This window comes from Pinus tabuliformis, chromosome 8, assembly GCF_031772625.1.
Source record: "Pinus tabuliformis cultivar Carrire ecotype Pingquan chromosome 8, CPIR1, whole genome shotgun sequence".
NCBI lineage: Eukaryota > Viridiplantae > Streptophyta > Pinopsida > Pinales > Pinaceae > Pinus > Pinus tabuliformis.
The window spans coordinates 2,070,091,105-2,070,329,572 of NC_142294.1; the positions used below are offsets into that span (position 1 = coordinate 2,070,091,105).

At 39.3% G+C, this 238,468-nt stretch overlaps 2 protein-coding genes and 1 pseudogene across 4 annotated transcripts; 1 reads left to right on the top strand and 2 right to left on the bottom strand.

The window, feature by feature from the left end:
• Nucleotides 1–8,103: 8,103 nt before the first annotated feature.
• On the bottom strand, nt 8,104–198,578 carry LOC149244781 (centromere protein O). Of its 3 annotated transcripts, none has more exons than XM_089374994.1 (13): nt 198,358–198,578; nt 194,989–195,036; nt 193,946–193,991; nt 193,788–193,836; nt 167,477–167,547; nt 148,701–148,759; nt 148,186–148,284; nt 121,675–121,732; nt 85,735–85,871; nt 85,526–85,582; nt 59,019–59,116; nt 8,729–8,916; nt 8,104–8,642 (listed from the first exon to the last, which is right to left on the bottom strand). In XM_089374994.1, exons 1-13 carry the CDS (start codon nt 198,421–198,423, stop codon nt 8,632–8,634), a joined length of 987 nt encoding a protein of 328 aa, XP_089231120.1. In that variant the 5' UTR covers nt 198,424–198,578; the 3' UTR covers nt 8,104–8,631. The 3 variants fall into 3 exon arrangements, with proteins under 3 accessions (XP_089231120.1, XP_089231118.1, XP_089231119.1); XM_089374992.1 differs by having other exon boundaries at nt 8,104–8,624; nt 198,358–198,577; XM_089374993.1 differs by having other exon boundaries at nt 8,104–8,624; nt 193,946–194,088; nt 198,358–198,374.
• A 28,221-nt stretch (nt 198,579–226,799) lies between these two features.
• LOC149244782 (peptidyl-prolyl cis-trans isomerase CYP40 pseudogene) lies at nt 226,800–228,867 on the bottom strand (annotated as a pseudogene).
• A 4,874-nt stretch (nt 228,868–233,741) lies between these two features.
• LOC149244783 (uncharacterized) lies at nt 233,742–234,338 on the top strand. Its single transcript, XM_089371639.1, has one exon. The coding sequence runs from the start codon at nt 233,742–233,744 to the stop codon at nt 234,336–234,338; it is 597 nt and encodes a 198-aa protein (XP_089227765.1).
• The last annotated feature ends 4,130 nt before the right edge of the window (nt 234,339–238,468 follow it).

The window sequence follows — 238,468 nt, forward strand, 5'->3', positions numbered from 1 at the left end:
TAATTGGTAACATTACTTTCATACTTGGAGTTCCTCTTTGGTAGATGATAGCTATTGTCACGATCATCAGGAGAGTCTCTTCTTCTTCTTTCTTTTCTCCTTCCATCTCTTCTATCATCTCTTCTTTCATACGACCTGTTGTTGCTGAAGCCACGACTATTGTTATATGACCTTGAAGAGTTTCTTCTTAGAGCATCTCTCTTTCGGGACAATCTCGAGCATAATGGCCCTTTTGATGACAATTGTAGCATTCAACATCTCTATCTCACCTTCTTGAATAAGTGGAATCTCGATTGGATTGAGGAGGTCTTCCTAATTTAGATGGCTTGCCCTATCCTTTCTTCACAATCTTCTTCTTCCCTTAAGCAACGAAGGCAGTGGGCTCTCCTTCATTTGGCCTTTGAATTCTTCCTCTAGATAGCATTAGTCTTTCCTCTTGATTGCATAGAGCAAGTAGCTCATCAAAAGAAGGAATCATTTCCCTATTGTTGATAGAATTGATGAACATGTCCCATGAAGAAGGAAGGCCACTAAGAGCAATCATCACCAATTCCCTATGAGGTATAATTTTTTGAGCAATCCAAAGTTGGTCCCTGGTCTCAGCAATTCTTATGAAGAAGGATTGCACAGTTTCTCCCTTATGGCCAACAATCTTATCATACATTTCTTTGGAAGTCTCCAAGGATGAAATATAAACAAGTAAATGATCTCTTCAAGAATTAATAATGATCTTCTTAGCTTTAATATCACCTTTGATAGTTTGAGAAGAATGTTTTCGTGATGGTGAAGCATTTCCTTCCATGTACTCCAAGACATCATACTCATCTAACGTGACATGGTCTTCCATGCTACAAACCCAAATGAGTTAGGTAGCTTTTCATTCCCCTTGAAATAAGTAGACATTTATAAGAAAATGTTCTAAACTTTCAATTAGTTGTTTAGAAGATGGATGTTCGTGCTCTATGTCTCTTGGGCTTGTCTTCACCTCAGCTCCGATTCCATGTTAATTTTTCATCAATTGTTCTATACTTCAACAATATCCGATAACGTCCAATTTAACAATTTCTACTTCTATTTAACCAATGACAGTAGAGCAATAGTAGATAGACCAATTATTCAAATGCACAATGAAAGACAACTAAGAGACAAGAGACACAATATTTGGTCAATGACCAGGGAAGAACCCCACTAGGGGGAAAACCCTTGCAAATCACCTTCTATTAGATTGTCTTCAGATGTTCAACAAAGGGAGCACATCATCCAAGAGTCAAAGTCAAACTTTGACTAGCCAATATCCAATGTCAATATCACATATCCAAATTTGCCAAACAATTATCCAAATCAGAGACAAAGGAAAAAGAAGAAGTCAACAATAGTCAAATTTGATCCTTCTGCAAATCTGTCTTGGTCAACAGTAGTTAATAACAGCAAAGTCAACCCTAACCAATCAATGGTCAAGGGTCAAACAATCTTCTAGCAACTCGGTCAATGGTAATCAAACTCAGCCACAAAAGCTAGTCAAAGTCCCCTCAAAATAGGCCCAAAATAGTCAATCAAACTTGGTCAAATTTTGCATTTCTTGTTGTAGTCATTCCTAAGGTCAATATTAGTCAACTAGCCTAGATTTCCTCGATCTTTGTGCCCTCCAATGTGGCCTAAAGACACAAAAAAATTCCACCCAAAAACACAGTTAAAGGAGGTCAAATACACCCAAGTCAACGTTGTTCAACACCCTGCAATAAGTCTGAAATTCAACCAATCTAAAACAGCCACCTGTCCCTTTGCATGTGTGAGAGATTCCTTCCAATTTTGAGTTGTACGAACCAATAGAATGAGGAGAGAGAATATATGTTTGAGTTTATGAAGTGTCAAATGAGGATTCATATGTATTTATATGCAACTTGAGGGGTGTCATTTTGTCCTCTATATATAGGAGTCTAAGGGGTCATAATATAATCAGAGTCGACATAACAATAATAATGTAAGGGCACAATAATAACAATAGTGGGCTTCTATGGGGCACAATAATAACCATATGGGGACTACAAAGGCACAACAATATAATAAGGGGGTTGTACTAATAATAATAAGGGGTTACCCTAGTAGTATAGGGACCTATTGTCCTCAACACGTGAGTAGTTCTTAATGCTTCTACATAAAATTCTTGTCCTCCCATGTGGAATCTTCAGTGGGTAAGTTCTTCCACTTGATGATATACTCTGAAATTGATCGATTTCGTAGATGTCGGGTTCTTGTTTTTGTGACTGCTCTAGGTTCCAACATGATTTTTCCTTCCTCGTCAAGTTTTGGCAATATTATTTGAACTGGGATCTTCTGCAACTTTTGAAAGAGTGGCCAAACTTCTTCGTCCTTCTTCCATTCATCTCTTGCTTCGTTTATCCAATCTACTTGAGTAATAGAAATAGCACAAAACAATGCTTCCACATCCTCATCCTCTCTTGAGAGTGCATCTGCAACAACATTTTTCTTCCCTTTTTTGTATATGATTTCAAAGTCATAACCCAACATATTTTTGACCCATTTTTTCTTTTATTTTAAAGATAATATTTGTTCTAAAACATATTTAAGACTATCATGATCCAATTTTACCTTGAAGTGTCTTCCCATTAGGTAAGGTCGTCATTTCTTAAGTGCATGTAGTATTGCCAACATTTCCTTCTCATAAATAGCTTTCTTGAGATGTAGCCGTAAAAATACCCAATCGCCTCCATCAAAACTTCTTTCACTACGATGTTGATCTTCCTGTTGTTTCATTTGATTCTGCACCAAAGTGGTGTTATCCTTTAAAAGTTGAACTTGTTTTCGATGCTCGATTTGATCTTTCATTGCTTGAATCTTTTTCTTCTTGATATGTCCTTCTATCCTGAGAGTTTGAGTGGTAATTTCTTCCAATGCATTACAAGATATCGTCGGATTCATTTCTTGATGCTCAATGTGATCTTTCACTTCTTAAACATTTTTCTTCTTGATATGTCCTATCTTCATAGTTTGAGGAGTGGTAATTCCGGCCAATGCATTACATGGTATGGTAGGATTCATTTCTTCTTTCTCGATGTGATCTTTAACTTCTTGAACATTTTTCTTCTTGATATGTCCTTCTACGTAATTGTTGCCAATGCTTTACAAGATATGGTCAGATTCATTTCTTGATGCTCAATGTGATCTTTCACTTCTTGAACATTTTTCTTCTTGATATGTCTTTCTATCTTGAGAGTTTGAGTGGTAATTCTTGTCAATGCTTTACAAGATATGGTCGGATTCATTTCTTCTTTCTCTGGGGTTGGTTCCTGGTGTATATCCTCTTCTTTTGACGTTCCTTGATCCTTTCCTTCCTCCTCTTCACACTCAATGTAAAATAATTTCTTCTCAACACACTTATGACCTTTAATGTATTTGTTATCACAATTGTAACAAAGCCCTTTTGCTCTTTTTTCTTCCAATTGTTGTGGTGTCAACCTTGTAGGTTGTGGAAAGCTAGAAGAAACAACACTTCCATCTTCATAATTGTGAGGGGTAGACTTCCTTGTTGCCGTAATTTTGCTTTCCACTTTTCTTTCCAACCTGAATGCATTCTTCAATGAATCAGGTTCCCAAAGACGAACCTCATGTTGAATGTTATCCTTTAAAGTCCCTATGGAGACATCAATCCTCTGCTTCTCTGGAATATCATTTTCCCTTATATTCAATTTTTGAAAGTCATCAATGTGCTCTGCCATTGACTACTTTTCTTTGAGATTTATCAATTGACTAAAGAAAATGTTTCTCTTTGTATCCTCATAATGTGCTATCATTTCCTCCGTGAAATTTGACCACGTAAGAAGTGGTTTACAAGAAAAAAGACCTTTATACCATAAAAATTGATCTGGTTCTAAATATGAAGATGTAATACGTACCTTTGTAACAGTTGCACCTCATGTAGATCAAAATATTCCTCCATCTGTAGTATCCAATTTACTGAATCTTTGCCCATCAAACTTCCTCATATTGCCTTTTCTTAATTTTAGGAGCTCAATCTTGAAATGACTGTCAATCTGTAATTTTGGATCTTCCAATTCTAAAAATGTGACCTATAGTAGCCCTCTGTGTCCTCTTTCCAATGCCACCAGTCTAATGGAAATTAGATTCTCCAAGACAGAGTTATGCACAATCTCCCAAGATGACCTAATTATATACCTTTTTAGAAGTTCAAACTTGTATGAAGTACCATGTGTCACTATTTCGACCTTCGGATCTAAACAGTATACACAGAAAACTACAGTCCGTCCTCTTTTTGTAACTTCTTACGAAATTTCAATTGCTCAGAGAGACAGTTATGACGATTTTCCCCAGGTCACTTGTTTGGGAAATAATTCAGGAGCCTACAGAAAACCTAAATGTCTTGGACAGTATCTCCGAAAATATAGCAAAACAAGATCTAAAATTCGGACTCGAGGTTTAGCGAGATTTCATCTCAAATGGGTTTTTTTCTTAACTTCTGAAACGTCGCAGACAAAAAGTTATATAGCGAAAATGCCACGAAGACCTGTTTGGAGCAGTGAAACCCTAGAATCCAAAGCTCTGATACCAAATGTTATGAAACCAGCTCACAAAAAGATAGAAAATATAAATCAACACCTTATAATTCAACCTCTTCGAGGGGGAAACCTCCTTTACATTACACAGATGAACAATTCTTGGATGATACAAATGACAAGACCTCCTTTGTATATATAGGAGTCTAAGGGATCATAATATAATCAAAGCTGACATAACAATAATAATGTATGGGCACAGTAATAAAAATAGTGGGCTTTTATGGGGCACAATAATAACCATATGGGAACTACATGGGCACAACAATATAATAAGGAGGTTGTACTAATAACAATAAGGGGTTACACTAGTAATATAGGGACCTAACACAATTGCAATTATCGTAGAGTGAAGCTTTAGAGAAAAAAATATTCATTTGGTCACTATTATTAACTCTTGAAATTAGAGAAAAAGGTTTAGATGCAACGCAACGTTTGAAGAAAGGTCATGTCTCATTTGTTGGAAATACTGAGAGGGTGGAGGTAAATCAATATTCCTTTTCAATTGTTACTTTTACCAGTTAGATCACTTATAATTAGAATACAAAATGAACAATGAGAATAAATACTTTTATTAATCTCGATAAATCAAGTACAATGTTAGTGTAAGGATCCAACCCTAGATGAAGAAACCAATCTTCAATCTCCCAGGCTCCAACCTGTATTTTCCAAGCACCAACTTGGTCATTTGTGAGGCTCTAACCTCTAGGGCACTAACCCTATCTTCTCAAAGCACCGACCTTGCATTTAGAGGCTCCAACCTCTAGGGTACCAACACTTCTTTGGTACAGGCTCCGACCTAGTTTCTTGAGGACATTGATCCTCTAGGGTTCCAAACCTATCCTCCAAGGGACCAACCTTGTCTTTTCAAGACTCCAACCTCTTGGGCTCCAACCCACTGCAATACTTTGTCAAGATATGTTTGGTAGTAACTCACGGTTGCCAATGTCTTCTTCAACAAGCCCTATCAATCTTTAGCTATCCCTTCACTTTAGTCTCCATATCTCGTCATCAATGGAAACCTTGTTCTTCACATGAAGGTGTCTCCGTTGTTCTTCATGGTACCCAAAACAAGGATCTTCAAGTTACCTCATGATGGCTAATGCATCATGGTCTTCAACATTAATGTCAAGACCTTCGAGGCATCATCAATAGTGTCTCCAAGGTGATGTCTTCAATCTATAACCTTCTTCAAGGTTACTCCACAAAGGCTTCAATCAAAGTCTCCAAGAGTGTCTTCAAGCTATCCTTTAAAATGTGTCTTCAAAAAAATCTCCACTGGCTCCTTAATAGATGCTCCAAAACCCTTCACTGATTTCAATGTATGTTGATACAAAAGAAATGAGTGTTATACTTACTCATGTTCCTTCAATAAGATTCTTCATTGTACATATTTATTTACCTTCAAACACTGCTTGACTATCCAAAATAGGTCAATATGTTAACTCCTCTAATATTACTTTGATATTTCATGCGATATCTCTGATATGGCTTTTATTCTTGGTACTTGCAATATTTTAATAAAAACGGATTGTAACAAAGTCTTACTCTTGGCTTGGCTTTCCTATGGCTTCTCTATGATTTCCAATGGCTACTCTTTGATGGTTTCCGATAAACTCTTTTGATAGCTCTTCTTCTTGTCTTCCAATGGCTTCCCTGATGGCTTTCCTCCTTGGCTTCTTGCTCTTGTTACTTCACGGATTTGCTCTGCTTCTCCTTGGTTTTATATCATCATTTAGTATCCCAGAATATTGCCATATTAACATCAATGACAATCTAGATCAACAGTGTCTACCATATTTGACTTAAATTTGGCAATTTCATCCAACTTGGTTGTTGTTCACTGATGTCCCTATATGATCGAGGTAGAGACAAATGTTAAACAAGAAGCAATGGATAAAGGATGATTACTAATGATCAAGATCCAAATAGAAGCGATGGTGGAACATTTCCTATCATTTAAATGTTCTTGCTCATTTATTCATAATGATTTCTTTAAAAGTTTCATTGTAATCATTAATGTATTATGGATGGCATTTTTAACTTCGTGATAATGTCGGATTCATCTATGAGCACAAATATACATGTTTTCATATATTTTGCAACTAGTTTAGCATTTTTCATGTTTTTTTATATAAATGCAACATAATATATATATAAATATATTAACAAAAAAAAACTCCCAAAATGTCCACTCAAGGTTTTTTGGGGAAATGGCACTCCCACTATGGCCCACCCTCTGGCAACCTTGCCTAAAACCAACTAATACATCCACTCGACAATTCCATGGATCTCACCTAACTTGGATCTGCCAACAAAATGTTATCCAATTTGTCAAAACTTGTTGCTTTTCACCCTTATCTAGAGATATGAGTTTACAGAGAAGATAACTTGGAAAAAAAATTCCCTCACCAATCTAATTTTTTACCTAAAATACCCAATTATGTTGTTTTTTCCAATGTTGTTGGTCTCACTACAATTACATCTTGCAATCTTAATATTTGTTTCTTTTTGTGAGCCATATTAATTTAGCAACACTAGATAAAAATGCCATCTTGCACACATTGTAACTCCAAAATTCCAAAGCCTTTGCTGCTGAAATTTGGACCAGATACAGCATGACCTATCTTCTTTCCAACCCTTAAAGTATCAATGATTTTGGGTACTCTGGCCAATGTTATAGATCAATCTGTAAAAGGTGAAGTTTGATGGTTTCCAAAACCAAGAATCATCCAGTCAGATACCAAATATTATGAACTAAATAATGAAAAAACGTAAGAAACTCTCAATTCAGTAATGAAACGCCTAAATAATGTGGATAAGTGAATGACTAATATGGCCTTTTTGAGGGGGAAACCTGTATTACAAGATACCCAAATACACAATACAAGATGAATATTCAAATAAGTCTCATTGATCTATGTATAGAAGATAAAAGGGTTATGACATTCCTACACTAGTAGACCACCCTTTCTTCTTCCAGGTTACACATCAAGGGAAAAACCAAAGTATTTCCCCTCATTTTGAGGATGGTACCCAATCTAAACCCTAGAATCTTCAAGGCACAAGGCCATTCAACGACAAGGCTCGAAGCCATTTCAATAATGTACACATTAAGAGCTAAAGATGTCACTAATGGGAATGAAACTCAAGTGGGAAGATAACAATCATTCCTCTTGACCACCCAAGCTAAACCCAATTGACCCTACTAGGCTACCCTATCTAAAAATTAGATATAATTAATATAATAATATTAAATAAAAATTTGGACCATAACAATATACATCATTTGACCTAGAATATCTTGTCACAACACAGACAAAAAAATCAAATACTTGATAGATGGCATTTTAAAGGTTTACAATTTCAAATTGAGTTAAACGATTCATTGGGATGTGGACTAGTGGTCGACAGAATATCACAGTGCTAAGGACTCAGGTTCAACAGCAATACACATAAAACCCTGAAAATTAAGTTGTTAGCTGAGTTTGACAATGTTTATGATGCAACATTAAATTTAAACCCAGAATGAAAAATTGATTAGAGACTTAAATGCATAATTTGCTGAATGGTTTTAGAAAAACCTAAATTGTGCAAGTTGTGACTGGGTTTCATAAAGCAGGTCATTATACCTTTCATCCTGACATGTCATAAAGATTCTTCATCTTAATTGAAACCAGAATGACTTGGAATGATTTATGAATACAGTACCAATGCATGCTATGCTTAGATAGATTCGACTTCCATATGTTACAAATAAAATCAGATTCACCTTCCTAATTAGTTTTTCATCATATGCTTTAAAGTCAGGAAGATCCCCCCTTCACATTCTCTATCGATGAATTACTTTAATTCTATTACGGCCAATTCATTAAAGTTATAGCACATTCACAGGAAACAATCCAAGGATCTGTGCTGCAGTATCAGCAGAGATCGCCTAGTCTGCTCCCGAAGAGCGAACTGGAAGTGCTCCTGAAGAAGGGAAAATATGGCGTAGAGTACCTTGCAAATTGAGTCCAATCTCCGCATATGCTGGAAATCAAATAGAATCTAATCTCATCAGAATAATTTAATCACCCCTCCATACAAATGAATTTAACCTTTTTTAAAACAAGAACAAAATAAAGTTTTCTTACCCTGGGGTAAGCTAATTGTCCTCAAAGCATCCTCAGCATATGGAAGATGAGATGGCCATGATCTACTTCCTTGTCTCCCAATACTTCCTTCCATTGCCTTTGAATAGTGAAGAGGCCATGCCAGTACTTTGCTTCGAGTTGGCAACTCTGAGCGAATATCGTCATAAGAGAGACCAACAGTAACCTTACTGTTACAAAAAACAATTGAAGTGAGAGAAAAAATAAAAATATAAATATATATAAAGTTAATTACCCAACCATGATTTAATCATATTATCCAAAAAAATTGAATTGAAAGAAAAAAAAAAAAAAAAAATATATATATATATATATATATATAGAAAGTTAAATATCCAACCATGATTTAATCATATTTTCCAACAATAGTGCAGAAAAGTTATGCCAGAATCTAGGAAAACCAAACAGTCTGGGCCCTTCACATATTAGAGATTGTTTGTTTTTCTTTATCCACCTATAAACCTATATTTCTGTTAAAAGGCCTGTAAGCGGTATTCAACATATGAAAGACTTGTAGATATTAATGCAAAGGGCATCCTAACATACCATGAGGGTCAAACACTTTGAACATAAATATTTGTGCTACATCATACGGAAACAACATAAAAAACTCAAAAAGTGGAAGTTAAGTGATCCATCATTAAGCCATAAGAAAGGAATGCATATCAAAAACGTGTACCAATATAGAGCATCGACCTCAGTTTACATATAGGTGACCCACTGTCCATTCATAAAACCTTTATTTGAAAAGACGACCTTTTGGGACACCATAAGATCATCATTATTTGAATGAGGAACATGATTGTTAATCGAGAATTCTCCATATTAGGAATATGGTTGTTAATCTGGTATCCTCCAACCTATATTCCTTAGGAAACCATTTTCATGGATTTCAGTACATTTTCTACAATCAAATTTTATCCAGCTTCATTTAACTCCGCAGCACCAGCGTGCCATTATTTTGCACCTTTCCAATCAAGTACTACAAGATTACTTGCAGTAGATGTTACAATCCCACGAATTTGTATCATTTACCTCATCATTACATGCAGGAAACTGATAAATAACATAGGAGTAATTGCCTGTAGCTGAACGTAATTGTCCACGAGAAGGTACTAGATCACAATTCCAAGTGGTTGCTTAGATGTGAGCTTGATTAGCCATGATTCAATTCTAAATTGTATTAAAAAATGCTTCTGTGCTACATATATTTGTAATTGAATGGTTAGATGAAGTTAAAAGGGACTAAGGTGCCCCTCATATGGACCAGCTGGCAAGTTATTATGCGTTTTAGTTTAAAATTAAATGGCGCCACATTTACAAAGCCTCATAAATGGCAGCAACTTATAGCTGTGTTTTCTTCAGGTTGGTGTCCACACCAGGAAGTAGTATAAAATAACTTATATTCTAGTGGGGCGCAACCCCAGGAATGAGGGAGTTGTCCCCTATGATTCCGTCATCTGAGGGAAGCTGGGGCATCAAAGGAACATACCTTGCCAAGGACATTTCTTGTCTTTGAGAGAATGCCAGGTCATCCTTCAATGGGATTTGGTATGCCCGGACATCACTTGATATCATCAGGGACAATTAAGCATCCATATCACTGCTGAATAACGTTTTTCAATTTACATATTTTTTGCATCAATTTTAAGCTTGTATATCGGTAATGGCTTCATTTATTATATGCTAAATAAATAATCTGTTTAATAGTTTATTAATGTTTGTTAATTTACAAGATTTTACAATATTGAGCCCTGATGTGTAGCCCGGTTGGTTGAATCAACCCCCCTCCCCCTCCCCCACCAAGTCTTTTGCCTTCTTTCATGAGGCATGAGTTCAATTCTCCTTGGGTCCATCAGGGTTAGGCTCCGACAGTCGACTGGGCATGCGGCCCCTTCAAGTGGGCCCACCTAGGGGTGTTGCTAGGAAAAAAAAAGGATTTTACGATATTGATAAATCTTTTATAGATTCACATTCTTTGATAATTTATATCATTTGTTAGCTACATCCACAGAAAGACAGTATGATACTATAATTTAACAAGAATGCAACGAACATTGGGATAAACAAATGCATGCTAACTATGACTGTGGACATGTTAACCCCTACACTTGCCCCCTTTTGCAAATCTGGAGGGGCAATAATAAGCAGCACATTTCATGAGCCCAGAGGTTCATAGAGATACACTAATATAGTTTTTCTTGGGCTGGGGGTTGCTTACCAGTGAGACTGGTTGCAGTATGGATTCAGTGATGATTCAGACACAGTTTTACACAGATTGGAGAGAGTGATTATTTTAAGCACTTTTCACACATTTTAGGAGACAAAGATCTGGGGCTTGCATTGTTGGAAATACTGAGATGGGGGTGAATCAGTATTTCACTTCAATTAGTTAATTATTAAACTTTCAGAGCATTAATGTCATTAGCGTCAGATCAAACATATACCAATATCACATCACAAGAACAGTAAACAAGAAACTTTTAGGTGGAAACCCTGCCAAGAAGAAAACCACCCAATACTTTTCTAATATAAATTATGAGTACAATATTTATCATCTCCAACTGAAAGCAAAGTCCAACTTCCTAGTACTCTAGAAAAGCATTCTATGTATCAGGAAGCTCCAATATAATGGCCCCGACCATTTTGGATGCTTATGATGGAGTCCGCGAGCCTAACATGGTTCTTGTAAGCTAAAGTGGGGAAAATTTTAACAAGGGGACTAAATTCACCTAGGGAAACATTATAAAAATCTAAGGGGTGAAAAGGGGACTGTTAAAATGTGCAACTATGGCCAAATTCCACTTTGGAGAGCTCATTTGATGGAAATAATTATTGCATTGAATTCCTCTTTTTGAGTGTTATGTAAAAACTTAATAATTTTGTAATTATAGATTAATTAGGCAAAAGGGCACAAACAAAAGATCATGCCCTTTCACCAAAAGGCACTGGAGGCAGTATATAAGCGAAAAAGCTCAACATTTTTGCATATCCCATGCCCAACATGAAAATGATGGTAGCTGACGAAAAGAAAATTGAAAAATTAGGGAAATGCCATAAAGTCAAATTACAGATTCATGACCACAATCTAGAATCTCTGTTCTACATTGTACCATTAGGAGGAGCGGATTTGGTCTTAGGTATCCAATGGCTACAAACCCTAGGCACTTGCTCTGCCAACCACTGAAAGCAATTTATAAAGTTTAGATGGGAGGGACAGAAATACATGTTATATGGGATCCAACCCGCTCAGAATCAAATTGTATTGTCATACCAGATGATGAAGTTGATCTGGAAGGGAGCACAAGCTTATCTAGTGTAGTGTCACCAGAGGGAGATGTTGGTTTCAAGATTGGTTCGCAAAGAAACACCTGAAGTTCAAGAACTGATTCAAAGACACAAAAAGGTGTTCCAAGATCTTCCTATAAAAATGTCATCTGAAAGATAAATCGAGCACATAATCAAAGTCAAATCAGGGTCAAACCCTATCAATATCAAGCCATATAGATATCCACATCATCAAAAAACTGAAATCGAAAGATTAGTCCAAGATCTTTTGAAGTGTGGAATCATCTCAAAGAGTAGAAGCCCTTATGCTGCTCCAGTGGTTTTAGTCCAAAAGAAGGATGGATCCTTTAGACTATGTAGATTATCGAGGACTGAACAAGGTAACGATTAAGAATAAGTTTATGATTCCCTTTATAGATGAAATGCTAGATGAACTTCATGGAGCCCAATACTTTTCAAAATTGGACTTGAGATCAGGATACTACTAGATCAGAATAAGGCTAAAGGGCATAGCGAAGACCAATTTTCGAACACATGAAGGTCATTATGAATTTAAGGTAATGCCCTTTGTATTAACTAATGCTCCAACAACCTTCCAAGCCACCATGAATGAGGTATTTCATCCATATATAAGGAAGTTTGTGATAGTTCTCTTTGACGATATTCTAATCTATAGTAAAACATGGAAAGACTATCTACAACATCTGGAGCAAGTTATCTCTATATTAGAAAAACTTCAATTCTACACAAAGATGTCCAAGTGCACCTTTGGAAAAGAAGAGGTAGAGTACCTTGGACACATAATATCCAAGGAAGGAGTAAAAGTAGATCCTAATAAGATCAAAGCAATAAAAGAATGGCCCAAACAAATTAACATCTCCACATTTAGAGGATTCTTAGGGTTGACTAGATATTATCGAAGGTTTATTCGAAATTATGCTCATGTATTTGCACCCCTTACAAATCTGTTGAAAAAGAACTCCTTTCAATGGCATCATAAGGCGGAAATCAGCAACTCCAAATTTTTCAAAACCTTTTGTAATTGAATGTGATGCTTCAGGTTTTGGCATAGGTGCAATATTGATGCAAGATGGTCATCCAAAAGCGTATGAAAGCAGGAAGCTCAACAAGCGAGAATGTCTCAAGTCTACATACAATAAGGAAAAGCTCGTCATGATGCATGCATTAGCTAATTGGAGGCAATATCTCTTGGGAAGTATGTTCTTAATATGAACAGACCATAATTGTCTTTAGCACCTCCTCCAACAGAAAACACTATCTATAGAACAACAAAAGTGGATCGAAAAAATTGTTGCCTTTGACATGGATATATTACATAAGAAAGGGAAAGACAACGTAGTAGCAGATGCTTTGTCCAAGAAAGATGAAGAATCATCATTACTTGTAATTTCAATTGTTGTCCCAGAATGGCTTAATGAAATTCGAAGTGAGTATGCAAAAGATCCAGAAACAAGTGCTATAATCAATAACCCTCCTCAAAATTCAAAATTTGAATGGAAAAACGATATTCTATGGTACAAAGGGAGAATTTACCTAAGTCCAAATTCTAAATTTAAAGCCAAAGTTGTCAAAGAGTCGCATGACTCACTGACAGTGGGACATATAGGTTTCTTTAAAACCTACTATAATGCATGCCAATCATTTCCCTGCTATAATGCACACCAATCGTTTCTCTGGAAGGGAATGAATAGTGATATTCAAAAATACATAGAAGAATGCAATAAATGCCAGAGAAATAAAAATGAGAACATTATGACACCTGGACTGCTCCATCCCTTAAATATTCCAAATCAAAAAGTGGGAGGAAATATCAATGGACATTATCGAAGGGTTACCTATGTCTGATGGAAAGGAGAAACTTTCTCGTAGTAGTCGACAGACTCACCAAGTATGCACACTTCATTAGAATGAGGAAATCAGACTCAGCAAAACAAATCGCTAAGATATTTTGCAAGAATGTCTACAAATTACATGGGTTTCCCAAGGTCATTGTTAGCGATAGAGACGCCAAATTCAAAGGTAATTTCTGGAAGGAATTTTTCAAACATATAGGAACCTACCTCAACATGAGTTCAACATACCATCCTCAAACAGATGGTCAAACAGAAGTTGCCAATAAATGTTTAGAAGCATACCTATATTGTTATGCAACAGAGAAACAAAATAAGTGGGCTCAATGGTTACATCTCGCCGAATGGTGGTACAATTCCACTTACCACACTTCAGCGAAAATGACTCCATTTCAAGCTCTGTACGATTACGAACCTCCTAAATGGAAGGACCTTGCCATTATCAAGACAAAACTTCCAGTAGTTAACGATCAGTTAGAAAAAACCCAAAAGGTCGTCCAAGCACTAAAGGAAAATCTAAATATTGCAAGAAATCGTATGAAGCAGCAGGCTGACCAAAATAGGACATAGAGAGAATTTGAAGTTGGAGAATGGGTATTTGATAAACTTCAACCTTACAAGCAATTGTCCTTAAAACAGAAGGGAAAAAACAAATTAGCACAAAAGTTCTATGGACCATATCAGATTAACAAAGAGATTAGCCAAGTAACATACAACTTAAGCCTTCCCGAAAAAAGACATGTTCACAACGTTTTCCATGTATCTTGCCTTAAAAAAGCACTTGGAAAACACCACCTAGCACAGACAACACTTCTGACATTAGATGACGAAGGGAAGATCATTTTAGAACCGGAAGGTATCATCTCTACTAGGGAAAAGGGGTTGTGATCACAAGTAATCAAAGATTACCTTATTAATTGGAAAGACCTACCAGAAGAAGAAGCTTCCTGGGAGACAGAATCGTTTTATCAACAACATCGATCATTATGTATGCTTTAAGGACAAAGCATCTTTTCGAGAGGAAGGCAATGTTATGTAAAAACTTAATAATTTTGTAATTATAGATTAATTAGGCAAAAGAGCACAATCAGAACATCATGCCCTTTCACCATGAGGCATCCTAGGTGGTATATAAGCCAAGGGCCCTTCTATGTAACAATCATCATTCAAGTTATTAATAAAATTGACCTAAAGTTCACTGAAATTGCACAAGGAGAAATATGTTTTTGATGTGAAGCCCACACATGCAAATTATCAAGTTCGGCCACAACATCATGTAGGCTCATGAAGCCTAAGAGACATGTCTTTTGACCTACATGGATTCATATAAATAAGAGAGACCTCAAACCTCATTTGGCATCATCACAACTCATCAAATCTTCTCTCTCCTCATTTGATTGGGTCGTACAAGTGTACGTAGCCTATTTCTCTCACATGTGCAGATTTCAGGACGCAGTTTGACTGGGCGTTGACTTTTTGTTTCAGTTGAAGTTTGACCACCGTTGACCGAGGCTCTCTAGACCAGATTTTACTGAGCTTTTGGATGGTTTGAGTCTGTTTGACCAAGCTGCATTAACTGGCAGAGGACCAGAGGAATTCTGGGTTGTTTGACCTACATTGACCACAAGCCTATTTGACCACAATGTTGACGTCAGGATGATTGTGTTTGAATGTTGTTTTGCTGATTGTTTTGGGCTAACTTTGACCAGCAAGAGAGGTCAAGTTCCTCTCTCCTTTGACAAAGCAGTTTTGGAAGAGTTTGACCAGACTTTGACTACTGTTGACTTTCTAGTTAGGGAAAAATTTGATTACTATTGATGCAAATTATTATTGGCTCCATTCAAAATCATTTGGTTGCCTATATTTCTGATATGGGAACTTCTAAGGAAATGTATGATAAACTGGTTGGGATGTTCAAAGTGAACAATGCAAATCAAATCCTCTTTCTCAAAAACAAGTTGAAGAATATCGAGAAGAATAAAGAGGAATCTAGCCAATCCTACTTCATGAGAATAACTCAAATCAAGAATGACTTGCTATCTATTGGAGAAGTTATTTTTGACTGGGAGCTCACTCTCATTGCTTTTGGAGGTCTTCCGAGACCATGGGATGTATTTGTCACCATCATTTTCAACAATGACAAGAAACCTGGTTTCGATGAATTATTGGCTCGATGCACTCAAGAGGAGACAAGGATGATGGAGAGAGATAAATCTAAAAATGGAAATGAACCTTTCTCTACACATGCAAAGAGGAAGAATGATGTTGGTCCAAGCAGACAAGGTCAAGGGCATCTAAGAAGTAAAAGAATGTTGAATCAATTAATTTGGAATGAGCAAACAGCTCAATGATAATACAGAGATATTTACAATAATAGAAACATCAGGTTTCTATGTAGAATATGGAAACACTCAGTTTCATCTAAGAAACTGCTAAAAGAATACAAATAGCAACAGCTAAAAGGAATGAGCATTAAATACTAAATAGGAATATTCTAATACCCTCCCTTAATGCTCAATCTATTTACAACACCAATATATCCTCTGAATTTTACAAATTTACCAGGACCAAGAGGCTTGGTGAAAATGTCGGCGGGTTGCTCTGTTGTGGAAACATATTGCAACTGAACTGAGCCGTCTTCAACAAGCTGGCGAATGTAGTGGCAATGAGTTTCCACATGCTTTGTTCGTTCATGAAAGACTGGATTCTTGGCAAGTTTGAGCACTCCCTGATTATCACAAAACAAAGAAGTGGGCCCTGTCTGGGAAACATGCATATCTGCAAGCATACGTCGAAGCCAAACTGCCTCACAGGATGCCTTAACTGCTCCCCGATACTCTGCTTCTATTGAGGAGAGAGCCACTGCCTGTTGCTTCTTACTAGTCCAAGTAACAGCACCGGATCCTAGATTAAACACATACCCAGCTGTAGATTTACGGTCATCAACCGAACCGGCCCAGTCAGAATCAGTGTAACCACGGAGTATAGGTTTGGAACTTCGAGTGTATAGGGGACCATAATCAGAAGTGCCACGCACATATCGTAGCACACGCTTTGCTGCTTGCCAATGATCAGCTTTAGGAGCTGACATGAAGCGGGAAATGTAGCTTACTGCAAAACTGATGTCAGGTCTGGTAGCAGTAAGGTAGATGAGACTGCCCACTAATTGCCTAAATAAAGTTTCATCCACAAGGGGAGAGGATGACTGTGCTGAAAGTTTGAGCCCTGGTTCCATAGGAGTCGTGGCCGGTTTGCAATCCTGCATTCTGAACCTATCCACAAGATTTTTGGCATACTTGGACTGAGAGAGAAAGATCTGATTTTCAGTCTGCCAAACGTCAACCCCCAGACAGTAATGAAGAAGTCCCAAGTCAGTCATCTCAAAAGTGCTGCATAAATCTTGTTTGATCCCATGGATCAAATGTGCAGAGCTGCCAGTAATGATAAGGTCATCCACATAGACAACCACAAACAAGATATCATCACCAGTATGCTTGATATACAGGTTTACATCAGATGGACTCCACTAAAAACCCTGATCTGTCAGGTACTGATCAATTTTCATGTACCAAGCCCGAGGAGCTTGTTTCAATCCATAGATTGCTTTAGCTAACCGACACACTTTCTGTTCTTGACCAGCAACCTTGAATCCTGGAGGCTGCGTCATGTAGACTTCTTCTTGGAGATCACCATTTAGGAAAGCACTCTTTACATCCATCTGATGAACTTTCCAATTGAACTGAGCTGCTAGGGCAAGCATAAGCCTTATGGTACTCATCTTGGCTGTAGGAGCAAAAGTCTCCTCATAGTCAATGCCTTCCTTTTGTGAGAACCCTCGAGCCACAAGACGAGCTTTATACTTGTCTATGGTTCCATCAGCTTTGTATTTCACTTTATACACCCATTTGCAACCTATGGGTTTTTTTTCTGCAGGAAGATCAGAAAGTGTCCATGTGTGATTCTTCTGAAGGCTCTGGAATTCGGCTTCCATACCCTGTTCCCACTCAGATGTACCCTTAGCCTCTGAATAGGTTTGAGGCTCAAAAGTACTGTGTAGGTTAGCCATAAGAGCAAAATTGACTGTAGACTGTTGTCTGTTCTTATGTCTAGAAGTTCTACCTTCAAGGAGCTCATCATCCCGGAGATCACCAATGGTTTTAGCCCACCATTTAGGCCGAAGAGTAGAAGAAGCAATATCAGGAGTAGAGGAACCAATATCAGGAGGTGGAGAAGACTCAAGAGCAATAGGGGCCGCAAGAGGAGGGTTATTTTCTAGAGGAAGCTCAGATAGAGTATTATCAAATACTGATGCTACATCATCCCTCCCATCAGGTGGACCGGCCGGAAGAAGAACACTGTGAGGCTGATCCTCAGAACACTGCTCAGAAGAAGAAGACTGAAAGAATCCTCTGTCTTCATCAAATACTACATCCCGACTGAAGCTAAGACGACCAGTGGCTATATCTATCAGCCTATAGGCCTTGTGATGATCACTGTACCCTGTCATCATGAGTTTCTGGCTTTTGGAATCCAACTTAGAGCGCTTAGCAGCTGGAATCCAAACATATGCAACTGAGCCAAATACTTTGAGATGACTGATCTTAGGCTTACGGCCAGACCAAGCCTCTTCAGGAGTCTTCCCTGTAACAGCCTGAGTGGGTGATCTGTTAAGAAGATAAACAGCAGTAAATACTGCTTCAACCCAGAATTTGTTTGGAACACTCCTGTGTTGTAGCATGGAACGAGCCATTTCAACAACCGTGCGATTGCGACGCTCGACAACACTGTTTTGCTGAGGAGTGTAAGGAGTGGTTAATTGACGTTTGATGCCATGAATATCACAGAAGTTGGCAAACGCTGAAGAACAAAATTCCCCCCCATTGTCGGTCCTAAGGGTCATGATGTTACAGCCAGATTCTTTTTCCACTAAGGTTTTAAACTTCTGAAAGGTACTAAGAGCATCAGATTTATTTTTTAAAAAATATACCCACATCTTTCTACTGAAATCATCTACAATAAGTAAAAAATATTTGCAAGCAGTGATAGAAGCTGTATTCATAGGACCGCAAATATCAGCATGAAGTAACTGAAGTACCTTAGATGCGCGCCAAGATTCTCCATTTTTGAATGAAGACCGATGTTGCTTTCCCGCTTGACAGGCGCTGCATACCCCCAACTGCTGAGTCTGAATATCAGGTAATCCAGACACAAGTCCCTCCCGAGAGAGCTGAGAGAGATACTGCATATTGAGATGCCCATATCGCTGATGCCATAGAGTGCTGATAGGAGATACGTGCTGCTAGAGCCACTTCTGGAGAGTCACCGGTGTCAAGTAGCCTGTGTAGACCATGGTCCTCTAGGCCAACAGCAACTGTTAAACTAGTCTCCCTGTCAATAATGGAGCACTTGTGGGTACTGAACACTACATCAAGTTGAGGAGAATTCCTCATAATCTGGCTGACAGATAGCAGATTAATTTCCATACCAGGAACATAGTATACATTCAGAAATATAAGTGTGCGCCCACCAGACTGAATTTGAACTGTACCTCTGCCAACTACTGTGTACTTTTCACCTCCGCCAAATACCACGGAATCACTGAAAGGTGAGAAGTCAATAAACCAGTCACGCCTGTGAGAGAAATGACGTGATGCGCCAGAATCAATGTACCATGCAGAGGAAGGAACAGGATCTGAAGACCTTTTAGCCATAAAGGCGTAAAAGGCAGACTCTGTCTGCTCGGAATGTTCTGCAACATTTGCTGTCTGATGTGGCCCTCCCTGTTTCCTCTGTTCAGAAGCAATCCTCTGTCGGCAATCTTTCTTCATGTGACCGAACCTGTGACAGTAATTACACTGCACACTTTTCTTCCTAGCAGGATCAAAACGCTGAGAGGAGCCTTTCTGCTGAAAGGACTGAGAGGACTGATATTTTGCAGAAAATGCATTTTCCGAGGACACTGATGAAGCACTACTACCAAACTGTTGTTTCCACCGATCCTGCTGCAGAAGTTTGGTACATAAATCTGGAAACTTCAGATCAACATTTGTGGTGGTAATGTTGAGTGTTTCTATGAAGTGTTCATAAGATTTCGGTAGACTTTTCAAAGTAATGACTACCATATCTTCTTCCTCCATGGTCCGACCAATGGCTTCGAGCTGATCTCGAATGTCTTTAATTTTGTTGAGATGTTCCTGTAAAGACATATGTTCGTCCATCATGATGGAGAACAACTGATTTTTGAGAAAAAAGGCTCTGCTTTTGTCAGATGTCTCGTGCAGTTCTTTCAACTGTTGCCAGATTTCGGCAGCTGTCTTGCCAGAAGGAATCTGAGGTAACTGATCATCAGCGACAGAGAGCTTGAGAAGCATAACAGCCTCTCGATTTCGATCATCAAATTTATCTTGATCGGTACCAGCTGTACCGGGACGAAGCTCTTTGCCCAAAATGAGCTGATCAAGACGCCTGTATTCAAAAATGGTCAACATTCTTTGTTTCCAAATGTTATAGTTGCTGCCATTAAAGCGTTGATTTCCTTCTAACATCAGATTGGTGAGCGTGGCCATTTTCCAAAAGACAATACAGAAGTCAAAAAAAAAAAAAATATATATATATATATATATATATATATATATATCTCCACAGTCTAGAAAAGGTAGCAATAGAGCAGGTTCCACTGCTGTAGCTGTACCCTTACACTGCTGTAGCAATAGAGTAGGTTTCACTGACTATACAGTCCTGAATTTTCAAAAAAAAAAAAACGTTGTCTCAGGCTGAACTTTTTCACACTCTGTTCTAGAAAAGAATATGTGCAAGAGTCAACACCATGCTTCATATCTATATCAGTCCACAGATATGTCGGCTTCAGCTGTTATAAGTCGGCACATTTCTCAACACATACATATAAAGCTTGGACTGATACGTAGACTGAAAAATACGTAGACTGGGTTCTGGTCCCACCGCTTCTGCTGCCAAAATACTTGAGCCAAAATACGTGAGCAAAAAATATCGGGCGTGCCAAAATACGTGAGCCGTCGTTTTTAAAAAAACCAGATGCCGTCAAAGTTTCACGTTGAGCAAAAAATTACCGGGCTTTAATTTCAAGGCGATTTCAAGAATTGCAAGATTGCATGTATCAGTGGATAGAGCTTCTGTTTCCTAAGCAGAAAGCCGTAGGTTCAGAAAAAAATAGTGCAAATACGATTCAAGGAGGGCAGGATTCTACGCATTCTGTTCGGCTTCAACGTTTGTCATGCATTGATTTTGGTCGCGTCGGGAATTGAGTACCCCAGAGCTGAATGTATTCGGGTTCCTATATTAGAAATTACACACAAAACTGCCTTCACACACAAAACTGCCTTCGCTCTATTCGGGAGCTCAAGAACGAGCTTAGGAGACTCGCCAATTTGATTGCGGAGGAGGAAGATGATTTCTGTGAGATTGAGGTCTTCGATCGCCTTTCCAGCACCGTCAGCGCTCTCAGGCGCCTCAAATTTGATCTCGAAGAGAAGAATTCGAAGAAATCATCGAAGCCGAAAAGGCCTTTGTCGGAGATGGCGTGTATGACGAGAAATCACAAGTCGACTTTACCCAGATGAAAAAACACAGCAGAATTGCTAACTTGTAAACCCAATGCCGAAACAGTCCATAGAGGAATCGGAGACGAGATGAGTGCAAATTGGCCAGCCAGAAAACGAATCCCGCTCCTACGAAACGGTCACCGCCACAAGATTAATTCCTCAAAAAAATGATAAAGCAGGAGAAGAATCCATTTCTGTATCGAGATGGACGACTGTAAGCTTTTATCACAGTGAGCAAAGCCAAGGCTAAGACTCAGTGAAGGCTACCTGGCTTACAGAGGGCTCGACCTTAGAAAGGACTCAAGAGATTAGGATGCAGAGAGAATAATTGTTCAAGAAATCTCTTAACCTCGCTCTGATACCATAAAAGAATGTTGAATCAATTAATTTGGAATGAGCAAACAACTCAATGATAATACAGAGATATTTACAATAATAGAAACATCAGGTTTCTATGTAGAATATGGAAACACTCAGTTTCATCTAAGAAACTGCTAAAAGAATACAAATAGCAACAGCTAAAAGGAATGAGCATTAAATACTAAATAGGAATATTCTAATAAGAAGGGATTCAAAGGAAGAGGCAAAGGAAGATGCTACAGTTGTAACAGGTTCAGCCACTCTGCTAGAGAGTTCCCTCACAAGAAGAATCCTCCAAGGGATGATGACAACAACAAATATTACAAAAGCAATGGAAATCAAAGGAACAACGGGTACAATAAACAAAGGAAAATGGAACGCTCCAATTGCTCAAGATAGAAATGGTCGACCTCCCAAAAAGACATGAAATGCCAAGTGTGATGATAGTAATGTTGTAGAAAAACAAGATGAGTTTTACCTTATTTCTACTCTATCTACTTCCTCTCCTTCGGATACTTTAGATCATTGGTTGATTGATAGTGGAGCCTAAAGGCACTTCAATGGATACAAGGAGGCCCTCTCAAATTTAGTTGAGAAGAAAACTAATCTAAAGATTATACTTGGAGATAATGCCACCTATGCCGTGAAAGGCATAGGAACTGTCACTCTTCAGTTAAATCATGGTCAAACCATACATCTACAAGAAGTATTGTATGTGCCCGATTTGAAGAACAACCTGGTGTTTATTTCTGCAAATGGAAGACAAAGGCTTCAGGTAGTATTCATTGATGGAAAGGTATGTATTTGGCATAGAAACCCTAAATATGCATTTACTCTCGGATTTAGGGTTGATGGTCTCCATCAATTTGGTGGAAGTCCTTTGGGAGCTTCTCTTCATTGTGAGCTATGGCACCAAAGGTTTGCCCACTTACATTACAAAGCCTTACCTGGGGTAAGGAAGATGGTCACAGGGATGCCCAAATTTCACATGAACCATGAAGGAGTTTGTCAGGGATGTGCAGCTGGGAAACATACAAAGGAACCATTCCCTTCTAGTGAAAGTACAACAACTAATAGTCTTTAATTGGTCCTTTCTTACCTATCTAGTGCCCTTCCCATAACCTCAACGGGAGGATACATATATTATGCAATCTTTGTGGATGACTTATCACACAAAACATGGATCTATTTCTTGAAGAGGAAGGATGAAGTGTTCAAATGGTTCTATTCTTTCAAAGCATTGGTGGAGAATCAAATAGGGAAGAAGATCAAGACATTGAGGACCGACAATGGAACCAAATATGAATCAAATGAATTCAATGACTTTTGCAGAGAGGTTGGCATTAAGAGGGAGACAACTGTTCCATACACTCCTGAGTAGAATGGTGTTGTTGAAAGGAAGAATCGAACAATCATGGAAGCCACCTGTGCCATGATCTATGATCAAGGTCTACCGAAATTCTTGTGGGGAGGAGCCCGCGTCAAGCATTGGATTTCAAAACACCCAAGGAAGTCTTCATTGGTAAGAAACCTGATCTTTCTCATTTTAGAATCTTTGGTTGTCTGGTATACTTTCATGTGCCTAAAGAGAACAAGAATAAGTTGGAAGCTTCTGGGAAGAAAGGTATATTTGTTGGCTACAATGAAAATTCAAAGGCATATAGAATTTACCTAGTCAGAGATGTGGAAGTAAGTTGATATGTTACTTTTGATTAAGACACTACCCTCGGGAAAGACAGAGATCTCCCCATCTCAAGGAAGGACAACGATGATGTTGCTACAAAATCACAAGAAGATCCTCCGATGGATGAGCCTACGCCCGATGTTGATGGCCCGATGGATCCTATTGATCCACCTCCTAGTGATCCCTCTACCTCAAGGAAAAGACCATTATGGCTCAAAGATACTCCCAAAGATGCTGAAATGCATACTTCTCCAAGAGGGACATTTCACGAAAGTAAGAAGCCAAACAGGTATCAAGGATACTTGGTTTCCATGAGTACTATAGTTCAAGTTGAACCTTGCACGTTCAAAGAAGTTGTAAAGCACCAAGTATGGAAAGATGCAATGAATGAGAAATATGAATCGATCATGAAGAATGATGTTTGGGACGTGGTGCCTAGACCTAAGGACAAGTCCATGGTCACCACAAAATGGCTTTACAAAATTAAACATGGAGCTAATGGAAGTGTTGAAAAATATAAGGAAAGGTTCGTAGCTCGTGGCTTCTCCCAAAAGGAAGGAGTGGACTATGACGAAATATTTGCATCAGTTACTCGATATACCACTATCTGATCTATAATTGCTCTCGCTGCTAATCAAGGATGGAGCCCAAATTAAATGGATGTCAAGACTGCATTCTTGCATGGCTCACTTAAGGAGGAAGTCTACTTGGAACAATGTTAAAATTGGCAACTAGGGCCAAAAACTAGGGCCAAAGTCCACTACTGGACAGCGCTTCTGTTGGAGATGATTATTGCATTGAATTCCTCTTTTCGAGAGGACCAAAATCGACCTAAAGATTGTCAAATTTTGATAAGGAGAAATGGGTTTTTGAATTTATGCCCTCTCTCATGTAAATTATCAAGGTTGGCCTCACCTCTATGTAGGCTCATCAAGCCCAATGGTCACGTCATTTGACCCCCAACGATTTGTATATATAGAGGTGTCTTCAACCTCATTACACACATCTTCAACACATATCTTTCTCTCTGAAATGACCGCATAAGGAGGATGGCACCAACGAAGGAGGAAGGGCTAGGTTCTCACCATCGCAGGGCTATTTGTTGGGCCAGGATACTGAGGTAGGAGACCGAGGCTATTTGGGGCTAGTTTGGGATAGTTTGAGCTCTGTTCCGGCAGTGTTTTACTTCTTCCTCAGGCTAAGACCATATAGAAAGATAGCCAGAGGCCTAGGGGCTATTTGAAGGAAGGTTGTGGGTTGTTTTGTGAAGGGCTTCTATTGTGAAGGTGGGACGCAACACTGGGAGACTATTACAGGCAGGTCGTAGGTCTAAATTATCTTGGACTAGGGTATAAAGGGCAAGAGTCTACCCAGGTAAGACCGCAGTCTTTGTGTCAATCAGTATATGGGTTTTGTGGCTTGCTTAAGGGTTAAATCAAGCTCAGATCAGCCTCAGACCATGGTCTGAATTTCTAGAAGGGTAGTTGTTGTCCTGAAAGGAGGTTTGAAGATAAGTAGTGTAGTTGTAGTAGTCAGAAAATAAACCCTATCCAAGATACTTTCTTCTGTTGAAGAAGTTCAAGCTCAACAGAGGTTTATTTCCCATGCCATGACCATTGTTATCATTGGACAGGGCTCACACTTGTTTGTTGTTGGCAGAATGTCTGGATTGCATTATTGTTCGGGTCATCCTCTTATCTAAGGGAAATAATATTGTACTCACTCTCTCTGAATAGTTGATATTGATAAAAGAAGAATTGATCAAGGGTTTTTCCCTGGCTTGTGCCAAATCTTGTGTTCTCTTGTCTTGGTTTGTCTTCTGCATCTCTGGTTTATGTTCTTTCTTTAGTTATTGTTTGAAATGAAAATGTAAATTGGGCTAATATGGATCTTTAAAGTAATTGACCTAACCTAAGAACATGTTAATCCTAAATTTAACATGGTATCAAAGCCAGGTGAGGACAAGCCCAAGCTAGAGTAAGAGCAATGCAACACCTAATCTACTGTGCATTTCTCTCAGGATGAAGTATCTGTGATTTTGTTGGGTATTCTTTCAGTAATTTAAAGGTTGTGATGACTATGGTTTTTCAGAGGCACAATATTTGCAAAAGTGAAACTCTTTGTGGCACAACCTATGTGGAAATCTGAACCCATCACCCCTGTGCATGAGAGTTGGAGCTACAAGTTTTTCTGAAGTATATTCCTTGTCCAAGATGAATCTTATACGACATGGCAAAGATCTTTGTTACCTATATAGCTTACAACTAAAGGTTGCTCAAACTCAGTTTCAATCACCTCAACAGCAGCTTGTGTATATCTAGAGCATCTGGTTCTATCCACTTGTAATATATTTGCTGATGATGATTTGAAGGTCTCTCGGCCTTCCTCACAACAAGGTTTGATTGCATTTTCAGCCCTCCATTTCAGAGCTATATCACATGCATTTAAGGTTTGTTTGAACTAGGCTTATTATTTTATTTATGAACTACTTTGGTGGGCTTGTCACCAATAGATAGTTATTTGCACAGTATTTTTGTTGATGGGCTCATGTAGGCTCAAATTACGTAATTCGAACTCCTAATGAGTGTATAAATAGGAGAAATATGAATTCATTTGCATCATCACTTTGGATTGGATCATTTATCTCTCTTGAGAATTTCGCACTTCTTTCTTGGAGGATGAACTGGAGCATGGATGAATTTTGACGTTTGGATTGGGTTATCTTATCTTGAAGCTTCTTTATTGTCAAAGTATTGATGGTTGGATATGTTCTCTTACATGTAAGTACACACATTTAATGTTATTCTTGTTTTACTTTGTATTATGCATTGGAATGGGATTTTCGCTATACTAGGGCCAATTGTTACATTGCATAATTGCGAAATTCCAGAATTATTGATTCTATATAGCATCTCTCAATGTATGTGCCATGTATGTTGAATGAAATCTCCTAGGGATAATTCTACCATTGAATTTGTCTTGATAAGCCATCTCTTTTTGCAAAGCGAAGTATAAAGCTTTAAGGTCACTTCTTCTTGCCCAAGAAACGAAATCCTTTCTCATCATTCTCCTAGACTCCATTCTCCCCAAGGGATTAGGCACTGGTCTACTAATAGGTGGTCACTCAAAGAACCATTTTTCTTCACCTTTCCCTATTCATTCTAGGTCTAGCCACGCTAGGCCACCTAGGGCATCACTTTCCCAACAAAGTAGCCATAGAAAAAGTTCGATCTCCTAGCCTCTACTATGTTGGTGTGTCCTCAAGGTCTCCTCCAAATTTGAAGAAAATTTGATGGTGGGATTGTGAGATATCCCAAACCGTAGCTCCGAGATCACACTTTGCCCTAGTGTTCCCTAGGCTAGTACCTCATAGGATCAATTTGAAGACCTTTCCCCTTCCTTGTCTAGGTTAAGATCATCATTGGTTGCTAAACTCCCTCCCCTTAACCTAGGTTGGGTCCACTTGGTCCCGTGTAGTCCCATACCTTTGAAAAGTTAATTCTTCAAGAACCACTTGGGAAACCAAGTTCAATAAGGATTTTAGGGATTGGGAAACGCTGTTTAAAGACACATTCCTTAAACCTAGCCCTTAAATCCTCATATCCTTCTCATAGAAAGCTTTGTACCTTACTTGAAGAGAAAGCAAGCTCCATCCTTAACCTCCTTCTAGGAAAAGGATCATTCAAGTCACTTCACATCCATTTGTTGATTCATCCTTCATAGCTGACTTTCCATATACCAGGTCTCCTCCCATCAATGAAAGTCCATGAGTAGTGAGCCTTAGTTGAGGTGACAGTGGGCTAAGTCTCCATTATTGCCCTTGCTCTAGCAGTTGTCCCTTTAGGGGTCCCTTTTAGGTCCCCTACTAGTTTGAGCAGTAACATTTTGGCGCCGTTGTCGGGGAGGAAGAAGGTCTACCTCCCTAGTGAATCATTGAGGAATTGATTCATTAACGACATCTATAAGCATTCCTCTTGTGACTCCACTCATTGTCCAAACCCCTAGTTTACTTGAAGGCGACAACATTCCTCCTTTAACTAGGGTTGCTACAAAAAGGGGAGAACTCCATCACCTGTTGGAACCGCCCTTCTCCCTGAATTTGAGAAAGTCAGTGATCCATCCCCAAAGATACCATTTAGTTCTAACATTGACCCAAAACAAGATCAACCCAAGATGACCAAAATTGAAAAGCAATTGGTTAGTGTCATTTCCCCATTGAAATTGAGTGATGATCCCAAACCATTACCTGAGAAATATAGTCGATGTTTACCCAGGTTCAAAGGGGATGCTACTTGCACTACCCATGGCTTTATTGAGGAATTCTATTGACAAATGTCCCCTAGGTTGATCTTCGATGAAGATAGGCTCATGATGCTTTTTGCTCTATCACTTGAAGGACAAACAAGAGAATGGTACCTTAGCCTTCCCCTTCCCCCAGCATGCTTAACAGACTCTGATGACTTTGAAGACCTATTCATGAAGAGGTGGTCATGCAATGCCCAAGGAATCTTTAACATTGAAAATTTCTATCAAATAACCAAGCGAAGGGAAGACGTGCGAGAATTCATTCAAAATTTTGACATGGTAGTCAAGGATATACCTAACCATTTGAAACCATCTGACACTAATATTCTTGATAAATTCATAAAAGTTGTAGGAGGCCACTTAACCTATGTATTAAGGAACAAGAAACCTTCCACATTCGTTGAAGCCAAAGATAGCAATGGAAGTTAAGGAAAACCTACAAATCTCAAAGGTAGATGTCACTAACCACCCTAAAGCTAAAGCCGAGGTCAAGAAGGAGAAGTCCAAAGATCAACACGAAGAAACCCTCCTTGTCATCCTCAAGAAAATGGAGAAATTCATTGAAGAAGCCAATGAATGTGACAGGGTTATAATGAATAAAATCACTGCCTTGGAAAGGGCTCAAAAATCTAGTTATATTCCAAAAGGAAAACCCTTTCCCAAAAAGCAAAGTGAAGAAGATAGGCCAAGCCCACGCAATCCTTGAGGAGAATTCGTTGGAGCGTTGTGTGAAGTGGAGTGGTAGGAGACCACTCTCCACTTCATCTCAAGCAAACTCAATCAAATCTCCACCAAATACCCAACTCAACTTGGAACTCGAGATATCTTCCACAATTTATGTGATTTGTCTTTAGGAACTCGTGGTCCTTCTCCAAGAAATTTGATTTCCTATTTTGTCAGATGTTTCTCCTTGATTCTTGGTCCATGGTAGAGTTGACATCACCTTTTAACTCCATGATAATTTTCCACCTCATTTACACATCCATTAGCGTGTGTGGATATTTATTTTCTCCAATTTATTTAATTGCTAGGCCAATTTATTGCCACATTTTCCACAAAACTTAGGAACAGTGAGTTTTGAGGGTCTAAAACTTATTTTTTAGCCCTCAAAGTGTGTCATAGTATAAAGTTGAGGGTGAGAGGTGTAATTTTGAGCACACTTACCCCAAATAACTTCTCTAGGCATCACTTATTACATCAAACATTCATATTTTATTCAGATTTCCGCCCTGCGAGAAATTTAAAAAATTTTAAAAATGTCCCTAGACCTAATAAAATTCCACAAATTTTACGAATGATCTAGTATGGTAATATAAAATGACACTAGACACTAGGACTCACCCAAGGCCTCGCCTTCAAGCCGTACTTTGGCCTTGGGGTTATGCTTGGAGGAAAAAACTCAATTAATTATCAAGTCCCCGCAAGGATATAATAATTAACCAAGAGAACAACAACAACAAAAAAAACCTTCTAGAGTAAACTCACTTGATGACAAGGTCCCAAGTTACCTAGCCTTGTTGCATGACTCAACTCATCATACTAGCATCACTTTACATCCATCCCTATAGGGTTTGTGGAATCTGAGTACAATAGAAGATAATGAGAAGAAGAAGTAGAGTTGAAAAACTTTGATGATATGGCGAACTCTGATGGTACATGAAGCCTTTGATACATCCTTGAGCATGGAGTCTTTAAACATTATTTGGGTACACTTTAGTAGTCAACAGGACCCATCCTTCTTTCGGACTAAAACCACTGGAGCAGTGTATGGGCTTCTACTTTTTGTAATGATTCCACACTTTAAAAAATCTTGGACTAATCTTTCAATTTTAGTTTTTTGGTGGTGTGGATACCTATACAACCTGATGTTAACAAGGTTTGACCCCGATTTGACTTCGATTATGCACTCGATTTCTCTTTCAGGGGGCATCTTCATAGGAAGATCTTGAAAAACTTTTTTTGGGATCAATTTTTGAACTTCATGTCGTAGTTCTTGAACTTCAGGTATTTCTTCGCTAATTTTGAAGCCAACATCTCCATCTGATGACATTGCACTACATACACTAGTGCTCCCTTCTGGATCAACTTCATCATCTAGTATGATTATATGATTTGATTATGAGGGGGTTGGAACCCAAATAACTTATATTTCTACCCCTCCCATCTAAACTTTATAAATTATTTTTGATGGTTGGCAGAGTAAGTGCCTAGGGTTTGTAGCCATTAGATACCGAGGACCACATCCACTCCTAATGGTACAGTGTAGAACAGAGATTCCCTCCTAATGGCATTTCCCTACTTTTTCAATTTTCTTTCCATCAACTACCATCACTTTCATGTTGGGCATGGGATATGCGAAAATGTTGGGCCTTTTTGCCATATTTGATTCCAAAAAATTGTGGGTGCTTTTAGTATCTATTAGAACCATTATATTTTTTTTATATGTCCTTTTAACTTTAATGTTTGGAGCTAAGATATACCTGTCATGGTTGATAATGACCCTTGCGGAATATTCTCGTTATTTGATTCTAGAAAAAAATGTGGAGAATCTTCAACTTATTGTACTTTTGATTCTTCTTTGTTTGAATCATTGGTTGTTTCACATGTATACAGGTTCTTGGTCTCTTTTCCCTTAGCACATTTACGTTTAGAATCCCATTTTTCGCCACAACGTTTGCACATACCCTCTTTCATTACTTGCATTTCCAAATTAGTTTTTTCTCCTTCACGTAGATGTGGTGGAACATATTTTGTATTATTCGTGTTAGCAGTTTGGGAAAATCTTCATTTTGAATATACTCTTTCAACCTTTGACCACTGTATCCTTTCGAGCTTCTTTTTTGCAGCTTTTGCTTTTTGTCTTGCTTCTTCTATAGAAGTGATGTCATGAAGCTTAAGCTCAGCCTGGAGATGTGGTTTAAGTCTCGTGATGTATGATTGAATAAGACGAGTCTCTGATAACCCAGGTACTCATGTAGCTAGAGTTTCCCATTCTCTAGTGTATTCGTCCACATCTCCTTTTTGTTGCAGCCTGGTGAGTGTTGCGAAGAACTCTTCTTCTTTGACACCTTGGAACCTCTTAAAGAATGTATTTTTGAATTTCTTCCAGCTGATAGCGTGTGTTGTTTTTTTCCACCACATATACCAATTATACCAATACTCTTCTACTTTATTGAACCATGCAACATTGTATTTCTCGTTACCGTCAATTTTGGAGAGCTAAAGTTTTGCTCTTCGTTGATATGTAGCAACTGGTGGGGTGAAGAAGGGGTATTGACTCGAGAGCTGCATATTTCAGTATTGATTCCAGAGCTGCATATTTTGAAAATTCGTATTACTATTTTGTTGATTGACCATGGACGACACTTTTGGAGACTCAGGGATCTAATGTGAGTCTAGTGAGTTTGATGTATCCGAAGAATTTGGATGTTGAATAGTTTCATTATTCTGGGGTATTTGATCAGGTGTAATTTTCAACTTGTCACAAATACAGGTCAACATCGCCATTGCTTGATCATGAACTATCAATGCTGCATTATGATTTTAATCCACCTAATTTGAAAGGAATGTAGGATCCTTTTTAAATTCATTATGATTTTGCTCGAGTTGATTATCTATTCTCTTCGTCGTATCCTGGAGCTCCTTGATTTCATAAGAATGTCCAGTAACCTTATTCTCAAGATTTATCAATTTTTTACTAAAATCAACCATCGTCATAGATGCAAACATTAATCGAGTATGTGGTGGCGTATATTTATCCAACTTAACGTTCTTCCTTAACTTAAACCTAATTATTATTTTCAAACTAGATAGTAATTTTTTAAACTATATAATATTTTTTTTATTTTTCTAATCAATTTATATAATTAAATATTAATTAACATTTATAGTTATTAAATATTAATCATTTATATAATTATGAATCATATAGTAAATTAATATTACAACTATATAGTAATTAATATAACTATGAATTGTTAAATCAACCGAATCAATAGAAGGAGACAACGTGATGGTTGTCGTGACATTAGGTGGAACACGTCGATTGGGGAGGTACGAGGTGGTCGATTGAGCGAGGAACAGTGGCAGTGAATGGATAACAGGCACAGGCAGGATCGGTGGTGAATGGAAACAGTGGAAATGTTACGATGGACGTGTACAAGCACAACGGACGTGTATGGCAAAGAACAGTGGTGATAACCATAACAACAGCTAGGGTAGACACAACAAAAAAATGGTGGGGTTTGTTGTCGCGAATGAGGCATTGATTGTGGACATGAGTGGGGGAAAACAACAGACAAAAGACTTGCAAGGCAAATTTGAGGATGGACGGGGAATTAAGCAAATACGAAAATGTGATGGCAGTCGTGACATTGAACACAGGGGCGTTGTATGATGACAAAGGGCAGCAAACGTGCACTAAGGAGCAAACAAGCTCTGATACCAAATGGAGCAAATAAATATAATTTTGCAATTGAGAGATATAATCAAATATATATACTATTAAATAGATGAATGATGGTGTTACATGGAAGGGGCCCTTGACTTATATACCGCCTCAGGTGCCTCTTGGTGAAAGGGCATGATCTTCTAATCATGCCCTTTTGCCTAATGAACCTATAATTACAAAATTATTAACTTTTTTACATAACAATACAGATGAAGGGTATGAGTTTTCGCTTGACAATGAGACTATGCTTCAGTTTTATGCTCAAAATATCCCTTCAACAAAATCGATCTAGGATTAATTATTTGCACAGGTGGTCTTAGAATTTCGATTCTTTTGGAGACTATCCTTGGTCAATGTGACACTTATGTATAAAACAATGTCATAGAATTTCGGACCATGTACATGTTGATTTGTGTAGCTTGGGAGGTACTCCAAGCCCTAGGGGTCAGGGTTTGGAGGGCGATGCACCACAAGGATCACTTGTGGGCTTGGAACCCAAGCGTGGGGTTTTGCACCCATCGAGATTTGGGCAAAACCATGATGAATTTGAGCTTAAGAAAATTTGAGCTGATAGAGCTTGGCGCGCTGATTCCAATGCTCCAAAGATCACTCAACTCGGAGCTCTAGAAACGAAGATATGAACTTTCGAAGTTGATAATTAATTAATGGATAGTCAAGTCATGTAGGCTTGAAGTGAATTCGTCCAAGAGACATGTCTCTTCATCAATTCGTGGAACCCCTCATTTGTGTATAAATAGAGGGTGAGTTGATGTCACTTTCTCATCCATCTTGTGCAATGCAAGGCAAAAAGAGAGCATAAGAAACTCAGCATACCTTCCTTAGATTGGGCCACAGATAGGAGATATCCCCGCATAAAAGTGTGGAGGGTTACCACTGTTTGGACACAGGAAAAGAAGTATACCAACGAGGAGTTAAAGGATTGTTTGGGCATTCTTTTATGACTGTGTGGGAGTTGTTTCATCTTCTAGGAGGGTCGTCGAGTTAGAGGAGCTAAGGAACATGTTTGTTGGGGCATCGTTGGAGGGGCAAGGAACCAAGATTATGCTGCCTAGAAGCTACAGGAAGACTATGTTAGGCCTGTTGACATAGATTGTCATTGATGTCAATATGGCAATATTCGAGGAGCCAGAGGAAGCAAACAGAGCCATTAGAGCAATCGAGGAAGCAGACAAAGCTATCGGGAGCTATCGAAGCAATGCATGCCACAAAAGGGTCATATGCATGCAAATGAACTATCAGGAGCCATATATGCCACATATTACACTATCGGGAGCTATTAAAGGAGCAAGAATGCCAAAGGAATACAATATCGAGAGCATTTATCATATATATGGATGCATTTACAGTATAGGAGGCCAAAACTCATAACACATATATAGACAGGGCTATATACACTACGGCGGAATAAAACCATACATATATGCAAATACACTATCGGAGTGAAAAGGCAAAGTTTCTATATGTGTGCAAAGAATACTCTATCGGAGGCGGAAGACTTAGGTGTATTGCAAATACACTATCGGAGGCGGAAGTGTTAACACTATCGGGCCCGTAGAACCCATATAGCATCACCCCTGTGTATTTACTTGTTTATCGCCGAATGCCTTTTACACAGAGAAATCACGCTAAACACTTAGCGGATTCGGGAAAGTGGACTTGAAATTTTATGCACGGGAGTGTTGAGTCCTATCAGGTCCGGCACATATTATCGCATCGCTATAAGCGAGTGGCCTACGTTAACGTCGAGCCCTGAACCTTTGCGATTTGTGATTGCCGACGTATATCGCATCGGCACTTCGGGAGCGGAAGTCATAAAGTGTTAAGCGGCCCATTGCAATAGCCGATAGCGATTAGCGATATCGCATCGGACCTCCGCCAAGGGCAAGCGCCGATTGCGATTGCAAGACCAGACCCGATGCAACATTATAGATGGGCTTAATATAATATCGCATCCAGTGGAGGATCGGTCGTCGGCCATCGGCAATGCCATGGTCTCGATGTATAAAGGACCCCCGAAATCCTTGAGCGCTGATTGCAATTATACTACGGACCCGATACAATATAGATGCGGGTGTATTGATTCTTGAAGTCTGCCTTCAGCCTTTTTGCCTGTTTTTGCTCCTATTTCCTGTGTAATTCAATATTTGGCTTGCGCGGCATTTGGAGGCAGAAATACACTGAGTGCTCCCAATAGTTCAGGAGGCCTGAACGATATTTCAAGAGGCCTGAACGATAGTTCAGGAGGCTGAACTAATGCCGATTGTGATTGCGATTAGGACGTGGCATGTCCGTTAAACAAAATAGCCTCTGTGGATGCCTGTTATCATTAAAAAAACAGGGCAGTGTTACAGTTTTAACACACAGTGACGGAAAAGCCAGGAAGCTGAATGGAAAGCCAGAGCAGAGGAAACTGAAAAGCCAAATCAATGGAGAAGAAGGAAGCCAAAGGTCAAGCTAGCGCAGAGGAAGTTGAAGCAAGCGTGGAAGAAGCCGAAGAGCCAGTGGAAGACGAAAACAAACAGTCAGAGGGCATCAGGAATACATAAAAAGAGAAAAAAGACAAGGAAAGATGTGTTGTTGTCGTGGACAATCTGTGTGAGAGGCAGCAAGGCAACAGATGCAGGAAAATAGGAGTGAAGGAAAAGCTCAGCAGAACAGAGAATTGCAGCAAAACAGTTTATACCAGGTTTGGGTTGGAGCCCAAGAGGTTGGAGCCTCAAAACTGAACAGGATTGAAATCCTTGGGAGTTGGTGCTCCTAAGTGCAAAACTATTGCAAGACAGAGTTGGTGCTCTGGAGGTTGGAGCATCACTGAAGTCCAAGTTGGAGCTTGGCAACTAATTGTAACCAGTTTTATATATATATATGTTTTGGTAATAACAAGAACAATTAAAAAGAAATACTGATTCACCCCCCCACCTCAGTATTTCCAACAATTGGTATCAGAGCAGGCTTCTTCATATTAGCCTAACAGCTTGAAGAAAGATTTGTAGTCATGATGAGAAATCACGAAGCGTCAGGAAAACCTCCTCTGTTCAATGGCACTAACTTTGGTTTCTGGAAAAAGAGAATGACCTACTACTTAATGTCCCTTGGACCTTAAGTCTAGCATTTCGTTCAAAATGAGTACCAAATGCCTACCACTCTTCCAACAGATCAAGACAAGAGGAAAGCCTACATTGCCAATGCAAAAGCTTTGAACTCCATCACTAGTGGAATCACTAATTCCGAGTTTACAAAAGTAATTAATTGTAACTCTGCCAAACAGTGGGATAAGCTAGTTGGCTTATACGATGGAGACTCAAAAGTCAAGAAGGCAAAGCTTCAAACTCATAGAAGGCAATTTGAAAGTCTGAAGATGGAAGATGAAGAAGATATTGCAGCATACCTCCTCCGAGTAGCTGAAGTGGTCAACTCCCTTAAAGGATTGGACGAAAAGATTGAAGAAAGTACCATTGTTCAAAAGGTCTTAAGATCTCTTCCAGACAGATTTGACTCCAAAATAAGCGCCATAGAAGAAGCAAAGGATCTAGATACTCTCAAGATGGATGAACTCCATGGAATCCTCACTGCCTATGAGATGAGAAAAGGTGGCCCAAGCTCCAAAGATGCAGCATTCAAGGCCTCAAAATCCAAGAAGGGGAAAGAAAGGAATGACTGTAGTGATGACTCCGATGTGGAATCCGAATTGGCTCAATTTGTACGAAAGTTGAAGAGAGGATCTAAGCTAAAAGGTAAGTACCCTCTTATCTGTTTCAAATGTGGAAAAATAGGTCATTATGCTACAAAATGTCCTCATAAACATGATAGTGATGATGAAGGAAATTCTAAAAGAATGGCACACAAAAAGAAAGGGTTCAATAAGAAGAACTTCTTCTCTAAGCAAGATGAGTCTGATGAGGATGAATTTGTAGTCATCAAAAGGAAATCAGATGAGGAAAGTGACCATGATGAAAGCCAAGAAACATTATTCATGGCATTCACAAATGAAGATGACTCAGGGCTAGAAGGAAATGTAGATGAATTGTTAATAAGTGCCATTGAAGAAAATGAGAAATTACGGAATAAAATCATTTCTCTCAAGGTAGAAAACGAGGAAACAAGAAGAAGAGAAGATCTCTTGGAAACAAAGCTAAAAGAAAAAGAAGAGACTTGCGAAGAACGTGAAGCCGAAATAGTATCTCTAAGGAAGGAATTGGAGCAAACTATGTTGTGGGGGAGCGCGCCCCCCTCAATCCCGCTCCCGATCCGCGCTCCGGGCGGGAGTGACTCGGGAGCGAGTTGGGAGCGCGCTCCCGAAATCGCTCCCGAAATGGGAGTGATTTCAGGAGCACGCTCCCTAAAAAAATTTTCGCTCCCTGCCTTTTCGGGAGCGATTTCGAGAGCGTTTTGCCTTTTTTGCAATTTTTTTTTGTAGTAATGTTTGAAATGCAATGTTTTTTGAAAGAAACAAATAATTTTTGAGTGGGGCAGCTTAATGATCAAGTCTAGGCCCTATTATTGATATGTTATTCATGGTAATGTTAAATTCTTAAAGTAAAAGTGACATTCTCCTTAATATTCATTTTCATCCTTTTACTTAAATTTTTATCATTACCATGAAATGACTCAGGATGTTTGAGAGTGGTTCCGGCCTCATTGGATTTCATATGGAGAAAGTAGAATTTTAGATTTCATTCAAAATCCAACAGAGTTATCAGTTTTTCAGGATTTCAGGATTGGGGGATTGTAATGTTTCCATTGGCTTTTGTCATGTATTAGGGTATGGAACTCGTATTTAATCAAGAACACCAATCCCTCTATGTACCTTGATGTTAGTGACATTGTTTGTCGAACTCCTCTATCATGACCCTCCTAAAAATGTACGCATCACTCAAACAACATCTTGACTTGACATGTTATGCTTGTTCTATCTTATGTTAATGCTTAGAGGGTGATATTAATGACAAATATTCCTACAGATAAAGAGGTAATGACAAAGATACCTCTGGATATTAATGCTTAGAGGGTGATATCAATGACAAAGATCCTGATTTTCCAACAAGACTAAAAAATTAGACATTTCTCGTGGTGGCAAGAGGCCCAAGCATAAGAAATAGATAATAGATTTACTTCTCTTTTCTAGTTTCTAGTAGCTTTTATAACTATTGACTCTTTCATATTTATTATGCTATTTTTTTAAACAGTATATGACAATTTAAGTTTGAAGTTGGCAATTATAACTCATTAGTAATGAATTATGAATATGATGCTTCATGAAAGTTGAAAGTTGTTTCATTTCATTTCATTTTATAACATTTCATTTCATGTTAGATATTATTTGTTGTAATGTTTACACTTAGCTTACAAGTACAACTTTGGTGATCAATGATGATAAATTATATATTGAATTTTGAAAGCTTGAAACTTTAAGATTGATGAATCATGAGACTCAATATGTTGTATGTTACTATGTTACTAACCTGTGGACGTGGTTGATGAAGATTATAACTTCTAGATGATTGTTGTTGTATGGTTCAATCTATGTTTTTTTATTTTTTTTATATCTAATTCATTATTCTACATGTTTTTGTTGACATATATGTATCAAAATATAAAAAATATATATATTATATAAAAGACGCTCCGGGATTCACTCCCAAACCGGGAGCTTCTGAAAATGTCGCTCCCGCTCCCGTTTTCGCTCCCACTCCCCGCTTTCGCTCCCACTCCCAAGTAACATTGGGAGCAAGTCAAAAGGGGTTGGTAAAGCTCTCAAATACTTGAGACTATCCTAAAAAGTCAAAAGCCTCAACATGAGACGTCTGGAATAGGCTTTAAAGGAGAATCATCAAGCACTAAGAACAGTGTGAAAAGCTATGCCAATGCACTTTCCAGCAACCCAAAAGAAGAAAAAGTGTGTCATCAAAGGCGCATCCCAGATCCAAAGAATGAAGAGAGAATAACACCAAAGAGGAATTTGGATTCGAATCATGGATATTACAGCAAGTACAATCCATCATTTCATCAAAGGCCCATCTCAAATCCAAAGAATGAAGCGGGAGTAATTCCAAGGAAGGAAATTGACTCAAACCATGGCTACTACAACAAGTACAAAACTATCTTTCTTGGACATTGTTTTCATTGTAAAAACTTTGGTCATCAAGCCAGGCATTGCATGGCTCGCAGAAGTGAAACACCAAAGCTAAAAGATCAAATAATCAAACCATATGCCCCTATAAGGCAGGGACAAATCAAAACCTTCAATTCGTTTGATCCCTTGACCAAATTTGATCTGATTTGCTCATTATGCTACAATAATGGACACTTTGAACAAAACTACCCACTCAAAGGAAGAAAAGCTAGTGAGAAACCCAACATGGATAAACGCGCCCTGGCTCTATATGCTCAAAATAATGAAAATCATTGGTTTGTGGATAGTGGGTGCTCCAGACACATGAGAGGACAAAAGGAAGTTTGTCTCATTGAGCAAAAAGGAAGGAAATGTGTCCTTTGGAAATGGATCTGGCAGAATTGCAGGAAAAGGAATTGTTACTCTTATCAATGGAAAAGGAAAAGCTCAAGATGCTCTGCTAGTAGACGGGCTCAAACACAACCTCTTGAGTGTCAGCCAAATCTGTGATCAAGGACATAAGGTTGTCTTCAGCACCAAAGGCTGTGAAATAAAGAACTCTTCCTTAAGGGAACTTGTGGCAAAAGGGGTTAGAACACCAGACAACATTTACATTCTGAACAAGATTCAAGAAAATAAATGTTACCTAAGTTAGATAGATGAGAGTTGGCTATGGCACAAGTGACTTGGACATACAAGCTTAGAAAATTTGATCAATATCAGCAAGATTAGAGCTATACGAGACATCCCAAGGCTATTCAAACCAAATCAAGGAGTATGTGGTCCATGTCAACATGGAAAGCAAACCAGAACCAGCCACAAGACAAAGGAGCTCTCTACATCAAAGCCCTTGGAGATCATCCATGTTGATTTGTGTGGACCAACTAGAAATTAGGCACTCCAAGGAGAAAGGTACTTTGTGTTATTTGTTGATGACTATACTAGAATGATGTGGATATATTTTATAAAATATAAATCTGAAACTTTTGAGTGTTTTAAGAATCTAAAAGCTCTTGTAGAAAATGAAAAAGACTCAAAAATTAAGTGCCTCAAAACAGACAGAGGGAGAGAATTCACATCAAAAGAGTTTAATGAGTTTCGTAATATTCATGGAATTAAAAGGGAATTCTCTGCTGCTAGAACACCTCAGCAAAATATGGTAGTTGAAAGAAGAAATAGGACAGTTCAAGAAATGGCAAGAACAATGTTATTAGCAGCAGACTTGCAGCCAAACTTTTGGAGAGAAGCAGTCAGGACAGTTGTCTATACCCTGAATCGGACTCAATTAAGACCAAATTGTGAAAAACCTCCATATGAATTATGGAAAGGAAGACCTGCTTCAGTAAAGTACTTCAAGATCTTTGGAAGCAAGTGCTTCATAAAAATCAATGATGGCTCACCAGGAAAGTTTGAATCTCGGGTTGATGAAGGGATATTCCTCGGATACTCTACACGGAGCAAAGCCTACAAGTGCTACAATTTTTGACTAAAGAAAATAGTGGAAAGCATTGATGTAAAGATTGATGAAGACCTTCCAGAAAAAGAAATTGAAGAACATGAAGATGATCTTCTCATTGAAGAAGAAGAACCTAAAGAAGAAGAAGAGGAAAAAGAACCACCTCATACCCCTTCAAAGATGAAGTTTCTCCAGAAATATCATCCAGAAGAGCAGATTATTGGCAATAGAGATGAAGAGATGCAAACCAGAAGAAGGACGATAATTACACCAAAGAGAAATGTTATTGCTCTTCTATCCGTGAAAGAACCAGAAACATTTGCACAAGCAAGGATTCTCATTGGGTAAAAGTCATGGAAGAAGAAATGTCCCAAATTGAGAAGAACGAAACATGGGAGCTGGTACCTCATCCAAAGGACAAAAACATAATAGGAACCAAGTGGGTATTCAAAAATAAAATGAATGAAGATGGACAAGTTATCAGAAACAAGTCAAGGCTTGTTTGCAAAGGCTATTCACAAATTGAAGGAATTGACTTTGAAGAAACATTTGCACCAGTAGCTCGGAAGGAAGCTATCAGGATGTTCTTGGCATTTGCTTGCTCAAAAGGATTCAAAATCTATCAAATGGATGTAAAATCAGTATTTCTAAATGGGGAACTCAAGGAAGAAGTCTACATGGAGCAGCAAGAAGGGTTTGATGTAGCAGAAGGAAAGGACTTGTCTGTAAGTTGAAAAAGGCTTTATATGGTTTAAAACAAGCTCCTAGAGCTTTGTATGCAAGATTGGATCACTATCTACAACAACAAGGCTTCAAAAAGGGAGTGGCTAGAAGTAATCTATACATAAAGACAGATGAAGGTAAGTTACTAGTTACTCTTGTTTATGTCGATGATCTGATTTTTGCTAGCAATAATGATGAAATGAGCCATGAATTTCTCAAAACATGTCAAAAGAGTTCGAGATGTCAATGATAGGAGAGCTATCTCACTTGCTTGGACTTCAAGTATCTCAAACCAGAGCCAGGTTGTGTATATCTCAAGCCAAATATCTAAAAGACATGCTCAAAAGATATGGAATGGAGGACTGTGCACCCATGAGCACACCTATGAACACAAACTGCAAATTGAGCAAAGATGATGACTCCCCTCCAATAGATGCAACTCATTACAGGTCAATAATTGGAGCCCTTCTATACTAAACAGCTATAAGACCAGACATAATGCAGGCAGTAGGAATGGTGGGAAGATTTCAATCTACTCCCAAACAATCCCATTTATTAGTTGTAAAAAGAATTCTCAAATATCTGAAAGGAAATCCTGATTTAGGTCTTTGGTACCTTAAGAGCTCAACATTGACTGTAACTGCATACACCGATGTTGATTGGGCTGGAAGTGTAGATGATCGGAAAAGTACTAGTGGAAATGCATTCTTCCTAGGAGACTGTTTAGTATCCTGGCTCAGCAAAAAACAGTCATCCATATCATTATCCACAACCGAAGTCGAGTATATAGCTGCAGCAGACTATTGTACTCAAATACTATGGATGAAGGAAGCTCTAAAAGATGTCAACATAGGTACAGATCAACTGATTACCATCTATTGTGACAACACAAGTGCTATCAGTCTCAGCAAAAATCCATTGATGCACTCAAGGACCAAACACATACCAATCAAGTATCATTTCCTTCGTGAACAAGTAGCTGAACAAAACATCGTCTTGGAATATATCAGTACTAAGGAACAGATCGCTGATATTTTCACAAAAACTCTTCCTAGAGAGGCATTTGAACATCTGCGTCAAAAGATGGGGGTTATCTCTTTAGCATCACTCAAGTTCACTCATAAAGATGTTGCAAAATAGGGGGAGCAGTTCAACAGGGGGAGCAGTTCGACAAGGGGAGTCCATATGCATTCCTTTGCCATTGATGGCAAAGGGGGAGAGCACAAGAATATTACCATCAATAAGAAAGGGGAAGATTATTGACATAGATTGTCATTGATGTCAGTATCACAATATTCGAGGAGCCAGAGGAAGCAAACAAAGCCATCGGAGGAAGCCAACAAAGCCATCAGAGCAATGGAGGAAGTAGACAGAGCTATCGGGAGCTATCGAAGCAATGCATGCCACAAAAGGGTCATATGCATGCAAATGAACTATCAGGAGCCATATATGCCACAAATTACCCTATCGGGAGCTATTAAAGGAGCAAGAATGCCAAAGGATTACACTATAGGGAGCATATATCATATATATGGATGCATTTACACTATAGGAGGCCAAAACTCATAACACATATATAGACAAGGCTATATACACTATCGGCGGCATAAAACCATACATATATGCAAATACACTATTGGAGCGGAAAGGCAGAGTTTATATATGTGTGCAAAGAATACTCTATCGGAGGCGGAAGACTTGGGTGTATTGCAAATACACTATCGGAGGCGGAAATGTTAACACTATCGGGCCCGTAGAAACCATATAGCATAACCCCTGTGTATTTACTTGTTTATCGCCGAATGCCTTTTACACAGAGAAATCACGCTAAACACTTAGCGGATTCAAGAAAGTGGACTTGAAATTTTATGCACGGGAGTGTTGAGTCCTATCGGGTCCAGCACATATTATCGCATCGCTATAAGCAAGTGGCCTACGTTAACGTCGAGCCCTGAACCTTTGCGATTTGCGATTGCCGACGTATATCGCATTGGCACTTTGGGAGTAGAAGTCATAAAGTGTTAAGCGGCCCATTGCAATAGCTGATAGCGATTAGCGATATCGCATTGGACCTCCGCCAAGGGCAAGTGCCAATTGCGATTGCAAGACCGGACCCGATGCAACATTATAGATGGGCTTAATATAATATCGCGTCCAGTGGAGGATCGATCGTCGGCCATCGGCGATGCCATGGTCTCGATGTATAAAGGACCCCCGGAAGTCTTGAGCACCGATTGTGATTATACTACGGACCCGATACAGTATAGATGCGGGTGTATTGATTCTTGAAGTCCGCCCTTTAGCCTTTTTGTCTGTTTTTGCTCCTATTTCCTGTGTAATTGAATATTTGGCTTGCGCGGCATTTGGAGGCAGAAATACACTAAGGAATGCTCCCGATAGTTCAGGAGGTTGAACTAATGCCGATTGCGATTGCGATTAGGACGTGGCATGTCCGTTAAACAAAATAGCCTTTGTGGATGCCTGTTATCATTGAAAAAAAGAGGTAGTGTTACAGTTTTAACACACAATGACCGAAAAGCCAAGAAGCTAAATGGAAAGCCAGCGCAGAGGAAATCGAAAAGCCAAATCAATGGAGAAGAGGGAAGCCAAAGGTCAAGCCAATACAGAGGAAGCTGAAGCAAGCGTGGAAGATGAAAACGAACAGTTAGAGGGCATTAGGAATACATAAAAACAAAAAAGACAAGGGGAGATGTGTTGTTGTCGTGGGCAATCTGTGTGAGAGGCAGCTGAGGCAGCAAAGGCAGGAGAACAGGATTGAAGGAGAAGCTTAGCAGAACAAAGAACTGCAGCAAAACAGTTTATACCAGGATTGAGTTGGAGCCCAAGAGGTTGGAGCCTCAGAACTGAACAGGATTGAAATACTTGGGAGTTGGTGCTCCTAAGTGCAGAACCATTGCAAGACAGAGTTGGTGCTGTAGAGGTTGGAGCCTCACTGAAGTCCAAGTTGGAGCTTGGAAACTAATTGTAACCAGTTATATATATATATATATATATATATATATATGTTTTGGTAATAACAAGAACAATTAAAAAGAAATACTGATTCACCCAACCCCCCCTCTTAGTATTTCCAACAAGGTCGCAGGCGATAACACTATAGTCAAGGGTTGAGTAGGGGTGTTTGAGGGCTTATATATGCCCAAATCAACAACATAATCAAGGAGTTGTCATGTGAGGTAATGTCACAGAGTTTAAGGGTTGTTTTGATGACTGGTTGAGGGTTGTTATAGCATTGTTTGGTGCCCTAACCAGCCACAACAATGACAGCAGCAAAGCAGACTTGTTGCATCAGTTGAACTTGTGTTGGATCCAGGATATTGACCAGATTTGGATCAGAGTATTGCAGCCTGTGGAAGCCATGTATTGGAGTTGACTTGGGTGTCGTGAAGACTTCAATTAGGAGCAGATTTCGCAGTGAAGAATTGGGCATCATTGGTCTGGTGGAGGGCAGCATGTTGATAGCCCAAAGAAGCCCTAGACAAGCTATCTTGAAGTGACGAAGCGAAGCTGAAGATTGGGTGAAGTTTGGTGTCGAAGTGCAATGCCTTGATGGACAAAGGTGACTACTAGCCTAGCAATTTGGAACTCGGGAAGTGGCCAGCCTAGAGAGAAGATTGATCAGCCCGTGTACATGCTACAGAAGTGGCCTGCAGCAGTATTAGATGGCAGCCCTCCTAGAATTTTGATGTGTTGTCCTTTGGACTACGAGGCAACTAGTGAGCAGTACGGGAGCGAAGGACCCGCAGGACAAGATACAACATAGAAGTTGCCGCGATATTTGTCATTGTATCTTGTATACCATAGACTGTTGTATTATTCAGATTTGGTTTAATATAACGATGATTGGGGTTGTACATATTGTGCAATTTCTTAAAAATTGTGTATATTTGTGCATGTCTGATTTATTGCTTTATAATTTCGTTGTGCAAAGTAGTTTATGGTTGAGATTCTTGGTTTGGTAGCATCAGTGATTTTTAAGACTCTAACCTAGACCCAAGGTCATGGAAACTCAACATGGTATCAGAGGGTGTCTGAGCTACTTTGGAAGTCAGTGAATCAGAGTTGTGCACAGCGAAGTATAGCGTGAGAGGGAGTTAGTCACATTGTAAGTGAAGAGCTCACTACAATGTCGAAGTTGGAGACAGGTCTCTGATATGAGGACAGGTTGGAGGGATTGTCCAACTATACTCCTTGGAAGGAGACGATCAAGATGGTCTTGCAGGTCAACAAGATCTGGGATTTCACCAAGAAAGAGATCAAGAAGCCAACCGACCCTAAGGAGCTGGAAATATATGAAGATTTAGATGTGAGGGTGAGATTGATCATCTTAGAAGGTGTGAAGGATGCCCTAATACCTCATTTGTCCGAGAAGAACAATGCACATGAGATGTGGATGGCTCTTTAGTATTTGTTCTAAAATGAGAACGAGAATAGAGTACTGGTATTGGAGGATAAGTTGAAGTCCACCAAGATGATAAAGGGTGAAAGCGTGACCTCTTATCTAACAAAATTGTCTCAAGTCAAAGATGAGCTTGTTGCCATCGGTGTGACTCTCTTAGATGGAGATATGGAAAGGATTGCTTTGAAAGGGTTCACTGAGGAATGGAAGCCCTTCATCAAAGGGATCGTTGCCAGGGAGAAGATGCCAGACTGGGATAGGTTGTGGGATGACTTCATTCAAGAAGAGTTGCAAGATGAGGATCTTCATCCAAAGAAGAAGTCTCTCGATGATGACGTGGCACTTGCAGCGTGAATGAAAGACAAGCAGAAGGACTTGAGTAAAGTCAAGTGTTTCAACTGTGGCGATATGGGTAATTATTCGTCAAGATGTCCGATGAAGAAGAAGGGAGATGACAATAAGAGGAAAGGAAAGCAAGCCGCCAGTATTCCCACTTCAGCTGAGATAGATGATCTCACCAGGAGATTCCAAGAGGAGGAATTTGCTATTATTTCGTCACATGAGATTTTTGAGACTCTAGTTGAAGGGAACTCAAAGTTGCACATGGTGTTGGGTGACAAGAGTCAGTTGGACATTCAAGGATCGGGTGTTGTGCCATTCAAAACGGAGACAGGACGTGTGATGCGGGTCCATGATGTACTGTTTGTACCAGGTCTCAGATATAGCGTGATTTTCGTCTCAATGATCGAGAGGAAGGGGTTTGAGGTCTTGTTCCAAGATGGGAAGGCAAGACTCAGGCCCATATGCTCTAAGTCCAATGGGATTGTACTCAAAGTTAGAGAGCATGGTCTCTACAGGTTAACAGGCAAGCTTGTGGGTCATGGGAAGAAGCAAGTGGAGCAAGTACGGGTTCCAGAGAAGCAGGTGCAGGTGCAGGCTTCAGAGGAGAAGGTACAGGTTCCTAAGAAGAAGGTACACCTTCCCAAGAAGGTCCAAGTTCCAGAGACTCAGAGGGAGTCTAGTTCGAGAGGGAGCTTGCAGATTCAGAGGGAGACTCTGTAGTCCAAGAAGAGCACGTGGTCAGTGGGGAGAAAGGGTGCTCCTACAACTGCCAAGAAGGAATCATGGAGAGAGTGGAAGACGTTACAGGATAAGAAGAAGAAGCAGGGTGCTTCCAACAGTGAGAGTGACACTTCCGAGAAGGGTGTAGTTCACCGTACAAGGATTGTTGCGATTGTGAGCACCAAGGGAGATTGTTAGGAGTAATGATGATGATGAGGAGTTACTTCCTAGTCTTAGAAGTACCTCCCTCGCTAAGAAGGAGTGTGTTGATTTGTGTCGCAATGGAGGGTAGCTTGGGAGGTACTCCAAGCCCTACCACTCAGGGTTTGGAGGGCAAAGCGCCACAAGGGTCCCTTATGGGCTTGGAACCCAAGCATGGGGTTTTGCACCCATCGGGATTTGGGCCAAAACCATGATGAATTTTGTTGGAATTTCTAAGTCTAACCCCTTAGAAACCCTTCACGTACTTTCTGATTTATTACTTCCTATTTGTTCTGTTAATTGACAAGTTATTTACCATGTAAATACTGGAAATAAATACAAGTGCATGCTCAACACATTACAGATCATCAACTGAAGGAAACACAAACAAGCACACAAGTGTCACCGTTGTTTTTGGGCTAATGTCCCCAGAAAAACTCAATGTGGGAAAACAGGTGCAGCTATCTGAGGGTTTGATTTATTAAGCAGTTTCAGAATACAATCTGGGTGCCAAATCCGGCTCACCCAACAGAGAAAAATGTCGGCAGTAGTACCTCTCTACTCGAAAGCAAATATTCTGGCAGAAACCCTGGATAAACACTCTGGCAGCTCCAATCTGCCCCACGAAACCCCAGTGTCAGCGTCTATGGATTGCGTCAGCCTCTCTCTGGCCCAGTGTTAGCCCAATGTCACTCTGGCTTGGCCTCTGTCAGCCTCTAGAGGCACTGCATTAATCCTCTGGCCCTCTGCATCACCCACACTAGCCCTCTGGGGCACTGTGTAGCTCCTAGCTGCCTTTATGTGAGCCCTTGGCTGCTTCTGCATTCCTCTCTCCAGCTATTGCATTGATCCTCCCAGTGTTATCTCTACCTCTCTACTTCTGTATTCACTGACTCTCAGTTGCAACTCTGATCACTCTCTCAACTTTCTCAACAAACCCAACCCCCGAAAGTCGAAATCTTGATCTCTTGGTGTGTTCTCCAAGTGACCCTCAAGCCTCCTCTTATACTTTTCTCGTTGAGAAATCAACGGCCAAGATTAAGTCCCTAATCAACGACTAAGATTAGATCTAGCTTGATCCATGACTTTTGGGCCATTCTAACACAGTTTTATATTAATTCACATTAATATTTTAATTTCCCTAAGTTTAGACTTAGGGACTCCATTAAAAATATTAATTATTTTAATATTTCCCAAACTGTTTAGAATCTGCCCAAACCCTTTATGGGTATTGGAGATCTCATGTGCCTTAGCCTCTCCACCAATTTTCGTGGCTAGATCACATCTGATGCTACCCCAAATCAACAAATTTGATCTTGAGAAAATTTGTGGTGATAGAGCTTGGCATGTCGATTCCAATGCTCCAAAGATCACTCAAATCAGAGCTCTAGAAACGAAGATATGAATTTTTTAAGTTGACAATTAATTAATGGACATTCAAGTCATGTAGGCTTGAAGTGAATTCTCCCAAGAGAAATGTCTCTGCATCAATTCATGGAGCCCCTCATTTGTGTATAAATAGAGGGGTGAGTTGTTGTCATTTTCTCATCCATCTTGTGCAACGCAAGGCAGAAAGAGAGCATAAGAAACTCAGCATACCTTCCTTAGATTGGGCCGCTGATAGGAGATATCCGAACGTGAAAGTATGGAGGATTACCACTTTTTGGACGTAGGAAAAGAATCAGACCAACGAGTTGTTAAATGACTGTTTGGGCATCCATTTGTGACTGCGTGGGAGTTGTTTCATCTTGTAGGAGCGTCGAGTTAGGGGAGCCGAGGAACAGGTCTATTGGGGCATCGTTGGAGGGACAAGGAACCAGGATTATGCTGCCTGGAAGCTACAAGAAGACTGTGTTAGGCCCGCAGGCCATAACACTACAGTGAAGGGTTGCGTAGGAGTGTTTGAGGTCTTATATATGCCCAAATCAATAGCATAATCAAGGAGTTGTCCTGTGAAGTAATGTAGCAGAGTTTAAGGGTTGTTTTGATGATTGGTTGAGGGTTGTTACAGCATTGTTTAGTGCCCTAACCAGTCGTTGTGATGACAGCAACAAAGCAGACTTGTTGCAACAGTTGAAATTGTGTTGGGTCAAGGATATTGACCAGATTTGGATCAGAGTATTGCAGCCTGTGGAAGCTATGTATTGCAGTTGACTTGGGTGCTGTGAAGACTTGAATTAGGAGCAGATTTCGCAGCGAAGGATTGGGCATCATTGGTCTGGTGGAGGGCAACGTGTTGATAGCCCAAAGAAGCCCTAGACAAGCTATCTTGAAGTGATGAAGAGGAGTTGAAGATTGGGTAAAGTTTGGTGCCAGAGTGCAATATCTTGGCGGACAAAGGTGACTGCTAGCCTGGCAGTTTGGAGCTCGAGAAGTGGCCAGCCTACAAAGAAAATTGATCACCCTGTGTACATGCTACAGAAGTGGCGTGCAACAGTGTTAGGTGGCAGCCCTCATAGAGTCTCGATGTGTTGTCCTTTGATGGACTAAGGGGCAGCTAGTGAGCAGTACGTGAACGAAGGACCGACAGGACAAGATACGACATAGAAGCTGCAGCAACATTTGTCATTGTATCTTGTATACCATAGATTGTTGTATTATTCAGATTTGTTTTAATATAATGAAGATTTGGGTTGTACATATTGTACAATTTGTTAAAAATTGTGTATATTTGTGCATGTGATTTACTGCTTTATGTTTCCGCTGTGCAAAGTAGTTTATGGTTGAGATTATTGGTTTGGTAGCATCAGTGATTTTTAAGACTCTAACTTGTTGAAGAAAGTGTAACTAGGTTTGGTCTTCATGACATTGTAATTATGATATTTGTAAACAAGAAAATGAATTTGTTATTATGCCTTGTTGCATGGGTTTCATGAGCAAGAGGTTTATTTTATAGATGGCTCCCATTGAGAGTCGTAGGATTTATATTTAAAGGTCAAAAAGTCAAAGTCATGAATAAAGAGCCCTTCTTGAGCACATGTGTATTGTATTCAAGTCTATAGAAAAGTCTAAATGCCCTCCAAAGACAAGCATCATCACTCTTGATGAAATCGACCTCCAAACAAGATAAATAACAGCGATGTCAGCTCAAAAGTAAGTCATGTCATTCCCTCACTTATGTCGGCTTATATATAAGACTAACTACTATATATAGGCGTGGAAAGTATTCTCATTACTGGTAAACAAAATCTCGGATGTCTTTGAAGTTTCGATGGTGATTACAGTGAGTAATCACAATCTCAAGATCTCGCAAATCTCTTAAATCTTTGTTCTTCGGATGCGTACTATCAAGATGAATGTTCTCGGTCTCCTCACTGTCTTAAGGAATATAATCTCAGTCTCCTCACTGTTGTAAGAATATAATCTTAGCCTCCTCCCTATCTTAGGGATCACAGAAGCAGCGCTACAGTCTTAGCATATTTGGAAAGAGGAGGATCATGAAGTGACACTCTCTCGACCTACTCTCTAGTTACCGTCTCGACAGATTTGAAAAGAGGAGGATCATGAAGTGACACTCTCTCGGCCTACTCTCTAGATGAATTTATAGTCTCGGCAGAATTATGATGAGAAGGTTTCATAGTAACACACTCTGTCTCAAAGGTGCAGTCATGATCTTAGCATAGATATGGTCTCAATCTTAATGGAGACACAATCACACGGTTATGATCTCAGTGAAGGTGCAGCAATAGTGTTGCATCAGTAATGAAGATCTCGGTATTGCAGTAATGGCCTTAGTGTTATCTGAGCAGCAAGAAGAGGATTGATGGCTTGGCCTTGGAGTGGCATAATAGGTCAAGGGTCATGGTCTTTGTATTCATCAATTGGAACCTTTATAAGAAGAATTTTGTGCAGGTCTTCCTCTCTAAGAGGGAGAGGTTTTGACCATGGTAGAAAGCCAACATTTTCTGCCAACATCGTGTGTTCTTGTCTCTTTGTTTTTGGTAGCTATTTGAGGAACTGAGAAGACACTCTCTAATAATAATAACAAGTGAAGATTGTGCTAAGAAGTAAAATAACTCACAAATAGTTATCATGCAAGAAGAATCTCATTAACTCTAACTTCTCTAGATTCTTCAACATAACCTAGACCCAAGGTTGTGGAATTTCAACAGTACAGAAGAATTATCTCCCTCCTAGTGTTGATATGATTGCTAATAGGAAGGCCTTAGATGCCTTGCAAAACTAGAACAGTCCCTTCACAAAACTTTGTTAAATTCAATGACTATAATGTACATACCAAAGTTGTGAAGTTGCTTCAAAAATTCGGTGATTTGGATGAAAGATGCAGACCTGGTGGTCTCCTTTTTAAACTTCGATCCAATGTCAAGAGGTGCAACCTCTCATGCTACTAGATAAATCCTTTAACCCTTCACAATTATGCTCCTTATGCCTTCGCTTTGCTAAAGTAGGTTTGTGTTAACTTTAGGTATGTTCTATGCTTAGAGCAATTTAATTCAATTTTCATAGTTGGCTCAATATCTTTTCTAGATTAGCAATCACATCAACATTAAAGTAAACTGTAGATAGAACATAAGCATAAATTGCAGAAGACAAGCCCAGACAAGAGGACACAAGATGTGGCGCTAGTCAAGGACAAACTCCAATGTGGGAAATCCCTTGATCAATTCTTCTTATATGTTCTTCAATAGTTCAGCGGAGAGATAGAGAGAGATAGAGATAGTACATTTACAACAAAAGTCAACACTTTGACTTGTCTAGATAAGAGCATAGATCATCTCTAAGAAGATGATACATGAGATCAGTTGAAGACAAGTTGCTTCAATTGATTCTTCAAGGTGACTCCTTCCCCTATCATTGTGTTGCATCTCGTCATCATGTTGCACCTCACCGTGTTGCACCATGCTACACTATTGTCCCCGTGTTTGGCACTATTGTACCTTATGCCATTGTTGCACTATGCTATCACCCATGTGCTTGTTGCACCATTGCTACTTTATGTACTTGCTGCACCATTACTGCTTTGTGTCCCAATGTACTTGCAACACTATGCTTGTTGTTGTCCATGCTTTACCATGCTTCACCATGCTTGTTGTTTTCCATGCTTCATCGTGCTTGCAGTTGTCCCATGTGTCATCATGCTTGCAATTGTCCTATTTGCTTGCTCCACCAAGCTTCATTGTTGTCCCATTGTCATCATGCTTGCAGCTGTCCTATTTGGTTGCTCCACCAAGCTTCATTGTTGTCCCATTGTCATCATGCTTGCAGCTGCCCTGTTTGCTTGCTCCACCAAGCTTCATTGTTGTCCCATTGTCATCATGCTTGCCGTTGTCCTATTTAGACATGTTGTACCTTGTTGTACATGTATTGATCATGTACAACTATATTGTTGTCCCACTATAACACCTATGGCACACATCTCCATGTTGTCACCAACAACACACTTAGATTTCAGCTGCAGATCTTGGTTATGCTTGACAGCAAATTAGGACTTCCCTTTGATAACGTATAGGAGCTCCTCTTGACTGTAGATTAGGCCTCCTCTCCTAGCTGTGTATAGGTCTCCTCACTTGTTGTGGATCTGGCCTCTCTTTACTGCGGATTTAGGCCTCCTTTTTGCGGGCAGATCTCTCCCTTAACGGTGCTAGAGCTCTCCTTCATCTGCGGCTAAGTCTCCCTTTAGATCTGTGGCTAGGGCACATTTAACTCAGTTGTAACCATACCTTAGATCTGCGGCTAGAGCATACTTAAGGCCTCCTTATGACAGTGGATTAGGGCAGCGTATAAGGGCTCCTTTGGACAGCGTATAAGGGCAGGTTAGGGAAGCGAATGGGAGCCTCCTTATTGTTGTTAGGTTATCCCTTTTGTTGTGTCTAAGGGTTATCTCAAACCCTTCCATAACAACGTATAGATTAGGAAATGAAAGGACTGCATTAGGGTCTATTATTAGGCCTCCTTCACTGCTTGTTAGATCTCCCTTTCCTCCTGCGTCTAGGACTTCTTCATTAGGGCAATGTAAAGCCTAGGGCACTCTCTCTAGATCTCCATTAGGGCATTGTTATCCCTTAGGATCTCTCCTCCCACCAAATCCCAAAGACAAGTAGAGAGGAAGAGATCCCAAGTGAGCGTGTCCAAATGACTTTCAAGGCACCTCTATTTATACTAAAACATTGAGCACACGAGGGGTTTATTTGGTTGTTGGCCGACCTTGATGAATTGTCCCATAACACAAATAAATTCATATCTCCATGAATACTTATCAGAATCGGATGATCTTTAGATCAATCCTACACCTACCTCTCGATGAGAGGGATCCAAGAAAAATATCAGTTGCGATTAACAAGATGACCCACATGGAGTTTGGCCCTAGTTGCCAATTTTAATACTCCATCTCAACTAGGGAGAACTCCATCTGTTGATCCATATGTTTGACTGTACTATCTCTGCCATCAGTGCCCTGCACTGCTCTGCTCTGCTCTGCTGAACCATGAAGAAGAAGAATTGATCGAGAATGTCTCATACCATTCTCTACTGACCCAAAGTCAGTCCCATATGAAAGGAGTGTGTCATATTACTCTTACTGACCCGAAGTCAGTTTTATTAATCCCAGATCAATATCACAAGAAAGTGTCTCAAACCACTCATACTAATCCCGAATCAATGGAGGTCATCCTAGCATAAGGAGTACGATAGATACAACAATGCATTCATCAATAGTACTACTATGGTCCCTAACCCCATTTCCCTGCTCATTGATCAGATGAGAGGTACTTCCCATGAGTCCCAGACTGCATGGGTAGGATGCCTCGATAGGAGAACTAATCATCCTGTCCCTAAGTCGCCTCAGGGTATCATAGGGGAAGGCTGAGCCATTCACCCTGAACACAACGCACCATTAGGGGAGGGTGAGTCGCCTTATGGTCATGTGTTGCTCCAGTAAGTACCCCGAGCCCCCTAGAGCTCCCAGAGCTCAATGCATGCAACATGCAGGACCCTTATAAGGTGGTCTCTCAGTGACTCCAAGTCCTTCGGGAGAGTCACAGATTTGACCTTTCCCCGGGGTTTGACAAAATGTCTGCGACCTGTACATCAGTCTCAACGCGATGGAGCCTCCTCACTCATCGACGTACCATATCCCAAATAAGGTATTATCTGATGTCTATCTGCTGGAGCAATCATCGAATACGGGATTCCTCAACAATTGAATCCCCCCCTAGTTGTCGCAGAGGATCACGGTGGTATTCATCATGTGTACAAACAGCTCACTGATGAGTTTCCACAACCAGGCATCTTTATACGAGATCATACTCGTAGTTATGTGTTTGGTCTCGGCGGTGCTTATAGCAACCGACTTCTGCTTCATGCCCATCCATGATATCGAAGCAAAACCCAAAGAGAACCAGCACTGAGAAGTGCCATAATGATCCTCCACACTATCTGCCCAGTCAGCGTTTGAATAATCATGCAGCTTCATATTTCCGGCAGTGTATTTCAGTCCATGAGAGATTGTGCCCCGAAGATATCTCAGAAGATTCTTGGCACCAACCCAGTGAGGCTCAACCAAATATGAGCTCACCATGCTAACTGCAAGACATATATCTAGACGGAAGTTCACCAAGAACATCAATGCAAATGAGTTTATGAAACTCAGAGGCACTTCCCAAATCTGGTCCAGCATCACCACCATATAACTTTTGAAAGTTAAGATCCTCGCGGTAGTCACTGGCTTGCAGTTTACCATTCCACATCCGGAATCCAACTCCCTCTTACTTCTACAAGTGAGAGGGTCTGCACCTATCAGAAATAGGTCGTCCTCAGAAGGTGCCAGTATGAGAGGTCTATCATTCACAACCTTTAAACAATGGTTTGGATCGGCTTCACTCTTAGTGAATCTCAGCTTCATCTGACCGCTATCAATCCTCTCATATCAAACCCGGGGTTTTTTGCTTCAAGACATAGAGGGCTTTCTTCCACCTGCGCACGTGAGATTCCCGATCATGAATCTCAAACCCCTCGGGTTGTTCCAAACCTGTGGACCAACTACATGAGGGGAATGGTCTCCTTGTAAGATTTTCCCTTCGGTACATCTCAGACATGTACCTTCATGCTCCTTTTGAATTCAGGCATCCCTGTCATAATCTAACTCACAGACCTTCGGTGTTATGTGTCAACTGACATGGTCCCCAATGGACTTCCTACAACTTGATACAAATTGCCAACCCTGAACCCATAAGTAAAAGCATATTTGAAAATTCTATTTTCAAACATGTACCTTTCCATCGATGAATGCCACCCTGAAACCTTTGACTTCCATTACCGAAATGGACACCAGGTTCTTCTTGCGATCAGGTACATAAAAGAGATTATGTAAATGAATCAAGTTACCCACCTTCAATTGAGGGGTAACATTCCCTACACCCTTTCCAGGATAGGTGGCATCGACTTCGAGTATAATCCCACGGATGTTTCCATCTCTTCTCAAATCCGAGAGAGCACCATTCTATCCAATGAGGTGCCTTGAAGCACTACAATCAATAAGCCAGATTCCCAAAGAATCTGAAGGAGAGGGCCAATACAAGATAATGCTTCTTTATCTTATCAAAAACAACATTTGATTCTTCATACCTAGGGTTCCTTGCTTTCTCTGAAGAGTCGGTCGTATCCTTGATGACCTACATTACCTGTCATTCCTCTAATCATTGAAGATGTCCCTAGAATGATTGTTATCATCATCAAGTGATGTGTCCCTGCCATTCGGACACTCCTTCGCATAATGGTCGAACAAGTCATTTGCCTTTCCTTCCACCCTTAGATCCGGACTTCCCAGTGAAGTGATTTTTTAGGTAGGCCATCATAAGATTCCGCTACGCCATTCTAATAATGTTCTCTTGCTTCGATTTCACCCTTGGTGAATTTGAAGAGGGATGAGGAATCCATTGATCCTTTTGTCCTTTCCCAACTATCTTCGGTGATTGTCTTTAACTCTTGCTTGGGCATTGTCTTCACCTCAGCTCTGATGCCATGTTAACTTTAGGTATGTTCTATGCTTAGAGCAATGTAATTCAATTTTCACAGTGAGCTCAATATCTTTTCCAGATTAGCAATCACATCAACATTAAAGTAAATTGCAGATAGAACATAAACATAAATCGCAGAAGACAAGCCAAGACAAGAGGACACAAGATGTAGCGCTAGCCAGGGACAAACCCCAATGTGGGGAAATCCTTGATCAATTCTTCTTATATATCGTTCAATAGTTCAGCAGAGAAATAGAGAGAGAGAGATAGTACATTTACAACAAAATTCAACACTTTGACTTGTCTAGATAAGAGCATAGATCATCCCTAAGAAGATGATACATGAGATCAGTTGAAGACAAGCTGCTTCAACTGATTCTCCAAGGTGACTCCTTCACCTATCATTATGTTGCATCTCGTCATCATACTGCACCATGTTGCACTACTGTCCCCGTGTTTGGCACTGTTGTACCTTGTTCCACTACTGCACTATGTTGTCACCCATGTGATTGCTGCACCATTGCTGCTTTGTGTACTTTCTGCACCAAGTACTATACTGCTGTCCCAATGTACTTGCAGCACTATGCTTGTTGTTGTCCATACTTTACCATGTTGTTGTTGTCCATGCTTCACCATGCTTCTTGTTGTCCATGCTTAATCATGCTTGCAACTGTCCCATGTGTCATCATGCTTGCAGCTGTCCTATTTGCTTGCTCCACCAAGCTTCATTGTTGCCCCATTGTCATCATGCTTGCAGCTGTCCTATTTGCTTGCTCCACCAAGCTTCATTGTTGTCCCATTGTCATCATGCTTGCAGATGTCCTATTTAGACATGTGATTGCTGCACCATTGCTGCTTTGTGTACTTTCTGCACCAAGTACTATACTGCTGTCCCAATGTACTTGCATCACTATGCTTGTTGTTGTCCATACTTTACCATGTTGTTGTTGTCCATGCTTCACCATGCTTCTTGTTGTCCATGCTTAATCATGCTTGCAACTGTCCCATGTGTCATCATGCTTGCAGCTGTCCTATTTGCTTGCTCCACCAAGCTTCATTGTTGCCCCATTGTCATCATGCTTGCAGCTGTCCTATTTGCTTGCTCCACCAAGCTTCATTGTTGTCCCATTGTCATCATGCTTGCAGATGTCCTATTTAGACATGTCGTACCTTGTTGTCCATGTATCAATCATGTACAGCTATACTGTTGTCCCACTGTAACACCTACAGCACACATTTCCATGCTGTCACCTATAGCACACTTAGATTTCAGTTGCAGATCTTGGCTATGCTTGATGGCAGATTAGGACTTCCCTTTGATAACGTATAGGAGCTCCTCTTGACTGTAGATTAGGCCTCCTCTCCTAGCTGTGTATAGGTCTCCTCATTTGCTGTGGATCTGGCCTCTCTTTACTGCGGATTTAGGCCTCCTTTCTGCGGTCAGACCTCTCCCTTAACGGCTGCTAGAGCTCTCCTTCATTTGCGGCTAAGTCTGCATTTAGATCTGTGGCTAGGGCACATTTAACTCAGTTGTAACCCTACCTTAGATCTGCGGCTAGGGCATACTTAAGGCCTCCTTATGACAGTGGATTAGAGCAGCGTATAGGGGTTCCTTTGGACAGCGTATAAGGGCAGGTGAGGGCAGCAAATGGGAGCCTCCTTATTTCCGTTAGGGTATCCCTTTTGCTGCGTCTAAGGGCTGTCTCAAACCCTTCCAGAACAGCGTATAGATTAGGGCATGATAGGACTGTGTTAGGGTTTGCTGTTAGGCCTCCTTCACTACTTGTTAGATCTCCCTTTCCTCCTGCGCCTAGGACTTCTTCATTAGGGCAGCATAGAGCCTAGGGCACTCCCTCTAGATCTCCATTAGGCCAGCGTTATCCCTTAGGATCTCTCCTCCCACCAAAACCCAAAGACAAGTACAGAGGAAGAGATCCCAAGTGAGTGTGTCCAAATGACTTTCAAGGAACCTCTATTTATACTAAAACGTTGAGCACATGAGAAATTTATTTGGTTGCTGGCTGACCTTGACGAAATGTCCCATAACACAAATAAATTCATATCTCCATGAATACTTATCAGAATCGGATGATCTTTAGATCAATCCTACACCTCACGATCAGAGGGATCCAATAAAAATATCAGCTGCCCTTAATAATATGACCCACGTGGAGTTTGGCCCTATTTACCAATTTTCACAGTTTGCGGCCTTGATGCGGAGATTAGTGCTAGATAATGGTGTCGGAAAAGCTTTGATCTGCTTGCCAATGAGTGCGGTCTGGAGAGGGCTATTAGATTAGCCATTAGGTTTCCTTGAATAGGGCTGAAATGTCCTCAAAGTGCTCTTTTTAGCCTTACAATGCTTACGGCCTAACTTCTGCAATTAGGGCTGCCCAAAACATTGATATATTTGCCTCTATAAATTCGGTCTATGGTAGATGATTTCCTTGAGATGATGTAACGCCAATCTGATCTTCTTTCTGCCCTCAATTCAAATCCCTAGCTCTAATACCATGTTGAGAAATCTAGGGCATAGTAGTTAGGGTTATTGTAAATTTGATTTCTCCTGAATCCACGACATTTTCTTGTGACATTATAATTATTATTTAGTTCTGTTTTATCATCAAGACAAATGACAATACGAAGATCACAACACAAACACAAGAACACCAAATGTAGGCTGCTATCCAGGGCCAGAACCTCTCCTAGAGAGGAAAACCCACGAGAATCTCTTATAGAATTTCAATAAAGACTTCCAGGACCTTGACCTTGACCATGACCAAACCCCAAGTGATGAGCCAGCCAGAACCTTAAAGAATATCTTTGCACAGCAAGACTGAGGAAACCCTAGTTTCTCCTTCGAAACCTTGCACAGGTGAGCAGGCAGATACTGAATTTGCTTCCTTTCTTCTTTCGCTGGCTTCCATAGAAATTCACTACTCCTTCCCTTCTTCACTGGATCAGATCTCCTCTAATTCTCTCGCTGGCTCAGAGATCTATTACTTGTTGGATGTGTCACCAAATGAGGAGAGTGAGTTCCTTTATATATGCTTTGCTTGAGGATGAATTTGGGCCACCTTGGGCTGACTTGAAGAAGGTTGGCCAACTCATCACATGGAGGCTTCTAGACAATACAATTTACATTTATTATTTTTCTTTCTTGATACATGAGCCCTCCAAGCACTAGTACATCATGACCTTGAACTTTTGACTTGTCAACAAGGCCCCTAGAGCACTCAATGGGTGCTTTGAACTAGGACCACAATATGATGGGCAGGAAACCTGTTCCAATATCATAAATTTTCTTTTACAGATAAATTTTCTTTTCTTTTTCTTTTAACAAGAAAAAGAATCTGGCTGGTATTCAAAATTTACACCAAGGAGTGCAGGCTTAATAGAATGTACATAAGTTGAGGACAATTGCCATGAAACAAGACTGCCATGTGTACCATGTCAGTTATATAAATGACCAAATTTTAATTATGGAAGCTTCTAGGGGTGACAATCTTAACTAGCACTAACCCAGTTTGTGCACAGCTTTCTCAAACATAGAAATTTCTGCACGAATTGCTAGCAATAAATAAGAATCATAAACAGCATGATTCATACAAAGAAATTTAAAGTTGGACAAATAGGGTCAAGAATTGATACTAAAAACCTGCAAACTCATGTACTATATTACTTTGTAAAGCGACATGTATGGGTTCAAACAATGTACAAAAGTAGGTAAAACAAAACAAACTGAGAAATCATCGAAAACTTACCAGTTGAATTCCTCCATCACAAATTCAATCATATCAAAAGGTAGGCTATGATAAAGTTCTCCAATCTGGTTACCATATAACTTTTTGAGAAGACGAACCTGCAAGGAAATGATAATTCCAAAAACATGTGATCATCTCAAAACAGCAAATAAAGTTGTATTACTTCTGAAATAGATTAACATTAACAATATTACACAAGGCATGAATTTTTCGTCTGCTTATGTAAGAAGCATTCTCCAAAACATAGTAGCATACAAATTTGATCACAGAAAAATATGTACCTACTTTTATCATATTTCTCCTATATTTAGTAGACAAAATATGAATTTATACTTTAATCATGTACAATAGAATGAGAATTAAACGCATTTCTTTAATGATAACATTTGGTGGTCATATAATGTTGTATGAGTTTTGAAACAGATTAAAATTAATAATATTACAGAAGGCAAGAATTTTTCTTCTGGTAATATAAGAAACATTCTCCAAAAAATAATATTATACAAATTTGATCACAGTAAAATGTGTTCCTACTTTTCACAGATTTCTCCTATATCTATTATATAGAATATGAATTTATACATAATCATGTACAATACAATGTAAATTAAATGCATTTCTTTAAAACAATGGGAAGTCAAAACCCCTTGGAGCACCTATCTTTGCATCAACTATATCCCAACATGAAAACTGATGTTGGTTTTATAAACAGAAATTTTCCAGAAAATGTTGCAGAGAAGACAACAGCATTCCACCAGATTTTCAGGATGAGCAGATGCAAGAAAGGGGAAACATGTTTGAAGGATAGGCAAAGACACCCCACTTGTGTTTGCACTACGAGAGCATTGAGATCCAGCCAGATTCTCTTTTGCTGGTTCCATCACAGGTGCATCTGACATTGATCAGTGCCTATTCCAGAGTCATTTTCACCAGACTCAGAGGAAACTGCTAGTCTTAGCAATTTGCCTTTTTCCAGTATCTTGAGACCTAGGACCTGCGAGTAAGACATTATTACATATTCTTGATCTCTGTAAAAAAGCAAGTTCAACAAGACTGTTTTTATCTGCATAATAGATAGTCAGTCTTGCTTGCTTTTCGTTTTTTGCTTTTTCCAGAAAAACACTGATGCTCCATCTCTCCTTGTTCAGTTTTAATTTTTTCCTGCTTTCTGATTTTTTTCTTTTTGAAGGAAGCCTGCTTTTGGGGGGACTTATATTGTTAGAAATTTCTATGTATTTGTGGCAGATAGAAGTAGAGCGTCAAGGTTCCAAGAGTGCAAAGATCAAATGGTTTGAGGTTTCAATGGGTGAAGATTGATGAATCAAGACTAGTAATCTGCAGGCAAAATATTTTTCAATGTGATATACGGCAATTGTGGTGTAAGTTATATGGGATTTCCAGAATATTCAATGTGAAAATTATGTTGGTGTTTTTAACCATATCTTCTTTGCTGTATTTATCTTCTCCAACCACTTGTTCAAAATATTGTTTTGATTGGTAAATTTTTACATCAGTGATATGAACAAAGTTCGTTAGAACACAAAATATTCAAAAAATCTGGAATATAAAGAAATCCATGTCGACAATACATGAATAGTATATAACAGTGTTGATAATATCGCCGAGATATCGGCGATATTCAGAAATATCGCGATATTTTCGGTGAGCCGATATATCGCCGACAAAATATCGCGATATTTTTCGGCTTTTGAAATTATCGCGCGATTTCCGAAATATCGTCGATATTTCGGAAAATATCGCGCGGCGATCGAAAATATTGCCCGGTGATTGTAAAAAATTTCTACATGGCCTATAAAAATCTGATTTTGGTTTTTTTTCATATCATTTTCATTTCTGATTGCTGGAGAAGGAAGGGGAGAGCTATGTGGTTGTTGCCAAGGAGGGTTTGAGCGTTCTAGGCCCTAGTATTGATATGTTGTTCATGATAATTTTAAATTCTTAAAGTAAAAGTGACATTCTCCTTAATCTTCATTTTCATCATTTTACTTAAATTTCTAACATTACCATGAAATGACTCAGGATGTTTGAGAGTGTTTCCGGCCTCATTGGATTTCATATGGAGAAAGTAGAATTTTAGATTTCATTCAAAATGCAACAGACTTATCAGTTTTTTAGGATTTCAGGATTGGGAGATTGTAATGTTTCCAGGTGACACCACCTGCCCGGGCTGCCCCTGCCACCAGTAGAGGGCGTGGTCTACCTCCTATAGCTCCTACTTCTAGTTCTTCAGCTTCTAGAGCATAGCAAACTCCACTACCAACTCCACCAGTACCAGCACCAGCACCAGCATCTACATCTAGAGGGAAAGGGAAAGCTATGGCATTTTCTGGCAAGAGGGGCAGAGGAAATCAATAGGATTAGACTTTAGTTATTTTCTTATGTGCTTGTAAGTTGTACATGAACAATGAACATTGAATATTCAAGAATCAAGACCAAGCATATCACATTCTAATTTCTAAATAGTAAATTTTGATTCTATTTATTTTTTTAAAGTGAACTATGAACTTTGAGAAGTAATTATATTTTAATTTGATTAGATAAGCTGCAACCTGCAACACTGCGGGAGCATCAGCATCAACACCATCTGCTATAGATATAGGAGAGCATAGCCCCATACCTAGCACTCATTATTTGACATTAGGTGCAGAGGCAGGGTCAGGGCCTCCTACTACTAGGGGCATGCCTGACAAACAACCCATCATGTTTTCTCGTAAAAAGGGGAGAGGGCAGTGATTTCAGATAGATAGCTGCTAGTTTTATTTGTTATGCTACATATAACTCATGATGATGAGATGCTTTTATATATGTGATGTTATTTTGTATTGGTTCTCCACATTTGAGTCCTTGAATGGACAATTATTAGGGATCAGCAGGATTTGGTATCGCCTTTGATGTATCATTTCTATTTGACATCATATATATCAGTGTTTTCTTCATATTTATGTGCCAATGTGTTTATTTCATGTTGTTATTGCTTTATATGTTTAAAAATCTTTAAAAAATGAATATATTATGCATTTTTATGCTTGCCGATATTTTGCCGATATTTTCGCCGATATTGCCGATAAGATATTTTCTGGACCCTCGCCGATATTTTCCCGATATCGATATTATCAACACTGGTATATAAGTAATTGATAGTCAAAAAAATATGCTGATGAGAGTACAATTGGGGTCCTGTATATATACCTATGCAGGAGTTCACATTCAGAGTCATGTCCTTTGGGACACTTGCTATCATAATTATTGATTATATTGTAAAAATTATCATTATCATTATTATTTATATATCTTTTATACATATTTATGTTCATAAAAATCAGGTGAACTTAGTAACTTTAATTCACTTTCCTGGTACTATGACTCTTGATTCACTTGTATGGTATTACCCACTATGACAAGCTAGAATCACAACTAGCAATTCCTCCTTGGCCACATTCCTGAGCCACAGAAGAAGCTCTTTGACAAAGTACTACATAAACACACATTACATTTTCACTCTTAAGAATTGTATCAGTAGCTCTTTTGATTACGGGTGAGTACAGGTATCACTCTCTTCCCCTTGCTGCTTGCTAATGATTCTATATTTTAGTTGATATAATTGTCATTAAATTCACTCATGCTTTTATTAAATGTTCTAGTCGTTATTTCACTAACATGGGACTTAGAACTTGCTTATTTCTAGATCTCATAATTTAGTTATTTTATTGCTTACACATTGATAGTTGAATCCATTGCTCATTATCTAATCTCTTCACTTCATGGTTTAACTGCTATATTCCTATAATACTAAAGAAAAAGGTGGAAACCTATATACAATGGACATCATAACCTCTTCTATCATGCTATAAATACTAGGATAAACATCAAATTGAGCTATGGAATCTGCAGACTAAACATCTTTAATCAACAACGTACCTTTAGCCAAGAATTGATGGTGTACCACATCCCACCACATGGAACTGTTAACCCCCCAGATTTGCCTCTTTACAAACTGGAGTGTTAATAGCCAGCTTACTTCATCAGGATGCTGCTCAGAACTAGTGTCCAGAGATAGTCTCTCAAGAGTCAGAGATGGTTCTAATAGAAGTTAGATGTAGGAATAGATTCGCGAGCAGTCTAAGGCTAACAAGCAGGGAGATGGAGAGAGAACATGGCCCTAGTCAATATGGCCAAGAAGGGCAAAGGGAAGGGTTGAAAGGGAAACAGTGAGGGGGCAACCTCTGATCCAAGAAAGGAATTGAGCAAGCTCAAGTGCTTCATCTGCCACAAGAATGGACATTATGCATCATAGTGTCTTAAGAAGAAGGGGAAGGGGAAGTCATAGTAGACAGCAGCATCTGTAGAGGCCCAGCTTGATGAGTTTGCAGTGAAATTTCGAGAACTTCTCATTTGTCTCTTGTCTATCTGCCAGCACCATCACAATAAGTGCTTGGTACTTTGATAATGGTGCATCACATCATATGATAGAGGCAGAAGGGTTATTTACCAGTCAGATGAAGAGTGACTCAGATTTATCTATGGAGCTTGGTATGCTAATTCTTTTGATACCAGATCTAATTTATTTTACTTCAACAATTTATAAAAAATACAGAAAATATTTATGTCAAACATTTCTGAATTTGCTGAAAAATAAATACACTAGTATATTAACTTAAAAATGCAGCAGATAAAAAATGAAGAGATCAATCACACTATAATGGCAAATTTACACCCAACACAATCTTCCTTCATTAAATTTCTTGGGAGAAATTTGGTTAGATCCATAGAGAATACATAGAAAACATACAGTTGTTGGGCCCCTGGAAACTCAACCCCACTGGGAAAATCAGCCTCAAAGAATTCAAACTTCGGAAATGCAACCACCTGAGCAAATCAGCCATTGAGAATGAACCTGCCTTACCAGCAAATCAGCCTCCCTTTTTCCCTGTCTCGTACGGCCCCTACGCATTAGAGAAATCAGCCATAATTCAGCCTCCCCCACAATTTGGCACCCTTTTTCCTGAACTCGGCCTCCTCGAATTTCTCCCGAAAATCCCTATTGTACTTATCCTCACTTCTCTTCAATCTAGTCAAGCCTCTAACTCCAGAGAAGTTGCCTCCTCCAATTGTGTGTCTTCACCTCTCCCTTAGGCTTATCTTAAAATTTCATTAAGCCAAGATCCCTAACCCTAATCTCCTAAGTGATCAATGGCTAGGATTAAATCCCAAGGCTCACATGAGATCAATGATTGAGATTATGTTTTAAGTCACATATATAATTTTACTATATATCCCTAGAACATTGGTTTAATAGTCCACAATAATTAACTAGATTAATTATTGTACTTTTCCTAAATTAACCTTAGGAAAAAAAGAAAAATCATGATGTCACTTACTCCACCAAGCAAGCACGTAAAGAGGCAATCAAATATCTTCTATATGCTATGACACCAAGTTTTAGTAGAATACGTTCCGAAGCTACAAAAACTTCAACAAGGTAATGATACCAATTATGCAATAAAGGGTGTCAGAACCATTAAGTTCCAACAAGAGTCAAGAAGGGTGTTACAAGCCAAGGGCATGCTATTTGTACCACAACTAAAGAAAATCGTGCTCTCAATCTCAGTGATTAAGAACAAAGGATATGAGGTCATATTTAGGAATGGGCAGATGCTCATTCGTCCAAAGGATTCTAGCCTAGACACGACAGTGGCCATCGGGGTTAAAGAGAGCAACATAGATAAGTTGAATGGAAAACTTGTTTGGGAATTGGTAGATAACAATGTTAACCTGTGTGAACTATGAGACAAGAGGTTGCGACACCTGCACTATAGAGCATTGTCGTTTTGAGGAAGATTGACATTGGTCTTTTAGAGTTCAGCATTCAACAAAATGGGTTTGTCCAGAGGGTGTGCACTTGGCAAAATCAAAGGCTTCTTTTATGAGTAGCAAGAGTAGTTCCAAGAGAATATTGGATCTCATTCATGCAGTTGTATGTTGATGGATGTCAATGCAATCAATACAAGGAGCACATAAATGACACATCCATTGACGACTAGTAAAGGAAAACCTTGATCTTCATCATGAAGATAAAAGATTAGGTATTTAACCGGTTCCAAGAGTTCAAGGCCCAAGTGGAGAACCAGACAAGCAAGAAGATCAAGGCCTTGAGGACAAGTAATGGGGGATACTAGACCTCCAATGACTCCAAGAACTTCTGTAAGGAGGCAAAGATCAAGAGGGAGATGACATTCCCATTAAACCCTTAGGAGAACAGGATTGAGAAGATAGAATTGATCTCTCATTGGTTTTTTAAGGCTATGCTACATGAATAGCAGTTGCCTAGGTTTCTTTGGGCAAAAGCATGTCACACATCAATGTATGTGTAAAATAGGAGTCCTCACAAGATACTAGGAGACAAGACTCCTGAAGAGGCATACACAGGGGTGAAGCCAAAGAGAGGGAACTTGTGCATCTTTAGTTGTCCAATATATATTCATATTCCTGTAAAGAAGAGAACTATGTTAGAACCTTTAGCACAAAAGGCATATTTGTTGGTTACAGCGAGACCTCAAAGGCTTACAAAATCTTCATACAAGTGCAGAGGGAGACAATTGTGAGCAAGGATGTTAGGTTCGAGCAGAATTTGGATCTAGGAAATCTCATGAGTTGCCACCAACAATGACACTGGACAAGGAGAAAGAGGCTCTAAAGGTAGAGCAACATGTAGAGGCTTCCAATTCAAGTAGTCAACCTTCAAGCAGGGAGGAGTCAACCGCTCATTCCAGTCTTGTCAAGAGACCTACATACTTTGAGCAGACATTAAGGGATGCTCAAGAGCATGTGGAGGATCCTAGGAGCACATTCAAGGAGAGCATGCCTTCAAAGAAGCTTCCAAACCAGATGGCATTGATGAGTAGCGTCATCAAAGAGGAAGCAAACCACGAGGTTTTGAGAAAAATCATGATGAACGATGATGCATGCGACTACTACCATAAAAGCTAGCAACATAGTGCAAAGTCTCACTAGGCAATCTACATCTTATGGCAGCAAAGAAATTACCTACCATTGTCACCTTAACGGCCCCTCTCCTATTATTTTGTGGTTGATGTTATCCCCAAAAGGGAAGATTTATTGGCAAGATTTAGAGGTTAGAGTTCAAATGTTCAAGTATGATTTCCACCAGCCCTAACAAACTAAAAGAAAAATGTTACAAGTTAGGGTTTTATGGCATGTAGATATGGTAAAACTATTTCTCACTCTTAGTTATAAATTAAATATTTCCATTTCAATATGAAATAAGATAATTATATGTCAACTTTTAAAATTATTTTAAAGTAATTAAAACAAAAAACAAATAAAGTTTATATTATCTAATATTTTCACATTTCAATTGGATGCATTAATACACTATTTTAAATCCATGTTAACTAATTTATTTTAAGATCAACTTTAGAAAAAGCATATATATATTCACATTTCAAATTGATACATTAATAAACTATTTTAATATCCATGTTAACTAATTTATTTTAATATCAACTTTAGAAAAACATAAGCATATATATATATATATATATATATATCAACTGAAATAAAATATTTCAATCCGCAAAGAGAATTAATTCAAAGTAAAAGGATTCAATTCCCTCCTTAAAACAATAATAAGACGAAGATGTGGAATTAATTCAATTCTTAATATAAAATTAATACGCGATATTTAAAAAATATTAATAGTAATTAAAAAATTCTATGTGCATAATAAATAAATATTTCAATATATAAAATTAAGTAATATTCAAATGTACTTAAAAATATATTAATAGAAAAGAAAGTTTTAATGTGGACAATGTAATATGTAAAATTAAGTAATATTCAAATGTACTTAAAAATATATTAATAGAAAAGAAAGCTTTAATGTGGACAATGTAATCTATAAATAAAATATCTCAATGCTCACATTAACAAAATTATTTCAATGTCCACAATTTACATATTATTTATGGTTTAAAATAATAATAATGATGATGATGATAATGATAAAATGTCTATATATTATATAAAGTAATTGAAAAGTTAAATTCTTATTGTTATAGCATTTCAAGTCTCATTATTTTATATTTTGACCCTTTTATTGAGGGCTAATTTACTTTCACCAAGATACAAAGTTTTTTAACAAATTATAAGCAACAAAAAATAATTGAGAGATTAAAAAACACATCAAAAAATTGACATGCTTGTTTACCTAGGAAACCCAAAAGGAAAAACCTACTTTCTTGAATGGTATTTTATTGATTGTTTTTTATCTCGGCCTGCCTTGATCACTATTTGATCTCGGCCCTCTAGCACGCAATTGTTCCCCTGTTGAATAGCGTTGACTTGCCTGCAAATCCCCTGATCCTGCTCCTTCATCTTTGTGCATTGGAACCCCCTTAATCCTTGTGCACGAGATCCCTATTTCCTACCACTAAATAAACGAACATACCTAGAAGATTTTCATTCTTCTTTGGAGGGCCCTCTAGCACGCAATTGTTCCCCAGTTGAATAGCGTTGACTTGCCTGCAAATCCCCTGATCCTGCTCCTTCATCTTTGTGCACTGGAACCTCCTTAATCCTTGTGCACTAGGTCCCTATTTCCTACCATTAAATAAACGAACATACCTAGAAGATTTTCATTCTTCTTTGAAGGCAGTGTTGTAGTCCGTTGTTGTCCTTTGTTCTTGACTGCTTTGGTATTGTTTTTTGGATTTGCAACATTCTTCTTTGGCTTTTCACTTTGATCAGCTTCCTTCTTAGGATCATCCTGCGAAGATGTGGAGCTTGTACCTTCATCACCTGGAGCTTTACCAACTTTAATTGCCTTCATTTTTGCTTCTTCATTTGTTTTATCTTGTGAGTGTTCTTTTTGTGATCCCTTGAGTTTGTTGATCTCATCAAGCGTTGCATCAAGTTCTTCTTGCTTTTGAGCAAGATCTTCTTGAAACCATCTTTTCAAGATCTCTCTTCTTTTTTTTTGCCTCCTCAACTTGTAGCTTGACAAGAGTGGTCTTCTCTACTTCTCTGTTGAGAACTTGTATCTGTTCCTTCTGCTTCTCATTTTCAATCCTGAGCCTGCATATTTCTGCTGAGGATGTTTCTAATTCCTTTAATTGGCTTGCCATGACTTTCTTTCCCATTTCTGCTTCCTGCATCTGTTGTTTGAGCATGCTAATCTCTGCAAAGGTTGTGTCGAGTTCTTGTTGCTTCTGTTGGACTTCTCTCTTGAGACCTTGTGTCTCTGCATTCTTGACTTCTTCCAATTGAATTCTAAGATTGCTAATCATCTTCTCAAACTCTTCATTTTCCTTGATGAATTCTTTTGTTGTCTTCAATTTTGCTTCCAAAAGTCTTGTCTTTTCCTTTTGACTTTTGAGTTCCTTTATCACCTTGATCACTTGATTTTGAAACTCTATCTTACTCATTTCACCAATTACTTCATCATAATCAGAAGGATCTGAATTTTCAATAACATCTTGACCTGATTGCATTGTTGAATAAAGATTATGAAGCTTTTCCCAAAGAGCTTTAGCTATTCAACATTAACCAACTTTTGTTTTTACATAATTTGGCAAAACATTCAAAATTACATTCATGGCCTTTGAATTGTACCTTCAAGCTTCGTTCGTAGATGTGTCTCCAAGAACAATTGATTCCCATACTCCATGTCCCTGCAAATGTACTTCCATCCTGGATTCCCATATCCAATAATTATCTGCATCAAAATCAAGGGTTGGTACACAATACTCACTTTCTTCAGATTTTGTTGTACCTGTACCTTCCATTGAAATCCTTGCAACCTCCTTTTTTTACTTTCTCATCTCTATGCTCTAAAAACTGCCTTCCAACGGTTCAGTCGCTACTGAAGTAACCAAGCTCTGATTCCAATTGTTGGAAATATTGAGAAGGGCGTGAATAAGTATTTCTTAGCAATTAGCACTTTTTAATCTTTTCCAGAGCATTTGGTAATCTTCAATTATTATTATTGTTCTTCTTCAGATGATCATAAACAATAATCAACAGTAGACAACACCATACAACAATGCAGAAAGATAAACAGAGGACACAAATTTTTAGGTGGAAAACCCCCTCTGGGTCAAAAAACATCGAACACTTCTCTAGTAATTGTCTTCTCCTTGTGAAAAGAAAATTGATTACATCAAGATTTCAGCTACAACTGAGGGAGGCGTCAACCCCCTAATTCACAAGTTACAACTTGTAGGACGCTACTAGACCCTAATATCATATTGCAACCAGAAGGACGCCCCAGTGCCTTGTAGATCAGGCCACAACCTGATGAGTGCCCCAACACTCCGTTTACAAGTTGTTGTCGGAAAGGATGCTTCGTTGCCCTGTTGTTTTGTCAGCCACGACTGAATGGACGCCATAATGCCCTTGCCTCAGCACCACCCCTACCGCCCTCAAGTGTTCTTAGGCCACAACCTGAAGATGACTCCAATAACCTTCCATGCACCACCATGCCACCCTAACGAGCCAGAAGACCACGCTTCACAATTTTCGAACTGGATCCCCTGTACTCTGAATCAATGTAGAATAGTTGTACAAAAGATGTAGAATAAATGTCCAATCCTGGTAGCCATTGATCATTGTCCCCACAAACTGATGACTGCACAAAGCTACACATTAAGTTGTCACTATTCAACTGCACATCATTGTCACAGCACACTGCAAAATTGTTGGCTACCACTAAATGTCATTGCTCATGAATGAATAGTCATCAATGGACAACCATTGTCATCAACGTATCAAGCTGCACTCGATGCTACAACCATTGGGTACTACTACCAAATAATGGCACAATCCAAGATGCCTCAGGTCATCGTGATAACCTGCAATCAATTTTCTCAAGATCTGTCCTCATAGAGCTACCAGCATACATGTAAACACTGTTGCTCAGCTAGTCAGGCCCTGCTATCCATTCTTACATCAATATGTTGTACAACAAGATGATATTGCCCACAAAGCCCTGCCACCATGGAAATTCATGCCATTATGATAGTACACCCTCTAGATCATTTGTTAGATCCCTACACTACTAGTGTATCCCCTTATTGTTATTAGTGCAACCCCCTTATTGTATTATTATGCCCATATAGTCCCCATGTTGTTATTATTATGACCCATAGAAGCCCACTATTGTTATTGTTGTGCCCCTACAATATTATTGTTATGTAGGCTCTAATTGTATTGGGACCCCTTAGACTCCTATATATAGAAAGGAGGTCTTGTCATTTGTATCATCCAAGAATTGTTCATTTGTTTAATGCAAAAGGAGGTTGCCCTTTCGAAGAGGTAGATTTTGAAGTCGTTGATCTATCTTTTCTATCCTTTTGTGAGCTAGTTTCATAACATTTGGTATCAGAGGTTTGGATTCTAGGGTTTCGTTTCTCCAAACAGGTCATCATGCCATTTTCGCTATAACTTTTTCTCTACGAAGTTTCAGAAGCTAAAAAAACCCATTTGAGCCGAAATATTTCTGAACCTCAGATCTGAATTTCAGATCTTGTCTCGCTATATTTTCGGAGATATGATCTGAGGAAGTTAGGGTTTTTGCAAGCTCTAGAATTCCATCTCAAACAGGTCATCGTGGCATTTTTGCTATAATTTTTTTCTACGAAGGTTCAGACTCTGAAATTAAAACTCATTTGAGCTGAAATCTTGGTGAAGCTCAGGCCCGAATTTCAGATCTTGTTTCGCTATATTTTCGAAGATATGGTCCAAGACATTTAGGGTTTCTGTAGGCTCCCGAATTACATCCCAAACAGGTGACCTTGGGAAAATCGTCATAACTTTTTCTCTGAGCATCAGATTAGAATTTCGTAAGAAGTTACAGAACGAGGACGGACTGTACTTTTCAATGTATTGTTTTCAAGTCCGAAGGTCGAAATAGTGACACGTGGCACTTCGTACAAGTTCACTCTACTAAAAAAGTATATAATCAGGTCATCTTGGGAGATTGGGCATAACTCTTTCTTGGAGAATCCAATTTCGATAAGACTGGTGGCATTGGAAAGAGGACGCAGAGGGCTACTACATGTCACAAGTTCAAACCTTGGAGATCCGAAATTTTAGAGATACAACAGATTCAAGATCGAGCTGCTAAAAGCAAGAAAAAGAATGACTTGAATCAAGAAAATAGAAACACCTAGTAAGCAAAATTGGATGGATGATTTGAAGAATGTGATCAAAGCTAAGATAAATAGTTTTATATGTGCCATGGAAGCTAATATTGATGGTAGGGAAGCAGATTTGAAGAAAGGCATGGAAGATTTGAAGAAAGACATGGAAGGTTTGAAGGAAGGTGGGACAAAGCTGCTACAAGAAAGGCCTCCTAATGATGAAAAGGTAGTAGAGGAAACTCATGATGAGAAAAAAATAAATGTTAATCATGATTTCATAGAATCTAACATTGGATTGAAGACCCACCATATTCCAAAGATCGATATGAGGAATTTTGATGGAAAAGATCCCATAACATGGATACTACAGATGGAGAAATATTTTGATCTACATGATGTGCAATTGTTACAAAAGGTACGTATTGCATCTTTATATTTAGAACCGAATCAATTTTTATGGTATAAAGGGCTTTGTTCTTGTAAACCACTTGTCACCTGATCAATTTTAACGGAGGAAATGGTAGCACATTATGAGGATACAAAGAGCAACACCTTCTTTAGCCAATTGATAAATCTCAAACAAAAGGGTTCAATGGTAGAGCACATTGAGGACTTCCAAAAATTGAATATAAGGTTAAATGATATTCCAGAGAAGCAGAGGATTGATGTCTTCATAGGGACTTTAAAAGATAACATTCAACATGAGGTTCGTCTTTGGGAACCTGATTCAATGGAGAAGGCATACAAGTTGGCAAGAAAAATTAAAAGCAAAATTATGGCAACAAGGAAGCCTACCACTCATAACTATAAAGATGAAAGTGTTGTTGCTCCTAGCCTTTCATCACCTACAAGGTTGAGACCACAACAATTGGAAGCAAAAAGAGCAAAAGGGCTTTGTTACAATTGTGAAAGAAAATACACTAAAGGTCATAAGTGTGTTGAGAAGAAATTAATTTACATAGATAGGGAAGAGGAACAAGAAAATGAATAAGAAACGTCAAAAGAAGAGGATATACACCAGGAACCAATACCAGAGAAAGAAGAAATGAATTGGACCATATCTTGTAACACATTGACAAGAATTACCACTCCTCAAACTCTCAAAATAGAAGGGCATATCAAAAAGAAAAAGGTAACAGTGTTATTTATTATGGTAGTACCCATAATTTTATTCATTTTAAGATAGCCAAGGAATTGAATTGCTTCTTATATCCAGCACTAGAGTGTCAAGTAATGGTTGCAAATGGAGGAACCATAAATTGCTCTGGAAAGTGCCATAATATCAAGCTATCCATGGGAAAATATGTCTTGAAGAGTCCAATGCTTTCCATTCCAATGGGTGGTGTGGATGTTGTACTAGGAGTTCAATGGCTACAATCTTTGGGTACGATAGCTTTTAATTTTCAAGAACTTTTCTTGAAATTTTTTTGGGAAGGAAACGAGATTGAATTAAGGGGTATCACAGGGAAACCAGGAAAGATAATCAGCCCTAACAGTGTCACAAAGCTTCTAAATAAAGAACAACGGGGCAAAATTGCACAATTATGTTCACTAGAGGTACCCACATCGAAATCATTTATTTCTCCAAATCTCTAAAAAGTTTTGGACAATCATTCCAAGGTATTTGAGACTCCCAAAAGCCTCCCACCAATTCGTGATCATCATCATGCTATTCATTTGATTCCATGAAGTGTTCCCCCAAACATCAGGCCTTACAAATATCCATATGCCCAAAAGAGTGAAATTGAACGTATGGTTGCAGAAAGGCTAGAAGTTGGTATAAGTCAACCTAGTCCAGTGGTATTGGTACACAAGAAGGATGGATCATGGCGCATGTGTCCGGATTATAAGGAGCTCAACAAGCTTACTATTAAAGATAAATTTCCCATTCCTGACATTGATGAATTATTGGATGAATTACATGGAGCAATTTACTTCAGCGAGTTGGATCTTCGTTCAGGATATCATTAAATCAGAATGAAGATTGAAGACATTCCAAAAATAACATTTGGAACTCATGAAGGTTGTTATGAATTTTTGGTCATGCCTTTTGGCCTTACCAATGCACCTTCTACATTTCAAGGTTTGATGAATTCCATTTTCAAACCCTCACTTAGAAAATTTGTGTTAGTATTTTTTGATGATATACTAATCTACATCAAGTATTGTAAGGATCATGTTCAACATGTTGACAGGGTGCTCAAACTACTGGAGGAGAAACAATTATATGCAAACAGCTCCAATTGTTTCTTTGGAGTACAAGAGCTGGAATATTTGGGTACTCAGTTAGCTCATAGCTCATCTTATCATCCTGAATCTGATGGGTAAACTACGATAGTGAACAATTGTTTGGAAGGATATCTTAGTTGCTTTGTATCTAATAAACAAACACAATGGGTCAAGTGGTTTCCTCTGGATGAATGGTGTTATAACACTTCCTTCTATACAGCAGCAAAGATGACCCCATTTATGGCACTTTATGGATATCATCCACCGTCCATCACATCATCTTTAAAAGAAAATTCTAAGGTTCAAGCAGTGGAGGATCACATCAAGCATCAACAACAACTTCTCAAACTCTTAAAGGATACCCTCACTTTGGCGCAGAATAGAATGAAACAACAGGCAAATCAACATCACAACAAAATAAGTTTTGTGTAGGTGACTGGGTATTTCTATGACTACAGCCATACAAACAAATGTCCCTCAAGCAAGCTAAGAAGGATAATAAATTATCACCAAAGTATTATGGTCCGTACAAGGTGTTACAAAAGATTGGTACTATGGCATACAAATTGGAGCTTCCTGCATCTTCCCGAGTGCACCCAGTTTTCCATGTTTCATTCTTAAAGAAGGTTATAGGTGAGAAGATCCCAGTTCAAACAATATGGCCAGAACTTGACAAGGAAGGAAAAATCATATTGAACCCTGAAGTTGTCACAAAAACAAGAAATCGATAGCTACGAAATCGACCAATTTCAAAGTATCTCATCAAGTGTAAGAACTTACCCGTTGAAGATTCCACATGGGAGGATGAGAATTTTATACAGAAACATCCATAACTATTCAAGCGTTGAGGACAACACTTTTTGAAGGAGAGGGGCATGTTAAATCCCTACACTACTAGTGTAACCTCTTATTGTTATTAGTGCAACCCCTTTATTGTATTATTGTGCCCATATAGTCCCCATGTTGTTATTCTTATGACCCATAGAAGCCCACTATTGTTATTGTTGTGCCCCTACAATATTATTGTATGTAGGCTCTAATTGTATTGGGACCCCTTAGACTCCTATATATAGAAAGGAGGTCTTGTCATTTGTATCATCCAAGAATTGTTCATTTGTTTAATGTAAAGGAGGTTGCCCCCTCGAAGAGGCTGATTTTGAAGTCATTGATCTATCTTTTCTATCTTTTTGTGAGCTGGTTTTATAACATTATTACTACAAAACCCTAGGTCATCACTAAGTCATCTCAGTCACAAGTCTAAATCAAGTATCACTATTAGGTCAAGTCAAAAATCAAAGTGGCGGCCCCATATGTTAGGTCTGTGTGTTATGTCTATATGTCGTATCTAAGTGTCATGTCAATCAATGTTTCACATCATTATCAAGGTACTTGTCTTGTTAAGGTATCAACCAACTGGTGTGTTAGTTGTTGTCCCAACAAATATCTCTAAAACATTATATATGGACAGTGCAACACCTAATAGGCTATCAGGTCAAGATAATATCACTGTTCAACATCATTATGCAATATGTCAAGTTGTCAAGTCTATACACTACTGTCATGTGCATATTTATACTCAAAACTACTAATAGTTTCCATGTCTAGTTTAACCTATCAATATGTCTTGGCATAAAGTATCTTATCATGAACACTATTTCAACCAAGGTGTTGAATCAAGGTTCATATCACTTGTTGTTATCTATACTTAGAAAACACATAAGGTCATTACTTGAGGTCACAGTTTTCTTGTGTCAAGTTCAAGATGTATGTTGCTTACATTACTTGTCAAAAATAGTCAAGGTGTCAAGCCAATGATTTGGATTGCTTGCATTCCCATAACCACATCTCTTGTTCCTTACTACTATACGTTATCAGTTATGCAAAAATGGAACAACGATGCCAAAACATATGCCACAACTTTGTAGAATGATAATGCTGCTTTTATACCTTTTCCTTCTCACTGTGATATGTACATGCACCTGTAGATTGTGTTATGAACTTAAAGTCATAACAATTAAATAAATATTAAAATATTATTTAAATAAATAAATTATTAATTATAATCAATTAATTAGCAATAATTAGTTAAATGAAGAGACATCAATCCCCAAGGGACATGTCTCTCTGATTAGGCATGGCCAGTCAACTCCTATTTAAGGAGCACCGCCTCAACCTTGTAACCATCAATCTAATTTTATCAATTAATAAATATATTACATTCAGCAATCTAGTGTATTATTACAGTCTATAGAAATTTAGTAATTTATTGCTAACAATGGTATCAGAGCTTCGTTCCACTGGCAGGACCACACCCCTGGTGGGCCATCGACCCAGCAGGCCTTCCACACCAATTTGACTTTTCCCTGCCACTGCATTGACCCTCGCTGACCAGTTGTTGTGTTCTACTGTGTTCCTGCACCTCCGCCATCGTCCACCTCCTTCCCTCGTCTGCAGCAGTAGCGGATTCACCTGTCTCAGCACGCAGAAAAATCGAAGGCAGAGGCTGGTGCGTTCGCCGTCACCGTGCTACACTGCGGAGTAAAGGTTACAGACATTGGGCACCATTCAGTGTATTGACAGCGTGGCCATTGGTTGTCTCTACACTGCTGCACAAGAAGACGACTACGACCACCAGACGTGACCTCAGTCAAAGGTCGTGTCTGCAGATAACCAACGCGACCAATCCGTTGGTAAGAAATAACGAAAATTTTCATAAAGTTTTTATTATGAACTTTATAATTATAAATTTAAATTATTATTTAATTTAAATTAAATTAAAAAAATTATTATTATTATTATTATCTAAAAAAATATTAAAAAATAAAATTGGACCTTCAAGAAAAAAAAACGAAATAAAAAGGCGGCCAACAACAACGATGATATGAAGAAGATTCAAGAGGACATCAGCAAGATGAATGTACGCCTAAATAATGTCGAGAAGTCAATTACTAAGCAGGACCAGATGGCCAACGATTTCTTACTTTAAAAACATGATGAGTTGGCGCTTCGGAGAGACCGATCCACCTTCAGCTACATAGAGTCCCAAGACTCCGGAAGGTGAGACTTCTCTAGAGCATGAGTTCCTGAGGCGTGAGAAGCAACAAATACCCCAAATTCACTTCGAAGGAAGCCAATATTATACTCAATCTTCTGGAAGGAACCATCTTAAAATAAAAAATGAATTACCTAAGTATGATGGTAAGAACTTTAAAGGCATCGTCGTATGGGTAAATAAGATGGATGCAATTTTTTTAGCAAACCCTCCGCTCGGCGAACAAGAAAGAGTCATGACTGCATCCAACTACTTAGAAGCAGAAGCATACATTGGTTTTTGTGGTGGTCGTCTAAATGCACAGGTTGCTCGTTCAATTGGCAAAACTTTAAAAACGCTTTGTTAAAAAGGTTTCATGATGAGGAGGATGATGTCTACGAGAGATTTGTTCACCTGAAGCAAAAAGGATCAATGAGTGAATACACTCACGAATGGGAAGTATTAGCAGTAAGGCAAAGAGGATTTTCAGATGAGAAGCTGCTAAAAATGTATTGTTGTGGCCTTAAAGATTACATTCGCAAAGAATTAAAATTGCATAAACCCAAAACTATTGAGGAGGCCAGACACGCAGCCATAATTATCAAGCAGAAATATAAACTTCACAAAGCACCATATGCTAGTAACAACAGGACTAACAACTATTCCAAGGGGAAGGCAGGTAAACCCTCGTCAGAAAATACTAGTAAGTACGTTCCACCACCATTACGAAGTGAAGGAAAACAACAATCTAATGTCGAAAGGAAAAAGGATGGCAAAAGCTGGAAGTGCGGAGACAAGTATTACGCAAGACAGAAGTGCACAAGCCAAAAATTGTACAACTGTGAAGTTGAACAAGAAGAGGAATCTTCAGAAGATGGCTCTGACAAAGAGGACAATGAAGAAAATGCAAACCCTAGTCCAGAATCAAAAGACGATATGCCACGAATTTCCATAGCAACCATCACATGGATAGCTCAACCACAGATATTAAAGCTTAAAAGTCACATCAAGAAGAAAAGCGTTAGTGCTAGTGGACTCAAGTAGTACGCACAACTTTATAGATGTCAATGTTACAAAAAGATTGAACATCTTTGCTTACCCAGTGACAGATTTAAATGTTAGCAAATGGAAAACGTATAGATGGAGTAGGCAAGTGCCATATTAAGGTTAAGTTGCATTTAAGCGACTATTAAACGGAGTCTAGTTTTTATACGATTCCCCTAGGAGGAGTAGATGTTGTTTTGGGGGTACAATGGTTAAGAACACTAGGCACATATTCAGCAAATCACATAAAACAATTCATTAGATTCAAATGGGATGGAAGGAAATATCAGTTGTTCAGGTTTCAGGCACCACCAACACAGGTCATCTCCGCTCAACAAATGAGAAAGCCTATTCGCAAAGGGGCACCAGCATTTGTTGCACAATGTCAACACTTGGAATTATTATCGACAGAAGGGACTCATCAACCATCAGAGATTTCATCCTTGATCCAGAAATACGAGAAGGTTTTCCAAGATCTACCAATGAAGTTACCCCCGAAAAGGCAAATTGAACACATTATCGAAGTAAAACCAAACTCAACACCAGTTAATGTTAAGCCATATCGTTATCCCCATCACCACAAGACAGAAATAGAACGCTTAATACAAGACCTGTTGAAGCATGGAATCATTACGAAGAGTAGAAGTCCATACGCTGCACCCATAGTATTAGTCAGAAAGAAGGACAGATCTTTCCGATTATGTATAGATTACAGAGGCTTAAACAAAATCACTATTAAACATAAGTTTCCAATTTCATTCATTGATGAAATGCTAGATGAATTACACGGTGCAGAATATTTTTCCAAGTTAGATCTAAGATCAAGCTACTACCAAATACAAGTAAGGTTAGAAGATGTCGAAAAGACAGCATTCAAGACTCGTGAAGGGCATTACGAGTTCAAGGTCATGCCATTTGGATTAACAAATGCACTAGCCACCTTCCAAGCAACCATGAATGAGCTCTTTCACCCTTATCTTCGGATGTTTGTATTAGTTTTCTTCAACGATATTCTAGTCTACAGTAAGACGTGGAAAGAACATCTCAAACATCTAGAAGAAGTGTTGTCTGTTTTGGAAAAGAACCAGTTTTACGCCAAGCTATCAAAATGCACGTTTGGGCAGAAGGAAGTTGAATACCTAGGACATATTATACCAAGGGAAGGATTCCAAGTGGATCCCAACAGAATTAAGGCAATCAAAGAATGGCCCAAACCCAAGAACATATCTAAGCTGAGGAGATTTTTAAGTTTAACGGGGTATTACAGAACATCTATAAAAAACTATGCACATTTGACAGTACCCCTGACGAATTTGTTAAAGAAAAATGCTTTTAAGTGGGATGACCAAGCAGACAAGTGTTTTGAGAAATTAAAGGAAGTGATGTCAACCACACCAATACTAGCAACTCCTTACTTCTCCAAACCATTCGTAGTCGAATGTGATGCTTCTGGGTTCGGAATTGGAGCGGTATTAATGCAGGACAACCACCCTATAACATTTGAGAGAAAGAAACTTAATAAACGAGAAGGCTTAAAATCAACATACCAAAAGGAGATGCTCACCATCATACACGCTTTGACGAAGTGGTGCCAATATTTGCTTGGAAGTAAATTATCAATCTGAACCAACCACAACAGTCTTCAATTCTTACTTCAGCAAAAGACATTATCAACAAAACAACAGAAGTGGATGGAGAAGTTGTTAGCTTTCGATTTAGAAATATTACACAAGAAGGGAAAGGAGAATGACGTAGCTGATGCACTCTCACATAAAGATGACGATCACACAACATGTGTCGCCACGATAGTTGTTCCGGAATGGTTGGAAGAAATGCGATCCGAATATGCCAAGGATAAGGATTGTGACTCCATGATTAACAATATCTATCAATATACCAACTTCGAGTGGAAAAATGACATCTTATGGTACAAGGGTTGAATTTACCTAACACCCGCATCCAAATTTAAAATAAGGAGTCTCACAATTCGCCAGCAGTCGGACATGTCAGATTCTACAAGACTTACTACAACATCCGACAATCATTCTATTGGAAGGGTATGAGCAAGGAAATTTAGAAATATGTTGCAGAATGTGATATTTGTCAAAGAAGCAAGAGCGAAAATGTTCCAACTCTAGGATTGCTACATCCACTACACATTCCAAATCAGAAGTGGGAGGAGATTTCGATGGATTTTATTGAAGGACTACCTGCATCTGACGGAAAGGATAAAATATTTGTAGTAGTCGACAAGCTCACTAAATATGCCCACTTTATGGCTATTAAAAAGATTGACACAACTAAACAAATCGCTGATGTGTTTTGTAAAAATATTTACAAACTACACAGGTTTCCTAAGGTCATAGTCAACGATAGAGATGTAAGGTTTAAAGGAAAATTTTGGAAGGAATTCTGCCATCAAGCAGGAATATCCCTCAATATGAGTTCGGCCTATCACCCCCAAACAGATGGGCAAACCAAAATCATTAATAAATGCTTGGAAACATATCTTCGTTGTTTCGTTACAGACAAACAAAACAAATGGACACAGTGGCTACACCTAGCAGAATGGTGGTATAATACCGCATACCACACATCAGCCAAGATGACACCCTTCCAAGCCTTATATGGTTATGAGCCACCCAGGTGGAAGGACTTTGCACTCCTTGATTCTAGGGTACCAGCAGTTAAAGGCCACTTAGGAGAAAGTCAACGGATCATCAACTTACTAAAAGAAAATCTAACCATGGCTCGTAATAGAATGAAACAATAAGCCGACCAACACCGCTCTAAAAGAGAGTTCGAGGAGGGAGATTGGGCCTTTGTTAGACTCCAACCATATAAGCAACTATCACTAAAACAACAAGGGAAAAATAAATTCACTTAAATATTATGGACCGTATTAGATAATCAAAAAGATTAGTATAGCTTATAGGTTAAAGTTACTAGACAACTGCCGAATCCATAATACCTTTCATGTATCAAGTCTCAAAAGAGTATTAGGGCAAAACCAAATCACACAAACAGAAATACCAAAGACCGATGAAGAAGGAAGAACAATCCTTGAACCTGAAGGTATACTCGCTACCCGAGAAAAGGTTTGACAATCTAAGACAATAAAGGAATACCTCATTAAATGGAAGAGGTTACCAGAGGAAGGTTCGTCTTGGGAATCAAAACTTTTTGTGCATCAACACCTAGGCCTACCTATGCTTTGAGGACAAAGCATCTTAAGGGGAAGGCAATGTTATGAACTTAAAGTCATAACAATTAAATAAATATTAAAATATTATTTAAATAAATAAATTATTAATTATAATCAATTAATTAGCAATAATTAGTTAAATGAAGAGACGTCAATCCCCAAGGGACATGTCTCTCTGATTAGGCATGGCCAGTCAACTCCTATTTAAGGACCAAGGCCTCAGCCTTGTAAGCAATAAGCATCAATCTAATTTTATCAATTAATAAATATATTACATTCAACAATCTAGAGTATTAGTACAATCTACAACAATTTAGTAATTTATTGCTAACAGATTGCTTGATGAAAGATACAAAACCTCTTTCTAGGACCGACTATTGTCTACAAAATACTTTTAGAGATGAGGGTGCTTAGTGTCATACCACAGAAGAAATAAGGCCAAGAGCTCTACTTGGATTTGATTCACCTTTAAAAGGCCAAACGAAGTTTTTTTATTTTTATTTTTGTGCTCACAGTGGATAACCACAGGGATCTTATGAAGCCCTAATTTGATCACAGAAATATGTGAGTAAACTTGTAATTTATAGGACTACAGACAGCTTGAATGTGTATGGAGAGAAGCTTCTAGACCCTAGTTGGAGCTTTCATTCGGTGTTTAAACCAAAGGAGATCCAAACCATACTATAATGATACCTCAATAAAAAATACAACAAAGAGAACTCACCTTGGATTTCACTTGAAGAGAGAGAGACCTACTTGTTACACTGTGCCTCAGGGAGGCCGAGATTTTTCTTCCACAGGAGGCCGAAAGGAAGGGGAAAGGTGGAGCCCAAACTATGAAGTAACTAATCTTCGTTGTCCTAGCTTGAGGTTGCCGAAAATTTCAGTGTCAATGTCATATGACAGTTCGTTCAATTTATGTTTTGAGAGGTTGGATAGGTGTTATTTTATAGTTTAATTCTTAGCTTGGGAGAGGTTTCATAAAAGATAAATGTTGGAGTAATTTATTGGAGAGAAATTAAATATTAGTTTTATTTAAATTAAAACCATGAATAAGGTGTTTTAGAATTAAGTGTTAGAAACCCATTGTTAATGTTTAGGAAACCCATTATATTTAACATTAGTGACTCTAAGATTACTTTGCCATAGGGGTAACTATTTATTCAATTACCTTTATTATTATTATTATTATTATTATTATTATTATTTATAACGTGCTTTGCCTTAAGCTCTACTAAAATTTGAAGTCAATGATTGGCTTAGTGCATATGGTCCTACCCGAGTGTGAAGTCAATGATTGGTTTACTACCTTTGGATCTTGAAGTTATTCAACTTATACGTGGTGAGATTACAGTGAGAATCCATGTCATATATTGACAACCATTGGTGAATAAGGTGTCATGTCTCTACCCCTAAGGTTTTAGCCCACAAAATTAGGTCTTCAACTTTAAACTCAATTTTCTCTCAAACCAGAAGGAACCATGGGGTGTACCTATGTTACCAGAAACGCGAAACAAGAAACGAAACAAGAAACGAGAAGGGTACGAGAAACGAAGTTGCGAGGTTTCGCATATAAGAAACGAGGAGAGAGAAAATAGAAGGCTAAAGGTAAACAATATAAAACAAAGAATTAATCATAAACATCCAAAAATTTAGCTGGTAAGATTGTAAAGAAACATTTATAAATAGTAATTTACTTTAAAAAATATATAATTTTGTAGATCCAAAAATTTAGCGAATCACTTCTATAAACTTTCATAGAATCAATCTCACAAATCCTAGCCCTTTAAAAATTTATTATATATGAGATTGGAAGGTATGCATAAGGTGAAATATTTGACCAATTTTCTATGTTTTATGTTCTTCCCTTTTCAAAAAATCATTTCATCTTTTCAAAGAGCTCTCATATTTTCCAAGGCCTTGTATGCCAAGAGATTCAACGACAAGTATGTAAAGGTCATGCAAGAGAGAGAAATATTGCATTAAATGCCTTAGGCCTTCAAAATGTTAGTGTGTTTTATTAGATCGAAGCAGGGGACTTTGTTTGGCTTCCTTTTGCACACCCCTTCACGATTATTATCTTTGATGATTTATGCACTACTACTACAGTTGGACCTTAAGACCCTACAATTATTGGGGTTTTGATATATCACCACTCTTGAATCCCAATTGATAAGATAAAGCCTAAAATTCAATTTTCTTGTTTGATCTTGCCATAGTGCTGGACAATGATCACGAACAAAGGAAATATGAAAAACAACAATTCCAAAATTTCCTTACTGTAAGTTCTAGTTACTTGAAGGATTCTCATAACATTATATCTAGAAATATAGAGATGAAGGGCATATTAAAACAATCCGCTGGAAATTTCTAGATGATGAATAAAGACATAAAATTTATGATGCAAGTATAAAAACATTAAGATATGTGGGCTTTCAAGCTACAAAATAAAAACTAACAGAAACAAAATGTAAACGTCAGAACTCGGGGATCGAATCGCGGAAAGATAAAATATGACTGCACAAATTGGTTGAACAATGTACCTGAGATTTATCTTCACAAGAAAAGGATGGAACTGAACCTAACTTGTTGGGGTCGTGAATCTGCTCGGCTCGGTTTTGATCTGTTCTTTCGCTGCGTCTGGGGAATGATAATTTAATCTCCTCTGTAGCTTAAACCCTTGATTAATCTTGAGAGCTGTCACAACCATTAGTTTATTTTGCATGCACAATTTTTTTCAACAGAAAAAAGACTTTGCATGTGCAGTTGCAGTGCTTGAAAAAGAAACTGGGGATTTAACTCCAATTGGGAAAGGAAATCGAGAATGAAGGAGAAACGATTTACATTGTACGCTGTAGGATTTAACTCCAGTTGGGAAAGGAAATCGAGAATGAAGGAGAAACGATTTGCACTGTACGCTGTAGGAAACGACTCGTTTCACGACCATTTTGCAAGAAACCAGTTTCTAGCCAACGAGAACGAAAACGGCGTATAAGACGGTGTTTCTTGTGTCATCTTGTTTCTAGAGCGGTTTTTGCCAGAAACGTTGCCCCTCGTCCCGTTTCTGGTAACATAGGCGTACCACATATCAACAGAAACATCTCTTCGAAGAGAATCTAATGACCTAGATCTTCAACACAAACTCAATGGTTTGACCCTTCAAAAACCCTCAACAAGGTCGGGGTACATCCTTAGTCTAGGGAACCCAAACCTTAGGACTTGGGTTTTCAACCATCCAACAGTATAATTGTCATCTTGATGTAATCTGACAATTATTAAGAAGCGTTCATTAACCATTTGACATCAATGACTGGTGTTTTTAGTCCAAGCCAAACCCAGTCAGCTCCATGGGTTGACATCAATGACAACACCATCCAACAAGATTTCTATGTCATTTAAAGACATTGGAATACATCTCTAATCTAAAAGAGATTCTAAAATCTAGGCACATGATGGACCAATAAAGAGCTTTCACTTTGTAACATGTCTACTTAGCAAAAATGATAGAACATGAACAATATTAACAGAAAGCAAGTACAAGAACAAATAAGATTAAATTTGCAAAATTTGCCCCTTCTATTCAATATATCCAAAGAAATAAGAAGGTTTCATGGGTTTCTTTGAAGAGGCAACTTCTCCCGAGAAGGACACACATACAAAGGAGTCGCAAATATCTATCAGCTTTAGCATAAGCTTGCTCTCCAGAAGATCAGATCTGAGAATAAAGACTGCATATGTAACTCATCTAATATTCTGGAACAATTTTGAGCCTTTTGCTGTAGATCAGAGACTGTAGATTCATCTCTATTCATTGCCAGAGGAACTGAATCTTCGAGAAGTGGATTAATGTTTGTGTGTGTGAAAACTCGGTAATTTGTCTCTCTTGATGGCTTCTTGAATAAATTTTATCTGTGGATAGAACAAAAGAGATCTGACTGCTTCATCTCACTTGTTTTCTAGTTCACTAACTCCATTTTTTTATACGAGGCAATGGATATGATGGGATTAGCTTTATTTTGAGAATCAACCACCTTTAATTGATTATAGAGCTAAAGCTGCCACCTTCAGAGGAAAAAAAATCTTGCTGTACTGCATGTATCCTAGCAGGAACAGAGGGAACTATTGCAGATTTATCAAGCCTTGAGCCAAATTCACTAATGGCTATCTTAAATTTAATAATTTTTTGATGAACCAGTTTCAGATATGAAAAATATTTTTAAGAAATTGAATGTCTGAGGCGTGTTTTCCTGAATATTAAACTTATGTGCCTCGAACCTTTTCTGGAGACCTTGCTCAGCTGACAAGAATCAGCCCGAAAGCAAGAGGCAGTGTAACTAAGTGACAGGACACCCCCCTAGTGTTATCAGGACACTTTGAATTGTCTTTTATACAAGTGGTTCTCCGGGGGATAAAGTGACATACTTAAACAAGTTATTATAGACTTCATTGTAGTCGATGACAGTGGACTAGCTTCTTGATCAGTTATTTATACTGCACTTAGTTCTTCCTTTTTTGACCTGTTATTCTAATAGTTCACAAATACAAATTTCAAAAATCTTACACTTTATGAAATTCTAAATGAAATTGATATCAAGTGACCAAGCAATTTTAGTGTAACAGGAGTCAATTTTTTGACAGCTTTAAAAAGTTCAAAAATACAAAAGGAAGCAGAAGATAAGCAAAACCAAAGACATGGCAAGAAGTAACCACTCACAAAGAAAATAATAGACCAAATAACTTTGATATGCAAATTAAGAACTTAATTTCCTTGTAGGAGAAAATGATCAATCTCACGATTAATACTTTATACGCAGCCTACCTGTTCTCTCCGGTCTATATATGCTTGTAACATTTCTCCAACGTAATCAATAAACTTCTGTAGAAGAGCAATTAAATGTCCAAGATTCCATCTGGACGTTAGAAGACTTTTCCCTCTTTAAATTCAATTTTATTCCAATAAGAATGTAAGATGCACTGCAAAGTGTAAAAAATCATAATAAATTCAACAGAAGATGGGCATGAATATACCATCACATGTGAAGAAAGGAATTCATTTTCTGCTTCACTGAGGGGTAGAAAAAATGGAATTGTGTGTTCACTGACATGCATCTTTTGCAGGAAGGACTTGCTTTCTAAAACACAATAGTAAATCTCACAGTGTTCCCCTGTACATAGTAGATTCAGATAACTTAATCAATGCCACACTCAGTTCAACCGTTAGACATTATAAGAAGAAGAGAGAACATCTCCATTACATTATTAAGTCAATATTCAGCATAAGTCCTAGAAACTTTCAAGAATCACTCCATAAGTGCGTCCCAAATGGAAAAGCTATTAGATAGAGAAACATTTCATGGAGAAATAACAAATGTGAGTCCATCTTCATAACCAGAATAGCAAAAAAATAAATTAAAAACCACCAACATGACACTGAGTTATAATGGGAAATAAATGATCAGATCCTCACCGAAGAAGGATCCCATACTTGAATAATGGTATTTCCAATCAAATTGATGAATTGCAAAAAGTAGGTTAGAATTATAAAATGAGTGGACATAATGCCTTTTCACCATGATAAAAATGTACACATTCGAAGTGTTGCCGTTCATCACCTTTATTATACTATCACTTCACTGCTCAACATTGTATTAATGGAAGCAATTTTGCATTTGCTATCAAAATTACCAAAATTTCAAAATTGTTCAGACCCTGGTTCTTTTCACATTCCATCTTATCCTTTATATTGTATTTTTCATAGCAATTGGAACAAACAAGGTTTGTATATGCAGCGGAATATTCAGAATAAATGGAATATGTAAATATCCACTTATCAGAAGAGTAATATATTTATATATGAATGTTTGAATACAAGTGATATGAGATGTTATGTATAATACTAGTGTATTCCCCTTGTTGTCGCACAGAATGTCTAGGCACCGCAACAACGGATCAGATCAGGGGTTGTCACTCTGATCCTCAATCTCTCTGTTGCAGTTGTCTCCCAACAGCAAACTAAGGGGGGTAGACCCTACGGAAATGGATGGAAGAAGGACTAGTTGCAAGATAGCTTAAACAGAGACACAGTTAAGTAACCAAATACACGTTTTAGATTAAGCAAGATTTTAAAGGATTAGCTTAGATTTAGACGATTGATATGTATTGGATGGATAATTGTTGCTAAGGAAAATGTTATTATGATGGAAAGAGATACAAGATGCGATTAGCAAAGGGATGAGAGAGTAGTCTTGAGGTAAGATCATTTATGGTTCAAGTACTTAGTATTGATTAGATTTATGACATGAGTACTTAATGAAGACAATCTTACACAAGACTAATGCAAATAGGATACAAAGATGCCAAAGATGTAATTGTTCAATTAAATAACGAGATGCCAAAATGCCCATAAACCAAAGATTTTAGTGTCAAGAGAACCAGAGAATTAAATTATTTATCCAATTTATATACAATAATAATTCTTCAAGGTCAACACTCTCCTTAGAATTTTTCCAAGATAATGCCAATGATTTCTCGATGCTCAAAATACTCAATTTTAAGAACCGAAAGATATATAATTTTCCACAAGTCCACAATAGAGTATTCAATAGAAATGTTGATCACAATTACTTGAAAATTTCTTACAACTAATATTCAAGAAATATCCAATAATTCAAGTAAATAAATCCAAACTTAGAGTTAATATCCTTCTCAGACAATAAGTGATCTCAATAATTATTAATTATCAAACATTAAAACCAATGATCACAAAACTTAGCTAAAGCATGTAAATAATGAAAGCCTTAAGCACTTAAATTTCAGCGATTTAATATTCAAGATAACAATGAAATTTAGATGCTAATTAATGCCAATTTAGAGAACAAACTCCTCATCAAATAATTCTAGAAATTATTAAATTTCTAATGTTTCATACCCAGAAGAAAAAAAAAAAAAAAAAAAATATATATATATATATATATATATATATATATATATATTCTTCTATAGTCAAACTTAGAAAAAACTTTAAAAATTTATATGTTGCCTTGACTATAGAAAAATTTATATTTTTACCCCGCAAAGAGTTTAAAGATTATAGGCCCAAAAAAACACCTTATCACAAAAAATTCAAACAAAAAAAAGACTAAAATTGAAAAAACTTATGTCATACTTTTATTAAACTTAATGTAATAATGTTTGAAAAGAAAATTAAAAATTTTAGAGGGCCAATGTGATAAACAAACTTTAATGTGATAAATGTAAGAGTTTAATTTTTACAAGGGCCAAAGGCCACTTTTAAAAATTAAATTAACTTAGTTTTTAAAATAGCATGAGGAAATGTTTAGAAATAACAAATAGAAAAAAGAGAAAAAAAAATTGAAGGGCCAAAATGCCACTTAACATTTTTTGAATTATTTGTATTGTTAATGTGGTGGGCCAAGAAAAAGCATAAAGGAAGAGGATGCGAGTTAGGGTTGGAAAGGATGCGATGGGAGAGGGAATTGTTGGTTGGAGGCAACAAGGAGGTCAAGAAGGATGAGACGCAGGAAGAGGAGCGAGGCAGTGAAGGAGATGGGAAGCGAGGAGCAGGAGGGAATGCACAGGCAGGGAAGGAAGAAAGGGAGGACGCAGAAGATGGTGCGGGTTGGAGAAAGAGGGATGAGGGAAGAAGGAAATGGGGGATGAAAAGGAGTCGCGAGGAGGAGAGAATGGGCAACGAGGAGTAAGGGATGTGGAGTAAGGAGGAAAGGAAATGCAGAAGAGGAAAGGAGGGTTTAGAAAACCGCAAGTAGAGGAGGTGAAGCTGTGGCAGAGAGAACGAAGCAAGCTATGAAGGGAGCAACAAAGTTAGGGTTGCGAGAAAGGAGATGGAGGCAGTTGCGTGAGGGAGATGGCAGTCGCGGGAGGAAAAGAATAACGCAGAGGGGATGGAACACAAGGTTTGAAAAAATGGTAGCAGAAAAATCCGCAAGTAGAGGAGAGGAACTGAGGGCGAAATGAGGGAGGAAATGCAGGCCGAGGGTAAGGGAAAATAAGGAGGCAGTGAGGGCTTCAGAAGCTCTTAGAGGTTCCCAAAAAATATTAAAAAAAATTAACCCCTGGCAGACAATAATACGCCAATTCTAGATCTGAAAATTTTGCCTTAGAATCGATCTCGGAAAACTATCAAATCTCAGATTTGAATGTTAAACTCTCTTAACTGAATGATCTGAATTGTTTATCTCTACCAACCAAGATTTGAGACCGGGTCTTGCCCTCCAGGGCCTAGATCCGTCTCAAATTTCACAAAATCTTCTTGAACAATCTCACACCTGTAAAAGACAAAAGAAACAAAACCCAAATCCCGAATGTACAAAAATAAAACTAAAAACCCAAAACCCAGATGTTAGAAACTAGAAATTGTTTTACAAAGACTTCATATTTGTACAAATAAAATACAAATCTATCAGATCTGAGGAGTATGAGTCCAACTCCGCTCCCAGATCGATAGATCTAAGGCTCTTTCTAGCCAGATCTATCTATTTAGCACAAATTTTAAGAGATAAGTAAAAAAATTAATTTCGGTAATAGCCCAAAAAAACCCGACAAGAAGAAGTTCGTCAGATAATCTTAGGATTTCAATCTAAAAGACTATCCAGATCTTATGTCGCAGGAGTCGGCTAGTCCAACCATGGACTTCTCCAAACACCCAATTTATTAAGTACAAATGATTTCTGCAACCACTAGATCAAACTGTCAGATCGATAAAGATATAAAATAACAATATAATCTTCAAGAATAAGAGATACCTGTTAATTCAATTAAATTAAAATTGCTACCTTAGATCCAATAAACTAAGCAAGATACATGTGCAATAGATTATTCCACGAGAGCTATTAATTGACAATTTATAAATAATGTTCAGCAGAACATTAAAAACAATATTGCCATAAAATACCGGAGAGGAACATTGCCATCAATAAAACCCAAAAGACTTTACGTTTATTATTCCAGAAATATTACAAGAGAGCTTCGAGAGCTAGTACACGATTTAAAAGATCGGATAATTTGAATGACAAGTGACCTTTAATTTCTAAATTAATTCTCCAACGGCTAGTTGGCTTGATTCCTGTCAAAGTAATCTCGACCGTTGAAAAAAAATTAATTTTCTTTTGATCTCCTCTATCGAAATTATTTTATTTTTGAGGAAATTCGAATTTTTCATTTAATTGAAGTTTAATCAACTCAAAATTAATTATTAATTAATTTTGAGTTGATTTCCTCAAAAAATTGACTTTGACTTAACTATCAAGGCCCAAGGGTCCAAAATCTCTTGAAAAAATAATTTCTGAGACCCACAAATCTTACCTTTTGAAGAATTAATTTTTCCTAACACTTAAAATTAATTAAATTTCTGGCTTAGGAATAACTTAGTCATGATGTCTAGATATGAGGGACCATGCACTAAGATATTTTTTACATCATGATTTTACATTTTAATATATATGAAGAGGGTAAATCCGTTCATCTTAGACCCTCAATTATTTTACCCAATTCTGCGACTCAAATATGATCTAGTAGACCCAGTGATTTGTAATAAAATAATTTAGTCAATTAGCTAAAATTATTCCCAAATCATTTTACAAAAGACTTGACTAGAACACTAGGACTTAACTAGATCTTGACGACAAAATCTATCCTAGCTTTTGGGTGAGGTTGGAGAGAAAAACTCTGTCAATCATCCGTGTTTAGAAACACACATAAATCGGTGAGACGAAAAACCTTCTAGGTTAAAAATCATCACCAAAAAAGTAGGATTACCTAGGTTGTTACATACGTAGATGGTCTTACTAGGATCATTTACATTACAGACATGCAGAATGGGTTTACAACTTCCAACAATGATGGTTGAAGATGATGATGAAACCTGGATGATCTCATTTTTCGATCATGATGGAATATTCTTGCGAAAATATATACTACTATAGGGTAGTTGACGCGGAGAGTTGAATAAAGTTGTCATTGATGTCAATATGACATTGTTGAAGGAGGTGAAACCCTAACATTTTGAAGAAAACCTAGGTCTATGTTGATCTAATGTTGGAGCCCTAATTAAGACTGCTTAGCTTGTATTGAAGCAATCCCTCAATACATACGCCAAACATGTGTTAATATACATCTACTAAAATCCTATATAGAACCCTAACCCTAATTATTAAAATGCCCTAGTGAAACCCTAATTGAATCCATGCCTAAAAACCCTAGCCAAACTCCAAAACCCTAACCCTAATTCCTAATGCAACCCTAAATCCTAAAACCCTAAAAACTATCTTAAAAATCTCAAGACTCTTAATTTATCAATTTAACTTTATATTAAAACAAATAATTAATAAAATTTTAAACTTTATATTATAACAGATAAATAGTACCCACTTCATACTTTTACATTACCTACACATTATAAACTTTATTATATGGTTTCCTATGCTTATGTCAACTCTTCAACCTACAAGTCGACCCCACATTAATTATAATTAAAAATCACCAAAGCATTTCCTAAACTATAAAAAATTTTGATATTAAAATCTCAACCCAACGCAAGCCACATCGGCTGTAATATTTAACCTAAGTCGGCTTCAGTCATAAGTCGGCTCCTTAATCAATCGTCATGACTTTTCGTATCCATTACAAATTGTATTAATAAAAAGTCAAAGTCCATTCGTATAGGAATATTAATCCAAAAACAGCAGAGTTTCAAGATCGATTCAGAATTTTTATATAGAGCTCGGTTCAGTTCTGCAAGACGAAGTACAGAAAGAAGATTTTTTTACATGTAGCTTGCAAAAAAATTGTGTTCTAAGCCTTCTTTGTGGATTTGTGGACTAATACTTTATTGCAGACATTGGACGCATGATTGGTATAAAAGCCACTACATGAACAGACTTTCGCTTATTGCAGAACTCTAGAAACACCAAATCTCAGCCTTATTGCAGAAAAATAAACCTCGGCTTCTACAAACTTGCAACTTCAGACCTGTATCATTATCATTGCAAACCTATAGGTGATTGTATTTAACAAACTTGTGAAGGCTACTAACTATGGTCCTGTTAAGGCTAATATAATTGCCGAAGTACTTATACTCTACGAAATTGTTAAAGGGACTGTAAGAAACCCTTTTGAAGGATTGTGTGACATTTCTAAAGTGCATACGGACCTGTGGAGGAAAACTTGGAGAACACCTACAGTGACAGACCTTTGAAGTCATCTATTTGCAGACATCTCCTTGCAGAATTTTGGGCTTATTTCACGGGCATTTTGAAGCAGTCTTGTTAAGTAACTTTGAAACCACCTTAACGCAGATTCGGTGTTGAAACATTGTTTTGGAAGTGAGAAAATCTATCTCTTTAGGAACATTGGCTTTTGAAGACATCTTGGGAGGATTGATCTTATTGAAAATTTGTTGAGTTGCTTTGTTGAAGACCCTCCTGAAGCAGTTTTTTTTATGATACTTTGAAGACCTATTGAGGACCCTTTTTAGAACAGCTTACTTAAGTCATCATGATGCATTATTGAACACCAATTTGAAGAACATTTGTAGGAGCAACCTCCTTGGAACTTATTTTCATGAAAACTTATTAAGTCAAACCTTAAAGCAGTTTATTAAGCTCAACTGATTGAAGATTCTTGAAGACCTTCGGAGCATGATTGAAGCTCTCATGGAGTAACCTTGGAAGAAATTGTTTGGGTTTCATGAAAGGTCTTGGTCATTGGAGACACCTTCTGTGGTTGCTAAAGTTGTCATTGATGAGCGTGTGTATTTTGAGGGCATCGTTGAAGAAGATTATCAGGGCTTATTGTAGAAGACAAAGGAGCCTTGAAGAACCATTGTACTTGTCTTGAAGAGTTGCAACAGAGGGTTGGAGCCCTAGAGGATAGGAGTCCTCAGGAAGAACAGGTTGGAGCATGTGCCAGTGGAGAAGGTTGGAGCCTAATAACGACCAAGTTGGATCTTGGCATCATACAGGTCGGAGACTGGTTGATCGAAGATTGGTGTCTTCATCTAGGGTTGGAGCCCTAAGAAGAGGATTGGAGTCCTCATCATTTCTGATTAATAAAATTATTTATCCTATATTGTTCATTTTGGATTTTCTTTATAAGCGATCTAAAACTAGTAAAGTAAAAATTGTTAAAGAAATACTAATTCACCTCCCTCCCTCTCCTCTCAGTATTTCCAACATGAAGTGATCAACACCCCTTATTGTTATTGTTATTGTAGTCCCTTATTGTTATTGTTGTGTGTTTACATTATTATTGTTATGTAGGCTCTAATTATATTGTGACCCCTTAGACTCCTATATATACTAAAGTCTTATCATTTGTATAATCCAAAAATTGTTCATTTATGTAATGTAAAGGAGCTTTTCCCCTCAAAGAGGATAATTGTTAAGTTGTTGATCTATCTATTTGTGAACTAGTTGCATAACAACTGGTATCAGAGCTTTAGATTCTAGGGTTTTGCATCTTCAAACAGGCCATCTTAGCATTTTCACTATAACTTTTTTTCTGCAAGGCTTCAGAAGTTGAAATTCAAACCACGTGCAGCGGAAATATTGGTGAACTTCATGTACAAATTTTAGATCTTGGTTTGCTATATTTTTGGAGATATGATCTGAGGAAGTTAGGGTTTTTGCAGGCTCCAGAATTCCATCTCAAACAAGGGACCTAAGGAAAATCCTCATAACTCTCTCCGAGCATCGGATTTGAATTTCGTTAGAAGTCACTGAAAGTGCACGAACTGCAGTTTTTTGCGTATCATTTTCGGGGCCAAAATTCGAAACAGTGACACGTGGCACTCCGTACAAGTTCGCTCTACTAAACCAATCTATAATCAAGTCATAGTGGGAGATTGGACATAACTATTTCTTGAAGAATCCAATCTCGGTCTGACTTGTGGGGTTGGAAATAAGACTCAGAGAGCTACCACAGGACGAAATTTCAGACCTTGGAGATACGAAATTACAAAGATACAAATTCAATATCAAACTCCTAAAAAGCAAGAAAAAGGTGTGTATGTTTTTAAATTTTACATAGATTTTGTTTGAAAATTTAGTTTGAAATAATTCCAAAGGGCATAGTGAAGCATAAGTATCATTGTTTGATGCCAAAATACCTCGAAACAAAAAAAATGGATACACCTAATAGGCAACCAGAAAGGTCTTCTATGACAAATGAAAAAGAAGAAGAAATGCAACATGATATATCAAAATTACAAAACCAAGTGCAACAAATTTCGCTCTCGCAAAGTAACCAAAAATGAATTGGAATCTAAGATGGATGGTTTAGAAGCAAAAATAAAAGGCAACATGGAGGTTTTTAAAGTAGACATGAACGTGATGAATGTCAAATTGTTGCAAGAAAGGCTTCCCAATGGTGACAAGGTAATCCATGAAAATCATGATGAGGACAAAAGGAATATGAATTATGATTTTAGAGACTCTAATGTGGGATTTAAAAAACCACCACATTCCAAAGATAGATGTGAGGAAGTTTGATGGCAAGGATTTGGCAACATGGATACTACATATGGAGCAATATTTGGATCTTCGTGATGTGCAACACACGCAAAAGGTGTGCATTGCATCTTTATATATAGAACCCAATCAATTTGTATGGTATCGATGGCTTTGTTCTCGTAAACCACTTGTCACTTGGTCAATTTTTATGGAGGAAATGATAGCACATTATGAGGATAGAAAGAACAACACCTTCTTTAGCCAACTGATAAATCTCAAACAAAAGGGTTCAATGATGGAGCACATTGAGGACTTCCAAAAATTGAATATCAGGGTAACTGATATTCCAGAGGAACATAGGATTGATGTCTTCATAGGGACTTTGAAGGATAACATCCAACATGAGGTTCGCCTTTTCAAACCTAATTCACTGGAGAAGGCATTTAGCGTGGCAAGAAAACCTAGGGTTGGTCTTTAGAGCATCAACCATCAACAAATTGAGATGTAAATTGAAGCAATGAAATGAAAAATTTAGCAAGTACAAGTAAAGATGAGCATTAATATCAAAATGTGAGTAAACCAATATAATTCAACAATATAGATATCCTACAAGGAAATGTAAGTAGACCAGGGCCAAATAAACTCTTGCAAAAAATGAAATATATGTTCAAGATAAAGATTCTTGCTATAATGGAAAATACTTCAAGCTACAACAAGATCACATGTAATGCAAGCTGCAAAACAAGCGTTAGTGAATCAAACAAAAACCACAACGTGATGATACAATCTTGAAAGGGACATATTATTCAAAGAATAATGACAGGACAGAGGACAGTGGCAAGGAACTGACAGATAAAACAGACAACAAAAAATGGCTGCAGGGAATTACAAGGGCAGAAAGGTAAGCCAAAAATGAGCAGCTAGCCCTAATACTATGTAAGACCAGGCATTGGTAACTCCACAATGTGATTTGTAATTGCATTAAACAAAACATTAATATATACAAGAGTGGATAGACTGTTGGGATTCCAATTGCAAGGTCTCTTGGTTTTCTCCGATTCATAACTAAAATGTTAAACTATTTACAATAATCCCAATCCTTTTGGATTAGGTGTCAACAATTAGAGTGTGGAAATGATCATGAATGTAAACTAGGAAATAGGAACATGAGAGAAAATCAATATATCAGCAAGAAATCCAAGTTATATGAGCTCCAAAAATGTGTTATATCGGCTGCAAAATCAGATCTAAAAAAGCTCCAAAAAGACAATGTAAAGAAAGGAATTGAGTTACCAAATTAACCCAATTAATATGGTGAAACTGTTAGATCTATGTCATGAAAAGATGAGAATAAAAATGCAGAAAATTAAATATATTTAAGCAAAAAAATCAGATCACACACATGCAACGGATCCTCTCCCAAGATAGGGGTGGGATGCCAAGAGGATAATCCTCAATCTCCCTCAAAGAAACCTTTTTATTTTATTAAAATGAAGAAGCCCTCTAATAGAGTGCGGACTTTGATCTTTGAGGGGAGTTTACAAAGAGCTCAAAGAGAAATTACTCCTCAAATAAACTAAATAAAAATGGAAGAACAATTACAAATGCTTCTAGCAAGCTACAACAGAAAGCCCCAAATGGGATACTTTGCTTTCCTCAAGGTGTATAATTTCTCAACTCGTGGGAATTCAAGAAAAAACTCCCTTAAACATGAGATGTGGAAAGCCTTGACCAGTCTTTACCAGAGCTCAAATGAAAACAGAAAAATGGTCTTAAAGGAGAAACTGAAAGCCATTAAAATGGCTAAGAATGATAGTGCTACAGCATACCTCACAAAGATCACTTCAGTGAGAGATGAGTTGGTAGTCGTAGGTGAGATCATTGCACCCACTAAGTTGGTGAGGATTGCTCTGAATGGTCTTCCCAAGACTTGGGAGAATTTTGTGGATGGCATTGTTGCACGGGAAAACCTTCCCGACTAGGAGAGGTTGTGGGATGATTGCATTCGGAATGAGATCAGAAAGAACCATCTTGGGGCAGCCAAACAGGTGGAGGAGAATGACAATGTGGCATTGTTAGTAAAAGGCAAGAAGGGCAGAGCAAAGAAGCAAGCTTCCAACAGCGGAGGCAAAGGCAAAGGTAAAGGCAAGCAGCAGAACAAGGAGAAGGACTATTCCAAAGTCAAATGTTGGAATTGTCAAAAGTTGGGACACTATGCTGTTGTGTGTCCAGAGAAGAAGAACAAGAAAGGGAGAGACAAACCCATGGTAGCTTCTACAGAGATAGAGAGCTTCTCAGAGAGCTTTGATCGGGAGTTTGGGTTCATAGCTTGTGAGGCCACTAGTGCAGGATCACCTGCCATAAAGGTTCAGAGGGAGTGTGCACTCTCCTCTACTAGCAGAGCATCTTCTAGCATTTGGTATGTTGACAATGGCACTTCCTGCCACATGACAGGAGTCAGAAGGTACTTCTCAGAGCTTTCAGAGGATGATATTGACATGGAGGTAGTACTTAGTGATGACAGCATAGTTAGAGCAGTCGGTGTGGGGGCATTGACATTTGATAGGGGACCCAAACCTCCCTTGAAGTGTCAGATGTTCTATATGTGCCTGGAATGAAGAAGAACCTGATATCTATCTCAGCACATGAGGATAGAGGTTATGATGTGCGCCATGCCAAGGTATACAAGTTCTCATTCCAACCCCTTATGGCATTGACTAGCAGCACCCGGGACAAGACCGCAAGCAGATCTAGCAGTTCAGAATTGTGTGATATTTGGCACCGCAAGATGGGGCACATGTATCATGGGACCTTGAGTACATTGGGGGAGATCACCACTAGTGTGCTAGATTTTAGTTCTGATCACCTTGATGTATGCAAAGGATGTGCTATGGGGAAGTTTGCCAGATCCCCTTTTCCCAGCAGTGACAGCAAAGCGACCAGGAATCTTGACTTGATTCATACCGATGTGAGTGGTCGAATGTCTCATGTATCCTTGAGTGGCTATGAGTACTGTGTTTTATTCATTGATGACCACTCCAGGAAGACTTGGATTTATTTCTTGAAGACCAAGAGTGAGGTCTTCAAGCGGTTTCAAGAGTTCAAAGCTATTGTGGAGACCCAGACAGGCAAGAAGATCAAGGTCCTTAGGTCGGACAATGGAGAGGAGTATACCCTTGTTGAGTTTGTTGACTTTTGTGCTGAGGCAGGCATTAGGAGGGAGTTCACAGTTCCTTACAACCCCCAACAGAATGGGGTTGCGGAGAGGAAGAACGGATCCATTGTAGGGGTTGCCAAAGCCATGCTTCATGATCAGGGGTTACCTTTATCTTTATGGGCAGAGGCCTGCAACACTGTTGTGTACTTGCAGAACAGAAGTCCACGTCATGCCTTGGGGAATGTGACTCCGAAGGAGGCCTTTACTAGGAAGAAGCCTGATGTAGGGCACTTTTGTATCTTTGGGTGCCTTAAATATTCCAATGTCCCTAAGGCGAACAAGACCAAGCTAGAGCCCACTGCAGACAAAGGCATCTTTGTGGGCTATAGCAAGACCTCGAAAGCTTATCGGATTTATATTCCTGCGCAGAGGAAAGTGGTTGTCAGGCAAGATGTGAAGTTCGAGGAGGAGAGAGCTTTTAGGAGGTCACGAGAGTTATAGTATCCAGAGTCACCAGACCCTCAGGAGTAGCTGAGTCAGTCAAAGGGATCCAGTGGTCAGGGATCAGGAGGTACATCAATTACAGTGTCAGGTCCATCAGTGAGCAATGGCTCTCAAAATTAGGTGGGTGGTTCTTCAGGCAGCATGCAGGGCAGTGCGCAGAGCAGTTCACAGGGTAGTCCACTAATGGACAATTCACACGGTACTTTAGCATTTACAGACACAGATTCAGGCATCAGGTCAGTTGGCAAGCCTTCAGGAGTTCAGGCTTCTAATGATGATGAGGATTCTTTCACTCTGGTGGGAGAAGTATGCTCAAGGAAGAGGAAGCCCAAGTGGCTTCAAGATACCTTGCGCGAGGCCACATCAGTTGTTGGGCCAAAGAGACAGGTTAGAGAGAGTAAACCACCTGAGCGGTTCTATAGTTACATGGCATTGGTAACAAGCATTGTTGACTCCGAGCCTTCTAGTTATGAGCAGGCAGCCAGCCAGCAAGTCTGGAGAGAGGCCATGATGGAGGGGTATTCTTCTATTATGAAGAATGATGTTTGGGAAGTAGTGTCGAGGCCTGAAGGTAAATCAGTGGTTACTTCCAAATGGCTCTACAAGATAAAGCATGTTGCAGATGGCAACATCAAGAAGTTCAAGGCTCGATTTGTGGCGAGAGGGTTCTCACAAGTAGAGGGAGTTGACTATGAGGATACCTTCGCTCCCGTAGCTCGGTATACATCCATTCGCTCCATCATATCGATTGCAGCAGAGATGGGTTGGAAGATCCACCAGATGGATGTGAAGACCACATTTCTCAATGGCTTCATTCAGGAAGAGGTTTATATTGAGCAGCGGCATGGCTTTGAGGTGCATGGGAAGGAGTCCCATGTATGCAGATTGAAAAAGGCACTCTATGGCCTGAAGCAAGCTCCTCGAGGATTGATACATAGTTGTAGCAATTGGGTTTCATAAAGAGTGAGGCTGATCCGAACCTATACTTCATTGTAGTGGGTGAGGAGCCTTTCATTCTGGTGTTGTATGTTGATGACTTGATCATCATTGGTGCAGAGAGACTCACTGAGGGCTGCAAGAGAGATCTTGCTTCAATGTTTGAGATGAAGGATATCGGCTTGATGCATTATTTTCTAGGATTGGAGGTGTGGCAGGAGAAGGGGCATTTCTTCCTAGGACAAGGGAAGTACATTGTGGATATTCTTAGCAGATTTCACATGGAGGACTGCGAATCCATGTCTACACCTATGATCACTAACTGGAAGAAGCTTCATGCTTCTGATTCCGAGTTGGTGGATCCTACTCTATACAAACAGTTGATTGGTAAATTGATGTATTTGGTCAACACTCGACCAGATATATGTTTTGCAGTTAACACTATGAGTCAGTTCATGTGTGAGCCAGGAGAGTGCACTAGGTGGCTGCAAAACACATTCTTTGTTACTTGCAAGGGACTGTGGATTTTGGTCTGGATTATAGACAGTGTGATGGAATGAAACTGGCAGGGTACACAGATTCAGATTGGGCAGGTTGTGCTTTAGATAGGAAGAGTACTTCTGGGTGTTGTTTTGGGTTGGGTTCAACAGTTGTGCCGTGGATCAACCAGAAACAACAGTCAGTTACATTGAGCTTAGCTGAGGCAAAGTATATGGCTGCTAGTTTGGCTAGTTGTTACGCCATATGGCTTCGCAAGATGTTGTTTGGTCTATTTGGTCAGGCATTGAGACCTTCAGTAATTTACTGTGATAATCATAGTTGCATAAAACTCACGGAGAATCCAGTTTTTCATGACAGGTCAAAGCATATTGAGATCAAGTATCACTTCATTAGAGACTATGTCCAAAAGGGAGCTGTCAAGATTGAGTACATTTCCACAAATGAGAAGATAGCGAACATTTTCACGAAAGCCTTACCACAAGTCAAGCATGTCTACTTCAAAGACAAGATGGAAGTGGTGAGGAACAATTTCCTCGGTAAGAGGGAGTGTTAAAATTTAGGTACCAGAGGACAAGTGGTTCCCTAAGGCTTTGCTCTTTTGGCCTAGGGAAAAGTGTCCAAATTTATTTGTACTTTTCTCCTAAAGTGACTTTATAAGTGGTAAAGTCGATTTAATTTAAAAGTGACTTTATAAGTGGTAAAGTTACATTCTAATTTAAAGGTGACTTTATTAAAGTCAATGAAGAATTAGAAAGTGAAAAAGTGACTATGGAAATAAAAGGCTAAGTGGGTCTTTATTTAAATGTGTAAGTTAAAAAATAGAAAGTGAGAATTAAATGCACATTTATTCTCATCCCTAGATCTAAATGAATTTCAGCCATTAGATATTATGGTAACCCAAAATGTCATTTAGAGAGTAAAAGGAGAAGAAAAGAGAAAAAGATCAATTCATTCTTTCATGAGCATTTGAGAGAAAGAGAAGAGAGAGCAAGGAGAAATTTCTGAGCAGTGAGGAAGTGAAAGAGAGCAACAAAAAGACATTTCAGCAAATCTGGGCAATAGCATTTATTGGCACACATCCCAAGGCAAAACCGTACAGCAGGAGAAAAGCACAAAAATTGAGGAAGAGGGACAGCAGCAATGGCATGAATTTCGAGGGAGGTTTTGGGCACGATTTTCGAGGCAGTCATACTGCTGAAATCCATACAGTCCATACAATAGGTTTTGGGCATGATTTTCAAGGCAGGTCATACAACATTTAATGTTGTTCTATTGCTGAAAAATTTAGGTTTGGCAGTTTGTTGATTAGCATGATTTTCGAGGCAGAGTTCAAGCACAGAAATCGAGATAAGTTGTAATTTGTGGTTGCTGGAATTTTTTACTGTGTATTTCAGTTTCTTTGTAAAAGCATTTTCAGAAATAAAGAAGAGCTCTCAAACTGGTTTTCCCCAAGAGTTGTAGGGGGGTTTTTCCAAGGTCACATTGACCAAAAATCACTGTGTTATTTTCTATGTGGTTGTCATAATTTTGCTGTGTTTTATTTCTGCAATTTCAACAGTTGTGAAATCTCTAAATTTGTGTTTTCAGAAAATATTGTCATTTCCAGATTTTAGAATTTTTTATCATGCTTGGATTTAAAACTAAATGCATAGAGTGATAAGGAAAACTGATAACCGGAGTGGGGGTTGAAATTCTTCAAGGAGATGGGTACTCGCCCAATCTCAATGAATCACCCAAGGTTTTCCTTTCTAGGGCTACAAATGAAGTAGAGAACTAGGTTCTCAAACCTCTCATACAAGAAGAAAGATCAAATCCAAGATGTCCTCCAATGGACCCCTCTACAAGCTCCTATTTTATTATTATTTTGAGCATATTTCCCTCAATTAAAATATCTTTTAATGTGGGAAAATGGAAAATTGGCCACCATGCCTCCTCAGGCCACTGAAAATCCCCACTAACCATCCCATCTTGTAGATCTTCTCGTTCCGGTTCCAAAGAGCTATTACACTAAGATGTTTTGTCAAGTACTCTCAGAATGCCACCTTAAGCGTAATTAATTGAGTTAGGCACAATAATAACCCCGTTTTATGGGAAGTAGTAGAATGCAATGGAACGAGAAGCGAGTTGTGCGAAATCAATCCTAATGATGGAAAATGGTAAGTGAACTCCTCCAGACACCATAAAACATCTCCAAAAGCCCCTGAGCCCGTTGATGACATAAACCTGCCCCTGTGACCATAGTTTAAAACTCGGACTCAGATTCAAAAACGGCCAAGGATCCACTCCGATTCGGTATCAACTCGGCCTAGTTGATTTCAATGACTCGGTCTTTGTAAAAAAATACATTAAATATTTATTTTTTTATGAAAAAACATATTTTCAAAGATTTTCATTCATGTTTCCAAACTCAAAGCATTAGAATATAGAGAGGAGGTAACATATGATCAAAGTATGCTCATGAGTATATCTATTATATCAAAATAGCACCCAGTGCACTATCCAATACATGTAATATATAGGGATCATAACAAAAACACATAACCAAGGAGGCTAAATGGTCTCTACAACAAAACATCACTAGTCACTACAGCTAGAGAAGCCAACATCATCTGGCTCAAACTCTGAATCGAAGTTAGACGGGGAAACCCATGGCTCCTCTTCTTCATCAAAATCTCCAACTGCAACTATAGAAGTAGAAGTGAGAAAACCAACTCCAACTCTTCACAAACACCTCACAAATGCTCACACAAATGCAATGAGATAGCTTTGAGGAAATGTGAGGTGTTGGGTCACTTTTATTGGCTTGGAGGAGGGGTAGAGGCACTTAGAAAAGAAAAAAAACAAGAAAAAACTCACTTTGAAGTCCACTTTGCTACCCTTTTCCCCTGCGGCCTGGGTCAACCGGTTTAAGACGGGCTCAACTGAGTCGGTGGTCGGCTTGGCCAGTTTGGTAACGGACCGGCCGCCTGACCGTTTTTTCTACCGATTCGGCCAAGGTAGGAGTATGGCTTCGTCAACCAGACCAAATCCGATTCGAACGAGCCTGGTTTTAAAACTATGCATATGATATGTCTTCCTCCAACCCCGAAAGTCCATCCTAACCATGCCATGAGGAGCACAAAAAAAGGAACGTCACAAATCCTCCAGCCCCAAGATTGCTTGCTCTCAAACAATCCAAACCTATGGACCAGTGTAGTAGCCCAATGCAACTGAGACCCAATGACCGGATCACATAGAAACATCCGAGTGATGCTATGCCTCTGTGTCAACCCACCATGAACGGAACCCTCAATGCCGAGATCCCAGACCAACCTCTAACTATCAACAAATCCTCCTGGATCCAAATGCCACCAAGGACAAGGATCACTGCTCCATGGCTCCTGTTGTGCTATAGCTATGGCTATGAATGTTGCTCCATTAACACGTACCAACTCATCACATCTCCAATCCAACCCTTTGCATTAGAGAAGGTTAATCCCACTATGTAGATGCAAGCATGACGCGCTAGAAAGTTGTTGGCCTACCTTCCACCGCCAACTGGAGCATGTAGTACTCCTCATGTCTATGGCTCCTTGTTGCATTATGCTACTGATTGAAAATATCCTCTCACCAACAAGATACGAACTCATGATCTCCCGCCAATCCATCTCGAGGGAAGGATCGGATGCATGTGCACCTGTATATGGCATGAGTCCCTTGTGTTGCACCATGCTCAACTCATGTAGCTTTGTCCAACCAATCAACTAGATATGTCTAGGAATCCCTGCCTCTCTCTCTATAAGTGGGCAACCCGTTTTGCATGCCTTGTCTATGTACTCCTGGAGAGGGTTGCTTCCCGGAGATAGTGCAGCTTTGTTAGCTGCCACTGCATCTACCTACACCTCATCAATGGGTAAACCCAAAGACGGATGCACCAGAATCTCCAAAAGAGCCTCCCTCATCTGACCGAAAACTCCATGCTCCACCAGTCCACTCATCACTTGCAAAAGTGTCCTATCAGGTCTCAACACCTCCTGATAATCAATGTCTGCAAACATTGTCACCCTATTGCTCGTATGTACACCTATCTGCCCTTATCAATGGTTGACCCCAAGGATGGTTGATTGTCATCCTCCATCATGGGCTCAACATGAATCACTGGCTGACTCTCCAAAGATGTCCCATCACGCACACTGTGCTCCACTATTTGCAACTCATGCTGAATGGGAACAAACTGCTAGTCATAGATCTCCTCTACCAAACATGGTTGCAACTCTGAATTGTTGTCGACAACTCCCCATGACTGCTCACGCTCCTCAGAGGCATCCTCATAAAAACCCATGGACTCAACCATAGAAGAAGAATCCTCATCCTGAAGGTCAAAAGGAATCTCCTCCTGATCTACCCTAGTCATATCCTCAGTGTCACCCATGCATGAGTGGTCAGGTCCCCAAGGTTCCTTGCAGACGAAGCAAAGGCCCTTCTTCCTCACTCATTGTTGCTACATGGTTGGTTACCGCAACTCATCCTGGGTCAACTGTCTCTTGAATAGCCCAATGTTCTACTCAACCAACCTTTCGACTAGTTCATAAGCAGTGGGTGAAACCAGTTGTTCCTCCCTCCCCCCAAATGGCCAACAATTTAGACTGCAACCTCCTGCAAATGGCATCATGGCCTCCCATACATGAGGACAAAATGGACTGCATGTGTGTTATGACTGTGTCAGGATGATGTTTCCTAATGTTGAAGAAGCATTGGAACATCTACAGACTCAAGTCATCACACTCCAGCTCGAACATGAGATCATGAGATCTAACCAAGGTCGTGACTTCTAGAATCTCTAACGTCTTCCCAAAGGTAGGGCCCTCACTGTTATCCAAATCCTGAAAGGTCTCCAGTATCAGTTTGAAGACTCTCCTCATACTGTCATCATTGAAGGAGGTATAGGTGTGGTCAATGTCATGATAATACTAAGACAAGAGGAAATTGGATGCTTGACCCCTATACTAGGATGCTCCAAAAATTTGTGTTGTATAAGAGTAAGCATGGCTGGTTTTAGAGCCCAGATCAAGCTCTTCCCATTTGATTGATGCAGCTTGGAGAGGAGTGAATGTTGGCTTAAGGGGTCCTTACCTAGGTTCGGAGTTAGTTGCGCCAAACAAGAAAACCCTACACTGCTGGCCCTTTTGACAACAACCCGCGTAATGCAGGCTACAATCTCACCCAAAGCAGTATTGGGAGATACAAGAACCAAGTTTTTGCATCCAAAGGCTAGTGTAATGTCTTTCAATGCCCTAGATCTGCTTTTGTGCAAATCTATCCTTCTAATATCGTTAGAACTCCTAATTCAGCCCGAAATACCTTCAACTCTTTGTGGGACAGGCCAGTTGCATTAATCAAGCCCTAACAGGATATGTTTGCTACTTTCGTGCAACTGCACAGGTATTCTAGGGCTTCTCAAATCTAGATTTGTCGTCGCGCAGACCTAACTTCCTTATTCGGAACTAACCCAACATAGAATTAGAACTTCACGAATATCATTCAATCATCTTGTTCAGTATAAACATGTTTAATTAACCCAAATTTGCGGAGGGAAAATACATTGGATTACTGAAACAGCAATGAAAGAGACATAACAATCTAACAGATAGATGCAACTATTTCCAACCCAAAATTAGTCTTTATTGATCAGAATCTTTCCAACACAGACTTCAACTACCCTACGCACTCAGCTGCAGGGGTCCACACACAATTGTGGACTCTTCAAAGCCTCTACGCATTCAGCGACAGAGCCTTTCCTTTGCTACTGACAGGAACAGACCTTCCTGTCTATCAAACCCTTACAACATCATTCATATTTTTATTCTTCTCTATCAAAAGTTATTCTAAGACTTGTTATGAGTCAACTATTTATAGCTTTCCTTCATACAATACCATGGTCCGCGGACCATGGGAGAATCTAAAAACCGACCAAAACAAGGGGCTAAGACCCCTTTGACTCCTATCTATCTGTGTGCTCCGCATCCACATTTCGCAGCGCTTTACATTCTTTACAAAATTCTTTTACAAAAAATGACTAAGTTAATCCAATTCTACCCCTGGGGACCCCATCCCAACAATGAAGCAAGTTCTTCTAGTTTGAGAAGGGTTTTTGTTGTAACCCCTGTGCATCTCAAATATGTTCCAAGTGCATAAATTTTGGGCCCCAACTCATGTTACTTCTAAGGTTGTTCTTGCTGTAGCACAGAAACTATCCCCTTCGAAAGGAATTTTTTTATTGTTGTTGCTGGTTTATTAAGAGAGTTTATGAAGGTTTGATCCATGGTTTTGGCTGAAGAATGACAAGTACATCAAGTTTCATGCATGACTTTGACAACAATTTTCACTGATTATATGACCAATGCAAATCTCTCAGCAGTATATAAAGAACTTTGTCCTCTTTCCCAAACGTAGCAACAAACCTGACTCAATAAGGTTTCATAGCTTACAGGTACAGGGCATGCAATGATACCTTTGTTACTCAATTTCTAGCAGCAGACTAGCAAAATCAAGCTACATGCAAGGATGTATCTTAAGGCAAAAAACGTAAATACGAACCCTCACTATCCAGTATCAAGGTCTAACTAGACAACCACAACATATGATTTGACACTAGTAGCAGCATTAATCGGACCAACAGTTCATGATACTTCCTTTGCTCACGAAAACAGTAGCAATGTATTTTGTTCTAGCAGCATACCATAGATAGTCCAGAAATTTAGAATAATTAGAAGAGTAGAGATGGAGAGAACCTGGTGTGAATAGTGGGAAATTCACACATAAATATAACCCCAATTTCCCATCATTTGATAAGACAGGTCCAACTTTCCCAGTTAATAAACGGCCTCATTCGCAACTGATATTTCCCCACGAATCCTTAGCATACTTATCATCGAACTCTGTCTTCAAACTAAATTATATTGGAGCTCCTATAAATATCAACCTAGCAAAAGGGATTCCTTCATTAATACGATCTAGGTAATGATTGGAACCTCTGTCAAGGCGCAAGGTTCTCTTTCGCAACCTCGTGCAATTGTAGGCCACACACTTAATTTTGACCAGCAACCAAGAGTACACTGCTACGATGTTTCAACACTCATCTGATCTGTCAACCTGTCAGAACAGGCTCACGTAGCTCCGATGTAGGAATTTACAGGGTAAGTTCCTCAGACAGAACACCAAAGGACACCGCACACAGATAACAAATCAATACACCAGTATTTTGACGTGGTTAAAACCCTCAAAGAGGGAAACAGTCCACGGCCTGAGCCAACGCGACCACTTCAGGCAATTTATTAATAAAAGAATGAAACTTTACATAAGCTTCTCTCATGAACAGTTAACCTACAAATGACCCTCCATGCTCTTTAAATAGAGATCATGGACCAATTGGGTGTTAAGCCACGGATCAAGTGTCGGTAATACCGAGGAGAGAATAAACCATCGGATCACTACATATCGTGACCGTCGGATTGTAAGTTACAAAATGTACATAGTAAAGAAACACAGTTTACCTAACTCTATACTAGACCAAGTTATACTTAACTATTTCCTGTGTGTCAGAATATCCTAACATCCCCCCTTAAGAACAACTTGGGATAGGATTGAAGGATTTACAAATATGACACAATAGGAGAAGGAAGGAGGCACTAGAGCCTATCCCCCCTTAGTGACAACTTCCTGAACTCCAACCATGAATCGAAGTTTAGTGAACTTCGCCTCTGTGAGAGCCTTTGTAAAGATGTCTGCAACTTGATCATCTGTTGAACAATATTGCACTTCAAGAAAATGGTCATGGATGAGCTTTCTGATGAAGTGCATGTGCAGTTCAATGTGTTTGCTGCACTAATGTTGGACTGGATCTTTGCATAGTTGAATGGCACTTTGATTATCACACCAAAGTGTAGTTGGATGTTGCTGCTGAAAGCCAAATTCTGACAGGATCTGACGAAGCCACAAGGCTTCCTTACTAGCTTCTACGGCACCACGATACTCTACTTCTGCTGAAGAAAGAGAAATGGCACCTTGTTTCTTGCAAGCCCATGTAATAGGTCCTGAACCAAGAGTGAACACATAACCTGCAGTAGACTTCCGATCATCAGGGTCACCAGCCCAATCAAAATCAGTGAAACCAACCAATAGAGGAGCTGCTTCGGCACTGTAATGAATCCCAAACTGAACTGTACCTCGAACATAACGAAGTATTCTTTTAGCTGCTTTCCAATGACTTTCATGTGGGTTTTGCATAAACCGACCAACAAGGCCAACAGCAAAGGAAAGGTCAGGACGAGTATGGGTTAGATACAAAAGTTTTCCTACAAGTTGACGGTATAAGGTAGCATCAACTTCAGGAGAAGTACAAGTGACTGAAAGTTTGACTCCGGACTGAAAGGGAGAAGGGGCTGGCTTACAGTCTTCCATGTGAAAATGGCGTAGAATATCACAGGCATACTTGGACTGGGAAAGGGAAATACCTTCCTTGGATTGCAAGACTTGAAGACCAAGAAAATAATGTAAGTGTCCTAAGTCTATCATTTCAAACTTCCTTTTAAGGCTAGACTTCACATGTTTTATAAGGTTGGGATCACTACCAGTCAGGATAAGATCATCAACATTAAGAACAAGAATGATAAGAGACTTGCCCACTTTCTTGGTGTAGACAGTATTGTCAGAATGACACCTAGAAAAGCCATTTTCTAAAAGAAAGTTATCCATTTTGGCATACCAAGCTCGAGGAGCTTGCTTGAGACCATAAAGGGATTTCTTAAGCCGACATACAAGGCTGGAGTCTGTTTGTATAAAGCCAATAGGTTGTTCCATATAGATTTCTTCATGCAAGTCCCCATGCAAGAAGGCAGATTTAACATCCATCTGATGGACTTCCCATTTGAAAGAGGCAGCAAGGGAAAGAACAAGGCAGATAGAGTTCATTTTGGCAACAGGGGAGAAGGTTTCAGTGTAGTCAATGCCTTCAACTTGTGAAAAACCCTTAGCAACAAGACGAGTTTTTTTTGTTTATCAACTTTCCCATCTGGTCCATACTTGGTTTTGTAAACCCATTTGCATCTAACAAGTTTTCGTCCCTTTGGTAGAGGAACAAGGTCCCATGTATCATTTGCCAATAATGAATGATATTCTTCATTCATAGCTGCTTCCCAATCTGGATGGCCTGAAGCTTCTGCAAAGGTGTCAGGATCATAATTCACTGAAGCTTGAGCCAGTAAAGAAGAGGCTCTATCAAACTAAGAACGTGTACATCGTTGATCCGTAAGATCACCGGCAAGATCACCTGCTGCATCCCGAGTAGCACGGACCCACTTTGGAAGCTGAGGAGCTGAAGGAGGATCCTGAGAAGGTGGGGGAGGATTTTCATCCTCGCTTTCATCATCTGAAGAAGAAATATTTTCAAAAGTAGAAGAGATAGGGAGAGGTGGCACATCCGCCGAACTAGGCTCGTAGGCCGATATATTTTCAGCAAACTTTACATCTCTTCTAATGATAACATTTTTGGACTTAAGTGGAATAAGTCTATATCCTTTGACATCTTCAGAATATCCAGCAAAAATACATTTTTCACTCTTAGGTTCTAAAGCTTTATGTTTCTCATCTGGAATATGGGCCCATGCTTCACTTCCAAAAACACGAAAGTGACTTACATCTGGTTTAATTGAGCTCCATGCTTCTTCTGGAGTGATATTCTTTAAAACCTTAGTAGGAGTGCGATTTATTATGTAATTGCACAGTTAATTGCTTCTGCCCAATAATTAAGACTAAGTCCTTTAGATTGAAGCATACAATTAGCCATTTCCTTTAAGGTGCGATTCTTCCTTTCAGCTACACCATTTTGTTATGGAGTATATGGAACAGTATGTTGCATTTGAATTCCATTCTCAGTGCAAAAGTTGATGAATTTGTTGTTAACATATTCTCCGCCATTATCAGATCTTAGCTTAAGAATTTGATGTCCAGATTGTTTTTCAACAAAGGCCTTAAAGGCCAAGAACATGTTAAATACTTCACTCTTGAGTTTTAAGAAGTATACCCAAGTGCGTCTGGAGAAATCATCAATGAAAGTTAAGAAATACTTGTAGCCAGAGAATGAAACAACTGGAAGTGGACCACATAAATCACTATGCACGAGCTGTAAGGGGGCTGAGGCGTGCCAAGAGGCACATTTTCAAAACTATCCCGATGATGTCTTCCGAGTACACATCGGGAACAAACACCATCTCTGCAAGATATCATTGGAAGACCTGTCACCATATTTTCTTTACATAGATTCGGAAGGGAGCGATAGTTTAAGTGACCAAATCACTCATGCCAAAGTTTGCTCACTTCATCGTTATGAGCAACAAATACTGAGGGAAGATTTGATGACCCAAAGTTGTGAAACTTATACAACCTTGTAGAATCATCAGCAATGCCAGTAGCTAAAATCTGTCTAGGATCTCTTAGGTCCTTAATTACAACATCGTGAGGTGAAAATTCAACGATTTTACCTTCACCTAAATGAGTTATCTGATATACAGATAGAAGGTTGCAGGATAAGGTTGGAACACATAATACATCATTAAATTGACCATTGTCTATATGAACAGTTCCAGTCCCTACAACACTAAGAGATCTATCACCACCAAGATATATATATTTGGTGTTACAATCATTTAAAGAAGAAAACATGGTTTGTTTTTGGCCATGTGATAAGAAGCTCCAGAATCAATGAGCCACTCATGAGAATGAGAAGAAGAAGATACATTTAGTGCATAGCCAGACCAAGATGCTTGACAACCACATGCAGAAAGTGCCATTCCTGAAGATGAAGTTGAAGTTGAAGAGTGCTCCAAATGGATATTATGCTTTTTCATTGCTGCTTCCAAGGCTTCCATCTTCTTAAAGCATTTGGATTCTAAGTGGCCATCTCGATTACAAAAGTTGCAATGTCTATCAGTCTTCTTCCCTTTGTTTTTATTTGTCTTATCATTTTGTTGAAATGATTTTTCATTTTGAGGCTGAAATTGCTTAGGACCCTTGTTTGGTTTAGGACCATTCCTTTTAGGATACAACTTCTTAGGATTCTTTGAATTTGGTTGTTGTTGGGCGGCTAATGCTTTCTTAGAAAAGTTTCCAAGATGAAGAAGACCAAGGTGTAAGAGTTTTTCTTGTTCTCTTATTAAAGAATCACAAAAGAAATCAAAGGAAGGGGATTTGTAGGCTTGTCCTTGAGAAATGAAGGCTTCTCTTGTAGAATGGAAGGTGGAAACAAACATAGAATAGCCTGGTTCCAACTTAGTAAGAATGGAGTAGATAAGGCTACTATCTTCTTTCTTAACCTTAACACCTTCCAAGAGAAGTCTAAGGGTCTTGAATTTGGACAAAAAATCTTCAATGCAAGAAAAATTATTGGGGTCCAATGTAAGCAACTCATTTTCAAGTTGATGGGCTTTAAGTTCATTTTTAATTCCAAAAACTTTAGTGATCTGTTTCATTGCTTCTTCAGGAGTATCAAGTTCTGAAATATGGAATCTAATATCTGGAGAAATAGACATCCCTATCAACCCACGTGCTTGATCTTGCCTATTTTCCCATTTAGCTGCCTTATCTTCATCTTTCGGTTTGGTTTCTTGGCCTGAGGCTATTCTGTAGAGACCTTTACTTCTAAGTAAATCCACAATGTAGGACCACCATTGGAAGTAGTTGGTGCTGTCAAGAATAACTTGGCATGGACTTTCCATTTTAACAGAAACTGAAGCTATAGATGCTGAAACTAAGTGTTCCAATGGAAAGATCTCGAAAAAATAGGCTAGTTCAAAAAAAACGGCTCTGAAAACGGCTTTCGGATGAAGAAGTCATGGCTTTTTGAAGAAAAGTTGATGAAGATGCCGACGAAGTGCGGGAATGTGCGGAAATGAAAAATCCGCCCCCACAAAAAGGAGACTTGAACTCAAGACCTCTACTCTCATAAATTAGCTTTGGACCAAGTGAGCTAAACTAAAAGTTTGAGAGAGAGAGGGGGGGGTTCTTTTTTTTTAGTCACTGAAGCTTTTGGTTGCATGCTTGCTTGAGAAAGCTCTTTTTCCCTATAAAACAAAAAACACAAAACTCAACACGGACATACAAAAAAAAAAATGAACCTTACAGCTCGAAGTTAGCTTTAGCCGGAAACTAAATATTTTCCTCAATGTTTCTGATTTTCCGAGATCACACTAAGGCGCAGCGGAAAAGAGCATACGCATGAGAAAAATCCTTCCTTTCCGTTTCTAATTTGCCCAGATTGCACAGAGTCGCGAGGCAAAGAGCATACGCAGAAATGAAAGGTACAAATCCCGTAATAAAAAAAAAAAAGCAAAAAGCTAAATAAACCAAAACCGAAATAAACAGAGAGAAAATAATTGTAAACTGCAAATAAACACTGTATACCACCAGATCTTAAAAATGACGTAGCTAGGGCTACCGGAAACCGTTTCGCGTGAAACGAAAGGGGTTCCTCACTGGAACAGATGCTCCCAACACAATAGAGCAGTCCTCTCGGCCCGAAAGTAGTCAGAAACAGTAGATCTAGGAAACGACAGACGAATGCAGTTCTACCAGCTTCAGATTTGGATCACCAACGGACGCGACCCTCAAATAGCTCTGATACCATGTAGGAATTTACAAGGTAAGTTCCTCAGACAGAACACCAATGGACACCGCACACACACAGATCACAGATAAATACACCAGTATTTTGACGTGGTTAAAACCCTCAAAGAGGGAAACAGTCCACGGCCTGAGCCAACGCGGCCACTTCAGGCAATTTATTAATAAAAGAATGAAATTTTACATAAGCTTCTCTCATGAACAGTTAACCTACAAATGATCCTCCATGCTCTTTAAATAGAGATCATGGACCAATCGGGTGTTAAGCCACGGATCAAGTGTCGGTAATACCGAGGAGAGAATGAACCGTCAGATCACTACATATCGTGACCGTCGTATTGTAAGTTACAAAATGTACATAGTAAAGAAACACACTTTACCTAACTCTATACTAGACCAAGTTATACTTAACTATTTCCTATGTGTCGGAATATCCTAACATCCGAATGCGCACATGCTAAGCCACGAGGTTGTAACTCTGCTACCTAATAAAATAATGCATCAATAAGCTTGCGAAGTCTGCTCCATGGCGATAATTTGAGTTCTACTTCAATCAATCTGGCTCCAAATCTACGAGAAGCGACATGATGCCTGTTTTGGCGACTCAACCTCTTTCACTGCAATCTCTGTAAACAATTTTCACGCAAGTAAATGCAATCATCTTCAACGACAGTTAGCTTTTCGGCTTCCTCCGTGCCAATTTCCATGTAAGATAGTCAACGCCGTTGAATTTCCTGATGCAATCAGTCACCCAAATCTCGCGACCAAAAGTCTCGTTCTAATGGCCCATTCACAATCGACCTTTGCCTTATGAATCCTAATGTTGTTTGGTCAAATACTAATCAATGTGCAAAATTGATTTGTTATGCTGGTTAGTATTCCCTCTAGAATGTGCCTCTGCCTATCCAAGAAACGCTAACAGCCCCATCGCACACAGGAAGTTCCCCAATCTAGCTCTCAACATTGGTCTGACGTGCATAAAAACTTATTTAACGAATGAGATCTCGTCAACCTTAAGGGTGACATCAACTTCCACGTGCTGTTGGATCTATCCACAGGTGAAGATTAAGCTCGTCTGCAATTGTTGTAGTGTATGTTGACCGCTATCGGATGACTGCGGCACAAGATAATCAGCAGTGATGCCAATGGAATAAAATGAGACATGCGACCACAATCTCTTCTAGCAGTAGGTTCCCCTAGTCAATACATCAAACTCCTTTAGTTGTTACGTAATGGTCTCACCTCCCTGCATGCAAATTACACAATCTTGCAATTCACTAAAGATAGTGATTCAAACAATGATTCAGAGAGCTCCAAATGGGTCAACTACCTTTGGCAATTCAGACAGTGATTCAGAGAGCTCCAAATGATACCACCCACAGAAATTAAATTGAACACGCCAAGTTGTTTCCAATATTCCTCTCAAGAATAGGCATTAGATCTTTTCGATTTATAATGAAAACCACAAATTTCATCGATGCTGCCATCACATGCGCAAGCTCCAACAACTTCACAACCAATTTACACTGCCTCTTTTGTGCAAAAGACATTCACACAAGCAAAGGCACCAACGCATTACTGAGAAAATGGACACTACCATATTTGTGATCATATGTATCCACTGCCTCAAATTTACCAATACAGGGAAATTTCTTACAAAATGTGGCCTTTATGCATTCCCAATATAGAAACAATATATTAGCACGAATACTTGTCCCAACTGCTAGCAAAGGTGCTTTAGGAAGCTCATGATGCACATAAGCAATAACCCTCCACAAATCTATTAATGGAAGTTCCTTTCAACCATGGATGATTAACACAATTTTCCATCCTTGCTTGGCAAAAGCATAAGAAATGTGCTTTCCAGAAGGATCTTTAGGATCACTAGTTAGGCCAGAAAAATCGATCTACCGTAAAAGAAAACCCTCAGGCCGGCAGGAAAACAGCTCTGATACCACTGTAATATCCCAAATAGGAAAATTTTGCAATTTCTCAAGATTTAACTCAATAAAGTGCTACATATTAAATATTCATTCATTTAACAAAAAATTGCCATGTAAACATAACCAATAGAGTGCATGGAATTCAATAATACGATGAGCAGAAATAATCTCAGATGTCATTATAATAAATAACTGGAAAGAGTGTACATCATAATAGAACTTGTTATCTCAAAATCAGACCCTGATAGGCTGCTGGTCAGGTTGACTCTAAGTAACTATTTCAAACCAACTTTTGGTTGAGGCTTAGCCTCCTCAACCTGAGAGGGCTCTCTCAAAAGGTTAATGATTTTGATAAAGATTTAGATGGCTAACTCTTATAGAACAAATATGACAAATATGAATGCTGGAAACACATTAAACAACTATCCATTGGGCTTATGGAGTCAACAGCACCTCAATATAATAGTGAACTCAACCTTACATAGAAGTCAGGGCACTCAATCAAGAGTAGGGCAATTTGGCTAAAATCTGGGGATGAGAACACTAAGTTTTTCCATAACTTTGCAAAAGGAAGGAAATCTGCAAATACTATTTGGCGCCTTAAAGATGAAGAAGGGAGGGAAGTCAGTTCCTTTCCAGAGCTCTCTGGTTTAGGAAAAAGACATTTCCAGAATATTTTTGCAGATCCGGGAGAGGCTACCATTGCAGAAGTCATTCGAACAGCGCAATGCTTTCCTAGATTCATTGAGGAAGATGAAGCAGAAGAACTTACAACTCCGGTATCTAAGGAGGAGGTTGAAGCAGCCATGAAGCTCATGGGCAAGGATAAAAGTCCAGGCCCAGATGGCTGGACTATAGAACTGTTTCTCCATTTTTATGATCAAATAGGATCCGAAATAACTGAAGTAGTTGAAGAGTCAAGACAGAAAGGAGAAGTCTACAGACCTTTCAATTCAACCTTTATTGCTCTTATTCCAAAGAAGGATGATCCGGAAAGTTTTGAAGATTTCAGACCAATATCACTGTGTAATTGCATCTACAAGATAATTGCAAAGGTTATTGCTCTCAGAATTGCTCCAATCCTGTCTAGAAATATATCAATGGAACAATTTGGTTTCTTGGATGGAAGACAAATTCATGAAGCCATTGGTGTAGCCCAGGAGGTTATTCATAGTGTCAGATTGAAGAAAAAGAAGGGAGCTGTACTCAAAATCGACCTCTCCAAAGCATATGATCGGATAAGCTGGCTCTACCTCCGGATGTTGCTAACTCATGTGGGTTTCAGCTATTCTTTTATTAGCTGGATCATGGGTTGCATCACAAATGTCAGCTTTGCAGTACTGGTCAATGGAGCAGCTTCCTCATTTTTTAACAGCCAGAGAGGCCTCAGGCAAGGATGTCCATTATCCCCTCTCCTGTTTCTTCTCGTGGCAGAAGGGCTAAGTAGATTGATTCACAAAGCCAGAAGAGAGGAGAAGGTAAAGGGTATTGAGGTAGCAATCAATCTTTTCATCACCCATCTTCTTTTTGTTGATGATATTTTGATTTTCACCAATGGATCTTTCAGTGAACTAAAGGAGTTAAAATGTATTTTCGATCTTTTTCTGAAAGCAACTGGAATGCAGATAAATTCTAGGAAATCCCAAGCATGTGTGGCAGATTTTGAAAGAAGAGAAAGGAATAGAATGGCAAATCTATTCCCTTTCCCCATACAGCCCCTGGACTCCCCCTTCAAATACTTGGGCTTTTGGTTAAAGCCAGCAGCATATAAAAAAGAGGATTGGAACTGGCTCATTGCAAAGATAGAAGCCAGAATTTCACACTGGAGTTTCAGATGGCTATCCAGAGCTGGCAGATTGACCCTTATCAAATCAGTCCTGTTAGCCATCCCAGTATACTGGGCTGCTTTGACTTGGATCCCCAAAGGAGTGATGGAGAAAATCAGAAGAATTTGTTGCAGATTTCTATGGGCAGGATCAAAGGAGTCCTCGGTGTTACCCTGGGTAGCCTGGGACAAAGTGGCCAGACCAAAAGATTGGGGAGGATGGGGAATTAAAAGACTCCCTGAGTTCAGCCTCTCATTAGCAGCTAAATCAGGATGGAGGCTAATAACTATGGAAAATCTATGGACAAGGGTGGTGAAAAGGAAGTACATCGACCCAGTCCCTTTGGAAGATTGGATCCGGAGTCAAAATAAGAAGATAAAGAATATTTCAGCCATCTGGAAGGCCACGGTGGAAGCCTTTTCAGTGATCGAGCAAGGATTAGCTTGGAAAGTGGGAGATGGAAGACAGATCAGGATTGGCAGAGATCCCTGGGTAGGCTGCAATGAAGCTTTTGCTTTATCACCAGGGCTTCTTAGACACCTTGACAGCAAAGGTATTACATCATTAAATCAGGTGGAGAGAGTTGGTCAGTCTACTATCTGGGGACAGGCTTGGAAGAATGATGTAGAATTAGGATTAAATGTCAGATGGAAGAACGAGTGGGAGGTGTTCATCAAAGAATTACAACGCTCAAATGTCAGGATAAAAGATGAACCTGATTGCTTGATGTGGGCACAAAGTAAATCTGGGGAATATTCCCCAAAAGATGGATACTCCTTCTTAATGGGAAAGAAGGGATGGGGAGTTCCAGATTGGTGGGCAAAAAACATTTGGAAACTCAAATGTCCAGTAAAGGCCAGGCTATTTCTCTGGTGCATTTTAAAAAGGAAGGTCCCAACATGGGAAATTTTACAAGCCAGGTTTCTAGTTGGGCCTGGGCGATGCCCGTTATGTAAGTCTGAAGAAGAAACCATCAGTCATCTTTTCACAACTTGTGCAGTCTCAAAAAAGATATGGGAGGAGGTCACTGTTCTGCTCAAGGTTAAAGCTCAGTGGGGTCATGATCCTCTGGATGCAGCCTGGAGGAAATGGTGGCAAAACTATCCGGAGGGGAACATGAGAAACCTGCCCCTTATTTTCTGTTGGGGAGTTTGGCTTGCTAGAAACAAAAGTCTGTTTCAAGATAAGGACACCCCTACCTCCGTCATTGCCATCAATATTGCTGCCATATACTCTGCCATACCACCCCCTGAAGACAAAAATCCTAAAACAAATCAAAAGCCAATCAATATACAGGAGGGCATACCATGTGGTTTCTTTGATGGGGCTTCCCAAAACAATAGGGCTGGAGCAGGCTTGTGTATACACATTAATCCGGAACACTCTTTAAAAGCTTCTGTGGGGCTGGGTACAGGCACAAATAACTATGCTGAATTATCTGCTTTGCGCTACCTCTTATGCTGGCTTCTTCACAGAAATATCAACACAATACAGATTTTTGGGGACTCACTAAATGTCATAAAATGGGTTAATGGAAATGCATCTTGTCAAAATCAGATTTTGAAGACACTTGTTGAAGAAATTTCTTTATTAAAGACATCTTTTAATAAGTTTTCTATCTGCCACATCTACAGGGATAAGAATGAAGAAGCAGACCAGCTTTCTAAGGCTGGTCTACAACAGGATCTGGGCAGCTGGACAGTAGAAGAGATCAGACAGGGGCAGTCATTCATAACAAATCAGCCCCCTTATGCTCAGCCACTATGATCACAGCTCTTATTTCATTTTTGACAGCAGTTTTCTCGGACTTATATGTTTGTATGTTTATACAGTCTCTACTTATCATACCTCGGCCCCTTTATATTTTCTCAGGTGCAAAGCTACAGCTACAGACTTATATTATGATGTTTTATGTTTCTTCATGGGATCTAGACACATAAAAAATTTTGTAAGGGGTTGTTTTCCTTCGTCGAAGGAGACCCCAGTTTTTGATTGTTTTTGTTTCAATGTGAGTTTATATATGCCTCCAGCAGGGAGGAAGACTGTACAGGTTTTTATCAACAGCAGAAACAACTCCTAAATGTAGAGCAGATCAGCAAACAAATGAGCCAGCTAAGTGGCTTAAGACCTCATCAGCTTGTAAAACTTTTTATAGTCTCTTAATAAAAAGTTTTGATTTTTTCCTCGGAAAAAAAAAAGAAGTCAGGGCACTCAGCGTTTAGACATTCAGAACATAACTCATATGGGACCACAGTTTATAAATGCATACAGGAAATCAGAGCACATTCAGTGAATTCTGAGTGATTATACATCTATACCACTGTAAAAATTATGAAAAGAACAAGATCACCTATTCTGAACATAAGAAATCCTTCATGAATCCTGAGAAGTAAAGTCAAAGTTATATTACTAAAAAATGAGTCTTTTCATAAGCCAAATACAAGTTGTATCATAAAATTTTCCAACCCTGATTACATTAGATCTTCTTCTATATATAGAGCTCTTTACATAACTGAGATTCCTCCTCCAGCATGAGGGAAATTCGAATTCATTCTACTATGACACCTATTGATACATAAAACTAATTATTAAATGCAAATGACACCTAACTAGCAGTCCTAGAGACCTAATACAACTAGGAGTGTAACTCCTTGTCATGATTCAACAACCTTATCTAAGCGTTTAAAGCATTATTTCACAACTTGCAACATCAAGAAGTCGAATTTGATGAAGCCTCCCACGTGGTCACCCAACTGCTAATGACAAACCCTAGAAATTAGGGAACATGTTTCCCTGTTTTTAGGTTTAGATCCTTGAAAATTGGCACGTGGGACAGAGCCTTTATCTCTTCATCCATGACACATTTTACGAAACTGAAGGAGGTTTTTGTAGCCCATGTTGTCCAGAACAAAAACCTCTCCTGGTTTTTTAAAAAAATTCTCCAGCTGTCTAGAAACTGTCCTTGAAAAACACGTGGCAAACAGGAAAAATCCGTTTTCTGAAAGTAGGGTCTCAATGAAAGCTTAGTATCTCCCAACTGAAAACACTTATGAAGAAATTGAGATAGGTTATTGTAGTAGGAGAGTTGATGAAGATAAACCTCCTTCAGAATTCCAAAATACCCTTTCATGTGACCAGAAACTGATTTTGAAAAAACAGGTGTAAAACAGAGAAATATGCCTGTGGAAAACTTGCATCTGCAGCAGTTTCGTAGCGCAAGTTTGATCATAAATTCCTCCCACCTCAGAATGGATTTGAAGAAAATGAAAGAGGTTTTTGTAGTTTGGTATGTTAGGAATAAAAGCCTCTTTCAGTTTTCAAAATTAAGTTTTCAGCTGCTCAGAACCCCTTCTGGAAATTTACTAGTAAACGCAGAAAACAGAGTTTTTTCTGCTGAAACAGGCTGCTACAGAGGTTTCGTAGCGCGCTACGAAAACTCCTAGTTCAGTGATTTCGTAGCTACTTCCAAAATTTCTCCAAAAAGATGTGAGATATGACTTATAAACACCTGGTAAGACTTCTAAAACATGGAATGAGACTGTCAAACATTATTTGGAAAAGAGATATGATCTAAAAGACTTCTAACCTTATGACCTAACCCTTAAAGCATGAAATGACCTAGAGACCCTTTAACACCATGACTTGACCATGACTGATACAAGAATTGAGAAACCATGTAAGTTGTCCAAATTTTTTTAAGGAAGTTTTACAGTGATAACAGAACTAAAATAGCTGAGATAGATAATCTAGTCTCCAAAAATAATATGCTCCAACACTGAAACCAGCCCTGCAAACTGAACTGAAATGCAACTACTAAGCTCTCCTGTGAATTCTGGATGAATTCACCAAGGGGAGACGGGTACTCGCCCTATCTCACTAAACACTTGAGGGTTTCCTTCCTGGGGCCCATGATGCACATAAGGAATAACCCTCTGCAGATCTATTAATGGAAGTTCCTTTCAACCCTAGATGATTAACACAATTTTCCATCCTTGCTTGGCAAAAGCATAAGAAATGTGCTTTCCAGAAGGATCTTTAGGATCACTAGTTAGGCCAGGAAAATCGATCTACGGTAAAAGAAAACCCTCAGGCCGGCAGGAGAACCAGCTTGGATACCACTGTATTATCCCAAATGGGAAAATTTTGCAATTTCTCGGGATTTAACTCAACAGTGCTACATATTAAATATTCATTCATTTAACAAAAAATTGCCATGTAAACATAACCAATAGAGTGCATGCAATTCAATAATACGATGAGCAGAAATAATCTCAGATTTCATTATAATAAATAACTGGAAAGAGTGTACATCATGATACAACTAAAATAGCTGAGATAGATAATCTAGTCTCCAAAAATAATCTGCTCCAATGCTGAAACCAGCCCTCCAAATTGAACTGAGATGCAACTGCTAAGCTCTCCTGTGAATTCTGGATGAATTCACCAAGGGGAGATGGGTACTCACCCAATCTCACTAAACACTCAAGGGTTTCCTTCCTGGGACTACAAATGAAGTAGAGAACTAGGTTCTCAAACCTCTCATACAAGAAGAAAGATCAAATCCAAGATGTCCTCTAATGGCCTCCTCCTCTTTTTATAGATCTGCTGGACCCCTCTAGAAGCTCCTATTTTATTATTATTTTAATCATTGAGCATATTTCCCTCAATTAAAATATAAAGCAACTTCTGGAGCCCTTTTTGATGTCCTGCTAGAGGAGATTTTGGAGCAGTTTTCAGAGACATTGAAGCATCCTATAAACTGTATATGAATCAGATTTGAAACTGACTTTGAGCCATTATCAAAAAAGCCATTTGAAGCAGTTCAAGGTTGGAGCCTTGCTTAAGCATTGAAAAGGTTGAAGCCTGATTTATTTTGTGATAAATGATTGGAGTCCTCATTGGTGCTTGGATTTGTTGAGAGAATTGGAGTTCTCATATTGACAAAGTTGGGGCTTGCATTTGTTGAGAGGATTGGAATCCTCATTTTGACCAAGTTGGTGCTTAGATTTGTTCAAGGTTGGAGCCTTGAAAAGGTCAGAGATTTTGGTGTACAAGTTGGAGCTTGACTTTTGTAAAAGAGTATTGGAGTCCTCACTATTTTCATCAATAAAATTATTTTTTTGTTTCATTTCTTGTGTTCTGGTTTTACTTGTGATAAAAATCTTAACTGGCATAAGATAAAAATTGAAAGAGACACTAATTCACCCCGCCTCTCAGTGTTTCCAACAAACTCTGCTAGATTCTGACTGCAGAGACTTTTACACTTTTAATTCCGCGGAGTATCTGTGTCGATAAGATGGACAGAAAATAGGCCTACTGTTTAGAGATCAATTTTTTTTCAACATGTAGAGATCAATTATTGCTCAACATATGCACTCATCATTAAAGACAGACACGACAGTTGCCCCTGTATTGGGTTGTACAATGTGCACTGTTCATAATTAGTCGGGCTTTGTGGTCTTACATTCACCAATTGAAGATATCTTGTCATCAACAAAAACATTCATCACGTAGCCTAGGTAAGGTAAGCTGGGATAGTAATACATAAGCCAGCTGGTATGCACCACCTTGACTGTGTTGTGCTCTCCACATTCATCATCTCATCTGTTACCTTATTATTTGAATATTTCATCTGAAACATTAATTGTTTGCTCTTATCTGGGTTTTATTGCTTACAGAATCTGGACATATGCATATATCAGGTTTACTGCTTACACATAGCACTTAGAGTCATCACATAATTTATAAGGACTTGCTTGAGTGATTGCTCGAAACATTACTGAGATAGAATATGCTTTTTCATTTCACTGGCAACAAAGTTTCTAAAAATAGCAAATCTTGGCAACCATTCCAATATCTGGGCTTTGGGGAATGCCATGTTGCCAAAGCTCATAAACTTTACGAACTCTATCAAGCATGAGAAATAAGCATTGTAAAATGATTCAGATGTTAATAAATACCTGCAAAGGATGTGTCATACTGTATACCAATCCTTCCCCCTTTCAAGCCACAGACAACCTGTGCAGCAACAAGAAAATTATTATAATGTTATCAATTTGCTTTGACCAATGTCTTACAGATTTATTAATTAATATTTGTTCTCTCCAATCTCTGCCTTGCAGATTATCTTTTTGTTTGCTATCTAAATCAGTTACTCTTTCTTAAATATTTATCTAGTCATTTCATTGTAATCGTGCATGCAATCTCATTTGTCAATAACTAGACCACAGATTTACAGATTTTTGTTATCATTATTATAAAGTTATCAGTTGCTTTTCCCAATGTCTTATAAATTTATTAATTCAATATTTGTTCTCCCCAATATCTGCCTTGCGGATGTAATGTCCCCAACCACTTAGGAAGCTTATGACGGAGTCCGCTAGCCTAAAGTGGTTACTGGTTCCGATAGAGTAAAGCGGGGAAATATTTAATAAAGGGGACTTCAATTGCCTAAGGAAAACATTATAAAGTCAAAAAAAGGAGAAGGGTGATATTCCCTAAACAAGTGGAAAGTCACTTTAACTTTATATAGTGAAATATCAGAGTGACTTTATAAAAGTTCATTTGGAGAGCACTTTGCCTATTTCTAGAGTGTGGTTGTGGAAAATTTGTTGGCTCCTAGCAAGCCAAATTTGCCAGCAGAGAAAGAAGGGGATGCTTGTCCAATATCTTTTGATGGTGTTTTTATTTTTTAGAGAATGCGGGTATTCATTTTTCCATGCTAGATAGAACTCATTGAATGGTCGTGAAAAATTCAAATCTAATTCCAGGGGACTTGTTAGCAGAGTCCAACATTCTTTTGCAAAATTAGAGTCGAGGAAGAGATGTTGGATGCTCTCTTCTGCCTTGTGACACATAGGGCATCAAGAGGGCCCGGAAGATCCTTTTTTTTAAATTATCAACTGAAGCGTAAAACTTCTCGATACTCAGAAAATATATATATATATATATATAGATAAATTATTTATTAATAATTGAATTGACAGATGATGAATGTTTACAATGGGGTCCTTGGCTTATATATCGCCATGGGCACCCTTTGGGAAAGGGCATGATCTTATGATCGTGCCCTTTCGTCTAATTAAACCTAAAATTAAATAATAAACCTAAAATTAACTAATTTTTTACATAACATTGCCTTCCTCTCGAAAGAATGCTTTGTCCTCAAAGCATACGTAACGATGGATGTTGTTGACAAAATGCTTCATTCTCCCAAGAAGCGTCTTCTTCGGGTAAGTCCTTTCACTTGATCAGATATTCCTTGATAGTACAATATCGAAGCTTCCTTTCTCTAGTAGACAAAATACCTTCTGGTTCTAGAATGACTCTTCCCTCATCATCTAGGGATGGAAGTGTTGTTTGCGTTGTTTGATTGTTACCTAGTGCCCTTTTAAGGCAAGATACGTGGAAGACGACATGAACACGACTTGTCTCTGGAAGGCTTAAACCATACGCGACTTGGCTAATCTTTTTGTTGATCTGATAAGTTCCATAAAATTTTGGTACCAATTTGTTTTTTCCTTTCTGTTGTAAGGATAATTGTTTGTATGGTTGGAGCTTAACAAACACCCATTCTCCGACTTCAAACTCTCTTTCGATTCTGTTACGGTCTGCTTGTTGCTTTATACGATTCCTTGCTTTATTCAAATTTATTTTTATTATTTGTACAACTTTTTGGGTTTCCTCTAGTTGGTCTTTAACAGCAGGTAGATTTGTCTGGACAATAGCTAGATCCTTCCATTTTGGGGGTTCATACCCATATAGAGCTTGAAATGGCGTCATTTTTGTTGATGTATGATAAGTAGAATTATACCACCACTCAGCAAGATGTAACCATTGAGCCCACTTTTGTTTTTTTGTAGCGTAGAAACGTAGGTAGGCCTCCAAACATTTATTGACAACCTTTGTTTGGCCATCTGTTTGAGGGTGATAAGCGGAACTCATATTTAGGTAGGTTCCTATATGGCTGAGCAATTCCTTCCAGAAATTTCCTTTGAACTTGGCATCTCTATCGCTCACAATGACTTTCAGAAAACCGTGTAACTTATATATATTTTTGCAAAATATTACAGCGATTTCTTTTGCCGAGTATGACTTCTTTATTGCGATAAAGTGAGCATATTTGGTGAGTCTGTCGACTACTACGAAAATCTTGTCCTTGCCTTCAGATATTGGTAATCCTTCGATAAAGTCCATCGAGATTTCTTCCCATTTCTGATTTGGAATGTTTAAAGGGTGAAGTAATCCTGGTGTCGTAATATTTTCACTTTTATTCCTTTGACATGTGTCACATTTTGCTAAATACTTCTGAATATTACGATTCATTCCCTTCCAAAAGAAGGATTGACGTGCATTGTAGTAAGTCTTAAAGAATCCTACATGTCCAGCTGACGGTGAGTCATGTGATTCCTTGAGTATCTTAAACTTAAACTTGGAGTTTGTACTTAGATAGATTCTTCCCTTATACCATAGGATATCATTCTTCCACTCAAATTTTGAGTTGTTGGGAAGGCTATTGATTATTGCCGTTATTTCTGGATCCTTGGCATACTCACTTCGAATTTCGTTAAGCCACTCAGGGACAACAACCAAAATTGCAAGTAGTGTTGGTTCTTCATCTTTCTTGGATAGGGCATCTGCTACCACATTGTCTTTACCTCTTTTATGTAGTATTTCCAAGTCAAAAGCGGCAATTTTTTCAATCCATTTTTGTTGTTCTTCGGAAAGTGTTTTTTGTTGAAGGAGATGTTGGAGACTGTTGTGGTCTGTTCGAATAGAAAACTTACTTCCCAAAAGATATTGCCTCCACTTAGCTAGTGCGTGCATGATAGCAAGCATTTCTTTGTTGTATGTGGATTTGAGGCGTTCTCTTTTGTTGAGCTTCCTACTTTCAAAAGCTATTGGATGTCCTTGTTGCATTAATACTGCACCTATACCGAATCCGGAAGCATCACACTCAATGATAAATGGTTTAGAAAAATCTGGTGTTGCTAATACGGGAGCATTAGACATAATTTCCTTTAATTTTTCAAAACACCTTCCTGCTTCCTCATCCCATAGAAACGAATTCTTCTTTAAAAGATTTGTTAGAGGTGCAGTTATATGTGCATATTTTTTAATAAATCTTCGATAATATCCAGTCAAACCTAAGAACCCTCTTAGCTTGGATATATTAGCAGGTTTGGTCCATTCTTTTATAGCTTTGATTTTATTAGGGTCCACCTTTACGCCTTCATGGGATATAATGTGTCCAAGGTATTCTACTTCTTCCTTTCTGAAGGTGCATTTGGATTTTTTTGCGTAAAATTGGTGTTCTTTAAGTAGTGTAAGAACTTTGTCCAAATGTTGCAAGTGCTCCTTCCAAGTTTTACTGTAAATTAGAATATCGTCAAAGAATACTAATACAAACTTCCTAAGATGTGGACGAAATAATTCGTTCATGGTTGCTTGAAATGTTGTTGGTGCATTGGTTAATCCAAACGACATTACTTTAAATTCATAGTGACCTTCGTGTGTTCGGAATGTCGTTTTTGGTATGTCCTCTAATCTGATTCTAATTTGATAGTAGCCTGATCTTAAGTCCAATTTTGAGAAATACTTTGCGCCATGTAACTCATCCAACATTTCGTCGATAAAGGGGATTGGGAACTTGTTTTTGATTGTTATTTTGTTTAATCCTCTATAATCAATGCATAGCCTGAATGAACCATCTTTCTTCCTTACCAACACCACTGGAGCAGCATAAGGACTTTTACTTTTCGAGATGATCCCACACTTTAAGAGGTCTTGGATTAATCTCTCGATTTCTGTTTTTTGGTGATGTGGATATCGGTATGGCTTGATGTTGACCGGGTCTGATCCTGCCTTGACTTCTATTGTATGCTCAATTTCCCTATTTGGTGGCATCTTCATAGGTAGGTCTTGAAATACTTTTTCATGCTTCCGAATTAGATCTTGTATCTCGGGTGACTCTTCACTGGTCATATTTGCAGATAACATTCCTAACTAATGACATTGTACAACGTAAGCAGGTGCTCCCTTTCGAATCATCTTCATCATCTAAGATGATGATACAATTTGATTTTCTGGTGCTTGGAATCCATGTAATTTGCACTTCTAACCTCTCCATTTGAATTGTATAAATTGTACTCGGTGGTTGGCAGCATAAGTACCTAAAGTTCGTAACCACTGGATACCTAAGACTACATCTACTCCTCCTAACGTACCGTGAAAAATGGAGACTCTAAACTAAAGTCTTGAATCTGCAATTTAACCTTATGGCATTTCCCCACCTTTTCAATCTTCTTACCGTCAGCTACCATCACCTTCATGTTTGGTAAGGGAAATGAAAAAATATTGAGTCTCTTTGCCACAGTGGTATCTAAAAAATTGTGTGCTACCAGAGTCGATGAGAACCACCACGTTGTTTTTCTTTGTGTCCTTTTAACTTTAAAGTCTGAGGTTGTGATATACCTATCATAGCTGATAATGACACTTGTGGAATACTTTCGTCATCTAATTCTGGTGAGAATTCTGGGGCATCTTCTGTTTCTTCTATGTCAGAATCTTCACTGCTTGAATCATTGGTTGATTCACAATTATATAGGTTCTTTGGTTCTTTTCCTCTAGCACACCTATTTTTGGGGTCCCACTTCTCACCACGGCGCTTGCATTTTCCCTCTTTTATCCTTTGCGTTTCCACATTAGATTTTTCATCTTCACGTCGATGTGGTGGAACATATCTTGTATTTTTTGTGTCCGCATACTGAGGTTTTCTTCGTCTTGAATATGTTTTTTCGGATTTTGACCAAAATATTTGTTCAAATTTCTTTTCGACTATTTTTTATTTTCGTCTTGCTACTTCTATTGATGAAATGTCATGCATCTCAAGTTCTACTTGTAAATGGGTTTTGAGTCCCCAGACATACGATTGAATTAAACGAGATTCTGATAACCCTGGTACTCGTGTTACTAAGGTCTCCCATTCTTGAGTGTATTCGTCCACACTTCCTTTTTGTCGTAATTTGATGAGCTTTGAAAAGAACTCTTCTTCTTTTACACCTTGGAATCTTTTAAAGAATGCATCTTTAAATTTACTCCAGCGAATGAAGTGTGTTGTCTTTTTCCACCACATATACCAGTTATATGCTTCTCCTTCCATTTTCATGGATTCGTGCTTGAGTTTTTCGTCATCGTCATTGATGTCATATATCTCAAAGTATTCTTCTGCTTTATTTATCCATGCAACATTGTTTTTTTCGTTTCCATTGAATTTAGGCATCTCGACTTTTGCCCTTCGCTAGTATGTTGCTAATGGTTGAGCGAAAAAAGGGTGTTGATTGGTAAAGGTATCCCAAAGTTGCTTGTTTGTAAGGGTTGCGTTACTCACTTCTTGGTGGGGTGTCATTGATTTTTTTGGGGATTCAACTTTTTCATGAGAGTCTGTTGACTTTGTTGAATCTGATGAGATGTGCTCTTGATTCTCTTCATTTTCTTTTAGTAGTTGTGCGGGTGTACAATTTGCCTTTTTACACAGAAGTTTCAGCATTGTTAAGGCCTCTCTGATTTCTACTTCTGTTTGGACATGTTGGTTTTCCATCTTTATTTCTATTCGATTTGTCGTATCCTGAAGATTTTTTATTTTGTCAGCGTGATTTTTGATATCGTCAGCCTGCCTCTCAAGCTTGATCTGGAACTCATCTAATCTTTTACTGACCTCATCGTGGTTGTTGTTTACCTTATGCTCTGTGTGAATCAATTTTTTCTAAAAATCAGCCATTGTCATTGACATTGAACGAGTATGTGGAGGCGTGTATTTCTCTGCCAGCTGAATTTTTTTTTAATTAAATTAAATTAATTAATTTAATTATATGACATAAGTTTTTTTAATTAAAATAAATTTAGTTAATTAAATAAACTGTATACATATATAACTTAGATATATATAATTATATTATATATATATATATATATATATATATATCGTACGGACTGTTACGTCCCCCTGCCATAGTCACGTCTTTTGAGCAATCGGAATGGTTTTAACTGCCCACAGAGATCACCGCACAGAACAGCAGGTCCACGACGCACTTTTTCGGCGATGGTTCACCATATTAACCGTAGGTCACCGCAGAAACTATTCCACACAGCCGCAGGTCCACGTTGACCGTCGAATTTTCAGCGGATACACCTTCGAGCTCACCGCAGATTACGCAGACTACCGCAGGTTATGCCACACGGAACCCCTGTAGAGATTATTCCACGTAGCCGCAGCTCCTTCCTCCTAACGTATTTCTCCAGGAAGACTACGCACAGTCCACACGTATTGCTTTTTTTTTCTGAAAGCCCATAGGCCCTGATGGCCAACAAAACTTGTGGGTGTCACTAGTGCGTGTTGGCTCTGATACCAGATGAAGCGTAAAACTTCTCGATACTCATAAAATATATATAAAAACTATTTATTAATAATTGAATTAACAGATGATGAATGTTTACAATGGGGTTCCTGGCTTATATACTGCCATGGGCACCCTTTGGGAAAGGGCATGATCTTATGATCGTGCCCTTTCGTCTAATTAAACCTAAAATTAAATAATAAACCTAAGATTAACTAATTTTTTACATAACATCAGCTATGAGAATTTTTCCTTTTAGAAGAGTCCAAATAAACATTTTAACTTTTGGTAGACTTTCAATTTTCCACACCGTTTTCCATGGAGTCCAATCCTGATTCCCTTGCTGTTTTTGGAGTTTCAAGTATCCCGATTTCACTGTGTAATCTCCTCCAAAAGGATCCGAGATGAAGGAGTCTTGGGTGTCTTGATTGATAGGGGCAACACCCTTGAGAAGTGAGGTTAAAGATTCCCATTGCTTTTTGAGATTTTGGGGAAGATTAGGAGTGTTCCAGTTTTTCCAAGTGCTATCAAGTTGATGCCATTGTGAAATTGACTCAAATGAGGTTAACCCTTTTGAGCTCATCCACCTTCTGAATCGTTGAATTCCTGGGCGATCGGCAAGAGGCGGCTTTCCCATTACGTTGTCTTCCCAAACATTTATCTCACGACCATTTCCTGGCAGTCTTGAGGTGTTTTCCTTGATGAGAGGTAGGACCTTTTTAATAAGTTTCCACATTTGGGTGCAAGGCCTGATTGGAGTTCTTTCTGAAAGGAGGGAGAAGCAAGAGTGGTTCTAATATTTGGATTCCAGAACCTGCTTCCACCAGCAGTTGTCCCCAGTAATGAGTCTCCGAGCTATTTTAGCTCCAAGGGCCAAATTCATAAGTCCCGAAAGTCTGATTGAGAGACCTCCTTTCTCATAGGGAGAAGTTATTTGTTCCCATTTTACACGGCTGAAATTTTTTGTTTCCGATTTTCCTCCTTGCCAAAGGAAGCTCTGTATGATTAATTCTATTTGTTTGTGGATGTTTGCCGAAGCTAAGATTGCTGCAAATTGATAAATGGGTAGAGCTGTCAACATTGACTTGATTAAGATTACTCTACCTGCTAGATTAAGCCAAATCATTCCCCAATTTTGAATCTTTTTTTTTCATTTTCTCAATGTATTTAGTCCATAATTCTGATTTCAAATTTTCTTTTGATACATGTAGTCCTAAATATAAGAAGTGGTTCCATCGAGCCTAGAGGGGGATCCCCAAAATTTGTGCAAAACTTTGGAGGGTACAGGATGGTGCATTCCCTCCATAAATTCTTCTCTTTTTATTGTTGAAAAGACCTCTTGAAACTTCCATGAAACTGTCCATGACTCCACGACTTTTTTAAATCATCGAGCAACTATACAAGAGGCCCCTCCCATTAGAAGAGTGCCATCTGCAAAGAGAGAGTGGTTTATGCTTTTGATTCCTGAGCTTATAAATAGACCAGTCAAGGTGTGATCTCTTCTGCAATATTCAAGGTGTCTACTCAGTGAATCTACAAATAAAATATAAAGGAAAGGAGACAAAAGGGCATGCTTCTCTCATCCCCGAGAGCTTTAAAAATATTCACTTGGTCTTCCATTGATGAGAGGGGCTATCCATGGGCTGACAGTACATGCTTTTATTATTTCTATTAACTCCGTAGAGAAGCCAATTTTTTTAAGAACAACTAATAAAAAAGATAGATTAACTCGGTCAAAATCATTTGCCATGTCAAGTTTTATGATGATGCCCTACTCATTTCTTGCTAAACTTGAGTGCAGCGCTTCTTGAATGATCATGATATTGTCCATGATCTGTCTGTTGGGCACAAATCCGCCTTGGTTTTCTGAGATAAGATTGGGAAGGAGAGGTTTTAGACGGTTAGCAAGGATTTTGGTGATGATTTTATATGAAGAGTTGCACAAAGAGATAGGCTGAAAATGACTGAAAGTTGAAGGTCTTGCTTCTTTTGGAACAAGGGCAAGAAAGGTCGAGTTTGTGTAGCCTCCCAGCATCTTTTTCCGAAAGACATTTCTGATCATTCTTATGAGGTCTTTTTTGATGTTGGCCCAACTGAAGCGATAGAAAGCTATTGAGAACCCATCTGGACCGGGAGCTTTGTCAAGATGGGGGCTCCAAACAGCAGCTTGAATCTCACTTTCTTTGACCTATTTCAAAAGATCTAAGTTTACCTCTTCATTTATCCTTTTTGGGATGTTCTTTATGAAGTTCTCAAAGTCAAGAATTATTGGATCAGCTGTTAGAAGGTTTTTGAAATGATTGTGTGCTTCTTTCTTCAATGCATCTTTCCCTTTGATTTCTTGTTCTCCTTCACCTTTTATAGTGTCGATCTGATTTATTATTCTTCTCATCTTCGTTGTGTTGTGGAAGAATGCAGTGTTCTTATCCCCAATTTGCATCCAAAGATTTCTGGATTTGAGCCTCCATTCCTCTTCCTCCTTTCTATTATTTCTATAGATTTCCCAATATAATTCTTTCTCCTTCAACTGACTCTCTTTTGTTTCTTCCATGCATTCTTTCTTTTCCTGGACTGTTTCCATTTCTTTTTGCAATTCTTCTTTTCTTTTATGTGATTCATTGTGATTGTTCTTTGCCCAAACTTTTAATTCCTTTTTCACAGCTTTTAGTTTCATTTCCCAAACATAGTTTGGCGAGCCAGTAACTTTTTGCGACCATGCTTTTGCTATTATTTGTTTCACTACTTCTTTGTTGTTCCAAGATGGGCAAATTCAAAATAGATTTCCTAAAGTCCCTAAGTTGATTGCCATACGTTTGCGATCGGAGGCAGATGAGAGGATAATTTTTGAGATCACTGAACCAATTTCGATACAATGTTGTCCTGAATTAAAATACGATCTAGCTCTCCTTTATGTTGCTTTTGCCAATCGTTTTGTTATTCCATGTGTATTTCCCATTCTTTGGAGGAATATTCAAAAGATTGTAACTTTCTATAATACTTTCATGGGAATACCAAGATGGGTCAGCTGTTGATTTGGGGTACTATCGGATGTGCTCTAGCCATGAAAATTGGTGGAGAGGCTAAAGGGCATGAGATCTCCAAGACCCAAAAATGATTTGGACAGATTGTAACCAGTTTGAGAGATATTAAAATAATAAATATTTTTAATGGAGTTCCTAAATCTAAACTTAGGAAAAATAAAATATTAATGGGTATTAATATAAAACTGGGTTAGAAGGTTCCAAAAGTCATAGATTAAGCCAAATCTAATCTAAGTCGTTGATTAGAAATTAATCTCGGTCGTTGAAGGACCAACAAGAAAAGTATAAGAGGAGGCTTGAGGGTCAGTTGGAGAACACACTAAAGTGATCAGTCATTCATTTTGCTATAGCAGGGTTGCTAAGAAAAGTTGAATCAGTGATCAGCAGCGAGGGGCAATGAGTACGAGGCAGAGAGGCAGAGACAGTACTGAGAGACCAGCGCAGAAGCAGAGAGAGCGAGAGCAACAGCCAGTCCATGCTACGCAGAGCCCAACAGAATCAGCGCAGAAGCTAGAGGGACTACATCATCCACGGAGAGGCTGCTAGAGTGACGCAGAGGGTCCCAGAGGCTGTGCAGTTCCTCAAAGGGCCGACGCAGAGGGTCCTGGGACCGACGCAGAGGCCAGAAGGGCTGTTAAATTGGCAACTAGGGCCAAACTCCATGTGGGTCAGCTTATTTATGGCAGCTGATATTTTTATTGGATCCCTCTCGTCGAGAGGTGTAGGATTGATCCAAAGTATTTATGGAGATATGAATTTATTTTGTTTATGTAATTATTATCAAGCCGACCAGCACTTATGTAGGCTCTAGAAGCCCAACCGACGTGTCTATTCAACCCCTACAAGTTAGTATAAATAAAAGAGGATTTGATGTCATTTGAGACATACATTATTGTGGTGATCTCTTCCTCTCCACGTCTTGGGTTTTTGGAGCAGGAGAGAGACACCATGAAAATGTACGCTGGCCTATGATGCCCTAGCCACAGTAAATCTATCAGCGGCATTTAAGGGTGCCCTAGCCATAGCATTTGAGGGTACTCTTGACAGCAATAAATGATAATCTAATGCAGCAAAGGGAGGCACTTATACGCAGTCTAGAAGAGACTTAATTCCACTAAGAAAGGAGGTTCTAAACGCAACCATAAGATGCCCTAAGTCACAGCAAAGGGAGGCTCAATATGCAGTCCATGAAGGCACAGTAATTAGATTCTTATACGCTGTTCTATATGCAGCAAGAAGAGGGACTTCGCTGTCCCTATAGACACAGTCCTAGGAGACCCTTTAACGCAGGTAAGAAGATGCCCTAGGTACAGTTCAGTGGGTGCCCAATCCGCAGTCATAATGTGCCCTAGCCGCAGGCTTATGAAGAATCATATAATGCAATTCTGTTCACGCAAAGGATACATGCAGTCCTGTACACTTGTTATATGCAGTCAAATGGATTAGAAGTATCCTCGGGAGGGTCTAAGGTACAGTATCCCTGTAGCAGACAGCAGTATAACTTGGCATAGGAATATATTACAATGAGAAGACCAGATCTATTATTCTCAGCATACTTGTAACTTGATGATCTCATAACAGTATACCTCAGCGTCCTTCATTCTTGCTTCAACCACACATATTTGTGATCACTGTCTCAGTCCGGATACTCTCGTGGAAAGATACAGCAGTGAATGATCTTGGTGATACAGCTGTGAAGTTGTAACGGCGATGGTTTCAGTATCAAGTAAGATCTTGTTAAAGGCTGTTGTAGTAATGACAATGATAGTTACATTCTCGGCATATACAGAAGTATTTTTGTGCCCTTACTATCCTCACTGTCTGGGTCTAATGGAGATCATAGTAATGCTGTAGTTGCTATCTCAGTCTCAGCATTGATGTGATCATGTTGGAGAGTATTTAAGTGATGACTGTGTCCACTACACTCTAAGCATAATCTACAGTGATAGAATGGCATACCTGTAGCAGCCATATGACAATGAATAGCAGTGATAGAATGTCATCTGTTAAGGCAGCAACATGATGATGATGCACATCAGTATGGGCAGCATGAAGTTGAAAGATGATCATGGATATGAAGGGCAGCATGATGATGGATAAGATCGTGGACATGGGCAACATGATGTAGATCATGGACAGCATGATGTATGGGCAACATGATGAAGATCATGGGCAGTACAGTGATATATGAGAGCATGAGCAGCATGATGATCATGGGCAGCATGATGGTGCTACACAGTGAGGTGCAGCAAATGGACGAGATGCAGCATGATGATAGGTGAAGGAGTCACCTTGAGAATCAGTTGAAGCAGAATGTCTTCAACTGATCTCATCATGATACGAAATGATCTATGCTAGATCTAGATAAGTCAAAGTATTTGACTTCTGTTGTAAATGTACTCTCTCTCTCTCTCCTTCTCCGCTGAACTTTGAAGATAAAAGAAGATTTGATCAAAGGGTTTCCCAACACATTGTGGGGTTTGTCCCTGGCTTGCGCCACATCCTGTGTCCTCTTGTCTTGGCTTGTCTTCTGCGTTTTATATTTATGTTCTATCTGCAGTTTATCATAATGCTGATGTGATTGCTAACTGTGAAAATTTAAATAAATTGCTCTAGCATAGAACATACCTAATCTTAACAAGGGCCAACGCTGAGCTTTAGTTGTACCGGAGAGGGTTTCGTGGGACAAGTTTTCTGAATACCTGTTTTTGAATAGAGGTATTGTTGTCGTGTATTTTTTCGAATGAGCCGGTTAGGCACCCATTTGTACTCAAAAAGACTACATAATAATATAAACCCTCAAAATAGCTGCACCAGTTTTCTCGCATTGGATTTTTCCGGGGACATTTGTCCAAAATTAACGGTGTCACTTGTGTGCTTATTTTTCTTTCTGTTGATGATCAGCAGATGTTGTGATTGTATTGTGTTTATTTCGGTAATTAAATGTTTTAAATAACTTGTTCAGAATTTACAAGTAGAAGAAATAAACCAGCAAAATACAAATTAATTTTCTAACGGATAGACTTAGAAAATTCATCATTGATCCAAATGGATCCTAGAATACTCTCTAAAGTCTTTAAAAATCATTCAAAAGATCAAAACAATCGCATGGGAAGAACCCTTAGAAACATCGAAAAACACTATCGGCAGCCAAAAACACCAAGAACAGTGGAAAACAGGCTTATTGGAGGCTTGAATAGTGAATGCACAGGAGCCATCGAATCTGGCCGATCAACGGTCTAGTTCCAATCGGCAAATCGCAAATCGATAGTGACAAGCGGAGGAAATCGAAGCACACCACATAAAACTTGTGATGGCGATCGGCAGAGTTAACGAGGATAGTCGATCAAGCGCGCAGATCAACGGCCCACGTTGCATCGTAAAATCGCAGTCGAAAAATATGAATAGAGCGCTCACCAAACAGCCCGGGGTTATCGCGATATGCGATTGCGATCAATTGCATCGCGATATCGCAATCGGCAAACACAATGGAGAGAGGCTACATGCACATATATGTATGCGATGTGATTAGCCGGGCCCGATGGGAATACAAACGTTATTTCATAAGATTTGAGATCCGTCAATTGTCATTTTTAATGTATTTTCGCATGTTTCGTTTATTAAACGAAATGCGAAGGGAAGCGTTGATGCGATGAAACCCAGACCTGAAGGGGTTTGGGAATGAAAATGAATAATATTTCAAATCCACCCAAAGCCATTTTTACGGGATTTTTAGTGTTTTTACGTATTTTCAAAATACAAAGGGAAGCCACGGAGAGGGGCATTGCGACATGCGATAGCGACTTATAGGCAGACCCGATAGGAGAATAGGACGCATTTATGAATATTTGAAGTCCAGATGAACAATGTTTTGGCGGTTTTTCTTATGTTTGAACGCGTTTCTCTGTGTAAATAGAGAATGGCCATTTCAAGGATTTCAAAGGCCCGATGCACTCATCTGTTGCAGAATAGGTGGCCACCTCCCCTGAAGGCGTTATGCAATGATTATTTAACGCTAGAAGAGGGATTCGAGTAGAGAGAGGCCAGGAGACAGAAATTCGAGAAGAGGAAACGAATAGGCAGCACAGATTGGCTTTAAAGCCATAGAAAACAGAAGACAGAGGCAGGCAATGCTAAGTCAAAGCAAGGACAAAGATAGAGAGTGATAGAGAGAGTCTGTGTACTCAGAGAGGCTTGAGAGGTTCAAGCAAAACTCATGTTGTTGTATCTGTTGAGCTCATACTTTTGTAAAACTATGTTCTGAAGACATAATAGAGAGGTCACCACTGAAGGCTAGACCAGGAGATGTACCCCAAGAGTATTGGGTGAACTCCTTATTAAACTTGTTGTGTTTACATGTGTTGTCTATTATACTTCTTTAACTGCTTCATTGTCTATGTATTTTGCAATCTTATCGATCCATTGCATAAAATAACATAGGCAAATCCATGCACATGAGTCTACAATACCTTAATAATTGTTTAAGATCTCATTTTTAGATCAAACATGGTATCAAAATGTGGCTGCAGATCACAAGAGCACTGAAGGCATCAGCTGAGCAAAGCATTTGCAGCAGAATCAACTGTCCCAAGTGACAGTAGTTGATCCTTGCATAAGAGAAAGAGGAAGGGTTGACGTAGAGGGACTACGTCATTAGTCTGAGCCAAAGAGAGGCTGAGGAGGGCAGAGAAAGGCTCACTTAGAGAGGCCAGGAGGGCTGACACAGTTGGTTAAGGGAGTTGTCATGCCGGTGCCAGGATTGCGCAGAGCCAAGAGACTCAATCCTTCAGTTGTTGGGGCGAAGGAAGTTGTGGGCAGTTTGCGGGAGCGAAGCTGGTGGGGTACTGTGGTCAGAACAGTGCCTAACAGGGCAAGACCAAGGTAGAGGGAGTTGTTGCCGAGGCAACTTTCTAGCCAAGGAATCTGGATCAGTGTTGCAGTTGCACAGACGATCAGAGAGGAGCAACTTGACAGTTGACAGAAGGATTTCCCGAAGGGAAATCGGGACTTAGAGGGAGTCTAGCAGAGAACTTCCAGATGGGAAGTAGAGAGACTCGGAGGAGTCGACAGAAGAGCAGCGAGATGGTCGTGAATGGGCTGAGACATTAGGACATGCTGGATGGAGCGTCCAGCTTTGTGGTTTGGAAAGCCAAGATCTTGCCAATTCTAGACAAACATCGTATTAAGGGCTTCGCCTTGAGAGTGATGCCTATCCCAGTTGACATGGTAGCTAATGAAACGTACGAGGAGGCAATCGCTAAGGCAAAGTGTATCATCCTTGATGGGGTCAAGGATCCTGTGGTCCCACATATTGCCTAGAAGGAAACGACAAAGGAGGTGTGGGACACTTTGAAGACATTATACCAACATACTTCCGTGCAGAGGAAGATGCTCCTGGAGAATCAGCTAAGGTCATACCAGATGCAGAAGAGAGAGTAGATAGATGTCTTCCTCAGTCAGTTGAAGGAGATTTGTGACCAACTAACTTCCATAGGGGCCACCTTGTATCAGGAGTTGATGGTAAGGACCGTACTCAACATAGTCTCCGAGGATTGGGAGACATTTGTCCAGATCATACTAAGCAAGACGAGTCTTCCGGATTAGGAAGAACTATGGGCAACTCTTCATCAAGAAGAGATCAGATGGCTAACCAAGGCCGGAAGTAGCAACAAAGGGGTCAGGATCAAGAAGGAAGAGGAAGAGGATGTGGCTCTAGCATCTGCGGGAAAGCAGGAGAAGAGGAAGAAGGACCTCTCCAAGGTCAAATGCTTCCATTATGGGGAACTGGGTCACTATGCGAACCAGTGTGCGAGGAAGAAGAGTACGGGAGAGGCTTTTGACTCGAAGGCAGTGCCAGCGAGGGTGGAGAAAGAAGTCGAGGAGGATGACGATTATGCCATGAGTGCTCATGTGCCACTTAGGAAGAAGTGGGGAGACATCGAGCTGTAGTCAGGAGGACTACAGGCAATGAGGGGCAGGATCCTTGAGGTACCCAACCTCTTGGATTATACCTTGCTACGGGAGCCCCAAAGAGGAGTAGCAAGATTGACGGATGTAGGTAGAGACTGATGCGGATGAAGCGGCAGAGGGCGCTACAGTGCAGGAGTCCCCACGCAGCATGAGGCTAGCAGGCTGCAACAGTGCAAGAGGCACGGGAGTGTTGTACCAGTGCAAGATGCCACAGAGAGGTGTGGAACGGTGCTAGATGCAGGTAGTTGTTGCAGAAGCGCAGAGGTCAGTAGAGGGAGCACTTGTGAGCGGCAGAGGGAGCTTCAGCATCGGGAGTGTTTCTAGCCTGAAAAGGATGTCAGAAGTTGGGTGGATCAGTTACTTACTTCTCAGTAATTGAGTTGCAGCGCAGTAGCAGTATGCAGTAGCATGATGCAGCATGATGAGAGGGGATGCAGTGCAGATGCGGTGTTGGGAGGATGGACCAGCAGCAGCACAGATGCAGAGGGAGTTGTCGTATGGATGCAATAATGGCAGTGGCAAGGCCATGGGAAGCAGTACAGGATGCAACAGTGCAGAGGATGTTGGTGTAGGAATTTACAGGGTAAGTTCCACAGAAGAATACCAAAAGGACACCGCTCACAACCAGATCTCAAATCAATACACCAGTATTTTTGACGTGGTTAAAACCCTCAGAGTGCAAGGAGGGAAACAGTCCACGGCCTGTCCCAACGTGGGTACAGACAATTTATTAATCAAAGAATGAAAATTTACATAAGCTTCTCTCATGCACGGATTACCCGAACAATGACCCTCCATGCGCTTTAAATAGAACTCATGGACCAATCGGGTGTCAAGCCACGGATCAAGTGTCGGTAATACCGAGGTGAGAGTGAACCGTCGGATCACTACATATCGTGACCGTCGGATTGTAAGTTACAAAATGTACAACGGTAAAGAAACACACTTTACCTAACTCTAACCTAACTCTATACTAGACCAAGTTGAACTTAACTATATCCTATGTGTCGGAATATCCTAACATCCCCCCTTAAGAACAACTTGGGATAGGATTGAAGGATTTACAAATATGACACAATAGGAGAAGGAAGGAGGCACTAGAGCCTATCCCCCCTTAGTGACAACTTCCTGAACTCCAAGCATATATCGAAGTTTAGTGAACTTCGCCTCTGTGAGAGCCTTTGTGAAGATGTCTGCAACCTGATCATCCGTTGGACAATATTGCACTTCAAGAACATGGTCAAGAATGAGCTTTCTGATGAAGTGCATGTGTAGTTCAATGTGTTTGCTGCGCTGATGCTGGACTGGATCTTTGCATAGCTGAATGGCACTTTGATTATCACACCAAAGTGTGGTTGGATGCTGCTGCTCAAAGCCAAACTCTGATAGGATCTGACGAAGCCACAAGGCTTCCTTACTAGCTTCCACGGCACCACGATACTCTGCTTCTGCTGACGAAAGAGAAATGGCAGCCTGTTTCTTACAAGCCCATGTAATAGGTCCTGAACCAAGAGTGAAGACATAACCGGCAGTAGACTTCCGATCATCAAGGTCACCAGCCCAATCAGAATCAGTGAAACCAACTAACAGAGGAGCTGCTTTGGCACTGTAATGAATCCCAAACTGTATTGTACCTCGAACATAACGAAGTATTCTTTTAGCTGCTTTCCAATGACTTTCACGGGGGTTTTGCATAAAACGAGCAACAAGGCCAACAACAAAGGAAAGATCAGGACGAGTATGGGTTAAATACAAGAGTTTTCCGACAAGTTGACGGTATAAGGTAGCATCAACTTTAGGAGAAGTACAAGAGACTGAAAGTTTGACTCCAGACTGAAAGGGAGAAGGGGCTGGCTTACAGTCTTCCATGTGAAAATGACGAAGAATATCACAAGCATACTTGGACTGGGAAAGGAAAATACCCTCTTGGGATTGCAAGACTTGAAGACCGAGAAAATAGTGTAAGTGTCCTAAGTCTGTCATTTCAAATTTCTTTTTAAGGCTGGACTTCACATGGTTTATAAGGTTGGGATCACTACCAGTAAGAATAAGATCATCAACATAAAGAACAAGGATGATGAGAGAGTTGCCCACTTTCTTGGTGTAGACAGTATTGTCAGAATGACACCTAGAAAAGCCAGATTCTAAAAGAAAGCTATCCATTTTGGCATACCAAGCTCGAGGAGCTTGCTTGAGGCCATAAAGGGATTTCTTAAGTCGACAAACGAGGCTGGAGTCTGTTTGTATGAAGCCAATGGGTTGTTCCATATAGATTTCTTCCTGCAAGTCCCCATGCAAGAAGGCAGATTTAACATCCATTTGATGTACTTCCCATTTTAAAGAGGCAGCAAGGGAAAGAACAAGGCGGATAGAGTTCATTTTGGCAACTGGAGAGAAGGTTTCAGTGTAGTCAATGCCTTCAACCTGTGAAAAGCCCTTAGCAACTAGACGAGCTTTATGTTTATTAACTTTCCCATCTGGTCCATACTTGGTTCTGTAAACCCATTTGCATCTAACAAGTTTGCGTCCCTTTGGTAGAGGAACAAGATCCCATGTATCATTTGTCATCAATGAATGATATTCTTCATTCATAGCTGTTTCCCAATGTGGATGGCCTGAAGCTTCTGCAAAAGTGTCAGGATCATGATTTCACTGGAGCTTGAGCCAGTAAAGAAGAGGCTCTTTCAAACTGAGAACGTGTACGTCGCTGATCTGTAGGATCACCGGCAAGATCACCTGCTGCATCCCGAGTAGCACGGACCCATCTTGGAAGTTGAGGATCCTGAGAAGGTGGGGAAGGATTATCATCCTCGCTTTCATCATCAGAAGAAGAAATGTTTCAAAGATAGAAGAGATGGGAAGAGGTGGCACATCCGCCGGACTAGGCTCGCAGGCCGATTTATTTTCATCAAATTTTACATCTCTTCTAATGATAACATTTTTGGACTTAAATGGAATAAGTCTATAGCCTTTTACATCTTCAGAATATCCAACAAAAGTACATTTCTCACTCTTAGGTTCTAAGGCTTTATGCTTTTCATCTGGAATATGGGCCCATGCTTCACTTCCAAACACACGAAAGTGACTTACATCTGGTTTAATGGAACTCCAAGCTTCTTCTGGAGTGATATTCTCTAGAACCTTAGTAGGAGTGCGATTGATTATATAATTTGCACAATTAATTGCTTCGGCCCAAAAACTAAGACTGAGTCCTTTAGATTGCAGCATACAATTAGCCATTTCCTTTAAAGTGCGATTTTTCCTTTCAGCTACACCATTTTGTTGTGGAGTGTATGGAACAGTATGTTGCATTTGAATTCCATTTTCGGTGCAAAAGGTGATGAATGCATTTTTAACATATTCTCCACCATTATCAGTTCTTAGCTTAAGAATTTGATGTCCAGATTGTTTTTCAACGAATGCTTTGAAGGCCAAAAAGGTGGTAAATACTTCGCTCTTGAGTTTTAAGAAGTATACCCAAGTGCGTCTAGAGAAATCATCAATGAAAGTTAAGAAGTACTTGCAGCCAGAGAATGAAGCAACAGGAAGAGGACCACATAAATCACTGTGCACAAGCTGTAAAGGGGCTGAGGCGTGCCAAGAGGCACGTTTGTCAAAACTGTCCCGATGATGTTTTCCGAGTACACATCCGGAACAAACACCATCTTTGCAAGATACCATAGGAAGACCTGTCACCATGTTTTCTTTACATAGATGCTGAAGGGAGCGATAGTTTAAGTGACCATACCGCTCATGCCAAAGTTTGCTCACTTCATCATTATGAGCAACAAATACTGAGGGAAGATGGGATGACCCAAAGTTGTGAAACTTATACAACCTTTTGGAATCATCAGCAAGACCAGTAGCTAGAATCTGTTTAGGATCTTTTAGATCCTTGATTACAACATCATGAGGTGAAAATTCAACAATTTTACCTTCACCTGAATGAGTTATCTGATAGACAGATAGAAGGTTGCAGGATAAGTTTGGAACACATAATACATCATTGAACTGACCATTGTCTAGATGAACAGTTCCAGTCCCTACAACATTAAGAGATCTATCATCACCAACATATATATTTTTGGTGTTACAATCATTTAAAGAAGAAAACATGGCTTGGTTTTTGGCCATGTGACAAGAGGCTCCAGAATCAATGAGCCACTCATGAGAATGAGAAGAAGAAGAAGATACATTTAATGCATAACCAGACTGAGATGATTGACGATGACATGCAGAAAATGCCGTTCCGGAAGTTGAAGTTGAAGTAGGCTCCAGATGGATGTTATGTTTCTTCATTGCGGCTTCCAAGGCTTCCATCTTCTTAAAGCATTTAGATTCTAAGTGGCCATCTCGATTACAAAAGTTACAATGTCTTTCAGTCTTCTTCCATTTGTTTTTATTGGGCTTATCATTTTGCTGAAATGATCTTTCATCTTGAGGCTGAGTTGGTTTAGGACCATTCCTTTGAGGATAAGACTTCTTAGGATTCTTTGAATTTGGTTGCTGCTGGGCGGCTAACGCTTTTGTGGAAGAGTTTCCAAGATTAAGAAGACCAAGGTGTAAGAGTTTTTCTTGTTCTCTTATTAAGGAATCACAAAAGGAGTCAAAGGAAGGGGGCTTGTAGTCTTTGCCTTGACAAATGAAAGCTTCCCTGGTAGAATGGAAAGTGGAAACAAATACAGAGTAGGCTGGCCCAACTTAGTAAGGATGGAATAAATAAGGTTACCATCATCTTTCTTAACTTTAACACCTTCCAAGAGATATCTAAGGTTCTTGAATTTTGACAAGAAATCTTCAATGCAAGAAAAATTATTAGGATCCAAAGTAAGCAGCTCATTTTCAAGTTGATGGGATCTAATTTCATTTTTAATCCCAAAAACTTTAGCAAGTTTTTCTAATGCTTCATGAGGAGTTTCAATTTCTGCAATGTGGAATCTAAGATCAGGAGAAACAGACATTCCTATCAAACCACGTGCTTGATCTTGTCGATTTTCCCATTTTTCGGCCTTGTCTTCATCTTTGGGTTTCTTCTCTTGGTCTGTGGCTATTCTGAAGAGACCTTTACTTCTAAGTAAATCTCCCATGTAGGCTACCCATTGGAAGTAGTTAGTGCTGTCAAGAATGACTTGGCATGGACTTTCCATTTTTGAAAAACAACTGAAGCTGAAGATGCTGAAAGTAAGTGGTCCAATGGATAGATCTCGAAAAAATAGGCGGTTTTAAAAAAAACGGCTCTGAAAAAGGCTTCCGGATGAAGAAGTTATGGCTTTTTGAAAAAAAATTGTTGACGTTGCCGGCAAAGTGCGCGAATGTGCGGGAATGAAAAAATCCGCCCCCACAAAATGGAGACTTGAACCCAAGACCTCTACTCTCTTAAAAGGTCTTTGAACCAATTGATCTATACAAAAGATTTGAGAGAGAGAGAGAGAGAGAGAGAGAGAGAGAGAGAGAGGGGGGGGGGGGGGGGGGGCCTCGATTTGCGTGCTTGCCTTGGGAAGACTCTTTTCCCCTACAAAACACAAAACACAAAACCCAACACGAATATCCAAAGAAAAACGAACCTTACGGCTCGAAGTTAGCTTTAGCCAAAAAACTAGAAATTTTAAAAAAAATCTCAAAGTTAGCTTTTAGCCGAAAAACTAAATATTTTCCTCAATGTTTCTGATTTTCCGAGATCACACTAAGGTGCAGGGAAAAGAGCATACGCATGAGAAAAATCCTTTCTTTCTGTTTCTGATTTGCCCAGATCGCACAGAGTCGCAGGGCAAAGAGCATACGCAGAAATGAAAGGTATAGATCCGGGAAAAAAAAGGCTAAATAAACCGAAACCGAAATAAGCAGAGAGAAAATGACAGTAAACTGCAAAAAAAAACACTGTATACCTCCCGATCTGAAAAATGACGCAGCTAGGGCTACCGGAAACCTTTTCGCGTGAAACGAAAGGGGTTCCTCACTGAAACAGATGCTCCGAATGCAACAGAGCAGTCCTCTCGGCCCGAAAGCAGTCAGAAACAGCAGATCTAGGAAACGACAGCCGCATGCAGTTCTACCGGCTTCAGATTTGGATCACCAACGGACGCGGCCCTCAAATAGCTCTGATACCATGTAGGAATTTACAGGGTAAGTTCCACAGAAGAATACCAAAAGGACACCGCTCACAACCAGATCTCAAATCAATACACCAGTATTTTTGACGTGGTTAAAACCCTCAGAGTGCAAGGAGGGAAACAGTCCACGGCCTGTCCCAACGTGGGTACAGACAATTTATTAATCAAAGAATGAAAATTTACATAAGCTTCTCTCATGCACGGATTACCCGAACAATGACCCTCCATGCGCTTTAAATAGAACTCATGGACCAATCGGGTGTCAAGCCACGGATCAAGTGTCGGTAATACCGAGGTGAGAGTGAACCGTCGGATCACTACATATCGTGACCGTCGGATTGTAAGTTACAAAATGTACAACGGTAAAGAAACACACTTTACCTAACTCTAACCTAACTCTATACTAGACCAAGTTGAACTTAACTATATCCTATGTGTCGGAATATCCTAACAGTTGGGCGGGGAGGCCTAGCATCAACACAGGTACCAGTGTCGGATAATCAGTGTGATGCTCAGTGAGGAGTATTACCAGAGCACAGTCCTCACTAAGAAAGAGTGAGGATTTGGGGTAGCATCAGATGTGCTCTAGCCATGAAAATTGGTGGAGAGGCTAAAGCACAAGAGATCTCTAAGACCCAGAAATGGTTTGGACAGATTGTACCCAGTTTGGAAGATATTAAAATAATTAATATTTTAAATGGAGTTCCTAAGTCTAAACTTAGGAAAAATAAAATATTAATGGGTATTAATATAAAATTGGGTTAGAAGGTTCCAAAAGTCATGGATCAAGCCAAATCTAATCTTAGCCATTGATTAGAGATTCAATATTGGTAGTTGAAGGACCAACGAGAAAAGTATAAGGAAGCTTGAGGGTCAGTTGGAGAACACACCAGTGATCAGTCATTTCATTTTGCTAGAGCGGGTTTGCTAAACAAAGTTGAATCAGTGATCAGCAGCGAGGGGCAGTGAGTACGAGGCAGAGACAGTACTGAGAGCCAAGCGCAGAAGCAAAGAGAGCGAGAGCAGCAGCAAGTCCAGGCTACGCAGAGCCCAGCAAGGTCAATGCAAAAGCCAAAGGGACTGCGTCATCCATGCAGAGGCTGTTGGAGTGACGTGGAGGGCCCCAAAGGTTGCGCAGTGCCTCAGAGGGTTGACGCAGAGGGTCTTGGGGCTAACGCAGGTCAGCAGGAGGCTAAAGCAGAGGCTAAAAGGGCTAACGCTGAGCTTCAGTTGTGCCGAAGAGGGTTTCGTGGGACAGGTTTTCTAAATACCTGTTTCCGAATATAGAGGTATTGTTGTCGTGGAATTTTCTCTGTCGAGTGAGCAGGTTAGGCACCCAGTTGTACTTAGAAAGACTGTATAATAATATAAACCCTCATAATAGATGCACCGGTTTTCCCGCATTGGGTTTTTCCAAGGACATGTGTCCAAAAATAATCTGTAGATGTTGTGACTGTATTGTGTTTAATTTGGTATTTAAATGTTTTAAATAACAAGTTCAAAATTTACAAGTAGAAGAAATAAACCAGTAGAATACAGATTAATTTTCTAACAGATAGACTTAGAAAATTCAACATCAGCGTGGAACAAGCCTCCAAATTTCTCCTCAGCGTTCATAATCAAGTTTAGATCACCTCCTACAATGATGCTCTTGTTTTGATCCTAAAGTAATATTTCTTTAAGGGAGTTCCAACATAATTCTTTCTCTTTGTAGTGGTTTGGACCATAAATGTTGAAAAGGCAAATTTGCACCTCATTTACTTTGTTTCTTAATTCTGTTTTGATCAAATTTTGGTCTTCTTGTTGATATTGTAATTCCCAATTGTCCTTTCTCCACATTGTGCAGATTCCTCCAGATGCCCTTGTTGCTTGAAGAGCTATGCCATCATAATTCCTTATTTTTTGAATCATTTTCCTAATTTCTTGTTCATTTATTTTGGTCTCATGGACCATAAATATATTTGGTTTCTTAGTTGATAAGAGGTCTTTGATTGCAATGAATTTAGTAGAATGTCCCATTCCTCTGCAATTCCAGGAGACCAAATTCATTATTTGTTTTGGTTTGGTGCAGAGAGACCTTTCCCTCGATTAGGGTGGTGAATTTTCTCCTTGTTTCCCGTATTTTTTTAAGGGAAGAATCCATTGGTTGTTGAGTTCACATAGCCATTTCCTTTGCGGTTGCTTTGTCTCTTATTTCTTTATTGGTTTTTCTTCCTTGTCTTTTTTTATTCCTAGTGAGGATTCTTTCAAAGGATTGGGGGGGGGGGCTGAGAGGAATGTTGGGGGAGGAGGAGAGGGAAAAGGGAGGTAGGGAGGGAGGATGGGCCAAGAGGGAAACGGGGGGAATGGAAGGGATGACTAGTTCAGGAAAGGCATGAAGGGGGTCAAGGGCAGAGTCGAGGGGCCCAATGGGATTGGAGTCATGGAGGGGATTAGATGAGGGGGGTTGAGGAATGGCTGAATGAAGGGGGGTTCAAAGGAGTTGATTGGGATGGAACTTGTTGGGAGGTTGTTTTGTTCATTGTCTTCTTCTTTTTACTAGTTCCCATTTTGTTTCTTGGACTTCTATTTCTTCAATTTCTTGTTTTTTGGACATCTATTAGCAAAATGACAGTACTCATGACATACCTTGCATTTAAATGGGATATGTTCGTAGTCTAGTTGTTGAATATGCGCCCAGCTATCGACTTTGATCTTTACTGCTTCCAGGAGGCCTTTTCCTAGGTCGACTTCAACGCAGATCTTTGCACAAGAGTGCATATTCTCATTTGGTTCTCTTCTATCTATATATGTTCCCACTGTGTTTCCTATTGCTTTTACAGACTCATCTCCCCAGCAATGGAGGGGGAAGTGGGGGAGACGCACCCACACTGGAATAGCACTTGGGACATCCAGCTCAGGGTCAAAGTGTAGCGTCCATCTGTTTAGATAATTCCCCTTGTGTCCATGAAATATGGCCCATTCTTAAATATCGGATCTCTGTCTTCTTTAGTTTCGAAGTGAAATGTGAAATATCCTCTACCACAGAGACAAATGGAGATTTTTCCATTGGCTGAGTGTGACCACTTTCGCTCAACCCATTTTTGCACCGATTTTGGAGAAGGCCAGAGGCCTATAAACTGACCCACCAAACCTCGTTCTGATAGAGAAAGAGTTGCTTGACGGGGTAATGAAGGAGGTAAGACGATTTCTGGAATATCTTCGAGCTTCTTAACGAATTTGGAGATAGAGGGTCTTGATCGAGGAGGACCAAGAGAAGAAATCAAAGAGGTGAAGGCTGAAGCAGACTCTTTTGGAGGCTGTTGAGCCAAATGAGGAGATCCTAGAGATTGATCCCCTGCTGGAGGAGGCTCTCGAGGGGCCATGGCTGCAGCGAGAGGCCAAGGCAGCAAAGATTTTTAGGTTTCGCGCAGGCAGCAGAGTGCAGCAGTCAATCAGATGTGGTCAACCTTAAACAACCACTAGTAGAAGACTCTGGGTTTTTCCACCCCATATGGTTTGTAGCCTTCCTTAAACCACCAAATTCAAAGAGCACATCTAGCCATTAGCTACTATTCCTTCATATTTCAGCTCTCTTATTGGACTCATATACAACCCCTCGAATTAATAGGAGGAATGTTGGAAAAATAATCCTTAGGGGTTAAGTAAATTTGGAATATTCGCTTGTGTGGAAGGCGAGACGCCACAAGTTCAATTGAATAGTAATGAGGCGTCCAAGAGACCTCTTGGAAGATGGAACCAGAGGACATGAATTTAGGTATTTATGTGTTATCATATGAATAATATTTGCATCACACGCTTATCATCTAGCTCTTGCATTTTCGTGTTTTCTAACACAAACCAACTAGATCAAAACCAAGAGACCCAATAACCTTCTTCTTAGGATCATCATCCCACTGTTCATGCAAAGTTTAGAGCCCAGCATTTTCACATTGAGGGCATATGCCATCTAATCCCTTTTCTACATAGAGTTCAAACTTTTTAGGACTCAAACTTTGAGAGTGATCAAGTAACCCTACCTCACACTACTCTTCCAAGGCTATCACCTTGCTCAACCCCACATTACATGCCCATGTTTGGAACTCAAAGGCATCTTAGCTTCTCTAGGAAATGGTCATTTCACCCAATTGTTTCTCCCCATTCAATTACTCTTAGATGCGTCAAACCACTTCCTTTCGTTTAATATGACATGAATCGACCATCAATGAGGAAATCTACAGATAATACAACCCTAGGCATGTAGAATTTTATTATGTCTGCTCTAAAGTCAATATTAGAAATAGCTAGCTAAAGTTAGAAATTTTAAGCCATCAAGCACATATTCATAGCACATAAGATTTGAGGATGTTTGAAGATTATTTCCTCTGTGCATTCACTCAAGTATTAATGATTGACAATGAAAATGAAAAATCTTTCAAGATCAATTTCTAAATCTAAGTTCCATATGTGGACTTTCTTGAAAGTTATTTTAACAAGTTTTTACTTTGTTGCAATAACTTATTTGGTCATATATGGACATCAATATCTAATCACTATATAAGCAATAAATAAAGAGTGCAACATACCTAAGTGACAAGAAATAATGTGAAGATCAACATTAAATAAGGAAATAAGAATATATCAGAAGCATTTTCCTCATCAAGTGTCCACGTTGAATTGAATCACATATTAAATGAATGATTGGAATAGTGTCCACAAGAATGTGTGATTTCTAGACCCACACATGGTTGTTACAAGATCGAACAACCAGATCTGCTGGACATGATATGCCTGAGCTAGTAAAATTGAAACCCATTAATCTACTGGATGCAAAAGTAACATATATTTCGATGTATATAAAGAGATAATAAAATTCAGGTTTCATAGGTATAATGGTGAACGCCCAACATAGAGAGAGACAAAGAGATGACAAGTTAAATCATACATTACAGGCTACAGCACACAAGTTGATTTACCTTATTCCCAATCTTGTAAGTAATTTTATCGCGAATAATTTGCTCGTGTTTACTATCCAACTGACCCTTTGTAGCTCTTGCATCAGCTTCTATATGGACCTGGGTGCAGTGGTTACAAGAAGACCAAAATTACTTGAATCAAACAAGAAGGTATGCCGCATAAACAAGGTATAATATGGTCTTGAATTTTGAACATGACATCTACTGATATAGACTAGACATATATATAGCCCATTAAACCATCAATAGGTTTCAATGCCAACATAGGAATTTCAAGTTAAATACTGCATCACACGAGTTATCCAAATCGATCTACTTTATGAAGATACAATACAATTTAACAGGCAGTTTTCTAGAAAAAGATTAATTATTTGTTTCCATATAAAAATACAGATTCCCTTAACATTACATTCATGTTAAAACTTTAAACTACAAACTACAACAAAGCTATGGAATAAATAAGTTGATAAGCAACCCAAAGCTAGATCAAGGAAAAAATGTAAAGCAAAATATACCCGTTCTCTAATTGTAGCAAGAACACCATCATTCCATTCATCGCCATCCAAAGATATCTCTGCAAGATGCCCAAGGTTAATGTTAGCTTAGCAACATCTAGAAATATAATAAAAACCTATCTAATAAAAAGAAGAAATAATTCCAATGACAAAAGCAGTGAGTAAAGACTACCAAGCTATATGCATTGTGCACTTTGTGCAAGACAATGGAGAAGCTTTAAACCATGAAAGCAAGGAAAGCATTGCCGAACAGGAACTTACTAAAAGTGCACAGTTTCTCTACAAGAATATCATTCAAAGCAATCCCATAATGGACTATGAGTCTAATAAATCTTATCCAACAAAACTCACTATCCTCCTATTATGCCAATGCCGCCCCACTATTGGCCTTCCATTGTTTTTCAATGTGTTAACAGTTAGATTTTGTAGCTCGGACAGGTGTTCTTGTCTTGAGAGGTGCATTAAGGCTAAGGTCATGGAGGAATTAATTATCTCCAAGCCCATGTAATTTTTCCTAAGTTTCACCTAGGGAAAATATCTCAATTATCTCAACTGGTGATTTTTTAATTATTTCCTAAGGTTGCTTCAACTCCAAAGGTTGCTTCATCCAAAAAGAAGGATCAAAGAGAGTGATTGCCAAAGGAGTCAAAACACCAAATAATGTGTATGTGTTGAAGGGAAGAGTGAGAAAAAAGAAGAGGTCGAAGAAAAACTCTCCCTCATCAGATTCTGAATTGAAGAAATCAGCCCTTTTTGCAGTCCATTCTTGCATGTCAGATTTCTTAGACTGCAAAGATGCATGTGAGGCCTTCATAGCCTCAACGGGAGCACGTGGCAGAGTATGGCAGCATGGGATAGCATGATGAGCAGCAATATGACAGCATGATGCACATATGTTTGAGTTGTAGCAGCAGCAACATGTTTGATCGTGATTTTATTTGCACATTCAGATCCACAAAATCAACATGTTCATTAGAGTTATAATGAGCTTAGGGGAAGCTATGCTTTCACTCATACTTTCATTCATTTGTCTCTATAGAGTTTGTCATACATTGGAGTGAGTTATAGTGTGTTGTAGTGATCATGCATGAGATGTACATTTCAGCCATATATACATTCTGGTGTGTAATCATTGTTTTGGATGAGTATGAGAGAGAAAAAGAGGTATTTGGCATGCATTGTATTAGACAATTTGTATCAGCCATGTATGCTCTCATCTGGGCAAAATCAGCCCTGTAACATTGTTGCATTCATTATTTTGTCTAGTTGGATAATTGGTCTTGGTGTCATGCATGATTTGAGGAGAGCCTTAAGTTGGTTCAGCCATGAGTGAGCATATGGAGTCATTGTATAGCCATGTATTATCATTCTTGTAGCCATGTAATAGATTATAGGCCCCATGAAGCCCTATACTTTCATTGCATATCATTGAGTCATAGTCCTTGGTCCATGTGGAGTAGCCTCTTGTATGTGACAAGGAGACATTGGTAGCAGCAGATAGCATGTACAGCAGCATGGAGAGATGGTAGCAGCCTCATTACATGTTTAGGGAGAGCATGTTCAGCTTGTGGTCAACATGGTGTTGAATATTTCAGGGGGGATACTTCTCTCAGCCCCTCACGTTGGTTTGGTTGGCATTGTCTGTCAGTGTTGGCAGTGCCCTTTGCCATTGATGTCAAAGAGGGAGAGAATTTGGAGTGTATGGAGATTAGCTTCAGAGTTTGGAGATCAGGTTGAGGTTGACATCAATGCCAAAGGGGGAGCATGTTGGCAATTGATGTCAACAGGGATTTAGTACTATTTCTCATATCATTGATGTCAACTTGATGATGATAGCTCTCATGATTTGTGATGAGCGATCAATGGTTTGAAGCAGAGATCCTGATCTGATGTGGAGATGTTGATCCATGCAAAGGTGTTTGGTCAACTAGGTCTTCATGACATTGACTTGATGCACAGGTGTTTGGTCCTTATGACGATGTCCTTGATGATCCAGAGGTGTTGCTAGAGGTTTGACAAGGTCTGGAAAGTTGCAGGAGGTTGCAAAGGCGCTGCAGAGGATGAGGAAGTGTGGCAAAGCTTTGGACTGAGAGGAGAAAGTTTCACCTAAATTAAGTTACGGTCCCTGGGAGTTAGGCCTGCACAAAGCTGTTGTAGGCTCTTAGCCATTGGGAGGCCAATGGAAAGAGAGCGGCTATATCTCTGAGAGCTAGCAGTCTTCCTAGCGGTTGTGTCTGTAGGTGATTTTTACTGAAATATGTGCACACTTCAAGTATTTTTATGAGTTTTTCCGATGGTTTTGTTCGGGTTTTTTATTAAAATGTCAAAAAACGGCTAACTAACTTCTAGAAGGTGGTTAAAGTGAAGAATATTTCTCATTAAGTAAAGTTAGTGGCTAGATCTAGTGATAAGAATTGGATCCATAAAGAATAATCAAAAGAACAATGGCTGTACCAGGTCGGGACAGACTTCAAAGAATTGAAAGCAGTGATCAAAAACACCTCTAAAACAGTGGCAGTTGACAGCCAGTGTAGAACGATCCTCGGTCAAAGCGCGCTGACCGAGGCCCATGGAGACTGCGCTGGAGGCGAAACTAGCCCCTAGGAAGCCCAGATCGAGAAACGGAGAGAGTTTTTGATGCGCGAGTGCTGGGCAAAAACCCTCGAGAAGGAGAGGCCCCGAGCGCTCGGTCGCATGGGAGCCGGGAAAACCGTGGGGAAAAAGGCTAAAGGCTAAGGCGGGACCCGCGCTCCAAAAACCAGCGGTATTTATCGGGGGCATCCTTGGGCAGTAAGCAGATTTGGTGAAAACGGAGCGATTCCACTCAACAGCCGACGCATGGCAAGCAGAGGAGAGAGAAAACCGCCACTCATCGCGCGCTAACGGTCGAGCAAGTCAACTGCACGAAATGAGCGGATGGTGTCGGATCTGGTGTTCCAGATCTAACGGCTGATATTGCGCCCGACGGTAAGACTGGATGTAACGAGGGATTAAGCCGCAATTTAGAAGAATTTGAGGTTCGCTTTGACCGCCAAGGTGGCGGATGACTCATTCCACGATGTAACTAAAGAACCGAACTAACGAAGCAAGTGGTCGTTCCCTATGAGTCTGATGATGACGCCGAGACAGGGAACTCCAAGCGAAGCTGTAGTAGGCGATCTGACGGAGTTGGAAGGGCAATCGAACAGCCATGAGCTCGAATGGCTTTAAAGCCATGCACACACTCAGAGGAAGAACAGGGAAGGCAGACAGAGAGAGCAAAATGCAGGAAGAAGACAGAGGGCCAAGCTGACCAAAAGCAACGTCGAGCACCAGAGGGCTTGAGAGATTCGAGCCATCCCTGAAGGGGATCTATGAGGACCAAGCACCACATTGGGCTCCTTCCATTGTAGACCCGCAAGGTCAAAACGCTGGTAAGGCCAAGAGTCTGTGTACTCTAGTCGTTTAGGGAATCCAAGAACCACCCTGCTAAGCTATCCTATGACAGGAGACTCATATTGAGCTCCTTCTCTGTAATTCTCTGCTTTAAGACACAATAAAAGAAGGCTACCACTGAAAGCTGGACCGGAGAGGTAGCCCTGGAGGATAGGGTGAACTCCTTATTAATTTCTTGTGTTTTTATATTTGCTTACCGTGTTTCTCTACTGTTGTCTTCCATTTCAAGTGTCTATGTATTTGCAATCTGATCGATCCGTTGCTTAAATAACCTAGACACACACCAGCACATGAGTCTGTAATACCTCCATTTAATAACTCTTAACTGAGATCACTCATAGGGTGATTATCAGATCATCTCGTCAAGAAGCAAAAATGCCTGAATATGAATAGGAGTATTTGGCTCTCCATATCTGAGTGCAATTATTGTTTAATCATTTCAGATTTTTATTTATAAGAGAAAGCTTTGTGGTGGAGAGGTCGGTTCTTTTGTATGATAGTTACTACAATGTATTGAGAGCCATAAAAACCAAACCCATAAAAACCAAGAAAGATCTTGGGCTAATTCCAACCGACCCAGAAGCCCCCAAGAAATGTGAATTTCCCAAACTGGCTAGATCTACGCACTACAAGAATGTCATTGCAAAACAATGCCCAAATCCTCAATTGAAATGTCTCTACAATCACTGCAAAATCCTCCTCTGAAAAGGGCTCCCTTCAAGCCTTATCCCTCCTCAACTCAAATTTTTCTCTCCCCTGCGCAGGCCCAGCTAGAAACCCATGTGCACTGCCAAAAATCAAGAGAAATAGCTCCACAAATCCCATGCACTACAACCTTGCAAAATCACTGTAAAATCTTCGAATAAGATGTAGAAAAACTCTACCAAATCCTTCAAAGCTATAAATCTATGTAGTTGATCTCCAATGGGAAATTTGAACTGCTTCTGTGCCCAGCTAGTGTGCAGAACTAAGTGAAAACACCTACAATAATCTTTGTGGAAGCACGGGCAGTAGACTCCCCACCTTCCTCGCAAGGGAGACAAAGTTCTCAGAAATGAGGGTGAAGCTTCGCTTGACAATTTTGTGCTAAACAACACTTCTCTTTTTGTGCTAAACAGCACTTCTCTTTTTGTGCTAAACAGCACTTCTCTTTTTGTGCTCAACAGCTCCAAGAGAGTTCGATTTCATGAGATAGATAGGCAAAAGATACCGGATGAAAGCCTTACACTAGGTTGTAGAGTGCCTCTTGGCGCAACAAGTTGTGAGGCCATCTGGCTTTGCAAGTGACTTGAAGGTTTGTTAACTCAGTTTTTCATAATAGGTTCAAGCATATAGAGATAAGATATCACTTCATACAAGACATGGTTTAAAAGGGAGCAATGAAGCTCTAGTATATTCCCATGGATCAACAAATAGATGATATTATGACCAACCCCTTTACAAGAGGGAAGTTTGAGGCATTCAAAGATAGACTTGGATTAGTGTATAATTATTTCCTTGCTAAGAGGAATTGTTGAGAATTATAGCATGAACAAAAACTTCCACACAAGTTTAGCGTGAATGTACAAGAGCTAGTTCGATATATTTTCATAAAGTAATTCTATTTTGTAATTCATTTTAATAAAAAAGGAAAAATTCTTATATTTATCAATGGTGTCTAAAAAAAAAATTAATCTCATGTATGCATGACAAAGACTAAGAGTAAAGTCAAAAATATAGTAAAAGTATAAATGTAACGACAAAAATTTAGAGTTGTTTGTGCTTTTAAATGTAAATACACAAATGTATCATAAGTAATATTTTTTAATAAGATGAATGTACAAGTGCGATTGAATGTTACAATGAGGGTTTGCTTATATACCTAGGCAGGTGCCCTTTCATGAATGGCCATGTCTTTTAGACATGCTTTCTCATTTAATAAATGAGTATTTAATTAATCATTCATTTCACAAATAAGTATTTAATTAATCGTTATGATTATTTACATTTGTTTGTATTTATTTTCATATAAATTATATTCATAACATTGCCCCTTTCTTCAAGGAGCTTTGTCCTCAAAGCTTAATCGCTGAAAATTACTTGCCCACATCATTTCGGCATGCGTAAGTTGTCGACAGTACTATCTTGGAATCAAGGTTTTCCCTTTTCCTCTCTGGATACTTTTTTTACTAAATAATGTATATATATATATAGTTTTTTATTTTTTTATTTAAATTAAATAAAATAATTATAATCTTATAATATAATTATAATTATTAATCACATAACAATTATAATTAGGTTAATTATAATTAATGAGTATTAGCTATAACTATTATATAATTCATATAATTGTATTAACTATATACCAACGATATGTTTTTATATCGATTCGAAACGAATGGATGTAACCGCAAGGAAAGGGAAACGTGATAGTTTGACTGACACGATAAACACGACAAGTCACAGTAAGGTTTCGTGCTCTTCGACAATTCTAGTCCTCTCCTCATCCAACCCTTGCTTCATTATGCAAAGTCTACTGCCCTCATATGTGATGAAGCAAAAATTGAATCCACTAATACCGTTGATGTTGCCATCAAGAAACATGAAACAATAATTACGATAATCGAACCAGGTTAGTGTGAATTCAGGGATCGAACATCTTCTATATAGTTTTTTCAAGACAATTTGGCTAGCCTGTTCTTTAATCTCAACATACAATGGGAACCTCCCCGACATTATAACAAAGTTTAAGCTTTTGGGAGGCCAAGTATTAACATTAACAGAAACCCAATGCCATTCACAATTCAAACAATTCATGTCGTTGTCTCCCCGTCTCAATTTCCAGCCCTCTACATCCGAGGAATCGTTGAGTCGTCGCTGCCATATATAATTGCTTTCATCTCCATTTCAGGAAGAGGAAGCGCACACATGACAATCCCCCAACCATGGCAACACTACAATTCTATTCCAATGAAGGCTGAAGTCTCTGAAATCAAGCATCCACGCATTGTAAATATCTCAGGAGACTTCAGGTTCTTCTATTACAATTGATGGTGTGAGCAAAAATACACGATGATCATCACACACAAATTTTGTGTATTTTGTGTATCTGTGTACTGGATGTTCAAGTAGCAATCCCATGATAGCAGAGTCACCAATGTTGGTATTGTTTTTTTTTTGGTTTGCACACCCAAAGACTGAGAACTCTATAGGAATCCTCCTCGTGGGAGTTAGGGTTTTTTGTGATATGAGAGAGAATGAGAGCATTAGGCAGAATATTTGGAGGGTTGTGAAGACGTTGATGATAGATTGGGAAACACTTCTCTAGGGCTTTATTCCACGATTGATTTAGCAGTGTCAGAAGTGGTTGTTTTCTAAATTTATACAACCGAGGAACCGCTTCACCCAACACAACTTCATCGCTAAGTCCGGTCATTAAATTTGTGTTTGTTGCGCATGAGTTACGTGCACTGTCATTGTCTCTTTCTTTCTCTGACATTGGTTGCCTTTTGCTTCTGCGGCCATTCCTGCTCAGACCTCTTTAGAATTCTTCCCTTTATTTGGATAATGGTTGTTATAAGAAGACATTCCATCAACTTCCAGCGGAATTTCTTGACCCATCTCTATTCGAGCTCCCTCAAGAGCTTCATCTTCGCAATATACAAAAAGATTGTGTCTTGTCCTCCCCTTATAATTCCAAATGTGAATTTGTTCAAATTTGAGTTTGAAGAGCTCACATGCCCTCCTATAAAATTCACCCAAAGTATCCTTTTGCCTCATTCTATGTTGCAGGAAACGTAGGGTAGGAGGGCGTTTCCGTACGGAAATGAGTACGAAATGCTGAAACACGTTTGGAACAGCCCTGAAACGCATTTCAGGCCGTACTGCCACGTTTCACAAAACTGAAACGTGGCCAGTACGGCCTGAAACGCCGACCCACGTTTCAGCATTTACTTGTGTTTCTTTTAAATTTTTTTTTAAGTAAAAGTGATATTCTCCTTTATTTTTTATTTTCATCATTTTACTTAAATTTTTAACATTACCATGAAATGACTCAGGATGTTTGAGAGTGGTTTCGCCCTCATTGGATTTCATATGGAGAAAGTAGAATTTTAGATCTCACTCAAAATCCAGCAGACTTATCTGTTTTTTAGGATTTCAAGATTGGGAGGATTGCAATGTTTCCATTGGATTTTATCATGTAATAGGGTATGGAACTTGTATTTAATCGAGAGAACAAAGCCCTCTATGCTGGGGAGACTCCCAATAATCAAGAGAATGTAGGGTACTAGGGTATGAAACTTGTATTTAATCAAGAGCACTAAGGTCATTTGGCTATGTAGGAGGAGACTCCCAATCAATCACAAGACAAAAAATTAGAAATTTCTCATGGCTGATTTTGGATATTTCTATTTTCATTATGTGATTATTCATGAGTAAATGTGATGTAAATTTAGATACTTATAGTTTATGCTTTGACAATTGACAATTTTATCATAATGTAATAAATTAGAACGTATCATATATGCTTTATGATTGCACATATTTCTTAAATGTCCTAATCTATATATATATATATATATATATTCGCGTTTCCCCGTTTCCAAAATTTGGGGAGGTTGTGTTTCGTATCGCTTCTCGTTTCAGAAACTCGTACATGTTTCCCCGTTTCGTGCAACCTTGGCCTCATTCGAAGAGTGAATAGTTACTCTTCTGGTGCTACTACCAAAAGCAGCAAAAATGGGTAGACATCTACTGCTACATTGTCTAGGAAACTATCTGAGCACTCACTTTTCTTGGTAATATTGGACCACCAATTGATGCAAAATGGTTATCCCTTACTTGTGCATGTGTAGGTGAAGGGAAACTGTTGAAATTTGGTACCGGAGGACAGGTGGTTCCCTTAGGCTTTAATCTTTGGTCTAGGGAAAAGTGTCCAAAAGTATTTAATTTTTCTCCTAAAGTGACTTTATAATTTTATAAAGTTAAATCTAATTTAAAAGTGACTTTAAGTGATAAAGTTATTAAGTCTAATTTTAAAGTGACTTTTATAAAGTCAATGAAAATTTAGAAAGGAAAAGTGACTTTGGAAATAAATGACTAAGTGGGTCTTTATTAAAGTGGGGTGAATTAAAAAATAGAAAGTGAGATTTAAATGAGCATTTAATCTCAACCATTGATCTAAATCTATTTCAGCCATTGGATTTAGAGATCACCCAAAAGTCACTTGGATCACCCAAAAGTCACTTGGAGTTATATTAAAGGAGGAAAAGGAAGAAAAGGTCATTCATTCTTTCATGAGCAGATTGGGAGAAGGAGAGCAAGAGAGCAAGAGAGATTTCTGAGCAGGAAGGAGAAGGAGACAGCAGCTTGGCACACATTCCAAGGCAGCAGTTGAGCAGATTTGTACAGTTGATTCAGCACATAGTGAAAGGCAGATTTTTGCACAAAAATCGAGGAGCAATTTGCTGATTTTTCTGCACACAAAACAGAGGTCGTACAGCATTTATTGCTGTCCTGTTTGCTGTAATTTCCAGATTGCTGTGAGGCACGGGAAAGGAGATAAGTTGTAAATTTGCTTGCTGATTTTTTGCTAAATAATTCTCACTGTAAAAAGACAATTTTCAGAAATAAAGAAGAGCTCTCAAACTGGTTTTCCCCAAGAGTTGTAGGGGGTTTTTCCAGGGTCAAGTTGACCAAAAATATCAGTGTTTTAATGTGTTTTAATGGCTTCTTTTAATTGCTGATTTTTAATTCTGCAATTTCCAGCATTCTGAAAAATTTCCAGAATTTGTGTTTTCAGCAATATTTATTTTTTTCAGTCTGTTAAATGTATGGTTATGGGAATGGGCATTTAACTACATGGGAGAAATAAGGAGAAACTGAAAACCGGGGTGGGAAAACAGAAATTTTTACATGGTATCAGAGCTTGAGTGCTGAAGGGCAGTTTGGGACAGCAAAAAGGAAAAATTACAGTTGCTGATTTTTCACTCAGAAAATTCCAGCAAGCTGATTTTTTCATAAACAGCAGTTTTATCTTTACTACAGCAGTGCTATTTTTCAGTTTTAGGACAGCAGGATGTCATTGGGATTGAGGGTGGAGGATAGGCTGGATGGGCATATAAATTACAGCATTTGGAAGGAGAGAATGCAGAGTATCTTTGAGGAGGCAGAAGTCTGGGATATCATGGTGCATACCGCACAGAACCCTGTTGTTGTGCCCACTGATGTTACTCAGTTGGCTGAGTATAAAAAGAAGAACAATAAGGGTAAGAGGCTGATTCTAGACGGAATCAAAGACCATTGCATTCCTCATGTGAGAGGAAAGAGCAATGCCCATGAGATGTGGACAGCATTGTCCAATCTCTACCAGAGTACCAATGAGAACCGGAAGATGGTCCTGAAGGAGAAGCTGAAGAACATTAAGATGGGGAATGATAGTGCAGCTGGATATCTCACAAAGATTACCAATGTGAGAGATGAGTTGGCAGCGATTGGAGAGGCCATTCCATCCACTGAGTTGGTGCGGATTGCAGTGAATGGCCTCCCCCGTTCATGGTTGAACTTTGCTGATGGGGTTTGTGCACGTGAGACCCTTCCCACATGGGAGAGGTTTTGGGATGATTGTATTCAGACAGAGATCAGGAAAGGACAGCTTGGGGCAGCCAAGCCAGTTGAGCAGGATGAGGACGTAGCACTGGTGGCAGGAGGCAAGAAAGGCAAAGGGAAGAAGCAGGCTTCCACAAGCGGTGGTGGGGGCAAAGGCAAAGGTAAAGGTAAACAGGGGAACACACAGAAGGACTATTCCAAGGTGAAGTGTTGGAATTGTCAAAAGATGGGACACTATGCAGTTGTGTGTCCGGAGAAGAAGAAGAAGGGGAAGAACCAGGACGTGGCAGCTTCAGCAGAGATTGAGGACTTTGCTGGTCGTTTTGACCGAGAGTTTGCGTTCACTACATGTGAGTCCTCTAGTACAGGATCACCTGCCACACAGGTTCAGAGGGAGCATGCTTTTCCCTCGATTAGCGGAGCATCTTCAGGTATCTGGTATGTGGACAGTGGGGCTTCACGTCACATGACAGGAGTCCGGGAGTACTTCTCAGAGCTTTCAGAGAGTGGCACTGATATTGAGGTAGTACTCGGTGATGACAGAGTTGTTAGAGCAGTCGGGGTGGGGACAGTGACATTTCAGAGGGAGTCCAAACCTCCCTTGAAGGTGTCAGAGGTTCTTTATGTGCCAGGGATGAGGAAGAACCTCATATCCGTCTCAGCTTTGGAGGACGGAGGATATGAGGTACTGTTCAGGGGAGGACAGGTGTTGATGTATCCCAGGGACGCTCCAGCTGATTCAGCTAGAGTGATAGGTGTACGCCATGCAAAGGTGTACAAGTTTGAAATCCAGCCCCTTTTGGCATTGAGCAGTAGTACCGACAGCAGAGCTAGCAGTTCTGAGCTATGTGAGATTTGGCACCGCAGGATGGGACATATGTATCATGGAGCCTTGAGGACATTGCGGGAGATCACTACAGGTGTGCCAGATTTCAGTACTAATCACTTTGATACTTGCAGAGGTTGTGCGATGGGCAAGTTTGCCAAATCCCCTTTTCCCAGCAGTGACAGCAGAGCGACGGGGATACTTGATTTGATTCATTCCGATGTGAGCGGTCGGATGTCTCATGTTTCCTTGAGTGGATATGAGTACTATGTTTTATTCATTGATGATCACTCCAGGAGGACCTGGATTTATTTTTTGAAGACCAAGAGTGAGGTCTTCAAGCGGTTTCAGGAGTTCAGAGCTCTTGTGGAGACTCAGACAGGTCGAAAGATCAAGTCCTTGAGGTCGGACAATGGAGGAGAGTACACCCTTAGAGAGTTTGTTGACTATTGTGCGGAGGCAGGCATTAGGAGGGAGTTCACTGTTCCTTACAACCCCCAGCAGAACGGGGTTGCGGAGAGGAAGAACAGATCCATCATAGAGGCTGCCAAAGCCATGATACATGATTAGGGGTTGCCATTGTTCTTGTGGGCAGAGGCCTGCAACACAGCTGTTTACTTGCAGAACAGGAGTCCGCATCGTGCTTTGGGGCACATGACTCCGGAGGAGGCTTTCTCTGGGAAGAAGCCTGATATTGGTCATCTTCATATCTTTGGATGCATTACATACTCCTATATACCCAAGGAGGAGAGGACCAAACTAGAGCCCACCGCAGAGAAGGGTATCTTTGTGGGCTACAGTGAGACCTCAAAGGCCTTTCGGATTTACATTCCTACACAGAGGAGAGTTGTTGTCAGACGGGTTGTGAAGTTCGAGGAGGACAGGGCCTTTAGGAGGTCACGGGAGTTAGAGTATTTGGATCAGCCAGACCCTCAGCAGCAGTTGAGTCAGTCGCAAGGATCCAGTGGGCAGGGATCAAGAGGATCCGGAGGTACATCTATGAGGATGTCAGGTCCATCAGTGAGCAGTGGCTCGCCGAGCCAGAGGGGTGGTGCTCCAGGCAGCATGCAGAGCAGTTCACAGAGCAGTTCACTAGGGAGTCCACTGATGGACAGTTCACACGGTACCTCAGCTTCTACAGGTTCAGGTGCAGGCAGGAGGACAGCAGACAGACAGTCAGGAGTTCAGGCTACTGATGATGATGAGGAGGAGGAGTTTCATTCTCCTATGGGAGAAGCATGCTCAGGGAAGAGGAAGCCCAAGTGGCTTCAGGACACCTTGAGAGATGCCACATCTGTTGCTGAGCCGAAGAGGCCGGTCAGAGAGAGTAGACCACCTGAGAGGTTTTGTAGTTATATGGCGATGGTTACCAGCATCCTTGACTCTGAGCCTTCTAGCTATGAGGAGGCAGCTAGCCAGCAGGTCTGGAGAGAGGCCATGCAGGAGGAGTATTCTTCTATCATGAAGAATGATGTTTGGGAGGTGGTGCCGAGGCCTGAGGACAAATCCGTGGTTACTTCCAGATGGCTTTACAAGGTAAAGCATGCTGCAGATGGCAGCATTAAGAAATTCAAAGCGAGGTTTGTGGCTAGAGGGTTCTCCCAGGTAGAGGGAGTTGATTATGAGGAGACCTTCGCTCCTGTGGCTCGATATACTTCGATCCGCTCCGTTATATCGATAGCAGCAGAGATGGGTTGGAAGATCCACCAGATGGATGTGAAGACCGCATTTCTCAATGGCTTCATACAGGAGGAGGTGTACATTGAGCAGCCACAGGGCTTTGAGGTGCATGGGAAGGAGTCCCATGTGTGCAGATTGAAGAAGGCCCTTTATGGCCTAAAGCAAGCTCCCAGAGCTTGGTACTCCAGGATAGATGCATACTTGCAGGGGATGGGTTTCACAAAGAGTGAGGCAGATCCGAACCTTTACTTTATTGTGATTGGTGAGGAGCCTCTCATTCTGGTGCTGTATGTGGATGACTTGATCATTACAGGTGCAGAGAGACTCATAGAGCACTGCAAGAGAGATCTTGCGGCGGAGTTTGAGATGAAGGACATCGGCTTGATGCATTACTTTTTGGGTTTGGAGGTGTGGCAGGAGGAGGGGCATTTCTTCCTGGGGCAGGGGAAGTATATTGTGGACATCCTTAGCAGATTCCACATGGAGGATTGTAGACCCATGTCGACACCGATGATCACCAACTGGAAGAAGCTTCATGCTTCGGATTCCGAGTTGGTGGATCCCACATTGTACAGGCAGCTGATTGGTTCTTTGATGTATTTGGTCAACACTAGACCAGATATCTGTTTTGCAGTCAACACGATGAGTCAGTTTATGTGTGAGCCTAGGAAGGTTCACTGGGTGGCTGCAAAACACATTTTGCGGTACTTGCAGGGGACAGTGGATTATGGTCTGGACTACAGGCAGGGAGATGGAGTGAGATTGGCAGGATACACTGATTCTGATTGGGCAGGTTGTGCTTCTGATAGGAAGAGCACTTCAGGGTGTTGTTTTGGGTTGGGTTCAGCAGTAGTGTCATGGTTCAGCCGGAAGCAGCAGTCAGTAGCACTGAGTTCAGCGGAAGCAGAGTATATGGCAGCCAGTCTAGCTAGTTGTGAGGCCATCTGGCTTCGCAAGATGTTGTTTGGCTTATTTGGTCAGCCGTTGAGACCTTCAGTGATTTACTGTGATAATCAGAGTTGCATTAAACTCACGGAGAATCCAGTATTTCATGACAGGTCAAAGCATATCAGGATCAGATATCATTTCATCAGAGACTATGTTCAGAAGGGAGTTGTGAAGCTTGAGTATATTTCCACTGATGAGCAGGTTGCAGATATCCTTACCAAAGCCTTACCACGGGGCAAGCATGTCTACTTCAGAGACAAGATGGGTGTGGTGAGGAACACCTTCCTCGGTAAGAGGGAGTGTTGAAATTTGGTACCGGAGGACAGGTGGTTCCCTTAGGCTTTGATCTTTGGTCTAGGGAAAAGTGTCCAAAAGAATTTAATTTTTCTCCTAAAGTGACTTTATAATTTTATAAAGTTAAATCTAATTTAAAAGTGAATTTAAGTGATAAAGTTATTAAGTCTAATTTTAAAGTGACTTTTATAAAGTCAATGAAAATTTAAAAAGGAAAAGTGACTTTGGAAATAAATGACTAAGTGGGTCTTTATTAAAGTGGGGTGAATTAAAAAATAGAAAGTGAGATTTAAATGAGCATTTAATCTCAACCATTGATCTAAATCTATTTCAGCCATTGGATTTAGAGATCACCCAAAAGTCACTTGGATCACCCAAAAGTCACTTGGAGTTATATTAAAGGAGGAAAAGGTCATTCATTCTTTCATGAGCAAATTGGGAGAAGGAGAGCAAGAGAGCAAGAGAGATTTCTGAGCAGGAAGGAGAAGGAGACAGCAGCTTGGCACACATTCCAAGGCAGCAGTTGAGCAGATTTGTACAGCTGATTCAGCACATAGTGAAAGGCAGATTTTTGCACAAAAATCGAGGAGCAGTTTGCTGATTTTTCTGCACACAAAACGGAGGTCGTACAGCATTTATTGCTGTCCTGTTTGCTGTAATTTCCAGATTGCTGTGAGGCACGGGAAAGGAGATAAGTTGTAAATTTGTTTGCTGATTTTTTGCTGAATAATTCTAACTGTAAAAAGACAATTTTCAGAAATAAAGAAGAGCTCTCAAACTGGTTTTCCCCAAGAGTTGTAGGGGGTTTTTCCAGGGTCAAGTTGACCAAAAATATCAGTGTTTTAATGTGTTTTAATGGCTTCTTTTAATTGCTGATTTTTAATTCTGCAATTTCCAGCATTCTGAAAAATTTCCAGAATTTGTGTTTTCAGCAATATTTATTTTTTTCGGTCTGTTAAATGTATGGTTATGGAAATGGGCATTTAACTACATGGGAGAAATAAGGAGAAACTGAAAACCGGGGTGGGAAAACAGAAATTTTTACAGAAACTACTAAGATGAATATTACTACACCAAGCTTTGCTAAATTTAATTAAGGGAACATTCTATGTAACTCCAATTGATTCAAGGTTATTTTCATCATTATCACAATTTATATTTGATATAACGTCTTCCTGATCTTCTGCAGAATGTATCGATTCTTCATGAATAATTTCTGTAGATTCATTTTTTCCTCCCTGCTTTCATCCATCGTAATATTAGGAGCTTGAATTGATGATACCTTCTCATCAAAAGTTGGCTGATGGGTAGCGACATCAGTTCTTCTACACATTTTGTCATCTTGACGAAGAGCTTTTTTATCTTCAGTTGTCATATATCCACTTTGATTACCAACCTTATTTAAGTCACCCTGAGGAGATCCTAATTCAACACGTTCAACAGCATTTTCTCCGTTATAACATTTTTTTATGTTAGTTCCTTTAATGTCAATGTCAACTCCCATTATAGGTGTTGAATCTGGTGTTTTGAAGGCCTTTAGTGATTCTGCAAATGATTTTTTTATTTGTTGTATTTGTTGTAATGCTTCTCCAATTTCCTTTAACAGTTTAGATTTACCATTTATGATATTCACTTAATTGCATGATTTCGGGACTTAAACTTAATGGTAGATTGTGCAGTGGATAACGTCCAAAGGTTCGAATGACTTTGATTCCACTGTAAAATGTAAATACGCAGATGTATTGTAACTAATATTTTTTTAATAAGATGAATGTACAAGTGTGACTGAATGTTACAATGAGAGTCTGCTTATATACCTAGGCAGGTGCCCTTTCATGAATGGTCATGTCTTTTAGACATGCCTACTCATTTAACTAATGAGTATATAATTAATCGTTATGATTATTTACATTTGTTTATATTTATTTTTATATAAATTATATTCATAACAATAAAAATAGGTCAAGATAGAAGGTTTACATATAGTTGAACACTTGAGTAGTTGAGCAACGGAGAGAGAGGGGGAGAGAGGAAGAGAGAGCAAGGATTCAGGTAGAGACAAACCTGGGCAGCAAGTAAATATCGTACAAGGATTTATAGAGTTCCTTCCAATCGTATAAAACAATTACGACTGCATGTACCCTTACAGTCTGTACGGATAGTCCATACAACCACACATCATATCGTAGTTCTTAGGCAAGTCGTTTTGCTCAATTTAGGGTGGATTTTGGTAACTGTGCAGCTGCTTCGTTTTGGCAGCTTGTGGAGATTCCCTTTTAACTTTTTAAAAGGAATACAAAGTTTATTTTGATGGAGTATTTACTTGTGTATGTGTGAAATAGTTCTAATACTTCCATTATTTAATTTCCAACTATTGAGTGATTGATGCTATGGGTTGAATTTACTTTCAGCATCAATTAAATTCCGTGATTACTTGTTTAATAGAGATCATCAGGATTTTAGTCACCTAAGCTTGGAATTTTCACAATTCTTACCTTTGGGTAAGGAAACCAGTTCCCAACTTTGACTCGTGATAAGAGAATCATACATCTTCTTTGGATCTAGAGAAATCAGTAACTCATCGGGATTACTTGGGTGAGGCCCAGGTTCAAAGCCAGTTCCCTGGCACTATAACCCTTAGGCTAGTGCCAACAACCCTCAAACCAATGCCTCACAAGAAACCTATGACTTAGCAAGGGCCAAGGCATCTGGAGACACACCCACAAGGGGGTCCCACTCGCAAGGGGGTGTCTACCCTTTTAGCCTTATCACAACAAGGCAACATGTCATTTATGGCAACTAAACTTGAGACCAAATCATCCACCTAACCCCTTGAGCTATAAAACATTGACAATAAGAGTGCATACTTAGAAAAAATGGTGTTCAGATTTATGAGGGTCAACAACAGAACCCATGGAACCAAACCTCACCTAGAGTGGTAGGGTGCTTTCCCTAAGGAAGGATTGAGCCTACATTGAGTTGACTAGGTAGGCCTTGGCCAAAACCAGAAATATTATATAAACATATAACTAGTGTCATCCATGACAAAATGTAAAGATTACACCCTTAATTCTAACAATAGGTCTTCCCTATGAATATTTTATAATATTTTGTCTATTGACCACATTAGCCCTATGATTAGGGTTTTGTCAATTTATTAGTATAAATATGGGCAGTTCAGCTTAGATCATCATTTGGTAATTATCTCTTGTATAGATTTATCCTGTGTCCATGGCACTGTCCCTTGCATGTGGGTAGCAAGGTGCACCATTTACCTCGTTAGGGAAACCAAATTCTAGGCCATCACTTCAAAGCAATGTGATATCCCCAGCCTTTATAGCCTTCACGTTGTCTGAATGTTTTGGCTATTTTCAGAATAATTCATGATTTAACTATTGTTTGGATTATATCTGTTTGTACTCTATTCCCGTGAGCATTACAATTGCAATTTCCATCTCACATCCTAGACCTTTGGTAAGGTCTAGCAGAGATGGACCATGTGACCCTCCAACTTGATAAGATAATTTTATCAATGTCCAACAAGTGATCATAAATAGGTCAATGTAATTGCTAGGTAAGAATCAATACACTGTGGGACTACAAATGCAGACCCCCCTATAAAAGCAGATCTTGTGTCTTGTGCCTTTCTCCCTCTCCAGTATTTGAATTCTTTGGGAACTTATTACTGGATGTAATTGAATATACTTTTACTTCTACTGAATCAGTTCCCAATTTAATTTCATAAATGATAGCAGACACACAAGTGTCAAGATCTTATCACTTTGGTACCAACACAAAATGATGTATTGAACCTTTACAGTCCCATTAGCAATGTTGCTGACATCAGCATCACGATAAAGCAAGCAAGGGTCCGAAAAAAGCAAAAAATCGTAAAAAATGGGAAAATCGCCAATCATCATCACAATTTAAAAAAAAATATACAAAAATTTAAAAGTCTAAAAGATTCACTTAAATTGCCAGTTGTCTGTGGCCCGGCGATCTTTTCCATCAACTTGCAATTCTTTGTGCAGTTTACAATCAAACCATGATTTTTCGCCCTTAAAAACTGGTGAAGACAAAATCTCGCGATTTCCCAATTTTTTGTGATAAAATTGCAATGTTTACAATGGCTGCACATTAGCCACTTTGGCTGTCATCATACAATAATATAATCTTTCTTTCCACTTTTAAGTTTTACCAGAAGAGCTACACAGACGAACCAAAAATAAGAAAGAGATAAGAACAAAAGAATAAAAATTTAATTTAAACAAAAAAAAAACCTTAATAAAAAAACAAAAACAAAAAAACCTTAATAAAAAAACCAAAATAAAAATAAAAATAAAAATCGAAAAAAGAAAAAAAAAAACAAAACAAACAAGTTAAAAAAAAAAAACAAAACAAACAAGTTAAAAAAAAAACAAAAAACAAAACAAAACCTCCAAATGCAAATTCAATAGCAAAGGCTACAAAGCCACTACATAGAATGAAGATGACACATAAATATCGAATTTGTAGCAGAAGAATGACTAAATGAAGATGGGGTTGCAGGACAAATATATACAGAATAATTAATATACGACATTATCATTTACAATAGATAGCCTTGGCCCTTGACCACAAAAACTTTAATATTTTTCGTAACAAATAATATATAGAGAAAGAGATAACAATGAATATTTTTTTTCAAACTATTCATACGCAATGCCTATGAATCATGATACAAGCAGAATCCCTATAGAATTTATGATTAACTGAAGTTCCACAAGGTGATAGATGTAATTTTCCAGCTTTTCTCAGACCAGCTAGGAACGTACCATTGTGTGAGACTAAAAACTGGTTAAATATCTGCCACTGCCTAAACATTTTCATTACATCCACCTTCGTCCATTCATACCAAAATAAAATTGCAGCATGCTGTGCCGAGACAAATTACAACTTACAAGAATTACAATATAGCTATTTCATATGCACATAATATAAATTACATAAAATAGCAACTCACCCTGAGTTTCTGAAATTCGTGCAGCTTCAAATTCTTGTTGCAGGCACTGATAAACACTCTTTTCAGCCTCCCTTCTCCAGGACAAAAAGGATCAGTTAAATATGAGAAAGGTGTTTCTCTCTACCTCAAGAAAGAAATAAATATATTTTAACTTCCATTACCAATCAGCTCTGAATGAAAAAAAACAAAAACCACTACAACTATTGACAATAGCAAACCAAAAGGCTGGATGTTATTATGAGTAAATGCTCTAATAAAATGAAAATACACAAACACTCCAAACAAGGTCATAGATCAATGCAAGGTTAACCAGTAACATGTTTGCTTTATATAGCAATAAACTAATATAAAGCGTAAAATTATCGACAAAATAGAACAGCTAAGGTATGTCACAAGATGGGGAGTGAGCGAGAACAGTTTATATTGGCAAAAAAGATAGGACTATCTAAAATATATGCTATGGAAATGTGCAAAATCTGGAGAAATGTGACACCAAAGAATAAGATGCGCAAACATGCTTCAAGGGATAATTTGATAGAGATATCTATTTTTACTCTAGGCATTGATCATACCATTAAAAAAAGTTTTGATCCTTAATGTAGAATCCAATAGTGACGCCAAATTCCATTTCATCTGTTTGTCTATCGAAAAAACACTTTTCCCCATATGTGTAAATGCTACCATTGCCTGCTCCTCCATAAAATATGGGCTTTCCTTTCTTTGTGACCATGCAAGCTTTGTGAGTCCTTTCACCATTCGCCTAAAACCTTTTGGCACACTTTTCCCTACACATACCACTCTCCCTAGCAACTTGGACACTCCATGTTCTCCCATACAATCTCCCTCTATGCTGCTCCTACACAAGCACCCCTGAATATCAACTCTCACCCACCCCCTTGTGCCAACTCTTCTCCTTTGAAGTTACAAGCTAATAGGGCAGCTAATGAAGAAGGCTTCCAAACCAAATTACTCAAGTACACGATTCTCATATTGTCGATTTCTTTAAACATGTAATCTATTCTGGTATTCCTCTTATGCTGTCTCAAATGGTGTTGTGTGTTGGTTTCGTAAATTCGACCATCTATTGTTGAAATAATGGACCAAAATTGACTTTTAAAGCACTCAATTTGGACAAGAAATAATATATTTTTGTTGGAAAACTCATATTGGCACATTTGTTCAGGTCGGCCTAAAGGTAAAATGAGCAACCCCCCATCACATATAAATACAAGTCAAGTCCTCCTTATTTGGCATCACATCACACAACACATTCTTCTCTCTCCTTCTTTGATTGGTTCTTACAACTCAAGAATTGCAAGCTTCTCTCACATGTGCAAAGGAGAAAGAGGACGAAAATCACAAGTGGCCGAAATCTGAAGCTGGCTGCAATTTTGACCATTGTTGACTTTGACTTTTTGGGATGTTTTTTGGTTCGATCTTTTGGGCATCTTTCTAATTGGGCAGATTGCTCTTTTTGGCAAAAAAACTGAGGAAGTCTGGGCACTTTGACTGCAGACCTATTCTAGACTTTGACCGCAAGCTTCATCATTGTTTTGACCAAGTTTGACTGCTCAGATTTGGACTATTTTGACTTCTAGTTGACCAGCAAAGAAGGCCGAATTCATTGACCTTTGAACGAGCCCTTGGAGGACTATTTTGTTGACTGGTTAGGGCACACATTGCTACTATTGACTGTTGTTGACTTGGACAGATTTCACAAGAGTTGACTTTTGTTGACTCTCTCTTGCCTCTATTTTGGATAAATTGATTGACATATTAACTAGATTGGATATTGGATATTGGCTAGTCAAAGCTTGACTTCGACTCTTGGATGATGTACTCTCTCTGCTAAACATTTGAAGACAATCTAATAAAGAAGAATTGAAAAGGGTTTTCTCCCTTGTGAGGTTTTTCCCTATTCATTGACCAAATAGTGTCTCTTGGTTATCTTTCATTGTGTATTTATATAATTGTTCTATCTACTATTTCTCTACCATTATAGGTTAACTGAAGACGCGGAAATTGTAATTTTGATTCTATTGGAAATTGTTGAAGTAGTAGTTGCAGCATAGAACAATTCTTGATGATAAATTAACATGATATCAGAGCCAAGGTGAAGACAAGCCCAAGAAACATAGAGCAAGAGCATCAATCCTCTAGCAGCTGATTTTTGGTCTGGTAGAAAAAAATGTCTACCTCGTACTTCAAGGACAATGAAAAGCTAGTTGATACATCTCACTATGCAGCGTGGAATACCAGGATCAATGTCACTTTAGATGAGTGTGATGTCTTGGAATATGTGGAAGGAAAGATTTCAGCACCTCCAGTGAATGCTCCCCAAGTTGTCAAATCCAAGTACAAGAAAGGTGAGATTAAAGCTAAGAAGATCATTATTGATTCTTTAAGAGATCGTCTACTTGTTTATGTTTCTTCTTTGAAGACATCCAAGGAAATGTACAATAAGATTGTTCGCATGTATGAAGTGAACAATTTGGGCCACATTATGGATTTGAAAAATTAACTCAAAGAATCTAAGATGCACAAGAGAAAGACTATACAATCATTCTTCATGAGAATCACTGAAATTAGGGATCAACTCTAGACTGCCCAAGAAATTTTACCTGACAGGGAATTAGTGTTGACTGCCCTTAGTGGTCTTCCTTCATCATGGGACATGTTCATTACTTCTATCAACAGGGAAAGGATCCCTTCTTTTGATGAACTACTTGCTCTATGCAATCAAAAGGAAAGAATGATGATATCTAGGGGGAGAATTCAAAGGCCAAATGAAGGAGAGCCTACAGCCTTCATTGCTCAAGGGGAGAAGAAGAATAAAAGGAAAGGAAAGGGAAATCCATCTAATTCAAGAAGGCATCCTCAAGCAAAATGAGACTCCAAGGACTCAAGAAGACAAGAAAGAGATATCGAATGCTACAATTGTCATCTAAAAGATCACTATGCTCGAGAATGCCTTGAGAAGGGAGATGCTCCAAGAAGAAACACTTCAAGGTCCTACAACAATAATTGTGGATACAACAACAACAGGTCATATGATAGAAGAGATAATGGAAGAGATGGTAGGAGGAATGATAGGAGAAGAAGAAACTCTCCTGATGACCGTGAAGAAGGCTATCATCCACAAAAGAGGTCAAGAAATTCTAGGTATCAAAGCAATTCTACTAATCAATCTGAATATAACCTTATTTCTGCTCTTTCTAGTTCCTCTCCTCCAGATGCTTGGGATATTTGGTTGGTTAATGTTGGGGCCTCTCATCATTTCTCTGGGTATAAGGAATTTATGTCTAATTTAGTAGATAGGGAGTCAAGTTTGAAGATTATTCTAAAGGCTTTGGGTCTGTTAAATTTCACTTGCACTCTGGGGGAATCTGTTTTGCTTCATGATGTGATGCATATGTCCAGATTGAAGAAGAATTTGGTATCTATATGTGCCTTGGAAGACAAAGGTATGAGGGTTGCATTCAACAAAGAAAAAGTACTTACTTGGCCTATTGGATCCTCTATGAAAGATGCCTTCACATTGGGATCTAGATTTGAAGGACTCTACAGAGTCATTGGAAGACCTCTTCTAGCAATGGTCCATGATACAAATCATAGGGACTACCCCCATAGCTTGTTGTAGGGAGACAACTAGAACGGAGAGGGAAAGGATCAGAGTGACATCCCCCACCCTGAGCATTGTCACATCTTGCCTATACAGTGTGGGCGACAATAGTCATCACATGGCACTTGAATAGTAAAAATACTTACTCGATGCTATGGGGCACTCACTCTACCCACTAGTAAAGTCACCCTTGGCAATATGGTTAGAACCTTCTAACAGGTGGAGCACTCTAGGTCCTGATGCTCACTAGGCCATTCTTCATAGCCACATTACATGGCACCTGGTCAATAACCTTGACTTAGGGAGAATGTCTGCCCTAATGTTACAACATCAACACTCCCTCTCAACAAGGGAGGCATTCTCAACCACTCCAAGCTTGTCCTAAAGTATACAAACTTCATCTGGGACAGAGGCTTTGTGACAATGCCAGCAATGTAATAGAGCCTCACTGCTCGCTTTTGTACCATGTCTCGAATGTAGTGGTACTTGATCTCAATGTGCTTTGACCTGACATGGAAAACTAGATTTTCCGAAAGCTTCACACAGCTTTGATTGTTACAATATATCACAGTCATCTCTAACACCTGATCCAACAATCTTGTGAGCAGCTTTCGAACACATACTGCTTCACAACTCGCCAAACTAGTTGTAATATACTCAGCTTCTGCAATGCTAAGTTTGACAAATGTCTGCTTCCTGCTCATCTAGGATATCATAGCATAACCCAAATTGAAGCAACATCCTATTGAGAAATCAAGTAGGATGATGTTTGATTTCTCCATCTTGATAATTACTTACGATAAATTAATGTCTTCTTGTCACTTCTTAAGTATTCTTCATCAAGCAATTATACAAATATTCAAAATATAAAGATCATCAAGAGACAAGAGATACCAAAAATTAGGCTCCAAGCCAAGGCAAAACCCCAAAAGGGGGAAAACACCACAACAATCCTTCTCTTATAGAATCAGATCAAAATGAGATATCCAAAACCAAGACCATACTCAAAATTGCCACCAAAACTTCAAGTTCATCCTTCTTCCAAGTCACCTCCACATTCAGAGTCAACATAAGTCAAACTGTTTCACTTCCCAAAACTTTGGGCCTTCCTAAAATCTCACTCCTGCAAGTTCAGGGTTGTAATATGTTCTGAAATTTGTCCCTTTCCTCACAGAAATAATTTTACATGTGCAACCTCTTCCTTCCCTTCTTCTTAGTCTTTTCCTTTGTTAGTTAGGTGCAGAAGATATGTATTATGATGATGAGTGAAAAAAATGTCCTCCAAAGTGATAGAACTATCCATATATATATATATATATATATATATATATATATATATATATATATATATATATATCTGTCAAGGAGGTCGAATAGGTGGCTCATGGGAGCCCAGGCCGACTTGTTCAGAATGAGGGTCGACTTAACAATTTTGGTGGACTTTGACTCAATAAAAATTCTTTTTCTTTTTCTTTATAAAATTCCAAATGGGACTTGACTCAAATACATTTCTTTGACTCATAATAAATTCTCTTTTGACCCAACTAGACCTATAAGCATGAAGAACATGATTTGACAATAATAAAATAATAATAATGAATATAATCAATGATAAAATTACATTTTATTACATTACGAAGACTAAAATTACATTGAATAGTAATACTAAGCTTCAGGTGCCTGCTTGAGTCCACACAAAGCCTTCTTTAGTCTAGAAACATGAGGCTCCCTTTCATGTACTTCAAATCCTTGAGGTTGCTCTATGTACACTTCTTCCTCAATCACTCCATTGAGGAAATAGGTCTTCACATCCATCTGATGCAATTTCCAACCCATAATAGAAGCAATAGAAATAATAGTTCTAATAGAAGTGTACCTAGAAACTAGAGCAAATGTCTCTTCATAGTCCTCTCCCTCTTTCAGGAAAAACTATCTTGCCACGATCTCACTTTGTACTTCTCTATGTTGCCACCTATCACATGTTTGATCTTGTAGATCCACTTGGGAGTCACCACTGACTTACCCTCAAGTCTGCACAATCTTCCACACATCATTCTTCATGATGGACTGATATTCCTCCATCATGGCATTCTTCCAAACTTATTGGCATGTTGCCTCCTCATAGTTGGACAGCTCAAAATCAATGATGTGATTCATCAGTGCTGCATATCCTGAGTAGTTCTTAGGAAGTTTGCTTTCCCTAAAAGTGCCACGGGGAGTTGCATGTCCCTCTCCATCCTGCAACATACTCTAAAGCCATGCTGGTCTCTTCTGGGATTCTCGAACAATGACCCTAGGTGGGTCCACTGACTCAATGGGCCCTTCTGGCTCTTCCTAATGATCTAAATGATGTCTCAAAGGTGCAGAATGTTGATTTGGGGTAGCATCAAATGTGCTCTAGCCATGAAAATTGATGGAGAAGCTAAAGCACATGACATCTCCAAGACCCAAAAATGGTTTGGGCAAATTCTAACCGGTTTGGAAGATATTATAATAATTAATATTTTTAATGGAGTTCCCAAGTCTAAACTTAAGAAAAATAAAATATTAAGGGTATTAATATAAAACTGGGTTAGAAGGGTCCAAAAGTCATGGATCAAGGCAAATCTACTCCTAGCCGTTGATTAGAGATTTAATCTCGGCTGTATAAGAGGAGGCTTGAGGGTCAGTTGGAAAACACACCAAGAGAGATCAAGAATTCGATTTTTTGGGGCAGAGTTTCCTGAGGAAATCGAGTGAGTGATCTGAGTTGCAGCTGAGGGGCAATGAATACATAGCAGCGGGGTAGAGTTGGTACCAGAGAGGCAGCGCAGAGCCTAGTGAGGTTGACGTAGAGGCAACTGGAGGCTACGCAGAGGCAGCCAGGAGCTGCGCAGAGCTAGAGAGTCCAGAGTGTGAGACGCAGAGGGTCTAGGGGCTGACACAAAGGGTCTAGTGGCTGACACAGAGGCTCCAGAAGCTGACGCAAAGGGTCTAGGGGCTGACATAGAGGCTAGCAGAGCTGACGCAGGGCCTAGAGGCAGCACTGTAGAATTTTGAGGGACAAACTGGGAGCTGGTGAGCCAGATAGGTTGACGCAACCCTATCAGAGTGACACGGAGCAGCAGAAGTTGCAAGTGTTGTTGTGGGACCATTCATCCGGTGATTAATCAGCCGGAATATCTGTCTCCGAGGAGAGGTACCACTGTCGAGGGTGATCCAAAATGGATTTTGGATAGACTCCTATGTCTAAGCAGTCCTCACAGAGGAAAAATGAAAGTCTAAGGAAGTTCCTGGAAATAGCCACATTGCAAAGATCTTTTCCTTCTGAATCTACTGCAACTTGAATGGGCTAAAATGGACTTAGGATGCAGAAGTTATCTCATGCAGAAGATGCCCAGTTTCTTTGAAGAAAGGGGCAAAAACCCCTAAAAATGGAAAGAAAATCGTTAAAAAGGGCAAGCGCATCAGAAAAAGGCAAAAGCCAGATTTTACGCGAAGGCAGAGAAAACTCCGATCCATCAATCCCATCGATCAGATCGGAGGCAGACTGAGATGCGATATCGAGACCTGGATCTGCCGATCGCCGATGATCAGATCAACGAATCGCAATCGGCGTTGGCATAGGCCATACCATATGAAAAGACCCTGGACTGATGCGATTGCGACAAGTCGCATCGCGATATCGCGTCGGAACATTGCAAAGGAGCGGGGCCGTTATATATATCTATATATATATATGTGTGTGTGTGTGTGTGTGTGTGTGTGTGATGCGATGGCCGGACCCGACGGGGCTATAGGCGACAGTTGATATATTTTGAAATCCGCCCAACGGCATTTTGCTATGTATTTCGCTTATTTCGTTTGATAAGTGAAATACAAAGGGAAGCGTCGATGCGATGAAATCCGGACCCGAAAGGGGTTTCTAAATGCAAACGTATATTATTTCAAATCCACCATAAGGCCATTTTGCGGGATTTTCAGCGTTTTAATGTATTTTTAAATACAAAGGAAACAAGCGGATTTCGGGAGGACCGAAGGCGGTAAGTGGTTTGGACCGGGCTCCACCCGGTCCCATACATTGGATGCCACGTGTCCTGGCTAAGGAGAGAGAAAACCACCCTCATCAGGCGGTTAACCCCTGTACAGAAGAGTCGCCCAAAATGAATCACACTCGTATCTGGATCTCCTAGATCAACGGTGGAGATGCGATAAGCAGTTTAAAAGGCGAACCTGATGGAAATATAGTGCAGATTTATGAATATTCGAAATCCAATGAACAGTGTTTTGGCGGATTTTCCCACGTTTTGCAGTGTTTCTTTGTGTAAACAAAAAAGGACCATTTTTGTGTTTTCAACACAGCGATGATTCATTCCGTTACGGAACAGGTGGCCACCATCCCTGAAGGCGTTTAGCAATGATTGCTAATGCTTAGAAGGGGATTTGAGCGGACAAAGGCCAAAACCCAGAGAGCCCGAGAAGAGGAAACGAATGGATAGCGCCAGTTGGCTTAAAAAGCCATGAATGTCAGAGACAGAAGAGGTTGCTGGAGTTGTTGCTAAAATCGAGCCTAAGCAGGCAGTGCAGAGATCTGAAAGAGCTCAATTGAGAGCAAGAGCGTAGAAAGCAAAAGGCAGAAGCAAAAAGGGGCTGAGAGAGCAAAAGCTGAATGCGCAAAGCAACCAAGCGAGTCACTTGGAGTTCAAGTGAAAAGCGAGAGAGCTGTAAATTGCTGAGAGCCAAAGAAGCTAGAGCCAAAGAGCCAGAGCCAGAGCCAGAGCCAAAAGCAAGAGCTAAGAGCCAGAGCCAGAGCCGAGAGCCAGAAAGCCGAGAGCTTCAAGAGCCACGAAGAGATGGTGTTCTAAGCCCACTGAATTCTGTGTAAACCAATGGAGTTGAGCCAAAGAGCTTGTAAAACGAACTCAGACCATAATCCCAGAGAGCCTAGTTGAGTTGACTAGAGCTCACGGAGACATAGCCCAAGAGTTTTGGGTGAACTCCTAATTAATATTGTTGTTCTGTGTGTGTTTTATTGTTGCCTTGTCTCTACTGCTTTATTTACTGTTATATGTATTTATATATCGGTTTGAGCACATCAACTTACAGCACAACAACAGAATTTAAGGCACATAATCAGTTAAAAATAGATATCAGCATACACCTATATTTTCAAGCATTTCTTAATTCTGCATTGGTTAATCAATAAGACTTGGGAATGTTTAAGCTTTGGGAGTGGGAGAGGTTCTTGTAAATTAGACAAGAAGCCTAAGTGCCCCATTTTCAGATCAGGTGGTATCAGAGCTTCAGATTGGTTAACTCCACCTTCAAAGAAGGTTATATCAAAATGCTCGATTGACAGAGCAAATATTGCTTATCTAAAAGGTGTTTGGGTAGTCAAGAATTGATTGTCTGATTGATGTAAGCTTGTTGCAGACTGACTATTTTCTGAGTTTGCAGAGGCAAAGGGAAAGCTATTGATAGCTCAGTCCAGGAAGGACAAGAAGGAAGAAGCGCTAAAGATATTCTTCTATCCCAAAGGACCTCAAGGAAATACAAAGCACAAGAGGTTTCTTGCAAAAGGTTGATTAAATAAGCTCTTTATTATCTTGTTGAAGTTTTTTTGTTCATTGGCATAATGACAACTTCTACAAGTGGATCCTCAAATTCTGCTTTCTTCACAAGATTCTTTGATGAGGACATGAAGCAAGAATTGTCCACGATGATGGATATGGTGAGAGAAATGTATGAGGAAGGAAGAGCATCATACTTAGGGAGCAGTTGAATTCCATGAAGGAAGAGAAGCAGTTGCTTTCTGATAAATTGCAGGAAATGGAGAGGCAACTTCATATTGCAAATATGAACTTGAAAAGGATGCATGAGTTGTAGACACAGCTCTTTGTTGCCCAAGAAGCCTTATTCAAGTATCAGCATGAAGAAGAGGTAAACCATTCCAGTTTGTCTTCAAATTCCTCTAAGGATGCTCCTATTGGTTCTTTTGAAAAACATACTAGAGGCATAGGTTCCAAGCTAATGTCCAAGAGGGGCTATGAAGGAAAAGGCTTGGATAGACATGCACAAGGTATTGTTGAGCCAATAATGATTGAGGAAAGGCCTAAGTATTTGGGTCTTGGCTATGGACAAGCTTATGGAGAAAGTTCCAAAGTTGCCATGAAGACCATTAAAACAGCTCCAAGAAGGAGTTGCATTGCAAGTCTTCAAGAGTGTGAAGGTTGTATTCAGGTGGAATGCAATAGCTTGAAACATCATCTGCGGGATGCAGGTGTTCAGAAGTACACACTTGAACCAGAGAGTTGGGGAGACTCTAACAGCCTTGAAGAGATTGATGGTGTCCCAAAGGGAGCCACTTCTTCATTTGATTCACCTCCTCATGAAGGCAATAAAGGTGAAAGAGAAAGGTATAAATCTGGTTCTAAACATTTTCCCTCTGATTGTGCAAAGCATGATAAATTTCCACATATGTATGGGAAAAGAATTACATGTTCCTTTTGTGGGTTGAATAACTATAATGTTTCTAGATGTTGGAAGAGAATGGCCACATACAGGAAACTTTTGAAGGAAAAGAAGCAAGAAGCCAAAGGTCCATTGGACAAGGGAAATCATGCTGTCAAGAAGATGCACATGCAATGCACCTACTGCCATAAGCAAGGACATCTTGCTGCAAAATGTTGGACTTTGAATCTAGCGATGCTTCCACAAAAGCTGAAGAAAGTGGAAAGAGAAGATGGCAGAAATGGAAAGGAAGAGTCCATGACTAATGTGTCTCAGGATGATTCACATGTTGATGCTGATGTGCAGACAAAGGTAGTACCTTTGAAAGGGATTGGTAAGGAACAGTTAGAGTTCTTATCCGATTATGATCGTATGTCTATTGATGCATCTACATTATATTTCATTTCAGCTTCGAAAGTACAGTGTGCTTAAGTGAAAGTTGAAGGATGAAATGCATGAACATAGGGATGTTGATGATTTCCTTGTTTTTGAACATGTATGTGTAATTAACTTGCAGGGTTAATTGCTTTGACATGCATGTGATGCAATGTTGACTTGGGAAAAGTTGACTTGATCTCCAAGATGGAGAATAATAATGAAGTATTTCATCTATTGAAAGAGAGTCCTAATGGTCTTTTTCTACATGCTTGACTTGAAGGGTCATTTGTTTAAAGGCATGTTTTATGGGCTTGTTATCTAGTCTACCATTTGTATGCAGATGTAAGACAGGGAGGTGTTCACAAGCTATGAAATCTATTTCTTTTGTTGAAGCAGGAGTTTAGGCCATCCAGTTGTTGTTGACAGCTTTTGAAACAGGTACAAGTGAAAATTTTGTGGAGCAGATGTACTTCACATTGGTTTGAGCCACCTTGGATCAATGATCAGGGTAGAAGAGTTCAAACTACCTTCTGTGACCATTTCAGCAGAAGTTCTGCATGAAGGCAAGAAGGAAGACAGTTCTTCCCAGGAGACCAGCACATCTAGAAAGGAAAATGGTCAAAGACTTTGGTCCATAGGCACTATGCAAGGCAAGTGTATGGAGGCTGAAAGAAGAGGGTGTTGTTACTCTCATTTACTGCTCAGATCAGTATATCAGTCTTTTGGAGACCAAAATTTCTTTTAGTGGGAAGGCGTGATCCAAAATGGATTTTGGATAGACTCCTAAGTCTAAGTGGTCCTCACAGAGGAAAAATGAAAGTCCAAGGAAGTTCCTGGAAATAGCCCCATTGCAGAGATCTTTTCCTTCTGAATCTACTGCAACTTGAATGGGTTAAAATGGACTTAGGATGCAAAAGTTATCGCATGCAGAAGATGCCCAATTTCATTGGAAAAAGAGACAAAAACCCCTAAAAATGGCAAGAAAACCCTTAAAAAGGGAAATCGCATCGAAAAAAGGCAAAGGCCGGATTTTACGCGAAGGCAGAGGAAACTTCGATCCATCGGATCAGAGGCAAACAGAGATGCGATATCCGGACCTAGATCTGTCAATCACCGATGATCAGATTGGCGGATCACAATCAGCGTTGGCATAGGCCATACCATATGGAAAGACCCCGGACTTATGCGATATGCGATTGCGACAAGTCGCATTGCGATATCACGTCGAAACATTGCAAAGCAGCGAGGCTGTTATATATATATATATATATATATATATATATATATATATATATATATATATATATATATATATATATATATATATATATATATATATATATGCGATGTGATGGCCGGACTCGAAGGGGCTAAGGCGACAGTTGATATATTTTGGAATCTGCCCAACGGTATTTTGCTATGTATTTGGCGTATTTCGTTTGATAAACGAACTACGAAGGGAAGCGCCAATGCGATGAAATCCGGACCCGAAAGGGGTTTCTAAATGCAAATGTATATTATTTCAAATCTGCCATATGGCCATTTTGCAAGATTTTCAGCGTTTTAATGTATTTTTAGATACAAAGGAAACAAGCGGATTTCGGGAGGACCGAAGGCGGTAAGTGGTTTGGGTTGGGCTCCGCCCGATCCCATACATTGGATGCCACGTCTCCTGGCTAAGAAGAGAGGAAACCACCCTCATCGGACGGTTAACCCCCGTACGGAAGAGCCACCTGAAATGAATCACAGTCGTTGGATCTGGATCTCCCAGATCAACGATGGAGATGCGATAAGCGGTTTAAAAGGCGGACCCGATGGAAATATAGTGCGGATTTATGAATATTTGAAATCCGATGAACAATGTTTTGGCAGATTTTCCCATGTTTTGCAGCGTTTCTCTGTGTAAACAGAAAACTGCCGTTTTTGGGCTTTTCAATGCAACGATGGTTCACTCCGTTACAGAATAAGTGGCCACCATCCCTGAAAGCGTTTAGCAATGATTGCTAACGCTTAGAAGGGGATTCGAGCGGACAGAGGCCAAAAGCCAGAGAGCCCGAAAGAGGAAATGAACGGACAGCGCCAGTTGGCTTAAAAAGCCATGAATGTTAGAAACAAAAGAGGTTGTTGGAGTTGTTGCTGAAACCGAACCTAAGCAAGCAACACAGAGGTCTGAAAGAGCTCAATTGAGAGCAGGAGCACAAAAAGCAAAAGGCAGAAGCAAAAGGGAAAGAGCAAAAGTTGAATGCGCAGAGCAGCTAAGGGAGTCACTTGGAGTTCAAGTGAAAAGCCAGAGAGTTGTAAATCGCTGAGAGCCAAAGAATCTAGAACCGAAGATCTAGAGCCAGAGCCAGAGCCAGAAAGCCGAGAGCTTCAAGAGCCACGAAGAGATGGTGTTCTAAGCCCACTGAATTTTGTGTAAACCAGTGGAGTTGAGCCAAAGAGCTTGTAAAACGAACTCAAACCATAATCCCAGAGAGCCTATTTGAGTTGACTAGAGCTCACGGAAACGTAGCCCAGGAGTTTTGGGTGAACTCCTAATTAATATTGTTGTTATGTGTGTGTTTTATTGTTGCCATGTCTCTGTTGCTTTATTTACTGTTATATGTATTTATATATTGGTTTGAGCACATCAACTTACAGCACAACAACAGCATTTAAGGCACATAATCAGTTGAAAATAGATATCAACATACAGCATTTAAGGCATATTTAATTCCACATTGGTTAATCAATAATACTTGGGAATGTTTAAGCTTTGGGAGTGGGAGAGATTCTTGTAAATTAGACAAGAAGCCTAAGTGCCCCATTTTCAAATCAAAGGGCATTCTCTGTTGGGTGAGCCTGAAGCATAAAAAACTATTACTAAAGCATGAAAACTGATAGCTTGGAGACTTGAATGTAAAAATACACAAGAGGTATTTGTAATAATAATTTATTATATATATATATAATGTATATGTGATATGAATGTTACAATGAGGCCCTGCTTTTATACCTAAGCAAGTGACCTTTCATGATTAGGCATGTTTTTTAGACATGCCTTTTCACTTAACTTAATGACTATTTAACATAATCAATTTTTTATTATTTTATTTATTTACTTGTTATGAATTATATTCATAACATAGCCCCTTTCTTCAGAAGCTTTGTCCTCAAAGCTTTAATGCCGTGGAAATTCTTCACCTAGTGTCTGTCGTCTCGATGTGTATAATCTAGCCATCTGAAAGCTTTGTCCTCAAAGCTTTAATGCTGTGGATTTTCTTCACCTAGTGTTTGTCGTCTTGATGTGTATAATCTGGCCATCCTCTTGTCTTATAGCTCATCAGTAATATTCCCTTAGATTTTTTTTGAATTTCTTTTATAAAAAATTTTAAAACTCTTTTTTCTTTTAATAACTCAATTTTTTTTAATAAGTTTTTTTGGGTAATAATATATATATTTTTCATAATATATATATACACATATTTTTATATAATTTAATTAATTAAATTTATTGAATTAAATTGATAATATAACTTGATATGTGTATGTAATTATCGTGTATGTTGGTATTTGATACTTGATATGTGTATGTTGGTTTAAAACTTCATACGCGTATGTAATTATAGTTCGCTGACAAATGTATTTCCCACGATGAAATGATGTACCAAAGGGACATGCTACGCACAGGACCGTACGAATCGGTGCCAAACCCCACGAAACGGTGTACCAAACAAACTTGCTACGGCGTTTAATCTTATTGGAATGGCAATTGGTTGGGTCGATGAGAGACAGCGCAATCAAAACAACAGATAGCACAGACAATAGGGATAGAGGAATGGAGTTTCTCGGCTGTTGGAAAGGTGAGAAGGTAAAGTGGCGGGGCTGAGGCATGGAGCGACGGAATAGAGGTGTCGATGTAGAGAAAACAACGATAGAGACTGCATTGACAACATAGTAGACAGAGGGTTGCGGGAAACGTCAAAACTGGGCCATGCAACAGATGGCACCTCCGTTACTGAGCAACAATGGCTTTTCTAAAATCGTTGTCTTCAATTCCAAGGCATCGAGATTTCGCCCAAAAATAGAATTGATCACTGGCACCAGATCCTCTTCCTTTGAGATGAGATCATAGGGCGGATCGAGGTGGTAGCACGAGAGCCATTCCTCCATTGTTAGTATAATTCTCAAATCCAGGTGCAAATCTTGTGATTTACTTCGTATACATGTAAGCCAATCAGGGATAGCAAAAGCCTTACTTCGTTCAGATGCAGGGCAATGACAGATAGCAAAAACCTTACGCAAACCAGGGAAATGACGGAAAGCAGAAAGTTTAGATGATGGATCCTTGCCAGGAGTAACGGGCTCTAGATAACGCTTGTGTCCCTTGATTTCACTTAGGTTTTTGCAATTATTTGTGAAGGGCGGTTGAGAATGTTCATTGTTGTTTTCCAAAGAATTTGGAACAGATGAATCACCCTTGATTTCGGTTAGGTTCTCGCTATTATTTCCCACATGTTCATGCCAATAGCTTTCATGTATCCCTCCATATGCTTTAACATTTTCATTCCTCTGATCAGGTTGGACTGCACCTTCATTCCTTTCTTGGGAAAAATGGAATGGATCACTGAATTTCTCCTCCCAAACATTTTCCTTGGTTTCCTCAGTTTTACTGGACTTTTTACGTAAATCAGGCACGTATGGAATTGGCTCTCCTTTGGGTGTATGTCGATATGGATATCGATATTGATCGAGGCAATCAAATTTAGGAATGCCGAGAACATCCAATTCTTGGCTGACAACTGGGCTGGCACTACGTTCTCTCTCTTGTTCTAGACTCATGGCGCTTGCATCGGAAGCCAAAAAATAATTCATCGTTTGGTTGATATAATAATTGGCACAGTTTACAGGACCAAGAACACAACTATTGTTCACAAAGTTCGCATTATAATTGCTGTGGAAATTTGGAATATAATAATTATTAGAATTAACAAAACCAGAATGCTTTCCACAAGGAAAAGAATTTCCTTCTATACCCGACAAGGAAAATGATCCAGCATCATCAAGTTGCTCTAGCAAAACTGCACTCTCATCCTTCAAACGATCAAGAGTACTTTCCCACTGTTCCTTGAAGGTTTCCATTTCGTTCTCAACAACATCTTCTAAATCTTTCCCAGTTAATGACTCAGATAACTCAAACCTAACATCCCTTTCAACACGGGCAAGTGATTCTTCCTCTATTGATTCTTGCGCTTTTGTTGCCTTGCTATCAACCTGTAAAAACTCATCAATCAGATCTTGAACCTCTGCATCTGTTAGAGGCATCTCCAAATTGGCCTCACTGTCATCTTCAGACAATGACCTTTCATCTTCGACATCATAAGCATCTCCACTAAAAGTTTCACTTTCATCACTTTCATTTTCCTTTCGACATGCTTCAACTTTTGCACATGATTTTTCTAATCGCTAAAATACTTCTTGAATTTTACTAAATTGTTTAACGTATTCAGGATGTGAACATAATGGCACATTGTGCTGCGAACAATGTTCAAAGACTCACATCATATTATTGTGCGCCATGGCTCTGATACCACTGAAGCATAAAAGCTGTTACTGAAGCATGAAAACTGATAGCTTGGAGACTTGAATGTAAAAATACACAAGGTATTTGTAATAATAATTCATTATATATATAAAATGTATATGTGATATGAATGTTACAATGAGGCCCTACTTTTATACCTAAGCAGGTGACCTTTCATGATTAGGCATGTCTATAACGTAATGCATAACAAGTAAATAAATAAAATAATGTAGATATTAAATAATCAAAAAATGATTATGTTAAATAGTCATTAAGTTAAGTGAAAAGGCATGTCTAAAAGACATGCCTAATCATGAAAGGTCACCTGCTTAGGTATAAAAGTAGGGCCTCATTGTAACATTCATATCACATACATTTTATATATATAATAAATTATTACAAATACCTCTTGTGTATTTTTACATTCAAGTCTCCATGCTATCAGTTTTCATGCTTCAGAAACAGTTTTTATGTTTCAGTGGTATCAAAGCCATGGCGCATAATATAATCATGCAGGTCTTTGAACGTTGTTCGCCACACAATGTGCCATTAAGTTCACGACCTGAATGTGTTGAGCAATTTAGTAAAATTCAAAAAGCATTTCAACGTTTAGAAAAATCAATTGCAGAAGCTAAAGCATGTTAAAAGGAAATTGATGATAAGGAAGATAATAGCGACAATGAAGAAACGAAAAAATATCAAGATGATGATCCAGATGAAGATGATGTGGATGAGGACTATCTTGAGAAACAAGAAGATGAACAATATCATAACAAGAAGGAAAATGATCCAGCATCATCAAGTTGCTCTAGCAAAACTGCACTCTCATCCTTCAAACAATCAAGAGTGCTTTCCCACTGTTCCTTGAAGGTTTCCATTTCGTTCTCAACAGCATCTTCTAAATATTTCCCAGTTAATGACTCAGATAACTCAGACCTAACATCCCTTTCAACACAGGCAAGTGATTCTTCCTCTAATGATTCTTGCGCTTCTGCTGCCTTGCTTTCAACCTGTAAAAACTCATCAATCAGATCTTGAACCTCTGCATCTGTTAAAGGCATCTCCAAATTGGCCTCACCGTCATCTTCAAACAATGACCTTTCATCTTAGTCATCATAAGCATCTCCACTAAAAGTTTCACTTTCATCACTATCATTTTCCTTTCGACATGCTTTAACTTCTGCACATGATTTTTTTAATCACTGAAATACTTCTTGAATTTTACTAAATTGTTCAACGCATTCAAGATGTGAATGTAATGGCACACTGTGCTGCAGCCTGCAAACAATGTTCAAAGACTCGCATCATTATATTGTGCGCCATGGCTTTGATACCACTGAAGCATAAAAATTGTTACTAAAGCATGAAAACTAATAGCTTGGAGACTTGAATGTAAAAATACACAAGAGGTATTTGTAATAATAATTTATTATATATATAAAATGTATATGTGATATGAATGTTACAATGAGGCCCTGCTTTTATACCTAAGCAAGTGACCTTTCATGATTAGGCATGTCTTTTAGACATGCCTTTTCACTTAACTTAATGACTATTTAACATAATCAATTTTTGATTATTTAATATTTAAATTATTTTATTTATTTACTTGTTATGAATTATATTCATAACAGAGCCATTTCTGGCACCCTAGTTGTATTCTAAAAACTGTGTAATAATAAAACCCTCTGAATAGTTGCACCGCTTTTCCCGCATTGGGTTTTTCCGAAGACATTGGTCCGAAAAAAATGGTCTCACTTGTGTGCTTGTTTACTTTCAGTTGATGATCTGTAGATGTTGATAACTTGTTAATTAATTGAACAAGTAGGAAGAAATAAATCAGACAGTACAAGAAGAATTTCAAATGGGATAAACTTAGAAATTCCAACATGGTATCAGAGCGTGGTTGTAGATCATAGGATAACTGAAGGCATTAGCCGAGCAGAGCAGTGGCAACAGAAACAGTTGTCTCGAGTGACAGAAGTTGTTCCTAGCAGAAAGCAGTAAGGAAGGGGTGACGTTGAGGGCCTGCGTCATAAGTTCAAGCCAGGAGGAGGATCAGCACAGAGGTAGAGAAGACCAGACCTGACCTACGCAATGCCCGATCATCTTACTTAGTAAGGAAGGATCGACGCCGTGGCCAAGAGGTGCAGATATTGCCGGTGTCGGGATTGCGCAAAGCCTAGAAGCTCAGTCCTTCAAGTTGTTGGGGTATAGGAGGAGGTTGGGGATAATTTGCAAAGTGAAGCTGGTGGGGTACTGTGATTAGAACAGTACCTAACAGGACAAGACCAAGGAGGAGGGATTTCCATAAGGGAAATCGAGACTTAAAGGGAGTCGAACCAAGGACTTCCAGGAGGGAAATGGAGAGACTCAGAGGAGTCGGAAGAAGAGCAGCATAATGGTCGTGAATGCACTGACAGATCAAGATAGGTTGGACGAAGTATCCAACTTCATGGTCTGGAAGGCAAGGATCATGTCCATTCTAGACTGATATCGCATCAAGGACTTCGCCTTGAAAACAATAGCGATCCCAGTTGACCCAGCTGAAAATGAGAAGTAAGAGGAGGCAATGGCCAGGACAAAGTGCATCATCCTTGATGGGGTCAAGGATCATGTGGTGTCACATATTGCCGAGAAGGACACAGCAAATGAGATGTGGGATGCCCTGAAGAAATTGTACCACATACTTCCGTGCAGAGGAAGATGTTACTTGAAAATCAACTGCAGTCATACCAAATGCAGAAGGGTGAGCAGATAGATGTCTTCCTCGGTGGATTGAAGGAGATCCGTGACCAGCTAACTTCCATAGGGGCCACGTCGGATCAGGAACAGATGGTGAGGATTGCATTGAACGCAGTCCCAAAGGATTGGGAGGTATTTGTCCAGAGCATACTGGGCAGGTCGAGCCTTCCAGATTGGTAGGAACTGTGGGCGGCCCTTCGTCAAGAAGAGATTAGACAGGTGACCAAGGCAAGGTGTAGCGAAAAAGGGGTCCGAATCAAGGAGGAAGAAGAAGATGCAGCTCTTGCATCTGCGGGAAAGTAAGAAAAGAGAAAGAAGAAGGGCCTCTCCAAGGTCAAGTGCTTCCATTGTAGGGAACTGGGTCATTTTGCGAACTAGTGTCCTAGGAAGAAGAACAAGGGAGAGGCTTCTGAGACCAAGGCAACGCCAGCAAGGGCGGAAAAAGAAGTCAAGGATGACGACTGTGCCATGAGTGCTCATGCGCCACTTGAGAGGAAGTGGGGTGACATCAAGTTGTAGTCAGACAGACTACAGACGATGAGGTGTAGGATCCTTGAGGTACCCAACCTCTTGGATTATTCCTTGCTACGGGAGCCCCGAAGAGGAGTAGCAGGACTGGTAGAAGTCGATAGAGAGTGATGCGGATGGAGCCACACAGAGTGCTACAGTGCATGAGTCCTAGGACAACGCAGAGGCTAGCAGGATGCAATTGTGCGAGAAGCACAAGAGTACTGCACCAGTGCAGGATGGCACGGAGAGGAGTGCAACGGTGCGAGATGCATGGAGTTATTGCAGCAGCGCAGAGGTCAGTAGAGGGAGCACTTGTTAGCGACAGAGGAAGCTTCGGCATTGAGAGAGTCTCTAGCCTGACAGGGATATCAGAGTTGAGTGAATCAATTACTTCCTTCTCAGTAACTGGGTTGCAATGTAGCAGTTAGCAGTGACAGTGCTATGGCCAACACGATGCAGCGTGAGGAAAGGGGGGTGCAATGTAGATACAGTGCTAGGTATAAGGACCAGTGGCAGCACAGATGTAGAGGGAGTTGTCGTAAGAATGTAGCAGTGGCAGTGGCAGGGCCATGGGCAACAGTACATGATGCAGCAGTGCAGAGGATGTTGGGCAGGGAGGTCTAGCATCAGCACAGGGACCGATGCTAGATGATCAAGGTGATACTCAGTGAGGAGTATTATTAGAGCACAGTCATCGCTAAGAGGGAGTGTTGATTTGGGGTAGCATCGGATGTGCTCTAGCCATGAAAATTGGTGGAGAGGCTAAAGCACATGAGATCTCCAAGACCCAGAAATGGTTTCGGCAGATTCTAACCAATTTGGGAGACATTAAAATAATTAATATTTTTAATGGAATTCCTCAATCTAAACTTAGGAAAAATAAAATATTACTGGGTATTAATATAAAACTGGGTTAGAAGGGTCCAAAAGTCATGGTTAGAGATTTAATCTCGGCCATCGATGGACCAACGAAAAAAGTATAAGAGGAGGCTTGAGGATCAGTTGGAGAACACACCAAGAGAGATTAAGAATTTGATTTTCTAGGGCAAGGTTTGTTAAGGAAATCGAGTGAGTGAATACATAGCAAAGAGGCAGAGTTGGTACCAGAGAGGCAGCACAGAGCCCAGTGAGTTTGACGCAGAGGCATTTGGAGGCTACACATAGGCAGCCAGGAGCTACACAGAGCCAGAGAGGCTAGTGTGTGAGACGCAAAGGCTCTAGGGGCTGACACAGAGGCTAGCAAAGCTAACGGAAGTCCTAGAGGCAGCGCTTGAGGATTTCGTGGAACAGACTGGGAGCTGGTGAGCCAGATAGGGTGACGCAGTCCCTATCAGAGTGACGCAAAGCAGTATAAGTTGCAAGTGTTGTTGTGGGATCATTCACCTAGTGATTAATCAACTGGAATATCTATCTCCAAGGAGAGGTACCACTGCCAAGGGCATTCTCTGTTGGGTGAGCCATTTCTAGCACCCTAGTTGTATTCTGAAAACTGCATAATAATAAAACCCTCTGAATAGTTGCACCAGTTTTCCCACATTGGGTTTTTCCAAGGACATTGGTCCAAAAATAACGGTGTCACTTGTGTGCTTGTTTACTTTCAGTTGATGATCTGTAGATGTTGATACTGTACTTGTATTTATTTTCAGTATTTACATAGTAAATAACTTGTTAAGTAATTGAACAAGTAGGAAGAAATAAATCAGATAGTACAGGAAGAATTTCTAACGGGATAAACTTAGAAATTCCAACACAAAAGGACCTGAACCCACATCTTTGGGAGCCACCTCCTCCTCATCATCAACATTGATGTGAGATCCTTCGGATCTCTAGCATGTTGCATCCTCATCAAAGGTAACATCACAGTTAATCTCAACCTACCGTTGTCCTATAAGCCTTTGATGTCTCAGTGTATCCAACAAATGTTCCCTTCTTCCTAGAAGGCCCCATCTTTGTCATCTCCTTGGGTACATGAATGTAGATTGGACAACCAAAGATCCTCAAATGCTCAACCTTTGGTTTCTCACCTGTGAAAGCCTCTTCAGGAGCCTTATTCCCCAAAATCCAGTGAGGAATTCTATTCTCAATATTAACTGTCATTTTGAATGCCTCTCCCCATAAGAACTTGGGTAAATCTTGATCATGAATCATTGCCTTAGTAGCCTCCATGATGGGCCTATTCTTCCTTTTGGCAACCCCATTCTTTTGAGGGTTATAAGGAACTATCAACTTCCTCTCAATCCTTGCATCTTTGCAGAAGGCAATGAGATCCTTGGAAGTATACTCTCCTCCATTATATGACCTCATAACCGTGATCTTCCTCCCTATCTAGTTCTCCACAAGAGCCTTGAACTCCTGAAACCAATCGAAGACCTCATCCTTGGTATTCATTAGGTATATCCAAGTTTTCCTGGAATAATCATCTATGAATATCACAAAATGTAAGGACATTGTGATCGACATCACGGACATAGGACCACAAATATCAAAATGCACCAAGTCTAACATGCCCTTTGACCTGGTCTCACTATGAGGATACGCAATCTTGGCTTATTTGCCAAGCGCACACCCTTTGCACACTCTATCTTGCTCCACCCGAATCTCCGCAAAACTAGTAACCATCCTTTGCACCATCAGAAGAGCTTTGTAATGTAGGTGCCCCATCCTCCTATGCCAAATCTTGCTCCAGTTGTCACTTTCATGGATGAAAGCCTTCACTAGTTGCCCTCGCAACATATAGAGATCCCTCTCGCTTCTACCAATCACTTTCTTCTTGCTAAAATCAATCCATTTAGGCCCAAAAGCAACTTCACCTCTCGTAAAGCTAACTTCTAGTCCTTTGTCTTCCATAGTCGAAACTAAAAGGAGATTCTTCTCCAACCCCAACATGTATAACACCTAGTTCACCTCCATGATGCATCTTGAGTCCATTTGAAACTCGATACTCCCAATGTCCTCGACTGCAAACTTGGCCTTGTCACCAAGCTCCACATTTACATCTTGGCCTTATTAGGACACTGACTAGCAAAATGCTTATGACACGCAAAGAATCTAACTTTTCTCATGTTCTTTTCCTTCTTGTTTTGTGAAGATGATCCTCCACCCTGGTTCTACTTGGGCTTTGCTTTGCCCTTTTTTGCTTGTGCAACAAGAACAACTTCATCTTTCTCCTCAACACCCTTTCGTTATCCTTCGGTCAACAAATTTTCATAAATCTCCTTCTAGGGGAAGTCATCCCATAACTGGCTCCAATTAAGAAGTTGTTGACAAGCAAGAACAACATCCACAAAAGTGGGCCATTGCTTCATGCAACCTTTCAGAGTAATTTTGACCAACTCTAAATCATGCACAATTTCCCCAACAATTGCAAGCTCGTTACGAACCTATTGGAATTTCGTGAGATAAGATGTCACAGCCATAGATCTGTTCATTTTATACCGTTCAACTTCTCTTTCAACACCATTTTCTTGTTCTCATTGGAACTATGATAAAGGCCTGTCATAGCTAGCCACATTTGTCTTTTCACACCATCCAAAATTATGTAACTCACTTTCATATCCTTCGCCCTATGATCGGCTACAAGATTCGAATCTAAAGGAACTTGCATGTCTCTACTCACTAAATCCCAGCGACCATTCGACTTCAGAATCTAGGTAATCCACTCCTTCCAATGGTTGAAATTTGATACCCCATCCAACTTGTCTTCATATCTCAAACAAAACAATGATGTCATCTCCACAAATCAACCGTGGCCACAAAACCCAGTTGCAAACTTTAAGAAATAATTATGCTACTACAAAAAGGAAAACTCACCACTGCAAATCCTCATGATCTCAGATCTCTCTTTCAAAGTCTTCTAGACTACTTTGAAGACATGTTAATTTCTAATAACAGCCAAATTTATTTTCTCATGGCAAATTAATTTATGGTCAGTTTATTTATTAACCCAAATAAACACTAATTTACCAAAAAATAAAACCATTTGTATTTGTAACTTCTAAAATTAGAAATTTGCAACAGAATAAACCAAAAAGATCAATCGCACATTGCAAAATTAATCAACCCACAACAATTCTATGTCATTCATTATCTAGAAAATCTAGGTTTTTCAACCCACAAAGATACAAGGAAAAATACAAATCTAGAACCTACAACTCGACTCCCTCAGAATGAATTCGGCCTCTAGGAAATATGCCTCCAAATGAAATCGACCTGAAGAACTCAGCCTCTAGCAACTCGATCTACACCCTCCAACAATTAGATCTATGCCTTGCCATGAATGTGCATTGGGAAAAACCCAGCACTCCAACAACTCGACCTCCTCCAAGCAAATACAATCTCCCTCCAACTCAGACCTGCAATCTCCTCCTACTCGGCCTCCTTGGATTCGCACAAACCCACTCGCATTTCTCCTTCTCTGTACACTGGTCCACTGAGCCACATACACTTCAACGAAAATCGCTTTCTCGTCATGATGACTCACTCACACAACTTGTGCTCTTCGTCTTGTGTATTCACCTCCTTGCTAAGCTCCCTTTATAATCTTCATTGAGTCCAAATACCTAACCCCAATCTTCGTTCTAGAACCATCTTGAAGATCAACAGTTGAGATTATCCTTAGAAAATAACTCAATAGTCCACAATAATAAATTTACTTTAATTATTGTATTTTTCCTAAGTTAGACTTAAGAAAGAAGTCATAAACCACAAGAAGAGGCAAATAATGTCTTCTACATGCTAAGACACCAAGTCGATGCAGAAGACCTTCCGATGCTACCACTCACATTAACAATACAATCCCTCCCCTCCTTCTCTATCTTCTATAGTCCCTCAAATTCCTTCACCATGACTCCCTTGACTCCTTCCATGGCTCTAGTACCATGTCATAGATCCACACAAATACAAAAGGCAAATAACAAGTGAAAGAGACAATTTCGTTGGATGATACAAAATTACAATGCTTAAAGGATAATTAAATTGTCATCTTTATAAATTTGGCAAAGTACAAACTCCCTAAACACCTGATCACCTAATCTATGGTTGTATTACTTAAGTCATGACTTGTATAACATGATTACATTACAACATGACTTTATAATCATGAATTATCTCTGGTGATTGGGAAGAATAATTGTTATCCTCCCCACCCAGGTTCAATTCTTTCAGGTGACATGTTGAGTTCATATCTTCGACCCTTGTTGTACATCCTTGTGTCCTATGGAATATCTTACCCTTGCCTACGGGCTGGAGGGTGGGATGCCTTATCACATGGAACAAAAAAACAAGTGACATGTTGAATTCATATCTTCAACCCTTGTCGTTGTACACTTGTACCCGATGGAATATCTTACCCTTGCCTATGGGCTGGAGGGTGGGATGCTTTGTTACATGGAACAAAAAAACAGCATGAACTTTTTTTGTCAAAAAAATATATATGAACTTAATGTAAAAACCTAGGCTATATAATCAAATTGGGTACTCCTCAATTGCCACATTATAACATAGCTAAAGCCTAATACAACTAATCAAACACTCAGTTCCGTCACAATGAATGGCCATTTCCATTGCTTGGTTGGGTGTCCTTCGTTTTGGAACAACTCAGGTAGCTGATTGCTTAATCAAACACCAAGCAGTTTGTTCAGTCTTATACAGAAGCAGGGGCACAAAGGGGTGATATCTTATTGTATCTATTAATATGGGTGAATAACCTTTTTGCAATTATTAAGTGCTATTGAGACCTTTTTCTTCTTTTTTAACAATCAATTTAATATCACGAATCTAATAAATCTACATGAAAATCAATCTTTGGCCAAGCTATTATATCTATTATATATGCCAACTATTGTTATTGAAACAATACTTCTAAAATAGTCATTTATATATGTTTTAGATTAGGCTGATCTAATACAATGAGATTGCACATTGGTAAACATTATGGTGATCTCATACAATAGGATAGCCCTTTGACAAAATATCAATTCAAGGTATGCACGTGAAATGCATGATATCTTTAAAGTGTTTAACATTTTCAGTGTGATACATGATGTGCATGTTATATTCCAGGGGCCTAAAGATAAAACAAGAACAGAAATAAAGTCTTCTATGACCAGACAGTTCACACCAGAGACCCCTGCAGAGTTAGCAACTTCGATCCTAGGACAGTTTATGCCAGAGCAGTAAGCATCCTTCCACCTGGCCACCTTTCCAAGACAGAGAGACAATCCCCTGACCAAATCCAGCTCCCCAGCCAGTCCTCTATCCAGAGAACCCTTCAGCAGCCAACCTCAGACAGTAAGAGAGTTGTACACTCGACAGGGAAAATTCACAGAACAGCCCCCTTTCTACTTCTTCCAGCAACAGGCACTTGAGCCTTGAAGCTCTTTTCCTTGGACCCTCTTCCCAGAGCATTATATTTCACTCTGACTTTGAACCAATAGATCCTAGAGCTCATAGAATAACTTGGCTTTTCCTTTTATAGGAGTGGTCTTTGCATTCTTGCCATGTATCACCACTTATGTACCTTGACCTAATTTTGCCATTTGCTGGACATTAATAAACTTATCTTATGTATCTATCTATCTTATCTTTTTATCTATAAAGGAAAAATTATGGCCATTCAAAATAACTAGCAGGTGGTGGTCCTCTACAGATCTTTCACTTGTCTCTTCTACATGTCTTTGCCCTCTTTTATAAGCAATAGAAAGATTCTTTCACCAATGCTATCAACAACAAAAACGTCTGTCATGCTAATATGTAAGCTTTGAACATATAATATATGACAAAAACTGTCCTTGAACATGGAAAGAATACTTTTACTTTGGTATTGATGGACTTTTAAATAATTTTCAGCTGTGCTGTTCAGAGAACAAGCACATTTCCAATGTGACAGAAAACACAACTAGCGTCTGCCAAAAAAATATTTTAACAAAAAAGTATTCAAGATTTAAAACAAATCAGACTGCATCCAATGCTATAAATACATAGGCAACACACTGTAGAAAACACACCTTGTTATATTCTCTCTTAGTTGTTCATGTTTTCTAAGAATGTTGGATACTGCAAGCAAAACAGCTATAAGTTAGAAGTCCAATATGATCACGAAAGATTGGAAAAATACTCACAAAACTAAATTCAATTAATAAGTAAATCTCAAAAAAAAACTTACATCTAACGCGTGTAGTCTCCAAGGACAAATCCTCTCGCTCAAAATTCTGTGTCAAAATCAGATGTATAAATGTCCACATATCCCATGAAAACACTTATCCTCTTGCTCATAGTGGCAGAAGTGTCCTCAGACACGTAATTTTACTAAACAGAAAAAAATAATTACATAATTTGATTTTGCAAAAGTTTACACCCGAACATCTAAACAATCTTGCAATGAGCTATTTATAAGCTCCATGTCCTAACTACCTCTAATTATGGATCACTTATTAAATAACAAGTGTCCATTTACAATAATAGCTATTCAAACCAACTAGCTAACAAATCTCCTAAAATAGAGCCTAAGGTACGACACATTTGGAGAGTCATATCTAGTTACAACAATATACTAATTCTAAATAATTAAACATTCTAGAATAATAATTATTAATTTAATATCTTAAATTAATAATTATTTTATTCTAATTTTATAACCTATGAAAAGATAGTATTTTTGGATCATCTAACAGCTCAATTGTGCATAAACAACAAACAAACCTCTCAAGAACATCCTTGATTCTCATGCTCCTACAGAGAAGGAAAGTTGTGTAACAAGTGTTTCTCCTTAACCCAGGTATTCATATACCCTCCAACCAAAATAAATAATCCCTAAGAATGATTGCAGGAAGAACATATGAAATTTACCCCCCATAATTTGATGCAATTCACAGCAAAAACATGTATGCATGCATGCATGTATATCCGTGACAAACGTGTTTCCCTATCAAATACTGAAAACCCCATTTATTAAAATCATTATTAGTAATTAACTGTTATATAATGTTTCAAAATGCTTTTCTGAAATCAATTTACTAGCAAACCCAGTGTCTAATTGATATAACAATGAAAGCATTGTCAATGATAAGCACCATAACATCACTTTTCTCAAAATTTAGCATACGTGCATCTTCCTCAAACATCTCCATTTTTCTTACTACACTTATACTGCTAGAGAAGGATATGCATAGATACAAAAGTTAAACACGTTTGATCAATGTTACATACAACTTCTCCAGACAATGCTCGAGCCTGTTTTCGAAGATGCTCCAAATGCTGCAAACATGCCAGAAACAATAACATCCAATCATCGTTGCTTCCATTTCAATATAGGAAAGAGCATTGCATAATTCAGAAACAAAAGGGTAATATTTAAAAAACTAAAGTAATAATCAATAGCAATCATTCGTCATGAATATCACAAAAACACAATAATATTTAAGAAGACATAAAGTATTGAATATTTCATTGTGGTATAGCAATATGTCTATCCTGGTCATATATTTTGCACATTCAGAGATGATATGCAGTATAAAATGCAACAAAGAATGTACTTTCTCTACACAGAATGAAAACTTTATCTTTGACAGGTTTTTGGTTAGGTTTCCAGAATGCAAATCAGCTATTCAACTATGCAGCCCATAGAAAAAAATCAAAAAATGCAGCAGCAATTACAGGCAGTATACCATAATATATCACTCCCACTAATTTTTTCTTTTAAATCTAAGCCGTGTATGCATAGTATTACAAAACTCAAGAATAGGAATAAGAAGATTCTAAATGCATATGTCACGTCTGGTTTTGAATAGAATAGCTATAGAAAGAATAAGCCTTGAGGGTTAGCTCAATTGGTCAAGTCCCATCGTTAAAGCATCTTTTGCTATTGAGAGGTCACGGGTTCAATTCATAGTTTTAAAAAACGGAACCGAGTTTCAAACTGGCCGCCTATCTGACCGTGATTCGAACTGGAACCAAATTCAATAAACCAGAATTGAAAAAAATACATAAAATAATTATTTTTAAATATATATATATATATATATATAAGATTACAAACCATGATCTCAAACCATTAGAGACAAAATATGCAAAGTCTGCTCATCTATATACCATGTAAGGGTGCATATATCAAAATGGCACCGAGTGCACTACATATCATCAACAAAATACATAAGCAATGAGGTTCTAAATGGCCTCTAGAGTCCAAAAACAATGCTACAACTCAAGCTGCTAGGCCACTAGCCTACAACAAATCACTCATCAAACTCAAGCTTCCACATTAGCTTGATTGCTTGATAATATCTCAGAGTTTCCTTAATAATAACATTTTTGCTAAAGTTTTGACAAAGGAGTTCAATAATCAACACCATCAACGCTGGGGTACACATAGAGCTTATTGCTCTTGATTAAATGCCAATCACATACCCTCACATGATATTATCTAATGAAATGTCACAACATCTTGAATCATTTCATCGTAATGTTAAAATTTAAGTAAAAGGATGAAACTGAAAAATAAAGGAGAATGCCACTTTTGTTGGTTCTGCCTAGTATATTCAGTGGATGTAGTGGTCAATGATCTGCAAGGTCTATGAACCACATAGTAATATATATATATATATATAAAGAGTGATATTAGCAACAAAGAGCAAACTAATTGGGCAAAGATTCTCCTTTAGATCATTGTCGAGGACAGATGAATGTTGACATGTAATATACAATAAAACGTTGGTTCATGTTGTCTCTCGAACTTGATGGATATGAAGTATGAAGTTTGAACTATTAAGAGCACGCTAAATGTGCCAGAACAAGCATCGTTTACGTCTTAACATTAACGATAACTTTGTTCATTATCAGAACTCAACATTTCAATAATCCTATCCAAAACTTGATGTTGCAATGGTTATTACCGAACTTTAACATAACTTTGAGATGACTGGCTTGTTTTTAGCAGAAAGAAGACATGAAATGATTATACTACAACATTTATCCCAAGTTTGTGATGCCCATTTTTATATTATTAGTCACCCAGATCCTGCTCATTATCAAAAATGATGGCCATGAAAATTGGAGGCAAAAGTCGCCATTGCCAAAAATTTGTCATGAAAAGGAATTGAGTAAATTTTGTTATAATATCATATATTCAAATTTCAAACAGAAAACAATTATAAACATTTGTTACCCCTTCAAATTTGATCCAAATATAACTCTAACTAAATGTCAAGACTAAACATATGTTAAAACAATTATGTAGTTTTCAAAAACATATGTACGCGTATGTGTTTTCAGAAAAAATGAATCCTAACCACATTTTGCTGAATTGTAGAACAAACAACAGAACCTGGCCTGATTGATTTGCCACAAAATTCGCCAATACTTGGGAGTCCACGAATTATGAATTTTCTGGAAAAAAAAAATGATCAAAAGCGATGACTAAGCTTGTGTCTATGACGTTCACATAAAAATAGGGTTTTTCAACAATGGCTGAAAAACTCAGTTTTCCAATCATTTTACTTATCTGCCGGGAAAATATACCAATTTCACTCTGTTTTGCATGTATCTAAGTGGCTTTTGTTAACTTCGGGCGGACATGTGGAGTAGATGCGCAGCTCACACTTCTTGCTAAAGTCTTCTGTATCAATTTTGTATAATTTATTTTTAACAAAAATACCTGGGCAACAGTAACTTCAAACAGAGCCACTTTCCACTTATATTTAATTCACTGCATCTATTGACTGTCAAAGTCGATGGGACTTAATTCACTGCATCGATTGATTGTCAAGATCGCTGGGACTTAATTAACTGCATCTATTGACTGTCAAGGTCTCTGGGACCTCCACCCAGTCTCGGATGCAATCATTCTACGAGGGCCTGCCTCTCGGGATTTGACCCTATACCATCTTGCAACAAACACACCACCTTGTAGCTAGACCACAGCCCCACGAACTGCAGCAATTTTGCATATTGCTCAAAATTTTATAGGAAATGCACTCGCAAAAATCTTCTTCTTCCAAAACAGAATATAATTATTCGTATCACACCGTCAAACATTCACTATCCATGGAGGCATTTCAAGGACTTTTATTTCAAATGACTGGCCGAATGAAAGCGATTAGAACAGAAAAAGCCAAAATATTTTCGAGCACTAATGGTCGGGAAGTGAATAAAACGCGAATATAGTGGGTAAAGGGGAATTGTGATCACACATTGCCTCCATGACAGAAGCTTTAACCTGAAAATGGATCTATTTAGTGCACTTATGCTTCAAACTGTGGCTGCTGAATTAACACCGTGAAACCTAATTTCATAACAAAATTTAAATTGTGAGAACATATCTGGTAAAATACAGCCCTCCGTTACCAATATCACCATCAAAGTCTAATCCTGCAACTGAATCCTTGGAATTTAAAAGCGAAAAGAGAGGCAATTAGAGGTTATCCTTGAAGTTCCAATGTAAAGCGAGTTTATTTTATAATTGGCGGGCCAGCATTGGCTCGTGGAAGGTTAGCAGGTCGATCCCAATTGACTGACAAACAATCTGAAACTCAACCGACAGCATAACAGAGAAAGAAGAGATAACAGTAATTGAATTGCTACCTTGATGGTGTTGTCGCCGAACACGCGTTTCTTGCGTTCGCCTTTTCTTCTCTCTGGCTCCTCCATTGCGCTGCGTACCGGCGACAATGCTAGTTCAATTCAATATCGTGTATACAGTAATATGTTGTCAAATTTATGCGCAATCAGGTCCGAATCGCTACAGAGTTTTATCCGAGACGAGGCTTTTATATAGAACGTTCACAAGCTCGCGAATAAAAATAGAAGGATTGCATTTGACATGGTCATATATATAAAAGGTTCACACTAGCAACCATTATTTGTGAGCGTTGGAGAGAGAGTGTAAGGAAGTGTTAACTCAAGTGAGAAAGTAGGTTATTAAATTAACTTTGAACCGGTAAGAAAAGAGGTGAGATGAGATATTGTTATTAATATCTATAAAGATAATACCAATACCTAACCATTAAATAAGGTGACTAGTTAGTTAGAAAGACAATGCCATCCTTGATTCTTTTAAGGAGTGTTTAAGATAAAATATTAGTAGGCTAAAAAGAAGGTTAATATGACCATTAAATAAGGTGACTAACAGTTAGTCAAAAGGTAATGTCATCTTTAATGGTTTTAAGAAGTGTTTAAAGGGATGTTATTGATGGAAAGATAAAATAATGTTGTTAATATTGAATTGCTTAAAAAAAGGAGTTGTCTATAATGCGACTTTTTGGAGGTTAAATCTTGATTTGTTGCAGTTAAAATGGTTTTTTAACTGCATATTTGGATTCAGCACCCTGGGACCTATCAAACTTGCGATTCCAATAAATTCCTGCCGGATTTAGTTTAGGGGAGAAAGAAGGTTATTGCGTTCAATTTTTAATAACAAGTAAAAAGAAATCGTAAAAATGGTATTATTCAATGTTTTTATAATCAATAAAAAATGGTAAAAATGGTATTATTCAATGTTTTTAATCGTAGTGAGGAAGGATGTTATGGCATTGAAAGATAAGATAATGTTATTAATATTTTCTCACCAAAAATAAATTGCACTTCTCAAAGTGAATTAAATTAAACTATTTCAAGAAGTGTTGATGTTATTGCATTAATTGCAAATGAGAAGGATGGTGTTGCATTAACTTAACCCTAGTGGGGAGAGTTGATTGTTATTGCATCAACTCAAACGTGAGAAAGGATGTTAGGGCATTAACTCTTAAACCAATAAGAGAGAAGAAAATAAAATTAATGTTATTAATATTCAACCATTAATAAATAAAAAATGAGACTAGAGAAAATGAATTAAAAAAAAAATTGTTTTGGGGAGGATGGGAGGGATGTTCATAGGGAAACCTGAATGGAATATTAAATTTAAACCGCTCTAGATCCATCTTAACTCAGGATCTCTACGAAGCACGGAGGGCGATTAAATCTCTTTTCACTTTAAAAGAGGTTTGCACCTAGATCCCAGATCCCGATGAGAGCTTAGTAGATCCAGAGTTAAGATGGATCTAAGTTATTTAATTATTAATTATAATTGTGCTTAGAGGAACTCTCCAACCCAATATGGTAGAGATGTAACGTAATGTAATGTCTTGTAAACAATTTTATTAGATCAAAATAAAATAAAAATAAAAATAACTCTTTGTTAAACATTTTTAGTTGGTCAAATAAAAGAAAAACAAAAATAACTCTACTTTAAAATAAAAATAACTTTAAACTAAAATAATAATGTAAACTTGAGCATTTATGAAATCTCATGGTATTGAACCATGGTATTCATGTGGAATATAACCTATTTAAAGGAGGAAATTAAACCAGCCTAGATCCATCTTAACTCTAGATCTACCAATCTCATGGTATTGACCCATGGTATTCATGTGGAATATGACCTAATTAAAGGAGGAAATTAAACTAGCCTAGATCCATCTTAACTCCAGATCTACCAAGAGACCCAGTCAAAATGTTTTATTAATAATTGTAATTATTATTATTTTTTAATTTTATTTTATTTTATTTTTATTTTTATGTGATTTGATGGAGTCAAAATGTTTAATAAGATAGGACAAGACATTACAACATTTCTTCCATACTGGGTTGGAGAGTGTGGATCAACATAAAGATATGGAGAAATAACTAGTGGGTTATGAGGGGGAGAAGACAGTTTTCCAAGTCAATTTTGGCATAAAGGAGGTGGTAGAGATATGGTAGGATTCCAGGGCTTACCATGAAAACATTAAGTTAGAGGAAGACACAATTTTTCCATCAAACATTTTATCTAGGTCATCGTGGGATACATAAGCTTGGTGCAAGCCTCCTTGTTCATAGTAATCCTTCAAGTCATCCATTACTACATCAACAAGAGAGAGATGGTGGAGCAAGTGGATGCGACAATGAAAATCCTTATATAAAAGGATAATATTGGAGTTCAAGAAGAGTCTTTTCTACAAGAAAACGTGAATTAAAGTGGGATCCACAAACATGAAAAGTAAACTCATCTTGGATCTATGGATGTAATATGACACCTTATAAATTATGTTGGGATTTCAAATAGGCATGGTGGTGTGCTCTTGTGGCTAAATCCATGGTTAGACATAAAAATAAATAATACTCTTGTAAAGACTCTTGACCATCACGTGGATAAAACAAAATTCTAGGAAAAGAGTGAACCAACTAGACCAAGTATTATCCCTAACAATAGAATGACTCTCAAAATATATCCAAAGCTTCCATAATTGTACATATAAGTTTGTTATTGTAGAGCACTCTCACAACACCAAGAACTTAATTTTCTTTGACAAAGCCAACATACTAGCCTCTAACCCCTTATTATCCACCAAAGTCATCAGAGAAACACTTGAAATTGATAAAATCCCCAACAACTTCAACTAATATTATGGCTACAAGCTCAGCAACTCGTGGAAACCCATGATCCATCTTATCCCCTTTAGGTCTTAGTCTTCCTTAATCTTTTCCCTCCAACTTTGTTTCCTTGTCCCTTATTGATTTTTCATGGGATCTTCTAACTAATAATTACTTCTTATGATTCCTTAAGTTAATATTTTCTTGCATTCACATTCATCATAAAGAAATTACACAAAATATCTCAACAGTAGAAGCAGAATTCCAATAAGATCATGAAGAGACAACGAAACAAGAAACATGAGAATTTTACCCTAGGAAAACCCACTTAGGGGAAAACCCGACAACCTTTTCCTTAGAGAAATTATGCAATTCAATAAGAGATACAATCTGACCCTTTTAGTCAATAGAAAAATTGACCAATAGCAAAGCCCAAGTCAAACCTGGTCAAAATTCTATCCAGAGATAACTCTACTCAAAATTTGGTTTGCTCCAAAGTTCAATCTCTTGCCCAAAATTTGACCTCCTGCCCAAAATTTGGCCTTCTTCCTATAATGGATTTGCTTCTACCCCCCATGTGTGAATTCAACCTTGAGATAAAACAAAGAGAAAATGAGTTGGTCAATGTTGAACTGATGTGGTCAAACTTCAGCCGCCTTTGTCTCCTTCTTCGTAAGAATCAACAAAAGATCTTGTGATAAATAATATGAATGAGTGAGACGAGCTTTCTCTCTATATATAGTGATCAAGTAGGACAAATATGTTTGTCTATAAGGGACAACTAGCTTGTACTTTTGGAGGGCTAACTTTATGTTCTTGGAGCCAAAAATTTAATTTTTACAAATTCAAAATTTTCTCTTTTGAAGCCAACATGAAGAACATGTTTGGAATTTTTTATTGCATATATTTAAAGTGTTAAAGCATTGATTATGAAGACCGACCATAGCTATAAAATTCAACACTCTTTATTAGCTAGGGAGGTATTCATAATGGCTATCCAAATGTTCTCTTGTTAACAAATTTCTCTAAGAAAAGGCTCATCATTTATCAACATCATCCAATTACCATTATCATGGCCAACAAATTTGACCCATGGTAAAATCTACAACATCAACTAGGTACCATAATTTTGGTCAACATCTCTAGTATATGGTACATTAGTAGCATCAACTAGTCATCATGATTCTGGTTAGTGTGAAAAATTCTAAATAGAAATCTTGCTACAGTGATTAATATTATTTCTTCTATTTATTACTCAGAAATAAGTTATCTACAGTAATTCTTATGACAAATATCGAAATATATTCTAATGCAACCTTCACAATTAAAACATTGCAAAAAGTAAATGTAAGTAAAATACTGGCACAAATACAATCACAATGACACGGTTATTTTTGGACAATTGTCCCTAGAATGTGGGAAAACCAGTGAAGTAGATGAGGGTTTTATTATTCTTCAACAAAATACATGTACAAATTACACCCAACAATATAGAACAAGGCTTTCTGAGAAAAATTTATAGATGTTCCTGAACAGGTATTTGACCCGAGAGAGAAGTTCCTCCACCCTCAACGTCTCTCTAGCTTGCCTGGTATCACGTTCTCCAGCTCCTGGACTGGCCTGCGTAGTGCTAGTGTCACCCAAGCCAACGCTTCCTCTCCCAATGTCAATTTGCCCAGCATTGTCCTTTTACTGCTCTACATCTTCGTCCATGTCTCCCTAACTAATGTTGAACCCTCTATGTCTCTCCTCCACCTGCAACTCTCCCTCTGAATCAATTTTATCTTGTCAAACTTCAACCAGTGAGAAAATCGATTTTACTCGGGCAACTGAGTATCTGCCTGGTGTGTTTTCCAAATGACCCTTAAGCCCCTTCTTATATCTTCTTGTTGGATAACCAACGACCTAGATTATCTCCTAATCAAAGGCTCATATCATTTTGACTTGATATTCATATTTATCTAGAAGATTCACCCACAATTAGATTAATACCCATTAATATTTTTAATTCTCCTAAGTTTAGACTTAGGAACCCCGTTAAAATATTAATTATTTTAATAAAATTGTCTCTGGGTGGCATTTCCCAAAACGGTTTCTGAGTTCTTTGGAATACATGTGCTAAAGCCTTCCTGCAAAATTTGAGGCCTAGAGCACATCCAATACTATCCCAAATCAACGGTTAGTGCCTATAACCAATAGTATACATACGAGTCCTAGTTCACCATCGTCCTTTTCAATCTCTTTGACCCATGGTGAAACCATGGGGACGAGTTCAATCCATTAGAGTAATCTTGTCCCAAATCCAAAGGCCTCACTATAGGCCATGATGCTAAATGGACTTACTCAACCTATCTAGAGAGTAATTTGAGCCTAATGTTGAAAGGCACCTACTCAACTTTATGGTTGAGTAATTATATGGCTCCAGGGTCACTCATCCTAATCCTGGTCAATATAATTGAATGATGAAGAATGTTTGTCCTTTGTTAGACCATTCTCCCTAATCTTGGTCAACCTGGCCTAAGGAGAATAATTGTCCTTGATGTTGCAATTTCATCACTCCCTCTTGCTGAGAGAGACATGCTCAATCACTCCAAGCTTGTCCTCGAAGTATACAGACTTCATCCTGGGACAGAAGCTTTGTCAGCAATCTGCTTGACTGTAGAATAGTACTGGAGCCACACTACTTCCTTTTGTACCATGTCTTGGTACTAGATCTCATTGTGCTTCGACCTATCACCATGGTCGCCGCGTGCACCTGATCAATATAATCCTACAAGTAGCTTTTAAAGCCAAGCTACTTCTCAACTCACCATGCAAGCTACAACATACTCAACTTATGCAGTACTGATTGTAGCAGATGTTTGCTTCCTACTCATCTAAGAAATCATAATTGAGCCCAAAGTGAAGCAATATCCTGATGAACTCTTTTTGTCTTATGCACTCTCTACCCAAGTTGAATATGTGTGTCCCTGCAATTATACTTCACTGTTTGAGACATATCTCAAACCATAAATGGTTGTACCATAACCAATTTACCTTGTTGGTACATCAACACATGTTGAGCCACATGCCTCGGCTCAACCATAAGTTGATCAACTACTTTCTGATTACCCTAACTGGGTGTTTTTTTTCTGAAACAGATCTTCTTATGGCAATCCTGGTTGCTCCCTCTACCACTGCAACTTTCTAGTTATTGTAGCTTATTATCTTTCTATCCTGACAATCTCAATGACAATCCATATCCCAAAAATATCTAGCGGATCTCAATAGTATGATTCTTTTGATTAAGAAGATTATGCATCAAATCTATATCCTTCATCTTGAATTCTTTTGAAGCTAAAACAAGGCTTCATGAAGAATCCATAATTGCTCCCTCTGTCGCATTAATCCTTTTTCTCCTGCCAAAAACAAATCATATATGATCAACCTTGATCCGTTAGTCCAAGTCCAAGGTATATTCTTCTATTTCCAATCAGGAGACTTCTTCATGACCCTCAAAGCCTTGAGGTGATCCCATGTACACTTCTTCTTGAATTTCTTCAAGGAGAAAAATAACCTCTACATCTATCTGATGTAATTCCATAATAAAAGAAACAATAATTATAATAGAAGTGTTCTTGGAAACTAGAGAAAATGGCCCTTCATGGTCCTTTCCGTCTTTCTGAGAGAAACTTCTATTCTCAAATATATCTTTGTACTTGTCTATGTTGTCATCTGTTCCACACTAGATCTTGTAGATCCATTTGAAATTCACCATTCACTTCTCTTATCCACAATCAAGGTATACTTCAAGCTTGTCGATTTTCCTACTCCCTTTGAGCTTGGATCTCATCTAGTACAATATATTATATAAATATCTTCTTCTTCTTCTTTTCTTCTAAATAGTTATTTTGATAAGTTAAGGTCCTCTGAGTTAATTCTTACAAGAAACTAATTTGTATAATAACTAATTAACTATTTATTTATATATGTAATTTGGAAAGTATATATTTACATATCATTCCATATTATGATTTTAGGTTTTGATATATAGCTATTTCATAACATACATGTATATTTATTTAGTACTCCATATATGTGTGTGTGTGTATTGATTTTGTTTTTATAGGTTAGGGTCTTGTGAGTTTTTTCTTTCAATTTTTTTCTATGATGTTAATAATAAAAGAAACTATCTTGCATAATAACTTATTAACTATTTATTTATATATTTATATTAAATTCGAAGAAATGTTTTTGATTTCATAAGATACATATTCATTTAATTAGTATTCCATATTAGCTATTTTTATGATTATTAATGATTAATGTTTGTTTGAGTGATTACATTTTTGGTGGTATTAAAAAAATAAAAATAAAAATAATTAATTAATTAAATAACTAACCTCCATGTTATTTTACTAACCTTTTATTTATTTAATTATAATGGTGACAACTATTTTATTAATTTTCTTAATTTTTAATACAAACTTTACTTTTATTCAAATGTTGGTAATGAATATAACAATAACTTTAATAACTTCTCCTCTCCCTCAATCCAGTCAAGTTCACCAGTCAAATTTAGCCATTTCTTTGTCAAATTGCCCGGTCTAATATAGTTGTTTCCTAGTCAAATATAGCCGTTAGAAGATCTGCTCTCCCTATTTAACTTGTAGCCATGATCTGGTTCTTCAAATTGTCCTGACAATGAACCACACTTGTTGGTTCAAAACGCATCGACAAAAATATTTCAATGTGATTTTCGCCGAAATATTTCTCCTTAAACAAATCACAGATTCTGGGAGAGTCCTCTTGTCGCAAGCTTTGCTTCATTCTTTCATTACTACCATCTGTTGCTAAATCCTTGGCAACTTTTTCTATGTACCTGCAATCCTCACTAAGAGGCCATGAAAGAACAATTACAACCAAGAAAAAGAGACAAATACAAGAGGCTAACTAATAGTAACAATAACAATAATCAAGGAAGAGAGATATAAGTTACTTATATTTTGAGGATCGCAAGGAAATGTCATATCCCTCTTGATCTTAGCTTTCTTACATCCATCTTGCAAATTTATAAACCTTGTCCTCATCATCAACGTAATGTCATTCCTTTCTTGCATGAGTTAGGGTTTATTCTTCTAGTAGAATCATCGTCTTACAGTATTTTGGGTCTAGGGTTTTTTCCATAAATCCTAGGTCTTTCTAAGTCTTATATTTTCAAGATTACCTAGGGTTTATAAGCCCTAGGAGAATTAGATCTTCCAATAAAGGTCTCATAGTACAGGAGTTATGACTCTTCTTTTCAACTTGTTCTTACATTGATCTAAACTCTGCTATATATTAAATAACTAATGGAATTCTAATGTTAGCGACGTATCTCAACCACATAATATTTTGACAAAAATTCTTGCTCATGTATTTATACAGTAGTAGAATGTGTATGGTATTAGTATTCCAGACATTTTAGATCTCTACTCCTTCAACGCATACTGAAGAGTATCCTTCCTAAAATATGGCTTGTATATTATTGTGTCTTCATGATCTTGCAACATTTTCCTTCAATACATACCTATCAGGTCATCGAATAATGTAGATGGAATAGATCATGTGGTCTCAAGCTTTTGTAAATCTAATGAGCTTATTATCAAGGAATACTTCATCTGCTTCTTTGTTGATTAGAATCATGTCAACAAAAATATGTTTCAATGACTTTCTTAGAAGTTGAACAATCTTCAAGTGGCATGAGAAATGTCCAGACGTCATTGAAAAATTATGTCCACAAGATTTGTTCACACGGATGATTGCTTTCGATCTCTTTTGAATTAAGTAGTTTGGCTCCTTCAAGACAAGTGTAGTAGTGGCAACAAATTTTGTCCTTTACAATGAAAATCTTTAGTTCTTTTGTCTTCAAACTTGATGAGGAACTTGGCTTCTTCCTTACTGCTCCCTTATGATTTTGAGTAGCTTTATTCATATGCTTAGCAATAGCCACAGTCAATGCAAGTTATCATTCAAGAACTCTTACTTAGTCATACAAGATATTTTCAAAGTGGTACAAGGTATACTAGAGACTTTGGTTTCTACAACTTTAGACTTGGCATATTATGCAACATAATTTCAAATGGTAATGTCCTTGCACAGGTTCATACTTAATCCATAGATGTGAGGATGTCATTACTTCTCAAGATAGCTTGCATGTTATAGAGTAGTGGTTGACAACCCTTATTCAAGACATAGTTCTTTTAGGGTTTACAAACCCTAAGGTCATCAAATTTGATAGATATCGTTCATAGAATTCTTTGCTTCATTAACCAATGCAAACAAAAAATCTTCAATACTTGAAATATTTCTTCACGGGTACTTCATATTTATCAATCACGAGATGTTGTTGCCACTCCTTCGCATGGAGACTTCATCTCAATGATTCAAAAAGACTTTGAAACAAATGTACAATCCTTTGCTTCAGTTGTATGGGACAATTGGTCTCAAGTCTGACCAAAACAATGTTCTTATTAGACTTGATATTTCTAGAGTTTGAGATGTTTCAAACACTTGTTTACATTAGTTGAGGCTTTCGACTAGATCCTTAACCCTTGTGCCTTATTAGAATAAAACATTATTCTTCTTGCTTTCACATTGAAAACACGAGGCTAGTGGAGTGATTCAAAAAATAGATATATTCAAATGTATATAGTCAATACTCCAGACTTCTCCTTTTTCAAGTAAGAGTAACTGAATAACTTCTTCAGAGAATTTGTAAATTCTTTTGATTATTTCCGAGTCATCACAATTTTGTATTGGCAAGGTTCTGAGGCTTCTTGTTCTCTCAACCTTCTTAATCTTGAACTGAGGCCCTTCATCCCACCTAAAATAACTCTGAGTTTTTCTGGATTGAGGCCTTTCAACCTTCTTCTAAGCCTACATCCTGATTCTGGAGAACTGAGTGCATCCTTCATTGAGGCATTTCTTCAACAAATGTGAACTTTGTCATTTCCTTCAATAGTTAGGTAGAAACTCACCAGTGTAACAAGTTTGTTTCTAGGGTAGGATCCTTTACATTGATCTTTAAGGATAATAAGGGTTAACGCTATATAATAAAGAACAAGCCCTAAACCATGTCGACTTAGATTCTTCAAAGCTCCTCTTTCACCATGTTGACTTAGATTTTTCAAGGTTTCTCTTTCACCCAAGCTTTGATACCATGTTGATTTTTCATAAGATCTTCTAACTAATAATTACCAACTATGATTTCTTAAGTTAATATTTTCTCGCATTCAAATTCATCATAAAGCAATTACACAAAATATCTCAACAACATAAATAAAATGCCAGTAAGATCATAAAGAGACAAACAAACAAGAAACATAAGAATTTTACCCTAGAAAGACCCACTTGGAAGGGAATCCCAACAACCTTTTCCATAGAAGAACTATGCAATTCAACAAGAGAGACAATCTAACCCTTTTAGTAAACAATCAAACTGACCAATAGCAAAGCCTAGGTCAAACCTGGTCAAACTTTTGTCCAGAGATAGGTCTATTTTAGAGTTTGGCCTCCTGCCCAGAATTCGACCTTCTTCACAAAATGGATTTGCTTCTGCCCCACATGTGTGAAGTCAACCTTGGGATAAAATAGAGAGAAAATAACTTGGTCAATGCTAAATTGATCAAGTCAAATTTTGGCCTCCTTTGTCTCCTTCTTCGTATTAATCGAAAACATATCTTGCGATGGATAATATAAATGAGTGTGTTGAACTCCCTCTCTTTCTTTATAGTGATCAAGTAGGATGAATAGGTGTGTTTATAGGAGGGTCGAATTTACATTCTTGGAGCAAAAAAATTAATTATTACACATTCAAAATTTCTATTTCGGAGCCAACATGAAGAACATGTTTGGAATTTATTATTACATATATTTGAAGGGTTAAAACATTGATTATGAAGATTTACCATAGCTAAAACATTCAACACCCCCGCTGCTCTTCATTGATTCACCCCCCTTGTTCCCTTGTCCCCTTGGTTTTCGTTTCCTCTTAAAATGTCGTATTCTTCCCCCCTCCCCTTTTCCTAATTTATATTAATATCTTAAAATATTATTTCCCTATATTAATATTATTTTTGTCCTTGAAGATGGGTGAAGTGTGTTGAAAATATCAACAAGAAATGCTGAAAATAGCACTGCTATAGATAGCATTTCAGGATTGTTGGCATTATGGCTAAAGTGTTGTCCTTGATGGCAACCCATTCAGGTGGTAGTTCACTATTCTTCAAGTCAGCAGCAGAAGTTGATGATCAGCTCTCATTTTATTGAAAAATTATGAAGGACGCAGGAAGCCAGTTCAGAAGGTGCGTACCCGCAGGTACACCATGCAGAAACTGCGTCCAGGGACGCAGGCCAGCCGTTCAGGGGGTGCGTCCACCCAGTGCACACATTTCAAGGCAGAGAAAAGCACGTGGGGGTTTCTTGTGTGGTATCTAGCCGACGGTTTTATGTTTCTATGGTGTCGGCTCGTGGTATTGTTCCATGTTTTGAGGAGGAGCTTGCCTATATAAAGCAAAGGAGATCATTTGGATTTTGCAAGTCTTGGGTTGAATATCTTATGAGGGCTAGATCTGGTCTAGATCTAAACAAGGCGAATCTACTGATGGACCGAGATCTCTTCGGCGCATGTTCAGATCTGTGGATCTGATTGTCTGGGTTACTTCTGAAGTCTTGAAATCATCTATGCCCGGAGGGACGCAGGTGAAGTAAGGGTTCAGGTGCGTCCGGGACGCAGGAGTGAAGAGTTTCAGGTGCGCCGGACGCAGGCGCAGAAAGGTTCAGGTGCGCCGGGACGCAGGCAGTTCAGTAGACTCAGTGCGAGGGACGCAGGCTAGCAGTTGAGCAGCGTGCGTCCGGGACGCAGGCCAGCAGTTGAGCAGGGTGCGTCCAGGGACTCAGGCCAGCAGTTGAGCAGGGTGAGTCCGGGACTCAGGCTAGCAGTTGAGCAGGGTGAGTTTGGACTCAGGCTAGCAGTTGAGCAGGGTGCTTCCTTCTCTTAAAATCTTTGTTTATCATTGTTGTGTTCTGGGTTTGGTCCTATTATTGTTGATCTGGTTACTTCAGTTGATTGGGTGTTGTTTGAGCTTCAATGTTGTTGTTGGGTCCAGTATGAAAATTGGATGAAATGTGGCCTTTCAGTTTATGGGTTGTGCTTCAGTGTATCCAGTATGAAAATTGATGAAACGTGGTACTTGAAGGAGAGAAGATTGTAGGCCGGCGCCTACGTACTAGTATCTAAGCTAGTACAAGAGCTAAAGGAAATCTTTGGAGCATTGTAGCAGGTAGTAGCCTGCGTACTAGTAAATGGATCGGCTAGTACAAGAGCAAAGGGGGTTGTAGCTCCCGTACTGGTATAAGGCTGCACCAGTACAAATATTGTAAAAGAATTTTCTTATTAAGAAGAAGATTGAGATGACTTGCAGCAGGTGGTTTTTCTCCCGCATTGGGTTTCCACCTTACATCATTGTGTTCATGTGTGTGCCTTATGTGTGATGATCTACTTTATGTTACTGCATCTGTTAACTGATAATATGGTTGATAATTTTCTAATGCACTCATTGAAGATCGATTAACTTAATCATAAGAAGTTGTGGATGTAGCATATATGAATCTGATTATGGAAATGAAAAAGTTTTATTAATATGATAATACTGATTCACACCCCCCCCCCCCTCTCAGTATTATTTCCAACAATTGGTATCAGAGCAGGTCCTTTGATAGAAGCTTGATCGCTTGAAGGAGATCCGTGGAACAATGGGAAAGAAGCTTAAGAAGAAAGCTAATAAGAAAAAGAAGTCATCTCAGAAGAACTATGACAGTGGAAGAATCGATTGGGGATTAGGCATAAGAAGCTCTTCAGATTCAGAATCAGATTCAGAGTCATTATCAGGTATGAATGTGTTATCCTCTGATGTTCCAGCTATATTTCCTTGTGAAAGAGATGAAAGTGATAGCGAAACTACTGAATTTGCTCTTATGGGTGAACAAGAAAGATATCAAATAGAGGCAGAATTTAAAAGGCTGACAGACAAAATTAGAGATCAACAAGATCTATTAAACAAAAAGGAATGTGATTTCAAAGAAGAAGCTACCAAACTAAGGGCACAACTAGAAGAAGGAAACAAGGTAAGAAAGCTACTCAAGGACAAGGAAAACCAATGTCAAAAATTGCAGCATGAAGTGACATCATTAAGAAAAGAAGTCAACGAAAGAAGCGCAACCATCAAGAAACTCAAAGATAGATCCAGCTACTATGAAAATCTTGAAGCTACAATCCTCTCACTAAAAGGAGATCTTGAAGAATCAAAGAAGCAGAATACAGATCTACTCCAAGCTGTTGCAAAACAAGAAAACGAAGTCACCAGCTTAAAATCTCAACTGGAATGTGCCTTCCGAGTTCGTCAAATGCAGCAGGATCTGTATGAAGAACAAGAAAAAGAAATTCTCAAACTAAGGGAACAAATGGAAGAAGGAAGGAAAGCTGAAGAAGTTTTGAAAAAGAAATCTCTTGAAAAGGAAGAACAGCTTCAGGTTGAGGTAAATATCTTGAAAGGTAAACTAGAGGAAAAGGATAAGCTTTTACGATTTCAAGATAGCTCTAAAGTATTGGATGATATTCTTAATAGTCAAAGGTCCCCTGCTATAAAGACTGGTCTTGGTTTCCATGAATCTGTTGAAGGTGAATCTAGTTCACAAGGTGAGGCAAGAAACTCTAAAAGGAAATCTAAAGTGATCAACGAAGAAGTGAAAGATCAATCTCATCATCAACCAAGGAAAGAGATTCCTCAAAGAAAATCCTTTACTCCTCCTATGAATAATGTTGAATGTTATGTATGTCATAATCTTGGACATGTTGCAGCTAGATGTAGAAGAAGAAGAGTTCAAGACCATTATGCAGAAAGGTCATCTCAATCAAGGTACTTTTATGGATATTGCTTTGCTTGCAATATGTTTGGTCACAAAGCTACTGATTGTTACAGGAGGAATATGAAACATGTAAGATGTTATGCATGTAACAAGCTTGGACATATAGCCAAGGAATGCAGGAACAAAGTTTGGGCACCATATCAAAAGGAGAAAATGTCATCATCACGCTTGAAGATATGGAGGAAAAAGGAAGTACAGTTAGAAAAGGATGGCACAGTACAATGTACAGACATACCAGAATCAGAGGAAGCTGAAAGAACAGGACGCAGCGCAGCAGAAGATGAAGTGCGTACCTGTCTCAAAGCATTTATTGGCTGATTCTTCTTGATATGCATGATCAGATTTAACAGATGGCACTGGTTCAGGGGGAGCATATGTCCTAAATTCATTGTTGGCATTATGGTCCTTGATGACAATGCTTATGATTCATCTTGCTATTATGAGTTGGTCACATGATCAGATGTATGGTTGATTCTCTAATGATGCTTGCATGAAGTCTTTATTATCCTTGGCACATATATGGATGAGGTTGGCTGATTTCGTGGATGATTATTCAAAGTCGCATTGTTGGAGACATGATGATGATGAGTTACTCATATGCATTTCATGATGATGTTGACATGAGCAAGATGCATGATTTCTTTCTTGGCACAAATGGATGAGGATTGTTGGCTGGATACAGGGATGATTATTCATACATATGTTGATTGATGCTGATGCTTTCATTTGATGGCTCTTGATTCATGTAGATCTGGATGGTTATGAGTTGATGTTGACAGATACTATGGAGCAGATTATACAGTGTTGTTGTTTGTCATGATCTTTAGATGTTTGGAAGGTCGTAGCAAGACTCATGTTGTAATAGTCTATCTATTATCGTCATCTCTTCAGGTCATGTAACGGCCTATGTCCCCCCACTATGCATAGGATGAAGATGTAATGTATTTGGTTTTCATATTTCTGATGTATTCCCACTTGGTTGGATGGATGATCCTTATTGTGATGGGTGATGGATGTATGTATTTTATAGAGTCATGTTCTTCTTGTAGAACATCTTTTTGCAGACCTTGCTTACAGTCAGGGGGAGCTTGAGCATGAACAACACTATATAGCAGAGCAGACATCTCAGCTTGTTCTCAGAAAGACCATTATCAGATTGGAGCACCATGTCATATTCAAAGGGGGAGCTCATTCAGAGACTTCAGCAGATCTGGTTTATAGTCAAAGGGAGCATGTTCTTAGGAGGAGCATACCCCTTTGCCCTTGATGTCAAAGGGGGAGAGTGATTTGGTGTTGTTGCCATCAAGTCCAAAGGGGGAGATTGTTGGCATTATGATGCATGTGTTGTACTTGATGGCAACCCCCCTCATAGAAGACCATCTCACTTATATACATTCAGAAGAGATATCAGATGTAACATAATACATAGATGCAGGACAGCTCAAAGGAATCAAATGGCAAGTTCTTAGTAAGCTTTGCCATCAAGTCCAAAGGGGGAGATTGTTGGCATTATGGCTAAAGTGTTGTCCTTGATGGCAACCCATTCAGGTGGTAGTTCACTATTCTTCAAGTCAGCAGCAGAAGTTGATGATCAGCTCTCATTTTATTGAAAAATTATGAAGGACGCAGGAAGCCAGTTCAGAAGGTGCGTACCCGCAAGTACACCATGCAGAAACTGCGTCCAGGGACCCAGGCCAGCTGTTCAGGGGGTGCGTCCACCCAGTGCACACATTTCAAGGCAGAGAAAAGTACGTGGGGGTTTCTTGTGTGGTATCTAGCCGACGGTTTTATGTTTCTATGGTGTCGGCTCGTGGTATTGTTCCATGTTTTGAGGAGGAGCTTGCCTATATAAAGCAAAGGAGATCATTTGGATTTTGCAAGTCTTGGGTTGAATATCTTATGAGGGCTAGATCTGGTCTAGATCTAAACAAGGCGAATCTACTGATGGACCGAGATCTCTTCGGCGCATGTTCAGATCTGTGGATCTGATTGTCTGGGTTACTTCTAAAGTCTTGAAATCATCTATGCCCGGAGGGACGCAGGTGAAGTAAGGGTTCAGGTGCATCCGGGACGCAGGAGTGAAGAGTTTCAGGTGCGCCGGACGCAGGCGCAGAAGGGTTCAGGTGCGCCGGGACGCAGGCAGTTCAGTAGACTCAGTGCGAGGGACGCAGGCTAGCAGTTGAGCAGCGTGCGTCCGAGACGCAGGCCAGCAGTTGAGCAGGGTGCGTCCAGGGACTCAGGCCAGCAGTTGAGCAGGGTGAGTCCGGGACTCAGGCTAGCAGTTGAGCAGGGTGAGTCTGGACTCAGGCTAGCAGTTGAGCAGGGTGCTTCCTTCTCTTAAAATCTTTGTTTATCATTGTTGTGTTCTGGGTTTGGTCCTATTATTGTTGATCTGGTTACTTCAGTTGATTGGGTGTTGTTTGAGCTTCAATGTTGTTGTTGGGTCCAGTATGAAAATTGGATGAAATGTGGCCTTTCAGTTTATGGGTTGTGCTTCAGTGTATCCAGTATGAAAATTGATGAAACGTGGTACTTGAAGGAGAGAAGATTGTAGGCCGGCGCCTACGTACTAGTATCTAAGCTAGTACAAGAGCTAAAGGAAATCTTTGGAGCATTGTAGCAGGTAGTAGCCTGCGTACTAGTAAATGGATCGGCTAGTACAAGAGCAAAGGGGGTTGTAGCTCCCGTACTGGTATAAGGCTGCACCAGTACAAATATTGTAAAAGAATTTTCTTATTAAGAAGAAGATTGAGATGACTTGCAGCAGGTGGTTTTTCTCCCGCATTGGGTTTCCACCTTACATCATTGTGTTCATGTGTGTGCCTTATGTGTGATGATCTACTTTATGTTACTGCATCTGTTAACTGATAATATGGTTGATAATGTTCTAATGCACTCATTGAAGATCGATTAACTTAATCATAAGAAGTTGTGGATGTAGCATATATGAATCTGATTATGGAAATGAAAAAGTTTTATTAATATGATAATACTGATTCACCCCCCCCCTCTCAGTATTATTTCCAACAAGGATATATTCCAATTTTAATTTGTCCTTGAATTAAAATTTGAATTTAGTCTCACGAGTTGTTTGAAAAATAATTAATTAATTCATCTTGAGTTAATTAGTTGGAGAAATTCAAACATGAAGACTTTGTGAAGACATGCAACAATTATTCCTTTGATTGAGGAAGTTATCCCTTAATTAAGGAGATAAGGATGAGTTGTAATTAGTTAGCTCAGTTAACTGAGTTAAGTCCAGTTAAATTAGTTCCAAACAGTTGGAGGAACTAATTGTGAGTTCAGTTAGTTAATGCATGCATGCATGCAACTAGTGTTCTCCAGATAACTGAATATTCTCTCATAAATAACTCATGCATGTCAGTTCAGACAAAGACCCATTTGAGATTAAAGGCAAGGACAATGTACTATCAGTTGCTAGGATTTTCCTATAAGAAAATATTTTACATGTGGAAGGAATTCATTCCTTCAGGATTGCGTAGTTTCTACAAAGGTCAGAGCAGTGTGTGAGGTGAGAATCACACAGGTTACAGCTGGAGGACCCAGGGAAAATTGTGTAAGGAAATAGGAGGCTTGGAGGACAGAGGAGAAGGCATATGTGTTGTCTATTCTGTCTATGAGCAGCAATGAGGGATTGTACTGAGAGCTAAAGCTTTGTGTAATCCCGAGATTTTTCCACTTGTATGATAATACAGATAACAGGGTTTTTAGCTGAGGCTTTCCCTAGAGTATTCTTCTGTGTTTCATGTGTGATTGAATCTTCTTCTCTGTTATATGTGTTCTGGTTGATCTTTCTCAAAATCGATTAAGCTTCCGCAAGTTTGATTGTAGAAGTAGATTAAGTATTTTGCTTTAGTACATTGCATAATCAGTTTAATCTACAGTGAGAATTTCTACATGGTATCGGAGCCAGGTTATCAAAGCGAAGAACATTATACAAAGAAGGGAGAAGTTCGAAGTTTGAAGTTCTTGATTGTAGGTACAAAATTGATTTCTTATCACATCTCAAAGTTCACTAATGGCATTCAATGGCTTGAGACTCAAGTATGCCCTGGATGGCAACTCAAATTACATAGCCTGGAAGGATCGCATGGAAGTGGTATTAGAAGATAATGGTTTGAAGGACTTCATTGATCAAGAAGTCCCCAAGCCAACAACAGTTAATGCCCAAGAATTGGCAGAATGGAAGAAATGTGTGGCGAGGATGAGGAGGATTCTTCTGGAGGGAGTTCGAGACCATATTGTCTCGAGTCTCCATGGGAAGGAGACTCCATTTTCAATGTGGAAGACATTGAAGGATCTATATCAAAACAACAACGACCAAAGGAAGTTGGCGTTGAAGGACAAGCTTCGGAAAATCAAGTGTGAAAAGGGCGACACGATCTCTACATATATGAACAAGCTCACCACCTGCAAAGATGAGCTTGGAAGTGTAGGAATCACGACAATTGATGATGATATGGTGAGTCTTGCTATCCTCGGTCTTCCTAAGAGCTGGCATAGCTACTAAGACTCAGTGAATGGAAGAGAGAAACTACAAGATTGGGAACGACTGTGGTCAAATCTGATGCAGGAGGTGATCAGGAGAAGCACCAGAGATGGTTCTTCATCAAAGCATGATGATGAAGAAAATCTAGCCTTAGAAAGTAAGGCAAGGAAAGGGAAAAGGAAGGCTTCCCATTCCAAATCGAGTTCTTCTCATGGAGTGATCCAAAATGGATCTTGGAAAAACCTCTTAAGTCTTCAATTGTATTTAAAATGGGAAAATATGTTTCAAAGTCCCTTAAAGAATTATCGCATCGCAGCCTTTTATTGCACCGGAGAAATATATGTTTAAACCATGAAAAATAGAGTATAGCAGCAAAACCTTCATCGCATTCCACATATATATATATAGATAGATATCTATCTATCTATCTATATATATATATATATATATATATATATATATATATATATATATATATATATATATATTAAAATGGAGCTTCATTATCGCATCGGGGAAAAACCAAAGCGAAGTGTTAAAAGACCGTGGCCTTAAGGAATTGTGACAACGATCAACGCGATTTATCGAGGGTCATTGATCAAGTGCGCAGATCAATGGTCCAAATCAACTACCAATATCGCATCGCTTGGAACCAAAGGGAAGTTAAAATGTGTGTATGTTGAATAACAACATACCACAGGATCGAGAGATCTCATCATCCAACGGATATCAGGTGCTAAAGTAATCAGACTTTAATTAAGAAATCAGACCCGAACTCTAATAGATTGGGAGTTTATCCCCGGATGCGGGTGGTAGATAGGCAATCAATGCGGCTGAACCACATGGTAACCTGCGCCTTCCCCTGTGGGAATTTAAGGTAGGCCACTGCCCCTCGACTGATACCATCAATCCGATGTGCGGATCGAGACATCACCTGCATATATAAAAATATGGATCCAAGCCCTGTGCAATTCTCCATTTGGCCTCTGAGTTGCTCTTACCACCCTATCGTTGCAGAGCCAAGCCTTCACACCGCTACGGGTAGACATTGCAGACTCCTCTGCTGCGTCGACCTGGGAAATGGTCATCACTTCTCTCAGTCCATTCATTGTGCCCTGCAAATTGAGGTTTCAGCCCCTGTCTCTGGCCCGAACTTGACTCCCCCTGTTCTTCACAATTTCCCCTTCGCTGTTCTTGCCCCGCTCCCTGCCCCTATGGTTTATCTCTCGCTGCAGCTTCCAACCCAGGGAATTATGCGTCGATGCCATCGCATGTGATGTAGGAAAGGTGGTAGTTGTGGCAATGCCATCCGCCCCCCGTCTTTGCCTCCATCTGTTTCGACTTCCCCTTCAGCCTCCCCGCCCCCCAACCCTTCCTCTTCCCGCTTCCATGGCAGATATCCGGATACTCGCAGCGGCCGAGGTCGAGCTGGCTCCCGTGAGGTTCGGCGTACTGGTGGAGCCACCCAGCACACCAATTTCACTGCTTCTTCCCAGCAGGCTCAATTCTAGTTTCTTTGCTCCATGGATAGACCGGTAATCATTGCTACCATCTCGGTGGACTTCAGGGAGGAAACTGGCTCGTGCGTAGATCCAGAACAAAGCCCTGGGATGTACCAGGTCCCTCCTTCGCACGTCAATATTCAGGGGGAGCCGAGCTCCAGCCATCCGCCGAAAGACTTGGACCATCCATCCAGCAACAGACAGAAGACTCCGGGAGGCAACGCCACCAGCAAAGACAAAGGCATACAGGTGGAAGACCGTGAGCCACAGGACACTGCAGGTGGCAGGCAGTCAGTGGAAACTGATTCAGGAGAATATGGCTGGTGTCTGATCGTGGAAGAGAAGCCACCATCCTAAGACACCTTGCAGCTGCATGCAATAGGTCACGTGTCCAGCCCGGGTTTTGAGTTTCGTTTTTTTGTTTTACAGTGGTTAATCTTGGCCGCCATTTTTGAATTTTACAGTGGTCAATATTGGCAGCTTTTTTTGAATTTTACAGTCTTTTCACAATGGTCAATTTTGGTAGTAAATTTTGAGTTCTAGAACTGTAGCCCCTGCGTGGGTAGAATGAACTTATTTTTATCTCGTTCTCGAACTAGTTTCCCCATATGGGGTAGTCTCGATTTCAAGACTTGATGTTTAAAATGGTCATATGGCTGACCTAGACCCATAGAGGCCGGTGCCTCACTATACATTATATTTTTATTAATAGATTAGTTTTACATAGAAAAAAATAGATTGGGAGTTTATAATTCCCATCGGGTCCATAAATCTGGTTAAGTGTCGGGCAAGTTGTTCACCCAAAATCGTTTTGGACTGTCAAATCGACTAAGTATAGATCAACGGTTATGATTGAATCGACGATCGTTGATCTGAAAGGTTGAGGACTGGAGACCATGAAACAACGATACGCCGATGCGTCGATAGCCGATAAGGACGATCGGCGATCGGAGATCGGGGAAGTGAAGCGACATGTGATATATGAAGGGGCAATGAGCGGACCCGATAGGGTTATAGGTGCGGCAGTATAAAATTTGAAATCCAATATGAAGCGTTTGTCGGTTTTTCACTGTTTTAATGTATTTTTGTGTATTTTCGTTATAAACCCAAATAAGGGTACCATGGCATTTGGATCCTTGCGACTTGCGACAGCGATAGAACGCAAACCCGAAAGGTTTATAAGGCAAACCATATATCTTTTGAAGTCTGGATTTGGCAGATTTTCCACTGTTTTTTAGTGTATTCCGTGTATTTCTCTGTGTAAACAGAGAAGAGTGTTTTTTTGGATTTTCACCTGCGCCCGGTCCTTTCCGTTTGTAAATAGGTGGCAATGATGTCTTAAGCGTTATGACAATGATTGTTTAACGCTCAACAGGAAGATGAAGGGGCAACACCGGGAGCCAGAGAGCCTGAAAAGGGAGACGAACAGACAAGCACCGATAGGCTTAAAAACCATCACATGGAAGGACAGAGGACAGAGTTGTTCAGAGAGAGGCTGCCCAGAGGCGGAGTCAGAGAGGAGACAGATTGAGATAGAGAGGGATAGTGAACAACCGAATAGCATAACAGGATAGATGGAGAGTCTGTGTACTCTTTGAGACTTGAAGTTACCGAGTGAATCCCTGTGAATGTCACTGTTGGTTCAGACTCTGTTTTGGAGCTCACTCTTGTAATAATCTGCACTTGAAGACATAATATAGAGCCCCCCACTGATAGCTTGGACAAAGAGACACAGCCAGGAAGTTTGGTGAACTCCATTATTAATTTGACTGTGTTGATATGTGTGTTTTGTTGTGTTTTAATTACTATTGATTGTCTGTTTCATTGCAATCTTATCGATCCATTGCATTAAGTGGAATAGGCATTCCCTGCACATGAGTCTGTAATAACTTAAATATAGACTTAAAAACCCATTTTCAGATCAAGTGGTATTAGAGCTTTTGGTTTTGCATTTGTTTTTTTGGTTTTGTTAAGGTTATACAAGCTTGTGCTGGGAGTTTGAATGCTAACTAGATTAAAGCTCAGACAAGGAGAAGGAGAACTTGTTGAGGCTAATCCAAAGATTGGAAGAGTCCATTCTCAGAGGAGAATGACAGAAGAAGCTCCATTGGGATCATAATCTCAGTTTATGGACAGTTTTACGGCCATGCGAGCCATGGTGGAAGAGATGTATCTAGAGTTTAAGAAGGGTCGAGGTGAAAGCACTTCAACTCCCAAACCAAACAAAGGAGCAGAGGAACCTTTTCTAGTTGCCTCTCCAGAAGGCAAAGGAAAAGGAGGAATGCCTCCTCCACCATCCCCTCCATCATCACCTTCATCACCTTCATCATATTCTTCGCATAAAACTAGCCCTGATAAGAAAAAGAAGAAAACTTCTTTGATTAAATTAGATGCGAAGTTTGATTTTCCAATTTATGATGGAGAACTCAATGCAGAAAGGTTAGATAATTGGATAAGACAAATTGATGTATATTGTAGGGTGTAGAACATTGATTCAGAAAGGAGGAAGATTCAGCGGGCTAGCCTTTGACTTGGAGGAACTGCACTAGTATGGTGGGAAGACAAGACACAAGCTAATCTGAAAAAACATGGTAAAAACATTTCTACCTGGAATGAATTTGTTTCTACTATCAAAAAGAAATTCTATCCTTTAGCTTACATGCAGCAGGCAATGATGAGTTGGCAAACTCTTCGTCAATTGAAGGGTCAGAGTGTACATAGTTATACTCGGGAATTCAAAAAGAGAGCTTTAACTCTAGGTATATCCTTGGACTCACTTGAGACTTTATTGAAGTATATAGGTGGTTTGCATAGTTATTTAAAGCATACTATACTCATGTTTAATCCAACTAGCTTAGATGATGTATCAATTCAAGCAACACATCTAGAGGCTAGAGGTAAGAATGTAAACCCAGAGGTTGGGAAGTCCTCTAAGCCTTTTGTAAACAAGAATAAGGAAAAGAAGAAACTAAAATGGAAGGAGAGGAAAGAAAAACACTACAAAGAAGGGAAAACCTTCTTGCATTCACTGTAAGAAAGAAGGACACGATGAGGCACGCTGCTAGTCTTTGCTTCCAAAACAAAAACCCAAGAAGTTTGGCAGAAAGGAGAAGAAGAATGCTGCTGCTATTCATAATGACTTGGGATCAGATTCAGGTGATGAAACAACAGTTACAGCCACAGGTATTAAAGGTAAAGATTCTAAAGCATCCACAGGTAATTCTGCACAATCTGTTGATAATGAAAGTAATGAGAGGGAAAGAAATGAGCTTTTTCGTATTAGAGTAATTTCCAAGCATAATAAGATTGATACTTTATTTGATAGTGGATCACAAGTAAATTTGATTTCTGAAACAATTGTAAAGAAGTTTGGATTACAAACAAAACCTCATGGGAAGCCATATCCATTAGGTTGGGTGTGTGATAAAGCAAAGCTACAAGTAACAAGACAATGTAAACTTAGGTTTGCTATTGGATCAACATTTGTAGATGAGGTTGAGTTATATATAGTTCCATTGGATATATGTGGTATTGTTTTGGGAAGTCCATACTTGTATGATAGGAAAGCTATTTTCTATAGAGCTGAAAATAAGTATAAACTCACTAAAGATGGAATAGAATATATTGTAAATAGTACATGATATTTATTTGCAGCAAGATGCTCCATTACCTAACATTGGAATGTATAGGTTGTCAGCTTTAGAGAATGCAGAGATAAAGAAGCAGGTACAGGAGTTGCTCGATAAAGGGTTTATACGGACATCACCATGTGGATTGCCAATCGTGCTGGTGAGAAAGAAATATGGTTCATGGAGAATGTGCATTGATTATAGAGCACCGAATAAAATAACGATCAAGAATCGTTATCCTCTTCCCCGTATAGATGATTTGTTAGATCAATTAAAAGAATCAGTTTACTTTTCTAAGTTAGACTTACGAAGTGGCTATCATCAGGTCAGAGTTGAAGAACAAGATGCATGGAAGACTGCTTTCAAGACAAATCAAGGGCTGTATGAATGGCTGGTTATGCCTTTTGGCTTAACTAATGCTCCTGCTACATTTATGCAAGTTATGAATAATGTACTGAGACCTTTTATTGATGACTTTGTAATTGTTTATCTAGATGACATTATTGTTTTCAGTAAGACATGGGAAGAGAAAATCTCTATGTAAAGCTGTCAAATGTGAATTTGGTAGGACATCTTTAAATTATTTGGGTTATATTGTAGGGGGTGGTGAACTGTTGCACTAAAAATTGTCACCTTGACGTTCTGCTATCTGTGTGAGTTCATTACCACTCATACTTTCCTCCTCTGCAAGTCTAAAATATCAGTTCCTCATATCAAGTCTGGAAAATAAGAGAAAAGCTCTCAAAAGTCTTTAAAACTCTGGTTCTGCACTTTATCTTTGTCTTACCTGCGGTCCCGCACCTAATGGTCATGTCTTCTGCACACTTGACCGCACTGTCTCTATGTTAAAGGTGTGGACCCCTATGAAAGTTAAAAAGGCACGAGTATATTCTGAAAAAAACTCACTTTCAGTTATTTCTAGAAGCTTCTGGAAGGAATCTTGAGGTGGCAAGTTCGCTCTTTTAAGGTTCATGTAACCCATACCTTAAGGAGCTAATCCCTTGATGTGAGGAGCTTATCCCTTTGAAGGAGGATTCTATCCCTTCATAGGCGGACCAGTAACCTCCTCCTCTGCACTATAAAAAGAAGGATTGAGCTGGTTACTTGGGAGTTGGAAGCTTAATATTTTTTTTTTGAGGTAAAATGCTGCTGGAACTCAGTCTTCTTTAGTTGAGTTTTTATGAGGAGAGATTACATACCTCTAAGATCTCATTTGGAAGAGTGCAAGACTTGTCAAAGTAAAGGAAATTCCTGTTTCAAACCCCAGGAAGAGCTTGTTCAACATCAAGGTTGAAAAATTTGTAAGGTTCTTGTACTATTCAAAGTTAATACAAATATATTTGTTTTTCTCAATAAGCTGTTAATTCATGGTTTATTTTATGGATTCCTTGATCACCATAATAGACATGATTTATAATATTTGCTATGCAGGTGCTATTTAATGTTTGCTTGTTTGTGATTGCAGGTCTTCAAAGGTAACTCTTTCAAACGATTGGAGGACGATTACTACGAGCAAGCACTGGATCTAAGGTAGGGTCTTAACACCTTTGTAGTATTTACTTATAAATCGCATATGTCTAGAGAAAGATAGGTTTGTTTGTCTGTTTGTTGCTAGACTATCTTCTGATACTAGGGAGATCGGTCTTGTCCGCAAGATCGATTTATCCAGCCAACAAATTGGCGACTCCACTGGGGACAGCATTTGATTTTTGGTTTTCCTTTGTTTTGACTTGAGAAAATTGTTTCTTTTATGGGTTTTGATTGATGTATACTGGCTTGGGTAACTTTTAGAATCTGGAAGTTTTTTTTTTTGAAGTTTTCTAGGGACCGCACTTTCTCTTTACAGACAGTGCAGGCATCTCTGCATTTTCCTTTAGTAAACAGTGCGGAACCGCACCTGCTACTTCTGGAGCCTGCGGACCCTGTTAAATTTTTTTGAAAAACCTAAAATATCTTCTTCCAGTTAAGTTTAGGTTTGATTTAGGATTTTTAGTGTCTACCCAGATTTGCATTTTTCCTATAAAAAATCTCTTGTGAGTGAGTTCCGATAGTATTTTTGTTTTGAATGATTTTATAGAAGTTTTGCATGCTTGGAGTGGTTTTCACTTTGTCTCTGTAGTGATTCAAAGACCAGAAGCTTAAGAAAACTTAGATCACCCTGATGTATTTCCGTCTTCTTGATGAGTCTGACTTGGTTGTGAAATCTATCCTTTGTGAGAAATAGATTTAGTTTTCTCATTGCAAATCTTCGAACAAACTTTGTTATAAGTTCTGAATTTCGTTTTTATAAAAGAAAACATATCTGGATGTTTTTTGATTGGTTTGTTATTATGTGCAAATGAATCCTTAGTTTAACGAACAGCTAAGCAAAACGTCCTAAAAAAGAATTGAAGCTTTTATTCAATTAGATTTTTAAAGTTTTTAGATCTCAAAATTAGTTTTTGTAGTTTTGAGTGTTTTTCTAGAAGTTGTAGATCTCTTTTGAAGCAAATTGTTTTTTTTGTAGTTACGAGTTTTGAAAAAGGGAAAGGGATTTATTGTGAGAATTAATTATTTGTCTCGTTTTGAGTTCTTATTAAAAGGACAAAAAATATTTTCTTTCCATTTCCATGTTGAAAGAAACAATTGTTTCTTAAAGAATTGCATTCTCGAACTCTTTCTTTTAGCTAGAATTTCATTGAAAGAAAAACGAATTGCTTATCATTTTAGGTGCATTTTTTTTAGTGTGTTTGGGGTCGAGTCTTCACACCATCAAAGTTTCATTTCCATACCTATCAACTTAAAGAACAACCCATAAAAGCAACGCTTAATTAAAATTGATCTAGTAATCTTTTCTATTTCTAGGGCTCTTATCAACGATATAGCTTAGGCTAGTATCTTGGAGTAGGGAGTAATTAACTCTCCAAGATAGTTAAAACAAACAAGTAGATACATCTTGTGGTAGGAAATAAATCCAATTGTAATTGATACAGTCTGGGAAGCTTCTCTTAAAGGAGTCAATTACGAGATCATGTTCAAACCTTTGAGACAATCAATTCTATTTCATTGGGAAAGATAGCAGATCTGCGCGTATTATAAATGGTAAACCTCGTGTTATCACAAAATCAGTACTAAGGGCTGCAACCAAGCAAGATTTTATGTAACTCTTTCAACCAGACTTTAGACTAAGGATTAGCCTCCTTAGTCAGAGAGGGCTCTCTCACAGACTTTTGATAAGAATCAATCACAACAACAGATGGCTAACTCTTCACACATTTATGAAAACAAAGCTGGTTGGACAAATATCAAATTAGTCTTCATTGGGCTATGGAGTCTCACACATTCAGTAAACAAAAGCACAGTCATTTCATGGAAGTCAAGGCTCTTTACATCAGATGTTCAAACATACTTTACATAAACCACAGCTTGCCAAGCATACAGGAAGTCAGAGCATTAAACATGAATTCTGAGTGATTATGCTGTAACAAGGCTGTAAAAGAACATTAAGAGAATAAACCACCATTACATTTGAACAATATAATCTATTGAGAATCTTGAGAAGAAACAACAACTGTTTTTATATTACTGTAATAAGTCTTTTACATCGGCCCAAATAAAACTCTGTTTTTTTATAAAATCTCCAACCCCTATTACATCCTAATTTGATCCATTTATAGGAATACATTCTTCCCTCTCTAGAGCGAGCTCGAAGGCCCTATTAACTACTCCTACATGCTATTTAACTAATTCATTAATTACAAAGTGCTGAACTGTAATTACACAAAATCCTAATCAAACTAAAACACTAATTCCATTCTCCTCGTATGCTTGATTCTTCTTGGATCCTTGACAACTGTCCTCCTTCAGTTAGGCTGAGATAGCTGAGCTAAAGATGCAAGGAACGCTGACTTTGGATACCTGTTAGCGCTGATGGATCATTTATCATCAGGATCAAAACACCTATTTTTAAGGTCCCTGTCTCCTACCATCCTTCGAAAGTTCAGCAACATGTCCCAGCTCTTTTAATAACCCCAGGTATGGAATGCTGCCATGTTTCTGATGTGCTGTAGGTGATATTGATAGACAGATGTCTCTCTCCCACAAATCTCGCTCACAGTATCACAATAGCTGCTCTGCGTTTAAAATCACCACCTACAGCAGTTTCGTAGCGCGCTACGAAACTGCTGTTAACAACCTCTATTTGTTCCGTAGCAAATGAATCTGTAGTTGGTAAATGATTTGCTTGAGAATCTGCAGACAAGTCACAATCCTTGGACTGACCCAGAAATGTGGTAGCAATTGAAAAAAAAAAAACAACACTGGCCTTGAGAATTCCTGTGTGCTCTTAGCAAGAAGTCTGAATGGAGTCCACCTCTGCAACCAGCTAAAAGGTGGGCATTTAAGCAACCCAAGTCCTTGTATACCCCTCCATACTACTGGAAATTTTGCTTCAGAAGTCCTTCGTACCACCTCTAAAGCTGCAACTTTCAATAGAAAGAAAACAAATTGACCTGTAGTTTCTCTTGTTACTTGTTCAATATCAATGCTACTATGAAGAACGTGGACCTTGAAACACATCCTAGAATGTGGCTTGAGGAAGGTAACACTCTGATTTTCTTATCTTGATCTACTTCCCCAGGCCTACAAAACCAGGGCTCGCTCCACTTCACAGTCTTCATTACTGAACCTCCTCTTTACAACATTACTATATTCTGCATAACACTGGGGCTGGTACAGGTTCTTGCAAAACATAACTTTCACTTAATTTCATTGCAGTTGTAGTATAGGTGTTGTAATGATGTTATGTACTGCCGCATTATCATTGATCCATCATCATCATCATTTTAAAGAAGATCGAACACCATAAAATCATAGCTCTGCTTATGAATATGATTGGTATCCTGTAGTTGTAATTGATGACTGTCTTCATGTCATGTCTTTCAACAGCCACTAATGAAAACCCAACATGCATTATAACGACAAGCAACAAACAGAACCAATAGAAGGACCTATACAGTGATCCGTTCAACCTTTGGTGATGCAACTTTATTCATATGTCATTCTATTGGTTCAAACAGTCACTGCTGCTCCAGGGACCGATATGTTGGTAAGAAAACCAATAATGTTATTCTTTAGGTCTTGCTCCTGTTCATGCATATGCATCACCAGATCTCGAATCAGGTAGTGCACTTCATCATTTATATCAACTTCATCACGGCCTTCTTTCTCCCAGCAAATGTCAAGATAGCGCAATGCCTTTCTGTATTTTCTTAAAGCCATCTTATAATCCCCTTTCTTGTAATTTTCATTCCCAAAACATTTCGCAGAATCTACTGCATTCATCCACCATGAAATTTCTGCAGATTTCTCATCAAGATCAGCTGGCCAGTCTGGATACAAATCTCCATCTTTGAAGAAATTAGCTATTCCATCATCTGATCCTTCTGGGATCTCCCCACAATCTGAAATTACCACATCTAGAGAAGGGCGGTCACTACTTTCTGTGGGAGTATGCTCATTGCCACGCACAACTCCCATGCCTTTAATTACCTTCCCAAAGACAACACGCTTTCCATCCAGATGGGAAGTCCTTGTTGTTGTGATGAAAAATTGAGAGACATTTGTATTAGGTCCAGAGTTTGCCATTGACAACATTCCTCTGCGCTCATGTTTCAGTTGAACGTTTTCATCATCAAACTTTAATCCATATATTGATTCACCCCCTGTACCATTTTGAACTGAAATGTCTCCACCTTGTATTATAAAACCTTTGATAACTCTATGGAAAGGAAGCACTTTGTAATGCAGGGGGGCGCCGGTATGAGGGCCAATGCACAAAGTCCTGAAATTTGGTCATATCCTCGACAAGTTCCTCGAGACTCTGCTAAAGTATGACATGCCCCTTCTCCCGCTTCTCCGCTTTCTTGATGTAACTTTGATGGATCACCAGTCTCCACTTCCCCATTCTTTTTCTGCTGCGATCACAACGAACAAAGAAATCAAATGCAGTGAAGAAAACTTCCACACGAAATGCCAGAAAGAATTCCAACTGATGCACGAAACAGTGATTCAAGCCTGTGAACGCTCTAGAGTCTCGGTTGAGCCCTAGTTTCTTGATTTCTTCTTTGAAGTCAGTTTTCAATTCCAGTTGGATTTTGAAGAATATGGGTAGCGGACAACACACTGAAAGGATGGCGAGGATAATATGTAGCCTGACAAGTGTAATCGTTGGTAAAAGGGAAAAAGGAAAGTTACAAGAGCTTCACGCTGGCTTGTCATTTGGGTGTAAGGTACATGAGTAGTCGAGGTGAATATACTACTTGCCACATGCCGTGTCCAGAGTCGATTCTAATAGTTAATTAACACTCAGCACATGTACATTAGCAATATATCCTCCCTCAGAAACTTGCCATGTGTCATAAAGAGCTGCAAAGACAACCTTCTCATAAACCAATTCTGATCGAGCATTGGTTTCAAAAAGGACCGCGATTTTGAGACTTGGGTATAAAACAGAGTTTTGATGGACCTCCGTTGGTGATCATGAGAACCTGCCACAACAGCTGTGAGAAAGTAGAACTACCACTGGAATGTTCCCCTTCAAAGCATATGCAGACAACGGCAAGTCATATCATCCTCTTCCTTCAATGGAGTACAGGCCCACATATAACAGTTTGATAAACCTCGTTTCCTGCAGTGTTTCCATCAATTCACCTTAAATATCTGTCATTTCCCAATTTCGCAGCGCAGCCAGTGCAAGGTCAGTGTTTTCGCTACGAAATCACTAAAACAGGTTGCGCTGCGAAACTGCTAAAGGATTCATGCGCTGCTGAAACACTTTGTCCTTAGCTAGTCTAAACAATTTAGTCAACAGAAAATTGAGTGATTTTTCGACCGTTCCGCTGCCCCGTGCCTGGCAGCCTCGCTGCGAGGCTCTGCGCCCCTCTGCTGCTGGGCCTCCTGCCCCCGTGATCCCCTGCTCTGCGCTTCTCCCCTCACCCCGGGCCCCCTGCCCTTCCCTTTCTTTCCTTCATCTTCTCCTGACCCCGCCCCCGGGTCCTGCTCCTGCTGCGCTTCTGCGCCTAGCAGCGCTGCTGCTAGGTCGCTCCCCCCTCTTGGCTCCTTGTGAAGCCCCGATCATGGCGGCCTTGGGCCCTTCAGGTCTGGATCCGGATGAGTTGATGAAATCTTTTGCATCCCTCACCCAGGAAATCTCTTCGGATAGGATCAGGCCCGCTACTTCTCGTTTCATCAAAAAGCTGGACGAGATCCCGGAAGTCCCGCTCCCTCCTGCCCTTCCTAGGAGAGCGGCTGTGGTCTTAGCCGACAGAGGTCTAGTCGGTCAGTTCACGGGCTTATGGCCCTCCCCTCGCACCGTTCAGCGATGGGTGGAAAGAAACTGGAACTCGATGGTCCAAGGCAAGATCGCGATTCGTTTCTGTGGAAGAGGGTTCTTCACCTTTCTCTTCGAAACAGTGGAAGACCGAAACCTAATCTTCAGGAATGGTCCATACTTCATGGACACAAGAGGCCTCTATCTGAATAGATGGACCCTCGACTTCGACCCGGAGATGGACGTCCCCAATGCAGTTCCCGTTTGGGTCCGGCTCCCGCATCTGCCCCTTCACTGTTGGGGAGATGAGTCAGTGAAAGCAATAGGAAACGCAGTGGGGAAGTACATAGACAGATCGGAGCCGAAGGAGAACATGCATGCATGCGCAAGAATATGCGTAGAAGTGGATCTGGGAAAGGGACTGCCAGAAGCTATCAAACTCAAAGTAGATCAATGGACACACATCCAACAAGTGGACTACGAACAGCTGCCATTCAAATGCAAGGTATGTCACGAGTATGGGCATTTCGCTAATAGATGTAGCAAAGTAAATTCTAAGATTTCCGAATCTAACCCTGATGCAACAGAGGAAGTCTGGGAAACAATAAAAAAGAAGAAGCCCAATCCCCCTCACGGAAACCCCAAGAACCCTATAGTCGCCCCCCCTCCCCCTTCTCAGTCTGGCCCGACCATTCCTTCATCTTCTTACCAATTCGAAACCCTATCCGAGGTAGATCCTCCTTCCCCTCCCCCATCCCCGAGAGCTCCCCCTGTTGTCCCCGCCTCCCCCCCGCCTACCTCCCCTCCCCCCACAGTAGAGAGAATCTTAACCAGGAACAAGTCTAAGGAAAGTAACTCATCTGTAGAACCCCCAAGAAAAGTCGGAAGGAAATCCAATAAGGAGATTAGGGACGAGACTGCAGCAAAAGAAATGACCACAGGGATTCAGCAACCAATGGACACCTATCTGGACAAGACGAAAGGAAGTGGAGAGAAAGGGAAAGAGAAAGGAGGTTCCCACACTAAGACAAGTAAGTGATGAATCTGGTCTCTTGGAACTGTAGGGGGATGGGCTCCTCCCTCAAGGTTAATGCAGTCCGCGATCTTCTCAAATCAGAACATCCAGACATCCTCCTCCTCCAGGAGACCAAAATCAATGAGCAGGATTTCAAGAACTACCTAAAAAATAGCAAAACCTATGAAGTAACAGCAGTAAGCGCATCTGGCGCCTCAGGTGGTATAGGGACCATCTGGGATAAAAGAAAATGGAATCTATTAAACCAAAGGCAAAGCAGCTGGTGGATCCGTTCAGACATCCAAAATACAGCAAAGACAGAAGAATATACTATCTACAACGTTTATGCCCCTCCTCACTTCCGTGACAAAGCTGCTTGCTGGAATTCAATTGCGGAAGACCTCTTGGAAACGCAAGGCCGAAGCATTTTCCTAGGGGGGGACCTGAACCTAATAAGAAACGCTGAAGAAAAGATTAGGGGAACCTTCTTGGCAGATTCCTCAAGGGACGCCCTTGAAGAAATCATTCTAAACCATAATCTGGTGGACTTCCAACCTCAGAACGGGCGCTTTACCTGGTCTAACAAGAGAGCAGGGCGCAACAATATCAAAGAAAGATTGGACCGCATCTTGGTTCAAGAGCGAATAGTTGCTAAATTTGCATGTATCAAAAGCCTCATCATTCAAGGATACTTCTCTGATCACAAGCCTGTGGCTCTAAAATTAGATAAAGGAACAAATATGGGCCCGCTCCCATTCAGGTACAACAAAGTTTGGGATAACCAGGAGGAATTCCGATCTCTGATAAAAGAGCAGTGGTCTACAGAGATCAGAGGATCCCCACACTACGTCTGGGAATCCAAACTAAAGATCCTTCGATCGGCCATAAAACAGTGGGCAAAAATCAAGGCAATAGAAGAGAATAGAAATAAATCAGAACTCCAAGGTAAGTTAATGCAGTGGAACCAAGAGAAATATTCTAGACAAGACACGGAAGAGGAGCAGATCAAGGAGATGGAACTTCAAAAGAAACTGTACAATTTGAACAGAAAAGAGGAAGAGGAACAAAGGCAAAAGTCAAGGTGTCTATGGCTCAAGTCGGGAGACAGGAATACTTCCTTCTTTCATAATAGTTTGAAAATGAGGAGAGCTGGAAACAATATTGACAAAATTATAGTGGATGGTTCAGAAATAAAAGAGCAAAAGGAAATTATGGAGGCTGCGACCGCTCACTTCCAAGACCTTCTCACTGAGGACCCGCAAGGCGGGGATGGCATGGAAATCATTGATACGATGGAAAGCAAAATCTCTGATGTCCAAAACTCTGAGCTGGACAAAGAGATCACTGTAGAAGAGATAGAGCAAACAATCCGCAACATGGCTTCAGACAAGGCCCCGGGACCTGATGGTTTCACGGTAGATTTCTACAAGACACATTGGGACACCATCAAAAAGGACTATATTAGAGCAGTAAGAAATTTCTTCCAAAAAGGCAAGATGGGCAGCGGAATGAAGTCCTCCTTCTTAGCTCTAATCCCCAAAGAACCCAATCCTCACACCTTTAACCGCTTCCGTCCTATCTCCCTCTGTAATGTGTCCTACAAGATCATAACTAAGATCCTTGCCAACAGACTCAAACCTATTCTCCCCTCTCTCATCTCTGAGAACCAAGGTGGTTTTGTCCCAAGGAGGCAAATAGCCGACAATGTAATACTCATTCAAGAGGCTATTCAAAGCAGTATCAACAGAAAAGAAAAGGGTATGATAATGAAACTGGATATGGCAAACGCTTTCGATAGGGTCAACCATTCCTTTCCTCAGGCCGTTCTAAAAAAGCTTGGTATATCCGAGCTCTTCATTAGCAGGGTGCGGGAGTGCATTTCAGGCAACTGGACAGCCCCCCTCATTAATGGAAGACCCAGTAAAGCTTTCAAAAGCTCAAGGGGCCTGAGACAAGGGTGCCCGCTCTCTCCCTTCCTTTATATTCTCATGGCGGAAGCTCTAAGTTCGAAGCTGGAAAACATGAGGAGGAAAAAAGAAATAATAGGGATAGAAATTGTCAGAGGGTCGAAAGGCATTAATCACTCTCTGTTTGCAGATGACACCCTTCTCATTGGAGGCGCCTCTTGCATAATGGCGAAGAGATTCAAAAAAGCCTTGGACCTCTTCCTTCAAGATTCTGGTGGCAAACTCAACAATAACAAATGTATGATATACACCTGGAACGTCCCTAACCATATCATACAACGTATAGCCCTCATCATGGAAATACCAGCTCAGTTAAATTGGTCCCATTTCATGTATCTGGGGCTTCCTCTGGCTAAAGAGACAATCAAATCAGTGATTTGGGTTAAGATCATCGAAAAACTCAGAGGCAAATTGCAAAGTTGGGGTGTGCACTAGTTAAACTTAGCAGGCAGATTGATTCTAATCAAGTCCATTCTCGCCTCACTCCCCATCTATCAGTTTGCTATTGCTCTAGCTCCGGCCAGTATCCATAAGCACATGGAGTTAATAATCCGAAGCTTTCTGTGGCAAGGAGGCAAGCAGAACACTAAGAAGTTCAGTTTGGTTAAGTGGGAAAAAGTGATCCTCCCAGTGGAAAAAGGTGGGCTAGGAATCAGGATTCCTAGGCTAGCAAATCTAGCAATGGGTTTCAAACTTATCTGGCGGATTCTTAACGAAAAAGAAGCTTGGTGGACTAACGTTATAAAGAAGAAATATCTGAACGGACCAAATAGCAATATCCTAACAGAAAATATCATAGATAGACAAGGTACTCCAACCTGGAATCTCATCAAGAAATCGCTCCCCCTTTGCAAACCTTTTATCTCTAGAGCTCCTGGGAATGGCAGGGAAGTAAGTATCTGGAAAGATAGAATTATGGGGTCAAAGGCCAGAGATTCAATTCTTCATCTTTATCCCCTCCAACAGTGGATGGCAGAGTCTAATCTCAAATCTCTCTCCGACATTTCCCTGTGGGATCACGATTGTTGGGCAGGCTGGACTCCTCTCAATCTTCCCCAGGTTTAGCTAAGCTTTGGGACGAGCTCAAGTGCTCCCTCAGTGGCTCAGCCCCCATCAACAGAGGGAAAGAAGATAAGTTCGTTTGGGACCCTAATGGAGGTAACTACTCGGTTAAAGAAGGTTACAAAGCCCTTCAGGACATCTCAGTGGTAAACAATTGGCCCCTGTACAAAGCTGCTTGGCATCCTGAATGCCTCCCCAAGGTCAATCTATTCAATTGGACTCTTCTTCATGGCAAAATCCTAACTACAGAGAACCTCAGAAAGAGAGGTATACAGGGGCCTTCTATGTGTTGCATGTGCAGGTTAGCAGAAGAAAATATCACCCATCTCTTCATTGAGTGCCCGATTGCCAAAGCTTGTTGGCATCTTCTCTCTGGTACAATCTCTTCAGAAGCCCTTCCCCCTCAGATTTCGACCCTCCATAAAAATTGGGACAAAAGACTCTTTCAATCCAAAAAAGGCAAATCCATAGTGAACAGGCTTTGGAATAGTATCCCTTCGAACTTGAGTTGGCAGATCTGGATTGCAAGAAATAAGTGCATTTTCAATAATGAAAAGCCAAGCATCACAGGCATTGTGGCCAAATCTATTGCCCTCATTGCGGAGTCTATTGAAGCAAAAGGGGTTTCTCAGAAAGACATGGAGGTCGAGGATGAGAGGCTCAAGGAGTGGCTGGGAAAATTCAATCTTAAACCAAATCCAAGAACTTGTATCAGAGAAAAGAATGGCAGTCAGGACTGGAAGCTTCGTGGCACCGAGGAGGAAATTAGCAAATGGTTAAGAAGCCAAAATAGGCCTGTCTTGTATTTCGATGGGGCCTCAAAGAAGAACCCGGGTCAAGCTGGTGCTGGCGGGGTCATAAAGGACTCGCAGGGGAAACTCATGGTATCCTTTGAATGGGGGTTAGGCCAAATGTCCAACAACAAAGCAGAGGCCTATAGCCTACTTCTGGGCTCTCTTATCTCAAGGAATCTCGGCCTCCAGAACCTTCTTATCCTAGGGGACTCAGCTATTATAATCGCAGCCATGATCAAAGGGAGAGAATTTAAGCAATTGGCCCTCAACAATATCAAGAACCGAATCATGGAGAACATCAGAGCACTAGGAGAAGTGACTTTCAAACACGTTCTCAGGAATAATAATAAGGAGGCAGATCAGCAAGCAAACCAAGCGGTCAGAAGGAAACTCGGTCAGGTTAGAGAGAATGATACAACTTATGTCAGGGACATCCCGTAACCAAAAGCCCCCCGCCACCCCATCTCAAGGGAGAAGTCACCTCAGGCACTCAGGCCATCTTTTCGAATCTCCTTCCAAATCCCCAAGCAGCATAAATGGGTACAAAGAGAGATCTTCTCGATTTCGGGCCACAAATTTAATCATCACCCCCAGAGTATGCGTGATCCCTCACCCCTTCAAAGCAGGCCCTCTCTGCAAACCCAGCAAAGCCCATATCTCAGGTACGCGAATGGACAACAGGGTAATCATGAGTGTTGACCGAATTCTTCCCAAGATCGGCCTTACTCAGTCCCACTCCACCCGAGTTAGGGACCTCCCTCCATCTATAAATAGTGGACAGCTTCACAACCCCTATACAGTCAGGGATCGAGCTATAGGAGCCCTCTCAAAGTCTTGGCGCAGCCCGGAAGCTCTCTCTTCTCCAAGTGTTCTGGTCTTCCGTCTTGATCCCGGGGTAAGACATTTCCTGTTTCATGTGATTCTGTTTCTAATCAAAAGTGTTTTTTGTATTCTCAGTAGCGCCCTCCCGAAGCCTTCGAGACCTTCTCTCCTTCTTCTAAAGCTCCAGCATCTCAGTGATTCCGCTCCCTCCAAAGCTGTTTCCGGCATTCTCACCACCAGCGCGCTCTCCGCTATCAATCCTCAGGCCATCTCGATGGCGGATCAGCAAGGCCAGCCTTCCAACCAAGCCCAGAACAGAGACCCTTTGGAGAACATCTTCAATAACAAAGAATGTAATATGTGCAAGGCACATACTATTATGATTAACAGTCTGAAAAAACAACTGAAGGAGTTAACAGAGGACTACCATGCTGATAGAAATTCCAAACGAAAGAAGCTGGAAAAAAGGAAAAAGGAGATTGAAGACTTAAAGGACCGCTGCATTCACATGGAGGCGGTAATCGATCATCTTCGCACCCTCACTGAAAGCCAACAGGCAGAAACATCGACCAGAGCCAGCGCCCGGAAGGAAGACTCGGTCACTCAACACTTTCCTTGATTTCATGCATTGTAAATTTGCTTGGCTAGGAGGATCCTATGTAAGGCAGTATAGCCGTTTGTTTTTAGCTTTGCGTTCAACTAAGAGAAGCTACGAGGATTATGGGTCTGCGTACCCGATTTTGTGCCTCAGCTCTCATACTCTCCCTCACCTTGTACTAGATCTCTATTCAGAAGGTTTTTTTTAATACATGAGTAACCGACTTTGTAAAAAAAAAAAAAACAATTTAGTCAACAGAATTTTTAGTGATAACAGTGGCTCCACTTGGGATAGTGTGCCCTTGTGGTACACTAAGAACCTGCAGTTCCAGTGCCTTATAAAATTTATTTGACAAACAGAAATTTGCCTGACCAGCATGACTGTAGGAGAAAGAAAACTACATCTACTGAAAAATAAATGCTCAGTCAACCTTGAGCTTATTTGCAATTTACCTACCTACCTACCCTAACAATTTCAATTTCCTTCTGCTCAATCAATATGAAATTTCCAATGTAGCCAATCCTCTGCTTTATCTGATATTTGATTTCTTTGACCGCATTGGAGTTCAGAGCCAATCTGACAGTGTGATGACCGCTGCCACTGAAACTGCCTCTGATCTTTATAGGAAAACTGAAACACTGGAGAGTAAAACTCTTCCATGTAATCAGCTATAGGATCCCAGAACACATGATCAGCTTGTTTTTCCTTGTAACTTTCCAGCTGTGCAAACTGATCTTCAACCACAGTGTTCAGTTCCTCAATCGTGAAAGAGAAAGGAACCAGCATAGTCTCCTTGCGTTCTGCCATAGAAAACTTCTGAGAATAATGATCATGATCATGAAAACTGTATGCCTGAATTTGTCCTTCTAAACCTTCAATTTCTTTCTCAATGTCTTTGACAAATTCATCAAAAAATTTCATCTTATCCTCTGCCTTGTAGTCAAAGGATTTTAGATATGAGGACAAGGACAAAGAAAAATTTTCATTTGTTTCTTCTTTGCTATAATCATTATTCCATTGCTTAAAATCTGCAACTGAGGGAGAGTCTGCCACCAACTCTGACCTATCTATCCATTCCTCCAAAAACATGAGCCAAAGGTCTTGAAATGACTTAATGGATTTGGCAGGAAAGCATTCAACCCACTGTTTGCATTTCCCTTGAAGTGAATCATAGAATAACCTTATACAAACATCCTCATGTTTAACTCTAAGAAGCTCTAAAAATTCACAAAAATCTGATATATGCTTCAAGGTTAAACTCAAATCTTCTCCGTTGAATTTGGGACCATTCCTTAGAAAATATGCATCTTTGGGACAATGATTTGGGAAACCATGAATTCCTGAGAAATCTATGCATGCATACCTTGAACTAAGAATGGCAGCTTCTGGGTCCTTCATAACTCCAGTGGAATCACCATGAACCTATGAATTTCGAATTCTTCAACAATGGAGTCGCCAAGGTAGTTTTGCAGCCTCGAAAACCACTTTGAACTCCTGCTACCTTCAGAAATTCAATCTTAAAACTTCGGGAATGAGTAATCATTCGACTCCCGGCAGACGCACCAAAATGTTATCACAAAATCAGTACTAAGGGCTGCAACCAAGCAAGATTTTATGTAACTCTTTCAACCAGACTTTAGACTAAGGATTAGCCTCCTTAGTCAGAGAGGGCTCTCTCACAGACTTTTGATAAGAATCAATCACAACAACAGATGGCTAACTCTTCACACATTTATGAAAACAAAGCTGGTTGGACAAATATCAAATTAGTCTTCATTGGGCTATGGAGTCTCACACATTCAGTAAACAAAAGCACAGTCATTTCATGGAAGTCAAGGCTCTTTACATCAGATGTTCAAACATACTTTACATAAACCACAGCTTGCCAAACATACAGGAAGTCAGAGCATTAAACATGAATTTTGAGTGATTATTCTGTAACAAGGCTGTAAAAGAACATTAAGAGAATAAACCACCATTACATTTGAACAATATAATCTATTGAGAATCTTGAGAAGAAACAACAGCTGTTTTTCTATTACTGTAATAAGTCTTTTACATCGGCCCAAATAAAACTCTGTTTTTTTATAAAATCTCCAACCCCTATTACATCCTAATTTGATCCATTTATAGGAATACATTCTTCCCTCTCTAGAGCGAGCTCGAAGGCCCTATTAACTACTCCTACATGCTATTTAACTAATTCATTAATTACAAAGTGCTGAACTGTAATTACACAAAATCCTAATCAAACTAAAACACTAATTCCATTCTCCTCGTATGCTTGATTCTTCTTGGATCCTTGACAGCTGTCCTCCTTCAGTTAGGCTGAGATAGCTGAGCTAAAGATGCAAGGAACGCTGACTTTGGATACCTGTTAGCGCTGATGGATCATTTATCATCAGGATCAAAACACCTATTTTTAAGGTCCCTGTCTCCTACCATCCTTCGAAAGTTCAGCAACATGTCCCAGCTCTTTTAATAACCCCAGGTATGGAATGCTGCCATGTTTCTGATGTGCTGTAGGTGATATTGATAGATAGATGTCTCGCTCACAGTATCACAATAGCTGCTCTGCGTTTAAAATCACCACCTACAGCAGTTTCGTAGCGCGCTACGAAACTGCTGTTAACAACCTCTATTTGTTCCGTAGCAAATGAATCTGTAGTTGGTAAATGATTTGCTTGAGAATCTGCAGACAAGTCACAATCCTTGGACTGACCCAGAAATGTGGTAGCAATTGAAAAAAAAAAAACAACACTGGCCTTGAGAATTCCTGTGTGCTCTTAGCAAGAAGTCTGAATGGAGTCCACCTCTGCAACCAGCTAAAAGGTGGGCATTTAAGCAACCCAAGTCCTTGTATACCCCTCCATACTACTGGAAATTTTGCTTCAGAAGTCCTTCGTACCACCTCTAAAGCTGCAACTTTCAATAGAAAGAAAACAAATTGACCTGTAGTTTCTCTTGTTACTTGTTCAATATCAATGCTACTATGAAGAACGTGGACCTTGAAACACATCCTAGAATGTGGCTTGAGGAAGGTAACACTCTGATTTTCTTATCTTGATCTACTTCCCCAGGCCTACAAAACCAGGGCTCGCTCCACTTCACAGTCTTCATTACTGAACCTCCTCTTTACAACATTACTATA

Excerpts from the sequence above, each read along its gene's own strand:
- LOC149244781 (XM_089374992.1), bottom strand. The coding sequence starts at position 198,423 with ATGGAGGAGCCAGAGAGAAGAAAAGGCGAACGCAAGAAACGCGTGTTC. Across the intron at positions 167,548-193,787 it reads CTAAGAGAGAATATAACAAG|GGAGGCTGAAAAGAGTGTTT; the intron begins GTGTGTTTTCTA and ends GTCCTGGAGAAG. Across the intron at positions 85,872-121,674 it reads GTATGACACATCCTTTGCAG|GGGAACACTGTGAGATTTAC; the intron begins GTATTTATTAAC and ends TACTATGTACAG.
- LOC149244783 (XM_089371639.1), top strand. The coding sequence starts at position 233,742 with ATGGAGGTCGAGGATGAGAGGCTCAAGGAGTGGCTGGGAAAATTCAAT.